The 288,358-nt window shown below is 38.8% G+C and overlaps 15 protein-coding genes and 2 non-coding genes across 26 annotated transcripts in view; 10 read left to right on the top strand and 7 right to left on the bottom strand.

The window, feature by feature from the left end:
- Positions 1–1,649, top strand: part of btbd10b (BTB (POZ) domain containing 10b) — a 6,938-nt gene extending 5,289 nt beyond the window's left edge. For all 4 annotated transcript variants that reach the window (XM_054612784.1, XM_054612799.1, XM_054612807.1 and 1 more), the window contains one exon: positions 629–1,649. In XM_054612784.1, coding sequence (XP_054468759.1) covers positions 629–957 — 329 coding nt within the window. In that variant the 3' untranslated portion in view covers positions 958–1,649. The remainder of the gene's footprint in view (positions 1–628) is intronic.
- A 22,619-nt stretch (positions 1,650–24,268) lies between these two features.
- Positions 24,269–25,558, bottom strand: rassf10b (Ras association domain family member 10b). The gene has a single exon (XM_054620781.1). The coding sequence runs from the start codon at positions 25,556–25,558 to the stop codon at positions 24,269–24,271; it is 1,290 nt and encodes a 429-aa protein (XP_054476756.1).
- Positions 25,559–29,300: 3,742 nt separating this feature from the next.
- tead1b (TEA domain family member 1b) lies at positions 29,301–75,703 on the bottom strand. Of its 2 annotated transcripts, XM_054613907.1 has the most exons (15): positions 75,630–75,703; positions 75,040–75,185; positions 62,335–62,587; positions 45,870–45,934; positions 42,255–42,317; positions 42,107–42,169; positions 40,224–40,235; positions 39,189–39,320; positions 38,875–38,921; positions 38,713–38,771; positions 37,513–37,631; positions 36,059–36,232; positions 33,896–34,036; positions 33,626–33,778; positions 29,301–32,520 (listed from the first exon to the last, which is right to left on the bottom strand). In XM_054613907.1, the coding sequence occupies exons 3-15, from the start codon at positions 62,489–62,491 to the stop codon at positions 32,407–32,409; spliced, it is 1,299 nt and encodes a 432-aa protein (XP_054469882.1). In that variant the 5' UTR covers positions 62,492–62,587; positions 75,040–75,185; positions 75,630–75,703; the 3' UTR covers positions 29,301–32,406. The 2 variants fall into 2 exon arrangements, with proteins under 2 accessions (XP_054469882.1, XP_054469890.1); XM_054613915.1 differs by lacking the exon at positions 42,255–42,317.
- Positions 75,704–95,420: 19,717 nt separating this feature from the next.
- mical2a (microtubule associated monooxygenase, calponin and LIM domain containing 2a) lies at positions 95,421–126,632 on the bottom strand. 2 transcript variants are annotated; one of them, XM_054608452.1, is made up of 22 exons: positions 126,332–126,632; positions 118,026–118,395; positions 113,445–113,652; positions 113,073–113,189; positions 111,797–111,898; positions 110,268–110,423; positions 110,015–110,115; positions 109,246–109,503; positions 108,042–108,157; positions 107,795–107,921; positions 107,578–107,668; positions 106,976–107,123; positions 105,303–105,502; positions 104,372–104,475; positions 104,057–104,128; positions 103,819–103,953; positions 103,284–103,388; positions 101,929–102,195; positions 100,243–100,350; positions 97,974–98,154; positions 97,803–97,879; positions 95,421–97,723 (listed from the first exon to the last, which is right to left on the bottom strand). In XM_054608452.1, the coding sequence occupies exons 2-22, from the start codon at positions 118,284–118,286 to the stop codon at positions 97,319–97,321; spliced, it is 3,339 nt and encodes a 1,112-aa protein (XP_054464427.1). In that variant the 5' UTR covers positions 118,287–118,395; positions 126,332–126,632; the 3' UTR covers positions 95,421–97,318. The 2 variants fall into 2 exon arrangements, with proteins under 2 accessions (XP_054464427.1, XP_054464419.1); XM_054608444.1 differs by lacking the exons at positions 100,243–100,350; positions 101,929–102,195; positions 103,284–103,388 and having other exon boundaries at positions 95,423–97,723; positions 126,332–126,630.
- A 943-nt stretch (positions 126,633–127,575) lies between these two features.
- dkk3a (dickkopf WNT signaling pathway inhibitor 3a) lies at positions 127,576–131,035 on the top strand. The gene is made up of 7 exons (XM_054620714.1): positions 127,576–127,785; positions 127,992–128,111; positions 128,198–128,257; positions 129,317–129,409; positions 130,437–130,581; positions 130,679–130,835; positions 130,948–131,035. Exons 1-7 carry the CDS (start codon positions 127,591–127,593, stop codon positions 131,033–131,035), a joined length of 858 nt encoding a protein of 285 aa, XP_054476689.1. The 5' UTR covers positions 127,576–127,590.
- Positions 131,036–132,834: 1,799 nt separating this feature from the next.
- Positions 132,835–150,632, bottom strand: usp47 (ubiquitin specific peptidase 47). 2 transcript variants are annotated; one of them, XM_054609876.1, is made up of 28 exons: positions 150,273–150,632; positions 145,843–146,037; positions 144,396–144,512; positions 144,150–144,303; positions 143,957–144,053; positions 143,721–143,866; positions 143,525–143,604; positions 142,695–142,844; positions 142,390–142,485; positions 142,151–142,303; positions 141,801–141,959; positions 140,006–140,137; positions 139,728–139,804; positions 139,429–139,484; positions 139,148–139,260; positions 138,929–139,030; positions 138,603–138,810; positions 138,213–138,328; positions 137,928–138,047; positions 136,989–137,787; positions 136,620–136,795; positions 136,444–136,524; positions 136,220–136,335; positions 136,017–136,135; positions 135,587–135,717; positions 135,261–135,308; positions 135,039–135,169; positions 132,835–134,475 (listed from the first exon to the last, which is right to left on the bottom strand). In XM_054609876.1, the coding sequence occupies exons 1-28, from the start codon at positions 150,315–150,317 to the stop codon at positions 134,301–134,303; spliced, it is 4,092 nt and encodes a 1,363-aa protein (XP_054465851.1). In that variant the 5' UTR covers positions 150,318–150,632; the 3' UTR covers positions 132,835–134,300. The 2 variants fall into 2 exon arrangements, with proteins under 2 accessions (XP_054465851.1, XP_054465859.1); XM_054609884.1 differs by having other exon boundaries at positions 141,801–141,956.
- A 1,354-nt stretch (positions 150,633–151,986) lies between these two features.
- clec3a (C-type lectin domain family 3, member A) lies at positions 151,987–153,376 on the bottom strand. Its single transcript, XM_054620056.1, has 3 exons — positions 153,222–153,376; positions 153,050–153,142; positions 151,987–152,384 (listed from the first exon to the last, which is right to left on the bottom strand). The coding sequence occupies exons 1-3, from the start codon at positions 153,313–153,315 to the stop codon at positions 151,987–151,989; spliced, it is 585 nt and encodes a 194-aa protein (XP_054476031.1). The 5' UTR covers positions 153,316–153,376.
- Positions 153,377–157,199: 3,823 nt separating this feature from the next.
- On the bottom strand, positions 157,200–165,509 carry vat1l (vesicle amine transport 1-like). Its single transcript, XM_054620115.1, has 9 exons — positions 165,240–165,509; positions 164,605–164,734; positions 164,176–164,391; positions 163,643–163,785; positions 161,779–161,882; positions 160,870–160,925; positions 160,530–160,724; positions 157,887–157,970; positions 157,200–157,298 (listed from the first exon to the last, which is right to left on the bottom strand). The coding sequence occupies exons 1-9, from the start codon at positions 165,452–165,454 to the stop codon at positions 157,200–157,202; spliced, it is 1,242 nt and encodes a 413-aa protein (XP_054476090.1). The 5' UTR covers positions 165,455–165,509.
- A 1,106-nt stretch (positions 165,510–166,615) lies between these two features.
- Positions 166,616–168,176, bottom strand: bola3 (bolA family member 3). Its single transcript, XM_054619458.1, has 4 exons — positions 168,020–168,176; positions 167,800–167,923; positions 167,557–167,645; positions 166,616–167,285 (listed from the first exon to the last, which is right to left on the bottom strand). The coding sequence occupies exons 1-4, from the start codon at positions 168,086–168,088 to the stop codon at positions 167,220–167,222; spliced, it is 348 nt and encodes a 115-aa protein (XP_054475433.1). The 5' UTR covers positions 168,089–168,176; the 3' UTR covers positions 166,616–167,219.
- A 1,086-nt stretch (positions 168,177–169,262) lies between these two features.
- On the top strand, positions 169,263–188,379 carry LOC129105949 (polycystic kidney disease protein 1-like 2). Its single transcript, XM_054617231.1, has 39 exons — positions 169,263–169,346; positions 169,478–169,730; positions 170,359–170,517; positions 170,608–170,796; positions 171,400–171,510; positions 172,029–172,176; positions 172,268–172,497; positions 172,588–172,998; positions 173,094–173,221; positions 173,325–173,463; positions 175,459–175,671; positions 176,552–176,697; positions 176,965–177,144; positions 177,239–177,386; positions 177,690–177,831; positions 177,899–178,030; positions 178,125–178,245; positions 179,024–179,152; positions 179,231–179,456; positions 179,620–179,810; positions 179,903–180,133; positions 180,618–180,719; positions 180,843–181,021; positions 181,158–181,304; positions 181,403–181,602; positions 181,974–182,200; positions 182,292–182,511; positions 183,114–183,586; positions 183,872–183,968; positions 184,044–184,184; positions 184,267–184,452; positions 185,173–185,503; positions 186,050–186,183; positions 186,280–186,407; positions 186,493–186,653; positions 187,181–187,391; positions 187,523–187,624; positions 187,711–187,842; positions 187,966–188,379. Exons 1-39 carry the CDS (start codon positions 169,263–169,265, stop codon positions 188,134–188,136), a joined length of 7,053 nt encoding a protein of 2,350 aa, XP_054473206.1. The 3' UTR covers positions 188,137–188,379.
- Positions 188,380–189,149: 770 nt separating this feature from the next.
- nfat5b (nuclear factor of activated T cells 5b) lies at positions 189,150–221,153 on the top strand. The gene is given in 15 exon segments (XM_054612638.1): positions 189,150–189,350; positions 203,565–203,690; positions 206,480–207,107; positions 207,984–208,173; positions 208,985–209,175; positions 209,459–209,631; positions 210,554–210,688; positions 210,793–210,845; positions 212,497–212,629; positions 213,006–213,080; positions 213,264–213,367; positions 213,559–214,660; positions 214,663–214,736; positions 214,739–215,333; positions 216,129–221,153. Coding segments are annotated over 15 exon segments (3,891 nt in total). The 5' UTR covers positions 189,150–189,277; the 3' UTR covers positions 216,368–221,153.
- Positions 221,154–222,881: 1,728 nt separating this feature from the next.
- Positions 222,882–230,541, top strand: kars1 (lysyl-tRNA synthetase 1). Of its 3 annotated transcripts, XM_054611983.1 has the most exons (15): positions 222,946–223,013; positions 223,675–223,842; positions 224,147–224,291; positions 224,397–224,562; positions 224,665–224,758; positions 225,071–225,257; positions 226,257–226,382; positions 226,588–226,707; positions 226,920–227,082; positions 227,635–227,808; positions 228,010–228,095; positions 228,183–228,268; positions 228,355–228,481; positions 228,573–228,716; positions 229,921–230,541. In XM_054611983.1, the coding sequence occupies exons 2-15, from the start codon at positions 223,703–223,705 to the stop codon at positions 230,002–230,004; spliced, it is 1,842 nt and encodes a 613-aa protein (XP_054467958.1). In that variant the 5' UTR covers positions 222,946–223,013; positions 223,675–223,702; the 3' UTR covers positions 230,005–230,541. The 3 variants fall into 3 exon arrangements, with proteins under 3 accessions (XP_054467966.1, XP_054467958.1, XP_054467975.1); XM_054611991.1 differs by lacking the exon at positions 223,675–223,842 and having other exon boundaries at positions 222,882–223,013; XM_054612000.1 differs by lacking the exons at positions 222,946–223,013; positions 223,675–223,842 and adding an exon at positions 223,514–223,532.
- A 1,409-nt stretch (positions 230,542–231,950) lies between these two features.
- Positions 231,951–236,360, top strand: gcshb (glycine cleavage system protein H (aminomethyl carrier), b). The gene is made up of 5 exons (XM_054612987.1): positions 231,951–232,159; positions 233,324–233,403; positions 235,520–235,583; positions 235,691–235,822; positions 235,969–236,360. Exons 1-5 carry the CDS (start codon positions 232,009–232,011, stop codon positions 236,064–236,066), a joined length of 525 nt encoding a protein of 174 aa, XP_054468962.1. The 5' UTR covers positions 231,951–232,008; the 3' UTR covers positions 236,067–236,360.
- Positions 236,361–239,052: 2,692 nt separating this feature from the next.
- On the top strand, positions 239,053–243,442 carry rpl13 (ribosomal protein L13). Of its 2 annotated transcripts, none has more exons than XM_054611952.1 (6): positions 239,053–239,118; positions 239,586–239,706; positions 240,652–240,793; positions 241,663–241,836; positions 242,687–242,743; positions 243,240–243,442. In XM_054611952.1, exons 2-6 carry the CDS (start codon positions 239,603–239,605, stop codon positions 243,396–243,398), a joined length of 636 nt encoding a protein of 211 aa, XP_054467927.1. In that variant the 5' UTR covers positions 239,053–239,118; positions 239,586–239,602; the 3' UTR covers positions 243,399–243,442. The 2 variants fall into 2 exon arrangements, with proteins under 2 accessions (XP_054467927.1, XP_054467935.1); XM_054611960.1 differs by lacking the exon at positions 239,053–239,118 and adding an exon at positions 239,132–239,238.
- Positions 241,486–241,558, top strand: LOC129110059 (small nucleolar RNA MBII-202). The gene has a single exon (XR_008532117.1). It is a non-coding gene; the product is annotated as a small nucleolar RNA MBII-202 (small nucleolar RNA).
- LOC129110051 (small nucleolar RNA MBII-202) lies at positions 243,001–243,078 on the top strand. The gene has a single exon (XR_008532116.1). It is a non-coding gene; the product is annotated as a small nucleolar RNA MBII-202 (small nucleolar RNA).
- Positions 243,443–249,402: 5,960 nt separating the features above from the next.
- Positions 249,403–273,882, top strand: cpne7 (copine VII). Its single transcript, XM_054609169.1, has 15 exons — positions 249,403–249,576; positions 253,464–253,646; positions 253,860–253,934; positions 255,819–255,893; positions 259,367–259,450; positions 259,538–259,627; positions 259,830–259,928; positions 260,132–260,218; positions 260,609–260,668; positions 261,300–261,433; positions 266,396–266,450; positions 270,716–270,767; positions 271,307–271,440; positions 272,420–272,656; positions 273,523–273,882. The coding sequence occupies exons 1-15, from the start codon at positions 249,403–249,405 to the stop codon at positions 273,673–273,675; spliced, it is 1,692 nt and encodes a 563-aa protein (XP_054465144.1). The 3' UTR covers positions 273,676–273,882.
- Positions 273,883–288,358: the final 14,476 nt, after the last annotated feature.

Below are 288,358 nucleotides of genomic sequence, written 5' to 3'. Positions count from 1 at the left end.
TTCTCCCTTGTCAAAGGAGTACTAAGGGCAGAGAGAAAACACAAATACATGACTGATTTGAGGTCTGGCAGGGACACTTTTATTTTATATATATATATATATATATATATATATATATATATATACAATACACTATATTTTATACATACTATTATATTACAATATTAAAGGCAATCTTTTTCAAGGACATTGAAAGCAGTATTTATTAATAATATTCATTACATAAATTCACACACTTTAAGACCCTCCTTTTCCATTGGAATATGCACCAGCACTAATGGTTTGTAAGAGAGGCATTAAACAATGGATGCTCAACAGAAGTTATCCTCGCCAGTCAGAAACCACAGAACAGCAAACGCCCATTGCAAATGAATAGAAAATATTCCAACAATCTAATCAATCAAATCACACTTCAGAATATTCTATACTATTGACAAAAAAACTCTATTGGCCAATTAATCCGCTATCTGCTTTTTCCTGCCCTGAACTGTTGTTATTATATTGAACCTCTTCACTCACTGGTCAAGTAGCTCTTGCCCCATCATTCTGGTGTTTTTGTCTTCTAGGTGACAAGGACTGGTTCACAAAAACAAAGCTAATGATTTCGTCCACACTGTTCCTTTGGCAGGTTACCCTACATACAAAGAGAAAGTCAAAAAAAGACCAGGAGGTCGTCCAGAGGTCATTTACAACTACGTCCAGAGGCCCTTCATCCGCATGTCCTGGGAAAAGGAAGAGGGTAAAAGCCGCCACGTGGACTTTCAGTGTGTCAAGTCCAAGTCCATCACTAACCTGGCGGCAGCAGCAGCAGACATCCCCCAGGACCAGCTGGTGATGCACCCTGGCCCCCAAGTGGATGAACTGGACATCCTACCTAATCATCCACCCAGTGGGAATCATTACAGCAACAACTACAGCAACGAGCCTGACCCTGATGCACCTTCACCTGCTGTCTGAGGACCCACTGGTCCTCTTTCAATGCCTCTGCCCCTCTCCTCTTCCCCTAGTCCTTTTCCCAGCATGCTGCAGCATGGAGCGCCAGGGGCACCATAACCATATTGCCTTGACACCTCCTTTGCAGCCTTAGAGCCTCAAGAACCTGGTTGACTGTAGAAAAAGAAACATGAGGGACTTAAAACTGGTGAAAGGAAGAGTTCTATATTATTTTCATTTATGTTTTTTACTTGACCAAAGGAATTTATTTTTCTGTTTTGGAAAAGAAAATCTGTAAAACACTTATTATTAACATTATTATTTACAACGTTATTGTACCTTAATTTGATGGTTTTGGCTGAGCACTCATGTGGTGTCACTGTTTTTACACAGGTTTTATTTCACTGATAATATTGATTTTGATTATGTTGGGTGGCCTAACTACTAAATGTGCTTCGGGAAAAATATGACTTTCTCGTCATTGGAAAAAAAACAACTGTTATCACCGCATAGTGTCATGATCTCCAGTTCAACTCCTCTCAGATGTCTTTGAATCTTGTAATTGGGTATGTAGTTATTGGCTGGATCTGATATGTGACGTTATGCTCTTCCCACAGCCGAGATATAAAGCAGAGCACAGGCTGTTGTGGTCAGAATCTTTTTGTGCAAAGCTTGAAATTGTTGTTAAAAAAGAAAACGTAAAATCATCAATTAAAGACATCAAAAAACTTTTTTGTGTATTCAATCTTTTGTATTCCAAAACCTGATTATAGTTTCAGTAACACCTATCACGAGATGGATCACATGTGATGAATAAGAGAGGAAGCTAGTTGACAGACCAGAGAGGTTTTTAGCCCTTATAACATAACATACCATAGCCATTATTAATTGAACAAATCAAGACTAGCTACAGCTAATGACTGAACAGGAGAATGTAAAGAGGATCCTATTGGGAAGAAAGGTCTTTAAACATTACTCATTTTAAGAACCATCTTTTTTATTTGTTTTCTCTTTTTTTATGGAAGATACAGTTTCTTGTAGCAGTCGTTCTTAGAGTCTGCACTTCTTAATGAAATTGGTACTAGAACACCTTTTGAAGATGATAATTTACTTAGTAGTCATATTGTCAGATAAAGAGCCCTTTGAGAGGAGCAGAGCCATCAACTGATCACCACTTGGTGCTGGGTTGGCTAAGTAAATATAAATAAATTATTTTGTCCAACACTTGTTTATGACTGAATACCTCCAAAACAAATGACATCCAGTTTTAGTTGCACCTTGTGTTTAGTCTTAGTATTGTTAAACTACAAAAGCTACAAAAATAAAAATTACAACCCATAAAATAATAAAACTAGTGCATGTTATAGGATAATATAACATAAGCCGGCAAGCAGGCTGGTGCTTAATAAAAAAGATGTATGTATACTACATAAAATATAACACTAGAAACAGCAAATATAGAGTGAATGCCATACAACAGGATGGTACAACATATTATATTATAAGCTATAAAAGTTTCACTTACACGACTAGAGTATTGGTAGAGTCAATGAACTCCACTTCTTTGGTCCAAGAGTTTCTAAAACTGAACCAGCAGCTTCTTAGTGTGATGAATGAGCCATCTTTTATTTTGATCTTGTAGCAGCTTGTATTGATCTTCTCTCTCATCTGCAGCACTTACAGCAGACAGCGATAGAGGGGACAAGAACACGAAATGGATGAACTGTCCACAGGTAAGATGAACGACAATACTATTTTCACCGATTGCAGCAGTGCAATTCCACCAGAGCAGATCAGACTGACATACGTACATTAATCAGTGTATTCGGTGGACATTGAGAGCCTCCCTGGTCTTTGGTAGAGCATTGTGTACTGCACATAAGTGCAATAGCAGTAAATCAAATGTTGTCCCTTCTGTAAGATGCATACCTTGCCTGTGACTTTCTGCCAAATGAGCAATATCATCTTCATGAAAGTATTCTTAAAATTAAGTTCCTAGCAGCTCCTGAGGTAAATAAGCCAAAATGGCAGTGGCCTTTAAAAGAAAAGAAGACTATTATTCACATTTTTTCTTTATTGGCTAGTTAAATTTAATAATTTCTCAATCACAAAGTGAAATCAAAGCATTGCTATCTATAACATGAATGATAATAGGTGTGTACACATAAACATTTTAAACAAATTTCTCTAACCGTATTGATATTTATATTATATATTTATCCACCTTAGAGGGGCACAACCTTTTTAAGTAACCAGTGTTGTGAATGGATCTGCTGTGGATAAAGGAAAAGTATTCAGGTGTATTCTAAAATGATAAATAACACTAATGTGTGAGCATTGGGCTCTGATTAATCAGCACATCACAATATATTGTTTCAATATGTACGTTTAGAACTAAGTAAGTGATGCCACCATTGTTTTTTAAGAAACTGGAGGAATAATCCTTATCTTCCATGTTTCCGTTGCACTTGATCCTGCAGAAAAATAAGTGTCTTAAATAACTAGGATAGATATCAGACTTCATGAAAAGACCACCTGAATAACAAACAAAAATGTAGCAGTGGAGATTGCAGCCTTTACATTACAGTGTAATTTTATTCTAGTACACATCTATGTATATCTACCAGTAACAAAATATTGGTAAAAGGAAAGGGAAAAGGGAAAAACACTTTAGATTCAGAAACCTTTGGTGAGTCCCTCTTGTGGAGTGGTAACCGCTGAGGACAGCTTCTCCTTGACTTTGCAAATGTCTTTAGGATGCAGGTAATCAAAGGCTCTGACCCATCAGGTCATTCTTGAGACAAACAGACGAAAAGCTGGAGTGAGGGCCGTATCTCACAAGCCAGTATCCACAATATGCCATTCGGTCTCAAAATGTACACTAGGAAAGTCAAATGTGTAGCACAAAATATAAGATTTAGAACTGTTTTCATACATCATTAAAGTTACAGAAATAATGAACAGCACCTACCTTGCTATAGTTTAGGATCTTGCAAACTGTATTTTCCCTCGATCACAGTCAACAATAAAAAGAAAACCATCAGCTGCCTGTAGATAGGAGAAAAGACAGAGAGTGGTGGAGGGTATGATCGCAGTTTCTAACATTCATTTATTTATTCTGAAAACCATTATTTCAGAGCTGACCCAAGGCCCTCAGTGGCACAGAATAAGATGGTGTTTGTGGTGCAAATAGCCAGCTCATCTATATGATGTTCATCTTATTCTGCGTCTCTTCTCTATCTGACAGTGAGTTTTCCTGCAACACAAACAGTAAAGAGATAATTTCCAATCTTGCTTTCACATTATCACGGTTCATTTGAAAAGCAGCTTTGGTCATCATGCATTCTTATTGGAGCCTTGCTGGTCACCACAGTCCCTGTAGAAATAATGAAGCATGTTAGACCCCTTAATTAAGGTCCATGTTAAGTGACACTCTTTAGACTTTCATTCAGCAGTAAAGCAGTGTTTTAATTCACATTTCACACAAAATAAAATTGAATTGTAATTAATTTTGTGCTGACCATGTGTGATAGTCAAAGCCATTCTCCCATGCACCTGTCTTACAGATGCAGTATTGGATTAAATACCATTTAGAATAAGAAAATCATACTATAAAACGTAACAGTAGTAAACATTGTATTCTGATGTCTAACTAATGTTTTAGGTAACTAAATACTTATTCTCTTTGTCTAAATTGACATTTTCATAAAGCAGACAGCGCAATTCAGCTGAACACAATGTCAAATCATAAAAACAGATATATAAGAACAGAGCTGAGATTTAAACTCAGGACCACATGCTGTAAGAACTTACATTTATTTGTGAAGAAATCCCATTACTGTAGGGTCAATGTTAAGAAGATATGAGATAGAAGTGTCATATCTCCATTCGGTGAATATTTGATTAGAAACAATGAATAAACATTATTTAAAAATTAGGTACTTTGACATCTAGACTAAATAGGCAAACAGAAAGGTAACAAAAGCAACACGTTTTTGCAGGCACAGGTGTAATGCACATAAAGAGTGTGTCGCTTGACTGACTTACAGGAATACAGTTGAGTGTCCTTTCCTTTTGCGAGAGAAGTTCTGGCTGGTTGAGCCAGTGGAGCTGCTGATCATGTTGGTTGTTTGTGAGGACATGAGTCTACACACTGAAGATGAAACGTCCATACTGTTATCTGTCAGGTCCATGTGAAGACAACTTCATAGAAGTACTGAAGTAAAACACACTGGTCTTGTCAGGTCATTATAGACCTTTGAGCAAGAGAAGGACATTTATATATGAAGCTTAAAGCAGAACGGTCAACAACAGCTTTAGCAGCTGGTACTTACAGCATATGAGTCCCTGAGGATCATAATCAGACTTGCATAAGACACGACACATGTGATAATAAACAGGATCTGATGTAAGTGAATTGTTAAAGGATCCTTGCTGGAGGTGATTACGTAAAAGCCAGCTGTTTCGTAGCGCAACAAGTCTGCAATTTATTGTTATAGCCTAGAAAACTAGTTACTCACTTAAGGTAGAATGTCTTCCGAAAAAGACATTCTCAAATTTGTAATAGCAGAATCCTAAAATAGAGAGAAGTCAAAGTCGGCTCGAAACTTAAAGTTGAACAGAGTGAGCAGATGGCAGAAGTTATCACATTATCAAAGTCAGTAATATGAGCTTATTGTTTGCTCTGGGGATTAAAGCTCAATTTTGTCCTTCTAGTTTCTAACCCAACATCTTCATATTACTAAACATCTTAAACCTTGTTTTTTGTTGTTGTTATTGGTCCCATTATAGGATTATTCGAATGTTTTTTCAACTTTTAGCATGAAGCAAATCTGTAGTCTCTGTATGATTATATTTTATGGTATTGCAGTTTCTAATTTACTCATGCAACAGAAATGAACTTAACACTAATTACTAAAATCCTTCCAATGAACCATGTTACTACAGTAGAAGAGAGAGCAAGGCATCTTGCAAATAAATAAAAAATGAAGAAATTTGAGAAGCACATTAACCAATTTGACATGACATGACATTTTAAAACGGAAGGTTGCGAAAACTCACTGGGTGGAACAGATATTAGAGTAGAGGGTTGATATATCTTGTATATCTATTAGGGGATTCATATCTGCCTTTTGATAAGAGACACAAGGCAGGGTTTATTAAAATTGTATTGATTGATGAAAAACAAATGTCCCAGAAGAACCTCACTCTACTTTAATTTGACTCAAGGAAATTGCTTCATAAATTGCATCAAAGAAAAAATAAATCTCAAAAGACGGAAGTCCGTCTTTGATAAGAATCAGTCTGAGTGTGTGATTATTATTATTGTTTGGAGCAGCAGCAACAGTAGTTGTAGTAGTATAGGCCTATTGCTAGGGAGAAATGTTAAAACAAATATTCAACACCCTAATGCCCAAAGGAAGAAATTCAAGACATGTAAAGATGTCGTAAGAGATGATCTCTTTCAGCAGGGACTTTTAGGCCATCATCTCTTCTCGCCACATGCTGGCAGTAGAGTGCCAACAAACAGATGAAAATCCCCACAGTCAACATACCGTATATATCTTCAGGCCAATAACATCAATTGTAGAAGAGGATGCTGGAAACATTGTTGATAAGATGTCCATCTCAAGATGGAGTATCAAACTCACATCTTGTATTGCCAACATGTCAATTTTGTCTGTCATGCAAAGTGATTTATAACAAACAATTCCGACTATGCAACAGGGATTTAGTGTTCATTTTCAAATGTGTGATGCGAATGATTTGGAGATCAAAAGTGAAGGATTGAATCTGAAATTAAAGATCTCTAATCTGGCTTTAGCTGCAAGAATGTCCTCATCAACTGCACAGTTCCTATATTTCCCATTAGAGACAGCATTGAGAAGATTGCACTGTAAGTTTAAATCAGTCCTGTGTTGTCAGCTTATGTTGCAGTTGGTCCACTTGGATTCTCTGTGCATCAGCATATGATGATCAGTCAGTCCAGAGTACAGACCAGACTGCTGGATTTCCCACAGAAACCCTGGACTACTTAAACAACCTCTGCTACATTACATTACATTTATTTGGCAGATGGTTTTGTGCTTGCAACCGTCGACATTATACTCTAGATCCTTTTCCTTCCTCCTGTTTAGTTTAGAAGATAACATCTGGGTTCGCAAATCAGAACATCACACGATAAATGAACGTGAACAACACAGATTTTAGAAGGGGCAACCTGCTGAATAGGCTTGAAATGTATCTGCAGGAAGTCCCACGAGACATCAATCAGCATTAAAACGGACACAGAGTTGATGCTATTATCACACATCACACAATAAATGCAAACAGTTACATATAAAGCGTCTTTGACTATGGTCTTTAATTTGAATTATAACAAATGGCAGATGTACAAAATGAAATGTTAACTGAGAGATTGACCAGTCTTTTAGCTACATGGCAAAAACATAAAGATCTTGTTTTTAATACAAGCAATATATTCAGAAGTAACATGTAAAACTGATTGTTTTGCTTTTAGGCTGTTCACCCTTTTTAACAGCTGGGCGAGGACAGGCTGTGATGTCTTCTAATTCAATATAATCCAAGCAGAGCGATGTGAACGTGCAACATTATACCTTATTTAACTCCAACACAATCTAACCATCTGCTCTTCCTGTGGGATAAAGTGTCAGGGAACCACATATTGACATGTGTATAATCAAATAAAAACTGTGTGGCCTTTTTTAATGCAGCATTTTCTGAATTCTAAAATAAAAGGCTTTTCTGTAATTTAATCACACTTAACACTCACATGGTATTATTTATAGTGTTTCTCGCAAAAATTGCATTTTGTTAGCTTTCATTTCACAGTTTATATTTTAGGATTAAGAAGAATATGCTCCTACTAAATCAGTTTAGATTTGCTCAGCAGATCAAATAAGTGGAAATAATATGAAAGCGAGATTATTAAGATAAAACAACAACAGAATAGCCTTGAAAGTTCACCCAGCTGTTCATCATCTTTAAAGCCATACACAAGAATAAGTAATTATCTAGGCACACAATGCAAAATGCTATTGGTTAACAAGAATGATATAGGATGAGTTAAAAATGTGTTAAATGTAGACTTGGGTCTCGTAAAAACGTATAGCCAAGCAGCTTTATGCTTGATAACATGTTGTGTTTAAGGGGGGACATTTTTGCACATAAAACGTTAGCACTGTGAGCCATATCTATTAAAATTAAATATAAAATGAACAATCCATTGCTATAAGTAAAAATCTCCCAGGCATATTGCAGAATTGTAAAATAGTTACTATGTTTTTTATAAATCCATTCAGATTTCCTCTTATCACCCTGTAACCAACATTACAAAAAGCAATTTGTAGTCTTGCTTTAAAAACAACAACAACAACAACAACAACAACAAAACAACATAGCAACAACATGTGAAACTAGAGACGAGGCCACGGCACAAAAGGTCAAGTGTCTAAGTGAGACAAAAGTAATCTGAGACTAAACGTGTTAACATATATAAGGAGTGTACCGTCACAGAACACCATTCAAGTGAAAGGCTTGATACTCTGCTGCTGTTGAATATTACTGTGTAAATGTGGTTCAAATTAAAGTTTTACACAGAATGAGGTGCATTTTAGCTGCATGTGTGTCTGATTAGTGTTGTCTCAGTCTCACACAATAAAGACATTTTTCTTTTTTAAATAAATGAGAACTCCAGCCAAATATTCAGCCTTAAAATAATTACTTGATTGTTTTTATGAACCCTGGTGCCACCACCCCTCCTGTCATGAGTGAGTCATAAGGCACAACATATTGTTTGGCATATCCAAGGGCATGTCAGCATGTTGGGATGTTTGGGTCTCATGGAGAAATTTGGCTGGCTTTCTCTGGCAACTGAGATCAGACGGTGACTAAACTCTTGTTATTGTCTGTGTCTGAGTAGCACCGGTGAAAAATGTGTGGCTGTTGATTTAAAGATTGAATCACATGGATTATCTGATCAAAACTTATTCAGAACCAAATGTTATGACTAGATGCTGTTCTTTTGAATAACTTTTTTATGACCTTTTTTCAACAAACGATACTAGGATTTTTTCATATTTCTTTTCTTTCCTTGTGTCTTAGGGAACGAGGAAATGTGTTTTTTTAAAGAAATCAGAAGTCCTATCCTCTGAAGCATCGACGTCCAATTCGATGATGGCAGATCAGCTGATCACAGATGGATCAGCTGTCAGTGGGCTTTAACAGCTGTAGAGACTTTTGACAAAGTTTGTGTCTGCACACATGATCACTGTCCTAATACTAATAAAGACACAGTTATCATAACTGACAGAGCAGCAGTTTTTTCTCTCTGTAGCCTGTAAACCGTTTAACAACCTGCATTGTGTATTTTTACTGTGTATTGATTCCTGCTTAGAGGCTACAGGCAATTATATTATTGATTCATTATTTGCATCTGTATTTATTGATATTCTGATTGTGTCTCTTGAACACTGGAAAGTAGATGCTAGATGTTTCGGGGGAAATTGAAATAATGTAACTCATATAAACCCGACACTCATAAATGATCAGACGCTATTCACTGAATGTAAATTATGATATTGTAAATGCACATCTTACTAACAGACAGTCTCTCCTGCACGCTTTGACTGTAATTGTATCCAAAATAAAAGCTATTAAGGGAAATAACAGATCCTGAGGAGACTAATCTTTCTAATAAATTAAGATTTTTGAAGTGTTTGTGGTCCTTCTGTTGTTCAGAACTTCAATCAACACATATTTTAACCAGATGATGAATCAGAAAAAATCAAATACAAAACTTGAGAGTGAAGAAAGAGAGAAGAAATAAGAGCTTTGGGATATTTTATGTAATTTTTTTAACAAACTATAGTTTCTCTGGGACCTTTTTAGGACTTTTTTTGACATGCTATACTTTTACTTTTTTAAGACTTTTTTCAACATGCTATCTTTTACATGTTATACTTTGCATTTTATTACTTTTTGTGAGATATTATCCAATGACATTATATGACATGCTATACTATGACTTTTTTGACATACTATAATATTACTTTTTTATGGCCTCTTTTCGACGTACTATACCTTGACTTTTTTGCGACTTTCTTCGAAATGATATACCAAGTTATTTTTATGACTTTTTGTGACATACTACACTATGACTTTTGTCAACATGCTATTATGACTTTTTTTTGTACTATACTGAGACTTTTTACTGACTTTTTTCAAATTGCTAAACTATGACTTTTTTGACATTTCTTTTACTTTTTCGTGAAATATTATCCTATGACTTTTTATGTACATTGTCCACATGCTATTGAATTACTTTTTCCGACATGCTATACTATGACTTTTTTTGGTATGCTATACTATGACTTTTTTCTTTACTTTAATGACTTTAATTTACTTTAATGACTTATTTCACATACTATATATACTTTATGACTTTTATTTGCGTACTTTACTATGACATTATTATGTATTTTTGTGACATATTATCAAATTACTTTATAACATGCTATTCTATGACTTCTATTAACATGCCATACTATGACTTTTTTTTGCCTTTTGGCGACGTACTATATAATACTTTTTTTTTACTACTTTTTGACATGAAATACTATTACTTTTTCATGACTTTTTTAGGCATGTTATACGATTACTTTTTTCAATCGCTATACTATGGCTTCTTATTTTCTTTTTTCAACATGCTATATTGTGAGTTTTTATAACTTTTTTAACATGCTATACTATGACTTTTGTTGATGTACTATACTTTGACTTTTTTATGACTTTCTTCAACATGCTATAGTATGACATTTTCATGACTTTTTGTGACATATTATTGTATCACTTTTTTCAATGTACTAACTATGACTATTTTAAAAATTCCAAAAAAAACTACACTATGAGATTTTTCGACACACTATAGTCTGACTTTGTAATACTATCCTAGAAATTTTTCATGACTTTCTTCGACATAAACTTACTTACTATACTATACTATTAAAGGACTTTTTCGAAAGACTATACTATGATTATTTTTGACATACTAAACCATGCAATTCTATTTTACTTTTTCGACATACTATATGGGCTGCACGGTGGTGTAGTGGTTAGCACTGTCGCCTCACAGCAAGAGGGGCCTGGGTTCAATTCCCGGGCTGGACAACCTTCTGTGTGGAGTTTGCATGTTCTCCCCGTGTCAGCGTGGGTTCTCTCCGGGTTCTCCGGCTTCCTCCCACAGTCCAAAGACATGCAGCTTAGGTGCATTGAAGACTCTAAATTGCCCGTAGGTGTGGATGTGAGTGTGAATGGTTGTTTGTCTCTATATGTCAGCCCTGCGACAGACTGGCGACCTGTCCAGGGTGTACCCTGCCTTCGCCCATTGACAGCTGAGATAGGCTCCAGCACCCCTGCGACCCTTAACTGGATAAGCAGGTTACGGAAAATGGATGGACATACTATATGATGCTTTTAGCTTTCCCTGCCACGCTACCTGTACCATTACTTTTCCCACCGAATTCAGTTATGCGCGTTCATGAATTTATTACTTTTTTAGGAAGACTATACATGACTTTTTTATTACTTTCTTTGCCAAAATGATTGGACAGTCCCAAAGCCAATAAGAACATTCCCTCGGAGCCTCGCCTGATTGGTCAAAGTATATATTATAGGTGGTATAGCATTTTTAGGTGCGGCCTATACAGAGGCAGGGGAGAGCAAAGTTATTAGCAGATATTTTCAAGCACTTCACCTATCATATTGACTGGCTATTAGGACAGTTTTGCCAAATATTACAGTAAAGAAATTAATTAATTAAACATACCCTAGCTTTAACTGGATTTAAGAGGTTAGCTTTTTCAACCCATACTGTACTTTTTTCGACATACTTTTTTTGAAGAACTATTATTATTGCATTTCAAAGGAAGCTATACTATGGTATTTTTATGGCATACCGTACAATAACATTCTTTATGGAATTTTCTAACGACTTTCTAAACTATATTTTTCAAAAAAATGTTTAGGTTTAGGTATTCCATAATATGACATTTTTTATGAACTATTATACTATGACATTTTCTAAGACATACCATATAATTACATTTTTAAAGGACTCCTTAATTATGGTATTTTAATGATATTTTTATGGGATAATATACTGACTTTAAAAAAAAAAGAAAATTACGATATACTACTTATTGATTTTTTTATCGCATACTATACTTCAACATTTTACCTATGGTATCTTTATGACATTTTTTACGATATTTTTATGGTACATTACACAATGACATTTTTATGACATTGCTTAAGGCATACAATAACATTTTCATGGCATATGACATTTTTCACAACATTTTTAGGACATACTATGTTATGACATTTTTTGTGACTTTAAAGCAACTATACTATGATATTTTTAATTACTTTTGAATGGCACTTTTATGGCCTGCTGTAATATGATATTTTTCACGACATTTTATTGGTATACCATATTGTGACAATATTATGATGTTTCTATGGCATATCATACTATGGCATCTATTATCGTATACAATAAAATGACTTTTTTGACATAGTTTCAGAGTTAATTATTCTGGGGTTTGAATGTGCCACAACTGCCACCATGCTTCCTGTCCAAATATGTCCTACAGTTTATCCTTTGGCAATCAACAGTACAGTACACTTATAAAAGATTATATAAATGCCAATCTACAAAAATAAAGAACCCCCTTGATATATTTCAAAATAACAGAAAGAAAAAGCATTGATTTAATATTTCTCCTTGTTCAGTGTCTAGTTCAGTTTGCGTTTGGATCCCAGATTCCAGATGACTGGTTTCCATGACAACACTCCTTTCACCAAAATAAGCTCCACCTTTTAGCATATCAGGGAGGTTTGCACTTGAGTGCAAGAGTGCTCTCCTGCCATACATATTGATCTGGCAGAAATTCCTTATTCTTAATTAGATCACTGAGTAGACTGGGTTTTTTTCTGAATGAGGAATAGTCTTCCAGCATTTCTTTAGATTTTGTCTTTGAAGATACCTTCTGTGGGTCCAATTTTCTACTCTATCTTTTTGTGTCCCACAGCATAACACTCACCCGGAGAAGCATTGTGGTTTGGGGGAGGAAGAAGAGGGCTTTGAAATAAAATTGCATTTTTGAAGCCCTATCCTATCATATCCATATGTAGGCTTCTTTAAGTCACTGCGTTAGACCTTTCTGAATAGTGCCGGCCCTAGAGTAAAGATGGACCTTAAATGTTGTACATATTCTGACATTATGCTCTAGTTTTTATTTTACCTACAGTGCTTTTGCTGGTTATTTAGGCATGTGGTTTGTTGTTCATTGCTGCTGTTGGTGTGCCAATGCACGGAGACCTTACACTGCACACAACACCCTCCACAAACTCTCAGTTATCCGTGTTCAGTCAGAAGGTTTAACATGGTGTCAAAATCAGTTGAAACAATCGAGTACTTTGTCCAAAAAAACACCACAACGTTCATTGATTCAAATGCCTGAAACAACATATGTGTCTGCTCTGTTGTACATTGTCGGAGACCCTTGTTTGAATCTCATCTACTCACTGACCACATTTTTCTCCTAACTCAAACACAGGTTGTTTTTCCAATAGCCAAATGTTTTGTTTTTCAAGTCAATGACAAACAATATATTTAATCTTTTACAATTGGGAACTTGTTAAACAATCAGTAATGAGGAATGTGGTAAACTCAGAATTTCAGAGTTCTGCTGAGCTGTGCAGTCAATGTGTTGTTGTAAAAGGGACCTTTCAATGTCAAATATCACCACTCGACTTCAAGCTTTGTCTGGTCTGTTTTATTTTAATGATAAGTCAAATCTAAATCAACACTTTGCAGCACCATCTTCTCCTTCCTCTGTGTAGTTAAAATGACAAAAGAAACATTATCATTACTGTGTTTAATTTTAACTTGTTGGTTTCACGACAACTTGTACGTGTTTAATTTTAAGATAAAAACTGCTTTGTTAACTAAATTGTTGAATAAACATCAGCTGTCTTGCCTCTCAACAGTACCTTTGTGCAATTTAAGAAGCAAAATATAAAATAAACATTCCTATAATTAATTCACCTGTCTCTCTTTGCACAATTGAGGGAATGCTGAAATTGTCTGTTGCAGCAGCTTAATTATCGCTAAGAAGTCTTGATCAAGCTGGTTTGGTTGCACTGAATGATTCATGAGAAAACCAAATGAATCCATCTGTATTTGTTAATGTTGTCTATACGAAACTGTTTTATAATGAGCAGTAAAATGTTGTTGATCCACATGAATCTTGCTATATTAGATTTTGAAACTGCAAATAGAATGATGCCAATCAACATGAATACCATTTAAAATATAGGGCTGGGACAAATTAAGTGTCAGCACAAAACACATTTTTTAATGTTACCCTTGGTGACAGATTAAATTATTTATGTTCAACAAGTCTTATGTGTGTTCTCCATGAGCAACCAGCAGCTCCATCTTTTCAGCCAATTCAGAGGGTCTCCATTATTATGACAAATAGCTAAGAAAGTGCACATATGTTCATTATACTTAGTAATAAGGGGGAGCAGGCCCCCTGCTTCCCAGAGATGCAATTTACATTTGAGATGTGACCTCACTGCTGTTAAAGAGCTTTCAGCCCTCCTCTCAAAAGAGGTAGAGTGTTTCTGACGGAACTCTGTTGTGGGCTCCTGTCAGCTGTTTCTAAATGCTAATCAGCCTGCCTGTTGTTCAGGCCAGACTATCTGTGGAGCTCCACCAATCAGCCTCTTCTACTACTTTGCTGAGGCTGTGAGCACAAAAGAAATTCAAAACAGCTCAAGAAAAAAAGCCTCAGTCCAGAAATAATACTTCTTTACCATCTGTGTGAGAGCTTTCAGCCTCTCAGCAAAGCTTCAATTCTGTATAGTCACATTATTATTAAAGATCTCATTTTTACATCATCACTGTGATAATGATGTTCAATTTGAACTTAAACCTGAACTTGTTTTCAAATAGATCAGTTGGACAAGATATACAGTTATCCAGTGTTTCCGCAAAGTTAATGGCCACTATCCTCACTGAGACATGTAATTTCATTGATTATCTATAGCCACAGAATGAACCCGGCGCTCTGCCCTGAGGGACGCCAGCGATGACGAGCAATGATAGAGCTGACAACGACTGATATCATCGACAATCTTTAAACTTTCCTTTCCTGATTACAATCCGTCGTAAAATCAGTATCTCAAAAATTGTGAAGATTAAGAATTTCTGTTTGTGACACTTGAGTGAACAAGATACAGAAAGTAAGTTCCTACACCATGCAGCCAATGGAAAAGCAGCATGTCGCAGTGGTAGGGTTGTGTCTTCAGTACAGTATATTAAGAACAGATTTCAATGGTTTGGACTTCAATTACAGTGTGTTTGTACAATTTGTTATTATCAGACATGATTGACTCCTGCTCTGCTCAGTATTATTTACTTTTAAATAATCTGCTTTGTGAAAATGAGACAGTTCAGTCAAATCTATTGCTGTAAAATGAGGCCATGGCTGTGTGTCCATTCGTTTTTCACTCATTCACTGTTTCACCATACAATGGACACTTTTATTGTGAGATTTCAGACACCTATTAATCATCATCCTTTTTGTGTCAAAGTTGCACAACTATCATTTTTGCATGATGACATTTTTAGCAGAAGTGTATTAACCATTTTTTTAGAGCACGATATAATAGATAAATGTCACACAAAATGTGAAACTATAATAAATAAATAAATAACATGTCGGACAATCAATCTAGTTATTAGGAAGTGATTTCAGACACAGCCCTGGTTTACTAACACACACACATACACACATAGACACACACACACACACACACACACACACACACACACACACACACACACACACACACACACACACACACACACACACACACACACACACACACACACACACACACACACACATGTCACATCAGTAACATGTGTGCTTTACCTGCTATGACATATCACAATGCCTGCTGTGAAAAAATGTCTATAACCTGTGAACGCATTTGCAGATTTAAGAAAGTGTGTTTTGTTACTGTTGCATTTTCCCCATTTGTCAAATCTTGTTCCAAGATATTATACGCTTATTTTAAGATTTAAAACAAAATGATAATAGTGTGCTCAATGTGCATACACTTTAAGTTAATAGATTAATTGTAACTCAGATGAAATGTGCCCTTCACCAACTACTCTTGTCAAAATGTGTAAATACCCCTTTGCACTTGCACTTTCCACATCCTTGCTGTTTCTGATCCTATTTCAGTCTCCACTGTACACAATGTGTGTGTTTCAAAAGGAGAAATGGTGTGACCCGCAAAAGTACTGCAATACAATCCATTCCCATTGTAAGTGAAACCAAACTTTCCCATTAAGTGATAAAGAAGGGGCGTTACAGCCATTGTTCTAGAGAAAAGATTTTAGCCTAGAGCAGAATCCATTTACTTTTATGGAGACGAAGATAATTCAGGGAATTTCAGATACACCCAGACATCTTCGTGAGTTTGTCTGTAACTGATACACCAAGCACACCCATGAAATCCTCTGTTATGCACGAGAGGAGGGTGTCTGTGTTGTTGGAGGAGATAACTGTAATATGCTTACAGCTCTCTTTTCATCACTTATGGGTGTGGCACCTTTTGCCACAGACGACCTTAAGCCGTTGAACACTTGTAAGATGTATCCTGGTGTATCATTCCACTAAACCCTCATATACTTTAATTAAATGGGACATTTTAATGCTCATTTTCAGGTTCATACTTGTATTTTGGGTTTTTAACTGAACATGTTTACTTGCCTTAATGTTCAAAAAACATTTTATCATCACTGTATTCCTTATTCCGTCTAAACATACCTGTATTGACTCTGCTTGTTTTAGCGCCCGTCTCTTTAAGCCCCGTCCAGTCTGCTCTGATTGGCTTGCAAGAATTTAATGGTGCACCTTTGCAAAGGTTGTTCTCAGGCAGTGGATGGAGATACTCGGATGGGGGGCAGTTTCTTCTAATGAGCCTTGATGTTACATAGGAAGGGGATTCTAATCTGAATGGATTGTTAAATCACAGTTTTTTTTATCTAGACAGCACACAAAAACTGACTGTGTTCTTTCAGTGTCCGTGTACAGCCTCAGCTGCACTTGCATAAAGTGCAAATTATCAAACATTGGCATGATAACACACCAAACTATGATGCTGAACATGGTAAACACTAGTTGTTAAACATCAGCATGTTAGCATCGACCATTTTAGCAAGCCATAGTTAACATTTAGCTGAAAGCTCCGCTGTCTCTAAATTCAGCCTCACAGAGCCACTTGCATGTCTGAAGACTCTTGTGTTGAACATGCTTTTCTTTATGTGTCTTTTTCACCATTGCTGCCAACTGTGGTCTAAGACGTCAAATGTAGTGATGCAGTTATCAAAACTTCAAACTTAACACAATTCTCTTTACTTTTTACACAACTATGACACAAATTAGGAGTTCAGCATTGCCCTTATCCCATCCAAAAATAAGAAAGGGCTACCTTCCCCAGTTGGAGGCTTACAAATCTAAATTTCATAGATTTTTTTTATAGTCTTATAGTTTCTTAGTATGGTATATTATGGTTGATATGAGGAGTTTGGAGCATGACTTGCTGTTTTGCAAACAGGAGCACAGTTTGGTTGTAAATATCACCTATTCTCAAAACCGGATCTCTTGTTTCTTACAAAACTTCCGAACAATAGAGAAAAACTGAAACAAAGATGTCTTAATGTCTTTTGAAAACCCAATATCCAACTGGACAGCTTAGATTATGTTGATCAATTTACAGTGTATGTTATCGCTGATTTAATGACACATTTCCTTCCATCAAAACCTGAATAGTATAAATTAGAATCCGCTGTAACTGATATGTATATAAGCTGGCTACAGACGACGTTCTGGTTGTATAACTTGGTTTTTACATTCACCTCCAAGTATTTGATTCTAAAAGTATAGATTTGGTATAAATATCTGCTATCTGTCATTTGGTTAATACAATTTATGAAACTTTTGTTGTATCACTTTTTACACACTGCATTGTTGGCAGACTGTAATGGCTATATGTGTTTCCATTGCATGAAAAAACAGAGGTGAGAGGTTTGAGCAAATCCTGCTTTTACAGATTGCAGTTAGATATCCATGACTCATCTATAATGTGGTTTTATGAGGTTTGGTAAACAAGGACTAGCATAAAAGTCCCCTACACTATATTTCGCTCCACTAGTTGGGATTTAGCTCCTCTGAGGAAGGTTATTGGAGGGTAATGAGCCTGTTGGTGACAGATCTGGGCTGCGTCAGCTCCTACAGGAGGTGACAGGCCTTGAGATGCTCGGGAAGAGGTTGTACAGTATCCCACAGGCGAGGTCCCGGGGTCAGAGCCCGGCCTGACAGGATTAACACACCTGCCAGCAGCACAATGAGGTCTAATGAGCGCACACTGGCGGCCCCAGTCTGTTAGCAGCAGGCCAAGTGCTCTCTGAGTGGCTCACACCTCAGCGCTGGTATGGAAGTCTTGGCTCTCGAGTCAATACCTTCATTAGTGACTTCATGGCGGATCACTCTCTGAGGCCGAATAAAGGAACAACAGGAACACAAAGTGACACATTCCTGGGATTAGCGAACTCTGGCAAATTGAGCCATTAAAATAAATTCCTTTTTTATTTCTTGACGTGCGAGGAATTTGCTTCAAAAAATTTCAGTGTAATTAATCTGACGAGTTTGAAGTAGCGTTGACATATTTCAACATATCAGAGGCAATTGTTTGCCTGTCACATTATAGGCTGTCTTAAAAGTTAAAAGATAACATAAAACCGGCAGAAAATGATTTATTTAATCTAATTAATATTTTAATATATAAATACACTTTGTAAACAGTGGCAAAATAGCGCAACAAAAAAGTTGCCCCAACGAAAGCTGAAGTTTTCTAAGTCACAGTTTGCATCAAAACTTGTTCTGTAGGTAAAAATGTACATAACTGTATAAATCCCAATAAGCATGAATTTTTCACTACAAGCTCAACCACAAACAGGTAGCAGTCTAATAGACATGGTGTAAGCCTACTGATTAAAAAGGTTATTTAAGGCAATAACAAGAACAGTACTTCTATTCACCTCAAAAAATGAACAGCTCACTGTTTATTGAGTGTGCATAACCTATTGATTACAATTTAAGCCTTGTAGGGCAGCTGCTGTCTCTCTGTTAGCACTCACTTATTGATAAAAAGGAACTGCCCTCGAATACAACCCTAAAAGAACAAGTTTTGCATTTCAACTGAACCCCACATTGAAAATTGCTGAAAAAAACATTCCCGCTATCGAACCTAATTGTTGACCCCTGATATATATTATGCATCTTTACCACCAGGCCACCAGGATGCCCTTAGAGTACGTTTCACATTTTACAGTAACCGAAATACTGCTGATTAACCACCGCTGTTCTTCTGCCATTGCGAGCGTTGCTTCTGTTTTGCATTAAGAAACTCAGATGTCTTTAGATTCAGATAAATCAATGCTGAGAAATTACCCAGGTCTCTTACAAAGCTTCCTTTGATTTTAAACTGCTGCTAAGATAACACATTAAAGTATTACCCTAACAGGTCATAATTGAATTATCAGCATTTGTGAAAACACACCAGCTGCTGAGCTGTGAAATTCTCCTCTGAAGAGAATATTCTACGTCGCTTCCTCATTTAGACAGAGTTGATGCATGGACTCTTTGTGGAGTTAACAGAGCTGACATAATGATTTAGTGGCTGTGCAGAGACCTCTTTCTCCTGCTCTCATACTAACACATCAAACCCTCTGCTCTCTCCATGAAGAGCCAGTGTTGGAGATTCCTGCTGCTTAAAGTGTCCTACCTCCCTACTGTTCACCTTCATGACCCCCATCGGCAGAAAGAGTCAAATGGCAACGACGCTTCAGTGACTTTAACCTCTGATAACATGACCTGTGAACTCTGTAATGACCCCAGAACAAAGGCTGTGACATTTCCTTTGTCAGGGCCTGACATGGTAGTTGTTAGTGTGCACAGCGATGTGGGTTTTACATGCCAGAAAAGACTGAATTGTCAGATATACTTGTGTGAAAATGGACACAAATAGGCTTTCAGACAGGGTGCAAGAAGCTCTGACTGCATATCAGACAGAAAAATGGCTCAAAATTATGACAATCCTCAAAACCTTTTGTGTCTTTTAATCATGCCAGGTCAGCGAAAAGCTCTAGAGAAGGACCCTTCAGATTCTTAAATTTTCTCTCGAGTGGCTCCAGAGTTCAGGGGACCCTCCACATAATCAAAACTAGACATATATGCAAACGCCCATTCAGTGATGTGGGAAACACTCAGACTTCACCTCCGAAACAAAAGACAAAGGAATGTGCGCATATTTTTTTCTCTGGGAATACTGTACGTAGTAGACTGTTACATTTGCGCTTGTCACATGTGAAATAAAGGTTTTGTTTTTTCTATCAGGTCAGGCTAATTTATGTTCCTCTGTGTAACAAAGTGGCAAATGAAAAGAGAGCCACATGAGTGAGGAGAGTGCTGCTGTGTGTCAAGAGGCAGGAAGGCTGCCATTCAGCAGACGTGTAATACAGTACTTCCTCTTGTTTGACAATGATGCTGCCCTGAATTCAAGACACTTAAGATGGCTTGTATATGTATGTGTGTGTGTGTGTGTGTGTGTGTGTGTGTGTGTGTGTGTGTGTGTGTGTGTGTGTGTGTGTGTGTGTGTGTGTGTGTGTGTGTGTGTGTGTGTGTGTGTGTGTGTGTACTTCTGTATGTGTGTGTGTGTGTGTGTGTGTGTGTGTGTGTGTGTGTGTTATTGTACTTCTATCTCTGTGAGGACCATTTCGAGTGTCAGACCTTGACATTTTTAGGAAACTGAGGATATTTAGGCCTCACACCTACAGAGAGCTATTTAGTTAAAACTTTATTGTCCACATTGTGGTAAATTGTGTCTGCTTTTACCACAACATGAATTACAAAAAAGACAATTGGAAGAACCAGTGAAACCATTGGTTTCACTGGTGAAAGAGCTTGGAGTTAAATTATATGCAATCAAGTTTAAGTGTTAAGAATGTTTTTCTTTTAAGATTTAATGTCAGAATTTGGTTTTTAGCAGGATGTAGTTTCAACAGTTAAAGTCACGGTTGAAGAGTAGATTGTGTCATTGAGTCTCAAGGTGCCTATTTTTTTTAAGAAACAACATTCATCTGAAATAACAGTACAAGGTTAAACTCTTCCCCTACAGACTATTTGATAGTTAACTGGGATTTTTTTTGTTTGTCAGAAACTCAAAGTACGTTGGAGACTACATAAGATGCCTTTGCTTTCTATAATTTTCCTTTAATCACAAAACACCTAATACGGCTCCACTTCACGGCCAAAGTTTATCCATGTGGACGGCATTTCAATACCATTTAGCTTGAATCACATACTGTTTGTCACAAACTCACATTACAAAGTCCTGTCACTTGACAAGATAAGGATATGGCGGAGTTAGTGAAGTGGGTAGAATATTACCCTTGATTTCCAGTCATAGTTTAATATGTTAATGAACACATCTACTAAGAAGAGTCCAAACTATTAGTGTGTCTCTCTGCATCGGATTTACCAATACAAATAATGTTGGGATGTCAAACATTGTAGGCCTATAGCAAATAAATATGATTGTAAAAAAAACATGAAGTATTGGCAGAGTGATACGTGTTCTCAGCTATCTTTTACATAAAATATATTACATTTGCATTTTCACTTTTAGCTGCTGTGCTTATTTTCATTTTGTGCTTCAAAACATTTTAGGATTTACTTTCAAATATCCAAGAATAAAGTATAAAACATCTTGCTGACAAAACAATGAAAACCATCAAGAGTTGCAGATCAAATAACTTATTCTTACAGTTGTGCGTCTGCATTGTTTTTTAAACTTAATGTGTTGTTTAGCCGATAATGTGAACAGGAGCTTTAAGCACATTACTGGATTAATGCACATCAAGGTATAGAAGAATAGATAAGAAGTTGCCTGTCAATAATTTGATGGTAAACAAAAAGTCTCTGGGAAGTACCAGCATGAAAATATCATTATGAAACTAAACAATGCCAACCCACATCGTTGTGTAACGCAGTACACTGGGAACACAGACTTTACCCCAAATAATCCTCCAGTATTCACACATATGCTTATAAGTGAGTTATGTAACAGCTTCTTTGCTCAGTCACTGTATATGCTGAGAAATAACATTTAACATATTTTATTCTTCCCGTGGATTGAATAATTCAATACACCCATTAATTAAGTATACAACTCCTGGGACACAAGTAGTAATGTATACTTTAGTGTTGTCTTGTGTATCACTGTGTATTCAGGTATAAAGACGCACTTGGCCGGGTTTATAAAGGGCGGAAACTCAATACTCTTTCTGATGCTGTTTTAATGTTGGCTTTTCTTTAGCACCGAGCTTAGAAACTTTACAGACGGTACATCAATTCAGCATTGAGCATTAATGTCTTTTTTTTCTGTATTCAGATGGAAGGTGTTTTTGAGTGGCTGCTGCAGTGGATGTCACGTACTGTACTGTGCTAAATATAAACAGAGCATGTTTTGCCTTGGACGAAGTTTCATGGCTACAAATCAAACTAAGAACTTTGTATGCCACAGTGTTATTGTGAGTGCAGCTCAGCCAATTCTATAACAGCAGTAATATAAAAGCAAATGTACAACTTCTCATGATACAAAGCTGAAATCACATTAAACTTTTTTGACAACAGCATCTCTGAATTCAGATTTATAAAAATGTAGAATTAACCAGTTTGTTGAAAACACAAGAGCCTGAGTATGTGTAGACTAATGAATATTATACAGTGTGGAGACAATACTGTCTGCCAAACATCCTTGACAGAACGTATTTGACAGTAAACTGTATGCAGCAATAATTATAAACTTACGGCCAAGATATATGTTATTTATAGGAAAGAACTGATAAAACGTTTCTCTCCTGATACGATATATTAACTAACTACTTCTGCAAAGTACTGATCCAATAGCAGCGCTCTCTTTTCCCACATTTAAAATCTGTATACTACACAGAGCTCATTTAACTACCAATAGTGGCCTGGTTTATTGATACGGACAGCGGGGTCATTTTCTTTGCTGTTAAATAGAATAATTCATCTTCTGGAAATGTTTGTCAGTGTGCGATCAAATGTAAAGTCTTTTTTCACTAAAATGATTGTGTAGTAACAAAGTGCTCTGATTAAAACCTCCAAACACATAAGCTGACATAAAAGTTGTTTCTGATTCGTTGTGGATTTGAAGAGATTTTGATCTCAGCCCACCAGCACAGCTGCCACTTCCTATTCCCAGCGTGTCAAATTTAAGAACAGGCAGGCAGACTGTGCAAGGGATTCATAAGACATGAAAGACCTAAACTAACCTTTACTGTATTCTGTTTTCATTTGGAGAAAGCAGCTGGCAGATAAAAAATGGAGACTGTGTGCTGATGTCCCCATACTTTGGATGACTTATTCACTGACAAGTCTCAGCTGTAAGATGATTTTCTCTTGAAGGAGTTCAACAGCAATCATTCTGCATTAAGGCACAGAATAATCTGGGGAATAAAAGCTTTCATTGTGTTTCTCTGTCAGACAGTAAAATATCTTATCATCTGTTGGAGGTCGTTTCTGCTTGAGACTTCAGATATTATTATGGCTTAATGATTCAGAGGTTTTCTTTATCACTGAGCGTCTGGGTCACAGTGAACGCTGAGATGTCGCTCACAATCTACAGAAAGATCCCAAAGACCTATGACTTTGTGTTTTGGCTGTGTCGCCCTGCTGTCTCTGAGGTGTGTATTAACACGACAGAGGTTGTGGAAATGATCTGAGAGGGATTTTGGCATCATCTCTTCATTGGTTTTCTGCATTCCTGACTTGAACATCCAAAAAAGATAAAGCGAAAAGAGGAACGAATGAGGTCAAGCTTCAAAAACAGCTTTTATTTTTAAGTCCAAACAACCTTCTTGGTGAGATTAACACTTATTACCCCAACAAATAAAAACATGTCGTTCTTAAATGGATGTTATAAAAAATATATGAATGTGTGAGGTTTGTTACGATGCCATACAAAGATTAAAAAAACACCATGAAGTAAGATGAATTCAGGATATCCTGCATGTTTACTTCAGAGTAAATATGATTCCTGAGGCTGTGGAGGTTGAAAAAATGATAAACAGTCAGATAAATCCTTAAACCAGTGACTCCCACACAGGGAGGCTGTCTGAGTCCTGACTGTGCAGAGAACTTAAGCCAGTGTCTGAGTCGTCGTCGTTCACACTGTGATCTTTGGACAGACCCCTGGCCTGCTCCACCCACTCGCTTCTCCTCTCCAAAGTGCTCGTCATCCCCATCTTGTCATCTGTCCCGTGGCTACATCTCTCCTCACTGACTGTCCCTCCCTCTATGTCCAAAGTTTTCACCATCGCCAGCAAATCCCTCATCTCCTTCTCCCTCGCTGCGCAAATCTCCTGGGTCAGCTCTAAATCGCTCCTAATAGCTTCTAAATCCGTGTTGAGGCGCAGACCGACGTATAAACTCGCCTCTAGTTGTGTCCTGATCCTCTCTTCTTCCAAAAACAGCTCGTTTTCTGCCGATGGCTCTGTGTCTTCGCTGTGCAGCTGCTGCTCTCTCCTCCTCTGCATCCAGCGGTGGTTCAGCTCCTCCTGCACCTGCACCGTGAAAATGTCTATGAGGGCTTCCTGCTCCCCCAGCTCCTCTTGTAGTCTAACCACCTCCTCACACTGCCGGACATACTCTTCAAAGTTGGCAAGAGTTTCCGCCGAACTCACTTTGTCTCCATCCGGGCTGGAAGCAGCAGCAGCATCAGCATCATCCACTGAGTACGTGTCCTGCACATAATTAACCCCGTGTCTTTGAATTCTGTCAAAATGCACCTTTGCCTCGCACATTTCGATGTCTGCGTCCAGCTCTGTGATCCTCTCCACCTGCTGGCGGATTGTATGATCCTGAGAAATCACAAGATGGACCAAAGTTTCCATCTTTTCCACAGAGGACGCGTCTCTCTGCGCCCGGCTCTTTATGTTGATCTTCTCCAACTTTCTGAAGGCTTTCCTGACGACCCGTCGCTGTTTCTCGGGCGGGATGCCCCCCTCGGTACCCCGGGCTCTGTGTCTGCTGAGCACCACTCGAGCCTCTGCGCTCCGGGCTCCGTGGCTCGCCAGAGACGCCTCGCTTTTCACCAACACAAACTTCACATTGCTCTGCTCCTCTCCCCACGCGAACCAAAGCCGCAGGATCTTGGTTTTGTTTGGTAAAATCCTCTCGAAACCTCTCCATTTCTCCACGATGCAGTAGGACGGTGGGCATGCAGCCGTGGAGAGGCCGTGCTGCTGTGAGTCCTGGTCCTCCAGAAGCACTTTGACGAGATCCGCGCAGGTTGTGCGCTTTGACAAGCCGAAGACAAGCTTCTCCTCCCGGCAGACCCACACCGATATCTTACCCTCCTCTGCCTCCATCATGGATGTCAACTAAGCCGTATTTATTCTAAATAGAAACAAGTAAAAAAAAATAGTCGTTTTAAAATCGACTTAAATCCGCATCTCTGGAGAAAAGCGCAGCCGCGTCCACACTCATCTCCTCTGTGTGCATGACGCGGGATGCTGCTGATGGAGCTGAAGGGTTGAGGGTCCCATTTGTCCTTCTGTGCACTTTCCTGAGGTTAAATGAAGGCCTGCCCCACGAGACGGCCTCTATTGTGATCACATGACTGCCACCAGCAAGCGTCAGCAACCAGTTATCATTTTCTGTGGCATGTTGGAGGTTTATGATGGTTATTGTACACTGCTCTTTAATGAAATGCCAAAGGGTTAAATAGGTTAATGAATTAAGCCCACACCATTTAAACCTTGACCTAAGTGTTTAAAACATCATGAGTCATGGACATAGTTATGACCAAACATTCTTAACTTGGATTAATGTATTCAAATGTAACAAATCTGATAATTATAAATTCAAAAATGAAACAACATAATGATTTAAGAACATAGAAAAAGTAGCCTATACTTAAGCTGAGTATTATTGCTTCAAGTATGAGTGGAAAATAATTTATATTAAAATATAGGCAAATATATTTTTTGAAGCTGCACAAGATTGTTTTAAATTAATTTATGACATTTTAGCTTTGGTTTGGTTTGCTGAAACATCTGGTTTAACTTTCTTCAACTGCTTGTGTTCATGTGCATACAGCGAATGTACAGACAGTACAGAGCTGTTTACCAGCTAGCATAATAATAACCATAATAAACTGCTGTTTACCAGCTAGCATAATAATAACCATAATAAACTGTATATACCACCGTTTTAAAAGAATGTTGCTTTACAAAGAAAAAGCTAAATTAAATATTTTCATGAATAAGCACCACAGTTAAGCCAGCAAATTACTGAAGGGAAGAGAATGAATAAAAAACCCTATACAATAAAAAGAAAAACAGTTCAAATTCAAACACATAACACTTAGTGGAAATGGAAACATAAAAGATGCAGAGCGAACAATAGTAGTATTTTAAGTATTTTAACACATTGAGAACGTGCAAAGTGTTTGTGTGACGGACTGATTTACCTGTAACTCCAGGTCTTACTGTAATTTCCCCACTGACTTGACATTGAATGACTTTATATGCAGACATGTCACCTTTAAATACACTCCTTCTGAAAGCAGCACAGAGATTTGAAATGAGATGCTGTTAACATAAAAAATAGTGTTGAATGGGGCTCTAAGATTTAAGTCTTTGTAGGAAAACTATTTGTATATGACCCTTGGATTTGAACCGTATGATGCAGCAGCAGGTTGTGATTCTGTACATTGTAATCTATCAATGGTGACATACTTTCAAATAATGAATAACCGTCAGATGAATTCAGACAGAAGAAGAAAAAAACAAACAGGTTATTGCAGAGCAGACACTTCCTGCAGTCACCAAGGCTGTATGGCACAAAGAAACTTACTGTACAATCGAATACATTGAGATCTGATTGGAGCAGTGGTGACCTTCTGCTGGATCACACTTTTGTGTTCCATGATCTGAATATTCAGGGTCAGTTTGCTTTTGTTGAATTGAGTGAGAAGTCACAGATATTTGATTGTATAAACGGCTCCTTCAGATTGTGGTGAGGATACCTGAGGGTTAGAAACACCAAAGAAAAAACGTCTGAGTATTAACTGAATGTTGGATAAGTGTCAGCTAAGACTGTGTCGCTTTGCTTGGTCTGTCCTTGATACTTTGAGATAATGTGTTTAAAAGGAAAGGGATGTCTTTTTATAAATTATATAAATCATCATTTTGAGTCAGTGATTTCAGCCTTGGTGAATCTTAAATGCATGAGCTTGGATTTCAAAGCACATTGCTGCTCACCTTTGTCTTCAAGAAAGGCCTGATATCCAGAGCTTTGTTGGGGTTGTTAATGCAAGACTCGACACAGCAGGCTTGTTTGAGTTTCATAATTCCCATGTACTATATAAACTTCTTGTGTAAGAAGTGAGCCAGTTTTTGCTCGTGCACGGTGTGGTGTTACAATACATGATTGGTTTTATGCTTAGGATTAGTTTGTGTGTGTGAGAGAGAGAGTCAGTAGTTGTTGGTAGACTATACTCTGCAGAGTCTAATCAAACCAGAGCCAAAGGAAGTCATTTGAAACCTGAAAGCAATCCTCAAAATTTGTCATATCTCATTAAAATGAAGTGTTGTCAATCTTTACCTGGATCTGCAGGGTTGATACTCTTCAGCAACTAACAAAAGTAAGAGAGATTGAAAAAAGTGTCCAAACAAAAAACCTGGCCCAGTGTTACAAACTCTTTACAAATGTAGCTAGCCAGCTTTCCTAACCCGCCAGACGGTTTGTTACATCGCGCGAACATGTCTGCTGTTCAAGGTAAGTAGATAGCAGCACTAGCTCCAAACCACACAGACTATGCTCCAAACTAATGTCACTTAATCTAGCGAGAAAGTAACAGAGTCGGTAACACTGACAGCCCGTCCATTCAAAGACACTCACGTAAACTATCACAATGAATGTAAATAACGATGACGGCCATTATTACTTACAAGCAGGCAGGTCCTCATCCAATGTGTTCAGACTAAGCAACAGCCACAGATACCGATTTTTTATTTTATTTCATTTGATTATTGGATTTCTGTCGGGATGTAAATAGAATTTCTGAAAATATACCAAAATAGTTTTTGAAGAAAATGTAAAACCCTATCATAAAAATGCGTCATAGTGGTGTAGTGCAACCTTAAAGTAAAATGCTTAGGATCATTAAGACCACACATATGTGCACATGAAAGATGGCCTTGACCTACATAATCCAGAATAAATCATTTTGCTTCTACTCTCCGCAATTCAGGAGTTATTAGTCTTAAGTGTAAATGACCACATGGTGGTGCCATATACTCCAATAACAATTGGTCCACGGGCACCACTTTGAATTGAACTCTGTCTAGTATTTCATCAGATATCCTGCAGAAAAAATTGCTTTGACTCCTTTCACATGCATCTAGAATTGCAGGTGTGAACTCCCATTTGGACAGAGCCTTTATTGCCTCTAAATGTTAACTTCAAAACCAAAGCAGCAAGCTGCTATAATTCCAATATTATCTGACAGTTTGTTTTTATCGTTATTGATAAATAATGTGTTATTGTGTTTGTATACACAGCAGTAAAACAGGCAAATATTTCCATTTTAGTAGACAAATACAATATCTTACAATATCTGTCATTCAAAGGGTCTGAATAATTATTGGTTGAGCCTTTTAGTATCTGACCTCTTAACTATTTCTGCTTTCAGTATATTTAGATGAGTGAAAAAATGTATTTCATGTTTTTCTATGTGACTGCACTATAATGACACAAAAGATAATATTTACTGGTGCCTTAACTAATGGGTTAAACTCAAAATTAGGGAGTGCATTTTTATTTAAATTAAAACAATGTCTCCCTCTGGTGATGGTTTCCGTTACTACAGTGGTATACATTCAAATAATATATAGATGTTTTACATGTGAAACAGGGACATGGACAGTTAAATATAAATCAGGTGACAGGCTCCATCTACTGTTTATCTGAGGTTTCTGCAGTTAAATAATTAAATGGGGCCTCAGTCCACAAGGAATCATGTAATAATGCTTTCTCTGTAAATACTAAAACCGCACTGATTGCTTCAGAACCATAAATGTTTAACTGAAGTGACAACAAAAAGGCAATGTATTTTCAGATTTATTTAACTTCAATATTGTATACATACAAAGTATCTAGAAAGCTACAAAAACTACTATTATCAAGAAGGCATCATAATGTAACGGAGCAAAGACAAGACCATATACAGAACACAGAAACATAGCAGAGCATCTTTTCTCTCCTTTGCTCCAACACTTTACCGTCATGGATACGAAAAGATATCACACATCTGTACCAAGAAAAGCTAAGATATATCATTTTGTACAAAGCACCTTTTTACAAAAAAAACAAGTCTGCACACAAAACCCATATGTGTGTATGACAACTATATGTGAGCTACGTGAAAAATCACTTTAAAGCCACCATCTTAAAATGGTCATAAAACAAAAAGGTACCAGTACCTACTCTTTCCACAGATTTACAAATAACAAGAGCTAAACTGCTGATATGTTTATATCATGATTCCTCGACTTGGCTGATTTCTTTTAATTTTTTTTTATGTGTCCATATTCTCTTCCAATGGTCCACCAGACATTCATGACATCGAAGGCATCAGTCCTGCTGTTTTCGTGTTGAAACGACATGTCAAAATGTACCAGCAGTGCAGCAGCAAAATCATTATACCATCTTAATGGGCTTGCAATATACAGATAAAGAAAGTCATCACAAAACCAAGTACAACTGTATACAAGTACAATAAGAAAACATCTCACTAAGTAATCAATAAATGTGAACAGATATACAAGGTAAACGCAAAGAAAAGAAAGCCTATTAAAACTCCACAGTGTCCACAGGACTGTGGCAAAATACTGAATGATTGATTGAACTTTATCTGCATCCACCAGAGACATTGTCTGCAATTATTTAGAGCTTCTTCCATTAAAATACTTTATAATAGTACGAGTAGCTATGGTCCTTACGGTGAAAAGCATTAACCTTGACGGCCTCGTCTACACTAGCACTTGTGAAAAATGAGTTTCTGAAACAGCATCTCAAACAGGTTTTGGAAAACAATTTCAACCACATTAAAAGTTATACAATTTGTAGTGTAGAATAATTAAATAAACGTTCCCTTTTCGTTCTGAAAGATAAATTATAAAAGCTTGTGTCGGTCCCTCGAGGACATCACAGCTGTGTCTGCTGCATTATCAAAGGTAACATTGTGGTGTTTTCACATCGTCGAGGTTGTGGATGCAGGAGAGAGGAAACTGTAATGTTTCCAAAAACCTTTTATTAAAAAAACACTTGAACCTGCAAGTGTGCACGGAGCAAACAGCTGCGGTGTCCAGACGAGTAGACATCCTGCATGCAGTCAGCGGCTGTACGTTATCAGCAGGTAAGTCTTTGACCTCAAGCAAAGAAATAAGGTTTTCTTCAAATACATCATTTGTATAATTAATGAAAATGAATATATCGTTTATCTTTGTTTACCAGTAACCTGCTGTCATAATAATCCTTTAAAAAGGCAATGTGGTGATTGGTTTCACTTATGTCTCATTTTTGGTCTAGCAACATTAAATTTGTAATTTCTGTTTGATCTTGTTGAAGCTGGAAATTGTATACCAAAGGCACTTCCTTGCTACCATGCAGGACAGGACAAACGATTGACTGTATCTCTGTATTTTTGGTCTTTTATGACAGGAAAGGCAGTCAGTCTGTGTTTGTAGTACACTCTTAAAAAAGGTACATTTAGGAACATTTACAGCCTCAGAGGAAAATATAACCTGTGTTATAACTGTTTCTGAGCTTGAATTCGCACACTTCAACACAAAAGCTGTATTTCTAGGAGTGTACCAATTGTATAAAACATAATTTGTCAGATGTGAAGAAGTAACATAGCAGTCAGTTATTTTTGCCTGTTTGATCCACAAAACTGATTTTAGGCTTTAAACAAAGCAACGGGTAATGTTAGAGTGTATTCTAAGGCACTGTACATCCACACTTTGGCAGATAGGATTGAGAATTTCTCACACAATGCAAACATAAAAGAGTCTTCCTGCGTAGAGATCACAGTTTAAGGGGCATCTTTTGGAGTTCTCACAGCTATAACATGTTTAAGGCTCGGGATCGGCATAGGCCACGGAAACATGTCAACATAGTGTGAACGTGAAGGCAGCAACACTGGTTTGTACACCAGAACGATATTCTGAGCCTTTCAGGGGGCGAAGCCACAGCGTACTGAACAAGGCCTTCTGTCTACACGTAATTTATAGTGTGCTGTATATTTAAAGTGTTATTCTTAAAACACAGCTCTACAAGAAAAAAAGTAAGCATCACTAAGGCAAGTCCAGGCGGGGGAACAAAATGCTTTTGGACAAGATGAGTCTGTTGTTGAGTAATTTTCGCAGTACTTTCCCATCAGTTGTCACAGAGAAAAGACAGCACAGAAATGCTTAGCAGGTGGTAAGACTTCCTACATTCAGGGAGCAGATGCAGGCAACATGTTTTTAGTATTTTCACAGTGCATTAATTCTGTTGTTAGTGTCTAAGACCTGGAGTGCTTCAACAGGGATAAATATACTGCTGAAAGCAGAGTTTCTTCAAAGAAATATCAGTAATTCAGTAATTCTGCAACATATATAACCACTTGCTTCCAACTGTCCGTGTAGTGTTTTGTAAGTTTAGTTTCTTTGGAAAATCTATTGGCTGTGGATGCATGTCTGTATATCTACAGTATGTACGCTCACAAATTATGAACTACAAACGCACAAAACACACTCAAACATATTACACAGACCACATCAGGCCGCTGAAAGAAAAGGCCAGCATCCTTTTTTTTTTCTTAATCTACATAACAAAGCAGAAGAAGACAACACACATATTTCCATTTATCAAATTAATCTAGTAAATTCTTTAAAAACGGCCACATTTATACCCAACAGAGACCAACTCAACATATTATAAACGAGAATTCTCGTATTTAAACATAAAACAACTGTACCGCAATTTCACAGCTGCAGTCAAATAACAAACACTTTATATTAAAACAAATTTATAACAACTGACTTCACCCGATACCATGACCAAAAAGCATTGTAGGTGTGACTTTCAGGTAGAGGCACTGCCACTTGTCTTGAGGTTGGTAAATCCATGAAAAGAGGGGGGGATTAGGGGAGGGGGAGCTCGGAGCCTCTCATTCCTTTACCAGTCTGTAGATATGATGCTGGGCGCCGTGCTCGCTGTTTGAAACCTCAAACACACACGCCATACATAGCAGCGTCTCCTGGGTGTCCCTATTCGTCACAACCTGCAAGAGAAGGGACAGTCACTCTCTAGTGTAGAAGGAGTTGCCATATCTATAAAACAAGAAACACAGGTATAGAATCAAAAGTTCACGGCCCTGTGTCCAGATAACAATCAGTCTTTGAAGAAAAAAAGCTCTGTTTAATCACTGTAAACTTATAACGTTGCATTTTTTTTCCTTAATGTTTCTTAATGCAATCTCTCTGTGGTGTTGAAGATAATACTGAATACACTTTTCCAGTAACTTCATATTTAATTTCTATAAGTCCATTCTATATATTCAAAAATACATAGATCACAAAGCATAAATGTGGTAAATGATACAATAGAAATGTTTTATACGTAGAACCCTTCAGTAAGAAAATGAATGTGCAGTCAGCAGTCTACAGCTTTTAGTTACTGGGTGGACGTTAAAGGATAGAAAAAGGTTCATACTTGTATTTTGGGTTTCTACTACAACATGTTAACCTGCTTTATTGTTTAAAAAACAAATTATTGTTCTCATAATGTCTGTATGAATGTACCTGTATTCACCCTCTGTCTGAAGCACTATGTTTAGCACCCCCCAGAAATAGAAACACCGTTACTGCACTGATATGCGTCAGTTTCAGTTCGTCCTGAATATTTCAGAGCTTTTAAAGACAACAGATAGGAGATGCATATTACTCTACTGTGATCGTTTCCAACATGATGCCTCTGGGAAACACCTCTTAAGGCAAGAATTTAATATAAATCTTTCAAACCTATTTAAGCTTAAGATGCTTTTGGACCGTGGTTGCCCCCCCATGAAAAGATCTATCCCTGTCTTTTTATTTGTTTTTTGCTCTCTCTGGAGTGCTGAATGACACTTTAAGACCCCATGTGATGGCTAATAACAGGGGTTTCTTTCCCCCTCTTATCCTCCCTGTTCCCTCGCAGATAATGAGGCTCCTCACACTGAGTTTCATCCCTTGTGGAATGAGAGCAATGCAAGAACAACGAGAGGAACTCATCTCACGGCCCAGTCAACCCGCACAGCCCACCAACACACCCTGACAGCAAAGACAAGAAGAAGAAGAATGGGAGTCCTGGAGAGGGATCTCGCCGACTCAGGTCAGTGTGGTGATTACCAATAAAATAGTGAAGTTTTCCAGCACGCTGTTCATCATATATTTCTCTGGCAGATGTTTGAGTTTATGAATGAAGTTGATCATGTATTCACACATGGGAGACCGGCTTATCCGGTAGACAAAGCGTCCATTCTCGAACCGCGCATATTCAGTCTGAGAAAGAAAAAAAAAAAAATCAGTTAAAATAGTATGTGACCTAAAAATATATTGTTATAGTGTAGATTTTATTCACATCCTTTAGTCCCAGGATGAAAAGACTTGAGTTCGTACCTCAACTTTCTCAACCACCTGCTTGCCAAAGGAGCAGACCTTCGTTGAGCACGTTATGGTCATGTTCTCCGAGCTCTCGTACTGACTCGTGACTCCGTAGAAAGATCCAGAATCATCTTGAATGTTGCAGTTCAAGTCCGCCTGGGAGAAATAGGAACATAAAAAAGAGCAGTCAGTGGCAATTGATATTTTCATTTACATGTTCAATTTACAGGAATAAACAATTAACTCAACCACGGTATAAAGAAGTAAATACAGTGTATTAAAATGGTCAAATAAAATTCTTGTAGTGACAATGGTGACAAGGTGTAGAGGGGAAAAGTGATGATCTAAGCTAATTGAGTAATTATGTTTTGGTATAGCAACCTTTGGTGAGTTTTTTCATATAACAAGTAACAACAAGCCTGTGTGTATATTCAATATTTGGTTGTTAACAACCAATTTTAAACAATCAAGGATCACAGTGAACAAATATCTGTAATGCCCATTCATGTGGATTATCTGTAACATACCCAAATAAACTTTTAATGAGGATAACATGTAGCCAATTTTTAAACATCAATAAACTTTTTAAACATGGAAACCCTTGGACTGATTTTTTATAAAGATCTATGACCAAAATGCATCAGCAGGACATTTTACAGATGGAAAATAAACTCAGCGCTCTCTGGTGGACAAACTATGGAAAAGAGTCTCTGGTTTTAAATAACCTCAAACCTAGTTTGGCATTTTTGTTCCGCAACGTCTTGTTATAGGCTGACATATAAACCAATACCAAATTATCTGCAAAAAGCCAAATATCAGCTGATATATCAGCCTGGCTGTTTATTTTACTATATACTTATTGTGAGCAGGTTTTGATCATGTAGTGTGATCACACTCGAAAAGTGATGAATGAAGTAAGTCCTCTTAACACCGTATTTTTAAATGTGCCAGTGATGCACACTCCTTTCCAACATGCAAAGCCCAAAGGAAATGGAGGAGCTGCTCAAAGCTAAAAACTAACAGCTAATGATGGTTTAACAACTCAATGAACACACCAAAAAATGAAAAAAAAAACAATCTTTAGTTTTTGAAGAAGAGAAATGCTCTCTCTGTTGAATCCGCAATACAATATATATTTTTTTACCACTTGGGAGCAGAAGAAAAGATGTGAACATAACATGAAAATATCATCACCTTTGAAGTTGATATGGCTTATTTACACATCGGTCTTTTTTTTGCTCTATTTTTGGTCTCTACCAACTCCTGGTTTCTTGAATACAAACTACAAAGACAACACACTATGAAGACTAGTATTAAGTACATACATACTGTATACAGGATGGAATTGAAATCTCTGTAGTTTTAGGGGAAGTCAGAATTTGGTTGAAATGTGAAATCTAAAAATGTTAATTTTCTCTCTAATTGTCTAATCAAGAGATGTCGAGATTAAACATGTACATCGCATATCAAATTAGAAGGTCTCGGCCACATCTGAAATAAGCATGTAAATGTGTCCATATCGGAAACGAGATTCTAAAGAGGATGAAATGAAGTTACGTTAAAAGACTGATTAACAAGGTCGACTGGTCTACTCCCGGAGTGCAGCCTTTCTATGCCCTGAACATCCTGTTCATTATGTATACAAAAAGAGGAGACATCCTCCTACAACATTCTCCTCCTTCATTAAGCAAAGCAGTTATACATTCATTATTGTGCAGATTCTGTCTTTCATTTGAAATTTAGATTGGTCGGTCACTTCAAAAGGAATTTGAGGGGACTTGGTCCAAGTGCACACGGTCCTACTTTGTTGGCTGCCGCTAGTTAGCATTTTGCATCAGGGAGGAAATACATGCAATGTTTAAACAGCCATTAGGAGTGCAACCAGGTCACTCCATTGTTTGGAGATATTACATTGAATTAGTGACTGCTTTGATCAAAAGCTCTCCTGCTATGCAAGTCCAAATATAGCCGAGTGCATTCTGCAAACATTAAGAGAGCAATCTCCTCTATGTAGACTGATTACACCCAATCACCAAAGACGAACCTGAGCAGACTATTCCTGATTCTGCCATCAAACATTTCACAATGATGTTCATACGGATGTGAGTAAAAAAGCAATCCAGCTGAAACACTGTCATTTTACATGAAATGTATCAATCCTGTGGCCTTAACACTCACCCAGAATTTTATAAGGAAGAAGGAATTCTGGGGGCCTTTTCCATACAGCTCCTTCAGTCCTCCCTTCTTTTCTGGGAATTTGTCATAAATCTGACGAATGTCCACAGACTCCAGCAGGGCGTCACTGTAGGAATGATTTGTCTGTCCGATATGTACAAATAGGTGCTTGTTGTACTGAAAGAGTAAAAAGATAGTGTTAGAAACATACTTAAACATATGGTGTTCTATTTCACGTTATATAATAAAAGATATATGTATTAATATTAAGAGAGTCCATCAACACAGAAAGGTTAACTGAAACAAAATTAGCCAATTCTGACAAATTAACCACCATAATAAACAGGAGGTGGCTAGGATCAGATTGGTAACAATACACCCTCATGATGATAACCCTGTGCAACATTGCTGTTTATTTGCCTGTGTGCATGGTTTTATGATGTAAGAAATTAGGAAACATCATTTTGCTCAAATAAAGCCCAAAACAAACTAATCCCCTAATTTGTATTATAAACCAAGACGGGAATGCCAGGCTGCTTGACCCAAATCTTCATAGCTTATTAGTTGTGACTTTTTTTATAAGCAATCTCAATATATCTGACCAATTAAATTAGGCAAAACCATACAGTAAATTAATTTATTTCTCAGAGCATTATTCAGTCTTCACTCACATGAAAAACAACATTTCTATATCAAAGGCAACTACAACCAACCTAAATTGAAAATATGGAATGAAATTTGAGGGCTTCATGTTTGAAAAACATTTTTTTTTTCAACAGAGAATATTTGGATTTGAATTTAACAGAGTGGATGCATTTTATGGTCTGTTAAACCTCAAACTCACGATGAATAGCAAAAAGCAGAAAGAGACGCAAATCAGATAATAACATTTGATCTTCAGAGGTTTGTTGCTCTTGTCATGACCGCATGAAACCCTGTGGTACTGCACTTCAGTTTAAAAGCTCACAGAGCAGCCTATCCAGCGTGAAGCCTTTAGGGCAAATGCAACAATTTCAAGCATCAAGCTGAATGTTAGATTAATGGCTGCTGTCACGCCGTAGTTATACCAGAAGAAAGGGCTCAGGAAAATAGGGAGAAATATTAAAAAAAACTGCTAAAGCAAACAAGAAATGTGAGACTTGAATTTGTCAACTCACACTCTGTGAGTCTGTGGATCGTCTGGCTGAGCTGAAGTCTGCCACGTAAATACAGTTTTGTCATGCCTTTTAAGGAACCGATTAATATACAGTCCTTCATTATTTCTGCAGGTTTTCATGCTGTGTGTCCCTACAGGCCAGGCTTCTCCCCTCTCAGCTTGTTTTGGCCTCTTGTCAGCTGACTCCCTGCCTGGGAAAAGGTCCCAGTGTATTGATAGAGCAAAGCGCTGGGTGATAAGAGGTGGGAATGAACACCATGAGATAGTGATATTTCATGCTTTAGTTTAATGCTCCACTCACTGTGTCTGGGTCTCTCTGTTGCTCTAGGAAGGCGGAAAACTCCACCAGTCGGAGTTTAGATGTACCGATGGAGCGGCCCTGCCATGCTGGTGCCGTTGGAGCTGCTGTGGACTCGTAACCTACGGTAACGCCACAAAAAAAATAATCCTGTCCGTGGGTTTTTGGTACAGTACAGCTACATTAAGTTAATTTTAAGACATTACAACAAAAAAGTATTATATATTAGAGATATTGTTTGATAGGTTTCATTTAAAAGAAAAACAAAGAAATCGATAAATGCTTTTTTCCCAACTTTTAGACAGGATTCATAATTTACAATCAATCTTGAATCACAAAAAACACCTTACATGAGTAAAAAAAAAATCATGTGAATTAGAGATTGGGTTTTCTTTTCTTTTTTTTTATTTTATTTATATGAGCAAGTTTTTAAAAGCAAAAAAAATTCTGAATGAGGTTAATATGTTGAATGACAGGATAAAAACAAATGTGGATACAAAATAAAAAAAAAAAAAAAAAAATGTTTAAATTAAATTAAAATTAAACCTTAGCTGCTAAAAAAAACCTTAAAGCCAGAATAAGTGTAATTTCCCTAAGAAACCACGTATAAACTCTAGGAATAAGAATAATCCCTCTCAATAATCACTTAACACCTAATAGAAGTGTGTGGCGGTCTATGTATCTGCAGTGACGCAGTCCCCTGCCTGTATTTTCTTATTGTGCTGTGTTTGGGACGTTTCTTGACATCAACCTCTATAAAAATGCAGTGACCAGGTGCCACATCTTAAACACACATCCAAGAGCTTGCAAAAAAGCGCATGTATAGCGAGGTGAAACTCCAAGCGGACAAAAGCTCTTTATAAAACTAGCTTGAATCTGGAGGTGGCTTTCACCCGCTGGCGAGTGTCCTAGCCATAACTGTGGTCAGGGGGCTTGTACTTGAACCAGGGAGAAGGTGCCAACTTTGAATGTTGTATTGTATGCAACAGAGAAATTCCACTCATTCTGCTTTTACTGATAAAAACTGCGGTAGCTAAAATGTATTAAATCAATTGTTAAATCCTAACATTCACTTTCCTCCTCCCTCCTGGAGCTACAGATAAAGTGATCTTGGGGAAATGTAGGTGGGTCCAAAGTGTCAAATCCGGCTTTTATTGTTGTTGATAGCTCCCAATGATGATTTCTAATCAGGTAAATTCTTACTTGAAATGGCTGTTGTGACTGGCTGGATGGGATAGGCTTGCTGGGTGAAAGGCTTGATACTGGAATAGAGAAGGACAGAACCATTAGTGTACTATAATACATATGTTGCTTTAAGAGTTTTTTGTGAATTCAAGTTCTCTTTTTATTTAGTTTGATACTTACTCTTGTGAGGATCCTGCCTGACCCGCCGATATCATACCCTGCCATAACTGGAGAATTACATATATTAATAGAAAATAAGCAACAGAGAATGAATGTATTATTGTGATCAAAATGGATCATAGCTCCATGTTCAATGGATGTAGTTATCTTGACTAACACTCCTCTTGATAGGTTGCTTATCTGATAGTAGCGGTTATGCAAAGCTGTGGTGTGTAATGAGATTTGGCATGGGTGTCGGCATCGCTGGCCCCGAGGCTGCCCTGGGTGAAGCTGGACAGGATGGATCAATAGTGGGGTGCTGACAAGGCTCTTACCCCTGCTCCAGGGAAGGCTGGGCGCGGGATGCCTGGCAGGCCCAGCTTGTTGTGAATAGCCGTGGCAGAAACAATCTGAGCCGAGGACATGGAGGCCATGCTCTGGAGGGCTTTGTCCTTCACGGCTTGGTCCTTTAACAGCAGTCACAAAAGGCTTAGCACTCGCACAGAAGGGGAAGGTGGGGCATGTTGCAGAGGTAGCAACAAACAAAATCCAACAACACACTAAAAGCATCACCGACCTCTTTCACAACAGTAAACTGCAAGCAGGTTAAATGAAGATTTAAGTGCATCACTATTTAAGTGTTTTTACAGGAATGTACTGAACAATGACTATTACATTCCAATATACAGTGCAATAGCTGTGGTATGCACTTACACGAAAGTTTGCTTGTTGACTAATCTACCAATAAACTACTTTCAAAAAACTTCTATTAAGGCTGCGTTTGTCTGTAAATCATACACATCTAAACATTGTCAAGAATGTCTCAAGTAAAACTGAAGGACACCAGTCCCACTTGTTTAAGAAACTTCACTACTCTAGTTAGTTCCTTATTCCTAAATCTTTGGATTTAAGAATGGTCTTTAAGAGTGGTCCGTTAATTATCAATATATATATAATTGTTTATGGTAAATAGCCATGCTTAATGGTAACAAAGAGCCATAAAAGTGCACTGCACATTGCATGTTGTTTTGGACATAGTCCTTTGTTAATTAGCATACACAAAGATGTATAAAGTCATACTGAACTTGTTAAATTCAGTTACTACAGCAGAGTGCACAACTAGACAACACATACACACTAGCAAACCCATGCAGACTCACTGGTGGCAGAAGCTAAAAGGTAAGCATGCTGGGGTCAAGCTACAGTATGATAATGGTATGATGACACAATGAGAAACCACTAAACTGGAGAAACACTAGACAGCAGCTACTGTGTCGCTATGGAAGGAGCACAAATGCAAAACTAGTAGCCGAAAGAAAAAGCAGGCCCTAATAAAGACAAAGACAAACAAACAGAAAATAAATACTTACCATGCTTGTAACCTAAATGCAAAAAAGAAACAGGGTTTTGTTGTAAATTCAATTATTGTAAGTAATTCAACATTTATTAATAAAACGTTTATATAAGTCTGCATGACAAAGTCTGTTACCTACAAACATCAGTAAAAAACAGCACCACACAAATGTGCAATGAACACATTATAACAAAGGATTATGAAATTTGTATCTAAATTATCCTTGGACTCTGTGGCGAGTGTCTTGCTCTCTATAATTTTCACAATCTGATCAGTAGTAATCAATCAAGACAAAACAACAGAACAATAACTTAATGACTGTATTTTCACAAAAATTCCATAGACAAGACCAGAAACAGCAGGTTTTCATTGATGCCCCCTGAGATGAAGGGCACACTCGTATTTCTCTTTGCCCCAACACTCTAATTTGCTTTTAATGAGAAAAGACAGGGATTCATACAAAAGCTGTCTGTCTTTCTTCAGACAGCCGCCTGTGCCCTTGAAAGACCAGGCAATGCTGCCAGTCCGATTCTTTCTGTCTTTTAACACGCACGCACGCACACACACGCACGCACACGCACACACGCACACGCACACAACCACACACGCACACAAATGATGGGTCATTAATTCGTGTTGGAGCAAAGTGTGAAAGTCAACGCACGAAGTCGGCTTCCCAAGAAAAGAAGAAAAAGGAACATGGGTGGGGTGTCCTTTGATATATAAGAATTACTTCATGCGATACCTTAAATTGCAGGTCAATATTAGTCAAGATGGCTTCTTTCACAATGCTTTTGTCCCATTTTATTCTGCCATTGTGAAAGGCTTTCAACAGTGATTTTAACAGAATTCATTATTGTTAAACAATTGACAAGAACGCTCTGAAATGACGACATCTGAACTGGGAGAAAGGAGAGCGGCTGACAGCCATGGCATTGTGAGAGTCTGGAGTTTTCAAAAGATTGAAGGAGGAACAGGGAAGCAGAGAGCATCTCAGCGAAAGTCAGCCATCAGACCGATTTCTTCGGAGCTTCAGCTCTCGGCCACTCAGCAGCAGCCAATGCCAGCATGCTTCCCGACGTTTGCACACTTTGATTGTGATATTTCTAAATTATTACAAATATGAAAAGAGTAATAATTAAAGTCTGACCAGTAAATAAACCAGGCAGATATATATAAAAGAAAATTACATTATTTTGAGTAAATCTAGGAATCATAATCTCTTTTGGTCCATCACTGTGGTTCAGACTGGATTGAAAATGAAATTTGGTACAAATATTCATGCTCTCCAGAGGAAGAATCCTCAGAATGAGACTTTTATTTTAATGCCACCTATAGGTTGACATCTGATGATTGAAGGACATGTTTCAAAAACTGTTTGATGGATTGTCATTGTTATTTCCCCCTCAGGATAAAATGTTATTACTTGTGATGATCTTATGATTTTTCATTTAGCACCCCCATCAAATTAAATAGCACACATTACACCTACTATCATCAGCATTTTAGCATTGTTTATCTTAGCATGGCAGCATGATGAGGATGTTAGAATTTTAGCTCAATGACCACCTAAAGTGATTGATAATAATACATTTTATAATTTTTTTAATGAAACTAAATGTCTTCACCATTCTTACAATAATTAATGGATATGATGAGCAAAGGCCTGTAAAGAAAAGTGAATAAATGTAGATGAAACCAAGCAGACGGGACAGTGACAGCATGTCATAGTGAGGGTTAGAAAAACTGGAGGGGGGTTAAAAAATGTGAACAGACTACAGTCAGCAAAACATTCAGGTTAGCAGGAATCAGAGCACCAGGCATTCACTCTGTCACCATGGGAAACAGGAAGTTAAGTCTCACAGCAACCAACAAGCCCAAAAGCAGAAAAGCGCATACCTTTAGCTTGGAATGAAACTCACGAGATTTCCTTCTGGCAAGAACCTGAATGTGACTAGACACCTGCGGGGTAGGGGAGGAAAACAAAGGAAGAGCCTGTAACCATGGCAATGAAAAGCCCCCTGCAACTGGGCAAAGCCAGACGTACCTTAATGGCAGCTTGGATTTCTCGAACTTTCTTTCTTGCTAAGACCTGTATGTGACTAGACACCTCCATTAAAAACAAAACAAAAGAGAAAATGTAAAATAAAAAAACAAGAAAAAACAAAAAAAGTACACAGTGGATTATACATTTCTTTGTTTAACAGACACTTGAAAGAGAAATGGTGCATAACAGAAGCATCTCCAAACCACACGTCAAGCTAACAGCCAATAAAGCGTTATGCTGTGTGTTGTCGTCACTTAAGTGAACTGATTAAGGGGGATGCAGGCCCCTTTAGCACACATTAAGAGCACCCAGATGCGATCTGCTGTGTTTTGAATGAGAATTGGCTAGTCTAGTATTCTTACGGGAGCTTGGCGAGGCATTTCACCGGCCAAGTTTATCTTCCAATGTTCACACAGTGCTAAATTATTTAATATTCTCACATGAAACATTCTGCAGTGCAAGTAACAGTTAGAAAGAGAAGTAATGTGTGTTGATGACAGGTTTGAGGGGCGTCTCCTCTGACTCTATTCAGAGGCCAATCACACCCAAGGAGAGTTTTCTTGTGGGAGCGGATTGATTTAAAAAGTGCTTCCTACTGCAGGTAAATTTTTATGTTATTCAAAATCTAACATATTTTCTTGCTATTAAGGTTTGTACACAAACTTGAGCTGAATATATAAGTAAATTGATTGATCAACTGAAAATAAATGAGCAATTATTTTAATCATTACTTAAGCAAAAAATGTGAAACATTCTCTGGTTCTAGCTTTTCCCACGTGAGGAATCTAATTATAAAGCAATGAATCTGTATGTCTTTCTTTCTGTCCATCTCTCCGTCTGTCTGTGTGTTCTTTGCATATCTCGAGAATCGCTCATCTGATCTACTTCACACTTGGCAGGTGTATTGCAGTTGGACCCAAGGGAGTGCTTTGTGGAATATGATGCAATTTGGACACTTGACACGCTGAATATTATTAAACTTAATAAACAAGCAAACAGCGCTCTGTGTAGCTGCAGGGGCGGAGCTTCAGGGCTCTGCAGTCGAGCACGTTATAACCTGACTTCACCTCAGCCTACACAGGAACAACGCCACTTTGCCATTGTAAATCAAATTGTATACATTTTGCTATAAATACTTATAACTCAAATAACGTTGCCACTGGCAAAATAACTCCGCTAAGCAGGGCCTGGCAAACTGCGCCTACTGCTTTTAAATGAACGGTTAAGTATGTTTTTGAATGCAGACTGTTCACAACATGGGCACCCCGTAGCGAATCTCACAAAAATAGGACTTATTTAAATAAACTGACCTCATATTAGTAATCTCAATGGTTACTTTTTTGCATGAAAACATATTAAAACTTAATAAAGTGACATATAATCAGCGTTTATTAACAGCACAGAAAACTTTATTTCTAAAAGTAAAAATATTAGGTATAAGAAGAACTTGTAATACTGCACAGTAAAAGTCCTGCATTCAAATGTTTACTGTGAAAAGTGAAAGATAGGCACTATCAGCACAATGTACTTAAATTTACTAAATGTCTGTTCAAGGAGGATCTTTCAATCCTATGATACTGGATAGTTTAATGAATAATAATGCAAACATTTTTAATAGTTATATTTTTTATCTGCTACTTAACCAGTATTTCTGTAAGCTAAATGTATAAGTGTAATGTACCCTCTGAAGTAGAAGTACACAGTAGGTAGTATACAGCAGATTTGCTTATTTTTTAAGTGCTTTGGGGCCTTTTCAAAGTTATTTCTGGGTAAAACCAGTTACAATAGTAACATGATTCAATATTTTTCATATAAACATAATAAACCTTCAGCTGTCCCCAGCCACTTGCCTAGCTTGCCCAACGGTAAAGTCGGCTCCTGGTGTTTTTTCCTGAAACCGAGTCTATTTCACTAGTTTTTCTGAACGTGAGTAGCCGCTGCCTGTGTGTGTGACACAACTATGCCCTGGCAGGTGTATTGCTGAGGACTCAAGAGAGTACAGTGTCAAGTGTGAAGTTGTTTGATTGAGAAAGCTGCTAGCAGCAACACCTTAGGCCAGGCCTTCATCCCACTCTGAACAGGCATGTTTTGAACGTGCACACTAGTTATTGTAAATTCAACATTTTGGGGTTTGGGACATTTGGTCGGACAAAACAAAACATTTAAAAGACGTCACTTTGGGCCCTGGGAAAATATTCTGGTTATTTTTCAAAAAATGACATTGATGAAACGATGACGAAAATAATCATCTGATTAACTGATAATGAAGATAAGGGCTGCCGCTAACAATTATTTTCATTTTTGATTAAACTGACGATTATGTTTTCAATTAACTGATTAATTCTTAGGGCTTGAAAATGACAGAAAATACCCAAAAGTGTTTCCCCAAGTGGACATATTCGCACAGCTTGTTTTTTTGTCAATCCGCCACTCCAGAATCCAAATATTTTATTTACTTTCATAGGAGACTCTTAGAAGACTCAGAAAACCAGTAAATGTTGACAAATTCGCCTAAAAAAAAGATTATCAACATTTTTGCTGATAAATTTAATCTCGATTGACTTGCCATTCCAGCTCTAATGAAAATACTTGTTAGTTGCAGACTTAAAAAAAAACACACAGCAATCACACACACATACAACATGCATTTAAACTAACAATAGAAACAGATGCTTGTTTCACAGAGAGTCACAGAGAGAGAAACCACACTGCCTTTCTGCTCCAGACTGATCAATTCAAACACAGTGATTGAATGTCACTGCAGACACTGGCTTGTTTATCATTGCCATTCAAGACTGTGGTCATACAGGGGATTTCCTGTTTCGATGGAAGATCAGTCAGTGGGTTTCATACTATTACTGAAGCACCTTCACAGCTGCTCATTATCAGCCAATGTGAATACACGAATCAATTGCATACTTTGTTTTGTTTTACCTCCATTATTCCTATGATAAATACATATAAGGTAAAGATTAAGAGCCATGTATTCCATATAATGTGCATTACATTAACATGACATATTACAGCACAGACTTGTAAAGTCATCACAGCTTGATTCAGAAATCTGAGCTGAACGCTGTGATTAGAGTAGTGAGTCCGCAATGCACACAGTGTGTTGCAGAAGACAGGATGCACTCTCAGCTAATACTCTCTTTGATCAGAGATTGTACCAATCTATTAAGGCATCCACCTTCCTATTAATACAGGCTTCTACTCCGACCAAGAGCACGACCTCCATGATTTAGTCATGAAGCAGAATACTTGCACTGTTAAGCTACTGTGGCTCTCTTTTAATGCTCTTATGTTTATGGTTCTCGGCTGCTTCTGTAGGAAATGAAAGGCTGCATTTAAAAGGAGAAATTAGCTTTTAAAAAACCTGCTACAGTTCTTACACAGTATGTGTACTAATAAGTGACAATTTTAGAAAATGTCATAATCTCGGGGCATCTGTTCATGCAACATAGCAGTGACGGGGGACTTGTCAGCCTTAGAAGTCTCTTCGAGAGCTAAGCATTGTGTTATTCTGTCTGGAAACAAAGGCAACAGTCTGCCTGCATTCAGATTTGACAGCCCTCTGACACTCATGCAAGAGAGACGTCTCTTCTCTCGTCTTACCTGCTTCCGAGTCCTCGTCTTCCCGGTCCGAAGCTTGATGTATCTGGCTATCAGCTCATTTCGACCTGCGTGAAGAGAAAAATGAGAAATGTGTTTGTTTTAAAAAAAAACACACAAATATTTACAACAAATAACATGAAATATTTAGAGATAAACTAAATATTAAATATCAAGTGAGGAAGGGAAATATTTTTTGCAAGACATACATAAGAAGAAAAACATTATGGCCATGAACATTCATTTTTATATAGACTCATGTAGTCTCTATGGTTCTTGGCTTAGTTTTTTAACACTCAAACACATGCAAGTTATGTGCTACAGTTAACATAAGAAACATAAAAATGTGAATATTTTTTGACCAAGGGAATAAATACCTTGAACCTAGTCTAAAAATATAAATTGTAAATAATTGATTTTTGAAGCTGGCTGACCATGAGGGGCTTAAGTCACAATGTGATTCATATAAATATATTCACAAAGCTACAACTTTTGTAGGAAGTAGTCATAAAATCAAAAACAAAGCTATAATGCAAACTACAACCATAATTGTAGGTGCATGCAAATCATAAGGTATGTGTATATCCTAAACAAACAGGATCCAGTTTCCCAGTGAGAACACAATGTGCCATAAGCATGAAAAAAAAAAACCTCGCAGCAGCACTGCCTTTCAAATTAATCTAATTCAGTCTCATTCTCTTCAAAGCCCGGTGCTTTGAAAGGAAACAGACCTAGCTGTTCATACTATTACAGAAAATAATGGCAACTGAATATATCGGGTTTAAAACAGTGCAGCTCTGACTAAATTATAATTAAAGCATAGCTTTGTAGAGATTTCCAATTAACAACGGCTCCAAACATTCTTCTGCCCTCAGCTCTGCTCTAATTGCTATAGCAATGCACATGACCCCTGCTTAGCCCTTTCATATGGTAATAACATGCCGCCAACAAAAACTATTACACAAATTATAGGTAAGGAGGCACTCTAATTATGTGTCCAGCTGTAGCCAATCAATGCCATGGATCTGCTCGTCTCCTCTATAAAATGCACCGAACCCTCAATATAATGAAACATTTTTCTACATTTACCTCATTATCATTTAAAGGCCTTCTTTTTGTTATGACACAATGGGACCACAACGTACCAGATATGTGCTAATAAGCCGTGTCTTAGGTAATCAGAAGAAAAGGCATTTTCAATGAATGGCAGCAAATCACGGATCACAGAGTGTGACAGATCGCAAGAGTACATCCCAAAGATAGAAAAGAGCAGAATATATGAGACATGTTGCGTAAATAGACAAGACAAGACAAGACAAGAAAACACTGATGGATGCTTATTGCTTGTTGTTTGTTAAATGGAAATATAAGCTAGCCAGTTTGAAGCATCATCTTGTGATGTTTAGGGCTCTTGTAAGCTGCTCAGGAGAGCTAAATTAAAGACAAGTCAGTCTGGGTAAAGCAGCTTGAATTACAAACTAATCCATGTAGCAAAGCTGCAACTAAGAATTAATCTGCTTATATTGTTTGGTCCAGAAAATGTCAGCAAATATTGAACAATGACAACTTCTCTGAGTCCATGATGATTTTAACCCTGAAACTACAAAACCCCAAAATCTTCAGTCTTCTGTCATAGAAGAAAACCAGAAAATATTTACATTTGAGAATCTGGAACATTTATCTAAAAAGATAACACCAGAGATCAATTTGTTACCAGAGTTTTTTTTCTTTGATGTTTTTTTCTTTGATATTTTTTGTCTACGTATCAATTTATCAACTAACTGTTTCGGATCTACCACGTGTCCCTCATACCTTGTCGTTTTTAGGGTTAGGATTGGTCTTTTGAAAAAAGTGCTGATTTTAATCATAGGAAAATTATTGAAAACATATTGAAAAAACTAATATTTTAGGCCAATGTAGTATTTTATAGACTCTTGACCAGTAAAAGTAAATTTTAGCTTTCATTAAAGCTCTAAGTTTAACTAACATTACAGGGTATAAACTTGTCAAAAACATGAGATCTTTGATACCTGCTGCACCTGGCGGTGTGCCACACCTGCAGATTTTGTTGTTCCACTGGAGGAGAGGGGGGAGGGGTTGGGCTTTGACGTCGAGCTGCAGTTTGTAACAGGTTGACCCCGTAGCTGTTTTCACTCTGAACATTTAGGCGAGGCCAGCCTGACTGAACCCAGCCACGTGGTCTCACAGGACAAATAAATAACATCTGGGGATTCACAATGTCAGCCCGCCTGTCGACAGTGCACGCAGTGTAAACTTTACCAGATGACGCCTGGGCCTGCACTATTTTTACTCATTCACACACTGTGGAAGCATAAGATGACAATACAGGCATTCATGCAAACTCCTGATTCCTAGATCAAAGCACACAAATGGCCAGCTGAAAGCTTGCTTACTGTTGAATAATTCATTATTTTCACCAGGCTGGAAAAAAAACCTCAGTGGGTCCTGGCTGGCATGCATTTCTCTTTTTCTTGCCTGCCTTTGCACTGCAAAACAGCAATTGCTGAAAAAATGTCGTGTACACATTCACAAAATGTGCTATAAACACAACTCCACCTGACATTACAATAAAGAAATTGTTCCCCACAAATAATACAGAGCAGTTTATATTTGTGGCATATGAAACGTCAAAAAAGAAAACCTGATCAGGAAAAAATGAACAAAATTGGTTTCAAATTATACGATTTAAAGAGCTTTCAGGTCAAAATTGTTTTGTTATCTTATGTTAATTCCATGTGCAACGATTTCACATTCATTAAGGGAAGTTTGTGCACTTCTGCATCTTTATTAACACAAAGCTGTGAACATCTCTTCACGAAAATTTGTTGATAAGTGTCACCAACGCTGCTGACATTTGAAATGAATTTATCATCTTACAGTATGTCTGGTGGCTGTTTCTTAGCAGAAGATTTCAGTGTTAACTACCAGAAATCAAGATAATTTGCCCAGAGGGGATCCAATCAAGTGAATACTGAGTTTGATAGAGAGCATTGTACACTAATGTGATATAAAAAGTTATTTTCTGTAACGTCGTAGTGTACTGATCAGCCAGGTCACATTTAAGTGTAAAGTGTGAACACGTATATGCATGCGGCTGAGCTCTGATCTGCCGCATGCATATACGTGTTCACACTTTACACTTAAATGTGACCTGGCTGATCAGACAGTGATTGAATATATTCAATCACTGTCTGATTGAATGTCAGTCATCAACAACTTTTCTTATTAATTATTCACAATAAACGTCCACTGTTATTTTGTTGTATTTGTATTTAAAGGCTTTTATTTTGAAGCAGCAAAATCAGGAAATGTTGGGTTTGAATCAGCAGTAACTTAACACAAGACAGTGGGTCTCAGCTGTGCTACAGCCCCGTTATTTTCTTTGCTCCAGCTCGGGAGATACTGACTCAAGTAGCTGGATTGGGTTTCGGTGACAGTAGGCCAATCTGGTATCGGATACCATTAATTTGAAATATAACAATTCAGTAGATTTACAGCTATGCATTTATTTTACATGTCATTTAAAAAAGGTGTCCTTTTGGCCTCCACTTGGCCAGCCTGAACTCGCCTCTGAATCTAAATAACTCTGGAGGATCTGCAACATATGAAAGGCACTCCAGCAACAGCCCCACAAAGAGACGGTGGCTCAACTTTCTCTAGACCGACCCCAAGTAGCTGATTCCTCTTTCAGCCAGAAATCCAATTTGGCCCTCAGCGTCCTTCCTCCATGGAACCTGGGACAGCCTCCCTCTGTTGTGAATAACAATGGAGGTAATTGTCACAGTCCACTGTGGACCAACCTCAGAGATACCACACCCAGGAATAACTTCTTATACCCTACTTAAAACCGCCAATGTCTAAATCAACTTTTCATGAACTCTACACCCTTGACAACACATGTAGCAAGGAGTTTTCTGCTACTCTGCATCCCACAGTCACATCTCATCCATTTATATTTATCGTATCTATCACACTGGAAAAAACATCAGACCTCTCTCTATCTGATATTAAATGGGCTGCTACACAAGCCAATAAACAGGTTGCCTCATACGACCAATATTTACCATTTGTAAATAAAGTCACTTCTTACACAGCAATCCAATTCAGAATGTCTTTCTACAATCTACTGCGTGTTATGTCAGTTCTCATTGACAATTAGGGGCCATTAAATTAACCTCTCAAAACGCAGGTAGTGGTAACAAGTTTGGGACATTTATTGAGTTGGTCCACAATGAAGACAGCCATTGAAACAGAACATAATTAGGTTATCTTCCTTGTATTCTGTCCTTCTTCACTGACATTTCCATATGGAAGAAGAGAGCGAATCATCTACTCCACTGATAAAGATTCAAGATTGAAGATTGATAACTTCCAATGTCCAGCAGCAAGACAATTGAAGATAATATATTTAGTTATAAAGCTAAAGCTCTGGGGCAAAAGCTGTCCTTCAGTCTGTTGTGATTCAGTGTAGGTATTTATACAATGCAAATCTGGAACTATGTTCAATCATTAGTCTTTTGTAATAGCTATTAGAGCCTGTACAGGGCTTCTTGTTACATTAATTAATTCTCTCCCTCCGTCCCCCTGTGGATGTGAAGACCCTCGCAGTAGAACATAGAAATGTACAAGAGAAAGAAGGTTTATTGAGGCTTCTCCCTTTGAATAAACTGGTGCATACTGACATTCCCTCTATGGATTACAACCTGGATGAAGCCTTTGCTCTTCAGTTCTGAGGGACTGACACCAAATCGTGACCTTTACGGTGAACTGATAAACACTCGGTTATCAGACTCTATTGTTGCTGCGTTTTTCAATCAGCTTCTTACAGCATTGTAGTCCTACATAAACATACAATTCTTTGCTAGATTTTTTTTAATATTTTGGTTTCACCTGAAATTCTTTTGTATTTGTGTTTTTGTCTGATGTCACATGTTTCTGTGCACTAATCAGGATTCAGCAACATTTGAAGTTTCTGAGTGGTTAACTCAGTAAGGGTCTTCTTTTCAATATAACTTTGATTGTTGGTTATTTGTTCATTAATGTTCAATGTTATAGATAAATAATTGAGATTTTAAGGGAGGTCTTTAACAACACATGTTGTAGAAACACACCACCAGACAATAAAACATACCTATACAAAGCATTAGGGTTCCAACCACTGTTATGGTCATGTTTCCTTGATTACTCTGTTCATCATTTTCTTTGATATTCTGACTAAATTGTGAAAAGATGGATATAGCCTATTTCAACATCTTGTTTTATTTGACCAACAGCCCAAAGGTATTTAGTATATACCACAAAGATAATAAACGTATTCTTTAGAGCTGGATCCAGTGAATGTTTGTGCTTGAAAAATTGCTAAAATGATTATCAAAATAGTTGCAGATTAATTTTCTGTCAATTGAATGTCAAAAGGTTTTATGATTAATATTCTTGTAATTTATTTTGAGTGAAAAACACTTCATACATTTGATAAAATGAATAATAAAGATTATAAAGTTACTCTTGCAGCTATCAGATACAGAATTAAAAAAAAGGAATCCAGCTTTTACGCACATTAAAACAGGTTTTACAAAATTAATATAGAATAAAATAAAAGGGAATCACCAGGCAAATCCATACCACAGATGAATTTTACATGGCTTGTTTTTTTCATGTCTAAATTAATAAAGCAGCATTGAATGAAACACAAAGGCATGTCATTGAATTCACTAGCAAAGCCTTGATGCACCTGTGCAACATAAATCCTCGGGCTAATTTAAGTAATGGCATATTAAACAATTTAACTGGCTTGGTTTCGTCCTTTGAGCGGCAAGAACAATACTTTACTGCTCTGCTCCAGTTTTTTTTCTTTTTAAAAAGCATCCATTTCCTGTAACAGCACTTTTTTCTAATGCAGGCACAACCACAGTCACATCTGGCCCAGCACTCTGCCATGAGACGGCGCTGGGCCTGGCCGAGAATCAGTCGGCAGATTGCCTACATGTGTGTGTGGCTCCCACCGCTCGGCTGTCTCTCTCTCTCTCTCTCTCTCTCCTCCCTGTCTCTCTCTCTCTCTCTCTGCGGGGCCTGAGAGGGCAGATGTACACATGACGCTGCCCGGACTGTGACGACAGAGCTAACATTAACCCGTCATGCAATTCTTCATTTTCTGATCAGAACTAGTTACAATACAGTTAATGATGCAACTTGAGCCTAAGTGATTATATAGACATTATTTCGACTAAGCGATTAATAAAAGGAAGTGATTGGAATTGGCAGGACAAACTATTATAAAAACAATCATTCAATCAGCCCTGTTCTGCTATTCGTCACTATATCCTGAAAAACACTCATTCCTAAAGTGAGCAACAAATATCCAATATACTTCTTTAATATCATCAAGATTATACATTTCCTAATTTTTAATAAACATTTGATTTAGTCTGTTGGTACTAACCTTTCTATTTAGTTTCTTCCTCTTTTAAGTTATCTAGACCAAAGCCCAGTATATGTTTTTCTCTCTCTCTCTCTGTGTTTGTTTCCGTGTGTTTGTTTCTGTGTGTGTGTGTGTGTGTGTGTGTGTGTGTGTGTGTGTGTGTGTGTGTGTGTGTGTGTGTGTGTTGTGTTTCCGTGTGTGTTTGTTTCCGTGTGTGTTTGTTTCCGTGTGTGTGTGTGTGTGTGTTTGTTTGTGTGTGTGTGTGTGTGTGTGTGTGTGTGTGTGTGTGTGTGTGTGTGTGTGTGTGTGTGGTGGGCCCGACACAATGGCCCCAGCTTTCCTGTCATCCGTGATAGATGACTCAAGGGTCTCAGGCAGACATTAGCATCACAATAGACTAAACCAACAATATGGAGGCATACTCCCAGGTTTTGGGAATAGCAGGCAGGGGCAGGAAGCCTTTTACTGGCAATATCAATGGGAAACCACTGCTTGCCAAGTGGAGGAGAACCTGTGGCTTGAAAGAAAATTGACAATGCCCTTTTTTGGAGGGAAAAAAGCCATGCTATCAGTTAAGCATCACGTTAGCCCTGGATGAGAGGCCAAAGGCAATGCTGGCGACAAGGTTCCAGTGTGAAGAATAATTTCACAGGAATGAATCAAGCATTACTGTTATACTGAGAACACAACATGTCAGTTATGATGGCCTAAACAATTACATCTAAATATAAAATCGACTGCAGATGGCCAGAGCCTGCAGGTGTTTCCTAAAATAGTGTTTTGCACATGTTTACACGTTTTTTCTCTCCGTTTGGTATTAATGCAGGTCACAGCGACCGAGCACTCAGGCCCCTTAAGAAGTGAACTCTCTTGTGGAAGTCAGACGATAATGTCAACTGATCGTATCATCTGACTCCAGTCCACCAGCTGCTTGTTACGGGATCTTTAACTTCTCGTATTGTTGAACCCTCGCACTGGAAGCGTGGGTCCATAAGAAAGACTACAAGACGTTGCATGCGTGACGCCACGATGATCACAAACACTAAGCCTATTCTCTGAGACACATTAGAAATCCCTCCTCCTCCACACACACACACACACACACACACACACACACACACACACACACACACACACACACACACACACACACACACACACACACACACACACACACACACACACACACACACACACACACACACACCATCCCAATGCCTGCGGGCTAAAACGGAAAAGTTGAAGCCTGTGTATCTTCTTACTAAACTGGCTCTGCATTTATGTATCATGTATTTGATTCAGTCGTCATTAACCAGGAAGTATAATGTACACAGTACACATAATTAAACTTTCATTGTTTAAGTATATTTTTGTCTTTTAACTCACTTTCATTCAGTAGAAGGTGATTATTATGGTAATCTTTTAACATTCTCTAATTTACATGAAGCAGTGTTTTAAATGTCTCATAAAATTCTCACAGGCTCTTTCAGTTATAGCCTCACATGAACATGGGTGTTCCACCCATATCCACAGGAAACAAGTCTATTCAGTCCTCATTTAGACAAGAAAAGCAGGGACATAAAAACAAGAAAGCCTACAATTAAGAGCAGTTTATTTTCAAGCCTGAGAATTTCTGAACTGAAGACCAATAGAGGCACGACGACAAGTGGGGTTTTCTGTTTTGTGTGTGTGTGTGTGTGTGTGTATCTACTTTTTTAACCTTTGACAATACATTTTGAATACACTGTGAATAAAAAGCCTGTCACTGTTTTATGACCAGGGAAGCACTGCCTTGGGTTTGTATTCTTGGCATGTACTTTTACTTGCACAGAAGCGTCTAAACATCTTTCTGGTGAACAAAGAGCTGATGTCATCAGCTTATATTAGTATTCAAATATAAAACAGTACTACGTCACAAATCTGCAAATTCATTCACCAAGTCAATTTATGTCACTGACCAAGTTTCAACCCAAATTTATCTAAAAATTTTAAAGGACTTTTCAATAAATCAGCAAAAGAAAAAGCTAAGTAATGCGTTTTCCATCCTCTACTCTTATGCTAATATGAGAAGTTGGTTGTGCTAATTATCTTATTGGGTGGCATTAAACCACTGCAGAAGAAGATGATGTAATAAATAGAAGTGCTAGTCAAACCTAAAACGATTTGAAAAACGTGATGGAAATATTAATGTTTGTTTCCTTAGTTAATATGAAGGACTTTACAGTCTTAGACTTTAAGTTAATAAGTATCACTCAGGGTTCAGCAACGGCACATTTAAGTTCTTTACATAATGCAGTGTGCAACTGTAATTAACAGCTCTTTAAAAATCCATTTTTTCTCTGGACACCAAAAGAAATCAATACTTAACATCAAATGACCTTATCGAGCTGGATAAAAGGCTTTATTGCATGGACTGGGTCAGGAGCGGTTGAGCTAATGTGTTAGTTGAACAGTGGGGGATTAAAGGTGAGGTGTTCTCTCAAAATCTTACAAGACATCACAAAGCAGCAGGTCACTAACCTGAGCCTTCCTGGAGACACTGAGAGGATTACAGCAGCCAACCTCTGCTGAACTGAGCCTGTATTCATACGGGGCTGAGGAGGCAACGACAGCCTCTTTATCACTCAGCAGGTCCAGCCCTTTCTATTTCCTCTCTCCCAGCTCTACGCCTCTCAGACGAGGCCAGAGCTGAAACCCACTAGTCCCAACTCTTTGCAATATACTCACAGGGGACCAATTTGCACAGGCAGCCCTTGTCTGAATCACTCTATCAATTAGGAGCCGCTGTGTTTATCATCACATACATTATTGTAGAGGTTGGCCTGGTCATTGTGTTGAGGTGTGCCTCTCAGGAGAGGGAAAGGGATGAAATAAACGACCAGGGAGAGAAGCCACAGTTGGACAGGCTGCTGGACTAATCTGAAAGGACGGCTGTAATTATGAGTCTCCCGAGGAACTGGCTGTGTGGCGAGTCCCTATGTGTGAACATGGCGCTAACAGTGAGGAAGGTGCACTGCCCCCCTTCTCCACAACAAAGTAAGACACGGAGTCAAATCAATATTTTCAATCTCTCTGGATCAATTCAGCATCTGAGCACAAAGGAAGACATGTTGGCTGTGACCAATATGGGTAAATGAAAAGTCAAACTTTGTGGTCGTGATGGGCTCTTCTGTCACGCATTCTTTTGTAATCATGAGCACAAGCTGAGGGAGTCTGGACTGAAAGTTGTAATTTAATCCAAGTTTGGAGAGAGGCAAAGCACCCAAATAATAAATGGCAAAACCCCCGATAGTCACAACGTAATAAACATAAACTTACTATTACATTACACGGATAATAGTATGATTGGTCATATATTATATTGGGGTCAGACCATAACACAGCATTGAGTATGATAATTTTATGGCTATGGTTACAGTCTTCCTTTGTTCCCAGGGATGCTGTTCAGTGTTGAGAGACCTTTCTCTATTCCACAAATAGCAGAGAAATAGATGACTGTCTCTGTTAGCGGTGGAGTGTAGTCCCTGTGCTCTGGATGAGAGAATAACACTGGCATTCAGATTCCATTCATATGTTGATTACACAAAAATGGTCCCATCAGTGTGAGATGATCTCATCAGAATAAAAGTGTTTCATCAATGGAATATGATGTAATCAGCACGAAACAGATGATTTCTATAAGAGAGCACGAAAGTGACACTGCATCTTTAAGAAGCCTGGAGTCTCACTGTGTTTTAGTCAAACAAAAGCAGCCAATTGGGAATGTGCAACCTGAAACCAGAAGCCCGACTCAGAGGGCCTCACACAGACCTCAGAGCAGGGACACACCCCGTGTACTCCTGATTCAGGCAGGCAGAGAGCTACAGCCTGCTATCCAACCATTCAGTGCAAACACTTCCACACAGACGGTCAGAAAAATCACAAACACAAACTCACTGATCATTTTGTCTGGCTTCTGTCCAGCAAAGCAGTTGTGAGAATACATGCAGTAGAAACACACACACACACACACACACTAGGACCACATTTCTATTAGATTAAAACATATTTAACAATGTTAATTTATGCAAAGCATGATCTGAGGTGATGTGTCAACTGTACACCTATAAACGTGCCACTTAAGATAATGTTACCATGCAAATTTTTGATTTATGATAAATACAGGTACACTATGCAAAGTAAAATACAGAATCTCTGACTAAGAAGGTAGTCTTTTTTCTACAATCCAAATCCTTTGCCACCTTCTCACAGTCTGGTCAGAATCAGCACTTCTTACACGTTGAACAGCCAAGGCTGTGGGAAGGATCTATCACAAGCCACAACATGTAATGCTTTGTCACCACAACGCAGACATGAGTTAGAGATGAAATCTGCTCCCCTTTACTCACTGCTATCAAATAATACGCACTTCAAAATCAGTCCTGCTTCAGAGCAACGGGAGAGCTTCTAAATGTAGATCCATTTTGGGGATGAGTCTCATTAATTGCAAGTTCTCAGAGCCACAGAAACACACATGGGTCATAAGCTAAAGATATGTAGCACTCAAACACGACAAGCAGGGTAAAAATCAACTGGATTTCAAATCATCTATTTCCCGGATGTTTCCATCGGCTGTTGTCCAAACACCCTGACCAGCGTCCACTGGGCATTTTAGACACATTTGCATTTGCAGTGCAAAACAGTGACTGTGAGCAAATGGTTTGTTTCAAGAGAAAACAGCACAAACAAACATACAATATTTGAATTACAGAGGTCAGCTGTGGAGATACCCCGTTCACGTTTTCGCCGCCGATAACTAACAACGACCGTCGATGAGCCCTTTTGGCCGATACATGGCCCATTTTGATCGTTTCTTTGTTGTTTTGTTTTATTATAGCAGCTGATATACAAGGCTCCAGACAAACTTTTTTTACCAACCGCCCTGGAACCATCCCAAATTTTTTTGTTGAGCAACCACATGTGCAGCTCCTCAAGGTTTAAACTACACTACACTACACAGTTGTTGCTTTCAGCCGCATGCACACTTTGTATATGACGCTCTCTAGTGAACCTGCTTTCAAATGATGTGGACCATTCATAGAGACCCCATCCACCGGTAAATCTCTGGTGGTCTGCGACAGTAGTTTACATACACATTACTGCTGATTGGCAGAATTACATAAAAATCAGACCACACAAAATTGTGCCTTGGTAGCCAAGTTGTTACAACGGTCAGAGTATCTTTTCTCTCTCTCCTCATTATCAACATATTAACATCAATTACATCAACAAAAATATCCATACAATCCATAATAGAAAATAGAAACACCTGTGAATAGAGAAGAAGTGTTTCAACCTGTTCAGCAGGAGAGTCACGAAACCATGGTCGATTCAGGCTTGTTGACCCATTTGTATGTTCGATCCCTGCCACTGTGTCAGGTTGAAAAACATCTCCATAGCGACCCACGATGAATATATAACCAGTTTGTCACAACCCAACCCTAAAATCCTCATTCAAAGAGACTTCTTCCCTCCCTCATCATACCTGGATCAATACTATTTACACTTTCGGTTGTTACTCATTTTGAGGAAGGACATAAAATAATTGGACTTTTTTCACTACCATGTGTGTGAAAACACTGTAGTCTTACACTGACAATGGCAGGGGAACAAATGAGGGATTATTCTGGAGGTGTGTGATGCCTCTCCTGCAATGAAGTTCCTCACACTCTATTCTGCGTGAATGTAGGTGACTCGGGGAGCCTGAGCTGATCCCAGAATTCCTCATTATCCGCCCAGCAGGGAGGATCAGGTCCGCTCGCTCTGTCTCAAAGCATGCTCGGCCCGGTGAGACGAGCCCCAGAGGAGCACCGTGCTGGGCCATCGGGGGCAAGCCAGGTCTGCTCATTATATCTAACTCATCCTTGGCATCTCTGCAAACCAAGTGCCACTTAGTTCCCACAGGAGGGGTCTGGGCTGGATCACTGACGAGATGGCAGAGCAAACAGCAGAGTGGTAATAGGAAAAGCTTTACATCAAAAGACACGTGCAGACAGACGCATATTGTCCAGCGGTCCACCTAGGAGGGGAATATTACAACATGTAGGGATATCTCACGTATTTGGTGACGGCATTCCTTATTGTAAGGCTAAATATTCATTTAATGGTATTACGTCTGCTACCGTTAATCAGAACCAGATTTATACCTGATATAATGACACAAGCATTTAAAAGTACCCTCAAATTCCCATGAAAACTAATATGTCTGTACCATAAGTGTTTTGAAAACACAACTGGTGGCATCAAATACAATTGGTGGTCTCGCCTCTTCCGCAGCCCAAACCAAAAAAACACCACATAGTATAGCCTTCAAATAGAGTATGCATTTACATATTTATTTGTCAGTAGATGGGAAAAAATAAAATCTGTACTTCCCTTTTTTCTCCCCAACAGTAACTGAGAAAAATTCACCAGTGTCATTTAGCTTGCGGGGCAAGTGCAAATATATAACTCAATGAATAAACATACAATTTGAGTGAAGCGTGTTGTTTCATTTATCAACTCTATTTCTCGGATAAATGAATGCAGCCTAGCACAGCAGGTGAATTATGCAAGTGCAGAGTCTTATGCCTTTGGCTAGGGGCCAGGGCCCTCTATTTCCCTCTACTTTTAAAAAAAATATTCTCCCAAGTAAACTCCGGGGTCGGGGCAAGTGCCGGCTGATGCAGCCTATGCAGATGTGGTGTCTTCCATTGCAGTCACAATTAGCCTCAGAGAATTGGCACAGCGCCAGCCAACGCTGGTCTCAGCACATCCAAAACACTTCAGGTAAACACCACAATAAGCTAAGAAGCAGAAATTAGAAATTGTTTTGTACCGCAACACAGTTGCTATAGAGACTGTTGCTAATTAACTGCACTCTACCCCAGGATAACAAAGGGCTTAAGGGCACTCAGGGCAGATCCTCTTGTGATGAGCTATGTGTATGGAACACTATGCCATCCCCAGGGTCTCTCAAATACAAAATACCAGTCTCCTTGCAGCCAACTTTCATCTCAGATGCCATGAGAGGTTTTGTGTGGCGTCGGTCTGCGGCTGTTTTAAACCCTATGGACCTGGATTACAGCCCCATATCAGCCTCACCATGATTAGCTGAACCCTTCCTTTCTTAAAAGACAAATCACTGGATGTTTACGACAGATAAATCCCTTGTAGCAGCATGGAGGACCACTACATTGGTTACTTATCATCTCTGATAGAAAATCAAAAGAAGTGCACTGTTAGTAAGAAGTACTGCACAAATGTAAATGGAAGAATCCTACAAAGAACACACATTCATGTGGCCAACAAATCATATTTGCTTTTATATCGGCAGGCAGCCAGGATTTGGACTTTAATTAATATATTTCCTGTTGAGTTCTCTCAGTAGTAAAGCTGCCTTTATACATTCGACTGCATACATGTTTTATTTCTTACAACAAATCATCTTATACTATTGGCTTACCTTTCAGATATGGTGGCTCAGATGAAGCAAAATACTTAAATCTACAACACTGAGCATTAAAATGCCATCATTTTTTTTATCCGATTTCATAAATACCTTAAAAAGCAACATTCATTGTAAAATACTGAATACTAATTTTATCAATTTAAACCATCAGGAATTTTGTAAGAATTGCTCACAAAAAACTGTAACTATGTCGGAGGAATAAGATGAATTGAGTGACATTCCAAGCATTCCTCAAAAGATTCCTAACACTGGGTTGATTTTCAACACAGAAATAATCCATACAGCTGGCCACTCCATACAGCTAAGGCCTTATTGTTTACAAAATTTCAGGGTGAATGTAGCAATCAGCACCCAGCATGGATTGTCCCGATGCATCAAAATGTCACTATTCATAATAGGCTAACACCATCTAAAACATATTGGATTTTCCTGCTCTAATGTCATATTGTGTTCTAATATTAAACAGACTGAATCTCAGAAAAGAAAGAGTGTTATTTGTTTTTTCAAGAAAAGACCCATGACACCTTAATGCCTTCCTAGCTTTGGTGGATTGTCACAGTTCAGGCATGATGGGATTGGCACTGGGATGCAGCAACAGTTTCAGGGCTGAACAACAAGCCCCTGTCCCCAGAAAAAAGCCCCCATAAATCAGTCTGATACCAATCTGTCTTCTGTAACAAAGGCACAACAAACTCTGATATGCTAAGAAGGAGGACTTCATCCATAATTCTGTCTTTAATAAAAAAATTAAAAAAACAGCTGAACACCAGCAGTCAGCAGTATAGTCATCATTTTGCAACTTAAAACCATGCATTAGGTTTCCCTGACTGTGTCTTTTCAGTTTGCAAACTTGAAGAAAATTACTTTACTCTGGTGTCCAACAGTTCGTACTCAGTAATACAAAGAATGACAGACTTGTGATTCTGCTACTGGTGAGACAATGTGTAACCAGATACTGAGCACATTTGGCAGGACTAAACTCTATCCAACAATACATTTGTCTCTTCAGCAGATTTTAAGGCAAATTCAACACGGTAAAAATAAACATTTCTTTGGAGTTTTGAATCAGCAACAATCTTTGTCCAGAGAAAGAAAACTTGAATGTTTCAGATTGTGAAGTTTATCTTTTTGTCTATAAGTGATTTTCATGAGTTAAATTTCAGCAGGTTGTCTTTTGCATCAGTTTATGTTTAATCAATACCAGTTACAATATTTCTTATAGAGTTATATATCTAATTTGATTGTAGAATTTTATAGAGAAGCACCTACAACGTACATTTAGGGTCTTGCATTTTGGTAAATGATGCAGTAAATGTAAATCAACATCAAGTATCAGTCACGGCAAGTTTCTACGCGCTCCATTACTTGTCAGATGGAATATATCTAGGAGTATATATAACATTTTTAATATACCAGTCCACCAGAAAGCAGATCATTGGCATCATACTGAGGATGTATGTTGAGTAACAGCGAGGGCTGCACTTAGCACTGCTCATTTATAACTAGAAAAAATAAAAACGGTCATGCTTTAATCCACAGCAGAGGGACAGCTTCTCTGGCAGCCTCGCTCTGTGTGGGGACGAGGGAGTTGGAGGAAGAAACAGTGGGGAGGGTCCTGTTTTCTGAGCCCACATCTTTGTAGTGGCAGCTGAGGGGTTTCACTGCAACTCCTAGAATTTACATTTCGTTTGGCCGGAGCGGGTCACATGACAGCTGCAAGCGAATGCTCTGAGGGGCTTTATGCTTTCACTTGACACTGACTGACTGGCTGTGAGACGGTCCAACACCACAGAGAGAAAATATTCCCTCTTTCCATGACATCACCCAGCCAGGAATGGGGGAAATGGCGGGAGGAGTGGGGGCACAGCTGGTGGAAGCCACAGTACCATCTGCTACTGACTAATAGTTCATGCTGCTTTACTTATTAACTTGCACTTCTGTAAACCCGAATAGTGGCTGTATGGTCCCCATCACAGATAAATTTGACAGTCTTATAATATAACATTATTCGGCACAGCCATGTATTGATGTTTTTTTATTTTTTTTCAAAGGAATAGTTTGGAAGATATGTGTGTGTTTTTGCTGTGATTTAAATGAGAAGATTGGTACCACTCTCTAAATAGGAAACTACAGCCGTCTAAAAATAAAAACTCACACACAATCACCGGTAAAACCACAACTCGTCGTTTTTACGCATCATTTTTTTGTATAGATTAAACAAACAAGATACAACATATTAATTAGTGAGCTTTAAGGATGCTGATAGACTAATTTGGTTATCTTTGGACAAAGCCAGGCTAGCTGTTACCCCCTGTTTCCAGTCTTTATGCTAAGCTAAGATAACCAGCTGCAGGCTGTGACATGATTGGTATTGATATTCTCATCTAGCTCTCCTCAAGAAATTAAATAAATGTATTCCTCAAAAGTCTAATTATTTCTTTAAGCTCACTCAGTTTAAACCCATAGCAGAATACTGTATATTATGCAACTCACAGATAACACTTGGGTTAAAACTCAAACATACACTCATCTGTACTCACCATACATCTTTCCCTCATCAGAGAGGATGATCTTCCTCCGTCCACAAGGAGGATAGATGGCCAGGGCCTCCTGGAAGCTCTGTTCAATATCAGGGCTCCACACCCCCTCAGCATCATTGTCCATGGGCTTGTCTGCCGAGTCGCTCATCCTCTCCATGTCCTCGGCAGGGCTTTCGCTGCCGCTCCAGCTGCTGGGATCAATCGTGGCGGTTGGGCTCTCCAAGCTGAAGCCTGGAGCAGACTAGGGAGAGACCTGGAATTCCAAAATAAACAAACACAACCAAACGGTCACTCTCCACAACAGAACAGTGGACATCTGCTTCCAAAAAAATGAAAAATACACAGTACACACTGTTAGAGAGCACAATATGGAGCAGAAGCAGCCAAACAAGCTTGGACATCGCCAAGAATGTTGTTGACTTGATTTACAATGGATGTTATGGGTTTAAACAATTGAACATTTTCTCTCTTAGATTTGTGGCACGTCCTTCTTATTAAATGACTGGACACAGAGTCAATTGTTTCTAATCTTTAGAGATTAGAGAAATTCTGCAGACTATGATGAGAAATGCAACCCAAGCATGAAAAATGAGGTGAGTCCATGAAACAATACACAGTTGTAGAAAGTCGAGGCGCGATTGAAATTCAGCCCCTTTGAGTTCCTGTGCAGTAACTTTTTGCTTTTTATATTTTAACAAGCTGTAACAAGAACCGAATTGAAGAACAGAATTGTCACCCAAAATTGATTCCTGAGGCGATAAATCTGGGTGGGGAAATAAGAGAGCATTTGACACTCCCCAAACAGGTGAGGCCCAAAAAAAAGCTCAGCAAGACTATGCTGCACAAATTAAAGTAGAAAAAAAAGCATTGCGGCTTACGTCACACATTATCCACATCCGTCACACCGTGACGTCATGAAGACATTAGACAATCAAGCCCCACTGAGAAGCCAAAGGAGAAAAAAAAAGAAAAAGAAGGATAAACAAGCTGGAGACCTGCAGGCAACACAAGAAAACTCCTGTTTACAGACCGTGGCTCAATCCAAGAACCAGCCCCTTTGTGCATCTTACCAAGCTGCTCACACAGCTGGACAAAGTCTCACCTCACCGGCAGCTATTGACAAGACCAACAAGCTCCTGGGTGAACCAGCAACTAAGAAACTGAGGACTGCATCATTATGCGCTGATACAGCATCTGGAGCAGAATACGTTGCTTGTCAAGAAACATAAAACAGCAGACTATCCCACATTTTATGAGACATGACTAAATGTTCTGTGTTGTGATCGAGTGAGAAACTAGCTCATTTTTCATGTAGAGGTTGACTTTATACTTTCAATACTTGTTTGACTTGTATGGCAGAGGTGTGCTGGCTTAAAGGGTGGATAAACCCCTAAAACGGACACAGCAGGCTGCAGTTTTTGTTTTTCTCAGATTATGTTGCAAATGCTGATGAGCAGATTAGCATTTAAAATGTGTCCATGCATGGTAAAGGAAACAATAAACAAACAAGTAAACGCAAAGCATGTAAGACAAAAGGCAAGACATGTAAGGCACAACCAAACACAAAAACATAGAAGAACACAATGAAGGAACGTCGGCTGAAAGGCAAGTTCTCTGTTCTCCCAGAGGGAACGGGCAAAGCAACTAGTGGACAAGACATCCTGAGTAAACTAAAGAGGAAATTCTCTGACAGGCTGTATACATGAGGCTCGTTTCAGCTGTTTTTCATTGTCCAATGCAGCTGTCCTGCGTGCAACTGCTCCTGCTTCACTCACACTGTGCAACCTGAACTGTTTCTTTAAGCTTAATTTTCCATTTTGTCACATACACACATAAATGCAATAAGTACATGATTGAAGATCGTGATGTGAGCTCTGTCAAACGTTTGAGTGCATACAGCACTGTGACTGAACGAGTACAGTGCACACACTGCGTGATGTGAGATGAGCTCAAAATTAAGTGACGGTGTCCTCCGCTTTGCTCACACTCAAATCAAAGTCACTCTAACATTCAGTAACATGTCGACTGCATGTTAGGGCAACTTTTTATCTTAAGTCTAGCTCAAGACAAACGCAGAAACAGATTGCAATTTCAACATAAAGAAAGCTGAGTTTGTCTCAACTGTCAAACTGTTTCTGCCTCAAATCCTGATCCAAAATGCTTTAATGTTTTACTTCCTTTACTAACAATTCACTGAGGTTTCTCTCTTTTCTTAATCTCTCCCCTCTTTCCAGACAACTGCTTCCTCTCTGAGCAAGATCCCATTCAAGCAGCACAAGCTGTCAGGAAGTGGGAATAGTAGCATATGTTTCTTCCAGCATGTCAGTTCATGAGGGGGAAAGGGGGGATGGGAGCAAGCTGTTGGGAAAAAAAAAAAAAACTCCCAGCGAGCGAGAGAGCTTTTACTGAATTCCGTTTTTGTGTGCCGACTGCTGACACAGCATAACTAACTCACAAACTGATGAGGGAGGGGGAAAAAAAATCCCATTTCAACCACTAACAGGCTGGGACTCTTTCTAGATGTGCTCCTCTCATCCCAACCAAATGATATATTAATGCGCTCGTAATCACTTCCAGCTTACAAGAAGAAAATATTTGTTTCTATCCTCATCAAGCCCAAACATACTGTGGCATTTGTAACAGCTCAACTTTAAGACTTTGCATAGATGTCTTCTCTAGAGTTGCTAACAGTATGTTTCAATAGAGCTTTATAATGTTAAGTCTACTAAAACATTCTTTAGCACAACTCATTCCCACATCTACACCAAAACAACCCAAGAAAAAGCTAATATTATAGCTAAACTATGAGTCTACCTTTAGGCACAAGTTGACAAACATAATTGTACATCCTTCTAGACCTCTTATTAAAAATGTTTCCATTCGCACTGGCTCTGTTTTGTTTTTATGCCTTATGCAATTTCCTCCACCTACTATCCTATCAATAAAGGCTATAGCCCTAATGGCTACGCAACAACTTTAATATAATCATTATGACAAAACCAAAATCTGTTTCAGAGAGCATCAAGAGAGGGAAGAAAACAGTCAAGGATGTTGAATTGACTAAATCACTGAGCATGTCTCAAATCACACTGCAACAGATAAACATTAACACTTCTGGTCTACAAAAATTACCCAATAAACAATGTTTTTCTAGAGGGCTTCTCTCTAATATGAGATCAAATGTGTCTTCAGGATGCTGATCATTATGAGAGTGAAAATGAAACACTACTCAGACACAAAGTCAACCAGCACAAATAACACAACAAACCTGACAACACTGTACAACCCCACTCTCTTCAAAGCAAAGACTAATAGATTTTTGTATCGTCACATATCATCCAAATGTGTAATAATGAGCTCTGACGTAGTGGGGGCAGTGGTTCAAGTGCACCAGATAGGGTATCAATACAGGGCAGCGCAATAATCTCTTCTGGGGATTGAAGCTTTCAAGATAGATTTGAAGGTTCACTCACAATTGAAGTAGTGAAAGTTTTACCTATGAGCCACATAGAAGTCTTAAAACAATCTCCTTTTGCCCAAGAACTACCCAGCTGTGTGTTGCCCGTAACCTTGCATCTACTCTTTCCCTTAGATCATCCAGAACTAAAGACATGTGCTCTACGCACATTTCCACCTCGATAGATTTCCCGCAATTTTAAAAGGTTTCTGGAATACATTCCCAACTGATATTTCTTTTCTTCTCTTTTTTTTTTTTATCCAAGTAGCACAAAGACCTTTTCCTTTTTCCATCTGCTTTCATTTTCAGTAATGTTTCCAGTCCTGAAATCCAAATGGTAAATTAAAACAAACTGTCTCTCACAGTCTTCATCCTAAATCCTTACTGTGGACATTTATTTTCCAAAAAATCAAAAAGTATAAGCAATGCTAACACAGTTTGAAATGAAACCAACTTCATTTAACTTTAGCTTGGTAGCTTCAAATAACAGATGTTTGGAGAGAGTGTGCAAAAAAAAATAATTCATATGAAGCATTACTTGTTAACTTTGTTATAAAATAACAAATTGATAACAACAGGATTCCTATGTTATGTTAGATACACATGTTAATATAAGATGATGTTGAAATGAATGTTATTCCTTCATTATAAATTGACCCACTTGTTTGTACTGCAGAACCAGTTCTTATTTGATGCATGTCGGTCCAAAATGTTTAAATGTTTCGATGATCTGTGGAATTATTATTTTACCCTTTTTCATTTATTCAGCTCTTGTTCCTCAATGCTGCACTGTCAAAGCTAAAATGTTGTTTATAAATTGTTATTATTACCAATATAATGTGGGATGTGCTGGGAATTTGAAGGGGGGGAGTATTGTTTGCAATGAAGGAGGAAAAGGATGTGGTATGGGGATAATAAGATGTGCACAGAAAATGGTGAGTGCATACTTTTTGTATTACGGTACATACAGAAGAAAATCTACTAAACTGGTTAACCAGTTGTTTTTATATCTTATCATGCCAAATGGAGGAGGGGTGTGTTGACTTGTCCTCATACAAACATTGAAATAATACAACATAAAGTCATCCCAATCCTTAATAGATCGGTTCCTTAGCATCCCGTGGCATCAATTGGAAGCTTTTGCCATGTGCAACATGTGAACAACGGCAGGGTTGTCAACGAAGACGGTCTCTTAGTGCCTTAGAATCTGTGGACTAATTATGTCCGCCAAAGGAAAGTATAAATGTCACCCATAGAAACACTTGTGGCTTCCAGATAATACTTCTGCATACTTCTGTCTTTGCAGGGTGTTCACCATAGAAATGGTCTTATTTGTGAGATGCGGGGTAAAGATGGCCTGCAATGCAATAAATGAATGTGGTAACTAAGCAGAGTAGTAGCTGTGACATGGCATTATGGGAAATTACACTTACCGTGAGATTACATAAACCACTCAGCAAGCTGGAATCCAGCTCCTTAAATTAAGAGAACCCATTTCACCCATCAGACAGAGCAAGGTAATGAAATAGCAGATGAGAGGTCTCAAATGTAATTTTCCATGTGGAGTTCTTTTGTGCCGTTATCTCAGAGGGTGCAATAATGATTCTCTGAATGACTTTTGTGCACCCCATAATGGCCCACAGTAGTTAAGGCCACAGTGTGTAAAACTGTAATTACCATGTGATTTCCAAACTCAACATTTTCAGCTTGTTGTAAAGACATATCCTGGCCTTTGCATAATTATAACAGCAATGTCAAAAATATTCAATTTTGAGCAACACGTAACTAACTATGAACATTTACAATGACTGAAATTCCATTTAGTTTCTGTCATTTAATTAAATTCATTACCTGGGGAGAAGCATGTTTATGGAATGACGTCTCTGACAGCAGGTCTTTGAGGACCTCGAAATGCGGTTACAGGGCAAAATAGAAATTAATCAAAAATCTATGGAAATACTCTTTGAATTGAATATATTTAGAAAGCTTTACTCGACAAGGCTAAATTAAGGCATGCAGCCACCGTTTAAAATGAAGCAAAATCAAAAAGGTGAATATGAGTTCTAGCCTTTAATTAAAAAAATTTAAAAAACATCTTGAGCACACACTTAACCTACTGCAATTTCATTTAAGAAAAAATAAATTGGGCCGATGGCAGGGACATTTTTAATAACTGCAGTCATGTCGAAAGAAAATTCCAAACAGACTACAATATGTCACCAAACTACACAAGAATGTCAGGGCAAGACTCTTGATTCTGTATTGGATTTTCCTTTAGGTTTCATGAATACATCTACAGGTTTGGAGTACAGATGAATAAATAAACAAGGTTTTCAATACCAATTTCCTCAGGTCCACTGGAGAGGCTGGAAAGCTTACTTTCCGCCTCCATTATTGGCAATGGCTTAGTGTTTATTTCATGCCTCTTTGAACCTGCAGGCTGAGATGCCGTGAATCTGTCTGATATCATCCCACTCAACTCTGAGGCCTGGATCCCACCGCCCAGCAACCATCAGCCCACTATGCGATCAATCTTTGTTTGCCAGAGAATAGGATTGATTTACAGGTTCTTTCAAAGCAGCCCTCTCTACCTGCCTCAGACTGAGAAACAGGTAGTAACAACATGACCTGGACAACATCAGATATGTCGTCTAAAGGTCTTCCACTCTCAACAACAGAGGGAGATTTGACTGTAAATCTAAGACACAAAATTGTCTCCTGCAGTAATACCAAAATATATAAAAAATACAATTGACCATTCAAACATGAAATGTAATGAAAGCTCAGGAGACATTTGCCTATCAAAAATTTGCAGTGCATTCCAGACAGCATACGCCCATGTCACGGTGATGTGGAGTGCGAGCGGAACACATAAAGCTCAGGAAATTAAAGCTGTAAATAAAGGTCCGTCAGATAAAGGATCTCCTGACAGTTATGAGAGCAGAGCAGGCCGAGAGCTGGCCGCCGGCTCATTCAGGACGCGTGCGGAGGGGCATGAAAAAACAAATCACAGTGATGAGCATGAAGGCCACCATTTGCATTTAGCTCTGCCAATTCACACCAACTCTCATCTCTTTTCTCCTTCTTCTCGCACGATCATTTATCCCCTTATATACTTCTGCCTTTCCCGTCTCTCCACATACATCTTTTCTTCTACTTTCTTTTTTCTCTTGGCAAGTCCTGCATATCACACTGGACTATGTATGTCATAAAACAGCCTCATAGGAGGTGATATGCAGCCAGGTCAAAATGAAAAAAGCCTTTACCAATTATGTATAATGTGACGGTTTTTCGGAACTGACTGAGGGTGCATTAAAAATATATATACATGCATTATTTTTTTTTGAGGTATCATCAGTAATGTAGATATGAGACCGAACAGCATTTTTTTTTTTTCATTTGATGCTCTTCCATATTGCCTAGTTCTAGGAAGTTAACAGTATTTGGGGCAATCTGGACCAAAATCTGGCATATTTTACCTTAAAAAGCTGTTGAGAAAATTCAATTCAATTAGAGGTTGTTTCCCTTTTCACATTTCTGGCCGTGTACAGTGTGGAAATACTTTGACCTTTTCTATTCTTTTGACATTGAAGTCAAGTCAGCTATGTAAGAAATAATCAAAAACCTCCGACTAACTGGTATTGAAGCCGCCCTGTTCACTATTCAGGAATAAATCCCACTACACTAAAGTATTGACATGATCACAAAAATCATAGGTCAAACTAAAGCTACTTAAATGTTTGGGTACTGTGTGGATAATTAGAAATGAAGATCCAAGGCTGAAACACTAAGCAGGTAGTTATTAAGTTAGACACTATACTAAGACACTATGTGCAGTTTTCAATGTAGCAAACACTGAACGATGAATTTAATCCACATTTTCTTAAAACATTTGCTCATCAGGAACCAAAACCGGATTCAAAAAACTCATCTGAACATTTGGAAGCTTAAAACTGTAACATGAAGATACCATGAGCAGTGTTTGAAGAATTAGTCTGCGTACCAAATTACGTATAAACATGATATTTAGTACTCTAAAACAATTTGTGAGGATTTAAAGTAAGTCCGAAACCTAAGTATGAAACCAAAGTAGTACATGAATGGTATTCTATTTCCAGGTAAATATTACAGTACGCCTACATTGGACACTGCACCGGGCTGGCATAAATATTCCCCAGAGCTATGCCGGTATGACCACAATGTTCATAACAGACAATGACGGACAGCGCCGTAACATCAATAAAGTATATGATTACATTTTTGCTTGCCGAAATATATATTTTTTAAATAAGTTTAAACGTAACAAATCATTGTTTGGTTACAACAAGGCTCTCAGGAAGTAATTACTCCTCGTGCGCACCAAAAGATAAAACAGAGACGGTTTATTCACATAAAAGTAGGGATGGGTTTCAAGCAAAATACTATATATAATTACTGGGAACTATTTGATTATTTTCCAAAAGACAGACAAATGGACTGAGTGTTTTAGACAGGAAGTCACAAACTATGAGAGATAGACTGACGCACTTTTGGTTTTGTTCTTCACTAATGACAATATAGAGTATCGGCAACTCATCTTTTAATTTGATAAAATACACTGTGGGAAAACATGATAATAAATGATGTGTTGTTTGTTTACAGTACAGCAAACCCTTGTTGATGGTGTAATTATAAACCAACATTACTTCTTGTTTAAAATGTCCACTATTTGGGCCTATTAGACAGAGAAAAGAAAAGTTGGGACAACACAGCTCTCCATTGCTGTGTCTCGGCTCGGATTCCAAACTAATTTGCTGGGCACAGCCTGCATATTAATGTTGGGAGCTCACCATCCAGTCTATCTTTGCGTCTGCTGAATCCAGGACACCTTCGGGGCAGAGAGAGCCTGCCTGAACTGCGTCAGCCATGATAACAATGCAGCGACCATTGATGGAAGGTCTTGTGGAAATTTATTGCAAGCAACGACTCGGGTATATGGTGCCAGAGAGACTGAATAACCCGCATTTGAATACAAGCCACAAATTATACACAGTTTCACTAAATGAAGTGACTGTGTGCCTTTGTTCCACGGGTTTCCTTTCAATAGTGAAAAGCTGAACACCACTACCGGCACTATGGCCCGCAACGAGAAAGGAAGTTGTTGAAGCTGAGATTTCCTGCTTTCATTGTGGTTAAGAACTCAAAATGTTTATAGTGGTTTCAGAAACTGACTCATCTAATGATTCATGGAGTAGATATTGCTTTTCATCTGTGTGCAATCACGAGGCAGCTCGTTTATTTTGTCTTCTTATTCCAAATAGAAAGAAAGAAAAATGCTTGTCCCACCAACTTAATAACTTCTGAGGAACTGCACGTCAATTATGAGTGGTTGAGACATTGCGCTGTCCAAACTCCTTCTTCCAAAAATGAAAGAGACTGCCATATGGTATGCATTTTAAGTCTGTAATATTAAAGTGGTAAGCCTTCAAAGGGTCACAGAAGCTCAATCATTTGGTGCTTTATGTAAAAGTAGAAAGGCTCAAACATGACTTGTTCCCAATAGGCAAAGTCTGATACAACTCAAGCTAAAATGGGAGTAGACTTAAGCACAGCCTGTCTTCAATAAGTATGCACAAGGAGAGAAAAAAAACTGTGTTGCACTTACTAAGGTGGTTGACAGGGCCAAAGTGCATTCGGTAGCTGGCAGTCATTTTATGGCTGCAGTACTGAGGCAGATTTACTTAGATGACGTCAGTGGCTTTGAGCCAGCTTTTCCTTTTTGGTGGCACTCTCCGCTGGCCTCAGTGGGCCCTGCTCAAACTGCTGAGCAGCACAACATACTCTAAAATTCTCTTTCTAGACCAGGGTTTACCTCAGGGCACACACAGTCTGGAAGCCTGCAGGAGTGTCTTTTTGGGGTTTTTTAAGCATGCTTTGAGCATAGAGAAAACCAATGTTTTGATGTGATTCTACCTCTGCCACACATCACATCTAATTAGACAATTAATGACAGTGTCCAGATTCAATTACAGATCACAGATCTTTTTCTAGCCCGGAATTTTCATAACAAAAAATAGACTAATAATATTTTGTATTATCATTTCAATTAAAACGAGGGAGGCGATGTGTTCACATTCCCATGAGGAATTTCACAAGCCTCTTACTACAAATAGAAAACATGCCCTGTTACGTTTGGATTTTCAGTCAGGTGAAGCTTTTATTTCTAACATCAATATCCTGTTCATATATGTATGTTATGTAGTGTCCAGAAACAATTTCAAAACTGAATACTAGCTACCCTTCAATTGTTGACAGTAACAAATATATAATGTAACACAACTAACTTAATATTAAAAATGAACAACTAATTTAAGTGCTGGCAAAGGTGTAGCCCACAAACCAAAAAACCAAGACAAAAAGACGTCTCCTCATCTGAGCACACAAACACTAGTGGACCCAAATTACTGCTAAAAGGTATTTGCATTCTAGTGCAGAAAAGAAAGACATGCTCAACATTACAATGTGAATCCAATTGCAATTTTTTTGAATAAGAGATGCCATCCTGAGAAACTAAATACATCGCAGCTGTGTGGCAGCTGAAAAAAGCACCTGTTGCATGGAGCACGGACTACACTGGTGCTGCTCTCCAGCTGGCAATTATGACTTTCAACCACAGACTGTATCTCTTAATGTGCTTTAATTAAAAACAGTCAAGAACCAGTTGTGGTAATTGTAAAATTTAAAATGACAATAATCCTAGTGGCTGAAGAGTCATTCAGAGCTTTTGGCATTACTGAGAATGTATGTTTTTTTGTCAGTCCAGGTGACTGTGGTTTTATGTTTTAAACAGACATTGGTTTTCTAGCTTCATCCTAACACTATACCATTTATATTTTCAAATGTCATAAGTAAACATGATCATATGATATCATTACTGTATGCAAAGACTTCACTAGATCAAATGTCATTGTACAAACATAGTAAGAGCTTTAAACATGTGAAAATGTATTTGATAAGGAGACTGGTGTAAACATTATGCCGGACTCACAACACAAACAAAAGCAAGATAATTCCAATGTTTTGTGAAACATAAATTGAGAAAAGACATTTCACATATGTTTTGCCAAAATATGGTCTTCTGAAAAGTGAACATCCTCGAACAGTATGGACAAATGAAGAAAAGAAGAGTCTTGCTTTGCCCGAGAAGTAACACAGTCCACTCCGTGTTTCACAAAAGCACATTATTCTGTCCACACTTCACAACAGATGGAGAGACTACACTCTGTAGTTCTGTCCTCAGACCTCAACAAGGCAGCAAAACCAAGTTACACGTCTACTACTAACTACGAATTTGATGTGAATAGACTAATACCGGCACAGTTACCAATTTGAGTATTACAGCAATCTTGTTTTAATGTGTTATGCATCAATAGACTATAAAATGGGGAGGTAGCTCTGTGACATCACCATAGGTTTCTGAAGAGCCTTTATAAGTTCAAAGTATGCTTCGTTAATTATGAGGGTCGAAGAGGATTCTCAAGTGGCCATTTGATGAACTGCAGTTTTTGGCACTTGCATCACAATGGCTTCAATTTCAGCACTGGATTTCCACTTCGTATAAATATATATGTGTGTGTAAGGCAATTCATTGTCCTTCAAATAGGCTTGTTGTCCTTTTCCTCAAAAAAACAAATGTACAAATTTAATTTGTAGAAGAAACATTTACTGGGATCACGCCCACTCACTCAAAGGCCTCCAATATTATGGATATGCAAGGTGGCCCCCCTTGGCTGCACCTCTGGATATGCTCCATCAAAAAGCAGGGGGAGTTTAGTAACTCCTAGTTTCAGTGTTAAAGTCTCATTCAGTCAAACAAAGACAATGTCCTATTATTGCACAAACGTTATGCAGGCTCTCGTCCAAAAGGTCCACTGGTTGCATAAGCTGAAAACAAAGCATCTGTTTCTACCCCTAATTCTTTTCTTCCAGGCGAGCAGATTTACATTGTGACATGTCTGGGGTTACGCCTGACCGCATTCCCACTGTTTCCTAGAAATTATAACGGACTTTAACATTCATTTTATATAAATCATTATCTTTTCCATTTCCTTTCTTTTAATAATAAGTATCATAAAAACAATTTAAAGCAGTTAACAGTAAGCCAAGACTTAGTGGTAGTGCTACGGACTGAAAGTGGATTTTGTTCAAGCTTGTGCAGGTCTTTTTTCACCCCAGTTGTGTCACGCCTTCTGCTAAGCTTACTATTATCCAAAATACTAACTTTCACAATCTCTTGGTTTTTTTTTAGAGAGGTGATAAGTTATTTTCCCCAAGCTTATGATGAAACACAACTGAAGCCATAAAATGTCGAGATTAGTGAGTCCAGACAGCTGACTGAAATACTGAAAAAAGCACAACTGGAAAGCTCACAAGAGACTGAATGAGTTTATTATATAATTCTCTGCTAAATGAATGTAGTATAAAGACACTCTGATTGAATCACAGCAGCATATCTGAGCTGTTTAAACTGTGACCTGAAAACTTGACTGGGCTGTTTGTTCAAAGCAAACCAAATCTGACCATTAAAAGCAACAAAATATCCAGCTAAGTGTCAGAGATAAACACAAGTTGAGACAAACTAAGTCTGGTACAAAGAGGAGATCCTGCAGTGTTTGAGCCAACTTTGCTGTTGCTAATGAAAGCTTTTGGCCTTGTTCTCATCACTGCCTTTGCATAAGAGCCTGTGTACTTGTCCCAGTAAAATCAGAGTAAAATCATTGTAAGGAGTAAAACTTTGTGACACACACACACATACACATACACAGCTGGCATACAGTTGGAGGGGAGTTCAGTTTTAGCTGAGCAGGCATTTCCCAAAGTAGGGGAAAGAAAAACAATGAAGGAAACCCCAAATAAAAGCTATAAGCAGCCATTTGATCTATTTATCCTCCCCAAGTTTAGCTTAAACTGACCATTTTTAAATAATTTTAAACCACCAAAGTAGCCAAAAACCCCTTTTTTATATAAATGCAAATTTCCTTCCTCGCATTGTTTTTATAAAAGTGGTGTTTTTTGGGGACATAAGTGACTCAGGGAGGCACACAAGAGGAGCTTCACTCCATCAAAACAGTAAAAGGGGTTTAAGCAAGCCTTTCCCTCCAGTAACAACATGGATCTCACACACACACACACACACACACACACACACACACACACACACACACTGCTGAGAGAAGTAACCAACAAACAACAACATAAAATGTACTTACACAAAACTTCGATGGCGATGAAAAAAAAAAAAAAAAAATCCCCGTCCAAACCGCGGTGAAGCAACAAGTCTCTCCGCCGGGTTTTCTTCTTCTTCTGGTCCGAAAATGCTCCGGAGAAATCTTCCTCCAACTCCCGGCCGAGCGAACTACGGAGAGGAAAACACCACCGCTTACACCCGTCATCTTATCCCCTAAAAAACACCTTATTCGTGCGGTATATCTTTTTTGTAGTTCATGCCAAATCCCGCTGGGACTTTTCTGCTGGTGTGACACAGGACAACACGGCCTCTGAGGGGGGTTATAGGGGCGTATGATCGGGCTTCTTCTCCAAAAAATGTGAAAAATGTCAAAGATTTTCGCTGCCATGTCAAAGCCAGAGGCGACAACAGAGAGTGTTAAAGTGAGCACCCAGAGCCGGCCATCCACCTCAGCGATGAAACAGACGACCTAACGCTACTTCACGCCATGGGATAAATAGTAAACACCTCAAATAAGACGACATTTCTTTAATAAATTGTCTAATATTTAAAAACACGTCAACTCAAAGTCTACAACCAGTTTGGATACCTGCAACTACCATTGAAACTTACCTCGTTATTGATATCTCATATAAAATGTCCCTTTTGTTTTGAGTAATGGGATGTTACGGGGTATTTTTTTTTAATACTATGTCAAGTTATTCTGGTGTTTCTGGGCCAGCCAGGAAGGTGTAGGTGAATCGCTTCGCGCACTGACAGAGATGCGAAGAATGCTCGGAATGAGAAGAGGAATGAAATGAACGCAGGGAGCGAGTTTGCGTCGGGGCGGAGCGAGAGGTGGCGTCATCCGGAGCCCGGCAGCCAAGCCTGGGCAGCGGGCAGCGGCAGCAGCGGGGACAGGGAGGGTACAGACAGCCCCGAACCCTGACGCCTTCAGGGACGACAAGAAGATCAGATTTTACAGCTCCACAGCCCTGAAGAACACTTGTGACCGCATCGATCCAGCTACGGTTATCAATACGGAACAAAGTCCCTCTCAGACGGTGGTGGAAGAAGTATGCAGATATTTTACTTTAAAAGTAGCGCTACTACGGTGTGTAGAAATACTCAGTTACAAGTAAAAGTGCTTCAGCATCAAAATATGCTTAAAGTAACTAAAGTACTCATTATGCAGAATGGCCCATTTTCACATATATATATATATATATATATATATATATATATACATTACCAGTCAAAAGTTTGGACACACCTTCTCATTCAACTACTTTGAAGAATCTAAAATATAAAACATATTCTGGTTTGTTGAGCATTTGTTTGTATACACATAATTCCACATGTGTTCCTTCATAGTTTGGATGTCTTCAATATTAATCTACAATGTAGAAAAAATAAAGAAAAACCATTGAATGAGAAGGTGTGTCCAAACTTTTGACTGGTACTGTATATATATATATATATATATATATATATATATATATGGATAGATGGATAGATGGATACATAAATAAGTTAGTGATGCATAAATGTTTTACATCACTGGTAATTTGTGAAGTGTATTAACTAGAACTGTCACATTAATGTAGTGGAGCAATAAGTAGGATATTTCCTCGTATTTGTAGTGGATTTACTTGAGTAAATGTACTTAGTTACGTTCCACCACTGCTCTGAGATCACCTCAAGCATACCAAACCTACTTTTACTTAAGTAAATGATGAATGTTGACATATCTTGAACTACCCAAACCAAATATATCATGTATGAGATGAATGTTACATGTGATTAATTCACATACATACCATGTAGTTTTCAGACATTCACCGATGTGAAATATCGTTTAGAAAATATCTTTATACATTTCACAACTTTTTTGTTGAAACAAACAGGACCTTACAAATATTCACAACATCACTGCTCTGTTACAATTAATTATCAACTATTGCGGTACAGTTCAATGTACAAATGCGTTTAAAATGATGGACTGAACAGGGGCATTCATGCTTGTTTGTTAACTGATGGATATATAAAGTGAAGTCAGATTACCTAATCCACAAACATAATGTGAATTCACAAACTTTACCAAACAATGTGATGTTCTCTCATGGTTTCTATGTATTATGTAATTTTCTCTCAAGACACACTTCAGCTTATTCCTTATCGCTCAGTTCAGGGATAAGATATTTCCTGCAAGACTTAAAGGCAGCAGCTGACTCCACAAAGGTGGCCAAATTCAAACAGGACAGAGGAGGGGAGTGTTTAAAGCAGGCCTTCATGCAGATTGGGTGTGGAGAAATTTTGTGAAGTTAAAATCCACATCTTAACAAACTGTGTCCTCCAGCTGGGTATCCCTGAAAACATACAGATAGATTTCAATTCATTTAAATGCTTTAGTTTATAAATTCCCCCCTCAATAAGTCTATCTCGTCTGTACAGTGATACACATGTAACACGTTATAATTAATATATCATCTTTAATCTATTCAAATTTATTCTTTGACAAAACTATGTTCACAGACCTGCTATTTTTTATAAAGGTAGAGTTGGCCAGGTCAGAAGAACAGGTTCAAACACTTTTAGACAGAAATCCCAGTCAAGGCACATCTGTGGTCCTGTCTGAACAAGTCATCCATTAGAAGCCAGTGTTTTGACACCAATCCTTCAAAAGAAAAGGATCTATGAAGACGAATGACTGCCCCTCCGAAGACATCCATCAACACCTTTAAACACCTGTCTCTGCATGTTTAGCTGAGAGAGAAACACAGGGAGCTCTACGATTTAAACGTTCTTTTTACAGAATTGTGTTTCACTGAGTTTTCTCTTGTATTTTGTAATCTGTTGAGAGTGAACTTCGTGGCAGAGCAGCAGCCACTCAAAGCCATTGTCATCAGTTGTATCACTTTCATATCAAAGTGCTGATTCATCAGCTAACAGTGTTTGAAAGCTACGTACATGTTAAAAATAATCCCCCCCACGTGTGTCAAGTCAGAGAATAATAATAGCACCTTTAAAAACAGAGTTTACAAAGTGCTACAAAGCAAAGCAAGGCAATATAACAACAGAAAGCTCAACAATTAAGCCGACAAAAGCAAGACAAACTTAGAGAAGAGTTAAAACCCCATAAAACAGTATAATATTTAACACGGTAAAACCAAATGATTCTTTACTAATAAATAAAATAAATAAAATAAATAAAATAAATAAAATAAATAAAATAAATAAAATAATTTAGTATAAACAAAAAAAATAAACCATTCAAGCGACTACATCACATAAAAGCCAATCTGTAAAAATAGGTTTTAAGAAGTGATTTAAACCAAATTTAAAATGCTCTCATATGAGAAGTCTTCAGCATCAGTGCAACAAGAAGGGACTACATTTAGGTTACTGAGCCAAATGATTATAGTTAAATTATCGATATATGAATCCCTGATGTTCTTATATCTGTGTTCACTGTGTATTGTATTTCATCATTCCTGCATCTGGTGAAGGAGAAAAAGCCACCAAACTGCTTACACCAAAGAAAATAGCTCACCTGCCGAGCCCACCCTATACGAAGACACTATTCATGCACAGCCACTCAGCTGTTGTGTGATATAGGGTGTCGGCACATAAGAGCGGGTGCAGTGGGATAAGCTGTATAGGTGGCAAATGAGACAAGACAAATGTGTCAGCAGGGAATGAGCGAATGAGTGGGAGGCGGAGTGGGAGAGTCCCGTGTTCGAATGCATGTTCCACTTATTAGAGACAGGTGTTTAAGGTCCACACCTCTGTAAACACACACACACCCCTGTCAGCTTTATACTCTAACACTTAAAAAGTAAAACACATACTGTGTCGCTTGTGAACAATGAAACCTTGCCAGAATATTTTATTACTTTAATGATTTGTCTTTAGATTATTTGGTGTAAGTCAAGTATCTGCTGTGTGGACAGTATCTTAAAATAAGCATCTATTTGATTGGTATTGAAAATATGTTTACTATAAGTCTAGCCGTTATTTTAAACTCCTGCAAGCCTATATGTTTGCAAATTTGTTTGATGATGACATCCAACAACAAAAAGATTTCATCTTTTCCTTCTTGTTGAGTTCACCAGTTCAGGGTTTGGATTTGATGGTTATGTTCCAATTAACCTTTTTTCTCTGTGCAACAGGCACTGTGTTTCTATGCAAGAATACTAGATAATCCTTGATTTACTGTGTGGTAATTCAATTAAACACATTCATTTAGGAATAGCCAAGCTGTAAGTACAAATTTGAAATAAAGAAGGTCTTAAAACCAGGTCTTTATACAGCCGCTCAACATCAGGTAGATTGGACCTACTTTGAGGCCTTTATCACGTCAGTTGACACTGCTTAAGTGTTTCATACTTTCAAACTAATTTTTGATTAAATTGTTAAACCTGGAGCTTTTGGGGGCCCTGGGGAAATTATAATTACAAATGATAGTCTTGCAAGACAGACCAGCAGACCTGCCTTCATAGACTCCACAGAACCTGCACTAAAACCCTTAGCATTGTTCAGACAGTCCTTATAAACTTGTAAAGTAAAAAAAAGGAACAAGAAAAAGAAACAAACTAAATAAAAAATAAAAAATAAATAACTTCAATACATTCTTTTACATTTTCTGCTGAACTTAATGAATCAGTGTAGCTTACATGTAGCTTAAAAATGAAACTAATGCAAAAATGAAACCTTGGCCATGAACAACCACACTCTCCTGTATTGCACTTACACTGCACTCTGTGTATACTTTGCAACAAATGGCCAACAAATCTTCCCAAACGGAACAAAAACAGGCTAATGGTAGTGACCTTTTCATGAAGCAGCCTCACAGTCGTTCAGGAATAACCTTGTAATAAAAAACACTTTCTATCCACACAACAGACTGCTGTTTTCAGGGGCCTCTGTGCCGATTTAATTGATAATACTATCCCTTACTTTCAATAACTAATGAGTATGATGGGCCCAAAGCCAGGTCATGACTTGTGATGTGATCTAGTGACTCCCTGCAGTGTACAGCATGTCTGTTTTTAATTTACAGACTTATAGGCCTTGAACCTGCAAAGATTTATCCTCTGATTAGATTTTTTCTATTTAATTTTTCCATTTATAGTTAAACTTAACTTGGGTTACACTGCTTGACAAGTAAATAATTTATTTTTGTTTACCTCTGTTCAGTTGTGTAGGTTCCAAGCACGTCCGTATCCAAATATATCAAATCAGCAAAGATTTCCCAAAATGTGTCATGCATTGCCTCATCTGAACATGTAAGCAATGTGTGGTCTGCATGTAGCTACTGATGTCTAAATGACAGATACATGTAGTGTGTTGCATGACTGACCAAGCTTCTTTTTTATTATTTTATACGTTATTCAGTCTATATGTAAATATGGTCCATCCTGTTTGGATCTGCAAATCATTTTTCTCTAAAAATAAAAAAAGATAAAAGTAGTGCAAATTCCAAACCCTTTGTGTTCAGAAATCTCTCACTAATGCCTTTCACTCTGCTGTGTCCTTCTCAACATTGATGCCATTTTCGGCTGCGACAAAATATCTCAGAGAAGCAAGCCAATTTAGGAGCTTGGGGACGCGGCAGACAATAACAGTTTAATCATTAAATGCATGCTTCAGAGAACACCAATCAGCTGTTCTGAATCAGTGAAGCTATAGTTTCTCCACTGCAGTCCTCACTCCTGGTTGATAAGGTTGGTCTGTGCTCTCCTATGGCTTTGATTTGAACCTGCTGCTCCGAGCCTCTAAGGAAGGCCATGGTGCAATAGAATTAGCCTGGTTTAGTTCATTTTGCTCCAGATCTGCCACTGCCTGACCTGGTCTGGTTCAGCCTGGCCTGCAACCTCCTCTAATCAGATAGCCATGTAAGGCCAGGTGCTTCGCCGGTTCTCTGCTTTGACTGCTCACCCAGCCGCGCTGATTCGCTTTATTCAGAGATCAGAGACGGACTAGTGAGGGCCACTTACTGGTCAAATGAATAGGAGTGGGGGAGCCCTCATCCCAATGAGCAGAGCTTCTGATTATTTCATTCATTGCATTTCTGTTTAAATGCATTTGTTTTGTATGTGTATTGTTTGTTTGTATGAGCAAATGTGCCTGAATAAAAACTAAAGTTTTAGTTTTTTACTATATGATTCAGAACAGCTTGAGAAAAAAGACACAAATTAAACCACAACAATCTGAATTCCCTGCGTGTTCATAATAAATTAAATGCTGCTTTAAGGCCTACAGATGAACTAAAGAACATGTTCAAAGCAAGGTGTCTGGAAATGGCCCCTTGTGGCAATTTAAAATAATGTTTCACTTATCAGCTCATACATATTATAACATCTTTAAACTGCTTCACTTATTCTATCTTCTCAATTTTCCATTCATATATAAATATATACATATATATCATTCTGATATTCTAATACAAGAATGCAAAGTATTTTTAACACTTATTTTAATAAATTGTTGTAAATTTTTCAAACTAGCTGTCTGACAGAAATGAACAGAATTAAAAAAATTGACATCCTCACTGACTCCTGAAAACACTGAATTAAATACACAGTGTTCCTCAGACTGGAGTTGAGTAAAGGTGATCTGCAATTGAACATGTACAATAGCGGGAATAGGGCTTTCAAACAGGGTCCTGAAAATCCTTTTTCCCCTCACTGATCTATAAAGTGCATGTTTTCCTTGTATTCTGAATGTGTACAACAGCCTCCTAGATGTAAAAGCAATTGACCATTAAACATTGTGAAATTTCAACTGTCTAAATGGCAACTCTGCCCAAGCTGCAAAGTGTAAAATGCACATTTAAACACTGATACTATTAACATTTTATTTATTTTTTTATCTGCAATCTTTACACTTTTTGGATTAAATGAGTTAGTCTTTTTCTCACAGTAAGCATATTTTATGAAATATTGCCATCTGATTTGGTTTTAAAAATACTCATCGTGTTTCTCAGGGACAATTCAGATGAAATATGATTATACCACTTCGATTCAATTGTTGTCCCATGACAGAAATTCGTCCCAATTATTTTGCAGGGATCATCAACCAATTGTACATGTGCAAACATTCATTTTGCACTGCAATAAGATAAGCAATCCTGAAAAGTACAGTTATTCTAATGCTCTGTCAACACAGTCTACTATAGTGATGATAACATTTGCTATGTTTTCCATAGAGGAGGAACTCAGATGTAAGCAATCAATATATCTTTCCACATACAGTTGAAGAGTCCCAATGTATATCATTTTTTACTGATCAAGGTTCTGATGTGAATAAATATAGAAATGTATTTATATATCTGATGATTTTGCATGGAAGTGGTTAGTTTGTACAGATGCCATGAGAAGCTTTTTGGTTATGGGTACATTAACTGTGAATGTATAGTTACAGCTGCTGCACATCAATTGATACATTTTAAGATGTAGTTCTCATAATTAAATTAGCCGTTGCATTGTGTAAGTACACCAAAACATACTGTAACAAGCACATAAACTTACAGTACTGTTTGTGGAGGTTATAAAGGACAAATTGGTCACTTGATGAAACAAAGTTTCAACAAAATCCTCACAGATGCAGTTTTCCAGACTTTGCTTCATTCTAATGCTCTGTCAACACAGTCTACTATAGGACATTTCATATGAATGTGGCATAACAAGATATTGCCAAAATCAAAATCATTTTTACAGAAAGCTGATCCATATGTGGCTAATCTACTATCTTCAAAGTAGATTAGCCACATATTTTAGGTTATGATGGTGATCTAAATTGGTCAGAATGAATCATGCTCCCATTGCCTCATTCTCCAGCATGTTTTAAGTCTGCTTTCAGAAGAAAAAATATAACCAAATCTACTTGAATGACTATAGACATTGTCTGTTATAATAGAGGTGTTTGAGCGCCTGGTTTGCCGTTACTTGTACAGTGTTGTTCTTGAAACCTAACAGCTTGCACATAGGACAAAACGGTCATTATGTTTGTTGATTATATCTCAGCATTTAATACATTTCTACCCTCCAGGCTGTATGATAAACTACTCCAAATGGTACTCCAAACGTCTTTGTGTCAGTGGATCTTGGACTTCTTGCAGTGGAAGAAGCAGTTCTTCAGGGTTCACAGCAAGATCTTGAACAGTCTGGTTATTAACACTGAGGCCCAACAGGAATGCGTTTTTTCTCCACAGTTATATACTGTATATATGAGTGTATTTACAGCTCTCAATCTGTTAAGTTGTTTAAGTTTGCCACCCAAGTACCCAAGGGGACTACTGTATGTGATATGAGGTTTTGGTTAGTTTTTGTTAACTGTGAGCTCAAGTATTGAATCTTTCCCTGGTCTCATGATGCCGCTTCACTTAGGTCACCATGGTAACCTATGCTGCACCAGGTCATGATGATCAGAACAAAAAATATAAACAGCCCTCCTAACCAGTCAACTCTGGAAATATTAAGTGACCATTCCTTCATCGTCCTGATATTAAAAACAAAATGATTGCCTTCAAATCAAAGTGAAAGGTAATGAACAGACTGATTTTGAAATTAATCAGACTGGCAAGGTCACTTTTCTGTCCTTTTTGATTTATTTTATGCAAGATATAATAAATGTCTGTGGTACAACCAGTCGCCCCCCACTCTGGTCATTAGGTATGGCTCCAATAAAAAGCAGGTGGATATGTAGTTTACATTGGTCCTAATGCAAGAAAATTACTGTTGCATTTGTGCAGAAATGTTCAACAGTGATGGGTTCAGTGCATGTTCAATATTCACTGTCACCCTTGTAAAAAAAAATGAAGTAACATTTGTGATAACAGGACTGTATTTTTTGTACGATTAATGAAATGATAACATTTGCTATGTTTTCCATAGAGGAGGAACTCAGATGTAAGCAATCAATATATCTTTCCACATACAGTTGAAGAGTCCCAATGTATATCATTTTTTACTGATCAAGGTTCTGATGTGAATAAATATAGAAATGTATTTATATATCTGATGATTTTGCATGGAAGTGGTTAGTTTGTACAGATGCCATGAGAAGCTTTTTGGTTATGGGTACATTAACTGTGAATGTATAGTTACAGCTGCTGCACATCAATTGATACATTTTAAGATGTAGTTCTCATAATTAAATTAGCCGTTGCATTGTGTAAGTACACCAAAACATACTGTAACAAGCACATAAACTTACAGTACTGTTTGTGGAGGTTATAAAGGACACTTGATGAAACAAAGTTTCAACAAAATCCTCACAGATGCAGTTTCAAAAGTTTAAATATACTCCTGCAGCCTATTTTTTTTTTTAATCACAGTTTTAAAGAGTTTGCATATCTGCTAGTCGCCTACAAAACTCTTAAAATCTGAGGCAGCTCAGTTGTCTATTTAATAGAAGTCTCTGCCAGGAGGACACAGACATTAAGGACAGATTATTGCATAACCAATGTTTAAAATGTGATTATAAACAGATGTGCAGGCAGATTGTATCTGAGGCAGAGGATTTTGTGATATCACACAGATGCATGCTTTTAGAACAGAGCTTTATGTCCTGCCATCAAAGAGAATCAGCGCACCACCGAATTTCTGCCATCTGGCAAAAAATGAGTTGGCCCTACAGGGTGATACAAAAAAATTACGAAGGAATGATTCCTGTACGAGAAACGGTGCTTTTAGCTGCTACTTGTGTATATGTTTACAATTAAGGCATATGGCTTTCTGCACATTGTAAAATAAAAAATTTGGCACACAATCTATGCAGTGAAATTGATGTACAGACCACAAACAACAAATGTGCATGTTCAAAGAGTAGTGGAGAACATGGAAAACATTTGATAGATTCTCCTCTTCTGAGGTACAAATCAATAACAAACACATACAAGGTTCTTCAACCTCTAATAGATATAAACTACTCATCCTCATGGTCAGTATTGCCAAGCTTACCTTGCCTTTGGGTGTTTTTTCTTAACTGCTTCCAGAACTGCTGTTGTCCTCCATAAATGGCAGACAGCGCTTCTTATTTCACATGAATACAGAGGTATATAAAGGCAGATACAGGAGTGTAATTACACCTAATGGCTGGAAATACTCGTGTTCAAGACATCTTGGCGTACGATGTCTGATTATGGGTGATCATTTTCTGCTTTTTGGTGAAAAAGCACAGCTCCCTGGTCCTGGGTTTTACTGATGATAGCGGTTCAGAACAATGGGCTATTGAAGAGCATTGTCGCTATCCCAGCTTAAATGTCAGAGGATAAGGCTGACAAGAAACCCAGGGCTCTATTCATAGTTACATCCTCAACCAAAACTAAGAGACTCTGATATGATGCTATCAACTGAAACAACCCTTCCGACATAAAATATACATACATTGTAACTATAAAAGTGTGCATTTAACATGTGAAGAGATAGATTTATTCTTGTAACTGCAGCGTTCTAATAATGAGCTCAAATTCTGATGACCCTAAAGTAGAGTTGTCACTCATGCCAGGTCTCTGAAATTAGTGTAACACAGAAAAAATAGCAAGGGTTAATGCTTCAAGAACAGAAAAAAAATTGCCATATTAAAAGGGAGTAAGATTTACTGTTTGGGTCACTTAATAAATGCAAGTCCGGATCATTCTCCTTCTAACTTTGTTTTTGGTCTAAATCAACTATCGAGGGAAATATTTGGCCCCTAAGTTTTTAAATGTTCCTCTACTTCTTCACCAGCTAGTCGCTAACTGTGTCTGTTGGCTGTTTGGTGGTCATCAGGTAAATTATACAGTGTATTTTTACAGCATTCTTGCTAAAAACAGCTGCCTGCTGTGGTTGAAAACGAAGCCATAAGAGCGGTGACACTAAACCAGAACTGTAAAGTTGAGGGTCGGAGCCCTTTCACATTTTTTATTATAAAAAAATCACTTATAGCCGCTTTAGTTTGCAATACCTTTAGTACAATTTGTGTTTGGCAACGCTGCTATTGGCTACTCAAGTGTCTCTGGATCATGTTTGAGTCAATTCCAGACTTTGCTGTTCATTTGCATAGTAGAGGAGCACATTTCAGTGAACAGGAGTGCACATTGCACTCATCTAGCATCGAAAAACCTTTCCACAGCCTTGCATGTTAAAACACATTCTGAGTCTCCATCTGGTGGATGAAACGTGTTACTACACTGATTATGCTGAGAACATTTCAAATGGCAGAGATGGTACACGAATATACACAAATGGCAAATTTAAAGATTCTGCCAAACACTCCTTTACTAAAAACCTCTCAAACTTTGCTCTACTTCACTCAAAACAAGTCTGTGCCCAAGTAATGTTCAGATGTGAAAGGGTTGCCAGAGGTTTTGGGCTGGATATTCACTCTCAAAGTGAACAGTTGGAAATTAAATCCTTGATCTACACTGTTTTCCATTTTATTTTTTAATATACTGAGTAACAAATACTGATGCTTACACATCTGAAGATCTGTGTGTGAAATAATTTGCTCTTTCTCTCAATGTTCAGTAGTTTACTCTCTAGTCAGGTTTAACTTTACTCTGGTAACACTCACCTGAGAGTTAATCACTGACTGACTTGTCATAGTATCAAAAGCACCCTGTGCCTGTCACACCTAAGTTATAAGGCAGCCACTATTAATATTATTGATTACCACTGTGGTTTTCCCGCTTTGACATGTTAAAGTGTCCCTATTATGCTTTTCCATTTCTCCCCTCTTCTTTAGTGTGTTATATATATTTTTGTACATGTAAAAGGTCTGTAGAATGTATAACTGAAGTCCACGCCTGAAGGAGTTACCCTTCCCCTCAGACACACTGCTCCTGAGCTGCCTGAAATGGCTCGATTGAATTATCTCCTTCACTTCCGTAACTTTATGAGGTCATAATGTTACGGAAGTGATGTAAAACTCCTTCTGGCTAGTTTGGCCTGCCCTCAAGCAACAAAAGAGAGAGACGCTCCGGAGGAAGAGTTTTTTGAAATGTGAAACGTTGACCAATCACAACAGAGTGGGCTAGCTGACCAATCAGAGCAGACTTTGCTTTCTGGAGGGAGGAGCAAGCGCTACAACGGCGCATTTCAGAGAGAGAGTGTGAGAAGAGGTGCTGCAGGACAGCCAGGATGAGAAAAACAAGGAGGATTATGAGCATTAACGCATGTAAACATGTTGTAACTGTAACTTGAGATAAAAATGTGCGCCTGGAAAATAGCATAATAGGGCCTGTTTAAAATGCCTATTCCCTCCCTTCCCTGCAGTAGTCTCCAGTATTTCACATGATTGTCACGCCCACCTGCACACCTGTTTTCAATCCCTCAATCAGCTCCTATGCCTAAACACTGTAATCCAGAAATACTATCAGCAGGTGCATACGACAAAAAATCTGAATATTACCTCAATCACATTAAAAAATGTCAATCTATTCACTTTATGAATTAAAATGTTCTCAAGGAAGGATGCACCGCTCTCTCTACCAACATATTATTTTCCAAGTGCCCTCTCTCATTTTTCTGATGGGTGCATCTATCCTTGGAATCCACCTTTGAATAGCTGTTATTATATTGTTAAAGTTTATAGTTTTGTAGACAATGCTAGAATAATCTTATAAAATTGTTGCTCAAACACAAAAGCACCGTTAGAGTCTAGAGTTCTCAAAAGTCTGTTTTCTAAACATGATGAATGCTATTTGATGAATAACACATCTAAGTACACCTGGAGTGATTTAGGAGCTTTATTTCATGGGAATTCATGGCAAGAAAGATTAAACAAATAACTATCTTTTTGATCACAGGGGGACTAACCAGAGGGCCAGACATTACAAAGAGGTTTGTGAGGTACATCTACAATCCTTGTCTGCCTTGCAGAGGAAGAGGCATACTTGTGCAGCTGCAGCCCCTCACAGAGCCGAGCAATGTTTCCTAAAATAATTTTTGAAAATCAAAAGCCACAGCAGAAGTTTAGCTCATTCCTTACTTCTCATCATGAAAGTAGTGGACAAAAGATTACTTTATTTTTTTTGCTTGAGTCACGAATATATTGAACGTACACATAAACTGAAATTATTCTTCTCCATGGATGTATTCTACACTTATTACAAATATAGGCTAAATTGCCATAAGAAAACATTTATCAGTTGATATTACTGCAGGCATCTCCAGAAAGACATGTGGCGGGTTTTAAAGACAACTATACGGAAAGCAACCAGTAGTTTGATGTTTAAAAAAAATTACTTTTTTGACTTTTACCTTTCAAAGCCTTAATAAATTGCCTCTATGTGGAATGCTATTTAAATAAATATCTGTGACATTTTTCCCAATTGAATGACTAAAAATGGTCTTTAACTTTTTCCCATTTCACGAGAGCTTTTACTTGTGAATGCGCTGTTCTATACACAGTCAGAACAAAAACATGCTTTCATGGTTCTTAGTCACAGGTAGGACCTTGCAAGTTTTTTATTCAGTTGCCATTTTCAGACATGCTTCTTTCTTCTCACTAACTATTTTCCAGATATTTAAAAAAAAGAGAACAATGCCAGACAGCACATATCTCTTCATGATATTTGAGAGAGGTCTGGACAAACTCACTGTCGCTCTGAGATATCTGAATGAAGTTATCTGAATTATCTGGACTGTTTTGAATTGAACAAGGAGAATTGTCAATGGCATGCTTTCTGGTCCGTTTACCCAATATCACAAGAATATATATAATAAAAAAAGGAAAAGCTTAATATTGTAAATACAACATAGAATCCCCCTTAACTGATAATCTGAGGCAATGTTAAAACATAACATTTAAATTAGCAGCTTATTTAAGTTAAACGGGGGAGCTACTCTCTATCCAGAGCAGCTTAATGGATTTTTGGGGTTCAAACTGAAGCAAAAAAAGATTTGAAGGATTTTGGATGTGAAGGCTGTAGTGTTTGAACTTTCCCGATTTGCTTTAATAAAAATTAGATTCCAATTGTTTGTATTATGCTCTAAGCCCCAGTAAAATTCAGAAGAGGCAGCGTACATTTGTTCAAGGATCTCAAGCAAAAACATTCTTTCAGTTAATAAAAATGTACGCTGGGGACTTTAAAAAATGATTGCTGAATATTTTGTGGCATATTTGCACTTTTAGAGGAATGACGTCTGAAAGATAGAGCTTTGTACTTTAAGCTCCAATCAATCGATGAAACAGTTTTAGTATTTTTCTATTTCTGGTTTTCTAATTTCCATTTTCCTTATATTTATATGATTATGAGATGGGTGACTGGTGCTACAAGTAAGAAAAACAAAAAGCTTCTCTCCTTCTTTTTCACATATTGGAGGTTAAAGGAGCAGAAGCCTATCTAGCTTCATGGTTGTTTCTATTAGCTTTATATTTTGTTTTTACATTTCTAACTACCAACTAGCCTGCACGGTGGTGTAGTGGTTAGCACTGTCGCCTCACAGCAAGAGGGGCCCGGGTTCAATTCCCGGGCCAGACAACCTTCTGTGTGGAGTTTGCATGTTCTCCCCGTGTCAGCGTGGGTTCTCTCCGGGTTCTCCGGCTTCCTCCCACAGTCCAAAGACATGCAGCTTAGGTGATGACTCTGAAATTGCCCGTAGGTGTGGATGTGAGTGTGAATGGTTGTCTGTCTATATATGTCTGCCCTGTGATAGGCTGGCGACCTGTCCAGGGTGTACCCTGCCTTCGCCCATTGACAGCTGGGATCGGCTCCAGCACCCCCGCGACCCTTAACTGGATAAGCGGTTATGGAAGATGGATGGATGGATAACTACCAACTAACCCTTTACCTCATTTTGTCAGTTTGTGGGCTCCACATGTGATTGAAAATATGACTTCAGTAAAAAGCATCATTAGTTAAATGTAATTCAAGAATTACAAGTTAAAGTACTCATGATGCAGAAACAAATGCTCCCATGTGTGTAACTGTATCCTATTATATAGAACGTTATCAGATCATTATTACTGATGCATTAATGTGTAAATTGTAGCTAATGTATATACTGTTGGGTAGCCTAATCTTTAAACTCATCAAATGTTTTGTATGGAATATCATAATCTGTAAAGTAACTGAAGCTGTCAAATAACTGTGGTGGTGTAAAGATTAAATGTAGAGGAGTAGAGTAAACGGTTACCTTCCACCAGTGATTTTATGCTCTTTTTAGGGATTTTATGTTGTGACTGTTGTGCTTTACAGTCTCATGGTGAGCAATAGATCTCTGTTTTCGTTTCAGACACACTGAGCAACAACATCTACAACAGGACTTTTCCTGCCCTTATATAATGATTAAAAACCATTTATTTTTAAGACGTTTTCCATGTTGTTGCTCTCTGCTCAAACCGACTGGACCAGGAGCTCAGTGCAGACAGAGAGGAGCCTCGCGGGCCGGCAGCATCACCACACTGAACACAACTTCATTGTTTCTTTCATCTGTCCAGCGGGGCCTTAAATGTATTTCTCTGTGTTCTGTTATTTAGTATGAGATGGCCAGATAGGCTCTGAGTGGTTTGTTATAAGATATATAATGACATCGGCTGCCATTAGTCCTTTTCTTACATTTATCAATATGAAACAGGGAGCACGTTTATCAGCTCCTCTGTGATGCTCTGTTATGTGTGGAGCCTGTTTCTACCGGCATTTTTTTTTTGTTTGCTTTTATGTCATACAGCAGCAGTGGTTGGTTCATTTGAGGATTACCTCTAAAACTTTCTTGATAGCCTAACTGAAAAAAAAATTGTAAATATGAGGAATAAAAATCACCTTAAATGGCGTCTGTTTATTCTACATTTTATTTTTATCTTAGAGGAAATGTAAATGTTGTATTATTTACTCCAGCAGACCAACAAGTGTCTCATCCTTTTTGCAGATTTGTGTTTGACTCTTTATAGGACGATTTGTGTGAAAGTGCTGAAATAATGACATTATATTTTTAGATTAATCTCCTCCCAGCGTTTTTTGTTTTTTTTCATCAACTTTCACAGCTTCTGCAATTTCAATGCAATTTCAGACTCTGATTGCTCTGTTGCTTGGATGCTAATCATTGTTACCATACAACTTGTTTTCTATTCTGCTCTTTTTTCAGGAAAGGTCATTTCATAAAAAAAAAAAAAAAATGAGAAAGTTACAAGAGGTTAGTCAACAGATGGCACTCCACAAACGATCCACACACAACAAAATGCAGGGACTTCTGCAGGACTGTGTTTTATAAAATCACACAATTTGGAAATGTTGTATGAAATTAGTCAGAGCTTTGTATTGAAATTCTCTCAAATTAATTTAAATATTTAGTGAATGTCTGTTTACCATGTTGTCAAAAGATTTGTATCCAATGAGTTGATTTTGTAGGTTTGATGGGATGACTATCAGATTTGCAAAAACAAGAAATAAATATAAGTCTCTAACGTGAGCTCCCACAAAGATCTCCCTCAGCAAGGAATCACATAAATATTCCTGCAAATGAAAACCTTGTATTGTTAATTTTTTGTCTGTAGTTCTTCAACATGACTTGACAGCTTGGTTGTTTGGAAGGCGAGATGCTTCAGCTTTAGAAAGCCACATCAGCTTAGTAGTTATAACGCCAACGTTGTTACCACAGGGAGCCATGCAGATGGGTTGATGAAGTCTTGACATACAAATCCTGATCTGATCTCAGCAAATAACAGTGTGATCAGTCTTTCTTAAAGATCTGATTTGAGAAGCAAATAGTATTTATTTGCACTTGCCTAATGAAACCATCTATAAAGCTCTTGTCATTTGATATGTGGTTATTTTTAAGATGAAAACTTTTATATTTCTTGTATTTCAGAATCTCAGAGTATATGTAAGAAATAATTGAAGTTTAAGTGTGTAACATGAAGGCTTCATGTTTGAAATAGTTGTGTGTTTGTGTGTTTGTATAAAATATACAGTCAAATGAACAAAGGATGTATGTATTTTTTGCTCTCAAACCCTAAAATCTGCTGGGCATTGCTGTCAGTACCGAAATAAATCTGAAAGTGACAGAGGCTAAACTGAACACACAAAAATCTGTGTTTCATTTATTAAAACAAAATAAACTGCATTACGGCCTTAAACACATCTTACTTTCTGTCTCTTATTTAGAAAAAAAAATCACATTTTTTAAGCTGTGAATGGCTCCGGTCTAAGTCCAGATTCTAATGCAATTACAGAGAAAGAGAGTACAAGAACAATTTATGAAAAGAAATGTGTGACTGTGCACACATTGAAAACTTAAAATATTAAAGCTCACATCTACTTTGAGTTTTAGAATTACAGAGAGGAAAACACACAGGTCACATCAATAAGATGTACATATTCCATTTAATATCTGGATGTCTTTATACTAATTTGCCCCTCAAATGACCCATTAATGAATAAGGTGAGAGAAGTAACACTTGGACTGTTCTACATACACGAGGCTACCCAGCTAAACCTCCACCTCTTATATTCACAAAGTGCTGCCATCAAACTCTGAGTCAAATTGTTGGTCTTCCTTTGATTTTTTAAAACTTGAAAGTTTATTTAACCAAGTCAGTCAATAACAACTTTCATTCAGAACATGAACTCATTTTGTAGAGTCAAGGACTTATTTTAGTTCACACTCTGAAGTACTATTGTGCAACACTTAAAATAATCTTGTACTGAGCAATTTTCTCAATTCAATGGATGCCTAGCCCTCCCAGCTCCGAGTGCATTCCTCAACAGCTTCTAACAAAACACAGGAGAGCGTTTTCCTATTAAGATGTTAGACTTTAAGGACTAAAGAGGTCTCTGGAGAGTTCTGTTTTATTATGTGCTTTATCAACCAGGTTTTAGCCAAGGTATTAAAAGACACAGAGGTCATTTTCTGTTCACAGAGATGTGAGGTTATTCATGAATTGTGTTGGTCAAGCTCAGAAAGAAAGACTTCACTTTTCTATGGGATCTTTTATTTTAAAGATAACTCTGCAAAAAATATGAAATTAACCAGACAGAAACCAGTTTGATGAACAGACAAACTGTGTTCAATAATTGGTTTCAGCCCTTTACTTCACTTTTTAATTAGAACCACATGTAGATTATAGGCAATGAAACTGAAAAAAGTTAAAATCATTATCAAATATTTAAGTCTGATAAAGACAGTCAGATATCAGTCAACAACATATACATATATTGAGAAATACTGTGGCACAAAAATTAATCCGGGAATAACTCCACAGCACAAGAAAAACATTTTAACACACTTTCAAGATGGCGGCTTTAATTATAAACAATTATATACAACAATGTCATAAAGAATTATAATTATTCTTCAAATGCTTCTGAATGGGAAACAAGAGGAAACAAACATTGTAATGTATATCGACAAACACACTCTTTACTGCTCCCTACAGTTTTAAAAGTGTATCTTATGTGTATCTTGAAATTGTTAAGGATATTTAAGGTGTTGCATTAACACTAACAGTGCTGTCAATTCATGAAAACGTTTAGAACAAAGAGGGAAAACATTAAATTGTTCCGACAGCTGATGCCAAAAGTGATCATCAGTCTTGATGTTTAATTAAAAAAACAATCAAATATCTTTTTATGTAGCTCATCCCTATTACTGCGTACGACCTTGATGATTTGTTGATCTCAACATGTGCTTACTGATTTTAAAATGTAGAGATGTAGGGATTTACTGATAAATTGTGACGTACACACAATAAATGTTATTTAAAAGCTAGGCTCTGACACATTCTGTGCTCATAAAACAAGCTTTAAGAGGCTGAAAAGCTCTTAAGTACTGTTTAAAGAGCTAGATTTTATTTTGTTGGGGTGATTTCATGGAAATGGGACAAAAGAAGCATTAGAAGAACAACAAAGATGCACCTTAATATTTTATAAATTTAGAGCTCACAAAGGAACCAAACAGCATGGAGAGGATCATTTATTAGTAAAGCTACGTGTCAGTTTATTGGCTGTTGTGGAGCATAAAGTAATAGAGCTGTTGGTTCATAAACAGCAACTTCTGGTTTAAATTGTTTTCTCTGCTAAACATCACAGGCCAAAATGACTCAAATATGCACCCACGAGTCCTTCTCTTGACTTAAACAACATTGATGAGGTTAATAAATTAACTTCTACATATTTAATACAATTTAGATACTTACACTCATCTGGTGATGGATAAGAAAGTGATGTCTTTATTCCATTTAGTGTTTGCATATATCTACACTTGTGAAGAGAACAGTAGAATGTATTATCATTATATTAACAGTGGTAGGAGCAGAATTCACAGTGGAAATGTTAAATGGTGGACATCCTCTTTTTCAAAAAGTGTAATTAACCTTCAATATTTAATCTCAAAGCAAAGAAACAAGAGAAGTATCAACAGAATCTAAACTGGTGTTGTAGAGTGAAGGACATTTTTTTTCAAGTAGAATCATGTATCACAGCGATTTCTTAAGTCAATGGATGTTCAGTCCTCTGTGCACCCTGAATAGTTTCCAACACAACACATATTACTTTTCATTTTAAGTTAGGAGGCAGATGAATGACACTAATGTGTTTTATAAACAAGGTCAGTTAAGTTAAAATATAAAGTTACAGAGGTTCATGCACACACTGAAAGCTGGGTTTACCGTATTGAACATCCTAATGGAAACGTTAAGTGGTTCTTTGCCGTTATAGTCAGATCATCATGAAAATTTGACCAGGGAAGTGTTACACAGACCACTACACAAAACATGCAAGGTGAGTTTGACAGAACAGTGAAAAGCTTTTGCTTTTTGGATATTGAAAAGTTGATCTAAGTCAAATTCAGAGCATATGATTGAGGGATTGCCTCCACACGGCTCTCAACCATGGCAACAAGTGCTATTGAAGTGTTCATACTGGGAAGTCAATTTACCCGAAAAAAAATAATTTGTTTAGTTACAGTTCTTTTCCAATGAGAGTCTATGGGGAAAAGTCTTTGTGGGCCCCACCCCATTTAATGACAGAAAATACACACCCAGAAATAGTCTTTATTTTACACATGTATCTTTTTGTCAAAACCTGCTGCCTACATTACCCACAATGCCGGTCCACCGCTGATAATTTGTGTGTTTGCCACTGGCCTCAGGCACAAATGAGGAAAATGTGTAAAATCAGTGGAGTTCTCTTTAAATGCATCATCGTCTCATTTCATTCAATTCAACAACATATTGGTAAACTGTTGCATTTCACAGCTGAATCTTTACTTTGGAAACAGTAGCCGAAACAAACAATTTCTACTACAAGCGTTTAATTGCATATGTTTGATTTGACTGAGCTCTTTAAAACTTCTTCATGTAGGTTCCAAATTTTATCAAATATTATTACTTACCTGGAGTCTGAGAAAGTGCATATTGGAAGTTCTCAGAGAAATAAAAATTTGAACATCTGCAAAACCTTGACAACTGCTGGGCAACTTTTGTGATACAATCAAAGGCTCTAAAGGAGAAAGACCTTTGTGCAAATTGTTTTTGTCAACTTATTAAAAAAATATGTTTTGAGAAGAAATTTTGTGTGTGAAAGTGCAAAAAAAGTTGGAATAAAACCTGATTTGACATTTCCTTTGTTTCTTTTTTGAACGACTTGAAAAGTAGGAGATGTAGGCAGCAAGTCAGGGTGCCGAGGCCACTCAATAGTCATGAGTTTAGTTTAGTCAAAACTTCAAACAAACATTTTTAATCACTTCAGCAATGTTGTTAAGTGATATCAGACACTTTCGCTCAGTTATTTATTGTCAGTATCTGCAACCACATCACAAGTATGACACGTAACGACGTGACCATGCAGGTGATCACCTTTAAAATGTCATGTCTCCTAACCATCCATCTTGCTCACTGACTTCATAAAAGGCTTCAGCTGAACAAGAGGAAAAGAGAAAAATGATCTAAAACACAGAGAACATACAGACACAAATAACGGCTGAAAGCACTAAAGTAAAAAATGTTTATGAAAACAAAGTAAAATACTGACATTCATAATGAAGACGATATTTGTATGTTGGCACCATTACACTTGTGTTGATTGTCGTCTTACAGATGTAAAAAGTAAATGTTACACAAGTCGACTCGGTGTGTGTGAGAACAGGTCTTTGGTATCTTATAACGCTGTCAACCAGCTCATATTACATGCAGCAGATAAGTAAAACAACATGAAACATTAGGTAGCTGACAACAAAACATAAACATCATATCCAGCACATCATGCTGTAAACACTTAAAATAATTGCCTGAAGTCTTTGCAAACGTCATTCTCAAATATTTGATAAACAAATATCTGAAACTCTGCTTCATAAGCATAATTTGATTAGATTAGTGTTTCTGAATAGGAAGCAACTGTGTAGCTTCCAGTCAAAGAGACAACAACAAGGCAAGAGTGGCAAACACATTCAAACATATCACAGCATGCTCACCAGCTTCTATTGTTTACAGTAAATCAGAAAAAAAAAATCATAAATCAATCATTTAAAAACATAATTGTCTGTACTGTTATACAGAGAGAGGTTTAAAAATAATGAAGGGGCGGTTTATCTTATTTTGCCTTCATAGTTTTTCTGAGAGTCAACAGTAGATGGCAGCAAAGTAAAACTAAATACTGAGAGAGAAACTCACCAGACAGATTCTTTGGTTATTCATCAATAAAAACTGCTCGTGAAAGTAAACCGAATGGTGAGAGTATAAAAATATAACGAGCAAATTGTTGGCATGTGCGTAAAACACATACACATAAAAGAAAAAAGCATATTGGAAGAGCACAAATGCATAGTCAAAAGAAAACCTGTCTGGTGTTCAGCGTTAACATGAGAGCTGGCTTTTTAATTAATGTGACAGTTTACTGCTGCGCCGACGAGGCAGTTCCCAAAGATAAAGTGCATCAAGTTAGTCAGTCATAACCTGAGTTTTAACTGCAGGGTCAATTTTCCAAGACAGTTGGTAAAAAGTTCTACAGCAAAGATGATTTCAGCAGTCTCAACTGTGGCCTGTTTTATTTTCATTCTAACTACCTTAAATATATTTTTAACCGTATTCTTACTGTGCAAATTATGTAGTTTACCACATCAAACCCACTGCAAAAAATATTTAGTGCAGCTTTCATTAACTCCTTTGGTAATTTGCAAAAAGTTGCATGAGCAACCTACAGTGTCTCTTCTTTGACTTAAGCACGAGTACATCCAAGACACTGAGAGCAGTATCATAAAAAAAAAAAAAAAGGAAAGTAAACAATACAAAAGGTGCTTGTGCACGGCAAATGGTATTACAACAAGAACACTCCTGCTAATGTGCACCTCAGCCACATATTTAACAGCATTTGAAGTCAAATATTAAAAGCTGCTGAGCGTCTAGTTGAGCCTGTGCCCTACATGCTCCTGCAGCCACAGCAGTAGAGGCTGCAGAGAGCTGGGCTCATCAGGCACAGCCTCTGTGTACATCTGCAGCAGTACCTCTTGTAAAACAAGCAGCAGGGGTAAGCTCATGCTCAGTAGCTCGTACAGGAGCGCATAGTCTTGGGCATTGTCCCTCAGGTGGCCGGCGAGGGCCTGTGCTGTACTACGCACACGATGGGACAGATACCAGGGGGCGTTACACACAGCACGAATCACACTCAGGGGCCGGCTCAGGCGTTTCCTCATGAACGAGCTGAAGATACCTGCTGAGGATCGACTCTGCAGGTCCACTGTGCTGCTGGACTCTGAGCTCTGTCCATCATCAACACATTGCTCCTGAGCTCCGGCTTCAGAACGATTCTAAGACAGACGACAGAGGAGTTAGATATCTTACAGTAAATAATGCTAGAATAAGATGGGTAAAATGCAAAGTACTCACTGAGCGCGGAGAAAAAGTCCTCTTAAGGTTTGTCCCATTGTTGCGTTGATCAAAATGAGGTTTGCAGTACAATTTTCCTGTAAGATTACAGCAAAGTGTCAGTACAAAGTAGTTTTATTAGTAAAATGTGCATTCAACTCTGACGAGAGATGATATTGGGTTGACACATACCCTGTTCAGAGTCGAAGGCATGAGCTCCCTGTCGGAGGGCAGAGCTGCAGGTGGAACAGCGGAAACACTCCCTGTGGAAGTAGAGCCCCTCGGCACAGACCCTCTCCACCATATAAACACGCCTCTCGCATGAGTGACACTTGTCACCTGAAGGGGGGAACGCCCTTCGTACTGAGCCGCCCTGGGGAACAGAGTAACGGCAGAGTGATGAGCACTATTGTCAAAAAAACCTTGTTGTAGCCAAAGCTTAAACACTGACTTTAACCTTTCATTTACCATTTACCAATACTTAAACCCAGGTAAGTAAATACTACACCAAAACAGGACATTCATGAATATCATCATGACTATCTTTACAATTTGTTTGACAAAAACAAATTCCTCCAAACATTCCTTCATCAGAAGGCCTTTGTAAATATTTTCTGTTTAATGTTATTTTATTTCTGAACTTATAAATCAAAGTCTTAACCTGTGGTTTACATATCCGTTAGTTTTTAGCTAGCAAGTAGACCTTGAGTTTCTTTTTTCGAAATTCAAGATTCAATTTATGATGAATATTTTTTAAAGCTCTAATTTTGCTAGAAAAGTAAACTGTGTTGAATTAGTTACACTTGGAGATGTTGGCATGCTTCCTAGAAACACGTGGTATTACATGCAGGAAGAGTGAGAATGTGAGAAGATCAGGAACACAAAGCCGTTTTAACGAATGCTTTTCTTGTCAACATCACCTACTGGTTCTAATATCATCTTGGGGATATTTTGAGAGACAGGTGAGGTGATGGCGAGATGTTTGAGGCTCTATATCTGGGCTCATTTTTAGGGAGGGGGACTGTTTTCTTCACCTTAAAGTCTAAAGCCTTAGACTCATTTGCAACTGCTCATTAATATTTTAGCCAATAAAGAAAACATTATTTAGGGAAGCAAGTAAGAATTATAAAAAGGAGAAAATCAAAATGAGAAGAGTTTGTCATGTCTAAATTGTTTCTCTATTGCTTTTCAGGAATCAAATTTGATCCTTGTTCTTTTATATTAAACTGTGACATCTGGCTGTTGAGTTGGAGCAGGCGTTTTGGGATGGGTGGAGCTGAGGAACACACACACACCACAAGAACGCACACTTCTCTTCTGGGAGTACTGCCGGTAATTAAAAGCACAAGTGGCAGAAACAGCAGTTAAAACAAAGCTCTCATGCAAAGCAGCAGTCCTAACCCGTAAATATGTCCATTATAATTAAGAAAGCACATGACAACGACGTAAATCTTGGGCTTTGATGCTTGTGCTGCCTTTAGGATGACTAAGATATGTTGAGCCTTCACAGCTGAAACAAATGTAACATTATGAACATGATCTCTTTTTGCCAGTTTATTATATACAACTAGATACAATTAAGGCAGTCAAAGACAACATAAAAAGAATGTAGCTTGATCAAGTTTTTAAGTGTTCATTGTTTGTTGCAGCTTTTTAGAGAGATGTGTGTTTCATCTGTATTGTAACATTTGAGACCAACGTGTGCTATGGCAGTTAATATAGGTAACTTGTTCACAAACAGTTGCTTATTTACATGTCCATTGTCATTTGTTGTCACCTGACTAATTTAAGTCAAATAACTCCTTTCTTTCAGCTCGGTTTTTGGTCCTCACTAGCTCCTGATGGAAATATCTGGTTCCACAGCTGCTTAATGCTCCTCTGTGTTCATCAGCTAATTGCTAACTGTGTCTGATGACCACCAAATCTGCTGTTTGGTGGTCATCAGGTAGAGTACAGTGGATTTATTTAGCTTTTTTCACAGAAAACAGTGGCTTGCTGTACGAGAGCAGTGAGAGTGAACCAAAACGCTAAAGTTATGGACCAGATATCTAAACAATGAGCTGAAGCTCACTTTAAAGCCCCGTCAAGCAGAGAAAAGCTGCAGATTCAGGAATACATTTTCTGGAGATTCATCACTATGAGCCCCTTTAACCCTTTTCACATATTTTTAATATTGTCATTTGATACATTGTTATTATAAAATATATTATAGTCACTTTAAGTCCCACCTTGATGAAAAAAGTCCTGATATTATTATGACAGAATTTCCTTCATCTAAATATTCTAAGAAAGTGTCCAAAAAATGTACGTTGTACAAAATAGAGGACGAGGTAACACTGGTTATCCGTAACATAACATGTTTTCACATGCAGATAAACACACACACACACACAGCGTGAAGGGCAGGTAGTGCAGAACACAAGGCCAGGGTGCTGTCACACACCAAGCTTGAGATAGTCACCTTGAGTACAGCAGAGTCGTCTGCTGAGAACAACCCACTAAGGTGAACAGCTTTTTCCTTTATACTCTTTGAGTGAAACTCTCTAGCTTGTTGTGTCTGAGCTTTTTTCTGCAGGATGACACAGGATAAAAAAGAAAAGCCATCAGTCTGGCCTCCTCAGTACAGCGAGACGCATTCTCCCACCAACAAATGGAGCTTTCTGTGTGTGGACATAATTAGGTAGACTAATAACCTTTTGATAAGCAGTACACGGTTAAATGATAAAAGGCCTTTCTGTTCTGCTTTCACAATATGAAGCAGGATATGACAGCTAAATGTGTAGGCCATTGTTGGAAGGAGAACAATAACGCCGGTGTGTGGAACTAAAGCTGCCTTATTACATTAATTTCACACCCCACTTGATGTGGTTACTCATACTGTAGTGGAGCAGAAAGCTGAGACAGCCATAAAGACTTGGCACAGAAATCAAAGACAAGAACGTCGGTTCAGCAAAAAAAATATAGACATGAATTAATCTCATAGTGAAGTATTGAGTCGTCAGGGTTTAAATAAGTAAAAGCCAAAATACAAAGCACATCAATTTAAGGGATAATCATAAAATGTAAGATTAGTTTAAAAACATAATGAACAAAGTTGCATTATCTACACACTGATAAAACAGGGGTGGACAGAATAATGAAGACAGCTATTTAAAGGAAAAGTTCCCTTTTTCACTTTGTTAAAGTTAAAAGATCAATACTCTCATGTCTGGGTGATAGTCTGGAGCCAGAGCCACAGAGTGATTAGACTAGCTTAACATGGACCACACAGATTAGCTAAGATAATCACCTCCTGGCTCCTGTTCTGTACTTAACACACAGACAGCAGGAGCTTATCATTTAACTTGCGGCAAGAACGTGTATAAGCAAATTTCCCAAAATGCCAAACTATTACTTTATTAAAAAATACAAACACTGTTAGCCTACATACACTATATGTAGTGTTGAAATTACAGGTGCATCTGTCAAGAAAGTGTTTTAATATATAAGAATACAAAAAAGTCCAATAAATCATGACCATGTCAAACACAGACAAGCTGCAATGACAAAGAGGAGCAGTGGTCACAAAAAGAACCCATTTTTATGGCAGTTTTTTCAATAATGATTTAGCAGAAATGTATTTTGATTGAGTGTTTTCATTATTTTAAGAAAAGTCTGGTGTAACTAGATACGATGCTTTAATATTTCACACATCACCACTATTCTCAACAAAAATTACACTAATTGACTTGATAAGCAAACCAATTTTGCAGATTTGGGTCAAGGCAGGCTTTTGGCAAATCTGAATACTCAAGATATCTTATTTGCAGACGAAAACCAGTGCCTGCAGCCTTGTATTGGCCGACCTGTTCCACACAGCCTCTGACTGGCCAGTTTTCCGCCTTTGTGCCTGTCTCAGCTCGTGAGCAAGTCTGCAGGCCTGCTGTTTCCATTTTTGTCAGGCTGGATAATTAAGGGGCTGACTTCACCCTCTGCCTACACATTACACAAGCCTAAATGTATAATCAAGGCATGATATATAATCAACATTCACTCAGGGGAACTTTTGGGGATAAGAACATGCAACAATCACAAGAGTTTGAAAAGAGAACAGAGAAGAAGTTAAATATATGAAGGAGGAGATAGTCGATAGGCAGATAGTGATCACCTCAGAGACGTGTTCGTCCACCTCCCTGAGGCGCTGGAGCACTCTTGACATGAAATGAATTGCTGAGCGGCAGGAGGGGGAAGAAGCAGGAGGGTCGGCACTCTCTGGCTGAGGCTGGAGCTTCGATTCAGCGTGCGTCCGATCAACATGTCTGAGCTTCACTACTGAAAATGGATGCTGGGATTCAGGCTGGAGCTGAGGTTTGGGCAGAGTCTTTGGAGGAAGGCGACCTAAGTGTTCTGCTGCTTTTCTGATACTGACCTCAAACTGAAAGGGATAATATACAGTGGTGCAAATGTGAGCTGTGGTTTAGCTCCTTATCAGGCAACCAAACTGTGAAACTAGAATTCACTTATAGGCTGTAGAGCCACACAGGTGAACCTCATCGAAGTACTTTACAATGCTGCCAAATGTTTTCAAAGCAATTTTTTTGCTTTTTTCTTTTTTAAAATCAACTGGCATAAGTTATTCATTATAGAGAATATTCTGTGTGCTTCATGTTTTGCCAGAGTTATGAATCATCAAATGGTGATGTAGTTACAAGCATGTTGTTTTTAAAACTTTCCTCTAGGGGAAGAACTGTTAAATTCACATTTTCCTTTTTTACACTTATGTTTGCTTTTGTTTATCTTGTTGGTATGACTTTCTAACTTACTTCAGCCAGCTCATTCTCATTCCCAGGGTGTCAAATACTGGCGCTTTGACAAGGCCCTCGGTTTCTGACACCGACGCGTAAGGAATGCTCTAGTATCTGAGACGCATCTGTCTTTCCAGTATCTGCCATGTAAACCCATCTGCATCATTAATAGATTATTAGAGAAAATGCTTTGGGAGTGTGATATATAAAATAATAATAAATAAAACACACAGAGCGTGTGGGAAGGGAGCCATGCAACAAACCGTCAGTATGTGACGAGTTGGAATGAGAACGTTTTGCTCTAGCAACTACAAATCTCTTATGAAGAATATGAACTTTTGTCTTGTTTGTTAAGATAAATGGGCAGATATTACATCAGCATATCCCGTTTCTGTTCACCAGACATAGTAAAAATGTTTACATTAAAATAAACGTTTACATGTGCGTTTACATCACACTAAAAAAGTGTGATGTAAACGTGGTAATTAAGCAAAAATTATTGTATGTATGTGCATGAATGTGTGTGTATGTTTGATGGACTGTTCTCATGTACCATACATATGTCCTGGGTCAGTTGGACAGAATTAGCTTACAAATAACCTTCAAATTTACATGAAGCCTTACAGACTGTCATTAGATTTAAAGACTGTCCTGATGCCTTTGATTACTGTTTGTAAAGTTTGTGTGTCTTAACTTCCGTCTAGCGGCTCCAGACTACCTGCGTCTCAGGAGGAGGTTTAGGTGGGACCGGAGGCCTGAGTTTACTGTGCAGACCCTCAGCCAGGTCAAGAGTTTGTAGCGTGGAGGACTTCTCACAATCTGACTGAGATTTTTCAGAAAAGTTAGGGAGAATGTTAAAAAAAAAAAAGAAAAAAAAAAAAGGCACAGAAATAGAAAAGGCTGAAAAGTGAAAGCTGGAAACAACAGATAAGGGAAGAATTTGTAGAAATAGCAAAAGGAAAGTTTTGTCAGATTAAAACTGCAGACTGCCATCAGAGATCCAGCTCACAACAAGGGAAATTTAAAACATATTTCTGATCCATGTAAAAGAAGGCAAATATCCCTTTTTAACTATATGCAGACAGCAAAGACATAAAGTATTTGTCTGTCGATAAATAAATACATACAATCATACATAAAGTATATTAACACATATGGACTTACTTACAGGACAACAATTAAAACCGTAATCATAGTACAATAAATATATATATTTTTTTAATCAATGGGGGTTATACACACAGTATTTTTACCTGTGTTCTCCGGACGGTGTAGCTGGGTGAGCTTTCAAACTTGGCCAGCAACTGGGAAGCCATTGAGCGCACTTTGTTTTCCCTGGGCTCTGGGGACTCTCGCACTGCGGAGCCATTACTCGACAGATTGGTGGCCTGACGAGAGACGGAACAACAGACAAGATTCTACATCAGGATCAACAGGCTTTTTTTCTACAGGTTAAGTTTGAAATTACAAGTAAGTAGTTTAACAACAAACCTCCTCCAGATAACTACAGAATTTCCGCCTCCTTTTGTAGATGGGATCTGTACCGTCTGACTTCTTTTCATCCTGTAAAGCACAAGGAAAGACTGAATATCCAACGGCAAAAAGGAATGGGAGCTTCAAGACAAGAAACGGCTGGGGGAAAGAAACTCTCTGGTTATAGAATATATTGCCCTTTAAACCTGATCTCACAATGACATGCTGTTTGTTTATAAAAAGAGTCCCATATGAACTGGAAATACAAAATATTGGGAGTCAGAGAGAGTAAACTTTAGTACATTAGATTGAATTATTTCAGTGTGGAGTTACCTTTGGTACCCGTTTTCTGGGCAGAGCAAGGTTGAGCACATTATTATTACTTGTGACTTCCTTGGATGGATAATCTTCATTGTTTTCATCTACTCCTCTGGAACCTGCAGTATAACACATGGCTGCATTAGAACTTTCATAGTTTCCACAGTGCACAGCCATAAATGTCAGATAACATCAATGAATAATGACCATGTAGATTTGGAAAGTCATATAAGTGGTTTAGAAAAAAAAGTGAGTTACTGCATTTGTAGCAATGTTTCACAAAAAAAAAAAAACAAGCCTTAGGCCAAGATCACACAGAGACACATCGCTACATGCGCGGCCACTTTATAAACACCTTGGCAACGCTTATTGAATCACTCGGCTGCATGTCGGAGAAAGGTGAATGGCTGGCTGACGTTAAATAAAACAACAAAGTATACTCTAGGTAAGCATCAAATATCCTTTCAGTAGAGACGGGCAGCTGTCCTCATGTTGTCAAGACTCCCTGACTACAGAAGTCCACAGCTCTGGTACAGACACACATTCCTCTCATGCGACCGTACTTGACTAATAGGACTGGACACACACGCATACATTTTTAGAGGAAACCAAAAGGAATTCGATATATTCTCTCGTACTGGAATTAGTTTTTTTGTGGTTGTTTCTACATATTTTAGTCATAAAATACATTGAAGAAGATGAAGACCAGAAAGAGAGAAGAGGTCAAAAAGAGTTTAATAACAACAGGCATCAGTGTCTATAACTACAGAGTAGATTACAATACATGTAGAGCAGAGAAAAGTCAAGTCCAGTCGAGCAGAGTAGAGTCAAAAAGAGTCAACAATGGTAGAATAAAGTCAATCAGAGACAAATGTAATTGAATGAAGAACAGTTGAGTTGTATATAATAAGACTAGAGTAGAGTAGAGAAGAGTAGAGCAGACTACCTGAGGCAGGTAGAGGTGTGCCACGGAACAGCTCGTAGAACTTGGACAGGTAGGTGATCATCCTGGTCTTGTCCAGCTCCTGATCGGTACTCAGCTCCTTCACAGATGTGAATGATTTGATCCCAAATTCCCGCTCAGCGATGTCGAAAGCCTGCTGGAGGTTTGCAGAGTGGTCTTCCTCGTTTAAGGAGTCAAAATCTCTGATGGAAAAAGACAGTAATGGTGGCTTGAGGAAGGTAATAAAAAAGATTCTGAGTACATATGTCATAGTTTCTGTGTCAGCCTATAGAAGGGTTTCAATTTCTATTGTGAGACTATTTACTGTTTATGGTTTGCATTTCCAGTGACCATTCTTCCATGCATACATAATGAGATTTATTTAATTAGAGTTTCATGTAGCATATTTTCACTTGTTATTGTTTCTAAAATGCAGACTTTCCAATATCATTATCATTTGAATTGTCCTGAATAATGAGGCAGGAATGTAACAGTGAGGTTTGTAGCTGAGATTCTTAAAAGGATTAATCTTGACTTTCATTTCATGTAGGTGTCAGGTGACTGATGTTGAGCAGAGTGTAAGATAATACGCACACTGATATGAAAACAGTTAACGTAAGCACAATGGAATGACTTAATGCTGAAACTTAACTTACTCAATCATTTTTTAAGCCGTGCAGAAGAATTTGTTTTCATATTGCAGGAGAAAATGGCAGCAAATGACTTCTAATCTCAGAAAAAAAACAGCCCTGACATCTTTACCTATACTGACGGTGTGCAGACACCATCAGAATTAATGTAAAGAAGGGGGCAGTAACCTAGCAGCAGAACACACAGACGTTGGTGTTATTCTGTAAGTATAGAGGCTCGCTCTTTCTTCTTTTCTACGAACCTGCTCAACTCTCTGCAGCCTGCTCTGCTGACAGGCATGCATATGGAGGAGGGAAGGGGAAAAATGCCAGTGGTTCCTGGAAACTTACAGGACCACATGAAATTGTAGTGGCATGTGGCGAGGTATGAAGGCAATAATTAAAGAGTGAGAGGATATAATTAGATCTGTAAATGTACTAATCTACAGTTGCATTGGTTAATTCCATGCCATGCAAGGCATTCCAACTCTAAAAAGTGGAAACTAATGCACGGTTTCTGTCGTTTAGGGAGGATTTTGTCCCAAAAGTGGGTGCAAAAGTACACCAAGTCCCACATGAGTTGATTTTCTCCATTGCTCCACATAAACAGAGAGAAAGGACTATTATTTAGAATGAAATACTACTAAATAATAAATAGTTGAGTTGATAATCTCACCTACTAAATGGCCATGGTAAAAACGTGTGAAATGTACATAGCTACCCTCTAAGATCTCCTCTGTTTGCATTCTGTACTACCAGCTGGGTTTATGTATCGGACAGCTATGTATGAAGTCTTCTTCACATCTATCAGCACTCTAAAAAGGGTTGAGTGTTTTAGTTGTGAGTAGGTAGAGGGAGCAGAAGAAAACACACATTGATAAAAGAGTTGCTCTCATTCCAAGCATAGTTAACACACCCATAAGAAATACATTTCCTGACAACTAGATGGTACAAAAAAAAAGGGGCAGAGTTAATTTGAAAAAAACTAAACAACAAAGACGCAGTGCTGCAGGCTGGTATTGATTTCATTTGATGTGTGTTACGTACATCAGCTCGGGTTTGAACCTGTGGATGAGTGCGCAGAGAGCGATACCGCTTTTCCAGGAAGACGTCAAGTCTGTTATCATCACATTCCTGTAGCCCTCGGTCTGTTTCTGGCACCATGTAAGCAGCCTCGCCGGTCTGATCTCTGACTCTACAACAGGAACATGGCAAGTTAGACTTTTCAATAAAACACTGGAGTTCCTCCTCAAATAACCAACAAATGGCGTGCCAATAAATAAGATCATGACAGAAGTGGTGCTGAGGTATGTACATATCTTTGTAATTTTTGTCTGGACATGTACCTACTCGCTGCCTTTGATGACTCAAGAGTTACTTCATTTGAACAGCTCAGTTCAGGACGTAGAGCTTCTTTGTTACTGTTAGTATATTTTTAAACTGCAATCACAAGATCCTTTTAAACAGGGATGTAAAGTAATGCTGAACTTGGAGAGCAAGATAACTGTGTTGGAAACCCGGCAGCTCTTCTATAAAACCTTTCTTTGTTGATCATTTGAGGATCCTTTCAAAGTAAAAGAAGAGTGGAAACCCTAATCCAACAGTCAGACTCTACTTAATAATATAAAAGAAGGGTCCGCTAGATTTACCTTGTCTGCGGAGATTGACAGGCCGACGTATGGTAGCAGAACGCTCCAGAGAGCAGGAATTCAACTCTTTGCTGATGAACAAGTGACGCACCTGAAACAGGAAGGAAACGGGAAAACGATTGCAATCCAGACATTCATGAAGTTGTGTATATGTGATAAAAAATGGATGGACAGATGTTAAGATCGTGATATTGCCAAAGTGAGTACTCCCTCTCACCTGGTGTGGCCTGACACAAGAGGAGTTGAGGTTGGGGTATCGAGTCCCAGGGTCTATGGTGTAATGGTCAAAGTTTTTAGCAATGTTTTCAGTTGTTGTCTGTGGAAGTAGCCTGTAAATACTCTCCCTATAGAAACACAAAGAAACATAATGCAAGATGCATGATGTTATTCCAATCAGTATTGAATGACGTGAATATAAACACACACTTTTATATTTCTCAAACATGACGCGCATGTGTGTGTACCTTTCTGCCAGCACTTCCAGAGCTGTCCGACCCTGAGCCCAGCTGTTCACCATCCAGGCTGTGTCGAAGGCAGCCAGGAAGCCTCTGGCGCAACCCGTCCCCATGGGCCAGAAGGGCTGTACGTGAACACATAATATGTATATGAATATAATTGTGTCAGCGTACATGAGAGTGTAACGAAATCACCATTGGAAATATTGTGATTAGACTGAAGCTCAATTAGCAGCACTAAATATTGTAAGGCATATGCTAATATGATTTTGAGACTGTTGACGTTCTTTGTCTTCTATTTGTCAAGCAAAACAACACATAACAGGTGATCCAACATAGATACATTACTACATTGAGTGAGACAAGCATTACATTTAGGCTTATACAATAGGGCTTAAGTGCAAGATGGAGAGATGTTTGTCCTTGTGAAAGAGTAAAAACCCATCCAGCCGTTGCCATGTTGAGAGCCGTTTGGAGGGCCTATATATGCTCTGAATTTCCAGTTTAGCACCTTTAAAATCTTTTTAAGTGTAGTGCTTGTCACTGTGAGCTTCAGGACCACCACAATTATCCAACTGCTCAACTGTGTGCACACAGGCAACACCATCATCAAGGATAAGTTGTTATACAAAGAGTGGGTGGAGCAGCTCACAGACTGGAGAAGGAACATAAACTACAGTTGGCAGCATTGCAAAGGACCTCGGTCTCCTTTCTCACAGACTCTTCACGCTACAGCATCTACAGCAAAACATGAGTGGTGTTTTTGTGTAACAGCTTCTTCTCCCAGACAGTCAAGCTACTAAACATCTTGCTACATTCCTACACTCACTTGAACTGAGCACACACTGGAAAAAAAAGCCACCTTCAAAAATAAGTGATAAGTGCTTATAATCAGTCCAGAAAAATAAAATAAATCAGCCAATGGAACGAGTGAAAGTATGCTGAGTAAGATTTTTTAAAATAAGATGTTATATGTAGGCTTTCAAGATAGAAAGATCTTGAAATAATCTTGGAAAACTCATTTTGAGGTATATTTCATGAGTATTAGGAGGTGGTGTGTGTCATTACAAGCCTGTAATGCTCAAAAGTTGAATTTTTCATTTAACAAGATTTTAAAAATGCATTGTCTAAAAACATGTTCCTCTATCTCACTGAAATGTTACTTTTGAGTTTTTGCAGTGCTCTTGACTTGATAGGTGTTGCCCTGCTTTACCTCCAGTAGACTGTCGCCAACCAGTGCTACCAGCAGCTGATGTCCAAATCTCTCCCGGACCAGAGCAGCGTTCTCAGAGGCGTACATGTTTGTGAAGTCAAACATTGCTACATCTGGCTGCCCGCAGTGGTTCATGGCAAAATCCAGTGTGGGAAGTTGGTAGTTGGTGCCAAAGTCAGCAGCCTCTCTGGCGTAGCAGAGAAGAGCTTCCTGGTTTACGTTTTCACTGCTCAGCAGCATCTGGGTGTCTATGTAATCCTGTTGAACAGAAGCATGACTGTCAGAGGAAGTTCACACCGAGTAAGTTTGAGCCTACCAAGATTATTTTCTTCATGATCTGGTCCCTTAGAGAGTTTTATAGAATTTTTTTAGTAATAGAATCCAGAAGTAAAATTGTGTTTATTATCTTACACATTTAGATATACAAAGAAGCTTTTATGACTACAGATTGTGCGCACAATACTCGTGTTCATGTGTTCATCTAGCCTGGTTGTAGACCACTGAAGTGCTGCCCACATCAACAATTTTAAAGATTCAAATAGAATAAGTCTGATTATCAGGTTCTATGCAATCAAAACTAATGCAATCATTGGCTACCATGCTTTTTGTTTCCCAACCTAGCGAGTTGAAGGGCTGTTGCATTTGATTGCATAATTTATTCGTTGTTATTATCATAAAATGAACTAAACTACGTAAAAATAAGCTGTTAAAAAAAAATACGACTATGAAAAAAGGACACTATGGATCCCTGAACAGATGTTCTGCTTACATTAATGACGACTCCCTTGTCCAGCAGGCTCTGTTTCTTGGCAGTCATGACAAAGTAATGCGTGTTGTCCCTGTAGTACACAATGTTCTCCAGATCGATACCTGCAATAAATGAAATGGTTTGAGAATGACCATAAAACTTTCAAAGCACCAAAGGGGCATCAAGTTGTTATATAGGAAACCCATCAATATCAAATTCCTCTTCATGCCAGCTAACACAACAGTGAGGCAGTTTGACCGAGCTCCTCTCCCACCTGTCTCCTCTTTGAGGTCAAGAAAGAACTTCTGGTTGAAGATGAAGGCCACGCCGCTGATCTCTTCCACTCTGGCCTCTGCAGTGGTGTTCCTGTTGATGAAGTTGGCTGTGATGGCGATCGCCAGTTTCCCCCTGAACTCCTTCCTTTTGAAACCTGAGAGAGAAAGAGACAAAGTCAGATAAAGATTGAAAAAGAGAAACGGGAAAAAAAAGAAGGGACCAAGCAAACCAGTCCATTCTGCTTGTCTGTCAAAACCGAAGGAAATCTAGCCTTAAACCATAATTACTAGGCAGTTATTTCTGGATAATAGGCAGCTGAAGGTGAGCCTTTATATAGCCGAGGGAACAAAAGCCATGGATTGTAAGAAACACCAGGAATTAAATGCTATGATCAAAGTTAAAAGGATTTGCTTAATTAACCTTCATAACCACACGTGTAGTAAAGGGCCACTTGTAAAACATCCATACCATACCACAGTCTTTCATTTTGTTAGGAATTTAGAAGATTAAATAGAAATTCAAATTACCTTTTCAAACCAGCAAGAACTCGAATAATGTCACTTAATCAAAAGCTGTAAGTGCGGTGTTGAAAAGAAAATGCATTGGTTGCTCACTACAAAGTGATGTATGAGACAGTGAAGGTACTTATTTCGGGGCAGAAGTAAAATGGCACAACTCCTACATGATGTCACTGTGAAAAATCATGGAGGAGCTTTTCCCCTCTCAGGGAATTGCAGTGCAGATCTGATTGTATTTAACTCTGTGTTACCGTAGCTAGGACACAAACGCTGCTCAGCAGCAGGCTGACTGCGGGGAAAAATCATTCCCCCCAAGCTTCATCATGATTGAAGAATGAGCTAAACAGCTTGTCTGCCCAAAAATGCCCTTTTTAGGAATAAGCATCTGATGCGAATTGGTTGTTAGATGACAGCATTTTTAGGAGAGAGACTGAAACCGAGACAAAGAGAGTCGAAGAGAGTCCAGCGTGAATGCATCAGCTGCTGCACCGAGCCCAAGCTCTGTTCTATTTATGTACAGAGTTTTATGAATAACCTTTCCAAGGAGGAGAGATAAATGGCTTCAAACAAGTATAAGTTTACAAAAGGTGGGTTTCATTTATAGCTGCACAACAGGAATATCGCAGCACAAGTGGTATGCTGGGTTTCATCTGAGTCAAGTGAACTCTAAAAAAAGGCTTTCTGGCTCCAAGTGATGCTTCAGAGATTATAACAATGCAAACACATGAACATGGAACATAGATAGCCCTTAAAATATACTCAAATATACTATATAACATGTGCATCGTGTCAGTTTGTTACCTGACATTTAACAGCACCAGAAAGTATTAAATCAACTCCTTGTTTTTGGAGATTTGACAGTAGACTCAAACAATGTGCTTTAAATGTTTTTGGTGTGAAAATATACATTCACCTCAACTTAACTTTATAATCGTACTAAGTGAGCAATGTAAAGCTCATCCTTGAGGCATCTTTACTGTTCACCCCTTTTTGTTTGCAGCTTTCTCACCTTCCAGAGTATTCCTGCGTCCGTCAGCACCCACCACGACATCAAACTCAAAGTTAGCCACGGGGTGATCAGCAGGTCGGATTGCAGCCCTCCACCCAATCCCTGAGAGATGGAGACAAAGACCGAGAAAGATTAAGCACATAAAATAAATCATAGGATTATTGTAGGTTGTAGTTCACAGAACAACCTGCACGCAGGATGTCAACTGATAAAACATTGGTACTTTGCATGAGGACGCTTCAACAGTTATCAGTAGAGAAAAAAAAATATAATGGCACACTTTAACACTGATGCCATTTTTTTGCTACGATGCAAGTGAAATGCGGAAAGATTTTGCTTTCATGTGATGTATTAAGAAGGAATGCTTAATGAAAGCGAACTGGTTCTGGCGTGCAAACTTAACTAACAAACAAAACATTGTTTCAGATTTAATACTGGCTGTTTGAAGTATCGCAGTGTGGGTGGCACAGGAGTGTGTGAGACCAGCACAGTAACGGCTTGGCATTGTGTTGTGTAATATCACCATGTGGAAAATGCATTCCATGATGTCAAGGGCACAGCTAAGTCCGTCACTGCAGAACAGGAGGGATAAGTCGGTGTCTAAATTTAGGCAAGGCTCTTGTTGTTATCAATGTAAAGTTATTCCAGCTGAGGAGACAACACCTGATAACAGCATTTAAGTTATTTTTTTGCTGAGAGTCTAAAGTCAAATGTGAAGTACAGAATGTCAGAAAAACATCATGACACGAGAGTAAAAGATACTGCTGCTACATTTTGCTTTAAAAAAGGGAACAACTTTTATTCATTGGTATTAATGTAATAGGTCGGGGCTGTATACAGAAGGCACTGACAGGGAAGTTAGACAATATACTTAAACTATGCTAACCTAATCTAAATATGCTGAAAAACTAGATCAGTGCCAATGTTTGTCTCTTGTTTATTGGTGGCTGTCAAGGAAATTAAATACTGAAGGTTGAGAAGTCCCTTGCTGCCTCACCCGCCTTAAAGCAGAGCGCAAAAATAGAGTGGGAGAGTAAATACGGATCGTCCAGTAAGCTACACAGTACTGACAAACTGACAGATGCAGCCTGATGTCTTCATCTAGCCTTACACATTATTTAACATCTCAACTTCATCCTACTTCACGTCCCAAGTTCTATCGTTTCCAGCTGCTCAAATCTCCTCGTCTTCCCAAAGCTTGCAGATCATAAAACAATTGTCAGTGGGTGAATATAAAAGCACTGTTGATCTATTGTTTGGACGTGTGGACGGATACCTTCATTTTCCTGATCCTCTGGAGGTTCCAACAGCTTCACAAACTCCACATTGATGTGAAACTCCACTGCAACAATCAGAGCAATCTTCAGTAGGACCAGCTGCAGCTTCTGAATGCCTATTAGACACAGACACACATCAGTGTTTCATTAAAATACAAGATGTCATTATTTAATCCTTATGTCCTGTTTAGTTTTTAAACTTAAGTCATTTTCTAGAAATATAAATATCATTTTCTTTCTTCATCCATTTCCTTCTACTAAAGTGGTTTTAGAATCAATCAATCAATCATCTCCATGTATGGTCCACTGGACGTAACCATGAAAAGCAAAAAACGGCAGCATGCTTTGTTTCTGTAAAGTCAGATACTCACTGATGTGGTCTATGGCCCCTGCGCAGAATTTGCCATAGAATTTTTTGGCCCCGAGGCCCCGTAGGTCATGAATGGTGTAGGGCCAAAGGTGCAGCACGTTGTTCCTGGAGAAGGAGTCTCTCTTCTCGATCACCACCACTTTGGCTCCCATCAAAGCCAGCTCAATGGCCGTCCGCAGGCCACAGGGGCCTCCTCCGATGATGAGGCACTAAAATAAAAGAGAATGACAAATTGACCTCATTGCTTACACAGGGCACAGAGAAATGAGCTACAATGTGAGGAGATCCATAATCACAGACAGCTGGGACTTTTCCTGCAGGAGAGGCTGAGATGAAAAATGGTTTACGTCTTGCTGGTTTATTAACATAGGAGGGAGCATTTTAACATCTACAAAGATCATGACAGGAAGCAGCACTTTACTGCACGACCGGAGCATTTAGAGGCTAAGTGTCTCACTCAGGGACACTTCAGCAGGAGAGGGACAACGACTCTTGAGGATCATCGCAGCCTTAAGATGACTTCTCCAGGCCTCCATGTGTGTGCAGTGATTGTTAGTAAAACACAAAGAGAGTTTACTCGAGCCTGAAGCTGCACTTTTATCAGGAAATTGCCAAAGAGGAGGAACATCAACCAAAACCATTATAACAACCTTTATATATCTAAGGTGTTATTTGTGAAGAAAAATGCATGAAGTCAGTTGGTTGAGGTTACGCCGCCTGTCTGAGAATGTGTAGCTCGAACATGACATCATCCCCTTAAATGATAGATGAAAGGGGGTGACGCATGTGTGCTGGAAAACTCCATCTTCTTTCCCTCTAAACATGTCAAGAGGCATTATAGAGAATTGTGTGGAGAGGAGATGTTTGTGTCTTTATTCTTGTGACATTTAATCCAGAACCAAACCACTTCTGAAGGTTGCCCCTGCTGTGCTCAACAACAAGGACGGTCTCCTGTCTCAATAGCCTCCCCAAATTACTGCTGAAAATGCCTTTTCTTTCACCTTTCATTGAGAGACTTTAATCCAACAGCACAAAGAGCTTCCACTCTGCTCGACCTCTAAATAATCTCACCAGCATGCACACAGGGGTTTACAGCATTTTTGAACAGGATGACTCAATTCCTGCCATCCTGTGTGTCCACCAACAGGATAACACAAAGTGAGGATAGTGCGATGAGGGTGCCACCCGTCCATATCAGTTCTGTGAGACAATCAGTGACAGGGTACCCAGAGAGAGCTGACCAAAATCCCAAATCATACCCTAAATGGCTCTCTGCTCCTGTACCAAAAACAAGATGATAGAGGCTTTAGTCACTCCATATTCTCCCTCTGTGGGTGTGTGGTTAACCTCTGTGGCGGCTTCACAGTGGGATGTGGGTGATGAGGAGCACAGGGTGTCATCATGTGTTGCCTGAGGTTATCAGGATGAAACAGACACAGGTGGTGGAAGAGCTGCCTGGACAAGCCTGCCTGCTGGCCATTTTTTTTTTTCCTCTACAAAAAGGTGAGTAAGTATATTATTTACAGAGAGAGAAATGGAAGGATGCTGAAAATGTAATTTATGTGCACAGTACTAACTGTTTATTCAGATGTACGTTCACATTGACCACATTTCTATCTAAACTGTTTTCATCTGCCTATCAGCAATTAGCGGTAGCAGGCTGTTTGTTTTAGCTCGTTTCCACTGATATATTATTCCAGATATGAGGCTCTTTTCCTGACAACTTGCTCCACATCTGTTGAATCAGGACACACCAGCTTCCTTTCAACTTCCCACTCGTGACCTCACTCTCATCCCAGCTCCACCTCGCCCTGCTCACATTTGTCCCCTGCCTTATTAATGGACCCTATCTGTCAGTCAGAGTATCACGGTTTACCGATTCATCTCAGCTGACAGTGTAGCTAATACAAGGAGCTCTTTAACCAACAAAGCATCTTGATTTAAATGTTAGGACACTAAAGCTGCAACTAAACAATGTTTTTGTTTTTCAATTAATCTTTGTTTGACCAACAGTCAAAAGCCCATGAATATTTAGTTTACTTACATATTTAACAAAGAAAATCTGCAAATATTCACATTTGAGAGGCATGGTGCATGAAATATTTTGTAAATGATTATTCAATTAAATTCAGAACTAAAAAATCTGACGTAACCATTTCAGTTCTACAAGGCACCCAAACAGGATTGTCGCAAACTTACAACACAAGTGTGAACTCGATGACTGCAAAGCCTGTGTGACAAAGCGTGACAATATCTAGCATCTTTGTACTGTACAGCAAACTGAATCGGGGCTCAACATGGAGCCGATTGAGGTCAAAGTTGTCTTCCCTTTAAATTAAATTTTAAATTTGACTTGAATACACTTTTTCTGTTGAATCAAGATGTGTGACAGTCTCAGGGTTAAAAGGGCATCGTCTCACAGAGCTCTGATTAACTATGCTGAGAGATATTCACAACATCACATTATAAAAATGATGCAATTTCTTTGTGCACAGTGGAACTCTATGAGGAATCAAACGCACTGCGGTTATGAGTCGTGTGCCAGCTGTGTCAGGCAATAAAACACGGATGACATCACATCCTTTAAAGATTGCTGCTACAGAGGGAATATGCAGGCGAGGCGCCGAGTGATATCACATCTGTCACTGTAAAAGAGCCGAGTTGCAATAAAACCGTGAGTCGTCACCCTGTGATTCTCCCAAGGAGAGGAGAAAGTTATCAAGTAGTAGCAGAATGTCGGTCCACTGAGTTATTAAAACGGACTTTATACTGCACATGTGCTGTATGTGTGTGGAAATGAATAAGCAAAGAAGAAAAAGGCAATCTCATTAATTCACAAAAAGTGAATTAGAGTTTTAATAATGTTCTGTTAGTGCACATTTGGTCTGCTACTTTGCTGCCATTAAAGCAGTACTAGAGTACCACTTTTCATTTTATAACACAATCCTGTGAATTGTCAGAATTAAAAAATCTGATGTAAAACTTTTGGCTCAGAAGTTTAGGAGAGTCACACTTTCTTCAAACGTTTACCTTCTTTCTTCCTATTTTGGTGTTGGCTTAGACAACCTGTAAAAGTGAGCTCACATTTAAGCTTTTTAAAACACACTTTAATTACAAGAGCCTATAAAGAGCAGAGCACACCCTCAGAACAGCTGGGGCCAAATAATCATAGTTGCTGAGTGATGCTGTCTGTTTCTCTGGTAATAAAACAAGCTGGAGGCAGCTGATGCCTGAAAGGTAATCACACTCCTCCAGGTTTTCCTACTTTCCCTCATCACCTTTACAGCCAAGTGCCCGCCCACAACCACCACCACGACACCGCTTCTTTGTCCCAAATGCAGCTGTCTTTTCATAATTCAAATTAAAAAAGGTGAGGTCCTCAATAGCTCACTTCTAACTTGTGTTTAAATAATTTGTCTTTTGTCTGTAATTTGCGCTCTGAATGTGATTGGCTGTTTGTGTATATGGTCGGTACGCTGATGGTTCTGTGATGCGTTTCTCTTTGTTATAATGTAACATGATGTTTGTTTTTCATTCTGTGCAGCTTTGTCATGTAGCACCTGTCTGAGAGGGACAGAAAGAGTGCAAAGCAATGTATATCTCTTTAATTTCCTGTCCTGTATGTTGGGAGCTGTTTCAGTGAGAGAGTGAGTGTTACTGCAGTTGATGGTCTGTGTCTAGGCAGGTAGAGGTTATATATACTATATGTATTGCACTCTGTGGTGTACTTTAAAAGGAGAGAGTGCTGATTGTTTAAAACAAAAAAAAGGCCACTTGAGTTGAGGTCACTAAGAAACTTCTTAAATCATGAAACATCAACTTTAATGATCTATGAACAAAACCTTATTATATTTTAGACCTTTTTAGGACACACATACCATGATTTCAGGCTTTAAAAAGGGCTGTACGTGTTTTAGCTGAGCTGTCTGTGTTGCTTTCAAAGAATGAAACACATTTTTACTTTTTAGCAGATAATAAAAATGAACTCGAAGACATTTTAGTCAGCTTTATCATTGAGATGTTACTGCAGTGAAAACTCTGCTACCGTAGCTAAAAACTAAAAGATATATCCAATAGTCAAGATTTGAGAGTTGGCTGCATTTGCAAGCTAAAGTATATTTATCAATAAAATAATAATGATGTGCAATGTTTCTTCCTTTTAAGGTTTGCTGTTTGGCAGTCGACTGCAAAGTCTGGAAAAGTGGAGGGTCCTTGAATACACCACAAAGAAGACTTTTTTAAAAAGGATGCGTTCCCAAACCAAAATAACTAAACTTTGACAAAACACATTTTGTCCATGTTAATTGAAACAAATCACCTTTATAAGACCATGTTGAAAATACTAACAAACCACAAAGAAAAAAATGCCTGCCTGGAAAGTAGGAAATCAATAAAATGAAAAAAATTGTACTTTGCGAAATGGCCAGTATTAACAAAAATATACATTTACATGCATCTATTGTGCAAAGCATGTAAGATGCTACATTAAAGAAATCTTTCTATCTGTAAATTCATCACCTTCATGTTTAGCCTATGACTGGTAAATATCTTTGCGTTGATTCAAATATATGATTAAATGTACCTTGGTGCCCACACAGGCTTGGCCTTTCTTGTACTCCTTGTGGGACGTCCTCTTGTCTAGTTTACTCCATAGTGCTTTGGCCTTCCAGGAGGTGACCTTCGCCTTCAGACTGCTGTAGAAGGTGTCATTGTCCGCAGGGTCGATGTCCAGCCGCCTACAGAGGACGTTGAAGGCCTGAAGGGCTCCCTTACAGGTCGATGCCTGAACAAAGACCTCAAACAGCTTCCCCACATAATCCCTCTCCTCCTCTGTCTCTCCCATCTTTCCCCGCTGCAGTAGATGGTATAATGTGCCGAGGCTCCTGCTTACTTCAGCTGTCTCTGCCAGATGTGGTCACACCCTCAGCTTGGCCCACACCGTCATGCCCAGTCTGTGGAGGCAAGATGCATAACAGTCTGATGTCATCTAATGGCAGAAAGTTTCTCACAGATGGCTTTTGGCAACTGATTTTTTTTTCCATATTCTATTATTAGCTGGATAAAATGGACACGTTTCATTGGATTATTTCATTTAAATGGTTTATAGATTAGACTGTCACCAACACAGCTGTATTTCATCTTCTCCATGACTCAACTTACATTACCAAATTGTCAAGAGGGCGCTCAGCACAAGTCCTCATTTAGAGTCGATATCTAAGTCACAATGATAAGATAACATTTCGAACAGAGACAAGGCTGTGACATAACTACAGGGGAGAAACTCAAGAAAGAAAGTACAATGAGCCAGTGTGTTGTAGTCAGACAGCTGTCAAGCATATTCACGACTTGTACTTTATAGAAGCATAACCCTGTGGCCTATAAAAAATAAGTTGTTTGTGGTTTTTGATGCTACTTATTGGTTAAACAGAGAACCAAACTTTTCAACAGCTTCAGGGTTCAATGATATGATGATGATGATGATTCAAAGTTCAACATGAGGTATCCATCATGAAAAAATAGTCAACATTATACTGTATTGTTACACGATACCAGGACCTTGCTAAAACTGTAGCATTTTTTGGATGAGCTTCCGCTGTGTTTGTTTTGAGTAGAGTCTGGGATTGTTGGCATATATATATATTTAATCAATAAGTCCTCAATATGCGAGTAAAAACTTTCTTAATTGCGTGAAGGCTAATTTCATTGATCCATGGAGTGAAAAGTTATATTTAAATAACATTTCTACAGTATATGCTGCCTCAACATGGGTAAAAAGAGGTTTCCTCATTATTGCAACCTGCAAAGAATGCAAACCTTTCATTCCTGGTGTGCAGCACTGACCATGGATGAGTAGAGCGGAAAAGTATTTGTCTTGAGGTATTTTTCATTCCAGCTGAAAACCAGACAATGTTTTCAGCTGTAAAAAGAGAGGAAACCAATGGTAATGCAAACCCACCCTAATGCAGGTTGATTGGCTTAGATTGGGTGTGCATGCTAAATAGTCCACCTTCTACTGAGGCATTGACATTTAGCATGCTTACATATGAGCCTGTGTGGGAAAGGCCCCGTTACTAAAACAAACGCTTGTGTCAGAATAGCGCTGAACTGAATTAAATACAATGCAGTTTCTCTTTCCTCCAATCAACCATCAAGCATTTTGAGAACCATGCCCGAAAAATCTCTGCCAGAACTCAACATCAAAGCAAAACGTGGAAATGTTCTGCATTAAGCATGTGTGTGCTCACTTGGGTGGAGACCACAGCTTCTGTGAGTTTTGGGTTAAGTCTGCCTTTGATATTTTAATTTCCCATGGAGCAGGATGGGCATGGTTAGAGGAGAGGTCAGGCTAACAGGACTCGAACAGACCCCCCACAGTAATCCACTATTACTGTCCCCACCCGAGGGCCTCAGGTGGTAGTGTGACTGTACCACGAAACTGGTCACAGAGAGCCATAGCCACAGACAATAAACACCAACGCAATGCAAAGCGAGTTCCAACATTCGCTGACCCTTCAGTCTTGGGTCGCAACATGTTTGACTGTGATTTGAATGCGGTGAGATTTTGAATGTTGCTCCTATGGCAACAGTGTTTGTACCCAAGCCAAAATTAGCATATTCATTTGCACGATATCCTGTTTGGCTGTGTGTTTGCATCCTGTTTTCAGAGAAAGATTCAGGCAAAGAAAAGAACATCCAGCCTGTAGAAATACTCTACACCCAGGTGACCTCCAGCCTGCTTGATACACCTTTGTAGCTTCCAAAAGCCCCTGTGTCCTGGTGGTAGATATTGTGGACCCAAGAGGCCTTTCACAGCAGACATTCAGCCTCAAACTCTGGGAGCTGACATTCCTTTGCCACGTGCATAGGAGAGCCCTGAACTGCTCCATCAGCATGAGTCCAACACTCTGCCAGCCCTCTCACTGGCTCCACCAGCCCGATAGTCACACGACCACCTCCATAGTTTTTTCACTCTGATTGTCAATGAGTGACGAGCGTTGACTGAGACAGGCATGATATATGATAAAGGTGCTTTAATCTTTCATGCATGGCAGCAGACTGTGATGGGAAAATTGCTGTGTATTCTAGCATGTGGTATGTGGAGCGTTTGGGGCCTATGTAATATCTTCTAAACACCGCTGTGGAGTCATTTCATTGACAGTTGAGTTTATAATTATTTCGTAGTAGTGAGATGTACATTTCTGGCTTAAAAAAAAAAAAAAGGATTAAATGTTTTGTGCTTCAAAAGAAAACTTGTTATTAGAGTTTTCTAAATTTGGCCAGTGTTCAATAATTTAGTGGAAAGTTTAAATAAAGACATGTTGACTGCACTTATGCTTTCACGTTTCAGTCCCAGTAAAGAGGTAAAAAAAGCCCAACTATTGGAACCATCTGCTGTACGAGTCTGTGAGGACTAATGAAAAAGGTACCACTTACTGTCTTCATAGCCGAGTCAATGCTCAACACTCAAACGGCATTGTCTCAGACAGAGTCCAATGACTTCACCATCTCAGTCTGACAGAATGGAAAGTCACTTGTGGGCAGACAGAACCAACCCACAGAACGGCTGTAAAAATACAACTAATGACAGACAAAGCGGAAAGAATACACACACACGCGCACACACGCACGCACGCACACGCACACACACACACACTATCACAACCGACCCATATAATGCTTAAGAGGATCAGAGTTTAATAGCGAGCAGGTTTTAAGTTTCTTGTCCGTTTATAAAATGATCTGATTGAGTGAAATCGACTGCAGCTAATAGAGAAAGTGAAAGGCAGTGATTTATATCTTTGTAAGCAGTGAGGAATGTATACAATGATACATTTGGTTGTATTTTACTGTTTACGCACTTCTACCTCTTGATTTATGTATCATTTCACCATTACTCATGTAATTACTTAACTGTACTATCGCACATTGCCCAAAGAGAAAAGTGTCTTCTACTCTGTGTTGGACAAATCTATAGGATTGACTCCCGATCAAGTGTATATGAAGGAAAGCACGACTGTGTGTCTGAGACACAAAGAAAGTTATCAGTCTCAGTATGATAGAAGGGAATGTTAGGAATGGGAAAAATGTACCTGTTACACCTGGATGGCAAAAAGAAAAGCTAAAGGTATTTCATAAAACAGATGGGTAATGTAGTTTTTTAGCCAAAATTACTCAAACAGAAGTAAATAGCACATTTGTTGGGGACTATATTTAGCAGCGTAGTAATACACAAGTGGTTAACTTGTGATTATTTAGAACACAGGACAGTGTTTGAGGGACTCAAAATAAACTAGAACTTGTTTTACCACGGTCTATGGTATAGAGGAATAAAAGGCTTTGGCTACACAAGTAATACTTGTTAGTAAGATCAATTTATCATTGTTTTGGGTCTTTTCATTGGATTTGCTAACAATTCACTATAGCTTATCAGCATTCTCTACCCAAAATAATTAATTTTATACATTTACACATACAGTATATGACCAACCCCAAAACTGACCATGCGGTTGCCTAAGCAACCTACAAAGCCAGTCCTATTTAAAACATGCAGTGTGACTCTGACAATGACAAAGCTGTAAAGACACTGAACCAAGTGACGGACCAGTGACGCAATGTCTTCATTTGTTTTTGCAGAGCACGTAGCTTCAGGCTATCAGGATACAATAAGGAAGCTGACAACACAAGGAAAACATTGGGAGTGCTGGGAAACGCACATACTGTAGTGCAGCCAGCCAGCGACAGTAATTACTGACTGGACTGAAGAAAACCAGGAAGGAACCCTCTGTGGGCCCGATAAGCGGGCAGTGTGCCTCAGAAAACAGTGAACTCATGTAGACTTCAGCCCGCAGGCTCTGCCCTCCACCAGGCCCCAGAGCTCCACACTACTATCTCAGCCCTCTGAAATGTGGCTGCGTGTTCAGGCAGCAGTGCCAAGACAAAACAAGATCTGTCACAAACAAGGTAGACACACTGGCATAATGAAGCAAATGCCAGTCAACTTCAGAAGAGAAAAACCCTGTTGATTTACAGAAACAGGCAGCCGGCTTGTGAAGCTTCAGGGCTGCTGTCTGCAGGCCCGTCTGGCCCACGAGGTGTGTTCACCACATGGCTCCTTTGGAGAATGATTTATCTGGACACACTGAGCACAGACTAGTGCCTGCTCAGCTACTGACACAAACAATTCACTTGGACTATTATTCTGACCCTAACTTCACATTCTGGTGTGCTTTAATTAGTCTAGTGGATGTGTTATCATTTACAGTGTGTGTGTCCCATGTTCTAATATAATGACAAATGGCCAAGAAAACAGATTCACTTAGACATCAGAACTTAAAATAGTGAACGTGGATCCTCTTAAGAGCCAAAAATGTAGTGAATATAAACCACAAAGCGAAGACAGGCTGCAAACTGACTGGGGGGGTCAAAGATCATATGTTTAGACGGCGGTATTACTGCCGAGCAGGAATAGCAAATATGATAAGCCAACAATCGGTAGAGCCAGGCTCAGAATAGACAAGCATCATGTTGCAGGAGAAAACAGCACATGACATGAAAAGATATCAACAGGACTAGACCCTGTAAACAAGCCGACCTCTGATGAAAACAAAAATGTTCAAAGTTCAAATCAATACCAGTCAAGGGTTCACCGGTGTTAAACAAGCAGGGCCTGGCTGGTAGCCACACAGACTGAGGCTTCTCACAAAACTAAATAAAACATTGTACTCTATTGACTTTCTGCAACACCAGGAGTGTTTTGGTAGTCAAACTGAATCATGGCGATGCACTGAGAAAAAGAGACACAAGCCTTATTTTACATTTCAAAAAGCTCTGAGTGCGAGCTCCCTCAGACGCCTCCCATCCAAACTCTTCCTGTGGAGTGCGTCTGGTTTCCTGTCCAGATCAAAGCTCAGAGGAGAGCCGCCTCTGTAAAATTCCACCTCTGTGATTTTAAAGCATGACTTAGATATGTCTAAAGCCTTTTTTCAGTGTGCTGCTGTCCCTGACCAGATGGAATGGGTTAATGATATCCTGTGGTGAGTTTACCACAGCAAAGTCTCCTTGTGCCTCCTTCAGTGGCTGCATTTTTAAACGGGCTGTTGGTTTAGTTGTTAAATGTCTCCTCATATATATATATATATATATATATATATATATATATATATATAAATAAATGTGGCAACAGCTTTAATGAAGCAGAAATCATGCCAAGCAGGCTACAAAGAACAAAACATGCCCCACCATCTCTGGGAGTTCCTATATCTCTGTTGTGTGGCTGATGACTGGACGCATGAGTCCGTTTTTTTAAATGCTGTGGAACAAGGAAGGAAACATATTGCAGAGAGGAAGGAGAGAGTTTACAACACCTCCCTGCCAATAATGAGCACAAGCTTCCACACAGTTAGTTTATCGGGCTGCGTGAAACAAAGTTACATTGTTTTCATCGACAGCATGACGTCCTCACATATATTTATTACCGATTTATTTCCGGATTCATTCAATCACTAGGGCTTACAATCATTGATTTATCAATTTGATTGTTTGATCTCTGAACTTATATATGTATCTCTTTAACTAAAGTGTATTTGTGCTGTCTCTAAAACTAAAATGTTTAGTATCTAAATAATGTCCCACATTTGTTAGTATTAATTATAGGTTTACCTGTATGCAAGAAGCTGAAACCATTGTATCATAATGTGACAATAAGAGCAGTTCAAAGACTAAAGCAAACATTAAACCACTAAAGATCCTACAGGTGAGTCTTGCATACATAACACACAATTGTGTGTCAATCTTGCAGGACTGAGTGTCTGAAATGATTTGGTGACTTATCTATAGTCATGATATGTAAAAGACGAGGTTGTAAACGTCATTGTTAGGTTTTTGGTAAGCATCTTCATAATGCAGGCCTTCGCTTGGCTGCATGATAGGAGGGACTCTCCGTAAAGCTGTTTTATCTCCAATCTTAAACTTCAGTAAAGCTGGTAATTACAAACTAAAAATTAAAGGCTTGAACTGGAATATACAGGTGTGGGCTACTGAAGCTGTGTTGAAGCCTATCATGCTAAGAGTTGTTTTTTCTCTGATATTTTGCCAACAGTCAAAGGACTGTTTGAAAAATGTGGAAGTTTGTATAAATGTCAAAGATAATTAGAAGAAAACTACTTTGCATGTCATTGTCAATGAGAGGTAGTTTATTAAACTGGTTTCTCACTGTGTTACAGTGAAGTCCAGGACATTATACAGTTGTGATCTCCAGATGTTTATATGTTCTCTCGGCTCTAATGTGACTGTATTTGTTAAAAGCAGGAGAACATGATTCTGTTATCATTGAGCATGTTCATAGCATTAATATTGCAGCTATTTGGCAAAAACACAAGAGTGTTTCATGAAGCATTCGCCAGGGGATTACTTATCCTATTGAGCAATACCCTGTGTACGGTGTCTTTCCATATATTTATATCATCGCAAATGCATGACTGAAAAAAGGTTTACCGAGAGGGAAATTCCAGCAAGAGAAGAATAATGTTGTTGCTGTTGAATGTTTATGAGCAATGAGGTTGTTAACCACCGGGAGCATAATTCACATGGACCATCAGTGTCTTGGCCAGATACTATATTTTAGAACATTGTTAAGATGTTAACACCTTCACTGGCAAAGTGACTGCAATGAAGATTGGATCTTGTTTATGATGGAGAAGGTATGCTGTGGTTTCAACAGTCGTAGACGTACACAGGAAATGATTGCTCACAAAGCAGTGGGAAGGGGAACTACCACTGTTTGTATGACTCGTTTGACCCTCCTTAAAATGTTGCTGAACAAATCATACGTCATCTCGCAAGACACATGAATCATACCAGACTGATTGCTCATGCAGTATGTTGAAATGTGGAAGAGGGAGAAGCTTTTTTTGCTCATTGCTCCAGATTTGAATCTGGCCGTTTTATCTTGCTTGAACAGGAATCCGGTCTTTATCAAAAAGGTATGTTAACCTGCAGTCAGTCTAGAAAACATTAAAGATTTCTGTCACTCACGGAGCTTCATTCAGTAACAGACAGAACAGCCTGTCAACACCACACCTTTCTTTTATAATGCAGTTTGTCATAACATTCCAAAGAAAGGCAGCCGGCTATTTACAACCTGGAAGCTGCTGAGCAGGTGGAGTCAGACTGGAGAAAGGCTGAAGAGAATTTTTAAAAAAAAGTCGGGGCAGAGTTCATTCATTTGTACCTTCATGACAGACTGCTTAAAGTTAATGGTGGGATTACAAAACAGAAAAAAAAAAAAAAAAAGAGGGATGATTGTAACCTGGATGTACCTGGTTCTACTTTTCTACTGTCTTTGAACAAAAATAAAAGTTTTAAGTCCAGTTTTGAATGAGTTTCTGCCTGCAGGCAAGTTAAAAAAAGAAGTTATGCAGTCACTCAAATGTGATTTATGCCCAAAGGGTGTTTTCTGGCATAAACTTCAGCATAACAAAAACACAGGTTGTGCAAGTGGAGATAACCATTTTGTTAAGAGGGAGCAGAGGCAAAACCCAGATGCCTCTCAGATCCTCTCACACAACGTTCACAATATCACAATAAAACACGAGATGTAGCACGTGTTCATAAAACAAAAACACACCTGAGACAATGACACCTTGATTACAGCCAAATGCCAATGCCCTAATTAGTACTTATACAGTGACCCGTAGGCTACTTGGATGATGTGTGATAACTTTTAATACAACCTCGCCTGGATGTTGTACTCGAGCCCTTGTCAAACTTTACTACTGTAATACAGACCATATATATACCGGCACTTCTGTCAGGTGTCTCAGTCTCACGCCACCCACTCGATTAGGAAACGCGTAAAACTACAAAGTGTAAAAAGAAAAAGAAACTAACCTCATATCTCAAACCAATCCAAACTCTTCTTCTTCTTCTTCTCTCCAGTGATTTGGTGTGAAGTTAGTCGCTCCTCAGTCAGGCTGACAGGCAGCAGTTTCTCTGTGCAGCTGCGTCCAGTGTTTAAAGGCGGGGCTGCAAAGTCGGACACATCCCAAAGCAGGCAGGCTGCTGTTCAGTCCAGAGGATCCATGATGTGTCATGCCAAAGACAAAGTTCACTACTTTAGCGACCACCCGCAGTCTGCTGATAGCCTGCGAGATCCTCCCACAGGAATAAATGACTTGTGAGGTTGGGTTCATGGGGGTTGAAGCGAATGTGGTCAGACTGCAACTCTTAAGAAACTGGATATAAATATAAGCTTATGCGAAATCATTTCATTCTGAAGATAAGAAAAGGTTATTTTAAGGGGAATGTGCAAAAGCTTAACTGATAAAGCTCCAAAAAAAAATAAAAATGAGAATAACAAGAGGAGAACTTTATTCTGATACAAAGCCTACACTGGCTTTTTGTTCAGGTGTGTAGTAGTGACCACCTGGGCGCCATACGTCCCCGCACCGCAGTCAGTCAACACATTATGCATTTTACAGCGTGTCAGCAGAAACTACAGTCTACGCAGCACATGGACCAGACCGATGAACAGACACAGCGTGTACAAAGTAGTCCGTGGCCCGGATATATTTACATTAAATAAAATTACGCCATCTTGTGGTCAGATTGTGAAACTACATGTCTGGTTAAATGGATCACTCCACCCCCCCTAAATATGGATAGTATTTTCACACTTACCTGAAGTTGTCGTGCCAATTGTTGTTGTTTCATTTTCTCTCATTTAAAAAAACCAAACAAAAAAAAAACCTTTCTGCCCCATTTAAAATACAATGGGACTACTATGGTGCTCACATGGGTGCTCACGACATGGGGAAATGAATCAGCACCCCAATTTAATAACAATAACCTGCGACATAGTTCATGCGCACTATGTCTTTGCCTGAAAGTTGTTCCCACGAAAACTGTCCACAATTAGTATTGGGCATCCCAATTTTGAGTTATGTAGCCTGAAGCTCAATTCATTATCTTTAAAGCCAGCTTATGCAAGTTTATACCTGTTTAGGAGATTGTGTTATGGAGTTGAACATGTTTTGAGGTGATGAGACGGATCAGCTGTGGTGTCGCTGTTTGTGTTTCTCAGCATCACCGCCACACCCTCACAGTGCAGCAGCAGCCTCAGCCTCAGCAGCAGCAGCAGCAGCAGCAACATGATGCGGGTCGCCCTGCTAGTTTTGGCTCTCACAACAGTCTGCAGTGGCATCCTCCCTGAGATAGTGGACTCAGACTTCCATCACATCCTCGTGGACAATTCCGCCCAGGGACAAACGGAGCCGGACAGCTTTGTAGAAGTGGAGCAACTGCCAGAGGATCCGCAGCAGAAGCCCGAGGATGCGTTTCATCAAGTAGGCAGAAATCGAGCCTTTTGCATGATATAGCATTATTTTACTGCTCACTTCAGAAAACAAGCTTTCGTTGTTTGCTGGTACTGTGATAGTCGTTTAATTTGACTAAAATAGTTACATCTCTGGTGAGAAATGTAAAAAGCTCAGAGGCAGCAGTGGAAGGAGCCAGAATATGGGAGTGACTCTTATCTATCCAATTCTTCCAGAGGAACAACCAGAGTGTCAGTCTCAGCCCTCATCCCAATGACCTTCCTCCAAGTCATCACAATGAAACCGCCTCTGATAAAGTTATTGACAATGAATATGTCAACAGCTCAGTAGAACCGGTGAGTTTATGAAAAGTAAACAAAACTGAGTAAGTGTTTGTTTCACTTTGTGAATGAATCTTAACAGATGTCCCACCTTCACACAGGAGACCAACAACGTTACCACATCTGTCCACTCTAGTGACCTGGGGAACAATATCGATCATGTAAGTTCATTCTGTTTACATTATGATATTTAATATATCCCAGAAAAAAAGTCCCTCTTGAAGCAGAACTCTTGTTCTTTTCATGACCTTTGACTGCTCAGTTTGAAAATGATCAACTTGAAAAGGCCTTAAGATTGCATAACGTCTGGCAGCAGCATCCCATCCACTGACTCTGCATAATGTCTGCTAATGAATTGTACCATGTGTGTATGGTGCCTTCACATTTCCATTAATCTCTAATCATTTTTGGGCTGCACTATGTATGAAATCAAAGTTGAAAAAATGCTGAATGCAGCTGATTTATCAAAAATGATGACTGTACAATGTTGTTGATAAATAAGTGATGAAGTGTGCTTTTGCTGCTTGTAACTGGAATACACTTTCAGGATGAAACTTAGAACTTAGAACATTGTTATTCACAATTTAGTTTTATAAAAGCCCAAATCAAAGAGCAACTTTCTCTGATAATGTCTCTTATATGGCTTAGATTGTGTAAAACACATCCGATAAAACATTTACCTTCATTTTCTTATTTTTTTTGTATATTGGCAGAAAAGAGTCCATTGAATGGTGTCCTGTTAGATACATTAAAGAGAGATATGAGTGGTAAATGACTGTTTACATGGTTTCTCTGGTCCAAGAGTCCGTCCCAGTTACAATAGGTAGAAATAAAACTGGAGGAGATGCCTCCTCCATAAATATGTGGCAGGTTTGTTATGCCTAATTAGCTGCAAAGATGCATATGCAATCTTAAACTTTAATTTATTTAGTTCTTCATTTTCAACATTGGGTAAAAATACTTTGACATGAATATGTGTGAAATCGTTTTTTTTTTTACCTTGGGGTTTAAAGGTCACATGATGTGCATATGGGGTGGCCAGACATTTCTAAGACTAACATAATTGATGGGCATTTTTTTGTAAAAAAAAACCCACGTTGTTTCTATGTGTAAGTAGACCATCAGAACACATAAACAATGTCGGTTTTTTTTCATGATAACCAGATTTTGTTGACCCAACCATGGAGTTAGATGTGATCCTTCCTCTTTCTTGTCTTTAGGGATGCACCAGTGACGGGGACTGTGTGAAGGGAAGTTATTGCCTTTATGACACGCACAACTCCAAGTGTCTGCCTTGCAAAGCAATCGATATGGTGAGGTAACCCGAGTCCCCTTTTATATGGATCACCTGCACTATTTTGGTCGGTTTTATCTATAATGCACTGTTGCTTTCAAATACACACACACACACACACACACACACACACACACACACACACACACACACACACACACACACACACACACACACACACACACACACACACACACACACACACACACACACACACACACACACACACACACACACACACACACACTGTATCTTCCGGTCAGCTGGGGTATCACTTCGCCTGCATTGCAGTGTGTCCACAAGTGTAACCGGAGTGTTTTGTTTGTGAACACTCTGTCCTATGAGCTTCACATGAAAGAACAGCGTGTGTCAAGGTTAAATAAGAGCCCATCTTTCCCCACAGCTCCTTCTATCTCTCTCAAAGGACATCCAGAACCAAACGAACATTAGTAATGAGAGCCTTTCCTCTAGAGACTCACCCATTGGTTTTATTTAAGACTCTGTTATTGCTGCTGATTCTGTAGTGTCTTCATTGGATGAACTGGTCTCTGTCTGGCAGAGTCAAAAGCAATCCAAAGGGATGAAGATACTGGCAGTCTGCCAAACAAGGGGAACAGCATACACAGATAATAAATACGCAGAGGACAGCGTCTGTATCTCGTCAAAAGCACTGCGCTGGAAAACTCTGCATGGAAATAACCAGAACACCTTTGCCCATATCATCACATTAACAATTCATAGAGGGTGTGCAGGAACAGGAACTTGTCTCGCCGCTATCAGAGACCAGTTGACCCGCTGATCTCATTTATATTTAACCCCCCAAAAATAACATCAGTAGACGCAACGCTTAGAGAACAATTGATGTCATTAATGCTCTAGTGAGTTTCAGCCTTTTTAAAATGAAGGACCATGTTCTCATTAGTGCGACAAGTCCCAAAAATACTCTGCTATAGATGAAAGATATCTACTGAAACTTTGTCTGTTTGCTGACATGTTTTTTATTCAAAGGTAAAAGATATTAAAACATTTTTTTTTAATTCTTTCAGACCTGCACTAAGGATAATGAGTGCTGTGGTGAACAGCTGTGTGTTTGGGGTCAGTGCAGTCTAAATGCAACAAAAGGAGAGGCTGGCAGCACATGTCAACACCAGACTGACTGCAGCCAAGACCTCTGCTGTCTTTTCCATAAAGGTACAGTACAACACACGGAGCCAGTGTATGCTGTTGCAAAAGGATTCTCTATATTCCCTCGCAAAAATATATCTGTGTGTTTTCTTTGTGTGTTCAGCCCTGCTCTTCCCTGTCTGCTCGGCCAAGCCCATTGAGCGTGAGCGCTGCTTTGGGGCCTCCAACCACCTGTTGCAGCTGTTGTCCTGGGACATTCAGGACGAGGGACCTAGGAAACATTGCCCCTGTGCAGTAGATCTTCACTGCCAGCACCTGGGGTGAGTGCAGTACATTTGAGAGTAAAGCATGATGATTCTGTTAAATGAAAAGCAAAATGACTCACTAACTCTCATCCCCGATACTAAACTGCTGTACTCTGATATTTGACAGGCGAGGGTCCATGTGCCTTAAAGGAGAGGACTCGAGTGAAGAGGACCTGACAGACAGTCTATACTCAGAGATAGACTATATCATCTAGGCGGAGCTTGATTTCATTCACATTGCCTTGTAAACAACAACACTTACTCCATAGTTTTGTTGCAAAGAGCGATAGCACTTTCTGTTTGCCAGCTTAATCCAAAGAGGTAAAGCTACATAGCATGAAAAAATAATGTGAATATAGTTTATTTGGTGTATTGAGACCTGAAGTAAAAATTTAGAAATAAATGTAGTTTGCAATATAGTGGAAACACTATATATGCAAAGTCCTGTGTTGATACTAAACGGCACTATGATACTAGTTGCTGCATCTCTAACCCTTACCTAATGCTAATCCCAGCCATACAATTAACCGTAACACACTAAATATCTGTTGACTACTCACTGTTCAAACTTGTCATGTCAACTGTATCACATAGATCAGCTGATACAACACTGTTCATCACCCTTATAAAGTAAGACGGAAATAGAACAAAGTGACCACCCAGTTTGCATTCCAACTGCATTAACTATGCACCAGGAAGAAAAAGAAACAAGATATACAATCATGCTTCAAAGAATTCTGTTAACATATGAATAGCTGCTACTAAGGACTACAACAGTTGATCATGTTGCCATCCAGGAAGCTAAATTGAATCTGTATACATTTGTTTGAAGAGAAAATATAGTTTGTAGCTGCTTCAATATCCTAAAGTTGTTTGTAACAAAGATTCACCTTGTTATTCCTGAGAAAATATTTTGGCTAACCTTTTTGCTTGATCCCAGCGGTATAAGCTCTGCTGCTTTGTTCCACAGAAGTACTCTATGTTTTTGCCAAGACATAAGCCTCAACATTTTTATGGCACAGATTACATTTTATGTGCACGTCAAGGTGAAACACTGTCCAACATGCCATGTATTCATTTATTTTATCTATATTGTTTGTATGATTTATATATATATCATGTAATGTTTTTTCATTTAAATATGTATTTAATTCTGCCTCACTTTATCTCCATTGTCCACTTGTCTTGTAAGCAGTATCTCATATCCATATGTGTTAACATGGGAAAATATCAGATGTACAAACAAAACCATTATTCTAATAAACTAATTAATTTTAATTAAACTGTAGATCATATACCATTATTATATTATAAGATTTTGACCGAGTTTGAAAATTGAACAAATCCCATATCAGCCTCTATTAATGTTATGGTGTGTTATAAAATATTACAGTTCTAGTATAACCATAAAAGTTATCAAACAGTTTTTTTTACCTAATAGAAGATTCCCCAATTACTAAATTGACAGACTGCAGTCTTGTCACTAGATTTCTGCTTGGGCCGATAATCATTTGAATTTGTTCTCACCACAATCTTCAAGGCTTTTTATTTAAAAAATCTTAAAGCTGGAAATATTTTAAAGAAAAAGGGATTTCTATTCCTCAACCATCCCTTATCGACCTGTTTGATCCCATCATGGGCACCATTTGTTTTAATTCAAGAGCAATTTTTAAACTCGTCAAGAAACTATTGTCAACTCAACACCTTCATCTCCAGCTTATGTTGCACACCTGTGATCCCAAACATGCCATTAGCCCCCAAAACATCATGCTCTGTCTTCCATGTACAGTAATGGTAATGTGTGATATGTATACAAGCAATACCAGATGCGTGTGTGAATATAGCTTGTGCTGGATGTTATCTTGAATACAACTGTCCAATAAAATATCTGCACTGTTCTTAATCACTTGAAACCTGACATGCAGCTTGTACAAGTTCAAAATAAGTTTTTCTAACACCAAAACTCCCTATTCTCAAAAATGTGAGTAGGATTTGTGAGTTAAATTAAGCCATTTTAATTTACAGTGACAGAAAACTGCAGTTATGAAAAAAAAGCATTTTTAATCATTTCTAAAATCATCTTTTACTATTTTCACACAGGATTTAAATCTCAAAGAAATAAACATCAACAACAACAAAAAGAAAAAGAAAATAAGGGAAAAAAAAAAAAAAAAAAAAAGATATTGGCATTTCTACAGTGAATAGCTGGTGGCAGCGTCAGGATCCCAGAGGAGCCGGGATGCTGAGCCTCAGTCTTTAAACCAGTTGCCCGGGCAGACTGAGAAGTCCAGCGGGCTTTCTACACCCTCTGGGTCAGTCTATCAAGCAGCAGCAGGTAGAAGCGCCAAAAACAACCCCACGCTCTGCCAAAACCCCAGAGAGAGCTGCCTCCCCTCAGTCTGAAACCACACACACAAACACACACATGGATGACCCTAGAGATGTTACCCCCAGTTCACATGGTGCAAAAAACAACAAAACAGAAAAAGAAATCCACTTTCTAAATTAAAAGTTAATACAGACAACAGATTTGTGTGTGCCTGGTGCCTCACACGACCTAACTGAATGGTTACGTCTGGAGCAAAATAATAATTTACAACAAACAAAAACAAAACGAAGATTCTTAACATAGTCTACTTGGTTTTGTTTCATTGTACTTTGTATAACAGGACCACTAGTAGCCATGTATCATTAAATCTAGTGGAAGTGATGAGGTAAACCTCCTATAAAGCACAAAGAGCAGCAGTAAGGACAACTCATACCAGCGCAAAACTCTGGCTATTAGAGGAGCAGAAAGTTCTTAATTGTTGCTTTTAAAATTGATCAAATCTTGTGAATGAAGTTGTCAAAGTCACTGAGAGTGAGGTCTGACTCACCAGAAGAGGTGAGACTGAGGAAGGCTGGATAAGAAGTTCTTGGTTGTGTGTGCTGTTGGTTTTTAAGTATTCAAAAAGAAGGTAAGCAACGTTTGATGATAATTATGTCAATAATAGAGCAGTGCTCATGGAGTGTGAGCATATGGACTTACATGATGGTCACAGATGAATCAGTATCAACACTATTCCAGAAACACGAGGAGAAACGCAGTGAGAGTGAAAGAGACCGACGTGAAAAGAGACGGCAGACTTCAATAGACAGGATGGATGCTTTCTAGCCCAGTTTCACAGTCCTAAAATCTCTGCATCCATCTCTGGAGCTTTTATGTTCAATTGATTTGTCTATACAGTATTTGATTCTTTATCTGTATTCAATAGCTTTTGTACTTCCCTTTAAACTTTACAGTACAATACACTATAGTGCACAATAGGGTTTCTGAGCCGGTCCTGGGGCTCAGAGTGGAGGAGGAGAGCACGTCAGCCTCACACCGCTGCTTGATGTTCAAGTCGCTATCAGGCCCGACACTCAGACTGAGTCCCGCAGCCCGGTTGCTCTGCTGCAGCAGCCAGACGATCCAGATTTCGAGGAGCGGTGCTCGGTTCCTCAGTCCTGCCCCGGGTCCTTGGCAGGGCCTCCGTCCAGGTAGATCTTGAGGGCCTTCTCCTTGCGTGGTGAGTAGCTGACTCGGTGTCCAGTCTTTAGCAGACGGCTGCTCTCCTTCTTCATCAGCTCAGTGCGCTCCTCGTCGGACAGCTCCATAGGCTCCTCTGTGCTGTCCCTGCACACAGACCACAGTGATGTTAATGTCAAGTCTCAAGTCACCAGAAAATGGTTAAGAAGCATGTGCTCCCAAATAAAATCTGGTATTCTGGTTACTAGTAACAAGTCACTGCATTTACCACAACACTGTGCAGAAATGATTTCAGAATAAAAGCCTTGTGTTAACAAATGAAGGGATTATGTCCACATATAGAACGCTGCTTGGCTTTTATTTTGTGGGCGTTAAGTTATTAATAATTATGAATTGTTTTATGTCTGTGACATATTCTACAGATATAGACATTAAGTGTGTGGCTACTCTGTGGACTTCATGTCCATCTTTTAAATTATTATGCTGTTATATATGCTTTAATATTAGAAGGTCTTTTTTGACCAAATGTCATAACAATCATGTAACAATCATGATGTAATTTACACCAAAACAACCTTCCACTCTCATATTGGTACATGCCCAATACAAATTACTGTAAATATTTCTGCTTGACATCAAAGTCCTATGTGTCTGAGGACTGGAAAAACAAACATCAATCTGTACGTGATGGTGGACTGTAATCATTTTACCTGTAGAATACCACAGCGCCGTCGTCACAGATGTACAGAGGCCACACGTTAAGAGTCGACACCTTAGGGTTCCAGTCCAAATCCTGATGGATCTCCAACACAGAAATATCACAAGGAAATGTTCCCCGACCCTGCACAGAACAGACGGATGGATTCTCAGTCAATATAGATTAAAGCAGGAGAAAATGAAGTGCTCTGTGTCGGGTACTGCATCTCACATACCTTTGCAAACTCCAGGTTTTCGAGAGGAATATTGCTCATTTCACTAAGCTGCAAACAGAAGAAAGAAAACAAGGTGAATGAACGGTACTTGGACCATTTGTTGATCAAGCAATCAATTTCACAACTGTTAATGCATCATATTTTGAAACATAGTTTCATGTTTCTATAAGTGCGATGTTATTCGTTTCCTGCATTTTGGTGTTCACTGTTGATTGACCAGGACAGGACAACACTGTAATTGTTTTATATGGTGGAACGAATTGAACCTTTGATAAGAATAAATGATGTAACAAACAGTGAAAGGACCCAGCAGGACACAGACATACCTTCTCCTTGAGTTCCTCTACGCTGCTGCTCTCGAGAATAACTTCCTGGAAGATCCCCAGCTTCATTGTAGCAGGGCTCCATCTCCGGGTCAGGACAGCCAGCTGCGACATGGACTTCATCTTCTCCGGTTCTGAGAAACACATCATAACAGACCATAAAGCAAGTACATTATTTCACCTGGAGAAAGAACTATTTTCTCTGCATTCTGGTGGTAATAATTGTATCTTTGTGACATTTCCTATAGTATCTGGAAGCAAAGGATGATATTTTGTTTGTTTCCTTTTACTTTTATTTACGGTAAAGTGAAAAAGTGGCTTTTATTGCCAGTAGCTAGATAAATAATTTTAAGTCCCCTGGTACAAAAAATAAACTTTATTATACAATAACCCATAGTAACGCGTTTGAAAGAAACAGCAGAATGAGTGTTACCATTGAGAACTTCCAGGAAAACCTCCCAGTTGGAGGAGATGCTGATGTCTTCTTCATAGACATGATAGTCCAGAAACACCGTGCCTGGGTTCTTCCACGTCTTTTTCCTGAGACGAACACTAAACACACACACATTGTTTGATAAACACCTCCAAATTCTTAAATTCTTTGCTTTTAAAAAATGTGTAGTAACAAATTCTTACCTGTCAATGCTGAGGTCAAGCTTGCAGTGCTCTTTCAGCTGAGGGAGCAGCTCCTCTTTAGACTGTCTGACAGTCATGCCCTTGGCAAACACTGTGTCCACAAGGAACTTGCAGGGCTGGAAAACACCGACATGGAAACATTGTCAATATTTGCGATTGCAATGTTTGTCAGCTTAGTCAGGTCATTCAGTGATAATCTTCTCGAGAACAGTGATAGTTCTTACCTCTGTTTCATTCACTAGTAGTTGATACACTTTCACTCTGTATTCACCCTTTTTCAGTGCTCTTCCTAATCGAATAGTTATCTATAGGGGCGAAACAATTTTTACAAGTCAAGTATAGGCTCACTCTTAACAAAAAGGTCTCAAATCGACAAATCGTTCTTAAAACTCATTCTTACCTTGTTATCATCAGAGAATGATGAGAGTGTTTCGTTGAGCCGTACACTCTCAAACTCCTGGTTGTTGGCGTACACGCGAAACACCTTGAACTGGGTGGAGGAGACTCCAACGTACGGCTCCAGGTTCTGTTTAAATGCTGCTAACGTTATTCTCTTGTCCACGTGAATCACGATACCTGAAGGAGATAACAAGAAACAACAATTAAACATTCTGTCACATTTTCTGCCTCCTGGAGGAATGTTGTCAATGCAAAGTCAATCACATTCTGCACAAAATTAGTCATTGTGCCTGCCTCTGCAAATTTGAACTAGTTTTTCTAACTTAAATATAAATGAATCCTTCATAAATCATAAATAGAAGGTTCGTACATTTTTGTGCATCCGTGGAAGAGTCATCCTGAGAACAAGGCTCTGCTCTGAAGTATAGGTACTGTGCCTCTGCCTTGCTCTTCCCATGTTCGTCATACTCGCTGTCTGTTCCAGAGTCTTCCTCAGCCGTGTCCCAGGTCTCTTTTTTGCCCTCATGGGCTTTGGAGCGACGGCTACTTGTGATGCTGTGTGAGTCCAAGCCGTTGGCCAGCTGTATGGGCCCGCTGTCTGCGTTGCACAGTGTGTCACTGCTGTGGCTGGAGCTCAGGATGTCGCTGTCCACTGAGCTGGTGCTGCGATCATTGTTCACCTCAGAGTCCGAGCGCTCCTCACAGGCAAAGTGGTTATCAGGGTCAGAGGAGGCGCCGCTGCTGCCCCCAGCTGTGGCCCTGATCCGGTTCTCTAACTCTCGGTTGTCTGCGGCCACGCAGAGCGAAGAGTTTGAGTCTGCATCTTGGGTCGGGGATTCGATATGTTCAAAGTCACTGGCGTCAGAGCTTTTCTGGCTGTCACTGTTGCTGGAGCCCTGCTGCTGCAGAGACAGGTTCTTTAACTTTTCTGTGCTCTCCTCGAGGATTGCCTCGACAGATTTGCTGTTACCCTTTGAACCCTCAAAGGGCACATCAGAGTCACCTCCTGCTTTTTGGCAAAGAGTCCTGTTGGCCAAGGTACCAGGAGACTGCTCAGGGAGTAAGACCATGAGCCGGATCGTATTCCCGTGACGATCCAACAGTTTCCACAAGAGTGACTCAGTGAAAGCAACCTGATGATCAGTCGACTCGGAGCTCTCTACAAAAACCTGATGAAAAACAAAAGAGAAACAGATAGAATTCAAGCTCAATTTGTTTAGAAGTGTTCAAGTCAATTTTCTGATACAAAACTAACACAACGGAAACACAGGGAAGTACGAAAGTGAGACTTAAAGTAAAATGTGGGGACCTTGTTACTCCTGAAGAACCCCTCAGCTTTCAGTGTCTTGTTGGGAACATACAGGAGACGGAGGTCATTATAGCAGCGCTCCAGGACCACACGCATGGATTCTGCAGAAAGCCCTGTAGCCTAGAAAGAAACGCATACACAAGGATGAAGTCTAAAGGACTGGTCTCACATTCTCACGGATAATATACTCAATTTATTTCCAACAATTCTATGTGTTGATGGTTAAGATAAAAAGTTGAGGCAGAAAGAGAAGATGCAGTGACGAAACTGAGGAGAGTAGGATACCTGTGCAATGAGCTGTTTGAATTCAGTGATCGTCTGGTTCAAGTACGCCCGAACACTGATTGGAGTGGCGATGGTCTCACTCTTCAGATCCACAACATGAACTTTCACCATCACCTCTGAAGGAAATCAGCAACACACCCACAGCGATTACATTAATTTGCTTTGTATTCTGACAATCTGCATTCATTAATGCTGTACAGTCAATTTGCTCTTAACTATCAGAGTTGATCTACATAATGTAGAGAGTCTACATAATCATGAATCATGGGCTTCATGATTCTTTTTAAAAAAAAAAAGTTTTAAGTACCTGCTCACAATTACTTGTGTTGAACTAAGTACCACTCTATGTGAAACAAGAGGAGTATGACTCAAAAGTAGCAGGCCACTGACCTCCCGGTTTGTAAGGCTGGAACACTTGCTCTGGTTTGCGTGTCTCGAGCAGTAGGTCGAACATATACGAGGACTTGACTCCTCCGAGCAGCAGGCCCATCGGTGTGTCCTCCTCCCCTTCGTAGGAGCGCTCCAGGTACTCGTGGAACTCGTCATACTTTACCAAGCGGCAGCAGTCTAGAGACACCACCCCCTCCAGCTCCATCATCTGAGGTACAGAATATTCACAGTTGTGTCAATCAAAGGTCGTCTGCTGAAACGTATTATACCGATTAGTTATGTTGTTTGGAAGTTAGATAGTGAAGATAAACCATAAACCAACAAACCTTGTAGGCCATGTCTGTTGCTTCTTTCAGAGTTTTGTCCTTGTGTACTTCCAGCTTGCTCTCCATCATCATCTTTGTAGGATGCATGCAGAAAAGCTTTATCTGGAGGTAAAAAAAGAGAGCAATAATAGTTAAAGTTGTTTTACAAGAGAGGCAACTTTTCAACTGATCCACATTCAGAAGCCAAAAAATTGATCTTGAACCAATCTAACAAGGTACCTTGCAAGTGTTGCGCTCGATCTCCCTCTGCCGCTTTTCCTGCTCTTCGGACTCTTTCTCCTTCTGAACTAAACTCTTTATGTGCTCTGGGAATTCTTCCGCAGCTAAATACTCTGCAGACAGGACAGAAAGGGTACACATTGAAACTGCATACTAATTCTATGGCCTTCACAGTCAAGGCAAACCCTAGTAATAGAGACAGTAAGATCATAATCACTACTCACAGGGCACGAGTGATTTTAGCATTACCCAGAGCAGGTTTCATTAAATTCATTTCTTACTTGCATTCTTTGAGGGATCCTTCAATCTATAAATCAGCATGTATGCATTTGTAGAGCTGATGAGAGAAAACAAGATGTGTTGTTAATGAATGTATTGGAATATATATAGAGAGAATACAGTTCTGTCTGCCAAATAAACAGTCTATTGGTTTACATGAAAGAACAATGAACAAGAATAAACAAGAACCCTCTTGACTTTCCTTTGAGTCTCAGATAAATAAACAGGTCCAGTTTATTATTATTGTATTCCCTAAGCATGTGATGTGTGTCAACTGAGTGTTACCTGAGAGACAACTCACCTTGCAAAGGCACTGGAATAATAGCCTCTGCTCCCTGAGGAGCCCCCATATGTCTTCCTGATATCTTCTGTGGTGATCTGCCCAACAGATATGCACAGAAACTTACTGAATGATTCAACAAACACAACCATGTTAACAATAAGTCAAATGTTACAATGACATGGATTGTTTGCTTAGTTTAGTACTAACTAACAAAGATATTTCTCTGCTGAGTCCTTGTGACTGACATTTTAGTGCTGTAAGAAGGCAAATCTTGCTAATCGAGGGCTGAAGCTGACCTTGCTAACATGCTGATCGTTAAAGCTGTACCACTGGCCATCACTGAAGGATTTGATGCAGGCGTAGTAGTGGCCACCTGCAGCGCTCCCAGAATGGACCATGACAGAGAACAGCTCAAAGGTCGGCAAGCCCTGAAAATAGACAGAGAAAATCTTTTTATTCATATAAAAGCAAAAAACAAGTTGAATTCTGCGACATATATGCAACTGATGTTGAAAACACGGACATCAACCAATGATACTGCAGTTGCAAGATATAAGCTCAAGATACGCTTTATATGACGAGCTACAGTAACATCAAATTACTGACTGCAAAAATAAAGAAAGCATGCACAGCGGGCGAGATGCAGCTTGTAATACAATTTTATTCAACAAAACCATGATGACCACTAAGTGTCGGCTGGGTCATGGTCTGGAAAGTCCAGTGCACATTATGAATGAAAGACAGACAGTTCATGTAACAAGGACAGAGAAGTAATGCATCACTTTTCAGCTTAGTCTGTCAGCAAACAGTAACTCAATGACATTGCCAGGATTCTCCCCCATCACTACAATATTGCTACAGGCAATGTTAACGAACAATTTGAGCAAAATTAGCAATTTTCTTGTCCGATTCCGATTTCTTTGTCTTGCAAAGGAATCTAGTAAAAAATGTCTGACTGTCAGCGATAAGTTTTATCTTTAGGCTGATCGCAACACACAGTCCCAGTCAAGCTTTCATCTGCATCATATCAATATAAAGCAATACACTTTTTAAATCAGTACCGTATTTTCCGCACTATAGGGCGCACTGGATTATAAGGCGCACTGTCAATGAATGGTCTATTTTCGATCTTTTTTCATATATAAGGCGCACCAGACTATAAGGCGCATTAAGCGAAACAAAACAGTCAGTCAGTCAAACTTCCTCCACTTCCGTACCATGTTGAATTCTGTCGCAGCTGCTCTATTCCCATGTTCTACTGCGTGACTGATAGCCTTGAGTTTGAAGTCCGCGTCGTAAGCGTGTCTCTTGACCGGTGCCATTTTGGGGTCCTTATACACACACACACTGTAATATTATGGTGAAGCACAGTGTGTGTTACTCCTGACGCTCCTGACTACGGTAGCCGTAATGCTGCAAGCGGTGTGGCTTTGTAGTTTACCAAAGTCGTACTAAAACATTTTGACAGAGCGCCGTGTACCACACAAAATCGCTTCGAGGTCAGTAAGCACAACCAGAATTAATCCATATATAAGCGGACAATCCTTAAATGGAAGTTATGACCAGAACTCTTCCTGCCTGCCAGCCAAACTGAGCAATTGTGGGAGAAGAGCCTTGGTGAGAAAAAGAAGAACTCCGGATTATAAGGCGCACTGTCGTTTTTTGAGAAAATTAAAGGCTTTTAAGTGCGCCTTATAGTGCGGAAAATACGGTACTTTAAATCAAGCAGCTCAGAAAGTGGTTCAATGTGTCAGATATATAATTAATCAACATTCAGGTAAATATAAGTATTGGATCTGAGTCTGTATATGCAGATACCTAAAATAAAAAGGACCCGATCAGGGCCTAAAAACTTGATCAGGACACCCGTAGTTATATGCACTTCACACAAAGTGAGTTTGTGGAGTTTTTCCTGTCCCATGCGATGGTCCTGGGACAGAGGATGTCGTATGCTGTACAGATTGTAAAGCCCTCTGAGGCAAATTTGTGATTTTGGGATATACAAATAAATGTAATTTAATTTAATCAAAGTTAACTGACCAACGAACAACAGTCAACAATATCTATACAGTAATCATTCACGATGAGTACCTTTGGCTTCAACACCCTCTCTGTGCTGCCGGTGCTGTCCAAGCAGATGCCTTCATCCACACAATCATCGGTGGAAAAATCGTTGCTCATCTGGTCGCTGTGGCAACTGCCTTCATTCTCTGCTCCGCTGTCAGTGCAGCTCTCTGTCTGAGGCGACTTCTAAAGAGGAGGCCATTTCAAAAACAATAATTGAGGAGTTTAATTGATAATGAAAAAAAGTTGAGTTCTTTAAAACATTTTTTTTTAAATATTTGGTTTACCAGAGATAGAAGGAGAATCCTATTTGGGGATTTATCTGATGTAAATCAGAAATAGTGATGAAAGCAAGTACAGCCATTTGTTACTCTCACCTCATCTTCCACATCGATGAATGGACTCATGTCGAGCTCATCAGGGAAAGTCATGCGGTCATTAAGCTTGATGCGATGCATAGTGGTGTAGTCAAAATCAAACCGCTTCAGCTGTAGCGTCAGCAGGTAGGGAAAGTGCAGAAATCTCAGACCCTGAGAAGACAAGCAATCATAAAAGAAGAAAAGTCAAAACCATCTTCACTGAATGAGTCACAATGTCACATTTTCAGTGTGCTCACCTTCCGGGCGTCACATTTCTTTTTGCAGCGTTCACAGAAGTACTGGTTGGGCCCATCCAGAGTTTCTGGTTGGATGAATGCCTGCAAAGCCTCTTCCTGTAGCAGAGAAATTGTTTCAGGTATATTTAGATGGAGGCCAAAACAATTAATGGACATAAACTGTATTAAAATGAGCTGCAAGTACTTCATCAAAGGCAGCCTTGATGTATTTATAAATCCCAAAGAAGGAATGAGTGTTGAGTGTTGCTTGAGTCGTTGCGTCCAATGTGTTAAATGTTTAAATGGACTGTGGAGAGACAACACACCACACTGCCATAGGCCTGGCTGGCTCCGAAGGGTCTGATCACAAGAGGAATGTCCAGGTACGTGTCAATCCTCCAGCTCTCATAGCCACACTCCAGACAACGGACATAATCCTTCAGCTTCCCCTGGTACAGCTGGTTGATCAGGTCGGCCTGAGGATATGGAGGCATGACAGTCAGGCTTTCTCAGCTATGTTTCACTGATAACAGTACAGCATTTGTTTGGACTGCAAAATGTTGTCACGCTGCTATATTCTCTCCCTAAAGGGAGACATCAGCGTGCAAAAATAGATACATTCAATACAACATTGGTCTAATGGTAGAAACTGCCACGTTGTTTTCTAAATCTAAAGGGATTACCCTTTGTACAGTGTACATTTTATGACATCTCAGACTATATAAACCAGGATCAGCTCTATGATGTCAGACTCTACATTCATTTTTTACAGGATTTTCAGGAGCCTTGTTTAAAGCTGCCCTTTTTTTCTGCTGATCTGATCCGAGACAATCGTGATATAATCTGAATTGTGAGTTTTGTGATCTGTTGTACCCTTTTTTACTTTTACTTTAACTGGGGCTGAATCACATTTACTCTGTGCTAACTAGGAGCTCATGTGTACAGACCACATGGTTGTAAATGTGCACACTGGATGAACTGTTTGCAGTTTATAATTCACTCCTGAGATAAGAAAACAGAGAACAGCTAACCCTGAGGCTTACTGGCCTATTTCACTTTTCCCACAGTAGCTCTTTTGTTTCTATTGTTGGGTGGAGGAGGGGGACTTTTATTTATGTCTAATAAATCTTTAGGAAACCATTTTGCTTTCTCCCACCTGCTCTGTCTGCTTCCACTTTTGCTCCAGGGCATCGAACATGACCCTGCACAGCTCCTGGACATCGTGCTGCTGCCAAGCTAAAAGTGAAAAACGCACAAGAAGTGAAATTGAATGTACAGATGCAGAGGCACAGTTTCTCCTTTCACACAAACAAGCCATGTGAGTCTAGTCACAGGAGAGTGCAAACGCTCACCCTCGCTGCTGTCCCAGCCAAAGCTCCGCGTCACATCAGTGGTCTCAATTGCCCGTTTCTTACTAGTCTGCAGCAGAACAAACAATCTTTGCAACTGGTGTGGTATACTGGTGACTGGATCCTCTTCAGTCTCCTCAAACTCCCAGCTGAAGTTGAACAAAAGTTATAAAGGAATTTCAGAAATTGCGCTATGCAAGTATAACTTCACAAAGATTTCTATGAATGTAGCTTCTTACTTGTAGAGTGCATTTCTGAACTCCGGGGTCATGAACAGCGTTTGTAGAAGACTGTTCAAATAGCAGGTCATAGCTTGGTTGACCAAGCCCACGTAACCTAGTGATGGGGGGTCAAAAGACCAGAAGTAAGAGGACAGTCAGGGTTGTATAAAGAGGTGTGAGGTCACATATTCAACCTGTAATAAAACCTCACCCGTTTCAGATTTGTTAAGGATGGACGAGTAGGAGTAGGACGGACTGCTGTAGTCGCCACTGCAGCCTACAGTGCCGTCTCTAGGCAGGGGCCCGATAAACGGTTCCTGGGAACTGTCATCTAGTCCACTGCTATCTGCTGTTCCTGACTCATCCTGCACACATAAACATACAGAGAGGGACATTTTAATAGAATGTCTTTAGATTCCAAAAAAAACAATCTCCCTGTACAGCAAAAATATATTACCGATGCAATCTGGGGCTGCTCTCCATCTTTGTCTGTGAGCTGGAGGAAATTCTTCTTACCACCAGGCTCGAACCCAGAATCTGAGAGGGACATCTCACTGCTGTGGTCCAGCGGTGCCTAGAGGGAGGCAGAGCAAAAACAAAAATCACATGACAACTACAATCCTTTGAAAATGCTGAAAACAGACACAAAACACTCAAAGGAAGACTTAGTTTCCCCCTGAACTCATTTTCAGCTAATTCTCTGAATTTACACACATGATGAAAGTAGCTTGAAGCCAACATGGAGCAATGCTTATATGCAATACCAGGCAATCTGACGACAACAAGCAAAGTGCTGCAGTGGAAACATACAGTAGCTTAATCCACTGACCTACTCAGTGAGATAACCAGACACAGCACCTGGGCTTTAGCCTGGGTCAGCAGCAGGATTAGCTTGTGCTCATTTAAGAAAAGGGAGTAGCAAGGCAGTACCAAATAGTTGGAAGCTTCATTAATAATGTTGACATTTAACTTCTAAATAACCATTTGAATGCTATATAATAATAATACATGGTATTTCTGTACAGTTGCACATAAAGATTAGACTACACAATTATTATAAGTATTAAACTATTTGTAGAGTGAGATTCCAGTGGTGGCGGCGTAATCTTGATACACAGGTGGACCCACAACCGGATTAGCCTACTAGGCGGGTCAAAAGACAAAGCAGTGTTCAGAGTAAGTTATTAATAACTTAAAGAAACATGGTGTGCAATAGTCCAACTTCTCATCCCCTCTCGGGCACACTCTCAAACACAGCGAGCACCGGTGTCCTCAGACCTGATAATTGTGCTAACTAACAGACTATAGTGCATTAAGGTCAGTGATAAGATTGGCTGATGAACGCATATCTTTGCAGGTTGGACGGTGCAGATTAACTTTCAGAACGGCTCGAGTGGTGCCAATATTAAAATCTCTGACCCGCGGATCACTACAGCAAAGGATTGTTTCAAACTTAAAACCTTTCCAATAATTTCATTATTGGAAACAGGCTGGCTGCCATTATCATGAATCTCACTAGAGTACCCTTGTACTATACTTAATCTGAACTCAACTACACCAACCAAAACATTAACTAATAGCTGAATGAATTCATCTTTTTTTGGCCCATTGGCCATTCACTAAGCCCCGCCGCTACGCCTTTAAAGCTGTCAGAGTTATAATGGAGCCCACAGTGTTACTTACTGCACTACCGGCATAAATATGATCTCATTTTTGAGAGCAAACAGAAGGGTCTACAATATGCGTTATATGCCTGAAGGACAGATCCAGGATGTCAAACTGATTTGGCAGCGAAAACTGGTTCAAAACATAAAGAGAGAGACTAAACCCTCTAGATCACAGTGTTAAAGTGAACCACTGCATCACCACAAAAGTCACTCTCTGGGTTAATTTTTTTTCCTAACCATGTCCGGTGTATTTCCCCAGGCAAGGTCAAAAGTGGCTTTCAAATATCCCGCTTTGTGGGCAACATCGTCATAGAGTTTGGAGAGAGTTGTGGAAGCAGGCAGGTTCAGGGTCAGCCTCTCATTGATCGCCTTTGCACTGGTGATGTCCTGTATGATACACAGCACTCGGGGCTCCTCAGCTGCATTTTGGATCTGCAAATCAAGAAGGACGGAGAAAAACATTAGCATGATGTATTGGCTAAATATTTTTTTTGTTTTTTGTGAGTAAGCATGTACTGGTGAAAAGTTAAGCATTAGAATAAATGGTTAGTGAAGCTGTGCAACAAAAGTCATCATCAGAAACACGCCAGTGCAGAAAGGAAAAATACCATCTCATGTCAGGCCACAGTACAAATATGACCTACTTGGTACAAGTTAAGTTGCATTTTTCTGGAAAAAATACAGCTGTATATCTATAAATAACTAAAACCGTAATATCTGTGCAGGATTTTCTTGCCAATCACGGGAAAAAATATATATTCTTCACAATAAAACAAACTGTTACGTGACAAGCGGGAGCTTATCTCAAACAATGACAGCATTGCAAGAGCAGCTCACATTTTCTCATCTATCTTTGTGTTTCCTCAAGGCTTAATAAAAATTTGCTTAAGACTGACCTGTTATAGGCTGTACAATTCACGATTAATAGTTATCTCATTCACTGGCGCAAGTAACCTACACACGACCGGACAAGCCCAGTCGCTGATCTTTGCTTACAAATTTTCAAAACATAAAAACATTGACAGGTTGTACCAAAGGTTTTCCCAAACTGTCCACAATCTGTTGCAAAAAACCCAAAATCCATGCAATTGCTGACACATGCTTAATATAAGTGCATAACACACTGTGTAAATGTTGTCAAGACTAAGCAAGTCCCTTCGTCATCTGAACACTCCCAATAGTTTATTTTTCTGATTGGTATATGTACTGTTAATGTTAATGTAATTAGGCTGAAATGATTTGCAGACTGAAAACAAAAGTAGCAAAAACACTGGAAGGAAAACTCACTTAACAAGCGCTAATGTACTGAGTATGCAAAGATGATGCCAGCCCAGCGACCTTATCCTTAAGGATTAACGATTAACAAAACAATGTTTGGTATTTAACTATTGCATAAACAATTAATAGAATAATAGATAAGTAGAGATTTAGAGGTTCAATTAAAATAAATTGTGAATACTGCCATAGAATAACTAAAACTGCCCCACACTTAAAACTGGGAATAAAATCTCAGTCTGATTCCTAATCCCGAGTACTTTTATTTGATCAGATACTGCTTGAATAATTACATTGTAATGTTGCAGAAACATTACATTTTTTAATACCCGTTTTCATTTAAAATGTCACTGTTTTGTTGCATGTCTTTTATGTTTGATAAAGCTGTTGCTTTCAAGGCTGACTCCTGAAGAAGCATGTCATCATGGTGCTGCTTCATGCATCCATTTAACACCATGCTCTCTCTCACACCAAACACAAGGCAAGGCTACCTTAGAAATCCTCTTCATCTCATCAAAAATACTCTGTCTGCAACTCCAAAACACACCCTAATGATATAATGGAGATAGTTGGAGTGGGAAACAATTAGTTAAATTGTAAAACATGCCTGTCTAAATTACATCAGTCTTACATGCCTACACATATTGTTTGGCTGGCAAATCAACCTCTTGGCTGGTGAAAAGGGTGATAATTACAGGAAATATATTCAAGTCATTCTGGTTTTTGCAACCTCTTTTTGAGGTCTGTGATCTTGGCAAAATGTGACTGACAGGTCCTATAAAGAAGCTGCAGCTGACAACACACAAGTGTATTATGAGATTAAAGGTTATTTTTACCGTGGATATAATCACAAGGTGTTGACATGAAGCCACAGGTACGGCAAAGCACAGGCAGTATTTCTTTACAGCTGTTACTCATTCTAAAACGGCACTAAAATAATGACAGGCTACAATGTTGTGAAATGTCAGTTACCATGAAATCCTATTAATACAACGTAATGTAACTCCTACTGCACATGGCACGCACAAAAAAAACCTAAAACAGAACAGAGATGCAAGGAAGGGAACAACAGCCAACAGTCTAATCCAAATACAATTTGTTGATGAAACATATTTCAACCTAACCTGACACTTAACGTAACCAGTCATCTATTTGGATTAACTACAATATCGCAAAAATGGTTATAGTTGTAGGAGTGGCTGGTTAATCTATAGGTGCACTAGCCAAGACAGATGATTGTAAGTAGAAATATGTTCAGCAAATATCTCTTTGTATTTTTTGTTTTGGGTGGTTGTGTTTAAACAAAATAAATTAGCTACCTCAAATTGCTGATTTGTTCAGAGACCATTGGCAGCCTGGCTGCCAAAGTATCTACCTTCTTTAAATTGTTCATCCATAATGCTATCACAGTGTTACGAACAACAAGTACAATGTGGCAATGTTGCATAATTGGGAAGTCCATTTTCACATGGGAGAAAGGACAGGCAAAAAATAATGGTTACAACAATCAGTAGCCACCCATGTCTCTCCTAGCAAGTATTTATATTTATTTTAAATTGGGCCCATGGCATCAACAGAGAGGTCTGGGTGACCTCTGGTATCCCAGAACATCACACCACTGCTGCCATGCACTTTCAACACAAAACTGCAGCTTAAATTACCTACACTTGAGATCATGTTCTCTTCAACAACATAAGTCAATTAAACGTAACTGGCCATCGATTTCAGCAACAGAGCTAAAGTACTGGAAGTGATATTTCACTAGGTTTTATGTTCCTGTCCCACCAGCGTGTCTACAGAACTAAAAGGATAGTCTGAGGCACATAAATGATCAGCTGATTTCATTATCTTGTTGAGAAAAAAAACAATCAACCACAGGCAAATTGCTGTTAAAGCTCCAAGGACAGGCTTCACCTCTATTTCAAACAAGACGACAACAAGGGAGTTTTCTAAAAAATGTTTTGCTTTAAGTATTCATTTTGGCCAGTCTCTGTGAGAATTAAATGAATGCATTTTAAAATATATATGTAAAATGACATACAGACACAATGTTTCCAAACAACAGGGCTTCATTTTCCTATACAACAGATAAAGGAATTTCTATGATATGCATTTGCATAACTCAAAATGAAATATTTAGATAAAAGTGTAGACAAATGACATAATTCCATCTACCTTTCACTATCTTACATTTTTTTCTCCCAGTCAAATGTGATTTTTTTACACAAGTGTTGAAAGTCTGAAGGTTTAAGAAATACCTGCTTTGCTGCCAAAATGATAAGTAAACAAACCTATTTCCTCAACACAACCGTAAAGCCTTTTCCCCCCTTCTTTCTAAAACCCCTTGTCCTGCAACATTAGATCCATGATTAATAACTGTATAACTAAAGGCTACACTGTTACTATGAAACACACTGCACATGAACAAGTGTGCAGTGGTGCATAATAAAATCTTATTTTCCCACCAGCCATCCACGAGTGACGTCCTATGCCTGACGTATGACCCAGCAGCTGACGTAAATGCAGTCATTTAAAAAACACCCATATTGGGACTCCAAATAACTTGTAGTAACCCTACAGATAGAAAAACACATGATTATGACTGCAACGCAAACACTAACGTTATGCTGTTAAAAGGATGTCCAAATAGTAAGGGGACACGTGTGTATTCAAACACCAGGGACACTCAAATAACACTGACGTTGTGTTGTGTCACACGCACCTGCATCTACATCTACAACGTTAGCTTCACTGCTAGCGTTAGCTGTTGTGCTAACGCTAGCGGTGAAGCTACAAGTTATGTTCAAAACAAACCCGCAGACACGGACGAGGCTGAATCAGATTATCAGTGTGCATTATAATAAACCAGCTACTAGTTAACGTGTCTTCGGTCCTGGCAGTCTGGTCAAGCGACCGAGCTGTTTGTTTTTGGTTTAGCAACTTCAAAAACATCTCAGCTAACGATGCTCGCTAGCCGCAGTCGACCAAAGCTAACGGCTAGCTATGCTACATGCTAGTTGGCTGTGTGATGTTGTTTTGGAGATAACATGGTGCCAACCGCGACTATTCAAACACTCTTGTGTTTTTGATGATCAGAAAGCCCAGTTCGAGGCTAGGTAACGTGACGATGATCACCCTAAAGCTTTCGTTACGTTATAAACTCACTTTGTTTGACACATAGCGAAACTAGCCGCTGGCCGATGCTAGGTTAGCTCCACCGCTGTTAGCCGTGTCATGACGGGCCGTCCGAGTCCTGTTAGCAGCTGAGAGCTAGCCTCTCAGACCGCAAACTCCCAAAGTGGTGCACAAGTGCTGCCATTGTTAATGACAGTGGTCTAAAAACAGGCTGACAGCTAACGCTTCTCCAACACGTCCGGGGTCGGCCGCCTCACCTCTTTGGGGACGAACTGGTTCTCCTCGCTCGGCACCATCTCCATTTGTGCGACACTTTGGACGAGAAGCTCTCCGGACCAGGATGTCAGCGGGCCGGCTGTGCAGCGGTGAACACAGACATGGTTTGTGTTTATGTTTGTAGGAAGTTCTGACGCTTGGTTGGTAAAATTAAACTTGCCAAAAGTTGTGGGCTTATCAAAGTGATCGCAACACTCTCGGTTGTACTACCCGAGCACAAAGTGCCCTGCTGTACATGGAGGAAAGATGGCCGGTGTTTTACTCCGCGAGACTTCACTCGCGTCACATTCCATCCAGACAAGCGTGCGTGATGTGAGCGGGCACGGTGACGTCGGTGTGTGTGCGTGTGCGTGTGTGTGTGTGTGTGTGTGGGCGTGTTTGTTTTTCATTGTTTTTGATTCATTCACACAGATCACATCATTTTTGATAGACAAATATAGTGAACACACACACACACACACACACACACACACACACACACACACACACACACACACACACACACACATACAGTATCAGTCAAAAGTTTGGACACACCTTCTCATTCATTTTTTTTATTTTTATTTTTTTCTACATTGTAGATTAATATTGATGACATCCAAACTATGAAGGAACACATATGGAATTATGTGGTAAACAAACAAATGCTCAACAAACCAGAATATGTTTTATATTTTAGATTCTTCAAAGTAGTTGAATGAGAAGGTGTGTCCAAACTTTTGACTGGTACTGTATATATATATTTTTTTTTTTTAAATATATATATCTTTATTTTTTATATGCGACACTAAAGCAGAACCTAAACTGACATTATTTCACATGCATATTTCACATTTCCACCTCACAGTAAGAAGGGTCAAAGTTTGATAACTGTCCCTTTCTGCATGTTTGCATGTTCTTTTCTGTTTGTTCAAGTTTATTCTTGGTGTTTCCTCCCGCATTCCAAAGACAAGTCAGGTGGATTGACTCTAGATATAGTTCAGGTCATTTAGTTTTTATACGAGAGTCTGTTTATAAAAGTTAGCGCTGCAGTTAAGTTTGGGGTAACAGATGTGGTTTGGGGTGAGAAGGGGGTTAAAGAGCCTCAACCTCCAGTTTCATCGGAGCTTGATTATGCTGCTCAGGCCTCATAGTCAGGTTGTAGCCAAAGGTTAACCATCAATTATCTTCATATTACTTATATGTTACCCTTGATCAAATCACTACGCCCATATCTGCACAGATTGAACTGTAAAGTGATCAGCAGTTTTGTTGTAAACTGGGGAACTCACAGTTGTATATGAATAAAAATGTATAGATGTTAAGTACACTGATGGTGAAGAAATTGGACTTAATTGAGAAAAAAAGTGAATTTACCAAATGGAATAGTTGTAACAAAACAACAAAAGTTTACATTCTAGTTTATTTATTTATTTATCGTCATCCAGAATCATCTCCTGAGAATTTTTATTGAATTTGAAATAGTCAGATGGTATCTGTTATCAAACAGAAATAACCTTTACATGATTATTTAATGATAACAGTTATGACTGTGTGTATTTAAGCTTAATAGCAACCTAGTGACTGATTTGAATTAAACTAATTTCACGATACAAGTCATGTCTCCATTATGAACTAGTACAGATTTGACAACACATTTTTAATAGATGACCTGCATGAATGATCATCAAGTTTTCAACAACTTCTTTGTCTCCTTTAGGGAATGACATATTCACAGATGTACTTTTTGAGGCTGCGACACACCTCATCGTACCACTTTCCTTGTGCAACTACTGAGAGAGCAACACAGCTCTCCCTCTTCGTTCCTGTGGGCTGCTTCTTGGAGCGGTCCCAGTTGAAGTAGCTGACTGGTTGGCTGTTGACATCAACATACTGGCCTTCTTTCACTATGTCTGCTACACCGATCCAGAAGTCCTTGGATCCAGGAGCGCTCCTCTTTGCATAGTCTCTTAGTTCATTGTTTTCCATCATGTCCCGGGGCGTTGCAAGAGTTCCTCCCTGTGCAATGCAGTCTTCATTTGCTTCATGGTAATGTTTGGGTTCCTCAATCGTGAGATAACACTTCCTGTGAGCTTTGATGCCACGGAGACAGACTGAAAGCACAAAGCACTAACTTCATGAGTGAATTGAAATGTAATTAAATCTTTTGTAATACTTTATTTTTTCAATCCTCCTTTTCTCCAACAATATTTGTAGCCATATTTCTGCAACCATATTCATTAACTGATAAAGCGTTCACAGTCAGAATAGTCAGTAATTATTAGCAGAATAAAAGATAATAAACCACAAATTAATAAATACATTTATAGTGTTTTCATACCATCAACTCAAAGTCTTAAAAAGGAGACCCAAAAAAACAGAAAAAAATACATACAATTATAAGAAATAATAATTTCATGTATTTTATGTTTAAGCATGTAAATTAGCTGCTTATAAGAGCGCTGCTGCTCTCTGCTGGTGATTGAGCACACTAAGATGTTCAAAATCTATTTATGTTCTTTCATCAAGTCCACACTCTTCCATGGCCGCTCAGTGGCCCTAATTAACAACTAACAGTGAGAGGAAGCACCATAGCATATTTATAATACAACCTAAAATCACAGTGATAACATTAACCAACCATTGTCCCATAATGTATTTATTATTTACTTACAAATATACTGAAGATAAACAGTACAGTAATGCTTATGAATCTAATCTATTACTGCCCTCCCCTCTGTCTTTAATCTTACATCTGTTTATGTAGTGAGGGCCGTACCTGTCTGCAGCGCCTGCATCTCCTTCAGTGAGTTCACCTCCTGCCACAACCTCTCAAGTTGGGACTTCACTTCATCTTCTTCTGCAGCTGCATCTCCACAGAGAGGCAAGATAAAAAGGTCAGATGAGAATTGGTAGCAAGTGTGTTATATAAGAACTGTGCGTACAGTTACCTCCGGACACAGCCTTTCTGGTGCGAGATGGACGGCTGGAGCTGAAGTGGAGCAGTGAGAAGCAAAGAACGAGGAGGACAGGGAGACGAGCCATGTCTGAGGCCAGTGGATCCTACAGGGACAGCACACAGTGGCACAACTTGTACTGCCGGGAAAGTAACTCAAAACACTGCAGGCAGCTCGATATATACTGGCCCCTCTGTATGCCTTTCTGGGTGCGCTCCCTGCATTGGCTCCAACTGTTTTTGCCCAAACATCAGGGAGAGGTGAGAGAGGTATAAGGGCGGAGGGGCAAATAATGATTTCCTTGTGTCTGGCTTTTGATAAATATTTACTTGGAGCAAGGTGCACTAATCAGTGTTCCCTTTCATTTCACAAACAAACTGGAAATTCATTGACTGCTTTGAGTGTTCATCATCCCATTCCTGTTCCATGTCAGTTTTGGACACGCATAACCACTTTTAAACGTGAAAAATAACATTGCACCTTAGTGTCAACTCATAAAACTTTCAAATTATGCCACCTATGAAATATAAGATTCATGTACACTAAGTGGTACACACTAATAAGGGTAATTCACAACTTTCAGTACATGGAAACAGATAACTGAGTAAATGTCGCTGATAGCTATACAGTCTAGAAGTCTTTTCAATATTCCAATCACACAGACTTGCAGTTATATAATCTCTCAAAATAAAGCTTCTATTAAACCAGAGGAAGTCCAGCTCCCTACTCGGGTGCAGGCCAAGCTATTTTTAGAGTGAGATGCTGTATGCAGATGGGAGGGGGGAGCTAAATAAGAAACGCCCTAGGGCATACAGGCTCATTTTAGGAATACAACTCTCAAAACTAGCTCAAGATATTTTTCCATTTTAGTGTATTTAAATTGTACATTCCTAAGCATAAGCCCCTTCCCCGTTCAATATTGTAATAAAAACAATTACTAATAATTCTGTTTTCTAAGCAAATACAGCTGTTATTTGAAAACTCTAATAGTTTTATTAGTTGCATATTTCATGTATGCCAAAATAGTCCTCCAAACGTTTAGTTTAGAAAAAAAGTATTATATTTTTTTGTGTTTGATGTGACATAAAGGTTTATATAGATGTGAAAAGACACCGTATCTAACATGTATTCAGTTTAGACCCATTGAACAGTATCAAGTACACATTTTTAGTTTAGTTTGAATTTGAAATAAAGGCTATCCCAATGCAATCTCTACTAACACTCCTCTCTTTCCATCCCTGAGACGGACACCAAAAACATCGGACCCTCAATAAGAGATTATAAAAATGGCAAATAGTTCTGGTTTAATCAATAACTCATGATTAAGATGCCAAATACATAGCTCTCCAAAATAAAACTCAGTATGCAGCAGTTCTGGTAACAGCATATGCGCTGGCTTTACTGACTACCTGGTAACATCTTTGCAAAGGTCAACAGTTGTAGGATGGAGTACTGCTAGAACACAATCGTTAATCATCAGACAGCAACATGTTTTTATTTCTACTCCCTTGAGACACATAGTCCCTTATTTCAGTATCACAGAAACATTAGACCACCGTATGTGGACAATTTAAAAAATCCCTGACTTTATTGCCACCTGGTGCCAAACTGAGGGATTGTGCAGAATGTGCAGTATATTATTACCCTAGTCCTTATTTTCAAGTGTAATGTAAAACAAAAAAACATTATAACAAGTTCTCATGTAGTTTACATGTGATTTGAATCCCGGTGGATGCCAAAACTCCTTACTAATTCTATAAGTAAATAAATATATATATTTACATAATATATTGAAGGAGAAGAAGGAAGACTTTTTAAAAAAGCAGGGACTGTGAATGTCATGTTGAAATAAATGAAAACATTAAACAAAGACAAAAACACAATCCCGGCATACTTTGCAGATACATTTATTCAAGTAAACAGAGCTGTACCCAAAGAAAGTACACAACAGAAAATGTGACTTAAATATGTACGACCACGAGTTAACCAGAGTTTATGAAGGAATTTGTGAACAAACTACAGTACTCAACACTAAAACTAAAAACTTTTTTTACAAGATAATATACATACACTCAAAAACATGCACACTCTCTCTCTCTCTCTTTATCTCTCTCTCACACACACACACACACACACACACACGAATACACACACATACACACAAGCAGACCTGCCATTTAAGGTATCAACATTGAGATGTAGTCCCAGAGTGTCTACACATCCTTATCCTTACTTCCAAGTCTAGAAATCAACCTCTAAAATGACTTATTAAATCACTTTTGTAAACCCATTAACACTTTCTCTCCATCATTTATCATTCAGCTTCAAAGCATGCAGCGTTGGTTTTAGTGTAACTACGTTGACACATTTTTTAAAATTTCTTAAGATGGCATGATTACAAGTAACTTGTTTCATTGTTTTTTAGTTGAGAAAATACTTTTTGATGTGTACTCTGGTTTCATTTAAAAAAATTAAAGTAAAGTAATAAATTATTCAGATGACTAGCTGATATAAAATATACTGAATAAGCAAGGCCCAAGAAATAGTAAATAAATAGTTTGTTTTTACTTTGATAAATTAAAAATAAAATCAGATCAGTCATTTGAATATGTGAGTGTGAACATTTGTTTCTTTTCAATTGTTCTTCTCTTACATTTCATTAACAACATGTAGAAGTGGAGTAAAGCAGAGGGCACCATACTTAATAAAGTAATACACAGCGTTGCTCAGACCTAAATCGCCCTGCCTTAAAACACCAGCTCATTGTAAATATAATTTATGTCGCAGTCGTATGGCACTTTTGTTGTGAGGCACCAGAAAGTAAACAACTTTGATCTGACAAGCAAAGCAGACTCCACAAGCAGTCTGACTAACAAGTTAATGTTCCCCTTAAGGAAATTCGAAATTCAATGATTTATCTCATGTGTTCTTGTATTTACATACAGTATATTTTTTTATCAAATGTTTGTTACCTTACCATAAATGTATTTTAGTCAAAGTTCTGAATATACAGTGTAGAGGGAAACAATAACGTAAACAGACATCGCTTGGCACCGTAAATTCACCTCACTACAATTTATATGAACAGACGAGGAAGAGTTTTTAGTAGTTTATACATTTGTTTTTGTATTCCGGTTAAAAATACCTATTTGGTTGGTTTGTTAAATGCAAACTTCACACAAGGAAAGCATTTCAAGTATCAAACGCTCATTTGTAGCTTGAAGGCACTGGTGATCCTGTAACACACAAGGTTGGCCCCTAAGAATTAAATATCATGCAAATATCTACACACAGACCTCTCTCCCTCTCGTGGCTTACACATTACTGTTGTACCAGAAGCATCAAAACATTGGAGTCAGCATTTTCTCAAACTTGTGTCATTTTTTAAAATCGGTCTTCACTGAGAACAGGAGAGAATCAAATAACACTATATTTTGAAATGTTAAGACATGTTTAGCTTTTTATAGTTTATGAACCTTGTGTCGATAAGTAAATCTGTTTTTAAGGGTACTAATGTTAAAGTGATAATAGCAAGTCAGCAGGTTTTAATGCTTATTCAGTCAACAAACAGTTGGTGTGACATGACTTCATAATACCGTAAATAATATCATAATACTATATTGAGAATGGCACTTGCACCTGTTGCCTGGGTGACAAACATGTTGTTTGTCTTAGTTTAGCAAGAACTTTTGCTGCTTGACCAATCAACTGACAAACAAAAGGTAACAGACAAGAGGCACAAACATATAATGTACATGCATCCATTCATGCATACATGAATACATGCATACAACACATGCATACATACATACATACAACACGTGTGTGTGTGTGTGTGTGTGTGTGTGTGTGTGTGTGTGTGTGTGTGTGTGTGTGTGTGTGTGTGTGTGTGTGTGTGTGTGTGTGTGTGTGTGTGTGTGTGGTTGTGTTCCTCTGGTGAATCTGTGCAGCCTCTGCAGTCTCTAGGCGTGTTCAGTGGATGAAAGGCATTCGCTCCTTGCTGTCGTTGTCTCCCTCTGGCTCCTCTTCTTCCTCTCCTGCCTCACTGGTCTCTGTGCTGTCGCCGGCCATCTAGTGGTGAAATGTATTCAGCTGTCATTAACTGTATTTTGAGCTACCTATACAGAGAAACAGCGGTGAAAACACTGGTACAGTAAATATGTAAATGTGTCCTCTGCTAATGAGTAGCTGTATACAGGGTCTATACTTTCAATACAAACATGTCTCAACATCTAATAGTGTTGCTAGGTGGATATCACCATGGAAACGAGTGCTATAAAACAGGAGGGAATCCTACTCATTGCCTCCACATGAACCTGACTGGAGCTGGAAATGTGCTGTAGGCATCACAAATGCCAAATGTAACTATTTATCAACAACAAATATTGCACAGCGTGTCAGCAAGCAAATTAGCTGTGCAGTTTATTAAGCACAAAGACCACAAAATCTTATTGTTTACAGGGTTTCTGAGAAGCATTTTCACCTAAGATGTTCTTAACAAATGAACTCTACATTGGCCAAATAAATAAGATCAGGGAATCAAGGGACTAATATTTTCTTTAATATTCTATAAATTATTGTAATGCCCCCAAACTGGTTCTGTGTTGTGCATCATGTCCAATGATTCATTTGAAAAAAAGAAAACATTAAAAATGTTACCAGAGGGGTGGGAGACTTCTCAACATCCAGAATGAGTTTTCCTATGTTGCCTCTGTCATGAATTCTCTGCATGGCCTCTTTTACCTGAGAATAAAACACAACAATAACTCACTTTCAACAAGCAGAACTGGTGTAAAAACAACATACACACATACATCAACTGTGATATCACAAATTAAATATGAAATATTTTTTGATTTTGTAACAACTACTTTTAAGGCAGCGAACATACACTTACACACCTATACAGAAATGACAGCTATTTTTTTTAAATTTACAACTAAGCCAAGGGAAACACCAAACAAATTCTGTTGAAGCGAGAAAAGGCACTTTTATGACTATTTTAGACTATCAGAAAAGTTCTTCAAGTTCTTGTTTTTAAACTGCATTAGTCTGGTTCATCTAAGTCCAAGTCATTTGATAGAAAAACAAAGCCTGTTTTCACACTGGAAAAACGTTTGAAAGCACCTGCTGAAGAACTTCTTTTATCATCTGAATCCACACAAAGTCACTTTTGCAACCATTTCCTGGTTATCAGACACAAGACCCCTTCCTGAGAGCAACTATAATCTGAACTTGCTCTGTGAGAAAAGTTAATAGCCTTAATAAACTAAATGATGCTGACTCACCCTGCTGGGCTACGTCATCACACTGAACACTTTAGTGCCTGTAGAATTGTTCCTAGAAGATTAATATGAAGCACACAGCTTCATGATTGCAGGGACAAGTAAGCTTTGTTGTGCATTGGAGATTCGATTAACCAGCTTTAGACCGCCGCCTTACGTGGGCTCTAATAAGAAATAAATTACGTCTCATAAAATGTTAGTGAGTCACATCCTGCAAAAACAAATTATTTCAATATTCACTATCTTGAAAAAGCTTACACCAACAAAATAACCTTTTCAGCTCTGAGAAGACAAAATATCTGGATGGAGATGTTTATTTTTGTCCAATTTATGTGAGTATGAATTTTCTTTGACATTTTATCAACCATGTCCAACAACAATCTCTCTGTCCAACGAACACACCGGGCAGGTAAAAACTTAAAAACAATTAAAAACACCAATGCTACTCATTAAAGCTTGTGTGACTCACTTGTGTGGAGAAAAAAAAATCACAAAAGATTATTCAGGATTGCCATATCTTGCTTTCTCATTACAGTCCCCACAATGAGACAACTGATTGTGGCTCTTTGTCTGGATGCCATTGTGTCACAAGCATTCATTTGCTTAAACGAAAAAGCCACATCAGGCCAAGAGCAAAAATAGGTCACCAACTTGTCAAACACTTAGCTGCTAGCTAGCAAGAGGGGGTAAGATTCACTTGCACTGTAGGTGTAAAGAGGCAATCCTGGTACTTTCAAACAATATCTGCAAGATACTGCATGTAGGTTGTCAACATGTAAACTAACGCCCTCTGAATTCTCCATCCAGGCATATGAACAAATGAGGCAGGCTGTGGCCCTGACACTACATCCCACGCCATCCTCCCCTCTAATGAGATTCCTCATGGGAAATGGTTTCAGTGAATGGCCTGTTAGTTCTGCCAAAGTTTAATGACAATCAGTACAGGGGGAGTTTCCCGTGAGAAATAAAAATTAGATCATTTTTTCAACCTTTTCTCTCTCTGACTCTAGTTACACTGTTCAGAATGACTTGTTATCAGCTTGTTGCGATGGGTTGCCTGCACCGCTTCTACTTCTACCTGAATTCTTGAAGCATTTTTCAGTGTGGAATAAATTCCAAGCTTTACTTGAAAAGAGGGTATGTGAGGAACTGGCAAATTGCTTTGAGGTAAAACTTGAGCTGGAGAAATGGCTGTAGCTTAAGTTTTAATGGGACCATAATTACACTAATATGGAACGGAAATGGAGATAAACCTCATTACCGATTACAGATGCTTTTATCCTTTTGACTCGACAGTTGTGGCTCAAAGAAGTTATCGACAAGTATTTCCTGCTGCCAAGTATAACCTTTAATCGACCGGTTTCACAGCAGATCTTTTTTTACATGTCGTAGCAAGAAAGAACAATGAGCAAACATTTTTTTTCTTCTATTTCCTACTATGGCAGTCAAAATGTCTGCTGTGAAATAGGTCAACTGTTTAATTAATGTACAGTGACTAGATTTTCAATTAAGGGTTAAAAAAAAGTTAAAAGTTCTTGTACAGCCATGCAGGTGTTTTCACTTACTCCAGCTTGGTCATTTCAGGTGTCTGAAAGGACCATAAGTGATGGTCATAGTGCCTCAAACCTGCACCTTGCACTATTACTTATTGAGGTCTATGTGAAAAGCGGCTATTGTAATTAGAAAATGTTTGTGAAGGATAGGTGTACATAATGTGATTGACGTACATGATGGCCTGTCGGGCTTTGTGTTGGTGTGAAATAATTGTGAAACAGGTTGACGCAACCTACCCACCATCTGTGGAAGATTATCCAAGAACAGCTGACAACGGCCCACAGAAAGCATCAATATTAATTCCACAGCTTATATGCTGCTAAAGATGTTTGCATGAAATCGTCTCTTAAATATTAAACATGGCATCTCTGTTTATATAACCAATGTGATCAGATCATTTTTAATTTGCTAATCATTGACTTTATTTACTGTCTTACACCCTCTGATCACCCCAGGGTCTTACCTCCTCCAGCGCCCAAAGGGAGTCCACAACCGGCTTGATCTTCTTTTGGTCATAGAGACACAAGAGTTTGTCCATCACTGATTTAACAAGACTACATTTCCTGTGTTTGAAGAGGAGGTTGAGGAGCGAGAATCCCGCTATGACTTTGTTCTCCTCGTATAGTTTAATTGGGTTCACCTTCTCCACCTGCCACCACTGGAGAACAAGAAAAAAACACAGAGCGACACGTTCATCGTGAATTACTTATTTGTGTGTTTCTTTTGCTGTGAAATTATGAAATGTGTATTGGGTAGTATTGTTTCCCTGAAAATGTTGATAATAGGCTGCATATCTGACTCACAGATTTTGCAAAGCTGAAGAAACTCTTTGTTTCCCCAGTTACCATGTTTGACGCGCCTGAAAAAACAAAAATGAAAGGATTGCTGTATGCTGTGCAAAAGGCTGGGCAGAAGTGACTTGTCAATAACAGGCAGCCTTGCATGAAGGGGGAGGGTGGGGAAGGAACAGTTGGCACCTTTAGACCCTTAGATCTGTGAAAGCATGCCTTCGCACATATTCAGTATAACTAATAAAACTAATGAACTGATGACTGAATCTCCCTCTAATGCTGCTACTTGATTCATGAGGCTTTTAACTCTATGCTGCTGTAAGCCTGCAAATTTCCCCGCTGCGGGACTAATAAAGGATTATCTTATCTTATCTTATCTTAAACACAAACTAAAGTAATTAACAGAGATTAGACAAGTATGGCAGCTGTGAAGGTCCATACATTTACTGCATGCATACAAGAGTATGTTTTATTCAAGTGAGCCTCACTATCTCACACGCAGCTGCCAACACAATAAATTAATGCAAGACTCTTCTATAATTAAATAGTTTGACGTTTTGGGAATTACTTTTTTTTTGTTTTTTTGCCAAGAGTTAGATTAGAGGACCAATACCACCCACATGTCTGTCTGTTAAAAATTAAACTATAGCCAAGAGATGGTTAGCCAAGAGGCAGTTAGCCAAAAAGAATCTGACTATAAATCCCTTATATCTTGTTTGTTTAATATTCACAAAACCAATGTGTAAAAACTTCAATGATTAAGCGTATAAGCATGTTGCCAAAACATTGAACTATTCCTTTAACTGCTAATCAATCAACTTTAAGTAAATTGACTACAATTTGACTACAGACAAATACAATGCAAATATAGTTATTTCCACTATAAAAATACTAAATAGAAAGCATAAGTATTGTTCCCACCGTAGAGTATGTAGGTTCCCAAAGGCCTCAGCAGAGTCAGGCCCTTTCCTGTGTTGTCCCCACACAGGCAGTCCAACACAATGTCAACTCCATCTGGAGAAATTCTAAAACATAAAGAACAAAGTAAAGCTGAAGTCCACTGAAAAAAATGTCATATAATCTAATTTACCTATTCTTTAGTCTGAACATTAAAACTGCATCTAATTAATCTTTTACAAGAATTTTTTATGCCCAATACAGTTTCCCAGAGACCAAGTTAATGCCATAGTTAATTGGTTGATTAAATGACTAGTTGACTGACGGCAACATTGATAATTGATGGTTTGAGTCATTTTTAAGTAGTCCCTGGTTCCAGCTATCACATGTGAGAATTTGCAGCTTTTCTTAACATTTTTAAATAATAAAGGGAGTATCCTTATATATGATATTATAATATATTATATTATATCCTTACATTCTTTGTTCAAATGTTATGAAGATTAATCGGTAAAGAAACTTAGTTGCAGCCCTAAAATAATAGCAGATTCCTTTTCTGTCCATGATCTAACATAGACTTTAGTCGATTGACTAAACGTTTCAGCTTTCAGTTGAGTTAAAGTACAATCAGAGGTCAGCTTCATACATCTGATGTGGCTGTATCCCCTTGTTTACGACTATGAGCACTCAATGCAAAAGTGCAAAACAGTATTCTATATTCACTCCATATATTCGGCCTGTATAAATCATATTCTGGAGCAGCATCAGGTTTCATACAATCATGGATTTATAAGTTATGACCATTGATTCTCTGGGGTATTATTCTGAGAAAAAGTTGCAGTACAACCCACGTTTTTTAAAGTTTTGACTCTGCCTACAGTTTTCTTATAAGGCACTTGCTATGCAATGCCCACATCAATCCTTATCAGCAACATGCTTTCTAGCTTGTAACAACAAGGTTTGATGCTCGCACACAGAATCAATCGGACAAAAAGGCACTGATATGAAAGAAAAAACAGCATGTTATAATCAAGGCAACTACTCTCTGCCTTGTGGTCCTGGACACCTGCTTGGCTAAACTGCTTGGTGGTCTTGTGATTCCCATGGTTTTCTGCCTTTTGTAAAAAGACTAATTTAATTGTACTTTGCTCTTGATCCTGAGAAGAATGTGTGGGCCAGAGAGATGAAAGGCATTTTAATCCACTACCACTGTTGATATGTAGGCAGAAAAAAAGGAAGCAAAAATAAATCTGAATCCCTATATATTATAATTCTAAAAATATAATTATACAGCATGTTTCCTGTGTGCTTCATGTATCCTGATTAAATGACTCAACAGCATACAGTAGCCCAAAGGAGGCAGCATGGTGTTGGAGTTCTCAATCAAAAAAAAAGATGAAACATCACATCATAATAGTAGCAGATCTGCATCATACTACATCAAATCTCAGGCAGTGTTTGCTCCAAGGTGTTTTCTTTGTAGTGCAAACTGGCTGGCTGCGTGCTGTCTAGTGAATGGAATGTGTAGGGCATCAATGCTCGGCCTTAATTGGCTCAGTTGTTCCACATTGCCGGTGCAGACCTCCGCCCCACACAATGCTGCTGCTCTCTCAGATGAGCCGAGAGTTGCCATGGGGACCACGGCCACACAAGACCAAATAAGGCAACAGGTAACATCTGCCTCCTTGCACAGCCCTCCGCACAGAGTAAGGTCCACGTCATCACAATAGTGCACATGTATAAAATGCTACAGCGACCATGTCTGATGACGCCTTGAAATTCATTTTTGACGTGAAGAAAATATTGTGAAAATAAAACATGAGGAACTAAAGACAGACTCCTCCATCTCATATCAATCATGATAAGGACAAACTTATGTCATGCTTACTTTTTCACCTCTTGTATATAATCAACATTTCTGTCAAAGAGGTGAGTCACCGAGTCTCTGATGGCTGCGTGTTTGAAACATGAGGCGATCCCAAACACGGTCACATTAGGCACAGTTGAGCACAGCTGAGCCACCGCTTGACCCTGAAAATAACAAACAGTGGCAACAATGTTTAGTCCTAAATATAACGAGATCACACAAAAACAACAGTTGGTACACCATAAAACAATAATCAAACATTCATAAGAATTGAGCCTTTAGGGTTGTAGAATATCTACATTGTATAAGTTATAATAAAAATTGTTAGTAATAACAACAACGTCAATGTTTTTTTATTTATTAAGCCTTTATTTCAAATCTTAAATTATTCAAAAGAATGTTTAAGAAGTTTAAGTCAGAATTTGCAATCTCAACTGTGACAGAAACAGCAGTTATCAAGCATTAACTGGGAAAAAAAACATGTAGGTATGAAGCAGTCAGTTGGATGAACTTATTGTGTGGTTGTGCAAAAGTCATAAAAGAAATGGACTTACTACACCACCTCCTGCTGAGTGTACTAACACTGACATCCCCTCCCGCAGATTGGCAACCTCAAAGAGCATCATATAGGCAGCCACAAAGTTCAGGGAGAATGCAGCGGCCTCAGCAAAAGTCATTTCCTCTGGCATACTGTAGACGAAATCCACTGGCGTGCAAACAACTTCGGCCCAGGCATTGTAATTGACAAAAGCCATAACTCTGTCTCCTATCTGAAAGAAATATGTTAGAGTAGCCGGATGACAGGCAGACACTTATGATAAAACAAGCATGTGGCACTAAGTTGCTTAATTTCAACAGATATCTCGTTATTGGGCTTACAGCAAGTTTCTAGTTTTGTTGATGCAGATTTGGTTGCTTAGAATCTGACAAAATTCATTCTTACACGTCATCATGACAGAGTTACAATCCTCATTGATACTAACCTCAAATCCTGTGGTGTTTTCACCTACTGACTCTACTATTCCAGAGCATTCAAACCCAGGGATAACAGGAGGTTTCGGAGGGTTATCAATAGTCCCCTGACGTACCATCAGATCCAGGAAATTCAAGCCACTGCGACAAAGAATAAACAGGACCTTACAGTTTTGTTGACATTAAATCCCTCTGATTTGATATTTGAATGGAAGCAAGGCATTTTAACTGGCTCTACCCACTGACAGCTACTAAACAAATAAAACAAAATACTTGGAAAGAGCTCTTAAGATATTTAGGGATAGCTCAATACTATTTATGTTATTAGTATCTGCAATAAATCCCTGGTTTATATGTTATTGGAACAGCTGTAATCGAATGCAATAATGAGCTGTTTAATACTTTAAAATGACTAAATCTGCCTGAAAAATGCTGGCTTGGCTGACAACAGTTTGCTCTTCATTTTTTCTTGCTATTAAAAGCTGCTATAACCAGCCAACCTCCTGCACTAGAAACAAAACAAAAAACCTGTGGCTTCATGACTGCGAAATATTGATATATTTTTTTTCAGGCAACAGGGAGGCCATAGCACGTCCCAATCCACAAGTTCATGAATGAAATGTGTACAAGTGATATGTATATTTACCAGGCTTTGACGCGTATCTTCACTTCCCCCTCCTGAGGCTCGGGCATTGCCTTCTTGGTCACCCTGAGTTTGTTTAGACCTCCGAAACCTGCCAGTACGACCGCTCGCATCTCTTTAGCGTCACTGGTGGATTCCACGTTTTCTGTTTCTTTCCTGACATTTTTATCTATCATGTGCTGCGTCTCCTCCGTCATATCTGCTCCTTCTTTCTCCATGTCGTAGACCCGATGCTCTGCCTCTCCGCTCCTCCTCGGGGCTCAGAGGGATGTGGGTTTTGCAGCCTGTGTGCACCGACAGGCGATCCACGGCGGTGCCTGAAATCTCACCGTCCACACTTGTATTCAATCATGCGGGGAAGTCTTCAACAGGCTTCTTTTTTCTTTTTTGTTCAGTCAAGTCACATAGATACTGATTAATTCAACTTAAGTGTGCCATTACTCAAATCTGGAATATGATTCATCCTTGTAACGGTACTGTCTTTTATTGCAAAGGGCTAAAATATGAAGTGCACCATCTGCTGGTGAAGAGTGTGCAGAACTTTATCTTAACGCTTAAATGCAACTCATGATGCAGAGACGAACGCCCTCAACAAGTGTGGTGCCTTCAGGTACGCTCTGGAAATCTAGGATGTACACCCACTTACCTCCAAGTTTATGACCCGTAGAACTAAAGGTGGACGTTTTGTTAGTTTGTTTTATCGTTTAAACCACCACTTGTTAAAAAACAACCAATAATGACACTGTTAGATAACCTCATTTGATTTTTTTTTATATTTTGGTCACTAACGTAGTGAGCGGAAGAAAACAAGAGCATAAAGTTATCAACATATTGTAAGAAGATATATATTTGTTGTTATAATTATTGTGGCTAATGCTCAGGGCATTTACTTTAAGTGTCTGTAAGGCCTCCTATGAAGTGTGTGATCACGAGGTAGAGCGCTTGACCCACAACCACAAGGTCGGTGGTTCGATCCCCTCTACAGGCAACATGCCGAGGTGTCCTTGAGCGAGACACCTAACCCCAAAAATTGCTCCCTGGGCGCTTCATTGCAGCCCACTGCTCCTCCGGGATGGGTCAAATGCAGAGAACCGAATTTCCCCATTGTGGGACTAATAAAGGCTTAATTATTATTATCAACAACTTTTGTATTGCTCAACTATTGGTTCATTTTTGGGGGGAGGTGGGAAGAAATAACTAATGTTGAAGCTTTTAGTTGGCACGTGTTATGTGAATAACCAATACAAGTGAGACCAAGCATCTCACTGCTCTTACACAACTCAATTCATTTAACTGTATTTCCGTTGCAAACTTGATTGTTACATTTTTTTCTTTGTCGAAAATGGCTCTAAAGTAAAACAAGTTAGTAGTGTGTTGAGGAAAGCTGCAGCTTTTTATTGCAACTTGCATTATCAATGCATAGGTGGAATGAATACAAGGTCCATGTACAATCCAATGGTTACAAATTGATTTAAAATCAACCAACTTTCATTGAACAGTAACAGATAAATTGTGATCACATATCAGTTACATTGAAAAATAATGATGCAAAACAAATGCGTGTTGTAATTCTCCAACATTCGGGGGATTATTTTTACTACTTCCTCAACTGCTAATTAATATACCAGTATTATCAACCCTGAGAAAACCCCAAATTGGGCAGAAACCTACATGACTTGAAATTTTTAAAAGATTTTACCAAGTCATTTTGTGCGTATTGCAGCTTTCACCTGTTTGATGTACTATCTCAGAGTAGATGATATCTCACTAGTTAAAAAAAAAAAAAAGAAGATAACTTAGTGTAATCATAGATTTCATTCACATTTCACACTGTTAATGTGTAACTGCCAGAAACAATGAGACAGTGTCCCTCTGCTTTTCTGCCACTGACACATTAACAACTAACCTCTTTAAAACTGTAGATGCATAATACATAGGTGGAACGAAGGAAAAAGTAGAAGGTCAACAGCTGAAGGACTTTTTCTAATGTTTTGGAACATCAGTGAATATTCGCAGCCCATGCATTCCTTGAATCTCCTCCTTGAGTGCCTGTGGAGGACAAAACACAACAACGAAATGAATAACATTCAACTAGTACAAGTAGAAACATCTTCGGGTGTACAATGTCCACCAAAGTTAAAAAGATCATTTTAAAAACCTCACAAGCATGATGACAGACAGACAGACAGACAGACAGATAGATAGAGAAAGACAATAAAATAATCCAACGGTACAATATGTCACACATAGCTTTAGCCTATTGGTTAGTTTTTACAGCTGAAGGTGATATGCTGGGCTGATTGTTATTGTTGTTACTTACCTGATTAACTAATTGGTGTTGTTGGATGGTCCTTTTTCCTTTGAACTCATTGGACTCTATATGGATCTCATACATGGCTCCACAACCCCCTAAACACAGCAGAGGACACAGTATGCTGTCACCATCTGGTCTCTACACAACAATAAGAACATGTCTACATAATACAAGAACATGTCTACATTTTAGATGCATTGAACATCTGGAATATGTTGCAGCCATGTCACCAGATAGATCTGTGTTTACCTGATATATCCACAACTTTTAGCGATGCTGCTAAAGGGAACTTCTCCTTCAGCACGTTTGCGATGCGGGCCTCTCCGTCCGTCTGTGAGGACATACATCTCTGCACATGGCCAGACACAACAACCTGAGGAGGCAGAAAACGAGGATGAGCTGCGACAAGTATAGCGAACTGCTGTGAGCGACAACAGACGGACCCTGTGACTGTTTAAAGAGTACTTACTTTACTACTGCGATGCACCCGGAGAGCAGAGGTCACAGTCCCGGTCAGGATCCGCTTACAAGACAACATTATGGAAATGTTTATTCAGTTTAATGACGGGGTCATTCATAAAAATCCACACAGGATTGTGTTGTTCAACAAGTCATGTCCTCAGAGCGCTCCGTCTCAGTAATATGACGTCACACATCCGGGTACTCAGCGAGTCGCTTTTTTCTCAACGGTCAGATAAAATAAAAAAAAACGAGAAATAACAAATATATTAAACTTATAATAAATGATTATACTAATTTAGAAGAGAAAATACAGATAAAGGATTCTTTTAGTCACGTAGAATGTAAATCAAAGGATTAGCAGTAGTTGGTTTTTATACTTGATATGTCATATATGAAACTTTAGGGGAAACTGTACATTTCAATGCTAAAAAGTCTAAATTTGTTACAGTGAGTTATTTGTCCCTAACGTGCACGCTGTCATTTGCTCCTGTTAATATTTCTTCTTTATGTATAATGTTTGAGCCCAGACCGGCTGTTAGTCAGGTGTACAAGAGAAGACAAAATACACAAAACATTGCCTCTTCGTGTGCAAAGTACACAAATTGACCAGACTATTAGCTAAAAGATATTTTCCACTGCAGCATTTTAAACTTTTCATAGCAGATAAAACACAGGTTGAACTAATAACATTTATGATGGCTCTATGTTATTAATGTGTCCCAGTAAGCAATGACATTGAGCAAGCATTTACAATACCATGACCCTGAATCGGAGGCAGCTAAATGGAATTCAGTCATCATAATTGTATTATATACACCTCCACATGTTAAAATGCCTTCTGATAAGAAAAAAAAAGGCCTGACAAGAACCCTGCATAACTAAATGAAATGCAGTTGTTATTTTGTAATTAGTAACACCTGGTCTTCTGCTGATCTCTCCATACAGCGGAATTCTTCATAACATTTTAACCTATTCTATGTTAACCCCATATAAAAAGTCAAGGCTAACACATCTTAATTCAGCCTTACATATCAGTCTGAACAACAGCAGATACAATTGAAGCCTCCAGCTTCTTTTAAAGTTCAGGTTGACATTTTCATGGTCGGAACAAGTCTGAATGAGAAGCTTATCTCGCTCTGCAGATTGTGGAGACCTACATTAACGGAGGCAGAGGAGTAATCAGTGAATGTTGACAGTTGGCTTTGGTCCCTTTTCACTACAGGCCTGAGCTTTGTTTGCACACAAGAATGATGGGCGCAACACAAAGCAGGACAGCCATCAAGGAAGCGACCCTAATGTCAGAAATCATCCTTAAGTGCTGTATAGTGTCCGAAGTACTGACGTCAATGCCCTTTAAAGAGACGATTCAACCAGAGAGTCTGAACAGTGTACAGATGCAGAGACTGAAAGTACCATGCTCCCCACATTGACTTTGATGGTTCTCTTCCTCACTTGTTCTGCTCAGGAGGATGCAGAAGCTCTACCCTGCCCAGAGTACCAGGAGGGTTTTGACGGCTCTTGCTATGAGTTTGTGGGTCTGCAGCGATCCTTCCTCAGTGCCCAGGAGTGGTGTGAGCGCGGTGGAGGACACATAGCCTTCATCCTGAACGATGAAACACAGCAGTTTCTCCAGAAGCACCTGGACCCGGAGAAGGACTGGTGGCTCGGGCTGGCACCTGCAGCTCCAAACCTCACACTCGACTCTGCTGCCGCCGAGGGTAAGAGTGCATGTGGGTGGGGGAACAACTGAAGACACTGCATGACTTCTAATGGCTTAATATAGATTTGTAGTGAATTTACATGTTTTTGAGTCACAAGTGATAAAGATTATTCAGAAAAAACCTGTAAATTTATCTGAATTCTATTATATTTGTAACTATCATTTTAAAATGTTATATATCTGTGATCAGTGACTATAGTGAATAATGTCAGAAATGAAGGTTATCACTGCAGCTGCTATCTCGTTGGGCAGCTTGCATGTCCATTTTAATGGATCTGTGATATGTTTGTTTACTGACATTTGTTAGAAGACTGTCACATTTGGATATCTCCCTCAAGCAGCAGGTTTTCTTAGACATATTCCTCATTCATTTGAACTTCTCAAAAGGCTTGCTGTCAAGTGGTCTGATTTACAAATGTGTCTTTATGTCCCTCCACAAAGAATGAGTCAAAATCATTCATTCACCCTGTCAACAGCTCAATCCATTGCTTTGTTGATTTATTATCCCTAAATTGCATCTTAACAGAAAGAAGAGATAAGGAAAACGACCTTGTCCTAACATCTGCGGCTTAAATAGCAGATGTTTGAAATAATTAAATGGTGTATTTGTTTTTGTCCTTTCCAAGGTTCGCTTGCATGGCTGGAAGGCTCAGATGTCAGCTATAGTAACTGGGTGAACATACCAGATGCACAAGCAGCCTGCGGACATATCCTGAGACATTCAGGCTTCCAGTGGGAAGCATCAGGGAACTGCAGCCAGGAACTCAACTTCATTTGCCAGTTTGGTATGCACTCGTAAATAAAATCGCCAAAAAGCATTCAAATTATGTTTTGTTTGCTTCCCTTATGTAATTCTTGATTATTTGTTTTGTCAGATTCTGGAAGATCTATCGCATGTGATGGCCAAAATGCCACATTGCAATGTGGTTCTGGTCAAGTTATAGAGATAGATGACAGCTTCTATGGTCGAAAAACAATTCACTACTGCAGATCCAAACTTACAGCCTCACCCACATCCTCCCAGGAGGAGTGCAGCTGGATAGATGTGATGGATTCTGTAACAGGTATTAATAATGTACATGTATAATAGATCAGGTTACTCCTCCTTTTCATGAAAATATATTAACTTAACTTTCTACTTTGAATAATGGAACATTTTGTTTAAAGGGATATTTGTATTTACACTAAAGGCTATGGGAACATATTTAGCTTTGTTAAAGCCGCTCTAACAAAAGGCCCAGGTACTAAACTCACCACAAACTCCATTTTTGTTTCATGCTTTGTGTCAAACACAAAACACATCAGTGCAGACAAAAGGATTCAACTTCCAGAAAATACATTATGCAAATCCCCTCCTAGGAGCTGAATAGATGGGCTTTAGGGTAAATATACATGTACGTTTATTCATATCAGTTTGGGATTAGTTATGCTGGAGGAGTTCAATTACTAAGCAAATAGTTGGTGATCCTCCTTATAGTTAATACACCTCTTTCAAGAGCCATTCAACCCTCTCATTGGAAGGTTAAAGCAAGATTATTTGAATTCAATAGGATGAAAATTATAACATTTTTGTGCTTTCAAACCTACTACAAAAATTATCAATTGATCAATTATCTTGAAAATAATCCAATCCAATTGTCATTTACTTGATTTATGTGTCATTCCAGCCCATTGCCACGGTCTGCAGGCGTGCCAGGCTCCGGTGGATTTGAGCTCTTTTGGCGAACCATGTCCTGTCCTGGGAAGTTACCTGTCTGTAGAGTACACCTGCAAACATGGTCAGATTTTACTTACACTATACATAGACTTTATCCCTCTAAAATAATACTTTAAATCATTATGAGTTGAAGCAGATTGGACAATATAACTTTTTGCCATATTATCAACCAGTATATTTCATTTATTGTTTTACTGCCTTACAGCTATACAGGGTATGTGTAGTTCACAGCTAGTTTGGGTTTAGCCATAACAGTGCCCGCTGTTGTCACCCGCAGATTATGTTCTTTATTTCCTGTGTTCCTCTTTCCATGAACCACATTTCTTGTCATTGAACTTTACATTGTCCACAAAGCTATGTAGCCTCTCAAGCTAAACCTACTCGACGACTTTCCACTCTGTTACCTGATTGCATCTCTGGTGTGACTAGTCAACTTAAATGAACGGCACTGTTCATTTATATATATATATATATATATATATATATATAGTAACAATAGGAGTTAACATTATTCTAGTGATGAAATGTTCCTGCTCATTATGTTTGGACACACCTCTCTGAAGTAACGTTTCCTCTCAGGACTCATCTTGTTGATGAGCAAGCTGGCTGCCGTCTTTGAAAATGTCACCATCACTGTGAAGTGGCTCCTTCATCCTTTTCAGGGGAACCTCACATGCACACTGACTGTTGGAGACGGCCACACTATTGATCCATACAGCCCAGAAGAGTGAGTGAGACTTTGCAATCAACCAGACAGTCAGATCGGTTCTTATTCATTCACTACGTATGTAACTGTATTTACTTTACCTGTCTCACAGGATGGAGAGCACTGTGATTCACAAATTCAGCCGTCCCGGTGTTTTCATGGTTGAAGTGGAGTGCACTACCAGTGAATGGCATGTCACAGCTCAGAAACACATAACCATTCAGGAGCCTGTTGGAGAGTTTGGTGTCATTAAGTGCTATAGCAGGAATATGTCAACAGGTGGCACTAAATGCAATGTGCTTCATGGTAGTCCTGTTCAGATCCAGGTTATGGTAGAGGCAGGTGAGTCGGTCAAATCCCTGTAGGGATTAAATGCTTCCAATAAATCACCAAAACACAGAATAATTAGATTTATTTTTCTTTCATACAAAGGTTCAAATGTTTCCTACACAATCCAGCATGAAGGCCATGTGGTTGCAAACGTGTCAGTGGAGAATGGTATCGAACCCCACAACATTACACTGAGTGAAAGTGTGGTGGAGAAGCTTGGTCACGGCTGCCACAACCTAAATCTAGCCGCCTCTAACAGGGTCACAGCCCACACAGTGTCCACGGATCTGAAGCTGTGTCTGCTGGAGCCCATTGAAGGGCTGCAGGCCTCGGTGATAGCAGAGGAAGACGTGTGTCCAGACTCTAATGATCTCATCATTGGTGTTTCGTTGGAGCGGGGAGCCCCTGTGGAGCTGCTCTTCACTCTGACTGGAGCCAGCGACACACTCTCCGAGAATAAAGACATGCTCAATGGCAGCTTACAGGCTTTTACATTCTCCAGCCCACTTGAAGGTACTTACGGCTTAGGCTCTGCTGTAATTAAATGACAACAATCCCCAATAGTGTGTAATACATGTGTTCAACGCTTTTAAACTCTTTTGGTAAAGGACCGTTGAGGGTGACGCTACGAGCTGTGAATGACCTCTCTGCCTCTGATGTGGACGTGGACTTAGAGAACATACTTTTGGCTTGCCAGAATCTCTCAGACTTTTCACCAGATAAGGATGGAAACACAGTATGTGGAAGATTAGTATCAAACAATAATGATCTGTACATACAGTACGTTGAGGTGTTTGCTTGTTTCTGGTACAGCACAATTACTTTTGTTTCATCTACAGACAGGTAGTGTGAGTATCGACAACTTGAACATAACTGCTACTCCGGACACGTTGGTTGACTACACTCAGAGTGTCACACTGAGTGTAACTGGAACTGAATCGTTGCCCAGGAAAGGACTGGCATTTGAATGGAAGTGTAGTAAGTACCACAATGAATTGATTACTGATCATTTTAAATTAGTTTCTAACATATTACAAGGGGTGAACACAAGTAGAAGAACACAGGAAATCCAAAACAGTAACACCTTAATAACAGTGAAGCTTTAAATGCTCAGTGTTTGTAACAGTGAGAACATGTTCATAGACAATGAGTCCTGTATTTATTCTTAGTCCTTAGTCTTATCCCGATTTTGATAATTTTAAGGATGTAAATTTCGCATCGGACAGGACAGACCTATTCAGCTCTCTGTATACACGATTCTAGCAGGTTTCAGATTATTTGTCTGACTATCTGTACTCCCTGTTTGCTCTCTGGCTGTGAACAGACACTGTTGGATTCGATTCCCCCATCTGATCACCAGTAATGTCACATGGGAGATAGAAGGACCAATACAATTCATCCAGTCTCCAACCTTCACTTTGACTTCTTCATTACCGGTGTCAGACTTTCAGTCTCATTTTGTTTTGAATCATCATTACATTCTTACAATGATCACACTGACCAGAAACCTGCCTAATATCTAATATTCAATATTCATATTCTGGTTTCTCAAAACCGATTTAAGTGCTTGTCAAGATTCCTGCAGAAAGGATATGACGTTAACATCATACCTACAAACACAGAACATACAAAAACCTGATCATAACTGGGACACCAGTGCCCATGTGACGGCACTCACAGGCGTGGTAGTTTCTGAGATAGTATCTTGAGGTGATCTTCTACTGGGTTGCATGTTCTTGTTATTTTGTCCGTTCCTTATAAATATAATGATACTGTGATTCATGATATTTGTTTTTGTAATCTCTTTATTTGTGGAATGCTAATTTCAAGCTCTGTTTCTGCTTCTTTCCACACAGAAGGGAACTGCAAATGCAGAAACAAAACAAAGGGTGAAACTCATGTTATTGAAAAAGATTGCCTTCCAAATCCCTTTGATATTTTCAAATACACTTTAACTGTGAGGAGAACAACCTGGTTTAGGAAAAGGGTTGACTTTGCTTCAGCTTCAAAGTGCATAACTGTTGCACCAAAAGAATTCACAGATGTCACCATCAGGTAATCGGGGATAATTTACAATAAATTCTCAAATATTCTCAGTATAATTATTCTGAAGGTTTTATAAATACTGAAAATTACACTTGTATTCTTGCAGTTGTGATGACTGTACTTCGATAAATGTCAACGACCATGTAAAGCTCAAACTGAGCTGTGTGACAACTTGCCCAGATGTAGTTTGGTATATTGAGGACCCCAAACCTTTGGCGGTAAGACCGAAACAGCAATTGTAATTGATTTGTAACAGTGGTTTAAGTGATTAATGGGTCAATTATTAATTTATTTTATTTTCCCAGGATGACCTTGGAGATTGTTACTCCCAAGCAGGAAGGAGGCCACTAATTGAGAGACAGGAAGGCAACACTGAATATGTTGTACATAGCCAACATCTGAAAGTTTCAATGGACACCTTGAACAACATCAGTGTGATTGCTTACGGTGCGTTTTAATCCCATAGTCATAATGTTCTTTTCAGTGATGAGGCTTTTTTTATTACAGATTAAATGGGAACAACATCTAAATTAAGAGTCTGGAGTTCCTGGATTGACAATTAATGGTTGAATGATTTTGTGGACAGTCCCCTAGTTACTCTCAGTGTCATCTATTACATATTTCCCAATTCATCGTCTATGGCACAGTTCCAAACTTAATACTTGATGATGTCACAAATGTGAGTTTTAGCACTCTGGAGAGAGAGTTGCAGAAATGGACGTAGTGCTCCTTTAAGGACTAGTATAAATAGAGGTTTGGGCCCATTTGAACCACCTCTTTTGAAACCCAGGGCTTTGTTCAAAACTACATATTACATTTTTTGGCTTCAACTGAAATACATTATATATTAATATACATATTTTTGAAACCTCTGGCTTTGAAAGAAGTTGAATTACAAAATGTATGTTTTTCTTCTTTTTTTTACAGGGAAGAATGAGCTAGGTTTTGCCAAGTACACTTTTCCAATACCAGGTCCTGAGCCAACTGAACCAGCTGCTACTGATGCTCCTGCAGACAACCGGCCCCCCTCATGTAGCATCTCTCCTTCGTCAGGAACAGTTCTAGATGCTTTTGACATAACCTGCAAATCAAGCTCTTTCTGCTCTAGAGGCTGTTTGTATTGCTTTAAAACAGACACAGGTGAGAATTTGCACTGTAACTTCTTAAAATAATTCACTTCTTAAAAAATTTGATGTAATTGACTTTAAAAAAATAATAAAGCTCTGTCACAAGGGAGACTTTAAATACGAAAGTAAATGAATCAAGAGCAGTATGAATCTGCTTGCAGGAAGTAAGGAAAAGGCAGATTAAGGTTTGTTCGAAATAGTTGTTTTCTGAATGGTACAGGTATTCCAAAGTAATAAAAGTTTTGAATAGACTGGTGAGACCAAGATTTGAAGTCCCCCTTCAGTCAAAAATGTGTTTTACTTATTGTTACCTCACTTGGTGATGCATAATGATGACCAGTATGTGCAGAAATTGATACTAGAAGAAGTCTGTTTTCACATTCATCTGCTGAAGGGGGAACCATGAGTCACCTTAAATCTCAGATTTAGACGTGCATGTTTAACCATGACGTCATGGTGTGTCATCACAACTAGTTCAGAAGCCAATTGGTCCAGTATGAAACTCACACGTGAGATGTAGAAACTTCAAATTTGTGTGAGAGAGTGGACAACTTGTGTTGCGCATTTAAACTTTTGAAATGAACAAGATTTGCATATTCATAGATTTTGGATTTTAAAAAGAGGAAGAGGGAGATGTCATTTTTAGGATTTCTTAACTAGGTAATTGAGGTCTTTCACTGTCAAAACATATTAAACTATTTTTTATTCAAAGGAGAGTAATTTTCATGTCATAAAACCTGTCTGGGGGAATTTTTGAGCTGAAAATGCCCTTTCCCATATAAATAGTGCCTGTGATTAATGTCAATGCTTAGGCCATTTAGTAACAAGTATGCTGAAAAATAATCAAGAATTCTTTACAACAGTTTTACTTAATTGTCTCGTTTGTCTTTAAGGAAAACATCTGCGCTGCAGTAATGCAAATGAAGTTAAATCTGTCTTCCTGCCTCTCGGAGATAAGAACAACAACTACAGTTTGTCTGTTGTGGTGACTGTGAAAAATGAATATGAGAAAGCCAGCACTACTGTTGTCTCCACTCAGGTTTGTCTTCTATCAGTAATCATGTTTCTTGAGGAAACAAGATTTGGATTTAATGTCCCAGAGGGAGATTTTTTTAAAAGCTAGAACACAAAAAGATACAGATACAGAAACTACACAAAATCATCATGTATTCAATTATCCATCCCAGATTACAACAGTGCCAACAGGGCAGATTGTTCAGGCTGCTATTGCAGATGGCACCAGAGAAACAGGTTGTCCATGTGAAAGTCTTTGAATAATGCAGAGTGAATGTTTCTTTCCCTAAAGGTACGAAAAAGCAGCTCCAGCACGTCTGTGGAGGCTCTCCAATCTGCAGTGGAGGACAGTGTGAGTCAGTTAGAGCAGCAGGGTCTTCTCTCTGGTGAGGCACTTGGACAAATATTTACTTCAGTTTCTGATATGCTGAATACAGAGGACGGCCAAGAACAGAAGGATGCAAGGACGAAGGTAACAGAATGCGATCAATGTCAAAACTGTAGTTGTTGCTGTGATATTTGTTGTATTGTGGGCGAGTGGTAATTAGCCCTTCCTCCTCTTTCAGCTCAGAAAGCAAATGCTGACCAAAATGACCAGAGTTCTGCAAGACTCACCCAGCAACACAACTCAGGAAGTGCAAGTGACGGCCAGAGCTGTGGCCGGACTCACCCATCGCCCAGACGAGCTCAGTCCCGCTGCTCAAGTTCAGTATAGTAGATCAGTTTTTATCAGGAAACTTAAGAAAACACGGTACTAAAAGCACTTTGTTTTAAGACATTGTTGGAGGGGGCTTCGGTCTGAATTACAGTCACAAAACAACAATTGAATAAATGTAATGTTCAGGATGCAGCACTTCAACACTTCCTCAGCCTAAGTGAACTGAGAAGAAAATTGAATGTTTAGAAAACGATATCAATAACATGTTGATACATATTTATCAGGTCTTTCGAAAGTTTGACACAGATCAACTATCATTTTTTCTGTTTCTGTATTATATCCCCTCCAGGAAGAAGCAGGTTCGTTGTTGGTAGACCTCAGCTCCTCCCTCAAGACCATTAGTGTAAATCAGGACGATGGAGATGAAGGAGAAGTTGTGCAAGCAGCTACACCAATAGTTGAAGCAGCCAGTAATATTTTGAATGTTTCGTCCAATGTAAGAACAAAACTATCACTGATATTGCTAAATATCTGTTTTCTCAGACACCAAACATCATATCATATGTTTTCCTCAGAAAAAAGTCTCAGATTTTCTTCTTACTGGGATAAGCAATGTTCAGAGTGCTTTGCTGAATAATAAAAAGCTGAATGGAGACCCCGCCATCATTGATTCTGGTCAGATCAGTGTGTATGTTAACAGGTAAGACAAAATTGACACTGGCTAGAGAATGTACTTAAGAACAAACTAGGGTTTGTTGAAATTACTCAGATATATCTCATTCTGCTTCCTGTAGAGTGTCTCCAGAAAAGATGCAAATGCAGGATATAAACGTCCAGAAGAACAGCTCCTCCAGATTTTCCTTCCCCGCGCTGCCTGCTCATATTGTCTCTCCAGAGGAGCCAGTTGATGTCAGAGTAAGTGTGTGTAGTGAGCAGTGAAGATGCTGATACAGCCAAATCGTTTGTCATCATGACCTTTTTCAAGTGTGTTTAGTTGTCAAAGTCTGCTTTTATCCGGACATTATAAGGTATGCTTTATCTTCCTGTTGAATATCCACAATACCTGGACCAGTTAAAAAAAATAGTTCCTCATAAATAATAACGAAGTTCTTGTTTGGATCATTTACATATTTGCCTCCTCAATCTAAATGTTTGTCTTGGGTCAATACATTTAATTTTGAGAAAGCTAAATTGAAGCATTGTACCTCCAAACATTATTAATATCTGAAATCATTAGGACTGTCCTCAACCAAATTAATTCTAAGTCGACTCACACTGATACGATTTTGTCAACTAATCAACTAAGTTGACTTAATCAACAGATCTATAAAACTGAGTTTTTCCACAAAGACTCACACAAAAACACCACTTTAAATCTTGTGTTTACCAGAGATGTGCTCCTAAGTTTCTTGGAAATAAGTAATTCAGCAGGTAAAGAGCCTAAAAAATGACTAATTGACAAAGAAATCTTAGTGGATTGAGACCAAAACCATCGTTAGTGGTTTAAATGACTAGGCAGCCCTAGATAACATCTACAACTATGGACCCAACAGAAAAAGACTGAGCCGCTATGTCTGTAAAAAGTCTAGATTAAGGCTATATCAGATAAGGTCTGTTGTTTTTAAGTAATCTGAGTCACAGTTTTACACATTTGATTTTAACATATAGCAGCGTATGTTTCCTCTCCTTCTAGATGATGAGTTTTGAGAAAAACCCGTATTCCTGGAACGAAGGAAACATCACAGGAACTGTAGGATCCGTCTCTCTCACCAGAATGAACGGCACTGTCATTCCTGTAGAGAATTTACCTGACGAGATAGAGGTAATGTTGTTTTAGAAATAGTTTTAGTTTCCTTACATCTGTAGATTGTTCAGCCTAATGTGTTTTCTGGGTTTTCAGATTTTCCTACCAAGGCTTGATGTTGGGCAGGAGATCAGCACGGTGCTGGACCTGGCCAATTTCAGCACGTTAATAATTAACGTTCCCTCGCCGGATGTAACACTGGTCCTGAAAATGGATCCGTCTGAAAACATATCCTTCATGCTATTCCTGGGATGTAAAGATTATCCAAATGCTGAGAATTATGTAGCCAAGACTCAGATGCCTCTAGAGAACGCCAAAGGGGGTAAAATTAAAACTACCAGACTTACTTTTTGCAGAGAACATAATGACTGATCACATTTAAATTTCATTCATGGTTATCACAATGGGAGAATTAGCAAAATCCATGTTTGTAAGCCTCCATTTCTGTGTGTGTTTGTATGAATATATCTGCAATTTTAACACAGAGGGAAAATACACCTGGGTGCTGAGTCCCAAAGACAGAAGAGGAGAAGTTGGAGAGCACTACCTTGTGATGAAGCCCATTGTTGAGCCGGGCGTCAAATCCATGAATGCCACTGTCACTGTCATTTCCATCGCTGCCCAGTGCAAATACTGGAATGAAACCGAGTCTACCTGGAGTGAAGATGGCTGCAGGGTAAGTATAAAATAAACAACATACATCCACAGTGGTTGCATCATTGTATATTCAGTGAAGTCTGACCGGCAGGTTTTGCTTTTTTTCTACAGGTCGGTCCGCTCACCACGCATCTGGTCACCCACTGCCTCTGCAACCACTTGACTTTCTTCGGCAGCTCCTTCTTTGTCATGCCGAACTTAGTTGATGTGTCACGTACAGCAGAACTTTTTGCTACGTTCACCAACAATCCCGTGGTGGTGTGTTTTGTGGGGGCCATCTTTGCTGCCTATCTTCTGGTGGTTGTATGGGCACGCAGAAAAGACATCCAGGACTCAGCTAAGGTGATTCTCAGTACAGACTTTCACAACTTTATATTGTTGATTTGAAATACCAGACCATTTTTAGGTCTGATTCAGATGTTTTTTCCTCACACACATATTATGAAAACTTCAAAGGTTTAATACCACGGGAGACATCACTGTACTATGTAAACTGGAGCATCCCTGTTCATGTCTCTAGTCTTCCTTTTTACAACAATCAATTAAATTATGTGAGCTCATTGTATGTTTTGTGCATTGACCATCATTTACATTTAAAGAAAAAAAATTCTCAGTAAATAGATATTACTCATGCAAAGTACCCGTATGAAACACCTGCTTTGACCCTCTAAAAAATGCACTCACATCAAAATACTAAAATATTCAAGCAGTTTATGATTTAAATGCCTTTCATTGCTTCATTTATATTATATTTGATACATAGTTGTATAACGTTCACTTTACGACATTTACCAATTGAGAACTGTGTCTTTGCATTCACTTGTAGGTCAAGATAACAGTGCTGGAGGATAATGACCCCTTGGCTGAGTATCATTATATGCTGAATATCAGTACAGGTCATCGGCATGGTGCATCCACCTCCTCTCAGGTCAGTAATGTCTGTTAAAGTTTAGAGGGGACTCACAGAAAAAAGAACTGGCTGCTGCTTCTGTTGCACATGTATGATGCTGACAGCTCTGTCTATCCTGGTTGACCTTTGTTTTGGTTTTAGGTGACAATAACGCTGCTGGGCACAGAGGGAGAAAGTGAGCCCCACCACCTGATAGATCCTGAGAAGCCAGTGTTTGAAAGGGGTGGGTCGGACATGTTCCTGCTGACCACACACTTTTCCCTGGGAGATGTACAGAGCATCCGACTGTGGCACGACAACTCAGGAGCACATCCTGCATGGTACGGGTTAACTTCATGATGTAATCCTGTTTGGTGTCACAAGACATTGTGACACCAAACAGGATTACATCATGAAGTTAAGCTTGTGTTTCTACCATTACTATCACAAAATAAATATATTTAATGTTACATGCAGGTACGTCAACAAAGTAACTGTGCAGGATCTGGAGAGTGGTCAGAAATGGCACTTCCTGTGTAATTCCTGGCTGGCTGTAGATGTGGGAGAGTGCGCTCTTGACAAGGTCTTCCCAGTAGCCACAGAGATGGACTTGAAGAGGTTTAGGTAAGACCAGCCATGGATCTGGTCCAAACACATTTCCAAGGAATCTGACTTGAGTCTGTGATTTATTATTCCTTTCTTTCCCCAAATACTCTTTCAAGTAACCTGTTCTTCATGAAGACAGCCAAGGATTTCAGGGACGGCCATATCTGGTTCTCTGTCATCAGTCGGCCTCCCTGCAGCACTTTCACACGAGTGCAGAGAGTGTCCTGCTGTTTTTCCTTGCTGCTTTGCACCATGCTGACCAGCATCATGTTTTGGGGTATCCCCACTGACCCCTCCGAGCAGACCATGGACCTGGGTAGGTAACAAAACATAAAGCTTCTACAAACTACCTATGGACTAAGTAACTAAACTTTAAAATTATTATAACTATACTATAAAATAGAATTCCCCCCATACACTCAGAGAAAATATGTGATTACTCCCGGACTTAAGCACTGACCTGACTTTTAAACATCATGCACATTTGCAAAAATATTTCTTATGAAAGTTTTTCATGGCAATGACCTGTGGCAAGGGAAGTATGACTGGGACAGTAGCACTTAAGAATGGATAGATGAGTATTTAAAATAATTAAATCCAAAGTCTCACTGAGAGAGTAATTAAAAGGCCCTGTCCTTTATTCACATCCATTTAAACTTGCTTTTAAAGGAATACTTTACTCTGCAGGTCACATCGAGTTCACTTGGCAACAAGTCATGATCGGAGTACAAAGTTCAATCATCATGTTTCCCATCAATCTCCTCATCGTGAGTATCTTTAGAAACACTCGGCCTCGAGAGAGGCGCACCAAAACGGACACGTCTAAACAAGGAAAGACTGGCCGAGTTTCTCCCTCGCAAACGCCTTCCCCTCTGAAAGCGCTGAAGGACATCACACCCGACACTGTGATCAAGGTGAGTAAACATATATCCACATCTGTGATTTTGAAGTGATGACTCCTCTGTTCTACAACGTCCAAAGTGCTTGTTGTGGTTTCTCCGTTAGGACATAAAGAGAATTGCTCAGTCACTCTCGAAGGCCATGAAGAGTCCGCTGCCTCACCTGGAGCTCCGGCCTGGTCAGCAGGCGGACATCAACACTCTGCTGTCTCTAGTGGAGGACATCATCAGACAGCAGAACTGTGCGGCCGGAGACTTCTACACTGACACCTCCAAGAGGGATCGCTCTATGATTCTAAGTTTACATGCAGTTAAACTAGAACAAGGTAAAAAAAAAAATAGGTCATACTACTCTGATATCATGTGTTTCACATTTTTATTGGCTGGACCCTTTGGAGGACCAGACTTATTAAGAAAAAAGGCATGGAAATGAATTGATATAAGGACCATTTAATACAAAGGAAGTATTTAAATAACATACATACAAATAGGAAATTTATTTATATCTAAAGATGTATATAAAGTATTTTATCTTCAGTATTTATTTTTCTTCAACAATGTTTTCCTCAGCCGACTGGCTTGATGCATTTTATCTCTGATACACAGAAAAAAATGTCTTCAATATCAATTGAAAGATTGGATTAAGTGTTAGGGCAAACTGTATTTTTTCTTTAACATACAATCATAAAGTTGTAAAGCAAACTCTCCTGATACTTCATGACTTGTGATTGACCGATATGATGACGGTGATGTAAGTAGTGACATTGTCAGTAGTCTAAATTAGGCCAAACCTTTTTTGATGCATTAACCTGCTAATGTTGACGGAATTTTAAATTGCTCGGAATTTGTACTGACTGAAGTATTTGCATAATTAATTTGAAATCCTGACAGGCTGATACTGATTTATACATTTTTTATTTTTTTTTAGAAAACAGTGTTTTGGGGAGCCCTGAGAAGATGTCAGATGAAGTTCAGAAGAAGAGCAACAACAGCCGGTACCTGTACAAGCAGCTGCGTCATGTTGAGAAGGAGCTTGGTTTGTTGGGACCTTCTCTTTTTCCAAATCCGGACAGCTACAACCGAGCCATGCAACAAGTTCAGGGAATGAAGGGTCTCCTGGAGTACCAGTTCCCCTCATCCAGCCTGGAGGGAGACCAGCTGGACCGCAGCCCCAGTCCAGAAGAGAGTGCCAACGGAGAGTCCACCAAGAAGTCTAGTCAAGGCGGGCTGCCGTGGTGGTTTGTGTTTGTTGGTTGGATACTGGTGATTGCAACCAGCGGTGTGTCGGGATACTTCACCATGATGTATGGGCTGACGTACGGGAAAGACCGCTCCATAAGCTGGCTTATCTCCATGGTGGTGTCCTTCTTTGAGAGCCTCTTTATTACTCAGCCTCTGAAGGTGAGCGACCTTACAGTAAATGGTCAGAGCACACATGGATATCATTGCAAATGTTTAGAGAACAATTGTTTAAGGGAGCTTGGGCTTGAGACGACATTCAAAATGATAAATTAATGAATAAAATAAAAAAATGATTTGATTCAGCTTTAAACAGATTTTTGTGGCTTTAAAATATTTGAATTTTTTAATAGAATATTTGTACCTCCCAGTACTTCGGTACATACATACTGTATTTATGATACATTGATCTGTATGAGGTTGAAGTTTGACCATCTTCTGTCACAGGTTCTTGGTTTTGCTGCTTTTTTCGCTCTTGTTCTAAAGAAAGTTGACCAGGAGGAGTACGGAGAACCTCAGATAGATGAGAGTCTGAGGAACACAGGTACGATTTTTCTAATTTTGTTGAATTGTTTTGTGTGAAAAAAAAAAACGTATCAATACAACATCCCTTTCTCAGATGATCCTGATACAGTGCGGGCAGCGAGAAGAGACAGCACATGCAGCTTCTATCAGCCACCACCTCCCACTGACATCGAGAGGATAAAGAACAACATGATTAAAGAACAGAAGGTCTTCGCACTTATAAGGGAGATCCTTGGTAGGAGAACCACATGATACAACATATGAAGCAATGTAATACGTCTTTAGATGCTGATGGGAGATGTTTGTTTGTGATGCAGCCTACATGGGATTTATGTGGATGTTGCTCCTGGTGGCGTACGGTCAGAGGGACCCCAACGCTTACTTTCTGACCCAACACATTCGGCAGAGCTTCAGCAGAGGGATCTCTGACAGTTTGAGTATTCAGGATATGTTCAACTGGGCAAACACAACCCTACTGAGCAACCTGTTTGGAGAGCACGCAGGTCAGTATGTCTCGACGTTATTAACTGACGCACACGACTTATTTGCATGACTGCATGAATCACCTTTAATATTTGCAAATTATTCTTTATCTATATATAACAAAAATGGAAAACACATGCTGATTATTCAGCTGTCATAATTTGGTAAATAGGTACGTAGCAAATATCGTCTTTAGGTTTATTTAGGCTTTGGTGGCTTTATTGTAACCTGGTCCTTGTATTGTGAAGCTCATTGTATTTGTATATTGTTGTGTACCCTGATTACCTCCAAGTAACTAACTAAATCAAAATCCGATCTGACAATAAAATATTAAGAGTTGTTCTGATTATAACATATTCAAGGATTTCGGAGTGTTTCACATTCAATCCCCCCTATAGTTCTTCTGCTCTTAAAATAATATTGTTAAAAATGATTAAAAAATCATAAATTTGCAATGCCTGAATTTGTAGCCTTACTTGTGCGTTTTACCACTTTACTACATATACCGGTACTACATTTTATCAACACTATATTTATGTAGTAAATTTTAAAATGTGTTTCCTGTCAATAACTTGTTACGGTGTAAAAAGGACTTGTTTGGTTCAAAACATGGAGATAGATACTGACTAAGACCTTATTAATTAATTAATTTGACACAAAAATTACATTTTATCTGCAAAACATTTTTACTGCTCTTTTCCTTAATGTGTTTCTTCTTGTTACCTGATTATCCTTCACAGGATTCATCACAGATGGAAACTCCAAGCTGGTGGGTAATGCTCGTCTTCGCCAGGTGAGGGTGCATCAGAACTCCTGCCACGTGGCTCCCTCCATGCAGCAGTCTCAGGGGGACTGTCACGCTCCGTACTCGTGGGAGTTGGAAGACATGGACTCCTATGGTCCAGGCTGGAGCCGCTCTGAGGGTGATAACACCTCGCTGAACCTTCAAAGCCCGTGGACGTACCGGTCCCAGCGCCAACTGAGGGCCTCCCCCATCTGGGGCAGCGTGAAGCTTTACAGAGGGGGAGGGTTTGTGGTGGATCTAGGGCCAGATTTACATAATTCAAGCAGGTAGGCATGCTAAAACAGATGATAAGTAAAAAGATAAGTCTACTTACTGATTAGTTGATTCATATATGAATATGAATGTCAAACATCTGTTGGTTCCAGCTCCTTAAAGGTGCAGTGTGTAGGATTTGGCATCATCTAGTAGTGAGGTTACAGATTGCAACCACCTGAAATTGGTTCCTTTTTACAAGTGATTATACACTTAAGAACATTTAGGAAATCAAAGCTTTTCTTGATAGCTTTTCTACAAAACAATAATGAGATTAGGAAAATAATTGTAAAGTTTTTAGCCTTATATGATAGAGAAGTGACAAAAGTCTTTTATTGTACAATTATTGTAAATTCACGTTTGTATAATACATTAATACTACATCTTTAGATTTAATAAACATTTTTTCATTTTCTTTAAACTAGTAATTAGCCTCAGGTTATTGTCACAATGGCAATATTGTGCCACAGAGTTCCTCTGCATCATAACTTGTTGTTTCATGACTTCTTCTTATTTAAGGAAAAACATTTATAAATCGTATCATGTCGTTCTCCTTGTAGATCCCTCCAGTACCTTTATGACAACACCTGGATTGATGTGTACACCCAAGCGGTCTTTGTAGAGTTCACTGTGTACAATGCCAACGTCAACCTCTTCTGCATTGTCACTCTCATGCTGGAGACCACAGCCATAGGTAAGTAGTCCATGTCCAACTATATTGTGTGGGAGTTGCACAGAAACTTTAACTTTATTAAGAAGCATGTTGTCTGTCACCCTGTGTTTCCTCAAGGAGCTTTCCAGTTCCGCAGTGAGCTTCAGAGTGTGCGCCTTTACCAGTCGACCGGAGGCCTTCACATTTTTGTCATGGCCTCTGAAGCTATTTACTTCCTCTTCATCATCTATTACATGTTTGTCCAGGTATTAGTATTATTTATATCTCAAATTTACTACCATCACTTTTAATAATAATTACGCATCACACAAACTCCTCTCCTCCTGACAGGGAAAGCTGATGAAGCAGCAGAGATGGGCTTATTTTAAGAGCAAGTGGAACCTGCTTGAGCTCGCAATTATCATCCTCAGTTGGAGTGCGCTGTCTGTCTTCATCAAGAGGACTTTACTGGGGAACCGGGACATGGAGTACTACCAGAACAACAAAGACCAGTAAGCAATAACAATCACACAATCCACAAAAGTCCATACGTTGGGTTTATCTTAACATTGATATTTTGTTTATTTTATTTTCTACAGTACGCCCCCTTTTGCTGTTACCAGCACATTATCTTTGCAGTACAGTAGATGCTTTTATCACAACTTCACCAGTGCGCTCACTAAAACTTTAAAATGTGTTGATACAGAATATATGTGAGAGAAATATTTCAGTTGTTTGAAAACAGTTTTACAGTATATATTGTGTAAGTGGTAGCTATTGAAAGCTGATATTTTGTTCAGAACAAATTCGACACATTAGAAGCTGTATACATTTTATAATTAGCTTTATCTGACAATTGCTGAGAGAGAAAAACCTTATTTGAACTTTTTGGGATGAATATGTACACAGAAAATCTGTTATTTTAAATTAATTTCAGCTCAATAAATGGGAAAGCATTACTAGGTCAACTATTATTTCCTCAATCCATTCAAAACCTTTTTCAATAGATTGTAAAACAAGACTCATGTTCTGTCTCCAGATACGCCAGTTTCCATGAGACAGCCAAGGCCGATGCGGTGTTGGGGTATCTGATTGCCTTCCTGGTGCTATTGGCTACAGTCAAACTCTGGCACCTGCTGAGACTGAACCCTAAGCTGCACATGATCACAGCCACGCTGCAGCGAGCCTGGACTGATATCTCAGGCTTCCTGGTGGTCATGACCATCATGTTCCTGGCCTACTCCATTGCTGTGAGCAGTTTCCCACACTTTAACATCAGCATGCTGCTGGAGTCACTGCATTTCTTCCCATTATATCATATTTTGTTACATTCAAATGGTGGTTATTGCAGTAACACAAAGACTAACTTTCTATTTTTCAGTCTAACCTAATGTATGGGTGGAAGTTATACTCCTATCGGACTCTGCTGAATGCTGCACAGACCATGGTCAGCCTGCAGCTTGGTATATTCAACTATGAAGAGGTTAGTATGAGGCTATCATAAATGTACCACGGCAGATTATGAAAGCTGAGTCTTCTTCAGTGCATGTTTTCTTCTTGATCCCTCAGGTTTTGAATTACAATCCAGTGCTTGGAGCTTTCCTCATCGGATCCTGCATTGTGTTCATGACCTTTGTGGTGCTGAACCTCTTCATCTCTGTCATTCTGGTGGCATTCAGTCAAGAGCAGATCCATCACAAGGTAACTCACCCTAGCTCAGTCTGAAACGTCTGATTGAACACATGTAGTAGAAGAAGTGAGATCTTCCCATTACAGATAACCTAATACTCATTGAGTTACACACATCTCTCACTCTTCTTACAGCCGTCAGAAGAGGATGAGATTGTGGATCTGATGCTGATGAAACTCTTCAGTTTGTTTGGACTCAAAACTAAGAAACAAGCTGGTGACTGCCCAACTGATTGTCCAGCTGGTTCATCTGCTTCAAATAATGGACTCTCAACGGTTTCTTCTGGGAAAGTTTGTGATGGCTGACATGCTCTCACAGAATCCTTTTTTCAGTTTCTGCTTTTGTTGCTTTGTGACTGAATTGCAATGAATTGTTCTTATAAGTATGTAAATGATTAGCATTTGTCTCTACTGCTGCAGATATGTCACTTGTGTAGGAGAAGCTTAAACACTGAGAGAAAGTAGGAACTGAGGATGATTCTTATGTTACGCACTGAGGCACTGTATTTATGCTGTTGTATATTTTGTTAATCAAATAAATAAAAAATATTCATGGTCACTACTTAAACATTATATATGCATAAATCTGACTTATCTATAATATAGCTTATTATTAAACACAAGTTGTGTGATATATGTTTTATACTACCATTGGGTAGTATAAAACATCTATCACACAACTTGTGTTGTGTGATATATGTGTGTTAGATAACGTGTGTTAGATGCTTGTTTAAGAGAGGAGAGGCACTTATGACTTCTGGTGACTAGTAGTTCTCTTGAATACCTATGTTGAATACACTTATTGTAAGTCGCTTTGGATAAAAGCGTCTGCTAAATGACTGTAATGTAATTTAGCACTCACAGTAATTATAATTTAGATAAATAATAATAATAAAAAAAAACAATACAACTGAAAAAAGATGACATAGGGTGTACTCCATCAGCCATTTTGACATGTCATCACAGGGTAAACACGTATAATTAATAATAATAATTATGGTCCCATTACATTTAGTGTGTCATCATGCACAATACCAATACATAATATTCAAAATTTTGAAAATGCCTGCTATGAAAATATTGGTGCAATATGCAAGTATTAATATTGTGTGTAATGTGCGTCACAGACCTGGACAACATTTGAATGGATTCGAACCAAACCATGGAGTTCTCATTACGCATAAATAATCCCGACGTCGTTTTTACGTCCTGCGTCACATGTGTGGGCGTGGCTCTCACTGCTGCTCGGGTAGTCTGCTGACAACAACATGAGTCGTAGGCGGACTGAGGGGGACTCGCAAGCCAAGTGACAGCAGAGACGGTTCACCAGCCACAACGACAGGGTCAACTCAGTTGTCCCAACACTAGACTGAAGGGTTTTTCTGACATTCAGAGAGAAAATAATATCGCTTGAGGGTGTCCGGTTTCCTCACTCTGAGGGATTGCGATGCCCTCTGACTTTATCTCCCTTTTCAGCGGGGACCTCGACCTGAATTATCCCAGATCCTTCTACTCTAAAGGTAACCCCGGCTCCTATTATTATTATTATTATTATTATTATTATTATTATTATTATTATTACTACTCTCTGATGTGTTGTCGCTCTTATTGTTTATACTTGAGTCGTAGTTTATGAATGCGTGTGTGTAATTCACCACCTCAGTACTGTACATGTGGTGTCATTCATCTTTAGACTGACTTCTGCCCCAAAGTGTGCTGATATCACAGTTCAGTTTGTAATGTCTCTGTATAAAGATGCCCATGGTGTCCTTCACCTTGTTCTCTTGGTTTGGTTTCTTGGTGCAAGGTGAAGCACTGTGTTTTCTTTTTTTTTTTTTTTCTTCCTTTCTTTCAAACGGAAACCCTCAGCAGCTGCATGCGCACCGGTCAGACCAGTTTACTTTCCCCCTTGCCAGCTCAAAAAAGCAGTGCTGTCTATTTCCTCTGGTTTGTTGGAAAAGGCCACCCATGCCCCCACCCCCAGGGCACCACACATGCTCTACACCGCCTCTAGTGGGGGCTATTAACATAAACAGTGTTTTCAAAAGTATTGAATAATTGTGTGTATTGTAGCTTGCTTTTTTCACAGAAAATTTTGAATGATATACAAGAGTTAATCTGCTTAATAATGTCCACTCAGAAGCTTATGTGGGAAAAAAGTGGAAACAAATGTGTTTTTTAAAACTTTTTTTTGTTAGATGCAGATATTAGCTCACAATGTCTAGCTTTTTAGTCAGTAAACACATCATGACAAAGTGCTAGTTTTGAAGCGATATATGTTTTTTTGTTTTTCTTTAAAGAAAAACTTATAAACATAAACAAACATGTTAAAATGAGCCCATAAATAAATACTATGCAGGAGTTGTTGCTTACTGTTTGTAAACACAACATTCAAAGTTGGCCCCCTCCTAGCCCCGCTGCATGGCCCCTAACCGCGGTTTCTAGGACACAGCCCAGTGTACCACCGGCAGCATCAAATACTTTTGACGTTTTGGCCTGCTATATTTGCATTTTTGGGTTTAGCTTCCTAAACCATGCGAAGGGGCTACATACCAGCAAAAATATTTATAAAATACAGGCAGAGATAAGTTCAGACTCCGCCCCACACTTTAAGTATGCCATGATTGATGATCAAGAGGAATTACTTTTGTGTGAGTTTATGCATCGTTTTTTAAGGAAAAACATGTACAGTATACCTTCAATAAAGTTACATAAGATTTGTGACCAAGATCCTGTACATGTATTACAGATGAGAAATGAGCTTAACTTGACAGTTTTTCTACATACCTGCAAAAATATATTTTATATACTGCATTTTATTGTTATTCATTGACTGATATATCTGTCGATGCCAATATATCTGTGACTCACATAACTATTGATGTATTCGGTGTTATTTGTGACTCATCAGAAAGCCTGTTACACTGTTGGCTTTAATCATTTCATGTGCACCACATAAATCAGCTGAAATTCCTTTGAGATCTGAACCAATAGTAACTTGTTCTTTAGCCTACCTACCTTGTTTACTTACTAATCACACTAGTGTGTATTTGTGTCAGCACTCTCAACTCTGCTGTGTGTGAGATTTAAAGTTAGTTTTGCATCTTGCCGACATGGCTAACTTTCCCCCAAGTTTATCTGTGGGATTGCCCTTTTGGTCAAAAAGAAAAAAATCCCAATCACCCTTTAATTCATCACATGCTCAGTATTGACAAGTCATACCCCACACCTGGATACAAATAATTATCCTCTATTATGGAGATAATAAAGAGTGAATTGATTGTTTTTTTTTATCAATAAGGCTGTTTTTAAGAATGGCTTCCCAGAACAGCTAATACACAATGAGGAATACATGTTTTCAGCATGCGAGGAGTTCAGGGAATACAAAGGAAAAGCTGTAACAAAGGCACTCAGAATAGGAACGCTAGTCATACCACCTTTCGTGGTTGGTAAGGGACAGCGGGTTAATAGACGTCATAAAATGTCTTCCCATGAGATTCACATCAAAGGTGAGGAATGTTATGGCTTTTCCCGTAAGTTCTATCGAGCTCGGTTAACAATTGTAAGACCACAGATCTCGACATAGTTTATTTTTTATTTTTTTCATATTGACACCCACCAAAGCCTGGTCAATCATTAACCCTCTGGCTGCCCTGTGTGTAAACCTGGGCTTAAATAGCACTCTATTAATATTGACTCTGCTGTGTTAAGCAAACTTAGCGGCATGCGCTTAAAATGACTTGATTGCCTTGAAAGCTTGTTGATATCTGATGATGAAAGAAAAATACCGTAGGGGGGAAAACATCTGAAAAGTAAGGAAAAGTGTATTCAGAGTTCATAAATGTGCTGTTGCAAATAGGTTTAGGGAGTTTCTGTTCTGTCATAAACACACCAACAGATTGACTCTGAACTAAAATCTCACTTTAAAGCAGAAAACAAAGATAGATTTTCTCTTACTGTTTTGAATACCGACATAATTAACTCATTACTACTCAGTAGTGTTGTGAAGCATAGAGAGCATTGAAAGTATCATGAGGCTCAGTGTTTTGTAGTCAGAGCGTTCTTTATGGTGTCTTCACATGTTTAACATCAAACCCGATCTGTTCTACATACTTCATACTTCAGACAGTCAGTTTAGTTTATACAGCTTTGCTCGGTCGTTTGCCTGGTGACATAAAGGAAGCAAGCACATGATCATGCTTGACGTTTACGTTAATTTGCATTATGCACGCTCAACCAACCAAACCCTCAATGAGACACCAATATAAGTACCAAACAAATGGGTCAAATTGGTTAGATACTATCTGTCCAAGACTCTACTAATGTGAATATAGATACTGGGTAATAGTACCTCACTGCTTCTTGGGTCCTTGATTTTCACCTTGGGCCTTAAGTTCTGGCCCTTAGGATCCTGGGTCATCTTTGAATGCTGCACTTTTCTGGTTTTGTTCGTCATCAGGACCCTCTGTCGACAACGCCTCAGTGAGGTCTTGGAACTATATTGTTCAAACTGGTGAGATGCTGAGTGTAGACTGAGAAACCTTTTTAGGACTTCTGGAGCTGTACTTCTTGACTAATCTAAGAAGAGCTAGATGATTGTTTCATTGTGGATACAAAAAGCACTAAAGCAGTAAAAAAACTAGAAACACTTAGCAGATCCTTTCTAATTTACAGACAGGTATTAAGCCGTTTTAAGCATAACTGTTCTTCCTTACTACATGTGCCCTTTCAACATCCATTTAAAACTCACACAATCATGGAACAGTTAATAAATGTATAATATATTACCAAAGTATTGACAGCATGACCGTTAAAATGTGAAGAAAAGCAAACTCCTCTAACGCATAATGATGTAATATTGATTTAATGTCTTTTAAGTTGAATCCTACAATAAGATGTTTGTGAACAAGTGGCAAAAGAGGATTTTTTTGTTTGATTTTTCTATTAATGAGTTAAACGTAAACCCTGATTAATGATACTGGATATACATTTCTCACATGTTCAGTGTAAGGGTTAAGTGCTGATAGATTTATTGTGTGTGTGTGACACTTTGTGTCTTGACAAAAACAAAAGCAGTGATCCAAATTACTCATACCTCCTTAACTTCTTTTAAATCTGTTTGTTTAATCATTAACACTAACCAAACCTCAGTAAAAGACTAATCAGGGCCAGGTCAAATATCACCTCCGCTGGTATTTACTGCACACTTCTGACTTTGTTTTGGCAAAAAATCAATATATGAGTAGTTCAACCTGTTGAAGCTGTAGCTCTTATCTTTATAATGAAGTGTCAATTGTATGTGATTTCTTTCCTCGTCAGTGTTGCGGCCTTAAACAATTAATTGCGTTTCAAGGGTTGTTTTTGCTCCAATTTCTTTTTCTACAATCTTTACACTTCATAAATATTTTGTCCTCCACACAAAAGCTTATGTCGACATTTTTTGTAATCTGTGTGTTATTCTTCGATAATATTATAAAACATCCTCAAATTATCAGAAAAAAAAGAATAGTATCTCCATGAATCTTAATTTTAATGCTATATTTCTGTCACTTGATATCTTTGACTTACTTTACTCATTAGTCATACTCATACTGCTATTTGGGTTGCATTATAGGTCATTTGTGGATGTTTTAAGCAATTTTGTACAGTATGTGCTATATAGCACACTTTTTATGATCTTTAAGTTATCAGCAAACCCCGGTCAGTAATGCTCATGAAATGGAAGCAGATATTTGCTTTCCCTGAAGCAGCCACAACACTTTTCGGCTGTTAAGAGGTATTACTTTGAAAATCCACAAAGTGGAACAAGATGTGGTATATTTTGCAGAGATTACGGTTTCTGTTTCATTTCTGTGTGTCAAGCTGGATGGAAGCGTTTCAGCGATTCAACTGCAGTTTCACCGACAGTAGAAGTAATTTATAGTTTAGTATAGTATTTCTATTAGTAAATCTGGAGATGGCGTTTGTCCTTATAGGCCAAAATAAAGCAGAAAAGACGCTTTTTCAGATTTTGCTGGTTTGGTGTTGACACAATGACTTCCTATTTGGAAGGTCGAGTGCAGGAGACCATGATGCTTGATGCTTTTACCTCCAATCATCGCATGGAGGTTTTCTCACATTCTTCTGCGAAAAGCCAAAAGCACCTGTGAGATCTAACATCCACCCCTTGTGTTTCTCTCCATAGCAAGATGATTCTGAACTAAGACATTAATTATTTAGTGTGGTGGATTTTGGCTGATGGGAGGCTTTCCATTGGCAGATGAAAAGCAGTAGTTAAATAGTCAGGAGCTCATAAATAGGCTGTACATACTGTGTTATACACTGCCAGGGTATTTACTGGCACCAAAAGAGGGAAAGGGGGCACCTCATGTTTGACCTGTTGATCTGTCATTTATTATAACACTTTATATGAAACCAATAAATTGTCTATATTAAATCCTATATGCACATGCATGAGGCCACATCTGCCTACCTGCGAATAGGAATCAGCGTCTATGAGGTAAATAATCTTTGAAACCAAAAGAGATAGTGATTTGAGTTGAGTGACTCTCCCCTCTCTCATTATCCCCTTCCTTCTGCAGCAGTTGACATGTCGTGTTGTTAGAAATGTGAATTATGCTGTTAACGGCTGACAGGAGTTAGCTCATGTATCATCTTGCTATGTTGTCTTTTTTTTGCGCCATTTGATTCTGCTGATCAAATTACAGTTGGCAACCCAACATTTAATGCAACAGTCTTGAATTTGAATTAGGTCTAATATGCCAATTGGTATAAGCAGCACAGATAATACCGTTGAGTAGCGCCTTGGTCTATTGCTACAGGACTCAGGTCTGCATGTCAATATGTTCGATACCCCAGCTGACCAGTTAATCTTTGTCCTACTACCCCAATAGGAGGAATGAAAAATGTCAAGCCATGGATGTTTTGAGACACTGCCACATGAGCCGCGGATGAGACTGTCTTTGTTGACTTTTATCATACCTGTCATATCACAAGGTCTCCTCATAGAGGCTCATACAGAGCTGTATTTCATGAACTTCAAGAATGCTGAATACCTTTGACATAAAGTAGTCAAACAATCCATCCTTCGGCCTAATGGTTGTGGTATCTCAATATCCTGTGTTTTCATTTTTCTTTTCTGAGTCATCTGCTGCTTCCTTGGCAGACTGGCAGTGCTGGAACGATTTCCCCTCGCATCCTTCTATTGTTGTCATTTTCTCTCGCTGTCTTTTTTTAAGTAAGACTGACGGGTTTGGAAACTGAGAGAGATCACTGGTAGGGCCAAGGCTAAAGGAAAGGATGACAGATTATTGTAGCAGATTACTTTTCAATTGAAGTAGCACCTTTGTCGTTTTATTGTTAATTTGTCAGGTGATGGTACTGTATTGTTCAGAAAAATGAAGGTGTCATTGAAGGGGGCGCTAACCAACAGTCTCATGAACCCAAGCACCAAACTTTAATCTGGACAGAGGTTAATCTTTGTGGAACTCATTCATGTGTCAATTTATCTACTTAACTTACTAGGAACAATCTAATAGATTTTACTGCAACATTTTGGACTCTGACTTTATTTGCATGAAATCCAGCTTTCTTTAATATTATTTGTTGAGCACAATGGTTTTTTTGTTTTACTTTGTTAATACTGAACCTTCTATTGTTCCAATCACAGTATCAAAGAACTTGAAAACTGAGTAAATAAACAAGAATGTTACGAGTATAATAATAGTATTATAATGATATAAAGCTTGGAAACCATTAAGATAAATAGACTTATGTATGTATGTTGGATGAGGATTAATTATTAAAGTTGTTAAAAGTTGGTTTTCACGTTGAACTCAAATCAAACTCTGTCGAAACAGGTAAATCCCTACCGTAAAAATCTACAGCATGACACGACTGGTCACAAGATCGCTAACTGCATAAACTTTTATCACATTCTGCTTAGCTCCTAAATACGTTATGGTCCTTTTAACCTTGTGTCAAGTTTTCCTGCCGCATTGTTATTTAAAATCAAAGGTCACGTTTGCTTCTCGCCCCCGCACACAGTGGAATCTCTTGCCTGAGGACAAGTCAAGGCAAGTCAAGGTTAACTGGGTCTCTCTTTAATAGCTTTACATAAATTTATGTATTTTTTTGTCGTCCATTTTGTCCCTTTTTCATTTTGGCTGCCGATGTTATTTTTAATTCCTTGCTCTTATTAAAGACAGGCAAAGTAACTAGGAAAAGCATCATCTTTGTTTATTTTAATTATCAATGACATTCTCGTTGTATTAATCATTGTATCATTGTATTGTAATAACAGCAGTACATTGTGTCAGTAATATTTTCTCTGTCTCCCTCTTGCCACTCCTTCATGCTTCAAACTTTGGCAGAGAGGAAGGTTTTTTTTTTGATGAGTTAAATAAGTCATCATAAGCAAGCCACAACCTGCTATAATAGGCAAAAAAACTTAACTGCACACCTTGTAGGCTAGCAGCTCTTAAAAATGACTTTTTGACTCCAGCAGTGGTGTTTTGAGAAATAGAAAGTACTTCCAACAGGAGCGGTATGGTTACATTTTTACTTGATTAGACAAAAGACTGTAACAAGAATCTCATACAAATCTATCTGACCCCAAAATGAGTTCTGCTACCTTTTCCAGTAATACTGTCTAACAAAAGCCAGAACAACAACTTCATTCAGTTTTGTGGTAGCAGCATTTACTAATTCTTGACCACATTTCTCCCAGTCTGCTCTGGGTTTTTCCTGAGTAATCAGTAGACATTCCAGATCCTTATTTAGACTTAATGCCAAACCTTCTCAAGTAATTAATGTCTGAAGCCATAGGTTCAGTCTTGCTCCAGGAGGTGAGGTTGAGGTACACATTGTCAGAAATCTGGAAAATGGCAAGTCTGAAAGAAGTAAAACTTGCTAAATGAGGACAGAAATACTGTTGGTTTACAAAATGTTGATGTTTCTAGTCCTTCATTCTTACACTTTACTATTCAATTGAGAATTTCTGAGTGCCGCAGAACTCAAACAGACCTAGTCAACATTAAATGTTGGCCCAATGCCAGTTTTTATCTTTTAATTCCCACTTTGTTATCAATAGTCAACAGCTGTCATCAGAAATCAGTCCGCAAGGTTTCCAGATAAAGAGCCACAGAATATTTTTAAATTATGCTCGCTGTGATTGTTGATGCACTGCAATCACGATCGTATGCTCAACCCTATTAATTGTATTTCTTGCGTAATAGCTTGGACAGTCACTTGGCCATTATAGTTCTCCGTTTGTGAATACCTGACACTTCAGAAATCGTAAGCATTGTTATTTCATCTCTTTCTTGCAAAGAGATCAATGAGAAGACTCATATCACTCTCATGTCTGCACAGTAAATATAAAGCTACATCATAGCTTAGCTCAAAGACTGGAAACAGAAAAAGCAAAGCCTGGCTCTGTCCAAAGATAACCAAATCAGCATACCAGCCCGTCTTAAACTCACTTATTTACATGACATGTATTGCTTGTTCAGTACGCCCAAAAGCCAACGTGTAAAATCGTCAATTTTATATTCTACGTAGGGGGCTTCGTCATGCTGGACTATTTCTTGGCTTGAAGCAGTACCTTCCCGAAATCTCAGCTGGTTGCCTTGAAACGAAATAAACAAACAAGATATAACACATAAAATTGAGAGTCAGAGCCAGGTCAGTGGTATTAATATTAACTGGTGTCTTGTTAGCACATGTGGATTGGGCAAAAGGATTTGCATAAAATGGGAATGAAAACCACCAAAAATGCGGTTAGCTTGGCAGTTTGGTGATGTCACACTGTCGATGACTGATTGCGTGCGTTGTTGCTAAAGGCTCTTCCTGTTGCCTCAGCACTGTTTTCTTGAGAGATGGACAGAAACACCAGTATTGGCACATCAAACGTATCTGTGAACAGCTGATTTATATTGTAGGGTGTGTGTGTGTGTGTGTGTGTGTGTGTGTGTGTGTGTGTGTGTGTGTGTGTGTGTGTGTGTGTGTGTGTGTGTGTGTGTGTGTGTGTGTGTGTGTGTGTGTGTGTGTGTGTTTGCGTGTGTGTGTTTGTGATCTCCTGTTAGTCATTTAAGGAACTTCCCGTCACCAGTTGGACATTCGTGAGAAAGCAATTTTTTGGGGGGGTGTATTTATTCGGATGCATGTGTGTGAGTTTGTGTGTGAGTTGCCCTCTGTAAATACTTTGAATTCCTCTGCTTTTTGAAGTCACGCTTTCATGTTAAACTCAGTGTCTGTTCAATCCTTTTGAAACTCAAAGCCAAAGGCAGATGTGTTTTAGAGAGAGGCTACGCTGAGCCAGAGCTTTACTATATTTTTCCCAGTTGTATTCATTTCAAATAACATAAATCAATCCTGTTGCACTGCTGTGAGGCTGTTAAATCCGACTGACAACCAACTTTGTTTTTAAACCACAGGAGCCTCAGTGGTCTGTTTTGTAAAGTCAGGTTAGTGGTGGGTGTTTGTTGAGAGCAAGTCATGTAAACTGATGCCTGGTCGTCGTTCATGGCCACTTTAGGATTGGCTGTCTGAGAGAGCTACATGTTTGAGCCTGGTGGGACACAAATTACTTTCACTTTTTCAAACGACTCTGTAGAAAGAATAAAACACATGAGCCTTTTTTTTAAATTAACAGAACTGAAAGATTATTGGGAAATGTTTACATTCGTCTTTTTATTTGAGGTTGACCTAATTAAAAGCTGCAGACACGTATTTTTCACTGCCACTGCTACTGTATGAGCACATCTTTTTAAAGGCAGCTTATATCAAATATCTATCTAAAAAGAAAATCAACCGAACATCAAAAATGTGCGGTTAAAGTGATTGTTATCATTTTATACTGTACTGTAATATACTACTGTGGCTACATGTTATTCAACAGGTACAACTGTGATTTCACACATCCTGTGTGTGGTAATTCCCGTCTGTGTGGTAATTCTCGTCTGTTTCGTCATCATCAGACAATCTTAGCAAGATTATGACGGTCCCATGATCCTTCCCGAATGCAATTCGTCAAATGAAATGATGATACTGCCAGTTACACATGTGCAGAGCAACAAATGTAGGACTTTTATTTCAACATCTTTGTGTCATCATGTCTGATGTTATCATGTGGTATTTATTAGTGACAGGCTCTACAGTCGGTGACCTGGGTTACCCTTGTGGCTGATTTTATGCTGTGAGTTTATATGAATTAAAGAATGTATATCAAGCACTTAAAGCGCATTCACACATGTGCTAAATAAAGCTGCAGAAAGAATATGTGGCATAAAGCTATGTAAAGCTACATTGATAACTTAAATAATGACTAGGTTATCTATGGAAGCCCATTTGCGTCACTATGATGAACAAAAATAATAATGAGAAACTTTCTCAAAAAAATGACTTACTATCTCATAATTGTGACTTACTATCGCATGATTATTAGATAGTATCTTATAACTATGAGATAGTAAGTCATAATTATAAGATAGTTCACAGCTAATTAATGGAACAGCAAATGAATGATCCAGTATGTCTAGGTCAATATATTACTAATTAATGAGAGCTGGGAGGAAATTGGGGGGTTTTGCTGGGTGTTATAACAAAATCAGGCAGCGTTGGAAGCCTTACAGGCAGGTCATGCATTTGCATCTCATCACAATACCTGCAGTTGGCCCATTTCATTCTGTTTATCACTGCTGTTACGAGTTGTTGTCACGAGTTGTGGCTTTTCTTGTATTCAACCTTTCCCATCTGCCGCCTGTTATTGAAGTAGAAGACGTAACGCCAATGGGATGTTTTCATTTCATCACTCTCGTACGCTCACCCCGCCTCCGCAAACATTCATGTTCATCATTCATGCTGTCAGTCCACTTTTACAGTATGCATACTTCTTCACCAAGTGTGTCCAGCTTGTTAAGTCACTCTCAGTTGCCAGTTTATTAAGTACACCCAGCAATAACTCCTGATATAAAGCCTACCTTCGGGAAGATTCTAATGTTCAGTTTTTGATGAGGGGTCGATTCAAATTTGTGATTATTTTTGAGGCTGCAGTTTGTGCTGCTGTTGAATTATATTGGGTAATACTGAGAATAAATATTTAGTCTACCTTCATTGATGCTGTAAATTTCACCAAACTAACCTCAATATTCGAGTATGGTGATCTGAATTTCTGGCATTTTGGGGATGACTATTTGTGGTGTTAGGAAGTAATAACATAGAAATGAGTAATGTAAATATGCAAATTAGCTCAAAGATAAGCTCACATTTGTGTCACTAAATGCAACATTTAAGATCAGGAAACTTCAATGTAAGTAAGTATTTAAAATTCTAGGCGATATCTATCACATATTACGATATGATCATATATATCAGCCAACATTAGTTTTAAACATAAAATTGATGTAAACAAAATGTATGATACGGCTCCGTAAAATTTGATCATTTAAGAATAAGTGACCAAAAGGCAATTTTTCAGATGAATAATAAAAAAAAATCTAAATTAAAAAATGTATCAGCCGGGCTCTATTAATGATATTGAAATTGTATATTTTGCCATTTTAGTGATCTAAAATAGTTCAGTGTTCTATAATACACTTATTCTTTCATTAGCTTTTTATTAATTAAGCTTGAATGCATTCTCATATTGTAAAGAGTATTATTTGGGGTATGTGTGTTGTCTGTTAGTAGTTGATGGTGTAAAATAAGATAATATGTGGTGGTGACATTTTACAGATGATGATTCAGATTTTGCCAAACTGTTTTAATGTTGTTTATGTAATATCCTGCCTCTTTGTATTGCCCAGTTCCTCTTTCTCAGTTTGGATAACGCTGTTTTACTTTCTAACTTTTTCCACACAATCTCACGAGAGATTCAAACGCTCAAAAGACTTGTCCCCTGATCCGTGTTGCTATGGAGTCCCTGGCAGCCTTCATGTAGGCTTGGCTGTAAACATTTCAGGGTTGTTGTACATGGTTTGCTGCAGGTGCCAGCCCCTTCACGGTTTCTTTTTTTCCTTTGCTTCTTGGAATAATCTCCAAATGTACTGAGCTTGACCTTATCACTTTTTGTTCAGCCCCACCAAGTTCAACAAATGAACATTGTGAACCTCTGTAGCCTGAATTTTTTAACCCATACGCAGGTTATTTTATTGCTTCATTTCTGCCTGAGAGGATTCTACAAGACAATGCCACTAACCTGTTGAGCAAGTACAGAAAGGGGTCTGGGAGCACAGTAAACAAGACGGGGAGAGTGAGAGAGGTAGGTGGAGTGGAGGAGGGGGACAGAAGGGGGGTTAAATCAGTCACTCAGCCAAAAAAACACTGCCACGCCCCAGGTGCCAGGGCTAGTAAGAGCAAGCAGCAGGAATGTGAGGGAAATGAATGGGAGTGTAAGTCCTGCCATTCACATGGTGAGTGCTTTCTTTTTTCACCTATAGCCTGCACTACTTACCATATCAACATATCACATGGTATGGTGAGGGTACAAAGAGCAAAACATATTTGACTGTTGGCTGGCTCCAAAAATATCTAACTTTAGGCAAGATTTTTGACGTTAAACTTGGATTTGAAGTGGATGTGGTTAGTTTATCCTTCTGTTTACATTGAACGTTAGTGTAAACTCAATTTGTGAAATGGTTAATGAGGATAAACACTTTTCAACTCAGTTGTTAGTCATCAAAATGTATTGATAGCATAGGTAGAACTAATTAAAACTGACCACATGAGCATGGTGTCTGTCAGTGTAAATGTTTTTGGTCAGGCTTTAATCTGTTATTATGATGATCACAGACGGAAAGTAAATTAAAGGTTTTCCTCAGTGGTCAGTGGTCTACACAACATGACTGCAATCTTAAGTTAAACTCAAAACATCACGTGGTTCCCAGCTAACAAGGCTGACCAATTAGTTGTTAAATCGTCTACTGTGTGAAAGGAACAGTGTTTTGTCACCTGTAAATAAAGAATAGCTCTCTGTCTGCTTACGAAGAAGCATTTGTACCACAAGAAAAATAAAAATTCTGTCTTTGAAAACGTCAGGAGACTGTGGAAACACTTTGAACAGGCCAGCCAGTGATTCGAGACCACTGCTCTGAGAGAAGAGTACATATTTTCTGTCTGTGCGGTTGGTAATCTGTTTACTGGAAGTGCTGCTCACTCAGAGCACATGTTGCTGCATGTGCAGTCAGTCAGTGAGCCCCAAGAAGACTGTTGAGTTAGAGTGTAAATGCAGGGGCAGAGAAAGTGTTTTTGTGGCGGTGCTGGGGGGGCGTTTGTGTGCATGTGCATGCATGTGATGCGATTTTTGTTTGGAGAACTTAGCAAATAACCAGCAAAACCACACTAGAGTCCTGTGTGTATGTGTGGTTCAGTGTGAGTTATATGAGTTTGCTGAGTCCAGATTTAAGCTCCCTTTCTGGGAACCAGCATTCCCTGCTCTTCTAAAGCGAGCTGTAGGAGACTGGAGGGCTTTGGGAATGAAGAGGCATGGGCTGGTTTCAGTATGTCCCAGGTTTGTCTATTGTACACAGCGAGTGGTAACAATGGGAGGGTTAAGTATCTGATATACACACCGAACCCTGGGACTCAGCTGCAAGTAATTAAAGCTGGCAGTTGGCAGAGAAGAGAGTCAGGCGACTGTAATGGCCGCTCTTAGTTCAAACCATAATATTTGGATGATGAATCAGGCTGCTAGTAAAAGTGTTGTCATGCTGTTGACCCAAGGCTTTCTACCCTCCCCATGTCCTGCTGGGCCTGAGAGAGGCACAGAGAGGAGAGAGAAAGGCTTTGTACAACCCTGCTGCCTGTTTGTAATGAGATGTGCTGTTTATTCAGTTTGCCACAGCCTTTGCTTTTACCTCAGTAGTCTCGTTGTTTTGTGCTTTCTTTTTACATTTGGTTCGGTCATCCTCAATGTCTACTCAGAGACCAGAGTTGCCATTTTAGCTTCAAAGAAACCAACAAATCTTGTGCGAGGACATCCATAATCTATAAAAGTCAGATGCCTCATGTCTCTTCGTCGCAGCCTCTGTTCGCATCACAGGTGGGAGACAACTAAGACGCGAGGACAAGTGAGGAAAGGAATCGAGGATGTTCACTTGAGACCTAAGAAGTGCCAAATATCTCTACTTCTGCTGCATCGATTTTGTTTCTGTCCATTGTTTACAGAGTTGCAATGCTAAATCGGTGGAGCTCTTTTTTAGAACTATTAAGGTCATTGTCGTTTTAAAGGACTGGTTTGTAGGATTTAGTGGCATCTAGTGGTGAGGTTGCAGATTGCAATCAACTGAATACCCCTCCACTGAAATACACCATCTTGGAGAGGACAAGCAAAAGTGTAGCATGATTCTTTCATGTGTAGCCAACGCACAGTTCTGCAGTAACAAGCGATGTGAACCAGTTTAGCATCAGAAATGAGGTTTGACTTATCCAGCATTGTCACCATAGATGTAGCCTTGTATCATAGGTATTTCCTTGTCACTTGTCAGGTTTGTTGCCAACAAGGTAGCAGGTAGACCTTTGTTCTTAAAATTGCGTAAGAGTTGTGCTGTACCTTAGTATGTAACACTGGAATTACGACATCAACATGAAATAATATTAAATAGAGAAATTGTATGAGTTGGTGATTGAACTGACGAGTTTAAATAATGATTCTCATTTGACGTACAAAAGTTGTAGAGTTCCTGTTAATATGTCACCTGATCATCTCTTTTATTTGTTCCCGCCTCTCTGAATAGAATCAGCGTATGACCTTCTTCCCAGAGAGCTACAGCTGCCTTCCTCCACTCAGCAGAGCCCAAAAGTCATGAGTCAAAAAAGCGGCGGAGAGGCAGGGCCTCCCCCTTCAGCTGCGCTAGCATCAGGTAGGATCATGCTCCTTTTATCTCTATTTCTCCTCTGTGAGCAGGACTGATTAGACTCCACTTAAAAAAACAAAACACATGTTAACAGTCAGTACCTGTAGGCAAACAAACACTTGCATACGACAGGAAAGCTAATTAGTTAATCCATCTGTGATCACCTGTATGTTGTGGTGTCTTGCAGCAACAAAGTGTTGAAATATGGGTCAGGTTTATATAGTGTTTAGACCTCTCTGCCCTTTTCCTTTGTGATACAGACTATAACATAGATAAATGGTTTAAAACTTACACAGAACCCAGCATTGATGAGAGGGCCCAATGGAGCTTATTATTACATATACTTTTTGAGAGAATTAGGAAGCTTTGAGTGGCTGTAATCACCTTGTTGACCATTTTGCATTTCCAAGGTGGAGCTGATTGTTCACAGGAGAAAAACACAATTGCAGAGAATCTCACAAGTCCAGAAATACGATATTAAAATATATAACATTTAGGTTTGGGCAGTTTTTTGTGGTTGATAAGCGTTTTGAACTCACACTGTAGCAGCGAGTCATCTTAGAAATGAATCGCTTTTCGATCATTATGCTTGCAGTGGGGTCAGACAGAAAAGGGTCACTCACAATGTTTTAAAAACTTTGGTTTGGTGCATTTTCGAAGAATTTGTCCGGCTTTATTCTGACATAAAACATGGCAAAAGAACAAAACATAATGAGTTTACAGAACAGAACAGAGGACATATGGGTTGGAGCATATTAAAGAATTATCTGTATTTCTTAGAAATCAGAGCTTGTGCTTCGGTGAAGCTTTTAGTTTGATCCCTCTAATTTTCATTTTGCATTCTTTTGATACATAGTTTTGTCCAAAAACAAAACTTTAACAACAATTAACAAATAATTGGCAAATAATTAAAGAAAAATAAGAAATGTTAAGGGCAGTGGTTGAGATTTACCATTAAAAAGCACCAAAAGAAGTATAGAGAAAAAGAGCTCCACACTCTTGTCACTGGTTTTACATATATACATATATGGTTTCCTTTCTCCCGCATTCAGAGCTATTTAAAATGTTTTATTTTCTTTGGTCCCAATCCATTTCTGAAAATTCCCCAAAAGCCATTAGAAGAGTTTCAGTAAATCCATGGACTGGCTCCGTTACAGCCACTTGCAGCGCTCTAACATGGTGCAAAAAAGTGACTGAAAGACAATGAAATTAAGTTTATTTTACTTTACATGAAACTGTTAGTTTTATTGAAAACTACAATAACGTCATCTGGCTTTTCATTTTTGTTTCAAAAGAAGTTTCTTTAAAGCTGGAGTGCGGGACTTTTACATATTAATGAACGTCCGTTACATGTGGTGCCTGTGGTGACTTTCTCTGGCTGGTGAACGCATGCCTGCAGGTGAGCTCAATGCATCTCCCCCGACCACACGAGTGCTTTCATAAAGTATCCCCAGTTTTTTTTTTGTCTGGAGCATCAACTCCAGAAACCTTTCTAGGGTGCTTCTTAGGATTGTTCTCCATAGCGTTCGTCATACTCCTACCTGCTTCTCCTGGTCTCTCTCTCTTACATTTACTCTCACCAGAGAGGGGAAGATAAAAGTTATGCATTCCAGCTTTAAACTGACTTCATTTTTAATTCGAGTTTTCAGCAGAACAGTAATATAAAGACTTTTTTATTTATTTACAGCACTGTTTTAAAATCCTTCTTGTAGTGCAAAGACTATACTAGAGGGAAAACACTAATAGCCCGCCTCTCAACATCTGACAGCATTTGGTCATAAATTTGGGTTGCTATTGTATGTTTCTGACTTTGATCATAATATACTGTATGTGTTTGTGTTTTGATACTTGCTCAAAATGACACTACCTCCATACTGTGTATGTGCCTCTTTTTCTTTCTGACTGTGTGTCTTGCAAACTAATGAGTCACCACACAATCCAGAATTTCAACAGCAGTTTAACTCCTTTTTACCATCTGCAATTTAACCAGACTTTTCCCCACTCTTCATCTAGTTCATTGTAACTATTTGAATGCTTTTGAAATTACAGTGTATGTCAGCATGCTGGAGCAACATTTTTTTGACAAACAAAATAACCTGTGTTATAATTCTTTCTAAAAAATCTGAATACATTTTTTACTGCTCAGCTCTTATTGCTCATTCGCTGTCTCATTTTTATATTCCAGGAAGTTCCCTCTGAAGCAGGGAGTGTCTGCATATAAAATGGTCTGCAGTTCTCTGCTTCATAGGTCAGAAGCTTGTTTATTTTGTCTCTGTGGCTACGTTCAGTCCCAACGAAATTATCATTTGTAGCAAAAAATAAAAAATTGAAAGTAAAAGCTCCAATAATTGGCATGCATCATATTGTACACATTAGGGTTATAAACTTCCCTTTACATTTCATAATTTTCGGCCAATTTTGCAGTTGAACATAAACAAAACGCTAATAATAATGATGAATGAATTCATTTTTTTTTCATTATTTACAAGCATTTTAAGTCTTATTTCATTTTTTTTAAATAGGGGGGACTGCTCACCTCTCATCTCTTCTTTGGCCCCTTTTTAGCAACACCTATACTGTAAATTTACAAACCCTAAGATATCATCAGCACCACAGACACACACACTTAAAATCCAATGAAAAGGGGGAAATTTTTAATTGGATGAATAAAATAAAAAAAAGCTAACCAAAGGCGAAAAATAAACTATCATAAACAAATTTTGCTGCTTAAATGGGACTGCTAGCCAACCCTGGTTGAGAGGCCTTTATTCACTGTCTAATTATTTGCACTGTAGATGCCATGTCCTCCTCTATGACCATGGAAGGCCCCCGCAGTGCTTTTTCCACCTCTTCCAGCCCCACCATGCATTCCAGTGCTTCAGCCAGTGACCAGAACCCAATCCACAGCGGCAATGTTGACCTGGAGGACGCCAGGAGCAGCCGAGTGGTTCCAGAGGTTGTTGGAGCAGAAGGTGGGAACGTTAACGGCAGCGGTGGCGGTAACTGCAGGAGTAGCGGTGAGCTAGGAGGAGTAAGAGGCGTAACATCCCAGGAGGCACAGCAACATCATCAGATGACCCCATCTAAGCGCCGCACTGTCCTCAACATCTCTCCACCTCCACAAGACCTGTTTGATGACAGCCGGATGTCTTGCCAGGATGAAACATCCCTGGACTCAGAGCAGAGTAACAGCATCTGGATGGAAGACTCTCTCTCCAACTTCAGCATCAGCTCTGTCTCTTACAATGACAACACAGAGGTGCCACGAAAGTCACGCAAACGAACCCCTCGGCAGAGGCCTGGTCCTAAGTCTGCAGGACGTGGGGAAGCCAGCATGGACGTGTTCGATGCAGACAGTGCCAAAGGTCCACACTTTGTCCTGTCACAGCTAGGCCCCGACAACAAGACTGGATCCAAAGGAAGGTGTGTGTCACTTGTAAATCTATTTAGTTTGAAATACAACTGAGTTTGACCTGTTTGATCCGACTGTTCAAGTCATGCCCTTCTACATCTCAAGAAGGTTGACAGAAAATGAATCACTAACTAGTTTCATAATTCATTAATCATTTCATTAACATTTCGTGGTTCCAGCTTCTCAAATGTGAGGATTTTAAGTTTTCCTTTGTAATATATATATATATTTAATTTTCTTTTGATTTACTCATTAACCACTGTTTTTCCTGTAATCTGTCACCCAGTGGTAGTTGCCCACTTCTTAAGTAGGTACTTCATTCTGTGTTACCATTGTCTGAAAGGTCTTTGTGTATACTCTCATACAGCTCTCAACCTGTCAGAATAGGTAATATTAGGAAATCACACATTGCACAACAGATGTCAATTTTCAACAAAGTATTCTGGCTCTGAATTTCCCATAATGCTTTGACTGAAGAAGAGCGGTTAGATCAGAGCGGAGGGAGGGGCAGGATACTGAAGTACAAACAATGGTCAGCCACAGTGAATCATGGAGCCTCTCTGAAAGACAAAGGATAAGCAGACAAGATTAAATAAACAGATAACCCTGAACGCTTGAAGAGCAGGGGATAGAATATGCTTGGTTGATGGAGGGCCTGTTAACTTTGCATTGCTCAGAGCATCATGGGGGGTGGAGGGAAGGGGGGGCTCTGAGCAAATAAGAACAGGGTAATAATCTGTTAAAGCAAGTTCCAGACATTCTGTGCTTTTTCCACCACCACAATACCAGAAGATGCCAGCTAGTTTGTACCAACTTAAATAAAATTGCTATGAAATGTTAGAATTAGAAATAATCTGCTGGTGTCTCTGTCAAACTGGTCTTTGTAGCAGCTCTAATGATCCTCAGACAACGAGCCAGAAAGGAGGAACTCTTTCGATGCAATACCCACAGAAGAGTGAGGGGAAGGAGGTGAAGATACTCGTCCAGCCAGAGACTCAGCACCGAGCCCGCTATCTGACTGAAGGCAGCAGAGGTTCAGTGAAGGACCGCACTCAGCAGGGCTTTCCCACCGTAAAGGTAACTGTTCAAACCCTGACACAGCCTCTTTAATGAACTATGTAGTCCATTTTAATGCCCTTGTTTAAGGTTAAGTTAATGATTGGGTTTCTGCTAGAGGCTAGAGTGTTTTAGATTTGCTATTCTTAAAGCTATAGGCGCAGTGGGGCAAATAAAATGTCAAATTAGTTTGAGGTTGAAGGGTTAAGGTCAGCGTGGCAAAATTTGGAAAGTGTCTTTTTATGTAGAGACTTAATATGCTCGGTATTGGATGCCTGAATCAAATTGTATTTCCCCTCAAATGGAAAGTTAATACTGATAACTTTTCAAAGCCCGGTCCGATCCAGTACTTGTCTTATATCTGCTCTTTTATAGTATTTTGTATTGTATATGTGGAGAGAGATTTTAGAACTGTTGAGTCAGAAGGCTTGAATAGTGATAGTGTGCCCACTATATAGGAGGTGATCATGCGGAGATGATTTAGGGCATGGATAGGTGTGATTTCTACCTGATTACTCTTTGTACTGTCAAGGCTTGTGAAGAGCATGTGGAAAAGGATGAAAATAACAGGCATATAAATTAGAAACAGAAGTTAACAGCAGAAGATAACAAACACATGTTAGCTTTTAAAAGGCTGACGGGATTGCGCAAGAAGATGTGCTGATAATCAAGCTAAGATTACAGCACACATGAAGCTTAATTGCTCGATGAAAAGACCCGAAATGCACTTGGGCAACACTTTGAGATAATCTGCTGGACAGGTAGAGAAGCATCTATAAAAAACATGTTTTATAATGCATATATGGCTTTTCTTTTGTTTTTACTTACACAGCTGGAGGGAGTGAATGAGCCAGTGGTCTTGCAGGTGTTTGTGGGCAACGACACTGGGCGTGTCAAGCCTCATGGATTTTATCAAGCTTGCAGGGTGACCGGCCGCAACACCACAGCCTGCAAAGAGGTGGACATTGATGGCACAACTGTCATCGAGGTGTCCCTCGATCCAAGCACCAACATGACACAAGCGTATGTACTTTTTTTTAGATTGAAATAGGGTAGTTTTTGTGATAAATATTACTCCAACAAATTTCATCTTAATATATCCAACCCCAAACAGAACAAGTATAGCTTTTATGTTCCCAGTTGTACTTCACAGAAAACTCAAACCAATTGCTTAATAAAGAGATTTGCATAGTGGATAAATACTTTATTAACCCCATTAATGTTGAGCAGTAACTAGTTTAGCAAACTATGTTAAGTTGTTGTTTGAACTGCAAGTTTTCCTGGCTAACATAATCTCTCTGTTCAGGGTGGACTGTGTCGGGATCTTGAAGCTCCGTAATGCTGATGTGGAAGCTCGTATTGGCGTGGCAGGATCGAAGAAGAAAAGCACACGAGCTCGACTTGTGTTTCGGGTCAACATCCCCCGTCCAGATGGATCAGTGCTCATACTACAAACTCCCTCTTCTCCAATCCTGTGTAGTAAGTCAATCTCCTTGTGTTTGACTGTGAACAATTCAGAAATCCTAGTATACTAGTTCATTATAACAAACCAGTTTCACTATAATAACAAGAAGCAAAACAGACGGCTGATCTGTAATTTACATAGTTTATATGACAATGACAGTGTGTAAGGATCCCCTCAGGTTCAAGTGTTATTTGATAACTTGTAAAGCATGACGGGTGTGGTTGGTTTCATAAACAGGAAAGACGCTTAGGGCCATAAGAACATTTCTGTGTAAGTCGATTTGGCAAAACTGTTTCAGAGAGACAGGGGAGAAAGGGAAGGAAAGGACGAAACAATAGAGGTGTGTAGACTTATTTTGTTTACACAGAGTTAACATGCAATCCACGGAAATATCTTTCCACAAAACCCCAAAAGATAGTAATACCCCTTGGCATCTGTACCTGTGTGTGTGTGTGTGGAGAAGTGAAAAAGACTCATAAATTGTGTTGGCGAACACAGCGGCTTGTTTTGAGCTTCAGGTTGTTCAAAGTTCGTATTGCCATTTTGAAAGCCTATGAGAAATATCCAGTATTTCAGCTGTATAAAAAAAATTAACGTTTTCTTATTAGATTGCAGGCTGTCGGGAGACATATCACTTATATAAACTACTAGTGGGATTGTAGCAACAGTGGATTGTGCTGCAGGAGGCTGTTTAATCATTTGTTGTAGAGTTTAAGTCTGATTTTGTAAATACCATTTCCAGCACAAACCTTCTGTAGTTTAACCACTTAGCATTCAATTACATTGAGGCATTACAGGCATCAGCAAATTTGTGTGAAAATGAGTTTAAACCAATCTTCTTCTTTTGTTTCTTTTATGAAACCAAGGTATTTCTTGGTGAAATTCAGTAAAAGGGACACTTATCAATACTGTTTTTGCCTGTATGATTGTTTTCAGCTCAGCCTGCAGGAGTGCCTGAAATCCTGAAGAAGTCACTACACAGTTGTTCAGTGAGAGGTGGAGAGGAGGTCTTTATCATCGGCAAAAACTTTCTTAAAGACACCAAAGTCATATTTCAGGAGAATGTCTCTGGTAAGAAATTATTATTTTTAGAAATCTGATTGTCTGTGGATATTTTGGGTTCATGCATTGTAATTGTGCTCCTTTAAACATGCTGCATCTTCTGTCTGTTGCAGATGAGAATTCATGGAAAGCAGAGGCTGAAATTGACATGGAGCTGTTTCACCAGGTAAAATGTGATTGCTCTTGTGTTATTTTTGTACTGAATGAATAAAGAGATTGTTGGATTTTTTTGAAGTGGGGCTTTACCTTTCCATATACAGTGTATGACCTACTGTAGACAGGCGTGGACCTGCAAAGGAGCAAAGCAATGTACTGCTGTGGACGAGAGGAGCTGCAAAATGTATTTTAACCGCCTAAAAAAAAAGGCTCATCCAAAAAAGTGTAAGCGTATGCTCTATTGAGAATACGTTCACCGCTTTATCTTACTGTCAGACATCTTCGTCCTTTGACAAGAAGGCATTCATTTCCCCTCTCAGAACACTGAAGTTACTGAAGTATCGCTGACTCGGTCGGTTTGTTTGTTTTATCGTGTCATTTTGGCATTTTAAAGGTGTTAGTCAGGATTCATCTAAGTCACACAGTAACACAAACAAACTAACCGATTGATGTAGCGGTAGACCAGATACTCCCGTGTTCTGCAAGGAAAAATAACTTTGGTCAAAGGAGTCTTGTGGCTTTGAAGAGTTATCTGCTGGAAAGGGCTGTCTGACACCAAGATAAAGCAGTGAAAATATTCTAAATATAGCGTACACTTACAACTGATATTGAATTTGCGTCTGCCCCCATCCACAGCAGTTCATTGCTTAGTTTCTGTGCCGTTACTCGTCTCTGTTTCTCCAAACTGGGAGAGCGTCACCTGCTTCTGTAAGCAATACACTGACTGACTATGTATAAGTTCCTCATACAACCCGACTTAAAATTCTGAACTATCCCTTTAATGCCAATTACTAATCAGCTGAGTAGAAAGAAGCAGCCTTTTCAGATTTGTATGGGGCTTTAGATGTAATCATCTTAAATGACTGCTGGTTCAAAGGTTTGAGTAGTCTCATTGTGTTCTGACCTAATTACACTCGGTCTCTAAAGCTGTACTGAGTGTGTCTCAACAGTCCAGTTTGAACCTTTGCCCTTGTAAACAAAATGGTCAGAAGTAGGTGAGTTGATGCATCTGCAGCGAATAAAATATGTTTTTTTATGTTGCAGTCATTAGGTGTTATTTGTGTTTTGTTTTAGGTACACTGTGGAGTTTTGTTTACATTCTTTTGTTTCTGACTGATACACATGTTGTGTATCTGCAAAGCCTAACAAGTATATTGTATGCATTTCCTTATTTTTACATAATATAACATTTTAGAGTACTTTTTTTAAACCAGCACTGTTAAAGTTGGCCAGTAGTCTTCTTTTCTGCCCTTTTATGAGGCAATGCTACATTTTCCAAAGCTTTACTGCCACCAGCTGTTTATAGGTGGAATTAAAACGTAATTAAACTGAGTGATTCAGCAATTGCCCGTGTCATTTGATAGATATGGCCGCATGTGGTTGCCCTGAGTAAGAATATCCTAGAGTTATGAACATTGTGAACATAACAGATGAATATTATAAGAACCAAAAGTGTAAAAAAGCTTTCAGTCCAGTGCACACATTGACATTACAACCTCCAACAGTAAGTGTAATGTGTATCACGTCACCCCGTGCTCATGATGTGTCCGTAGGGCAAAAGATACAAAGTGATGATTATTTTTTCACTATTTTCTACCAGTTAGACTTACTGTAGTCTTCATTATTTTTTGCTGACTTTCTTTGAATGATAATCTCTCTAGAATCACGTGATAGTGAAGGTTCCTCCGTACCAGAACCAAGCCATCACCTCTTCAGTGTGTGTGGGGATCTATGTGGTGACGAATGCTGGGAGATCCCATGATGTTCAGCCCTTCACCTACACTCCAGATTCAGGTTTGTTCCTGTTTCAGTTTATTTACTAAATCACACACATTTTCTCTTCATCTGTCTCTTTTTACAATCAACTAATGAGGAGACAAGCTGGTTAGAAAGCATGTAAACTCCTGATGACAAGGTCATAATTTACAGGATCAGAGAAAGTATTAGCAATCAGTTGGAATATCTTTCAACAGCACAATAAACAGCCCAAGTCTTAACTCGGGAATTCAGGCTCATCCACATTCAGGACTCTTATTTTATCGGCACTTTTTCTAATTGTAAGGGCCTTGATGCAAAGTAAACCATGCTATTATTGTGCTGTATGTTTACATGGATTTTCTCATTTTATTAGCTCATAGAGATACAAATCTGTTCATGTTTGCCTTTGTAGCAAAAAATGATGTTCCTGTGAAGAAAGAAGCGCCCTCTCCATTGAAGACTTGTTCATTTGATGAACAAATTAAAGGTTATTTTCTTTTCTTTAACTACTCTTCATTACCATGATTAGCCTCCCATTTGAATGTTTTTAATTTTCTAATACACTGTACTAGTCAGCTCACAGTTGACTGCCACTTCTCTGAATGCTTGAACACAAAGCAAAATAAGACATTTTAAGAATAAGATGTATTCCTTGGTGTTGCTCCTACAGTTCTAGATGGTGCCTTAATGCCTTCGATGTTGCCTTTAGTGAAAAGAGAAGATGTCACTCCGATGGAGGTCACCAGCAACCTCCAATCTTCTGGTGTATTTAAGGTGATATATTGATCTGTAACCTATTTAAATGCCTGATTAGTAACTTTTTCAATGTCAAATCACATAAATGTTTAGTAAAATAAAATTGAGTTCATACTTAATTATCTGGTCTGTAATAGAAGTAAAATGAAACTAAAAACAAAACCTAAAGCACATCTTTCATCTTTTATCTTTTTATTTTGTGTTTTTAGCAGACCGGTGACCTCTGTCCAGCCCCGCAGAACCCAGACATGACTGCAGGTCATCTAAACAAAAACAGACCATTCTCCAACAACCTGTCTCAGCCTGCAGGGGAACCTGACCAAGGCCAGGCTCCTGTTTTTCCCAACACAGAGCCCTTAGGCACTATTCAGAAGCAGGACATTGCAGCCACCAACTCCTTCTCTGTGCCGGCTGACTCTCTGCTCCAGCAGGGATCGCAGCAGTTCCTCCTGGAGCCCAGAGAGGGCCTCGGACAGGAGAGGCCCGGCAACGGCTCTGGAGCTGTGGGGAGACTGTGTGGAGAACCTGCACCTCAACAGCAGCAACTGCCTCTTTTCCCCCCAGACGAAGTAGCCCAGCTGGAGGAGGCAGTGAGGCAGCTTAAAGCCAAAGGTTTCTGTAACTTACCACTTCAGTCTGACAACTCAATGGCTAAACAACAGCAGCAGCAACACATCCAGCACCAACAACAGATCCAAAAACAGCAAATTCAGCAGCAACAAATCCAGCAGCAACAGCTTCAACAGCAGCAGGTTTTGGAGAATTTACAGCAGCAGCTGTTTCAGTCGCAGATTCAGATGCAGTGTGGCATGTTTCAGGACGCCCCTCAGGCTAAGAACGCAGAGCAGCCGGGCTCATCACAGGGAGTGGTGCAAAACCAGGGGACTCTTTTCCAACAGGCCCAGCAGCAGCAGCAGCAGCAGCAACAACAACAGCAGCAGCAGCAGCAGCAACAAGCAGCTCTCTTTCAGCAAGCGAGTGACCTGCTCTCAATTCAGACCAACTTCCTCCAGCAGACCCCCTCACACCCTTCACCACCCATGTTCCACAACCCCGGTGCTTTGGCTGAAACACAAGATCCACAGGGAACTCTCTTCCAAAACACCATGACAGTTCTACAGTCTCAGGACCAGCAGCCCTCAACCCCTGGACTTTTCCTCCCTCAGACATCCCTGTCCTCTCAGCTCACAACCAGTAGTGCTCAACAACAGCAACAACAACAGCAGCAGCAGCAGCAGCAGCTGGCCTTCCTCAGTGCTCTACAAACGCCTGCCCCTGAACCACAATCAGTATTTCAGGCTCAAACCCAGCTCCCCCCATCCAACAGAGAAGCCCCATGGAGCAGCAGCAGCCCCCCAGCCTCAGCCCCACACACAGCCAGCCCAGCAGGCTTCCCTGTTTCAGAACATCTCCCCACATCCATCTGCAAACACACTTTCTCCAGGACAGCAGCAGCAGGCTGGCCTACTGTTCTGCAACAACCCCCTGCCCACTCCAGATCAGGCCTCCAGCCTCCTGTTCAGCAGCCAGGGCCAGATGCCACCGCTGACCAGCAGCAGTTTAGTTTCCCAAGAGCCTCCGAACCCTTCTCTGCTCTTTTCCCAAGCCAGCATGGTGACAGTAAACCAGCAGGATCGCTCTGAGCCCATGGCTTTAGGGAACCCTGCCGACCCCCGACAGCAAGTCATATTTCAGGAGCAACAGCCGATGCAGCTGGGCAGCAGCTCAAACAACCGGCAGGAGCAGCCTGTGGGCCTCTTCATGCCTCAGTCTAACATGGCTTCTCTGCAGGGGGGACTGGCTGCTCAGGAGCTTGCACAGTCAGCCATGTTTGCCTCACAGAATGGCGTGGCGAACCTCCAAACAACCACCTCTTCCCCTGTTCAACAGCCAGGGACTCTGTTTCAGACTGCTGTCAGTGGGAGCATCAATCGGCCCAGCCAGCCTCAACAACCTGGCCTATTCCTTTTTGGGATTCAGAACGGTAAGGAATTGATTAAAAAGTTGCACACCTTTGATCCTGTAGTATGACTGACTGCCAACAAGTGCAGATGGCAAATTTTGTATTAGAACTTTGTTATCTCCATTTGCAAATTGACATATTTTTTACAAGACACTCCCCTTACTCATATAAAGGATAGTAGAGTTAAAGTAAATGGGGAACCAAATGTTAAATTTATGTGCAACCTGAAAAAAAATGACCCTTTTAATTCCCCAAAAACATTGGTTTACAATTTTTATAATTTATTTAGATATTTAATTGTTGAGACTATAATATGAATATAATATGAATTACTAAATTGCTTAATTACCATTTAAAAGATTCTGCTGTACAAATGGGAAAGAATGAATTTTTTTTATTTTTTTTTAAAATGAATTCAGTTGAACCATATTGTGATATCTTAAAACGCTATCTGTTATCTGTAAACTGATAACTATGTAAACTTTTGAAACAAAAGGTATAAAAAGTATAAACAAATGTAAAAATAAATTTCACATTGCAATAAATTTACTAAATGTTGAAAGAAAACTCATTATTCTGATCATAAATTCAGTCCTCTAGCCCCCTCAGTAGTCTTAATAGTTGCTAATTGTCCTTTGATTGCATTTCAATGCACTTGATACGATGTACTCATATTTTTACCAACTAAACTATAGTTGAACATGAAAGTATGTGTGTATTTCAAAAGCAGAGAAAAACTTTGAACATTAAAATTGCTGTACAAACTTACACTGTAACCTGTGGGGTTTGTAAACTCATTCTGTTCCCTCCCTGCAGAATGTGACCAGCTGATGAGTACTCCTGGAAACACACTGTCAGATCAGATTATAGCCATCAGCCAGTCTGGTCAGAACCAAAGAGAAAGTGACGCTCACATCCAGTCTCTGCTCAGCCAGTCCCTGTCTCAATCTGGGCCCGTGCAGAATAGCATGAATGCCTCTCAGAACATGGAGAAGATGGATGACCTGTTGGTCAGCCTGCAGGAAACCGGCAGCAACTTAACTCGCTCATACTAAACTCGTCGTTTCATTTTTATATGTGGAATAATTGTAAAATGTAGAAAAATAGACAAACACTACTACATGCAGTAAAATATGTTGTGAATTAGCCCTGCATCATGAAGTTTGAGACAAACCGATCATTATGTTCTTAAATCTGAACTCTTGTTATTTTTGTGCCTTAAGACATTATCCGGTTTACTTCAGGCGGAGGGTTTATCCGGAAAGAGCAGTGAAGGTGCTGCTGTCATTGCTTAGCCAGTCTCTTTCTCTCGTGATTATTCTCAAGAATGATATGTGTATCTCTAGTTAAGGACAAGCTTGACAAATTAATATCCAGACAGTGAACTAAGAATTTGATTGGGAATTTATTTGCTGAGTAGCCTGGAAAAGTGAATATTTCTTATTGACTTCATGACTGACTCCCCATTGTCACATTGTAATGTGCAGAATTAGATGGACTCCAGGCGAGAACAGGCAAATTGTCATTACTTAGAGAAGAACACCATTTTGTGCTATTTCTTCAACTTTTCCTCCAGAAGTACAGTAATTCAGTGGTATTGTTACTCATTTAACTTGTGAAGTTTTGTGTGTGTCTGACAATAGATTGTCAGTGATGTCATCTGCAGCATCTCTTGGTTTTTGCTGCATTTTCCTAAGTCTCCAAAGTGTCTTATGGTTTCCATGAATAGTGTTCCCTTTAATACTTATTTTGTATATTTGTTGCAGGGAAGGTGGAGTGTGCGATATAGCAGCAAGGTTTAGACAGACTGTGGTATGTATGGTGGAATACATCAATGATGTGGAAGGTAGTTGACGTGGTTTGAAATAATTTTCAGCCAACAGTGCAGAAAGTTTATTGAAAGAAAGTTAGAGATGAGGCAGAGAAATGAGAGGTAGAAGAAAGTGGAAAAGTGTTCTACACTTATTTTGATTATGTAGTCACAAACAAGTGTCTTATATGTGGGTGCTGATTGTTTAAATGTTGTAGCTTGCACCTGATAATATGAATATATTCACTAAAGCAGTGACTTTGGTTTTCATTAATGATATGGAAAGAGGCAGAGCTCAGTAGGTTTATGACTAAAGTAACATATGCATTTTGTTGCTATCTACAAGAGGCCTGGCTAAATTAGATCTAGTTTTGTCTAGACCTGTTGGTGCAGTAATACCTGTAAAATAATATTTCGAAGTTCAGCCAACAGCTGTCAGTGATGCTCTGCACTGCAGGTCACCTCCAGCTGTGACACATCTTTCAGTACAAAATACTTTACAATAGCGATATAGATAAGAAAACATGTTCAGGCTAACATTTAGTCTGAATTCATCAAAACCAAACTGTGTCAGTTTGCTACTTTTTAGAGCAGATTCTCCTTTAAATGCATTACAAAGAGATGAATCTTGTAAGAAAATGTGGTGGTAGAAATATGATAGAAAATACGAAAGAAATAAAACAAATAATGGCTGAGACTTTTATCTTTCACATGTATGTTCAGCACTTTACGATGCTGTTCTTTGTGACCACTTTACTCACTGAGAGTACAGTAAAGTCCCACAAGAGGTGGTGTGGCTTTGTCTCAGCCGCCTCTTCCTCATTGTTTACAGTGAAGAAGACACATTTTTAAAACATGCTGTTACAACTTTCAACTATTCATTCCCAAAACGTATACATTATTTATTCCTCAAAACCAGTGAAACATGCGGATCAATGCATTTTTATTCAAATTATCTCATTTCAGTTGACATATAACTCTTAATCAAACACATCGACAGTAGCGAGAGTAGAATGTTATATAGTATATTATTTTATTCTGTGTTTTAGTGTCATTTTGATGGCATGATTCTGCGTCAGGCACGCATGATAGTGGAATAGTATTCTTAAACCAGCTAGAAAAGAGCCTTTTTTTTTACCAGTTTTATTAATGTGATGGATTTAGTGAATGTAGAGGAGAAGCAAACTGTACATTATACGTCTCATCCAGGTTAAGGTATTAACATGCAGGAACAGAGCCCATTTTACATGTTTTCTTGTAAATGCAGTCGTCTGGAGTCGGCCAGTGGCCTCAGGACCAAAGTTTGACTGGAATCTTGCTTTGCATAAATCCTGATGAAAGGCCAGTTTTATGGCTCGTGAGCTTTTATTTTCTGTTTATTTCTGAAGTAAAAACATAGACATAGATGGCTTCATTATTAGGCACGATGTCCTGCTGCCACACTTTTCTTTCCGTTTGTTGTTTTGTTTTGGGGAAAAAACGCATGTTTGTGTCATGTTTAGTTTCACTTACTGTAAGTGTGCGCATGAACGAGGGGCGGGTCTCTGATGATGACAGAATTAGCTCAGTTTAAAGCCTCAGTTGTTGTCTTGTTTTCTATGTACAGTTTGGTAGAAACACACACACACGTTACATTTATACACTTTAAAGTCAGAAACCGCTGTTTTATGATGGAGACAGTGTAAACTTGACTAATGTGATTTGAGAAACTACGGCGTGTCAGTTTGAACGGTTGTGAGTGGTTTTTAAAGGGACCCTACTCCTGAAGGAAACCTGACGTTGGAGAAAAGGAGCTATCTGTGATCGGCTTTCTTCAACTTGTGAAATAGAAGAACTAAGATTTTCCAGTGTTGAGTATTTATGATTTTATTTCTCTTTGTTTTACAAAGTTTAGATCTTTTATTTTAATCTGTGTAGTACCAGTGCTTCTCTTCGGAGAAGCATATCTAATTTATTTGTGTGTTGTTTATTATCTAAATTGTTTTCCTTAAACGTTGTGTTCAGATCTTCTCTGTATTGATAACAGCAATGTTAATTCGGCCCCCACAACGGCTGATACTGTAACTGGCACCTTGTGAAGATGGTAATGATGCCTTAAAATGAGATTGTTGACTATGAATAACATGTACATTCCTGTGCACAGTTATCTTGTTGGATTTTGTAATAATAATCACCTTAATGTACATGTCAGGTGCTTGCTCAAGGCTTATAATTGGACCCCTGGACTTGTAGTCCCTTTTGACCAAATAGTAAAAAAGGTTTGAATGTCAGAATCAAAAATCCTTCAAAAAAGGACCAACAAATTTCAGTATTTTTTACTTTGAATATAGAACTGAATGTGATTATGCAGCTTGCCTGTAAATGTCTCACGAAGAATGTTCTTTTATACACATACTGTGGAGGTAATTACTTTTTTGAATTACAGTTTCCTCATCTGTGTATTTACAATGTAACTGGAGATCAGAAATATATAAAAGAGTGACTCATTATACAGTCACTACTAACTGTATGGAAGAGAGGGGGATTGTTGATAAAAGTTCTCATATTTCCTTAAGATGCTACAGACTCTAACTTTCTCTTTTCTTGCAATAGAACAAGTGGTTTTCTTTTAACAATACCCATTCATTTAATATCAACAAATTGAATCTGCCATCACAGGTGTTGAAACTGTGTTTCTTTCTTCCTAAAATGTCACTTTAGACACTAGTAGATATCGTACATGTGCCTTGAGGAGGTGATGTTGTAGCGACCAGATAGATGTTTTGCCATAGTTGCCTGTTTAACACTTCGCTGGTTCTGCCAGTTATGATTAGTCCTCGTTAACTAGAATGTTTTAAGCCATAAGACTTTAAATGTACTTTAAATGCTCGACAACAGTGACCAGATAAATGTGGTTGTGGTTGATAAACGTGTAGTGCAATTTCTGTCATGCATCTAAATTGTTTGTACTGAAGTATCCATTGCATTTATGTTATAAAACGTAGATGCAGACAAACTTTCCCTGCAACTGCTATGCAGCTAATATACTGTAAATGTAGATCTGTTAGTTTTTGAATATATATTTTTCTAAATAGCATCTACCATTTTCAGCATAAAGGATAAACCAAAGTAGATGTTCTTTCTATTATTTATGTTGCTTGTGAAATGTTTTATTTTGCTTTGATTGTCTCCTGAAACCGATTTTAGTCTGACTTTTAGAAAATTTCTCTTCTCATTAATGGAGGGTTTTTTTGTGTGTGTGAAACAAGGGTCACTAATTGTTTTTCAGTCTTCTGTATTGCCTTCTTGCTTGTAGGGTTTATGTGGATCCAGGCTTAGTGTTTACTGGTGCAGTGGTTCCTAATATCTCTGATTCATCACAAGTCCTCTGAGTTACCAGGATGTCATGTCATTCTCACAGTAAAAGTCAATACATACCAAAATAGTTTTGACCTGTTATTTAGTAATAATGTGAGTTACAAATTTTGCAAAACATTTGTCCCTGATTTGAGTCTGTTTTTATTATTTTCATAAATCCAACTCCAAATATCTGAAACATCTTTAAAGTCATAAGTGAACCACTCTTCTAGTAAACAGACTATTCAGTCCTGGAAATAGCAAGGGGGAAATTTTGCCATTTTGTTCCTATGTGAACAACTGTCAAATAATCAGCCTTGGGGTAAAAAAAAAAAGCTTTCTTTATATTCGGCTTTTGTTGGGATGTTTTTTTTTTCTCTTGCGATTAAATTTCTGTAAACTTGCTGCTATCTATATTAAACATATATACTTTAAATGTTAGACCTCTGTGCTTTTTTCTCCTTGTTTTTGGTGAAAGCTACTGCAGTAGAAGGTGTGGCTGTGGGATGGGGATACACATTGATCCAGAAATATGTGATTTTAGTTTAAGCTGATACCGTGCCAAAGCACATGCTCTGACTCTGTGTCTGATGGCCGGTGGTTTTTTTATGTAGTTTTCACAGAAAAGCACACGCTCATATATCATATCATCTAAGATAACAATCTGAAATTTGCCCACTTCATAACAACTTGTGTACAGCTCTTTTTTTTTTTTTTTTTTAATGCATACTATGCTGCTGTAAGCCTGCAAATTTCCCCGCTGCGGGACTAATAAAGGATTATCTTATCTTATCTTATCTTAAATCATTGTCATTGACGGGCAAGTTCAACATTTTGCAGCAGGTGTCCCTTGTCAGAGTTTTATCCCTTTGACTTTTCTTGTGTTTTAAGTGACAATTTGCAGTTGTTGAGAAATGTTTGCTCCTCCCACAAGTATATGAGAAAGCTGGGGAGTTATGTTTTATTTTAATGATCAATTATTTCAATCATACATGAATATACAATATACAGGAAATACATTTATTTTTTAAATTACCACACAGGAAAATATAACTCCTTAACCTAGCTTTGACTTTATTAAAAAAAAGATGAACTTCAAGTTGGAAACCAAAAGATGACAGTTATGCCAGCAGCTGTGTTAGATCATCACCTCTGGCTCCTTCATCCTACTATCATTCGCATAAATCATTTACTTTAAGCTGTGTCCTGTTTAACCCTTCTGTTATTCAGGCATCAAGTTTATTTTTTTGCTCTAAACCAAATGAGAAAAAATGCATTTTCATATGATTTGAAAACCCATTTGAGAATTAATCCAAACTTTAGTTTTCACACTTAAGGTAAATTTCTTAAAAATGAGCTGTAATAATTTGATGTAAGTTTGAAGGTGTATCTGTGTAAAATTTGACAGAAGGGTAAGTAAAGAGGTTTTACATCATTAGAGTTAAGAAACCCTACTGTTGGATTTGAAGTTGTGTCTTACATATTTAAACTGGTTGAGGCCTTAATAACCACATTGATTGCCCACCTGATAAATGAAAATTGTACATAAGAAGCATCATCACAGTTGAATTGTAATCAAATAACACATGTAAGCTCAGTATAACATTAAGATTCAGTTTATCAATGTGGCTGTATAGAGAAGGAGGCCAGGCTACTGCTCCACTGAGTCTTGACTGTTATTTAATTATTGAACGAACTCCCCACTGACATCAGGACAGCAGAACCTCCACATCTTCCATCACAAGTTGAAAAATCATCTGTTGAGGCTGCACTTTGACCCATAAAATATTGTTTTTTTTTAAATAAGTAAAGAAAATCTTTCTACATCTCTTATCTCGTGGCATGTATGGCACTTGCAGTAGATCAGCATAAATTAAGTTGATGTACTGGCATGATTGTGGCACTGTTGTGGTCGTACCTTCATGGTTTAATTTGCTTATTGTAAGTCGATTATGAGAAAAGGTTTAGCTCAATAATGTCATGTAATGAGAGGATTAATATAATTGAATTTAAAGAAACACTTTCTTCAGTTAAACTAAATGAGTAGCATTGCATTTTCAAGTGTGATTGTGAAAATCCATTTGAGATTTGATCCAGACTTTAGATAAATTAAAAGCTTAAAAATGAGCTGAAGTCTAATAACTGTGAGTTTTAACTTGTCTGTGTAAAATAAAGACAAACGTTTATGCTGAATTTGAAGCTGTTACTAACTTAAATCTTTGATTAGCACTACTTCAGGTCAAAATCACCTGTTAACCAGCACTTTGTTGTATTTGTAATCAAACAATTAGCCAGGTTATCTATCTATCTAATAACAAAACACAAAACACATGTCCAGCCCTTAATGCTCCAGAAGCAATCATTTGTGGTGCTCGGGACACGGTTGTACTTTATTTCTTCTCTCTTTCCCGTTCACTGTTTTCCGACAGTCACCAAAACGCACCATCAAGTCCTCGCGTGTTTTGCGGCTCTTGCGCGTCATTTGATCTTTGTGAGCGCAGCGTCGACAACATGGCTGACGTGACAGCGTTGGACGGAGAGAAACTCAGCAAAAAGTGAGCTAATTATTTTCTTCCACTGCACGTTTACTATTCCCAACGCTTTACGCGGGGTCGTTATGCTTTAATAAAAACATATTTTAGCAGTTATGAATTTGGCTTCGCAATATTATAAAGTGTTGCATCAGGTCAGAAGATGAAAGCGAAGTGAGGTTGAATCCACGCTCTATAGGGTGACACGCCAAAAGACTACACGTCCCAGGATTCAGCTCTCTTATGGGTCTGGTAGTTGTAGTCCTGGACATGCGCTGAAGCCAATAGCAATAGTGCCTTTTACTGATCGGTAAAACTACAAGACCCACAGTACCATCAAAGAAATGTCCTCCACACAGTGGACGTGAAATCGTTTGGTTTCTTTACCTTGTGTTTGAAATAAATCTTAACTTGTGGGATATTTAGACAGTATTTAAATGATGCTCACTGCGTTGTCCTTCTTTACTTTCTTTGACTTTATTTGCAAGGATAAACCAAACGTTATGTAGTCTCTGACACACCCCTGGCTAACCAAAAGTAAAAGTAATCTGAATTCAAATTCTGTTTCCTACTGTTGTAGTTATTCTCCCTACAGTTATAGAATATATATTGCCTGGTTGGCCAGAGACAGCCTTTGCTGAAGCTGTTACATGCTGTAAGCTACGTTGTCTGTCTTGTTTCTCAGGTCTGTCCGCTGACTGTGGTAGCTCAGCATGCTGTGTCTGCTCAGGGCGGCCAGGCAGCAGCTGTGCCAAGCCTTGGGGGTCAGGGGACAGTGGTTAAAATATGCACAGCCATGTACAGCTGCAGTCTCAGCTCAAATGTACGGGATCCGTTGGAGAGGTGACAAAAGGTTGGTGGATTTCCATTCCAATGAGAAAAACAACCAACCTTTTGTCATCAAAGAAAATGTGGTCCCCTTTCCCTTTCTGCATGAGTGTGTGTCTCTGCTATTAGTTGTTTGATGCGTGGCCTTGTTTTAGAATAAAATGTACGGTGTGGTTATGTTGGAAATCGTAAATTTGTCTGCTGTTGCGTTTTCTTAAACAGTTTGAACATCAATGCAATTTCAGTTGTAGTTGCACCATTGATAGGAAACTATAATATCTAACCGATGACTCATCTTTGATTCCCCTTTGATTCCCCTTTCTCATCAGTGAGCTGAAGAGACGAATGAAAGCTGATAAGAAGGTGGCAGAGAAAGAAGCAAAGGTCAAAGAGCAGTTGGACCAAAAGAAAGAATCCAATGACCAAGGAGCGGAAAATGCCTGTGGGCAGGATGAGGAGACGCTTGACCCAAATGTGAATTCTTTTTCAGTGTTGATCAAAAACCTTACCCTTACTTTTATTATGCCCCTTTAATATTTTGATCTTTTTGTGTAAATAATGTGTTTCCCTCTGTCATAGCAATACTTCAAGATCCGCACCCAGGCAATCCAGGAACTGAAGGGCACAGCAGAGGACCCGTACCCTCACAAGTATCATGTGGACCTGTCACTCACAGAGTTCATCAAGAAATACAGCGATCTTCAGCCTGGAGATCAGCTGACTGATGTTGTTTTCAGTGTTTCAGGTACCATGAATATTTAAAGATCCTACATTTGTTTCTTCCACTTACTATGTGCACTGTACCCCAGTAGTAGATGCCCTGTTAATTATGTTTTATGATTTACAGGCCGTGTCCACGCCAAGAGGGCCTCTGGTGCTAAGCTGATTTTCTACGACCTGCGAGGTGAAGGCGTCAAGTTGCAAGTCATGGCGAACTCAAGGTACAGAATGATAGCCATTGTCACAAAATGTAATTTTAGAGGAAACATGACTGCAGACCGATGAAGAGACCTACAAAGTGGCATCGATGATGAACGGCCTTTTTTCGAGTTAAAACAGAACTTCAAAACCACTCAACCCTCAAACAATATTCCTTGATTATGTGATAGTTTCAGACAGAAGTTCATATCATTACATTTTTGTATTGTGAAATGTTATACAGCATGTCACCATACCTCGTACTATTTGTTCTTCATGTGGATGATTAAGCTTCCAGCGATTTAATTTCTGCATGTTTTCTCCTACACTGTCAGGACCTACAAGTCTGAGGAGGCCTTTGTGGCTATCAACAACAAACTGCGCCGCGGAGATATCATCGGCGTCCGTGGTAACCCAGGAAAGACAAAAAAGGGGGAGTTGAGCATCATTCCCATCGAGATGACTCTACTGTCGCCATGTTTGCACATGTTGCCCCACCTCCACTTTGGCCTCAAAGACAAGGTAAAACCCATCGTGATTAGACTCTCAGATAGTGAGAGACGCACTGCACCTCGTGCTCTTCCTCAAAAAGACACCAAATCACACGTTTCTGCAAATACCACATTTAAAAAGTGAGAGTGGACTACACAAAGCAGAAGCATTGATTCGTATGTCTCAACATTTTCATTTCATTTAGGGCAGTGGATAGTGTGACTAAAACGTCACCACGCAGACTAATCCGCCATTGCCTTTTTAAGTCATAAAAAAGCTTCAAAATTTACAAGATTTACTGACAATTTTTATCTACACTAACTAAACCCAAGAGTTTTGACAGAAGTGCCTCTATCCTGAAAATACAGAAACCGTTTTAGCAGCGTTTCTAGTTGTTTTCTCACTGAACACATGATGGCAGATGATGACTGTTGCTACTACAGGAGGAGTGAGTGTGGTGACTTCCCCGTTCAGTAATATGATCACAAGTAAATCCTCTATTGCACATGCTGCCTTGTTGGCATGGCTTACTGGCACACCTACAAAGGAATATTATTATTGTTCGAAGATATAACCCTTTTTTTTCCTGCTATGACAACTCAGAACTTCACATTGAGAATGTTTGTCGTGGTGTGCTTAAAGTGAAGAATACAGTTTATCTGGTGCAAAGTTACCTGTAAGTTTTGTGGCCTTTTCAGAAATTGTCAGAAGAGGACACATGATTTGTCTTTCTCTTTTCAACAGAGAAAGACGTTTTGAGAGAAGGGATTTTGACCTAATTTTAAAATGACCCCTGCTATCATTAAATAGTTCATCTTTATCAACCAGCGTGAGTTGCAGTGCCACAAAATATAAAACCTCAGAGCTTTCAAGTGTAAAACCTCAGGGCTAAAAGTTATGTTAGTTTTACTGAATTTGCCCACAGTAGCCTGTGTTGATGGGGAGAGGACAAGGTGACCAGTCGATACAACAGCAATGACCAACGTTGAAGCATTTTTTTCTCACCACTGTGTAATATTTCTCTCAAAGGAAACGCGATTCCGCCAGCGCTACTTGGATCTGATTCTCAACGACTACGTGAGGCAAAAGTTCATAACTCGCTCCAAAATCATCACATACCTGCGCAGTTTCCTGGACCAACTGGGCTTTTTGGAGGTAAGAGTTGTTGTCTGTATTGAGAAGTCCAAGTTGACATCGTCACACAACTAATCAATTGAATGTCTTTACAAGCTAAAGACTGAAAATAAAAAGATAGGCATTTTATAATGCTCTAATAGTTTGCAAATTCGTTCCACATTTAAGGAACATAGAATTAGTCTGTGTAATGTAGCTTTACTGTATCATGTGTCTGTTACTTTAGATTGAGACACCGATGATGAACGTCATTCCTGGTGGAGCAGTGGCCCGTCCATTTGTTACTTACCACAATGAACTGGACATGAACCTGTACATGAGGATCGCACCTGAGCTCTACCACAAGGTAATCTGCTTTTCATGAGTCATCCATTCAAGAACTGTCCTTTCTCAGTAATCACTCACTTCCATATTTCTGTTTATTTGTTGTGATTGTTTTGAATATTTTGTACAGAAATACATTTTCTTTGTATAAATCCACTTCACTGTAATTGAAGGGGTTTATTACATGTGTCAGGTGTCTTGATATTAACGCTGCATATCAACCTTTTCCCACAGATGCTTGTGGTTGGAGGAATGGACAGAGTGTATGAGATCGGCCGTCAGTTCAGGAATGAAGGCATCGATCTTACTCACAATCCAGAGTTCACCACCTGTGAATTCTACATGGCATATGCCGATTACTATGACTTGATGGAAATCACTGAGAAACTTCTCTCAGGTAAGTGAAAACAAAGAAAGATAGCATAGTGATAAATGGTTAAACAGGCTAACAAACCAATGAAAAAAGAACCAGCAGTGACTAGCAAAAAACGTTTGCCAGTCTTGTTAAGATTTGACTGGGTTAAGATTGCTTTTGTTAACAATGTCTGACAAACTAAACAGACGGCCCTTCCCTGTACACTGCATGATTGTAATGAATGCCATGAGGGGAGCCTCCTTTGCATTCTACTCCTTTCTCTTTCTGTTTTTAGTTCAGTGAAAGTAAAAGCATGAAGCGTTACGTTAGATGCATTAAGAGCAGACCTGTTTGCACCTGCGTAAGAGGCAACAACAGTCTCCTAAGAGTAAAGTGTCAATTTGGGATAAGGAGACAATTCAACATAAAAAAAATAGTTTCAAGTATGAAATAGGTTATGAGCTATTTTTAAAAAAAAATCGGCCAGCGTGCCATTTCATCTCAGTGTCTTCTCAGTTTTGTTACATGAAAGGTACCCAATAAACAAATAGGAGAACTGCTCTATTTAACTCAGTGTTACCTTCATTTCTTCAGGGATGGTGAAACACATCACTGGAGGATACAAGGTGACTTATCACCCTGAAGGCCCGGAGGGACCGGCCCATGAGATTGACTTCACTCCGCCTTTCAGAAGAGTGAGCATGACACACGACCTGGAGAAGATTATGGGAGTGAAGTTCCCGCCTACTGACAGCTACGACAGTGATGGTGAGAGCCTGTAGAAATGTAGAGCTGGACTTTATGTGAGAAGACAACCGACTCTTAGAACTGAGAGTAACTTTGGTTTCTCTGACACGTTCTCTTTGACAAATATAAGGTTTTGTCTTCATGTATTTTATATATTTCAAATGTTTTTATTCTAACAGCAGATTCCTTTACATGTTTCTCTTTTGCCCTTTTTTTCTTCAGAGACGCGTAAATTCTTTGACGACCTGTGTGCACAGAAAGGAGTTGAATGTCCTCCACCCAGAACCACTGCCCGCCTCCTTGACAAGGTTCTCCATTAATGAACATCAGTAGCTGGTGTACATTTTTTTGTTTTTTACTATGAGATCTTTACTGACACATTTTTCTCCCCACAGTTGGTTGGAGATTTCCTTGAGGTCACCTGTATTAACCCCACATTCATCTGTGAACATCCCCAAATCATGAGTCCCTTAGCAAAATGGTGAGAAACGCCTTGTTTCAGCCTCATATTTATCCTTTAAAGATGTGATGCTCAGGTTTATACTGACACTTCCTCAATTATTACAGGCACAGAACACAGAAAGGCCTAACGGAGCGTTTTGAGCTCTTTGTGATGAAGAAGGAAATCTGCAATGCTTACACTGAGTTGAATGATCCGATTAGACAGAGGGAGCTTTTCGAGCAGCAAGCCATGGTGTGTATAGAAGTATTTGTATTTCCTGGTACATTGTCGCTTTATAAAGGTCAAGTGCGAGTTAATCATTTTTATGGTGTATCCTTATCAGGCCAAAGCAGAGGGCGATGATGAAGCCATGGGCGTTGATGAGACCTTCTGCACAGCTCTGGAATATGGACTGCCACCAACTGCCGGCTGGGGAATGGGCATCGATCGTCTCACAATGTTCCTCACTGACTCCAACAACATCAAGGTAAAGCTGTCGTCTTAATCATGATGCTAGCAGATGCAGTCATTTAAAAAGTCCTTGTACCACAAAGACAAAATATGGAGAGATAGAATGTAAAATATTAAAGGTAAACTGTGGAATTTTGACCACCAGTAGTGGGTCCCACTTTTGTCTCGTACCCCCAAATGACGACTCACATGCACGCAAGTTCCGATATGTGGCGACGCGTATATAATATCTTTTGCAAAATGCTCAAAATACCAGGATGTCCTACTGCATCCAGCATGCTTTTCTGTCTATTCCGACCCACAATCCTCTGTGCAACTGATATATGAGCAAGAGTTCAATATGCAATGTTGTAAGTAGTGTGTCCTAATTGAATGAAAACTGAATGGACAACTAGGCTAAACACACACACACACACTTTGCAAACACATCACTAACGCTAATATTGTTAACAATAAGGTCACTCGCACAACTACACATCGCAACATCTTTGCACCGCAACAGAATAGGCACAGCACACTCTCCTCTCTCTAACCCAACGCACACACACACACATATGCTAGAACCCAAAACACAGACCTTGGCTCCATTTAGGTCCAAAATCAGACGTAAAGACAAGCTCACTTCATGCAACCTGTAGCAGATCTGGCTGGTTGTGTCGTTTTTGGAGGAAAATCGTCTCTCGCGCTTAGTTTTGCATTTTGAATAATGAAAACGGCTGGGCATTTGTAAGCTACTAAAAGATTTTTTTGTGACCATTACAAGTTACAAAAAATTTACTTGCGATTTTAGAGACGCCCGAAAATGTTGCAATTTAGGTTTTTAGGGGTCTGAAGTGTCAATCAAGGGGTCTCCGCTCCCCTAGGACCTCTGTATTTCGCACACTGCTTAAGATCATATATGAGAGCCAAGATAAGGTGAAAACACAAATTGTTATAGTAGGGTAAAAAGTAAAACTTACTACTACTATATAAGAGATAAAATCAATATAGGCTTGTTGATGATCATGCAGTTGGTATGTGTGACCACATGATGGCGTCCCTTAGTCTGTTGTAAAACAACAGTAGATTACATGATTAATGGGACACAAAGAACAATGGACTAAAGAGATAACATTATCAAGAAAGCACATTCCTTTGGCTGTATGCACACATACTTGAGCTGCCAATATCTGTCAGTGGTCTCCTTTTATGTTTGAGCTGAATGTTTTCTTCTGTCATAGGAGGTGCTACTCTTCCCAGCTATGAAGCCTGACGACAACAAGACATCAGCGCCCACAGCGCCCATAGAGGGCACCTCCGTCTAATGACATGACCGCTACTGCTATCAGAGCCGTGCAGGAGTCCGCATGGAGTAAGAGCCTTTACCTCACTGTGGTCATCAGTGGAGCCTGCAGGTTTTTTTTGTTTTATCAATGTTAGTCAGTCAAAGGTTTGATTGTTGCAAAGGGAAATCATCTTCGTCTCGATAAATTGTATTTCTTACACTTCTGCGATCATATTTGCTGTTTTCTCCTTGAGTGATTGTAAGGAGACATTTTAATCCTCATTGTCATCCAGACGGTAAATGGATGGCCTGTGATCAGGAAGTCGTGTGTGGTCTGCTGTTGTATGCAAATTTGGATGAAATATTTTTGAATATACTTTGAGATATTCCACGGGGTGCTTGATTCTTGCTACCAAATACAGAGTAGATACACCACATAATAAAACTCAAGCACCTGTGTTCTCAGTATATTCATCTGTTTTACCAGGTCTGCTTGTATTCCATGTCTTGATACTTTTTAAGCTTGACCTCTGCCAAGAAGTTTAAACATGGCAACAATAAAGTGAATATGAATCAACATTGTTTGCTCTCATGTCTGTTTAAAGAACAAAATCCAATGTATTATGAGTTTACAGAACAGGATTATAGTATTATGATGGCTTTGAGGCTCACTGATTTGAAAATCCTGGTAGCACTGATGATGATGAACATCTTTTCTGTACATGCAAAAACTAATATTTAAATAGTTATCAATGAATTCAAGACTGATACTTTATTTAGTGCTTCGGAGGAAATTATCTTAGACTATTCCACTGGGACAGAGCATAGGGTCTTACATAATTACGCTGACCTTGCAGCTGAATAAATAGCTTAATCAGCATTTACAGTAAGCGTTGCAAGAAAAATAATTAATCTTACAATTATAATGAAATGCCAATAAGCAGTCAAAAGGCTGTCTTTAGATACCTTCATTTTTTTATTCAATGAGAATGCTACTTTAAAAGGACAATCTTTATGATTTCTTACTTTTTAATTAGTGTGTGTATTGTCAAATTTCATGGCACAATTATTTTCTTTCCCACAATTTCTGTTTTGTGTGTTTCAAAGTAACTGAACACATTGTTTTGCCCCCTTAGGAGTGGAACATTTCCCACCCTGGTCCCCAAACCAAAATCTGCACTCTAGGCTGCACAACCCTTACTGGTGAAAACATTACCAAGTCTCTGAGGGAACGTCACACATTACTCCAGTACTTGTATCACTTCATCGGCCCCTGGATCAACTTCAAAATAGTATTATAGTATTAAAAACATGTTTTAAAATGTGCAAATATTTACTACATGCAAATTTCAGGTTGTTATGCCCCATAGTCTTGTTTTCAAAGCCATATTTGTGCAAGGGAGGAAGTAACTAAGTACATTTACTCAATCACTGTACTTGGTAAACCTTTATGTCCTACTTTAATTGATTATGTTGATTTTCTTATTATTTCTTCTTTTACTTCACTACATTTGAGAGGAACATATTGAGGCCTACTTATACACTGTTATTTGTATTTGACGGCTACAGTTGCCAATTACTTTACACATCATCTTGTAAAAAATAATGCAATGTGGATCTACCTCGACCACCCCAATACATTAACATATGCTCCTTAGATGTAAATGCATTTATAATAACAATAATTCAATGATGATATAACAATTAAACAGTCAGAAAGGGGCATTTATTTTATTTTGGGTACTTAAAGTAGCCATTTTGGACTGTTATTCAATTCAAATTTTGAATGCAAAACCTTTACTTTACTTATTTATTTTACTAAAGTAGCAAAACTCGAATACTACATCCGACACTGTTCACTTCTTATGATAAACGATTATTTCAATGTGTTGTTGGCTTTGAACCCGAGCTGAACTCACCCTCCTCCCACTATCACGCATCCTTCCTCCTCCCGGCGGGAGCCCGCAAACAGTGGGATGGTGCGCGCTCCCGCGGTCCAATGTAAGTGCACCCGAGTCGCCGGACAGACACACACTGACAGAAGATGGCGATGAGAGCGGCGCTGCGGTGCCTCCCTGCAAACTTTTCCCCCAGACTGCCTCAGCTCTCGTCGGCAGCGCAGGTTTCAGCAACTCGGCTGCTGTGGAGGAGCGACTCTCCGCGGACACTGAGCACGACCTCGGTCCTGTCCACAGGTAACAAAACCGCATCCAAAAACAAACCGCACGGCTGTCCTGTTACATACTAACATGCGGGCTGCGGGTCACACATTCCTGTCTGTCCGCAATGGGCCAAACAAATCACGCAGTTTGTGTTACTTTAAGAGGAGGAGCAGGGAGGGCGGATAAAAGTTTGTTTTTTAGCTCGGGAGTGGCTGTCACGCACAACAAAAAAACTTTATTATTTTATCTAAATTATACAACAAGGATTTATTTTTGTCTGTATTTGATGTAACTGGAAAACAGCCAAATCACGAGCTCCAAATTGGGACTCTAATTAATGAACGTAAACAACAAATTACCCAGACTCGTGCACCAAGTAGCGTCACCCATGATCCGGATATGTGCCACAAACTGCTTTGGGTTGATGCATGGCATGTGTGGGCCTATATCTGGTCTAACATTTCAACAATTTAATTATTTTTTCACATTATTCCTCAAGCATGTGAAATGTTAAAGCTCTTTTTGAGGCTGTCATTACAATATTTAGAAAGACAATACTTCAGACCTTTTATTATATATTCAGCTCTCAGGACTGACTCTGCTCTCCCCGGCCATGCATCAGCGTCTTGCACAGTTCACAATCTGGTTCAAACCTGTATTTTTATGCATGGTCTGATGCCAACACTGGAAATTGTTAAGGCATTGGGATTCTTCCCTCAGGGTGTTGTAAAGCTGACAGCATGAGCTTGGAATCAAAAGGCTCTAACTCCATTTTTTTTTTTTTTATTGCAGAATCAACCAGATAGTTCTTTTATCTGTCAAAACACTGATGGTCAGGATCCAAAGCTGCACCAGCAGAACACTCATGATTTGGACATGTTCATTTCTTAGGTTGTCTATTTGCAACCTGTAAACTACAGATTTGTTATTTCTAATTGAAAGCACATGGCATTGCGTAAGATACCGTCCTCTCTTCCACTTTGGTCCACAGCTAGTAAGATGTTCTCTGGACATCCACCTTATGTGCTGTAACTGTGGTGGGCTTCCCTCCATGAATATCACATTTTTTTGTTATCATTGTCAGAGCTGTGTCTCAAGGTTTCGTGTTGTATTTGAAAGGTGTTGTATAAATGAATCTGACTCACACTAGTTAATTAATCTGTTCCAAGGTAAATCATTCCCTTGTTCTCTCCGCAGCTCTAAAGTTCACAGAAAAGCACGAGTGGGTGCGAGTGGAAGGTGGAATCGGCACAGTTGGTATCAGCAATTATGCTCAGGTAGGTTGATGGGTCTTTGATTTATGACACAATTGGTTCAGAGGTCTATTGATGGCGATCTAAAAGTTGTTGGTTCCTAATGTCTGCAGATCAGAACTGCACTTTGTCCTCCCCTGCAGCAACTGCACTCTGACAAACTAATCTACTGTTTTATGACTATTTGTTTGAGACAATTGATTACCACCAAAATGCAGTGGTGTGCAGAAAATCTCAAGGACGTTCAAAACTGAATGGCGGCAGTTGTATTTTAGTATCTGGCTTGAATGCAGCTTGTAGAGTAAAGATTATTATAGTTGTTGGCGTTGTATTCTTATGTTGAGCAGTAACAGCTAATCTGACAGTGGGCACCACTCAGGTTTGCCACACAGCCACTTAAATAGAAAGTTCAAATTATTTTATCTCTGCCGCTGAACAGACAAAAGTTAATTAATTTGATGCAAGATGGAGAAGTGAAAACATGGTGGATAAACTCAGTCTACTGTGGTTGTAGTTGCTTGTTTCTAATGCGACCCTGCATTAGTCTATCTTGGATCAAGAGCGGCTCGCTGTCACATCATTAATATTCTATGCTATTCAGATAGATTACCTTAATATCAAATTGAGTGTTTTACTGCCATTGTGTTGTTCATTGAGCCTCATATCAGCTCTGCATTCAAGAAGAAATGCTCATCAGCTGCTGATGTGATTATATCTGAGCAAAGTGTGGACTTCTAATGTACTTTGGAATGTGAACTTTGATCATGTGTTAAACTCACAGAATCTTGGAAAGGTGAACTGTAAATGAAAGACCACACAGCCCATAGCCTAATAGAGCAAATGAGAAAGTGGTAAAATAAACGACTACATTTCTCAGGGTGTTGTAAAAGTATAAACTAAAGTATAAGAATGACCAAGTCAGTGTTTCTGCAGTTCTCTAAAACGTTAAAGTTTGTTGAGTCTCAAAATAGTTTCCTTATCTTAGACTGCTCCCTGTTAAAGGCAGAAATGTTTCCTTCAGTCTCTAAAGGGAATATTTTGACTATAAGCAGTTATTTGGGACTTGCTGTGTTCAGGCAGATTAATCCAAGCACGTTCCCGTCACTGAGTAGAGTTTGTTACTACAGCCACCACATTTGAGTCTCGTATAAGAGCTTCAAACTCCAAAATCAGTTGTGCTATTTCCCACTCGTTCGGTTTTTTCATGGAAATAGCAAACCAAGGTATAGCAGACAACTTCTAACTCCAGCCAGTTCATACAGTATATGGATACCATTACCTATAACACGCATAACATCCAATTGGTGGATTTTACCTGCCTAGTAATAAGAATCATAGAAACTTAAATTCTTAATAGAATGCTGATTTCAGATGGCCAAGGACAATGTATTCAGTCTCCGTCAGCATATTAAACACTTTTATTTTAAGATAAAATGCAAACCTGAAATTCTGTCTTCATCCCTACGTATAGCTTTTCCAGGTTATGAGTGGGAGAAAGTTTTACAACTCTGTTGGGTCCAGTTTCTCTGCTTCATAAGTATTGATTAGACTGGGATTAGCGGCCCTTTTATGATCAAGTGACACACAGAAAAGTTCTCTGTGCCGGTAATCTCAGTAGATTGTCAGTACTGCAACAGTTTGCAGGTCGCGGCGAACCGATATCAGTGTGATTTCTTATTGATTTGTCTTTACTGTTGGCCGTGCAAATCTGACTCTATGCTGTTCTTAAAAAATGTCGGTAGACTTAAAGATAAGCCTGCTAACAAGTATTTTCTGTGTGTGTACAGTTTATATGAAGCTTATTCCTCTCTTTTAACATGTTAAAAGAGCCACACCATTAAACCGGGTTGTATTTCACTGTCCTGCTGCTATAAATACCAACTAGAGCACCAAATGTGAATGAATCTGTGGTTGAAAATAATCCCCAGCAAATGGACTATTCATTTCTGTTTGAGTGTTATTTGCTATAAACTACAGTGCCCATGTTTTAATTATTATTGCTTTTTTTTTTTAATGAGCTTTATATTTGTTACCCTTTTTTTTGCAGAATTGTATGTAAAACATTATTGGATTATTGCTTTTAATTCATTTATATGATACTTTGTGTATATCAATGTGTATTTTGTTCTATCATCTTTAGGAAGCATTAGGTGACGTGGTATACTGTGGACTCCCTGAAGTTGGCCAAAGACTTGAACCGTTGGGTAAGAACCTGGAATACACTGCACATTTCTGAAAGTAATTCCAGCAGTGTGCTAAGAAGTATCTCTCATGTTCTGTCTGTTTCTTTCTTTCTGTGTGTGTGTTTTAGAGGAGTTTGGTGCCTTGGAAAGCGTAAAGGCTGCCAGTGAGCTATACTCACCACTGGCAGGAGAAGTGACTGAAATCAACACAGAGCTGGCAGAGAATCCTGGACTCGTGAATAAAGCCTGCTATGCAGAGGGTAAGCGTCTCGCAGCCTCTGTTGTTCGTTTCTTGTACATTTCTCCCAGTACATTTGTTGCCAAGATAGATGAAAAGTTGCCAAACCAGAACAAGGTAACTGCTTGTTCATGAGAACATATTTTATTTATTTCATTTATTTTTCAGGGTGGCTGATCAAGATGACTATCGAAAAGCCCGAAGAACTTGAAGGGCTCATGGATCAAGCTGCATACGATACATTTATTAAGTCACTTGAAGAATAAATGGATAAACTCCAATGTGCTGTTTTTATAATGTAATTGCAATCAAAGATTAGTAGGCAGGGTTACTAACATCTTTCTTTATTTTGATACTGGAATTGTGATATCAAAATGATCATTTTAAAAACCCTCAGTAACATCTTCCTCTTAGGTTATAATTTGTTTAGCTACTAGCCAACCAAAAGGGCTCTTTATCTCAAGATCTGTCTCCATGTGCACAAATGTGGGAAAAGACTGGAAAGTGATTGTAAGAGCCGTGTCGCATTCATTTAATAAAATTTAGTCCTTTCACCTCTGTGATTTTTTTTCAATTTTTTTTTCTTTCTTAAATCTATAAACTCACTAACACATAGCGTTGGAGCCATGTGTTGTGACGCCTTTGGTGTCAAGATGACACAAATTCACACAGCAAAAAGGAAAATGTCCCCTAACCTCAACTTTAAAAGAAGAACCTGCACAGTTTATGATGAACTGTAGGCACGTCATGTTGCTCTACATGTGCTGCTTCTTTTTGCTTGTAATAGTTCCACACACCTTGACCTTTGCCCCCTGTGTGGAAAGGAAGAGATTGCAGTTGATCAATGATTAATGAAGTGGTGAACAAAAAACTGCACTCTCAGGCTGATAATGGAAAATAAGAGCAGTAATTAGTTTTCTTGGCTAAAACTGACAATTAAAATATTGTCACTGAGGAAATCTAGTTAATTGAATCATATAACATTCTTCTAAGTAATTTATATAATAAGACCGTTATTTTTGTAATTAACTGAATTAATTAACCAAATGTCCTCACAGTAACTTCCTTTTAAAGAGAAGGTCTAGTGTGCTGACCTATTCGTGTACTATCCAAGGCTCCCATTCAAACTTGATATGTCTCCACTTGATAGCCTGCTCCAAAATATTAAAGCATATAGCTCTTCAGATGCTTTTAGCAACAAATTTTATTTAAAAAACCCTCATCAACCAAATTATAAAGCAATCCAAGTAATCTTATGCATCGGTAATATCAAGCAATCACAAAGCTGTTATATTGTTTTGACTTAAATCTCACGACCATGGCACAGTTTGCGCAATAGCAATGTATGAAAGCTGTTAAATGTGATCTAAGCATATAATTATCTTTTTGAATGTCTTTATGAACCTTCATTGTGTTAACAGAGGACAAGTTGACTCTGGTACATGCAGAGAGACAAGTTTAGACAAGTTTCAGCATAGAAAAAGGGCACACAAAAATGTCTTGAATTTATTCACAGTTGATCAGATTTGGGATTAGTAGGAAATAAGTAAATATTCTCATTAGATGAGACTAAGGTGGCCTTTAATAAATGTTCTACATATAGTGCTGTGTGCTATATCATTCAATCTCAATGACTGAAAACACTGTGGTACTTACAATAGCGTGCTTCACAGCACCACTATGTCAAGGTGGGATGAAGGTTGCACATGAAGTACAAAATGAAAAAGCCTCTCCTTTTTTTTTTGCATGTGATCATGAATCTAAACACAGAATATGAGATAGTATGTCTTCATTATATCAATTTTCAGAGCAGTTTTGTTACGCTGTTGTCTGTGCCTTTAACACATGGAGATGCAAGCCTTGTCTTCATATTAGGAGGGTAACATTTTACATAAATAAATATTAAATCAGACTTGTTCTATTCTTTCTCAATTGGAAAGGACTCGGATCAGGAGCAAGAGCAAAAGAAAAAAGAAAAGAATCAGGTCATCGCTACTGTCACCTTTGAGAGCCAGGCTTAGGGACACCCTGACCGATTGGGCCACTGGGCCTGTGATGTGTTGTCCAGTTTGGTAATTCCACTGCTGCAGTTGTTGAAAGTCTGGTTTTATTGAGTTCTTATGTAACACACAGTGGTAAATAAGACACATCATACATTATTTTTGTAGTCTTTTTTAGTATTTTAGTCTTTCACAACTAATATTTTAAACATAGAAATAACCAGTTTGAAAGATTTATCTTTGTTTCATTACTTACAGCTATACTCTGCTGCCATAAAGTAATTGTCTTTGTATACTGGTTAACACAGAAAATAATTTGTAGTATCAATGGAAGCCTTTATACTGTCAGTAGTCAAGACTACTGCTGGCTGCTAATGGAGGGTTCTAGGCCTACATCTAGTGGCCAGTGCATAAACTTCCCCTCTAATTGTCAAATTTGTGAACACACAGTTACACTACCTTATTGTACTGTAACGAAGTCAAAATGGAAATCATCAAATAATTATATCAAACTCCAGCTTTAAAGTGTAGCAACGTGAGTGCATAATTTTAAAGCTTTACGAAAGCAAATGTCATGTATTTAAAACAATCACAAACTTATAAATTAAGCAGTGTTCAGGTGTTATTATACGGCTAGTATCCTAGTCCAATCTTTTGTGACAAAAGTTCATAAATCATAGGATTAATAAATCTCCAACTTGTTTGGAAACTCCACACAACAATTATCTTTTCCAATCTAAATGCAGCCTCATCAACTGCTGTTGTATTGGAAATATTTTCAGAGCCCAAGAAAAATAATAATTGATAAATGATAATAATAAATTGTTATTGTTATGATAGCATATATAAGCATGTTACATTTCCCTGCGTCATACCAAAGGTGATTAAAGTGTGATGCATACGTTCTTACTTCTAGTTTTCCTTAAACAGAATAGTTCCTTCTGTGCACGGTTTAAACGTGATTTCACGTTTTATCCATAGACTGTATATGAGAAAGTCTTCGTTAAAATACCGATCATTTTTTTTGGTCCATGTATCAAAGGGAACCTCGAAAGCCGTAAAATTACAGGATTCTATTTTTATTAAGTTTTTCTGATATGTATTTTTTATCACAACCATGAATAGTATATTTTCTATTCTTACATTAAATAATTGGAACTATTTGTATTACATTTTATCGGACGTTTTTATGTGGGGATAACCCTCATATATATACTCTTTGAAGACGTCTGTTCGCCCATTGGCTGTTTGACGCATATCCCACAATGCACCGCGTTACGACTTCCTTTTTCCTTTCGGCCATTTTCCTCCCTAGCAGGTACAATATTTTTTCCTCTACAATTTCAAAAACAATCTATCCTAATCCGTGTTATTTTATCGGTATTTGTTCATTTCAATTACAACCCGATATAGAGCGTTTCGTCACCTTTGAAATAAGGTGATTATTGTCGTATGATTTCCTTTGTAAATCGCTGAACAACATCTGTATTAGAAGTGGTCCCGGCAGAGTGCTGTTTGTGTGTGACTGCTAGCGCACACCGTTAGAGGCCAAACTAAAGCTGCAGATTTCAGTAATGTCCCGTAACTTAAAAAACAGCTAACTTTACTAATGCCGAAATGGCAAAGACGAGCTATATGTTGTAGCAGCCGTTCACTAGAATTGCCCAACAAATCGGCCAGTAACCTCGTTAACCTGCTAGCTTAGCATCGCAGTTGTAGCCTCGGATAATCGTGGTGTGCCGGCGTGACAGTCTGCTCATGTCCGTGTGTCATGCTGTTTTGCAGGGAAGAAACAGGCAGCCATGGCCCCCAGCCGGAATGGAATGCTCTTGAACCCTCACTTCCACAAAGACTGGCAGAAAAGAGTGCGCACCTGGTTCAACCAGCCAGCCAGGAAGATCCGCAGGTGAGAACCCACTTGTGCCTCAAATGTTACTCTGCCTGCACGCCGTCCAGTCACATCGTGGTGGAGTGGAAGAGACAGACTTTTGTTTTTGTTCGCAGTAAGAAATTAAATAAAATAGTGTTTTGTTAAGGGAGACTTATACTTTATCTGTATTTAGTTTACAGGGATATTAAGTAATGCATACTAACCTGAAGGTGGACTCTACAAACATTTAGTGGATATGTGGCTTGTTATAGTCACACCCAGGCTCTTGTTGAAGGCAGTGCAGTCAGTATGTATTGTCTGGGAACAAATCAGGTCTCCATCTGCTGGTCTTTAGCCATTAGTTTACACTCATTGCACAAAGTATTATATGGGTGATCTTGCATGTGCATTTCAAATTAACACTTTTTTGAGGGTGGGATGTCTGTGAACAGACATGATTTTGATGTATCAAGTCCAAGATTAACATGCAGCGTGGATACTTTACATGATTTGCCTCTTGCAGCAGTTTCTCCTCCCCCCCCATGATAAAACATAACAATTAATTAATTGAGGTTAAACAAAATGTTATTTAGTCTTTATTTCTGGGCTACATAAGTGTGAGAAAAGAGTTAGTGGGTGATTAAGAGAAATATACAAAATATAATGATTGGAGATTGTGCCAATTCTGATATGCACAAAAACATAAATGACTGCTTAACACTCCTCAGATCTTGCTACCTTTGGACTTCTGCCTGTTTCGTTTGCATCCATTCATTACATCTAGTTGTATATCAGCACGCAATACTAACCCAAACACCCCCCATCCTCCAAATTCTGTTATGTGCCTTTTTTATGGTTGAGATGCTAGGAACACACAAGTATGCAAAACAGGCTTGTATATTTCTTGTGGCTTCTTAGTTTCTTGTGACTAAAAGCGGCCCGATGTTACTGTTGGTTTAATTAAGATACCTCTCTCTTTAGGCGAAAGGCTCGTCAGGTTAAGGCCCGTCTCATTGCTCCTCGTCCTGTCGCTGGACCTTTGAGGCCACAGGTCAGGTGTCCCACAATCAGGTACCACACCAAGGTTCGTTCTGGACGTGGCTTCACTCTGGAAGAACTCAAGGTAATACTTTCTACTTTGTTGGTTGATAGTTGTTTTACATGCAGGAACAATTAATCAGCAACGTCACTCTAACAATTTAATCACAAAATACTTGGCACTGTTTGATAACAGTCTCAAAGAATTGAATCCATCAACACCAAAATGAAAGATAAAGCAACCAACTGTGTAGTCAGGTACAAAACTTGTTTGTATGTCAGCATGAACTAAACTCTAAAACATGGCAGAAAAGCTACTGATCACTACTGTTGATACAAACCAGAACAAGCTCAAGCTCTCTGTGATGAATCAAATGAACTCAGTAGCTGTAGAAAAACATCAAGGGCTGCTCAAAGACATGATGTTCTGGCCACACTGTACCTTTCTATTCCTCCCCTGTACTTGCCTGCTGTGGGAGAAAGGCTAAACGAATGTTGATGTGCATCAACCCAGAACATGTGGACTTTTTTCCTTCACAAGAAGTAGGGTAAAAGAATACTAGTGAGCTTTGTACTCATGAGCCTACTTTGTACACTTTACAGTATACATAGTACTAAGAGCTTTTCTGTCAGACCTCATTCTCAGTAATACGATTTATTGCTTGCTGTTGCAAGTTAAACGTTGACAGCATAAAGTGGCTCGGCTAGCATGTCATTGACAGATGTGTTCAGAAATATAAGAACCATCTTATGTGTTTTTGCGTCTCAGCGGTCAAGTGATGACAAAACTCCGGAATCTCTGTATTTTCTTGATGAATACTGTGAACCCTTTATCTGATGACTGCTCTTTAAGACTCAAAATTGCAAATCAAATCACTATCTTATTAAGTTCTTATGTTTTTTGATGGGAGATTATGTTTTTTAACTCTTATTGTGCTGTGTTCTTACCTACAGGCAGCTGGCATCCACAAAAAAACAGCTCGCACCATCGGCATCGCAGTTGACTCTCGCCGTCGCAACAGATCCACAGAATCTCTTCAGGCCAACGTGCAGCGCCTGAAGGAGTACCGCTCCAAGCTCATCCTGTTCCCCAGGAAGGCTTCTGCTCCCAAGAAGGGAGACAGCACTGTAAGTTTCTTATTCATGGAACATAATGAAGTAAAGGAAACTTCTCATCCAGTCTCAAAAGAATGTGACAGACTGCAGTGGTTGTTAATTAATTGTTTTATGTTTTGTTGAGAAAAACAAGTGCTTAAACATTCAGCCAAGGCATGTGGGAGTAGGAGTGAGTCATCCTTAAAAAAAGTTGGGAGCCCTCAAGTGTTTGTTTACTATTGCTCCATCTTATGAAAATGAATAACAGCTTTAACACAAGCTTTTAAGTGAAATGTATAAAAACAAAAATTAACCTTGTGTAAAATTAGAATTTATTATCCATGCATTTTTAAATAATTAACTTTATCATTAAGCACCAATAATGAAAGTGTAGAGATTTGTCTTTGAAGGAGCTCAATTATTTAGCTGTAACCAGTGTATCTGTATAACAGTTCCTCCATAACTTCTGCAGGGCAGTTTATTGAGCTAACCTCTAGTTCTGATGGCTGCACACCTTCAGTGAAAGATATCATATGCATTTTTAATGTAATTGTTGTAAGTTTTTATTTGTTTGCATGGGATTTGAGTTTACCTCAAGAAACTGAGGGAACACAAGTTAACTTTTCATATTCATTGAAATGTGACCAATTCACCCAACCTGTTCCAGAAACTTCTGATTCCCTGTACACCCCATCATTTATTCAGTGCTCATTAAGATGTGATGGTACATGCAATTATTTTTTTAGTCTGCCTTTTGATTAGAGTAATTTCACAACACCCAAATACTGGTGGATAGATGTTAATCTGCCTCATAGCACGCCTTACTGAGAAGTATGGAAGTTTTTCATTGCATTGAAGAATTAACTGTTTGTTATCTTTTCAGGAGGAGGAACTCAAGATGGCCACTCAGCTCGCTGGTGCAGTCATGCCCATCAAAACAGTAAGTCATTACTCCTTAAAAGATTCAACCAGCTCTCAACATTTCCCAAAGTATATTCGTATTGATTACAATGATACACTGGAAATGAATGGGGTGCGTTTTAGGCGAAAAATTTGCCAGAATTTTATCCTTGAAATTTCTCTCCCTTAAACTGGCTGGATTTTTGTAATTTGCCATTTACAAGTCATCATGTCGTCAGTGATGACAGTTAAGAAATTAAACCTAAAATCTGTATGCTTTGCATCACAGCAGTCAGATGATGATAAATCTCCGGAATCTCTGTATTTCTTTGATGAAACTTTGAACCCCTTTTCTGATGACTGCTTTTCATAAATCAAGCTAGAAAAACAAATTGGTTGGCTCCAAATATTGATGCCACAAAATTGTCCGTCTGTTTGCATCAGTCATCCTTAAATTGGCTGGATTTAGTTGGGTATAGCATCATTTAGCAATGTGTGATAAACGTCTTACGTGGTTGTCTTTTTTCTTCTCCCAGGTGCACAAGAAGGAGAAGGCTCGTGTCATCTCTGAGGATGAGAAGAACTTCAAGGCGTTCGCCAGCCTGCGTATGGCCCGCGCCAATGCTCGTCTCTTCGGCATCCGTGCCAAGAGAGCCAAGGAGGCTGCTGAGCAGGACGTGGAAAAGAAGAAGTGAAAATAGTCACTATGGAACTTTGGAAAATAAAGTGTTGAAAAAGATCAATGTGAGAATGTCATGATTGTGATCTCCTTTTTGAGTTTTCAGTGTGCAGTCATAGCTTAGAGGTGCTGATGGAATAGAGCCACTCGGTGTCTTGTAGATACTGCTGTTTTTATAGGCGTCTATCCCAACACTTTTAGAGGTGTAAACAAAGATATGTTGTGATGTATAGTTATCAAATGTGTTTAAAATAACTGTTGGGTTCAGATTATACCTCTGACACACCCGTGGTCAGAAGTTAAAGTAAAACAGTTCCTGGAACATAAGTTTATTTCAACCATTATATTTTTATTTTGGAAACCAAGATCAAATGGCAGACATTTAGGAACAAACTTAACAGCTGAAAAATCCTGATATGACCATACTGTTAACACAGAGGCCCTTTGGACTTGTCGCAGTAAGAAAAGCACAGGCGTTAATGATGACTAATGATGCTCCGTTGTACTCAAGTGTCCAGTCAGACATGTAAGTCGGCAAAACCAACTCCAAGGAAACCAAAGAGGCTGAATGATGGTAAGACTGCTTCAGTTTTGTTATTTACTGCTGTGACTGACATGTCACAATGTCTTCTGTGGAAAAAGGCTTAGAAAGTGCATGATCAAATCTAATTTGGCAGATGTTTCAGTAACATAAAAAGATTTGAGCCCTGGACAGCTGTTGGGAGCAAAATCTGAGCAGTGGGTGAAAAGATGAAAAGAAATGTAGTTCCCACTCACTGAACTTCAGACTGAAATCTGAAGTGACAAGCTATGAACTAAAATGTGAAATTCCAGTCTTTAGTCTAATATTAGGTTCATATTTGCAGCAGTAGGTGGCACTAGCGGCACAAAATGTAGGTCATTGATGGAGACATAAAAGCATTTAAGAGCAAGGTCTGTTGGCTGTAATTGAGGAATTTGTAAATCCATTTTTAAAATAGCTGGTATATTATTATTTTTGATAGCAGGTTTACACCTGATGTGTCAGTGTAAGTGCCATACAATAAAACAGTGTATTACCAGATTCATTTGGTCAATAACTCTACAGTTTTAGAAGTTACATGTGACAGAAACTGATGCATGTTCATTGAAACTTAACTTGTTACTTAAACCGAATAAGAGGTTTTTTGTTTTTTTTTGTTAAGTCAGGACACCAGAAAAATAGAAAAACATCCTTGACCAGTTGGAGAGTCTAAACCAAGAAGAGCCTCTTAAACGTGACGGACAGTTATAATAATAAAAAGACCTGTAAATGATCCCCTGCATTAAAGCGTTAGTGCGTAGGAGATAGAAGTGTTGGTCAACAGTGGCAAAAGGTCAGAAGAGGTGAAAAGCGAGAAGAAAAGAAAATCTTATTCCACTGGGACAATATAACACCAGGCTTTTGCAGAGGGAGCAAAGTTTAATTTTAATTTTCATACAGGAGGTTATGTGCTGGCAGACATGAACCAAAACAGACTTAATACCAAACATTGCCATGACAACAAAGAAAATAAATTACATTCTTATGTTGGCAGTCCTTTGGCGTTCTGAACAATGAATAAATCCAAATATAATAAACAAAACACAACACATGTGCAGAGACACTCCCATTAAAATACATGTCATTACCATTAGAAGATGTCCACTTCCAAAAATGATCCCAGTCAACATACACCGACTGAAAAAATCAGGATGGGGTGAGGCTGAATGTCCTTGTCTGTGTCTCCTTTACTGTCTCCCTGTGTTCTACCCGCCTGAACGCAAATAAATAATTCAGTTAATGAAGGTGAGTGGACAGTCGAGACATTTTGGACCAGGGGTTATTAATATGGCTGAAATGGAAACTCAAATGGATGGTTCTATTTATCCTGTGTTTAGGGTACGGCAAAATAATCAGTGTACTAAAATCATAACACACATCACAACACAACAGGACACCATGGAATTTGATAATTGATCATTTGAGTCTTTCATCATATGTTAAACATTATCTGGTTATGCTTCTCAAATATTCCATATCCATCTGAAATCAATGAGGTTGCCTGTATCAAGTATTGTGGGTATCACGTTTACTAAGTAAAAGGGGAAGGATAACTTTGTCTTTGTAGGTCAGTAAGGCAAATATAATCTGCCTTTTACTCGAAGTAGAGCCTGCTGAAACACAAGCTTCGTCATTGATTACCATTAACAGGAATGCGGATTCTGGCCTCACCAATTAGAAAGACTTTAGAATCGATAGTGTCTTTGAAAAAATACCCCAAAAGTGTTAAAAATACCCCTACTCGAGGGAGCTGCTGGTGAAAAACTGGATGATGTTACACCAACACACCAGAGCTAGTTTGACTGAAAATGTGAGTGCATCAGGGCCATTTTAGGAGATCCTCCTATTTTAGTAATTGTACGTGCAATGTGGCCAGTAACTGGAGAGAAGCAGCGGGGGGGAATCTGGATAGATAATCCATGTGTAAATGCAGGGAACGTCCTGTGAGGTGCTGAACTGACGTAGCAGCAGCAGCAGCAGCAGCAGCAGCAGCAGCAGATGGCCGTTGTTTGGAGCTGTGGCGTAACAGGGCTCAGGTGTGAGCCCCAAAGCAGACGCTTCTTACTGACTCTGAATACACATGGAAGAAGAGGCAGTGGGGTTGAAATAACTGCTGGAAAGAACGTGACTTAAGGTGATGGCCGTGTCAGAAAGAAGCCAGTTCTCCTTGTTGAACACAGTGTGTGCAGATCAAGGCACGGATTAGTTACTTTTGTTGAAAGAGATTCACTAACCTTTGGGGGAAATAGCGTGATCTTTGCGTTGTTTAGTGTGAAAGTTGCATGGTTGCTTAACAGAGCAGATAATTGAAAAGCAGGGAGCCAAATGTTTTATTTTTCAAGCTGTCTGAATAATTTGATTGACCTGCCTGTCTGCACACAACTTCATTTTGCCAGCTGAAAGCTGTTGAGTGGCTCAACCCTCAGAGACTCAGCCGTGTGCTCTTTGCATTACAGTCGTAATGCAAAGCTCTAATGAGAGAAAAAGGTCTTTCTGTCTGAAGGACATGAAGGAATCATGAAATATCAAAGCCGTCAGGCATAAAATGCAGCTGAAGCCTACACACTTCTATTATCATAAAGTGCACTTTAATCACTCACTTTTAAACAGTCAAAAGCTTTTATTTTCTGTTTTGCACTGTATTTTGAGGATACCAAAGTTGACAATTTAGTCTCTTTCTTTAGCTGCTTTGTCTTTCATGGCCTTCGCTTTTGTTTTGCAGAAACTGGAGGGCTGATGTTTTGTCAGTGCAATCTGAAAATCTATAAACGTTATGCAATGTCCGGAAATACATTCATGAAAATAATACATTTGTGGGTGGACTGTGAAAAGGTTCAAGCATAAACGTTGTGTAGAAACAATACTTACATAACATACATTACTGTCAAAAGATCTACACAATTAACCCGCTAATTATCATTTTAATGTGAGTGACATTAGACATGTGCATTTAGAGGCTTCGTGTGGGTGTATGTGTGTGCATGTGTCCCTTTGATGAACATAACAGAGCAGAGAGTCACGGGTCCTCAGCTGTCTGGAGCTCCCACATGGAGATCTGGTTGTGATGTGCTGCTGCAGGACAATCCGTGTCTCAAAGCTCCTGTTGTTTTGCTGTGAAATGTCTCACATTTGTCCCTGTTAATCATTTGTTTTATCATCGAGGTGTGACAAAACCTGCCAGGACCAGTTGATTTAGACATCAATTGCCTTCTTTTCTGAGTGCATATTGACAAACTATATATCCTAGTGACTGGATTATCGAACCAAGCATCTGGTTTAATTTCTGATGTTGGAGCCCATACGTCTCATGTTAAATTATGAGCAAGTTGTAGGCACATCACATCTGTCTATTTAGTGTCAAATGCTGACCAACTGGATGCAGAACTATGCCTATATGTAAACATTATCAAAGTGGCAATGATTGGATGCTAACATATATGCATGTTCAGTGTGACACATTAATTACATGGCTGAAGCTGGAGAAAAATCTGATTAATATAGCTTTCTAAATATACATCAAAAACCTCTGTTGAGCCTGCAGAGGATAATTGGTGAAAAAGAGATTAACTTCAACTCAAAGGAAATGTGAGAGACACTGCATGTCTTACACTTAGATTAAAATGCATTTCATTGATTTGTTCATAATTCATAAGTTCACTGCCGGTATGTCAGCAAATCACACGGAAACTATTCACATATTTTCAGGATGTATCTCAGGCTGCCATGCTTTGCGAAAGCTGCCAGTTACTCATATCCATTAGATTCCCCTCCAATGCATTTCCACAGCATAGCGTCCTGTTTTATGGCTCGATTTTGAATTGAACTCCACATAATCGAGTCCCAGCAAAAAGCCCCATCCTTACATCAGCAGCTGGACTCTTTCCACTCCCCATCTCTCTCTACGAGCAGAGCCTCCTCCTCCTCCTCCTCCTCCTCCTCCTCCTCCTCAGCAGAACCAATGAGTTTAGGCGGAGAAGGAAAAAAAAAATCAAGCGTTGTAGGATTAAAACAAGTGTGCTTAAGAGTAAAGCACAACGACAGGTAGGAAGTGAGTTTCTTGCTTTTAACTTGATTTTCAGCATTTTATCGGTTTTGATGAGACGCGTGTTTTTGTTTTCTTTTGATCAGCTGTATGTTTTCTTATCGGTGGTGATTAGGACAATGAAAAACGATTTAATCATTTGATCATTTTTTAGTACGAGGCTTTGCTATTTGTGATTAGGGTAAAAAAAAGGATCGGTCGTCGTTTTGCGACCCTGATGGTTAACTGGATTTCCAAGGATTACATATTTGTAGCTGAGTTGATTTATTGTGATGAATTACTAAGAGACCATGTAGGAGCGTTTCCTGTATCGCCGTCGTTATTAAGTTGTTGGATTGAGTCGGTGGAGGACGTGTTGCTTTACCAAGAGGCGTTTTTTTTCTTCTTTACATGATAACTTTTGATGGGTCGTGATTTATAGCTTTTGATTATGATTGTATTTCAAGCCTCATTGAGTTAAGTTTGAGACTGATGCTTTTGGGTAACATCTGGTTTCCAGACTCACAGCTGGCAAAAAACAACAACAACAAAAGAAAAACACACGGGCGCTGTCCCTGGTGCTGAAAGCCAACCGTTCACTTGTTCGTCTGGCTCCTAAAAATAATGTGACACTTGCAGTGAAGGATGCTGGTAGAGGATTTAAACCCTCATACTTTCTTCCCCTTGAAAACAGTTGAGCAGCGTCAGACAGCTTTTAGTCAAGAACACTTCAGAAGGGTGTATGCTTGAGTCAAGAAAAAAAAAAAATCAATGGCCTTTTCTTAGTTTATCCTCTGGGCTTTGAAGCCACTCAGCTCATGTGTCTGCTGGATTCCTGATTTTATCTGCCACTTTCACTTTTTTACCCATTGTTGAGTAAGGGAAACCATATTTTTTTTTTCCCACTAAAATTGTTTGTTATCTCATGTTTCGAACAGGAAACAAGATAAATAGTGACAGGTAGAAAAAAAATGATATCAAGTCTATTTCTTTGTATATATTTGTGTGCATAGCGCTGTAATTCTGACACCCTCCTTTTTTTCATGGAATTAAGAGCACTGAAAAAGAAGAAGCACCAGAATTGACCATTTTAAATAAATCTTTCCAGGGATCTGATCTAGGCTCCTGAAAGACACAACCCCACCACCTTCATGTCCTGTCTCTCGTCATTACCGAGGTGAGATGATACTCCTCACAAGGGGATAGCTCTGACAGGCAGTGATAACAGATTGCGTTTGCTTTGGTCCCCTTGGACTCAACAGGATTCTCTGTTCTTTTTTCATGACATCTGTACCGAATCAAAAGAGCCTGTCTCCTGTGAGAGCGCCACGTCTTTACTGAAATCCCTTGACCCAGCACTACATTTTCCCCCTCCCCGTTGGAGCTCCCACTTCCTACTACTTCGCCGGTTGGCAGCTCCTCTCGCCCTGAGCCAGGATGAACGATGTTCTGGAGGCCATCTCCCCTGCGACCAGCCTCAGCGGTCCAGCTACCTGCGTCTCCAAAGTAGAGCTGCGTGTGTCTTGCAAAGCCCTGCTGGACCGAGACACGCTGAATAAGTCAGACCCATGTGTCATTATCATGGTGCAGACCAACGGACAGTGGATAGAGGTGAGCACCCCCACCTTTTTTATTCTTAAATCTGAAAAAATACACAGTTTGAACAGTTCAAAGTGTGAAGCTGCTCAACCAACATATAGGCAGCAGTATATAGCTTTTAAAAAATGTATCCACCATCTTTTATTCATCTCCCTATCTGTCATTAACCACATTATTTACACATCATGTGTAAATAATCGTGCCTTGAATCCCACATACATAGAGTTATTCAAATTACAGCACCTTGGGGTGATCTGAGCAACATGCTTTCTTAATGGTTACACAGACTTGTTGTACAGAAAGACACAGATTTTAAGATGAAGCAGTAGTGATGTGTGAAATGCTGAACATTGGGATGCCATTTCAGTCCCATCTCAGTTAAACCTAAAACCTGTGTTGTCGCACAAGCTCGACCAGGGAGATAAATCTGTTAATGGTTTGCTGAACTTGCAGCTACAAGGTTGTCACTCTTTCAAAAAATAGCATGGCTTACACAACAGTTGACTGATTCAAAATAAAAAATGTCAAATGCAGAGTATATTTTCAGAGAAGGCTTGAACACTCTCTGTCTCCACATTTTAACTAATTTACTGCAGATTGTGTGTTCTGATATCTATATATTCCACCGGTCCATGTGTGGACAAACAGTGAGTTGTTAATAAGCAGTGTGATGAGGTGTGTTTCAGATGAAAATGTTCACTTTCTTGGATTAGTCCCAAGCTGATTTGGAGCGTAGGCAGCAGGTCTCTCATTTCCCTGTTAATTAAGTCTTTTAGTTCATTAGGGATAGCCAAAGCACAGGTCTCCATTAAGTAGAGGATGTGTTAAAACACGGCAGAGGATATCTAATTACACAGATTTTCTTTCCCCCGCTACCCTTCGTACAACACAAAGATATCTCAGATTCCTGCCCCCGAGAGTCATTTGTTGTTTGGGCTGTATGAATGTAGAACCTCAAGATACTCTACTATGATAAAAAAAAACAACAACACTCGGCTGGCAGTGTTGAGCACACGGTTATGGATTTTTCTTGGTTGTAATTTGATTGGAGGCTGTTACATGAGATGACTGACCTGGGTTCAATGTAGCATGTATGAGTGGCTATTTTTAGCTCCACTAGCTGAAGCAAATTCATATGAAATGAAATAACGACAGTGCAGTATTACAATTGCAGAAAAGCTGTCTGTCTGTCTGTCTGTCTGTCTGTCTGTCTGTCTGTCTGTCTGTCTGTCTATCTATCTATCTATCTATCTATCTATCTATCTATCTATCTATCTATCTATCTATCTATCTATCTATCTATCTATCTATCTATCTATCTATCTATCTTTCTGAGACTTGACAGTCATGACAGTGTACAGAAGTTGTTCAAACCTCTGCTGTCAAATCCCTCAGTACTGGGAGGCGCCATAAATTGTTTACTTACGTCAACAACTGAGTAAGAAGCTGAGCCCACTCATACCACTGCCACCCTCTTTCTCTTTTCTGAGCTCATATACTGTTTGTGACCCGAACCTGCTATTTGTTGAACATTTATTTTAATAAAACCTTATTTCACCACCTGTTCCCTTTAAAGGGAAAGCTCAGAGGCAGGGTGGAGATGACTTGAGGTTTTTCACCCACAGCAGATCTGTCTTCTTTTTGTGTGAACTAGACTCTATGTGCTCAAGTGATAGTGAGTACATTTAAAACTAGATCTTTCTGCTGGCATCTGACCTAAGCTACAAGGGCCAGTTATGATTGAGCTTCAGAGATAACGCTCTACCTACCTGGAAGAACTGATTAGAGAAAGCCTTTATTTCTATGTCAGGGATCTCTCTATAATTCTGGCCCCACTCCAGCAAACAGGCGTCACAGACTTCGGCACTATCTATCCTTCGTTGCTCTGAGAAGCTTTCATCAACAGACAGACTCATCCCAAATCTGTCCATCCAGATGGCACAGAGAAAGGAGGAGATGGCAGGAGAAGACAATAAAGAGAAATGAAGATGAATGAGGCTGAGGAAGCCAAGTCCTTTGCTGGAAGTTCTTCTATTACTTTGTGATGTTTGCCAGAGTGAAAAGGAAACAGTAGAGCAATCCCTGCTACCAGCCATCCATCACATTGTGTAATTGTCTGATTATTATTATTGTTTCCATAACACAAAGCTGAAGTGAGGTGGATGTAAACTAGATAACTAGTCAGGTTATTCATATAGAACCACGAAGACAACAAGTCTTGTTGTTTCCAACACAGAGCCGTTTATTCTTCAGTTCGAGTAAATTAATACGTGACAAAAAAACCCAAATGTGATATGTTTTACTAACCAAAAAAATGTATTGCAAATTTGTAATGAGTTCTGTGTAGAAGGGTGCTCAAAACCAAAAAGTCAACAGCAGGACAGCACTCCAAATAAATAGTTTATTCATGCATTTATGTTTCGGGCAGACACTTTTCCTCAGTGTGTTAACTGGCAACGATGTGAAACAAGGGTAGAAAAATATAGAAATACAATAAACATATAGGATATGTGACATTATGGGTTTTATGATGCCATTACATACACATAATTAATAAGGCAAAACCCTCAATAAATGAAGATAATGAAGATGCTTCCTTATAGGTGGGAGGAGTTTCCCGGCATGGTTTTGGTCCACTTGTTGGTCCACTTGTTTCATTAGATGGAAGGGTCACTGCAAATCAATACAAGAGTCATCACTTTTACTCCATAATCAAATATTTCCATCCTGATTCGAGGGGCCTCTTCCAGGATGATAATGCCACCATTCAAAGGGAGCGAGTGATTGAACAGTTTGATGAGTAGAGTATGATATTAATTTAAATGATGCTTTATAACCTTGACTGTCACCAGATCTTAACACAAGCTGAACACCTATTTGAGATTTTAGACAGTGCTCTCGACCACAATGCTGTTGATCCCAGATAGAGTCTATGACGAGAAGCACTAACGCTGTTCTGATGGCTCGTGGTGAAACAACCCCTTAAGGCGCTTGTTTTTCCGAAATTAACTTTTATATTGCGTCCACTTTGGAATAAACTCGAAGACGGTGTGCTGTCATAGAAATGGCAAGATAGTGTTGCACTTGTTTTTGGTTGTGAAAAGTGACAGACAAAGTTGGTAGAAGGAGGTTCAAACCAAGCTAACATTCTCACCTTTTCTGAAAAAGTCTCTGAAAAATCTATATACCAAAGCGAGAAGACAAGACATAAGAGAGCAATATCACAACGTTCTGATGTCATTAAGAGACAAGTCTGGACTTGTATCCAAATGTATGACTATGCTGAGAGACTTTTTCATATTTTTACACCCTCAATAGGTCTAAAACCAGTCTTTGATTTAATTAATTTCAGCTCCAGATTAAACCTTTTGATGGGACTGTTCTACACAACTACAATATATCATGAACATTCTTGAGTGTGTGGATTTTTACTGCATGTTTGCCATTATTTAATTACTTAAATATCATGTTAAATGATGATTTGTCCTAGTGAGAAATTGGGCGGCATAGAAATGTATGTAGAGCTGCGTGAGAGCTAAATCCTCCATCATGACCAGATGGGGCCTCAGAGAGCTCAGCTTTTCCTTGTCAGGCATTGAAAGACAAGCATGGATGTTTTCTGTATGCTGAGATAAAATGTCCGAGCCCTCCAATCTTCTCTCACATCATCCTGTGACAGAACGTAATAACTTCTGCCCTTCTGTAGTCTCTGGTATTTCTCAAAATAAGCAAGAAGACAGAAGAAGTTATGTTTTCCACTCCTATTTTCTTGTGAGATCTGTAGAAGTGCTATCACTCCATAAGGTCCACTTTTGCTTTTATCACACATCTAGTGAATTAAAATAAGAAACAATACAATGGTTAAAATATATTAACTGAAAGTGTTTCTTCCCTCTCAGCTGGACAGGACAGAAGTGATCAAGAGCAACTTGCATCCGGTCTTTGCCAAGGTTTTCTCATTGGACTACTACTTTGAGGAGGTTCAGAAGCTGCGATTTGAAGTCTATGACATCCATGGCACTCACAGCATCGGGACCCGCGATGATGACTTTCTGGGCGGGGTGGAGTGCACTCTTGGCCAGGTAGGAAGATTGTCTTACTAATCCATTTATTTCAGTTATATTAGTTAGAATTGTGCCATAAAAACTGTAATTTGTCTGCTGTAAAATATCTAAAACATGTTGGTGGTAGTTAATATACCTGACGCCGGTGTTGATGACTCAGATCCCAGTACTCTGCTCTTTTCTGCTAAAGAAGGCTCAAAGCCAACAATGGGTTAATCTTGCTTTTTGCAGATCGTGGCCCATAAGAAGATGGTGAAGCCTTTGTTGCTGAAGTATGGGAAATATGCCGGCAAATCCACCATCACCGTAGGTTTCTAACTTTTTATTTCTGACCTTGCTGCTCTGTTGAATGGCATTTTCTAAATTGCTGAATATCAAGAAATTGAAAGTTAGTAGCTAATAACCAGTGAGAACTGAAAGAAATAACAAATGGCAAATAAATGGGAATAATAAAAAAAAAAAAATCCAGTCTTACATCTTTTCACTCTCAGGCACCATAATGACCTTGCAATGTAGATCACTGTATTAGCCTGATTTGATTGGAAACAAACAGCTTATACCTCTATAAGCTCTGATTTAAAAATATATATATCTTAAGATAAAGTTGAAGATACCACTCACAGAATGGCTTCATGTTGCTCCTGTACATCGTTGTTTTGTTTTTTTGTGGCGGTAGCTGTTAAAAGTATACATCCTATATGTTAGTGTCCATTATTGGTGCCATGGCGTTCCATTCATGCTAAATGTGCCAATGCACACAGGGATGCAGGAGTAAATGTATAAGAAATCACATGTGTCAGATGTGGAAAAGAAAAGCTGTTGGTTCATTGAACACAATCTTACACTTAACAAGCCAGTGGTGTTTGCCTATAAAAAAAAAAGCAAAGCTAGATTGTGCAGTGTTCCACTATTCCTTGTTCGAGAAAACTTGAGAGAGACAGGATGTGGACATGATAAGAGGACCTGAACCTGTACCTGCAGCACTTTTATGCAGGGCTATTATGGATAGTTTTGGATCCCTGTGCTGTTAGGGAAAAGTTGAACTCATCCTGTTAAATCTTTGTCATTTAATCCTCCTTCCAAACTTTTTTTTTTAAACCAACAAAGACATTATGAAGGTCTTTGTTCAGCTGTGAGATTTCACACAAGAGTATTTTTTTTTACCATTCATGTACGCAAATATAAAAAGTTCATTGCATCATCACTACGTTTAACATTATTACTAAGTTTTTTATTAAGTTTTTTTCCAAGCAATTATTTCACAAATCAATATATTTTTTCAAACCTTTGTTTTTGTCATGAGTTGTTTCACACAGAAAGCGAATATTATGTGGCAGAAAAACTTCTGCCCACACCTTTTTATAAAAATGTTTTCCTGAACTTGGTACCAAGGACAAGGACTTGTTAGGACAAGCTGTCTGATAGAAAGTGCAAGTTTCCTACTTTGCCAATCATCGCTGTCAAGGCTTGTCAAGCCATGGCTGTGCCTGCTCTGCAGAACTGCAGTTTGATGTAAAGTTTATCTCGGTTTCAAAAAGAAGAATGGAGCAAGAGCAAACTTCTGTTCCCTGTGAGTGGGCCAGAGGGAGCAGCACCGGGTGCTCGGTTACTCTTTTTAACTAACACACAGCTAAAACTAAGGTCTTATACACAGAGCAGCCATTTGGTAATGTTAGAGCACCTTTACTGTTGCACTGTACTGTATGTGGTAAATTTTATGTTCAAGTTGAGACTATAACGGGTAACAGCAGGGACCCATTACATTGCAGCTAATGGGGCTCTCTACTCTAATTTTAATGTCCAGCATCCCGAGTTAAGTAAAAGCCACTTCACTTTGTTAACTGCTAACCACAGTGCAACCACTACTAAAGTAAAAGTGACTTTTTGCAATGGAAAGGAAAATGTTGTATTAAAACGTATATTAAAAACTTAAGTAAAGCAGTCTGTTTAAAATACTGGCAGATAACAACTTTTATATTAATATTCTACTTAATAATAATCAATCCGCAACCAAATGTCATTTGTCAAAAAAATATATTTATAGTGTGGAGTTTTAATTCCGGTAACAACAGTATAGCTTTTATGAGCTTTTTCTTTCCTGAAACATAGATCATCTGGTTGTGATTTCTTGCTATGAATAAAAAAGCCAATAAGCAAAATATATTACTGACATATTGTATTTCCTCTTAGGTGCACGCTGAGGAAATTTCTGGCAACAACGGGTATGTGGAGCTCTCCTTCCGTGCCAAGAAGCTTGATGACAAGGTGAGCAGAGGCCATGGTTTTGACGGAAATACCAACACAGTTCATATTTTATTATATATGGTTTAATATAGATAGTAGTAATAGTGTCGTATCTTTCATGCGACAGTGCTGTTGAAGTGATGAGAAAGGATGCTCCGCGGACACTGTTCTTGCTGGTATAATAAAGTTTATTACAAACAAGCAACACATGTCATGACGGACGTCTAGAGCGCCCGGAGGTCTCGAGTCGAATCTGTGAGTTCCCTACTTTTCGGGCTCTTATACCTCCTTATATATGGTACATGTTATTCACATTTGGGCTGAGGTCAAGACCTTGTATGGGGCTCCAACATTCTACACCTTTGACCTTCAGCCCCTGGTATCCTGCACATCTGCTTCTTATATAGGACAAAAACACTTGGGGCCTTCGCTGTATCGTGCAAGACCTGAAAATATACCACAATAGTAACTGGATAATCATGATGCAGTAGTGCAACTTCAGAAAGTACCCACAGTGCATCACTGGCCTTGAAGGCAGAAACATGTATGGTATTATTTTCTAAATCATTATATGTTTCATGTTACAGCAGGAGAAAAAAACGATAATATAACCCTAAATATCACATCTTTGTAGGGACATAATGCGGCAGCATGTGAAGGTACAATGATCATTTGTCAACATACAAGTGTTGAGCGTAAATGACATGATGGCACATGATACCACATGTGAAAGATTACTTGTTGAGTTGATATAGCTTTACTTTGAGACTGGATATCACTGACCTTAACTGCTCCTACGCTCATGCTGTCAAACTTTACTGAAGGCATATTTCAATCAAAAAGACAGCGGGAGCTTACATCCAATTACAACTCGGATGATCAGAGGTCACTCCATGTTCTTAGCAGTGAGCCTCATGATGCCGCACTCACAGTCTGCCCTAAATTCCCAAGGGTAATGGGAGAAAAATTCTAATTTTCTGCAGCATGTACATTTATTTTTGAGATTGCAGTGAAATTGAACCTGACTCTTACACAAGGGAAATGATAAAAAAGTGCATATTTGCTTCATATATTCAGTGTGCTACTGGAAATATTGAGTTTCTGCCTGGAGAACCCACCCGCTTGCTTTGTTTAAACTGATTACAGCTGTGGGCTCATCACTGTGGAGCAGTGCTGTGTAATCATGCACCACAGAGAAACAAAGGTGTTCATGTTTTCAGTCTGAACAAACATTTGAGCAGCTTATTAGGAACAGAGTTTGGTTATTGATGCCAAATATCAAACAAAACTGATGTACAACATAATAAACACTTTTTTTTCTGGTTAGGTAAACATCCCTTCCTTAGGTGGAGTGTTGCAAACATAATTTGGTCAGAATAAACAATGACCAAATTATCCAGGGTCTGGTTCTGGGACATCTTGTTTGGCATTCTCACTAAAGTGGGGCTACAGTAATGTGATTGTTTTTTTCAGTAGATACCTGTAACTGTAGGCGTGTTAGAGCTTAGTGTCTCGTTTTCCACTACATTTGTAAAGGCTTAACAGACCGGGGACGGGACAAATAAAACACACAAAACGCTCAAATGGTTTTTGGTTAGATTTCACTTTTTCGCTGTATAATGCTACCCCCACATGGAATCCGTAAGACAGAAAACCAGATATCATGTTAGAGGACGGGAGCAGGACAGTAAGATTAGGCGAGGCAAGCAGAGAATACCAGCAATGGTATTGGCATTGGCGTCCAAAGTTAATGATGTTTTGTAGTTTCATTTAGCAGTAAGCAACCGCCTTTTTAAAGAAACGTAAAATCTTAAAATTCACAGACAAGTAGGTAGAATACTTTCGTATTTAGTATCGCAGAACAAAACCTTAATATCTCTCAAGCTTGTGTTCACCACAGCTTTCAACCCATCCAACCAAAACCCCTTTCAACCCATTGAATTTGAGACCAAGGAACCAGAAGCGCAAACATTTTAAATAATTTCTCTGTTTTAGAACTCATCCCTGCACAGCTCTATGTTGTTGGATTGTAACTTTAACTGGTTAATTCATGAAAAACAAAGACAAATTTGCTTCCACTAATCTGGCAGGTTGATGTCGGGTGTAGCAATTTATCCAACAGATGATGACTGAAGCAGCAAACTGTTTCTAATTAGCTGCTTGTCGTCTGTATCACCTCAACCTGCTGTAGATATTGAAGGATCACATTACAGATGTAGATGAACAGGAGGATTAATGAAGAGATATCATAACTGGCCCAGGATTAGATTTTGACATCTGCGTCAGCGGATGCCACTGGCTAGTGGTTGCCATGACAACAAAAAGAGGATGCTACGGCTCTTTTTGCTCAACTCCCTCAGGAGATGTATCTGGCTAATGTGGCGGGAAATGCAGCATTAACTGTCTCATTTGGTTTACACAAAGCCCCCCCCACACACACACACAACACACACACACACACACACACACACACACACACACACACACACACACACACACACACACACACACACACACAGACACAGACACACAGTAATCATTTGTTTTCGTCCCTGAAGAATCAATTGACCTAAATAATCAGTGTTGCTCTGCTCTCAGACGCCTGTACTTGAGACACAGAAGATGATTTAAAAGTAACCCAAATAACCGTAAAGGATGCAAAATCTCAGGCATGTTTTCAACTTATCACAGTATTTACTAACACTGATGATAATATGGACACAGCCACAGTTGAGTTAACTCATATTCAAGATGTTAATAACAACCCCATGCTGGGCGATTTCAGATGAATTTTGTCAGAAGTAATGGAGTGCAAAAGAAAGTTTAAATTCTCTGCTAGGGAGCTTCAAATATTGGTTGAAGAAACCAATAAAGATATTTCAGAACCGCTATGAAGGCTGTAAGGAAGGAAATAGCGGGTCATTAAAAGCTATTGGCTCAAGAAAAAGGTTAGCGATTGAGGAAAAAAATGCATAACTAGGGAATGGTATGAGCTGGAAGCTTGTAAAAATATTCTCAAACTTCCTTCTGACCAAAAGGTTAAAAACAGACTCTTTTTTTCTGAATCTTGTTGGTGTCTTATCCAAAAGAGTTGCCCCGCTGTGCTGTAAATGTGATGCCTGCTCCTCCCTGACCTTTAATCACAGAGACAATTACCTCTGCAATCAGCAATGATAAAAATCTGTGTCAACAGCCTTTTGCATAAATTACAAAGTTTTCTTCTATACAAACCAACCAAAAAACCAAAGATAGATATTTATATAACCCAAACGTTTGAGGTGTCATTTGTTCTCATTAAATAGATCTTGATCTCAATGAGTCCTGCTGACTTTTTCTTATTTGATTTAAAGCAATTTCAGGAAGGACTAAGACCTGATGATACCAGAAGCAATACTTAACAGTTAAACTTTCTAATCTTTTCTATGGATCAATTGTTATAGGGTCCTGTATTAACATTAAGAGTCAGTAGTGTTGATATTCTGTTTTCTGTGCAGGATCTCTTCAGCAAGTCAGACCCATTTCTGGAAATATACCGAATCAATGACGATGAAACCGAACAGCTTGTGCACAGAACTGAGGTAAATTCATCATATACCCTCTTCAGTTTAAGCAACAGCTTTTTTCTGACACTATGCTTCATATGATATGTGTTCCTACTCTAACAGGTGATTAAAAACAACCTGAATCCTGTGTGGGAGCCCTTCAAAGTGTCTCTCATATCTCTGTGCAGCTGTGATGAGGAGCGGAAACTCAAGGTAAGGGATCTTTAGCAACTACGTCCACATCTGTTAAAAACAAAAGGGTCAGAAACTCTGCAACCAGGATTTAACAGTAATAGAATAAAAGACTTTCATTGAATATTTGAGGGATGATTGAATACATAATGTAAGAATACTGCATGTATAGCCAAACCTACAGAGAGAGAGAAGTAAACAGTGTTGTCCCTGTGTGCCACAGTGCCTAGTGTGGGATTATGACTCGAGGGGAAAACACGACTTCATCGGCGAGTTTTACGCTACATTCAGGGAAATGCAGAATATTTCCAGTGGAAATAAGGTCAGTGAATGGAGAGGCGGAGCAGAGCGAAGGAGAGACAGCCGCGTTACCGTTTCATCCATTTCCAATATATGCCTCTGATTTGCACTGCTGAAATCCATCCCAGATGAAACAAATGTCATGTTGCTTAAGACATATGTCCATTGTTAACAATGCTGCTGTTTGTTGCTCCTGTTCTTTGTCTTCAACTTGCTTTGTTTAAGGTTACGTGGGATTGCATCAATCCCAAGTACAAACAGAAGAAGAGAAACTATAAAAATTCAGGAGTTGTCATCCTCACTGACCTCAAGGTAGGAATCAGTTGTACCATTTAGTGTTTAATGCTTTTATTTTAAATTATGAAATAGGAACAAAAATTGTGTCCCGGAAGCCTTTTCTTGTATGAAACAGTTGCTTAGAATTTGAGGAACAGTATAATTGAATTGTAGTAATAAATAATTGTATGCACGTATGCTCTGTACATAGAAATAGTCTTGTGTGGTTTCTCGTACTGTACAGCTAAATAAGACATTTCACAGCTATCTCAGCAGAAGGCGTTTTTAGTTCCTGCAGTTTTGAGTAGATATATCACTTTTTTTCATCCTTTACTGTCAACAGATTTGTTGAGTTAATTCCGTTTTAATGAGCAGATGCTTCTAGGGGTTTTGCCTTAAAGAAATATTCTTTTTTTTTTCATGCAGCTCCACAGAGTGTACTCCTTCTTAGATTACATCATGGGAGGATGCCAGATTCACTTTACGGTAAATTGAGCAGTCTGTGTTTAATGACGCCTCACTGTCAATGAACATTAACTGCACTGGCTGGTTGTATGAATTACCTAATAGTGTCAGATTACTTTTTTTTAAAGATTTTATTGCTTGTTGATAAACAGACTTTGGTATGGCTTTTCTTTGCTGGTCTGTTAGTATGCAACATGCATAAAATGCTACATTTTCTGGATGTGAAAGATTACACGGTAATTTAAATATTTTTTATCCTTCAGTTAGTTTTCTTGTTGGCAACTTTGTGTACCTTCAACTCTTGCCCTTTGGTCTGCCCTCTGTTGTGCTTTTTCTCACTCTCGCTGGATTATTGAAGCAATGAATATTAATTGTGAGGATTTTGCTGTGGTAGATGCAGTTCCCCCTTGTTGAAATAGCTGTCTACTTAGATCTACAGTGTACTGGAGCTGTAGCTGTTTCCATCTATGTGGGTGTGAAAAGCACAAGTTCCTACCTCTGATCAGATAATTTATACTGCCATTATGCATATTTCAGGCTCTCTCATGAAGAATTATTTACAATATCATAAGCAGCCAAATAAAAAAGTTAAGCGGCAAAATAAAAAATTGATTCTGTCATATTGTTCATACTTCACATTTCTTTTTACCAGGTTGCCATTGACTTCACAGCCTCAAATGGAGACCCCAGGAACAGCTGCTCTTTGCACTACATCAACCCATACCAGCCCAACGAGTACCTGAAGGCTCTGATAGCAGTGGGGGAGATCTGTCAAGACTATGATAGGTTTGTCAGTCTTTTATTTCTCAGTAAAGGCTCTTTGGTGCCTACAGTGATTGTCAGTGTCTCCTGTTGTAAAATAGAGATGCTGAGTGTCCCTTGCACTTTGATGGGATCGCTCACACTGAAACGAGCCACTCCATCTGAATCACAGCAAAAGTATTGGAATGGAAATCATTGAGTACTGAAACAGAATAAATCTTACAAGTTATTACATTTCTGCTCAGCAGTTTGGTCTGGAGCTGATGGAACTGAACTGTTGACCGCCAACTCCGATTCATTTCTTCACTGAAATGTATCTGTGTTGTGAATAGCCTCTCATTGTCATAACAGCAGCCGGCAGCACAAATACTGTCTTGTTGATTGTCCTCATAATGTTCACATTGCAAACTGTATTTTAGTGTGTGTTAAACCATGGCAAAGTAAAGCATGAGAAAGTGTTTGTAACTGGTAAATTAGAGCAAACTAATTTGGCCTTCACTCACATAACTTATGCATGAGGCTAATCTGGGGCTGAAGCTGGTGCTTGGTAGCAGCAGTCAAGGACACTGACACTATATTCTGGACACACTTGACGGGCCATTTTGTCAAAGTATTCATCACTTTACAGCTTTTAAGAATCCATCAAAAAGTTGACATTTTGACCGTAATAGCCAAATGCCTTTAAATGCTCTGCAACATCAGTTTTCTTATAAACAGATTTTTGGCGGAGATGTCTGAGCATTTTCTGAATCTTTTTCTAATTGTTTTTTTTTTTATTACAGTTTGAAAAAAAGATAATGATAACAAACATCACAAGTTTAAAAGAAATATGATAAATGTCTCTGTCCTTTTCTCTTGTTTTTCCTTTTCTATATGGTACTACTGACAAAATATTATTATAATTAAATCATCAATATAATAGTTTCATATAACTTCCATTTCTTGCCACATAAAGAGAGAATGAGAGAGCACAAGCTGCGAGCCTGTGTCTCTGCTGTTTGTAAGGACAGTGCAAACTGTTTTGCATGTACTTCGCAGTCTTTGCTCACAGTGGTGGTTGCATGTGCCTTCTCCTGTGGATAACTCAATGATACAGTTTTCTCTCAGCATCTGTTGCAGCTACTGGTCCCCGTTCTTAGCTTGCATGGGCTCATTACCCTGAACTACAGACAGACACACGCAGAGACAGGGGCTAACACCAGGATAGCAGGCACTTCAAAATGAAGTGGGAGGCATTATGGGTGGTGAAATAACAGCGTGGTGTTGAATCAGATGTAGGTGCAGCAGGAGGCCTGTTTAAGGAATCATTAAAGACACTGAAGTTATTTGAATGAAGTTATACAACCATGTGAGAATACCCGTTACTCTAAATATAAAAACTGTCTGAGATTCAGTCTTGCACATTTTGGTTTTGATAATGACTCTCTATTGTTGTTGAAAACAAATATTAAACAGGGTACAAATGTGCACAAAACTATTAGTTATTGCAGACAGGCAGGCTAATTAATGGGAAATCATTTATAAAATGATCTGTGTCAGAGAAAGATCCTCTCATCCGTCAAAACTAAACCAGATGAGGATTAACACTCTGACTTCTGATTTATGCAGATCCTCCTATTGAATATCATGGGAGCACTGTCTGGCTAATTATAGCATCCAAGAGATAGCACTGGAGACACTGAAAACCTGCCTGAAAATTAGCAGCTCATTCTTCTTATTTATCATTTTCTTGTTTACTACACACAAGAGCATTATACATGGAAACATGCCTCTTGATGAACAGGGACAGCAAGTGTAGGCAGCCATTCCCTCTTAGATTGCAATTGTTATTGAGGTGTAAAACTACGTGGGCAAGCACACCTTTTAGCCTTTAGTGAATATAGGTGATGTGGGATTTTAGAGTCCTTGCAGAGGAGTGCATTATGGAGCTGGAGTGACGAGCTTTTGTCTGTGTGGGCAGAGGCTCGTTTACCTTGCTGAGAGGGCTATTATACCGGGCACATCTCCCGTGGCTCTTCACGTGTGCTGACAAAAAGAGAAAACAAGGACCACCATGAACTTAACAGCAAAATTAATTTGATGAAAATGACCTGTCAGTCTTCTCTGCCACCTTGTCTTGGATGTTGGTACTGTATGTTATCATCAAACTAGAGCAAAAATGGCTCTATACACAGCCTTTGGCCCAGCATGATACATATTTCACTGAGGCTGATACATACACTGTTTTACATACAATTAAAATCCAGGAGGGCGATACAGGATTCTGAGCTGGGCGATACGAGAAAAATGGATGAAAATAACCAGGATCCGCACTGTTCCATTAACCAATCCTGAGGCTGCTTGCAAAGTAACAGCCAATGCCCTCCTTCCTTTGAAGTTGTCCCTAGCAACACTACTCAGTTCCTCTTAGCAACCCTTCCTGGATTTTTTCATTCTCCTCCAAGATGGCTTGTGAGAAGGTTCTTGATGGTTTGGCTTACAGGATATTGAGTCTGGAGCAATTTGTGGAGGTGAATGATGACGATACAGCCAATTTCATTGAACAGCAGGCCAATCAGAACACTGCTAGGAAGACCCAGGGAGATATAAAGTTCTTCATAAAGTGGTTACCTGAAGTGAAGCAGGAGAAAAGGATGCCAGAAAATATCCCCCTACCTGAGCTAGACAAAATTCCTCACCATGTTCGTTCTCTCAGTCAGAAAAAACAACGGAGAAGAATATGAATCTGATTCCCTGGTATAAGATAAGATAAGATAAAATAAGATAATCCTTTAATAGTCCAGCAGTGGGGAAATTTACATGATTTACAGCAGCATAGAGTATAGTGCAAACAAGAGACATGGTAAAAAAACAAGATCAAAAACAAGTATTATAAATAAGCAGTAAAAACAGTAAAGAATATTAAATAAGTAAAAAAAATAAAGTAACAAATCCACAATAACTAAAATATTATATGTCCTTTGGACTTGGGCCGATACAATCACATCGGGCCATGATACAGGGCCTGATACAAGAAACATGCCACAATAACCTAAACGTACCTTTACACCTGTAGATATGGAGTTAGGTGATCTCTTAAGAAATTTGTAAATTGCGCTTAGAAATCAATTAAATAAGGCAAATTTTTAGTATGGAAAGAGTGTACATTACATTACATTACATTACAGTCATTTAGCAGACGCTTAAATGACTGTAATGTAATGTAATGTAATGTACAGTGTAAAGGTCGAGAAAATGAGTGCTGCAAAATACATCACAGGATACAATTGGCTCAGCATGAATCACTCCGTCCCCATCAGAATATTAAAATTCTTGCTCTACATTGGTAAAGCTGGTAATACCAAACACATAATTTATTTTTTTCTTATTATTTTGCATCCGTACAACATACCCCTGTGTGTTTGAAAGGTCACAATAGTGGGAGTAAGGCTTGTATTCAGTGGATGGAGAATTGAGATGGAAAAATTAATGAAAAATTAGTTGAAAACAAATAAATGTTGAAGATAGATGTTGGACACTGAAATCTATTCATTTGTTTGGACCATTATGACTAGAATATGTTTATATATGGATACAGTACAGCACATTAGCCAGGGCATGTGGAATGGTTGCATTACAGAGAAAAAAAGTTTGACTCATTTGCATGATTTTTTTTTTAGTAGGAGGATAATGTCGGTAACCAAATATGTGCCAAAATGACCCATGTACCATATTCAGTGATTTCTTCCTAACTAAGCAAACAGGCTGTTGCTGTTACCATTTGGAGCCACTGTAAAAAATAAACACTTATGCAAGGTTATGGAAAAAACACAAATTATCCTTTTTTTCCCCCAACTTCCTTGAGCAGGAGCAATAGTAATAAAATTACAATATTGATAAAAACATCACCTAGTGTTAATACAAATTATCAATACTACTACTACTACTTCTACTTAAACTACTACTACAACTGTGATAATAATAAATGCCTGTCTTTTTTGGTGTAAGTGCGTTACTAATGCTCCTACAACAACACCAATTGCCACTGCTACTGTTATAGTAACTAAAACTTGCCAAAGTAAAGTTGCTTTTGTCAAGAGTTCACTGTTAAACTTTTATTCACTCCGCCAGTGTTTATATTAGTCTGCACCCATCAGAGTTAATTAAACTTCAGCTGCCTCAAAGCCATATTAGCTCTATGAGTGGACAAACAAGTCTCCATTCCTCTCTTGTCAACACACCAAATACATCAACAGTTATTAACAGTGTAAATTTAGCTGTGTACTCTCTATTGCTCCATGACTATCTCCAGTGTAAATGAATCAAACACATAATTTCACGATTCTGTCCAGCTTGTATTGTTATTTGTGTTTGCACTGGGCTGGAGATTTTTTATTTTTTTTTGGTCAGTTGTATATACATTACACTTCCCATAATGCAACTCTTTTTAAAGCTCATCCTTATTCCAGGCATCAAAAACATAATCAAAAAACCCATTGACTTTAAGACGAGGGAACCAGAAGTTCAATAATACTAACTTATTTCCAGGTTTCAGAAGTCATTCCTGCAGCACTCTATAGTGGATATATTTCATCTTGGGTAAACATGGAGGGTTGTTAAAAACAGCTTTTGTCTTGTTATTTATTAAGTCTGCGCACCCTGCCAGGGTATTAAAAGGGTGATCTGGTCTTTGACAATCCTGCATAGCAGAGCCTCTTAAACTAATATCTGCCCATATATACGGTACGATGAAAAATGGAGAGAGTAAAGACTGTGAGAAGCTCTTTGAACAGGTGCAAGCGCTGGCTGCAGGGACTGTGGGACGGATTTCAAATTTTAATTCAAGCTCTTAGCATTTATGAAATGCAAACAAGCACAGGGTTTACCATTGGAAACGTGAACAGATGGATAAGCCATCAATATCTTTCAGATCACTGTCAAAAGCTGTTCCATTATTTAACTGCAGTAACCGTAATACACAACTGGTTAATTTGCTTATCTTTACAGTGACAAAAGATTTTCGGCTTTGGGGTTCGGTGCCAGAATCCCTCCGAATTATGAGGTGAGTATCTCTCTGCATATCTCTGCCCTCCCTGTTATTCATTGATACTAAACCTCCCCTTCTTGTATTCTGTTCCATAGCACTGTTCTTCCCTTCACATGAACAATATTATGCACTTAATGCAAGTGTTTTACCACTACCCTGGAACTTTATGTAATGCATCTGATTTCCATGACCTGTTTTATGACACGCTTGTCATTCTCTCAAAATTTCACATTTGGAACTACTATGCTTTATTTTTATTCATAAGCCCCATGCCCTAAAATATCAACTTGTCTTGAGAAAATGACATTCTCTGATGAAATAAAAGCCCAATAGTGTTGATGCTCGATTAACATAACAATTCATGAGTGTGAGAGCATTTGTTTAAGCAAATTGGACTTTGAGAAGCAAAAGCCTTCAGTGATGCTGAATAGAGCCCTGAGGAGATGTCTGACATGTAAAGAGTGAGTGTGTTTGCACACACGCACACACACTCACACATGCATGTTTGAATCACTATGTTATTTTATATTTAGAACATATATCAAGAACCATCTTGCATAAAAATATGCAAGATGGTACTGTTCTATGTGCTGATGTGAAACACTGATAATTATCATTTCAGTCATGCAAAGATTTGTGGCTCAGTAAGTACAAACTATTAATTTCAAAATTGACCATGACAGTGACTGCTCTGCAGGAGTCACATTTATTATATAACTCATGCTGTTGCCACATTGTGGTTGCAGGTGAATGCTGATTAAGTCATTAGACTAATCATGAACCAAATCTATCTCATATGCTACACCTGTGTGCAGGTTTGATGGACTGGGACTCTTTTTCAGTATATGCTTCCTGTTGTGCACTCTTGTTATCTTAATAGTGGATGATGCATACTAAGTATGCTATGAAAACAAAATAAATTAATTTGCAAGCCAAGGATGCATCAGATAGTAAGTCTTGAGAATACATGGTGAGCCTCACATTTCATGCCGTTCAATGACAGTGGCCTATTGTCTTTTGTTAATTGAATGCTTATGAAAACTCACACTAGTCAAAGCTAAAGTTAAGAAGAGGACATCACTTCCCATTAAATATTGTTTATTTAGAGTTTAAGGGTGCTTTCACACCTAACTTGTTTGGTTTTGTCAAGATGGACTCTGGTGCATTTTCCCGTTTAGTGTGGTTTGCTGGTCTGAAAGCTGTCCATTGAACCTAGATGCCGACTTAACAACCCCAATAAGAAGCCCTCTTCCAGGTGTTCTCAGCTCAGGTTTTCTAACAATCGGACTCTTTGGTTTGTTTGTGGTTTAAAATGAAATGAGGAAGCAAACCCAAGGATTGAATGATAGTAGATATGTGTTTTTTGCTTGAATTTAAAGCTAAAATACTATCAATTCCATCTGCTTGTTGCAAATTGTCCAGGAAGGGATGTATATATTTATGCAAATAATTTGGTAACCATGGTGACATGGTATGCATGTGGGTGCAGGGCTTTTCCCTGAACAATCTGACAGTCAGAAGCAGTGCAGCATGTTGGGCTTTTATCTTATTGCGTGTACTTTGGCATCTCAATAAGTTCATTAAAAATGAGTGACAGTGATCGAAATCACCCCAGGTAAAATGTACACGACGCCTCTTTTTGTCTTGTCTCCATTATTCATAACATGCGGTCGATTTACAGGCAAATAATACTTCAATTGCTCTTAAGTTATTTCTTAGGAAGCTTTTGTGACACCAGAAAACATAAATAAAGACATAAGAAACTTGTAAAAAATAAATTTGTAAAAAGCCACTGTGCTGGGCAGTAATTTAGATTCAGATTCTGAAAAGCAGAACAGGTCAGGACCAAATGAACAAGAAAAAAGCATTCAATCTGCTTCATTTGGACTGTGTGATTGTTGTTTGATTATATTTGATTGCAAGTGGCCTGCCAACATAAGCAAAATTTAGATTTAAATGTTGCCAAATCTTGATTATAGCTGCGAAACATATGGCATCACCTTTTTCCAAATGAGCCCTCTCTTCTTCAAACCAGTGAGATAAACACAAATACAGAAATATCTCAATTGAAATAACCAAAACTGACTCCCATCTTTGGCAGAAAATGTTGTGTTAAACCTTTTGCTCATAGAAAGAAGATGTAGGAGACAACAGGTTTTGTTGTTGCACTGGTTCTTACCGCACAAAAAATATTTTGAATGTACTTGGGGAAAAACAGGCAAAGCTAAAAAATAACATTTCTATATTGAATGGCAGGAAAACATAGCTGTAACTAATAACATTACAATTCCATTTAAGTGTCCCTATAAGCTGAGCCATTGAACCAGCCTGCACAATACCAGAGCTTCACAACTGGAAGACCTAAATGAAAGACAGCCATTATTAATGTTACTAGTTACACCTGTGGGTTTCATGCCAAAGGTCTGCCATGAAGCAAGCCTGTTAAATGTGATACAAAACAAGACCCCGTCTCTTGCAGAGGCCCGATACAAAAACCAAATGGTGGTCTGTATGATTAATTTCCCTAGGACTACTAATATCTTTCCATACACTGACTGTATGCAGGCTGTTAATCACATTAAAGACAAAATGACTTTGAAGAAAGTAGCCAGATGGAGAGGAGTCAGCCGTCACTGATCTGGATGACAGTTGGTGCTTGCGGAAAAAAAACTATTTCTTGTGAGGGCGGTATCAAGAAGGGGATTTCATTTTTGCCAATTTAACAGCTTTAATATAAACAAAGTAAATCTGATGTTTGGAATAGACCAGATAAAAGAAGAGGGGTTGCAATCTCTTTTCAGAAACCAGATTTTAAGCATATAGTGCATCCTAAATGCTCATTACTATTTAGTGTAGTGATGATTCAGGATATTAATACAAGTAGAATGTATTTGAGAATGTAGTGAACACAGATTAGTACTTAACATAACTAGGTCTCACTGGAAAATACCCAGGAAAAGGTGAGGTATTTTTAAACAGTGGTTTGAAAACGACATTGTTTTATTTATTACTAAATTTTGACTATTTTTGCTTGCTAATCTTGCGTACTACTGGACTCATAAGCCTAATATTTTTTGTGACCGAATGCTCAAGGACCTCTTGATGATATTTTATTGACTGTTTTACAACGTCATTCACGGCTGACTCCTTTTAACCACTGCTTCAGTAGCAAAAGGCATTTTTGGCCATCTGCTAGGCTAAAAACAAGCTTACCTGGTTTGTTGTAGGCCACATGTTGGGCTATGTCATGGCTCAAAAACTGACATCCATAGAAAAGTTTGGTCTCATTGTGAGACTTGTGATATATAACTCTTCTTGGTTTGGGAGGGGAGCAGGAGACACACCTGGCAGAGATCTGTACTTGTTGACTTTTCTACTTAATTTACATGAAAACCTTATCATCTGCTGAACCAATGTATCAGCCGTTAGATCACTTCTGATGTAAATATATCTTCTCTTACTTAACCATAGAGACTTAACACGTGTCGTGATAACTGTATCACTGACCTCATTTTTAGATACATCCAAAGCAAAAATGAGGTCAATGCTCTAGATATGCATTCACTTTGATTTTTAGTTACCAATATTACTGCCTAACTAATAAACCTGTGTGGTTGAAAACTGACTCCCAGTTTAATTTGATGTGGTCTGTAGCACTGTTGTAGATTTTATCAGAAAGTATTCCTCACTGTCAAATTCAAATTTATAAGCCATCAAATTTTGTTGTTGGATCCCTAACATCTCCTCAGGGCTCTATTCAGCATCACTGAAGCCTTTTGCTTCTCAAAGTCCAATTTGCTTAAACAAATGCTCTCACACTCATGAATTGTTATGTTAATCGAGCATCAACACTATTGGGCTTTTATTTCATCAGAGAATGTCATTTTCTCAAGACAAGTTGATATTTTAGGGCATGGGGCTTATGAATAAAAATAAAGCATAGTAGTTCCAAATGTGAAATTTTGAGAAAGTATTCCTCACTGTCAAATTCAAATTTATAAGCCATCAAATTTTGTTGTTGGATCCCTAACATTCCATAGTTTCAATTCTGGTCAATTTTGATTAACTTGGTTTTGTTGAGCTCTTAGTTGTTTCAATCAAACATCATTACAAAAATGACTTCTTCTTCTTAACAAAATTATAGTGTGCAGTATCAGAAGATAAAAAAGTCCAGATTCCAAACATGGCAGCCATTTTTGAAACAACATGGAAATGTTGAGCAAAAAGCCTCCTTGCACACCTAATAAGTGTTTCACAATTTCCTCTTTCTAAATCCACAGGTGTCTCATGACTTTGCCATTAATTTCAACCCAGAGGATGATGAATGTGAAGGTAAGGAAGGGCTTTGTACACCAGTTTCCCTGAAAAGTGCATCTCCTAGTGATACTAGAGTTAACATCTGCAATTTGATAACACAGCTGCTTAAAAATCAGTATTACTCAGCTGTTCCACAAATGTCAGGTAAATTAATTCACGACATATCATATTCATAACATCCAACAGTAAAGAAGAAAGCCAACTCCCCTGTACAGAATTTTGTGAGCATTTTGGTGTGCATCCTTCTCTAATTTTGTACCAGAGTCATAATAGTGTTTATGTTCGATTGTCTTTATGGATTTGATAGTTGATTAGTACTTAAAAATACACATGAACAAGCCAGATCTGAAACTTTGCTTCTAACAAAGTATTTAACTTCTTTAACTTGTGTGAGGCAGAAGACATATTCGTGCCTCTCTTACTTTTTTGAGAGACTATAATGTATAATTCATCTTTAGTTTACTGAGGTTTGTTTGATGACATGCGTGTTTAATGAAGTCTAGATAACTATGTTGATGTCTCCTTCACTTTGCTGTGTGCTCTCTTTTGATCAGAGATCCAAGGAGTGGTTGAGGCATACCAGAACTGTCTTCCTAAGATCCAATTGTATGGCCCAACCAATGTTTCTCCCATCATTAACAGGATAGCCAAGCTGGCAGCAGGCGACGGCAACATTAAAGATGCTTCTGTGAGTGACTCTTTATACTCTATTAGAAATATATGGATGTAATACAGGCTTTTTTTTTGTGCATCCGACTGAGTTCCCAGAGTGAGAAGCCTCTGGTTCACCTCACTGTTTATGGTAATAATGCCCTGAGGTGCAAAAACGAAGAAGGGGCCCATTATAGATGAATTTAGTTTTCTTCAAGTTATGTAGTGAAGTCAAACAGTGCCGTATTGCTGTTGTGTATTTTATACATATTTCCATATTACTGACCCATTGTTGTGTAAAAAATTACCTCTTTAACTGCTGATGAATGTGATTCAACTGTGGCAAATAGAGTAATTGTGCTCCTTATCTCTCTTTGATATCCGTTTGGGAGTAAGAACACAAGCCTTTTATCTATTTATTCTCTCAAATTACCACCTAAACTATGTCCTAAACTATTACATTCTTGTAGTTGCACTGACCTTCAAGTAATTATTTACTTCTCAATGTTAGTCCTTAGTTTGATTAGTAAGTAAGCTGCAGTCAACAATTAGACTTCCAGGCCACACATTATAAATACACACGCTCAGGACATTGAGTAACATATAAACACAGTACCAACAAACTAACCACTATTCATGGGACCCATCAGAAATGATCAGTGCCATGCTAATATTCTTGTAATTCTTATAATCTCATATTATAGTGTTAAGTGGACACATACATTAACTTCACACAAACACATTCACACACATAGGATGTCTGTGTAGTTTCTGATTTGTGAGTTCCATGTCTTTTGTTTTTAATATCCTCCTTTTTTATCTGTTCTTGATCTTCTTGTTTTCTATGTAACCTTATCTACTAAGTGGAGGCTGTAAAATTACCAAATATAGCACAAAAGGCCTTCACACCAAAAAAAACACTGATGGGTTTTCTTGCTTATAACCACACTATGCTGTTAGAATGGGTTTATGTCAATATGGATTAATACACACTGAAAGCTCTTATCTTCTTCCAGCGGTACCACATCCTGCTCATCCTCACGGATGGTGTTGTGACAGACATGGCAGACACACGTGAAGCTATTGTGCGCGCCTCCTACCAGCCTCTCTCCATAATCATTGTTGGTGTGGGCAATGCAGACTTCACAGACATGCAGATTTTGGATGGAGATGATGGAGTCCTACGCTCACCAAAGGGCGAGCCAGTCCTGAGGGATATTGTGCAGTTCGTGCCCTTCAGAGACTTCAAAACGGTCAGTTTGTCAATCTTCCCTTGTTTACTTCCAGCTTCAACCACACTCCTTCTGACTGCTGTGCTAGTGATGCTTATTGACATTAAATATTTTTTACATAACGCCCCCCTTACTTGTTATTCAAAAGAGCAGGCAGAAAGCTTTCGCTGACTTTGCCAGTGCCACAGATGGACATCATGGACTGGAAGAGATCCAGAAATTTAAAAAACAATGTAATTCTTTATGTAGCCACATGCAATCTGCAACATTTCAGCTGTACATTTATACTGTCGGTTGCGGATTTGATGTCTCATGTTCTAAATTAAAACAATTCACAAAATGTATATCATATTATCTGTAAAGTTAGGCTGAATATTTTTCATGTAAATCACCCAGAGTTTAAGGAAACACTTACATTATATAAAATCATAACTGCAAAATCATATTTGCAAAACCATTTTCCACAAAGTGATATCTAGACACATTTATTGCACAGGATTGTGCATGTGTAATAAATGATACCCTCATGTAATGAGTTTTTTTATGAAAAACAACAGAATTTTATGCAAACAGTTTTATCAATTAAATAATTAACACTAAAACATGCAATGCAAAACTTAAATGGATATTATTCATTTTTATGTAACTCTTACGCAGAAAGTAGAAGGGGCTTGACATGAACAGAACAGTTTCTCTCAAATACAATATCTGACACTGACATACCTCTTTGTCCGTAGCAAAGAAGGTATTCCTAACACCGTTGGCTGTCCCTTGTTCTGGAATAGAAATAACTTTAAAGCTTCACAGGAAAATGTTCTGTTTCTCAGATTAAAATAATATGTAACAGTTGTTATGACAACACCATCTGTTCTCTATCTCTATTACAGGCTTCACCTGCAGCCCTGGCCAAATGTGTTCTGGCGGAGGTGCCCAAGCAAGTAGTGGAGTACTACAGCCATAAGGCCATCTCCCCTATGTGTCCTCTGAGGGAGTTGCTGACCCCCATCCTCAGTCCTCTCGCCACCACACCAACAGAATAACCATCCTTCCTGCTTTTGGGACCATGCTTTGACCACAGCACCAGTCCGGCAAACTGAGAGGGAGAAAGGACGCATGCCTTGCGATTTTTGAAAAAGGACTGGAGAAAAAATCTTTCTTAATGTGTAGTTACTCATTTCTTTCATTCTTCACACCTATCAAACAGTAAGACAGAGGCTGTTGGTTACATTTCTCTGCTCGGTGTCGATCCAGCGCTTCTCTCTGGCTGTGCAAACCATGACCATCCAGATGTTTCAGCATTATGAGTCCTGGAGGCTTGTGTTGTTTTTACCCCTGTAATTTGTATGCATGCAGGCCAATCCCGCAGTGCTGATTCATCCATTGGATGAAGACTTATTATTCCCTATTGGCCTTGAAATTCAACACCTCTGTCTTTTACGTTACTGTTTTCCTTATGTCATATTTTTAGATCATTTGAAGATGTACTGTACAGTACTGTATGCCACAATCAAAATCAGATTGCTCAACTTGAAAATACTGACAATATTCAAACCAGATTGAATTACAGGAAGTATAAATAGTGTTGGCGATGCTGCATTCAGACCTTTTATCAAACTACCATGAATGGACATTGGAACTGACTAGAGGCAAATCATGAATAAGCTACAGTATAATCTATTGTTAAAATTGGAAGCTCTGTTTCAAGTGCACAAGCAAAACCTAAAAACAAAATTTCCTGTCTAAAGCAGCATGAAACATGAATGACACCAACTCTAATACCTAGCAAATACAAAAGCCATCCATGCTGACTGTGTTTGGCAGTTAGCAGGTGCAGGTTGCCATGTCAGTGTATTCTATGTAAAATAATGATCTAAACAACCAGTAATTAGCCCTTCTTGAAATCAGGTGAGAAAACCACAGCAGTGGAAAAGTCTTTGTTTTGTTCGGATGTGTCGCCTCTTCAGACGTGTTCACCTCATACATCCGTGAAACTCCAAGTGACATTACTTCAGCAATGTGTGATATTTGCTATAGCTTGAGCTCCTTATGCTTCTTTCAGTTAAAACAGGGAGCTAATTAATCATAGTAAAACTTGTTCAGGTCATCAGCTGGCAAGTTAAAGTACGATATGTGTTTGGGTTTCTGCCTTTTCTGAACAACATCTCTGAACAAAGCCCGAATAACATTTTTCTCCAAGACAAGATGAACGGCCGCACCCCATTTAGTTTTTTTTGTCAGGTGGCTATTGTATAAACTGTGAAAGTCTTAATTGTTTGTTATTGTTGTCATCCCTGAGCCAGCCGACACGCAGGTAGCATTCTTCACGTTTCTGCAGTGTGTTACATATTTTTTTCCTTTCAGCTGCTTTTTATATGCAATATAGTTCTACTCTTATGTTTCATATGGGATTTGTGAGCACAGTTTAAAAGCAATGAAAGCACAAAAAACGAATCAGTGAGTGGTGTAAAACGTGTTATATCAGTTACATTTATATCAGAATCTTAAAAATATCAAAATATATCATTAATATAAAAATTCCTCAGTGATCATTGAAGTTTGTCTTACACTACAATTAGTATTAAGGGTTTTCTCATCAATGTGCATCTCCAGAACAAACTGTTCTGTGAATCTATTCTTTTCATTTCCAAGAATCTCTTACCTGCAAGGATCACTTTTTACTTGCATTTGAATTTTCTGCTTTTCTATTGAGCTTTTCAATCTCCATTATATTCAAAAAGATTTAAACTTCACTTACCTTAAGATGTATTACTAGTTATATCAAGCAAATATTCCCAAAATAGTTTTTTCCTCAGAAGTAGATGACTGGACAATTTATTATCAAGCGTCTTTAAGAGAAACAATTTAGAGAAAATAATTAAATATAAATACCACAAAGTCTTACAGAGCTAAGAAAATTATTTACTGTGATGGACCATTTTCTTGCCTGTCCCTTGGTTTTGGATTACATATGCAAACTGATATTCTTAGAGAAGTTATATGTGAAGAACGCATACTTTCTTCCCTAAATCTGGAAGATTTTATAAAAAGAAAGCTTACAAATTGTTACCCATACCAGCACCTAACTGAAGAGCATCAGTTAGCATAAATGCTATACTGTTTAATTCCTCACTGTTCGCAATACAGTTATAACTCTAATACTGTTTGGTTTGGCAATGGTCAACTTCTAGTAACGTCTCTCTGCGTCATATATTTGCTTTGGGCTTTTGCATTTATCTGATATGATGTATTTGTACTCTGAATGATGCTGAATGGTGACTTATTCAATTGGCCAAAAAACATTAAATGCATTGGAAGAATATCTAGTCTCTACAGCTACTCTAACATACAGTCTATTGACTTCTCATGAATGCACCTAAACACAGCCAGCTCTGCTGTTAGCTGCTCTCTGAACTTCTTTGAAGATCACATATTGAGGAGTCTTCCATAACTGTGGATCACAGGATGAGGCCTATTGATTCAGCAGGCCTAGATTCAGAGCCATACTCACTTGAATGTAAATCATCCTGGAGGGTCTTTGGTCTCACAATGAGTCATAGGTTGGAGTTATAGATGACAAGGTTATTTATTGAGAAACCTTGTTGTTCCTGAATGGTGAACAATTTGTTTTTGCATCCACACATCTTAAAACAGTCTTCTCAGGATTCTTGGTTTTCAAAAGACTTACAACACTAAAAGTATTAGCAAAAAGTTACCATTCTCAAATGATAATAGTTTTCATAAAAACTTAAACTTTTAACCAGTTTGTGCTTTCCCACAAACCTTCAGTGGCTACATATTCAGAATAAATAAGGCAGGAAGTGCTGGTATCAGCCAATATTTCTGTTCCTTGAGGGTAAACCAGCTGAAATATTATTATCTAAAGTGTATCTGCACTTCTTTTCCCCTATTATCCATATCACTGTATTGGTACTCTGACTGAAGTTACGAGCTGCACCAGCTACAGTTTTTCATTACCCTGTACTCCTAACATTTGTGATATGATTTGACAATTGACCTCAGAAAATTCAAAATTGTAGTCCTTTATCTAAAAGTATTTTTTAAAATAATTGTATTTTGTTATCAAACAACTAACACAATCTGCCGAAATACTTATTCAAACATGAATACCGTGAGCCATGAAAATCCTCTTCCAGGGTTACCTGAAAGTCAAAATGTAGTAGATGTATTATGGTAGTACATGTTAATTTGTGCATGTGTGCATGGGTCTTTAATGCCTCACCAGAACAGCCCCAAACAAAAACTCCTCAGACCTGTTTTGAAAGTCATTTTTAACTCTTTATCTTTTTCATAAAGTGACAAGTTTCATGCAATTAATCATGTAGGAAGTATTCAAAGACCTATTATGTGATTGTGTGCAAGAGCTAGCTGGACCCAAGTGCACAGCAATTGGCTGTTTTACTTACTTTAAATCTTAACAAAAACAAAACAAAAAAAACCCATTCATGTTTTAATGGGAAACCATAATTTGTACCGCAGTGGTGCAACAGCATCGAGCTGAAACGCTGGAGACATTAAGAGCACAGTTCATGTGGCCATCTTGCTCTGCTGATAAAATAAAAAGCTGGGAAGAATTAACTGAGCTGCTTATTTCCCCTTATCTATACTTGCACCATTGTCCAACGAAATGAACTAGTCCCAGGTTTTACACCACACTGATGTATTTGAAATTTCTCATAGGCAGTTTTTCTATCGCTCTCCTTCACCCATCCACTACTAATCAGTACAACGTTTACAGCCCATAACCATAATATGCAAGTGGTATAACGGCAGGCCGTGTGGGGGAGAAGCAACCCATGCATCATTAGTAAATATTTGATTTCTTCAAAGGGAAGAAAGGGATTTCTTGCATGCTTACTTTTATTGTTAAGCTGTGCTGTTCAGTCATTCCTTTTGGTATTATGATATGCTTATATGCAAGCCTGCTTTTACACAAACCTCTGTTCCTGTAGTAAATGCTTGCAGTTAGGTAAATAAATTTCATCATTTAACTGAAACTGTCTCTGTTATTTCTTATTTGAATTTGACATTGAATGAAGTTTTTATTTTTTGGGGGTCAAAATTTTTAAATTACATCTGTCTGCTTTTGTCATCCAGTTTCCTCTGATCCCATTAGCTCATGTCACATTTTCTCATTGCTCACCGCTGTACAGTACGGATGAATAGAAATGAGAGAAAGACATTGATGTGCTTGATGAAATGCTGGCTATGCTCTCATGTATACATTTGCCCTGTGCGTTTTTTCTGCGGAAGCTGTGAGTACTTATTGCATGGGAAGCAGTTCTGAGCCTACTCTTTAATTCTATCAGACAGCTCCTTTCATTTAACTGCCATTGTTGAGAGCACTGAATAACGGTTGTTTCCATGGTGACACCTACTTGTGGGGCGACATGGACCTTCATTTTTGTCAGATTCAGGGACAAAGATGCAGGATGTGGCGAGGGCTCTGGGAGGAGGCCATTCGCGCATTATTATGAAAAAGATAAGGCTTTGATTGTGATGGATGCTGTCCTTCGCAAGGCCACTGAATGTCCGGCGGGGCTGCGAGCCTCAGGTGAGCTTTGTATTCAACATAGACACTTCCTCTCTCTCACTCCCCATAACCCCTTTTGTGCCCGACTGACTGATTTATAGCCACAATTAAAAAACACTCACAATCGCTTAACATTAACTCGCAATGCAATCAACAGCAGCCTTTGCACACTGGGACAAGGAGCTGTTGTTTAGTGAAATCAGCTCATTGCCTCCACGTTATCAGATTACCTTTAACGCCTTTAAACACGGCTGGGCTTCCCTAACACTGGTATGCCTGGGACATCTAGCTTGAAGCACTGTTTAAGGGAAGACAGAGGATTCATGGTTTTATTTTCAGTGGCTGGTTGCCTATTGCCTGCCTGTAATGAGGAAATGACTAATAAGAGATGGAGAATGGGAAATCTCAGTAGTAATTAGCTGTCTCCTCCTTCCCCCGGGGGACCAGCACATACCTTTGAAATGCTTCCAGCTAGCTTGTCTGATGTTATCAATCTCCGAGTTTAGTTTGTACATTAACTGCACAGCATATGCATGTATATATACACAGTAGATATATACGTAGAAAGTATACATTTTACTATCCATCTTTTGTGACAAGCCCATGGCGGAGTGCGCTGTGTTACATGTAGAATAGAAGAAGAAAGTACTTTACTGTCTACTTTTGGCGAGCAAATGGCAGAAATGCAGCACATTTCAAAAAGGAAAATTTGCTATACATTGCGACCAATATCATATTCTGTTATTTGCATGCAGAAAGCTTGAAGCTACTCTATTGAAACATGTTAATAGATGAGTGATCTAGAATCAAGACTCACACACACACTGATAAGGAAGAAGAGCAGACATGGCTCAACGGAGGGGACTGTAGTTGTGATATTTAGTTGAGTTAAATTGACTTTCCTGGAAAATGAAGCCCCATCAAGCCATATCATATCATAGTCTAAGCCAGACAAGTTTCAAGTGGGACACAGTGTTTTTACACCGACATGTAGCAATGTTCAGTGTTACAAGGAGGGTCTCTATGAAAAGAAAATTACCACTCTCATCTGGAAGTTGGACTACCGCAGAAGAATTAACAAGCTTCTCAGACTGCAGGACACGCTGTGACTTTGTGCCTCAGCCCCAGTGTCCTCTGTCTATGTCTCTGACACCCACAGATAAAGCAATTTAATTAGGCTCTAGAGTGTCTAGTTGGCCAGCTGGACTGCTCTTGACTCTCACAGCGGTGCTCAATTGCTGCTTCATGAACCTCCTTCCATAACTGCACAACTTCCACTGTGGGCTTGTCCCAGTGACAAAACCTCCCACTCTTCTCCACCTCCCTTTGTGTCCCTTGACTAATATGAAATTAAACTTATAAATCTTTCATGGAGCAGAGCCACAGAACCTGTCTGTAATTAGTACAGAGACCAAGCGGGTACCCCAGGAGTTGGATTGGACATTCATGGCAACATTTTCTGAGTTGAACTTGAAGCACTAGTCCACTTCTCCCATTTCTGAAGGATTAAAGCAGCCAGAAGGTCTGTGTTTGAGACACCACGCTCATCATAATTCTTGAGCACATATCAACAATACCGATGCCTGTTAGAGATGAAATCCAAAACTTTGTAAATAATCTTAATTTCATGCCATCGTCTTTGTTGAGTTTTGTTCGATGTTAAGACTGGAATACTTACTGTCATTTGACTTCTTTGTGAAGCCTGCTGTTCAGTCTCATTGCAGACTGAGCAGACTCAGGGTAGCAGCTTGCTAATTTCCTGGCTGACAATACCAAGAGAGGCTGTGCAAACTAAAGCATAACACAGAAAGAATATTTTAATTGGGAAATATTTGCCATCTAATGCTGCTTTGGTGTTATTTCACCAGTTTAGCAATTTAGTGTTAATTGTATCAGCGGTTGTGACAACATTTGTGGCACAGGGCAAAAACCCTTATATTGCACAAATGTAGTATGTATGTATGAATAGAGTGTGAATAGTTTTCAGCCTGCAGGCCTCTGCAATCAAATGAAAACCATATATAGTATAATAGTAATAAATGGGGGGCATATTTGGCTCTTTTAACTGCTAAATGCTCCACCATGTTCATCATCAATGGTGCATTATCTGACATAACAGATAATGAAATTATTGTGAGCTGTTTAGTGCATTGCCCCTGCGGCAGGGGTCGTGATTGGACATTAGCATTGTTGGTGTTAAACTGCCAAGAGTCAAACATATTGAGAACAACTGCTTTGGATAATGAGGTCATCCACAATACTGTATGTTGGCAGCAACATAGAAGCCATGAGAATGCAGCACCAGCTGTATGAATCAGTGAAGCAGAACAACCTGAAATAATGGAACTATAATACATGAGGAGCAGAGAAGGACAATTTTTCCCTTTGACTCTTCCCTTATGAGATTCTCCCAGTGCTGGCATACGTCACAAGAAAAATTCATACACTCAATAACAAAAGAGACATTTTGCATGTTGGTGTTTAATAGCTGTGTGTAATGCAATGGCTGCTTTGGGGTTGCTAGAGGATGTGGATAAAGGAAGACAAAGGGAATAATGAGTCTTCAGAGAGACCTTGCTGATTCTTCCGTGATGATGATCACCAATTATGTGTTAACCAAGTTAAATGGGCTTGTATACACTCTTGTGCTAATCGTGGGAGTCAGCATTAGGGTTGTAAAGTAGTGCCTTTTTCACAATAATTATGATTCATTCAAAGGAACAGTGAGTTGGTGGTGCAGTTCAACATTTGGGTTTCATGATTAGAGTTCAGTGAATAAACTGCATAATTTTCCCTCAAATACTGTAAATTTGTTTGTGACCTCCTATTGAACTGAATATTTGGGTGAAATTACATTATCTTGTGGTGTGGCAAAACAACACTTTGTAACAAAGAAAACTACTTAATACCACTGTATATCCTCCATCCTCTAGGTCTCATTTGGTTAAGTCCTCGCAAAAACGCACAAGATAATCCATTGTAAGTAAATATATGTAGACTCGACTTAGCAGGGACATTGGGGTTGGGTCAAACTTTACTAATATGGCTGCTGGCTCCTCCCTGAGACTCACTGTGACTTCCTGTCGGCTTTGGCTTTACTGCAGAACTGTAAGTAACTAAAATCATATGTCGTCTTTAAATATTCTACACAGAACTTCTATTTAATCTCAGTGTGACTGTAAAATGTGGTTTATAGCATAGGCTGAGTGTTTCAATTAAAGGTGGATTCAGGTGTTTTAGAAAGCTCGTAATTTCTAGTTTCCAGCGATACCAAACACGTTATTGTAGACTGACCAGAAAATTTATCCAGGATTGCTTGAACACCTTCTGATCTTTACAATGCTTATATTGTACGATTTCATGGTTAACATTACTTACAATAAGACATCGTTTGGACCACATACTTTTGGTTAACAGATTAAGAAAGCTGAAGACTCCATGTTTTTCAAAACAGCCTAACATGCATGTCCTCATTAATAGACCTTCTTACATCGCCACTTTTTATAACTATCCACAGACCGGAAACATACCGGGTCCGTCGGGCTCAAGGTTAATTTGACAGCTTGACCTCGTGTTCAGACATTTATAGCTTCACTGAAGATAAGTAAATCTTCCAGACACTTAGGATGTCACAAGTGTCAGGTCCTTTAAATAAAGGAGATACAGAAATGTTTCTACCCTCACTGCAGGGTAAATGCAGTGCAAAATACTGAATTTAACCACCATAAAGGGACATAATCTTAAGAAGAGAATAATACAATTTACTTAATCACTGGTACTCCAAAGCTCCACTGGTAAATTAAAAAAAAGAAAAGTAAATCACTACATATAAAAATGATTCCTTGAAATGGACATGAAAGTTGATCCTATGTAACAGTGTAGGATGTAGGGATCATAATTATTTTTAGCTGAAAAGGTAAGGAGAAGAACTGACAAGAAAAAAAATAGTTATTAATTATAATATGTGTACTGTAGCGATATCACTTGCAGTCCAGTCAGAGTCCATCTAGACATATGGTGACATGTTTTTTTTAAAGGAGGGACAAATTTGTACATCTGCGTCAAGCAAAAGTAAGTCAACCCCAAAACACAGAGGTCATAAGTGTGTGCTGTCATATCAGAAAATGACATCTGTTACGGACAAAATGCTATTATGGGACTTTCAAGTCAAGATAAAGGACAGTGTGAATCTGTGATTCAACATAAATCTGCCAAAGACAATAGGAAATGTTTCTTCTTTTAAGGTGGACTTGATATTAGAAAAGAGTATAAAATTGAACACAAGATAGAAGAAAAACTTTAGAGGCTTGATAATTAGACAGATTGATGCAAGTGTCAGTCTGAACAAATACTATGAAGTTTCATGCAATGTTATTTGAGTCCCTCCAGCTCCTGATGGGCTGTATTTACCGTGAGGTCAAATTGCAATGCAGATTTTCCATGTCTGTTGATTTTAAGTTGTATTGACAAGAGTAAAAGCTAGTTATACTTATGAGAAGAATGCCGGAATAACCTCAAGATGTGTTCAAATTGGATTTGTGAAGATTTTGTATTGATCAGCGAAGCCATTGGTGACGATTCATGATGTTGTGTTGATTGTAATCTCACTGGCCTTGGAAGACGGTTTTCTATTGATTAGTAATGCCATTTACGATCCTAACTCTTTCCTAATCATCAGTGTACAAAATTACTTGCTAAACTCCTGAGTTAGTTACCTATTGATCTGTGACGTCTTTAAAGAAACAACACTGCCTTTGACTGATTGTCTTTTTGTAATCAATGTAATCTCTTGCTGGTGATCTCAAGTTTGCATTAACATCTGTGACACTCCAACTGATGCCAGTGTTTTATTTTATTCCAGCACTTTCCAATAATTCTGATTTAATAAAATGTAGATGTTAATTTTAGTGTGTCAGACATAATTTTTACTGGTTGCTAAAGCATTATACATATTTCTGCTGGTTACTACAGCAGTGAACTCACCAAGGTCACAGAAATCTGGGAAGTCTGCGTGAAATAAGTATTCAAGTATGAAATAGATGATTTCAATGGGTGTTGTTGGTAGGCAACTGCCACATAGACAATGATGTAACCTGTGGGAGGATTAGAGGTGACTCAAGTAACTGTGATTACAGCCAGTCTTCAGTCTCTCTCAGTCAATCAGTAGATCAACTTAATCAATACCGCAAGTCACACTTAAAAAGACATCTCAAGCAATTGATGTTTACCCCCTCCGATTCTCTCCGACAAGTTCCATTGGGGACTTTCTGTAGTTGTATTCAGTGTACTTCATGTTTTAACAATGACACAGAAAGAAAGAAAGAAAGAAAGAAAGAAAGAAAGAAAGAAAGAAAGAAAGAAAGAAAGAAAGAAAGAAAGAAAGAAAGAAAGAAAGAAGGGTGGCTGCTCTTTTTTTTAATGTTGTTTGACTTTTACCAATAAAAGAAATTAACAGATAAAAAAACAAAAGTGTTGCAACTCAGTCTCTTTGTTTTTTAATAAGCCAACAAAGAGAGGCTCCAATTTACAGCCTCCAGTGGCTCACTGTCTCTGCAGGAGATAAATTAACTTAATTTTCTCTAGCGCTCAGCCTGCATGTATCTTTTGCCAAACCAACAAAAGCAAGGCACAAACTACAAGGAAACGGATACTGATATACCTTTTTTCTGAAAGGTAAAGATATAGAGTTCAAGTTCCCTTTCAAAACTTTGAAACAAACAGTCCTATTCAGACTTATAATCCATTTACTATGTAGCTATGTACGATTCATTTTCTACGTTGATTAGTTTTTTCTTCCCCCAAGGTAATGTTAAGACATAAAAGTGAGCTTTAGCTGTGGCTCAGAGATGAGATGCCCTTAGCGACAGCTATACATATGAGTAATGATGAGAATAATCCAAAACCATAAATAGTTGATAAGGCCTTTTTTATTAACCTTGGTAGAAATCAATGTGTTCGACTGAAATATCTTCTTCGTTACTGTGTGAGTCGTTTATTTAAACCAATAACTATCAAGTCCCATACATGACAAGAAAGCCATCGTTGTTATTACTTCTCTGGCTCAAAAAAAGTCACACACAGACAGAAACAGAAGATAAAAGCACAGGATAAAGGAAAAGCATCTTTCCTCATTAAGGCCTGGAGGAGAAGTGGCCCCAGGTTTCCAACTAGAGGAGACATTTGAGTTTGTCAGACCATTTTGATATGTTTAGGTTACTTCAATCACCTGAATCTGAATTTTTGTTGGTCCCTGTGGCCTGCACCTTTTAAGTGTTATGATGTGGGATAGTTATTATTTGGGTTGTAATTGATCATTATATTCTGACAATTATTGGCTATATGAAAGAGGGGGGTATAGTTGTGACACTGTAAGTGGAGGTCAAATATACCTTTAGAAGGTTATTATGAAGCAAAATATGGTCAAATGTAAAAAATAATCATACACATCGTCTATGTTATACAATAAACAATACTAATGGCTTTTGTCCGACAAACATATAGTGGTACTTAATTTATCGTATATTGCGGCGTTCATCAGAGCCACCCTTGAGGGTGAGAAGTGTCAACGCTAAACATTTTGCCTGCTGTAAGTACACTCTCCGGGTACTCATAGTGCACTGCATTTTGCCATACATGTCGTTGTGGATGTACTTATGCCCTTAAAGTAGCAAGTACATAATTTACACACAGCACTAAAGACATAAAAAATAATTTTCACAGTTAAACAAGCGAGGAGATTGTTACATCATGTGACTTGAACTCTGACCCGAAATTGTTCATTCACAAAATCTACTGGTTATATGATCACAGGCTGAAAATCAAATGGCTATTTCCTAATTGATGATTAACTTTCCTAAATGATTCGGCTTCACTGAAAGCTGAGATTACTGATTATTGATCTTGTTCATCCTGAAGATCTTGTTCATCCTGAAGAGCTAGTGCACCGTTTCTAATCAAGCTTGTAAGGAGGGAAAGCCTATTAAAGAAGGGCTTGATCTTGGTCATAACAGTTATAATGTAATTGAACATTATTATGAGTACGGGTAGAGGTTCTTCATTGCTCTGCTGACCTTTTTTGATTAACATTTTGTCTGCACTATCTTTTAATAGCAGCTTTTCTGTATAGGTATGATCAACCTTTTGTTCTATTGTCTAGGGATATTTAATCACTAGACTGGGTTTTTAAATGCTCTGTTTCATAAAAAGTAGGGAAATGTCATAACACTAGGTAAATAAGATTGATAGGACTTCATTGATGACCAGGATGAAAATCCACATGTTACAGCAACACAGACACAGGTTTAAATATATATAACTTAATATATATATATATATATATATATATATATATATATATATATATTATATATATAATATATATATATATAAATATATATATATATATATATTTATATATAAATAAGAGCTAATAGGGGTCCCCTCTCAATAGCACATAACACACTACTAAAACATATGTACTATAGATCTCAAGAGCTTGCTCTCGACACTGCACTACTTTGGTTCTGCAGCAAAACACCCGCCAAGTGTGAAGTCGATTGGATGAACAGCTGTCACAAAAATACAAAGACAGACATACATACAAACAGGGACCCTTTCCATTGGTGTTTGATTGTTCATATCCATTCATGTTACCAGATTATTATTGAGCGTAATTATTAATAGTCACAGTTGCTCTGTTAGACAAGTTATTGAAATGTCTTATGCCATGTTCTCTGTAGTCAAACTAAATATTTGGCACAGAGTGTGTTACTGGTGGCCCCCCAATAAATGGGTAATAATGTCATAAGAGGAATAAGACTTAAAGTTGCAGGTAGAAAAGACAGATAGAGATAGACAGAAGGAGTGAGAGTTTTATTGGGTTTTCATATATATAAATTAACATGCATGTATTTAGATCCCTTTGTTATCAGCTGTGATAGAGACGCTGGTATTGTCAAGGAACTTCATTACAGGTGTTTAGTGCAGACAAAAATGAAGGTTGAGTTCAAAGATGGATGTGGTCCAAGCAACGGGGGTTAAGGGCCAAGAGGACCTCCACTTTTCTCCCTAACTTTACGTCCCTGGCCTGATTTTGGTTCACAAAACTTTGCAGATGTGTAGTTGAGATCAAAATGAAGTCTGAGTTTGTAGATAGGTGTGGTCCGAGCAAGGGCGCTCGAAGTAGGGGTAGGAAGTGGTGAAGAAGGGGTCATGACCCCCTAACTTTATGCCCCTTGCCCTATTTGGCATCTAGGCTGGTATTATCCCATCGGCAAATTGTCTCTGGTATCTAGTTTGTCTTTGTCAGTAGTCTGATGAACGGTGGACAGGTGACGTCTTTGCTGCACTTTCTAAAACCAACAATCAGGGGGACATCAGCAAAACATTTATGAAACAAATGCTCCCAATCAGAAGGAGAGTAATATTCTTTTAGTGCTGTCTACAAGACAGAGCAGTCTGTCCTCACCAAGCACATCCATTTTGGGAGTAATGCATTGCTTACATCTTTCCCTTAATGTCCCTGAGCAATGCACAGGGGGAAATTCAAAAAAAGACATTTTCTCATAATGGCCACCAACAGTATTTGCCTCTAACTGCAAACTCATGACAGAGGTGCCATCTATCAGAAGTGACAAAGTGGATAAATACATCTGTCACTATTTGTCTGTGGAATAGCTACATGATTGATTAACCACAGTTCCATACTCAATCACAAAAGATGCTAACAGTTATTGCTGGGTAAAGACATTTTAAAAAAAAGATTTGGAAGAAATAATGTGTCAGCACTTCTTTTCTCAGATTCAGAAATTATCCTCAAAATCAGTTAAAAAGGGGAAAAAGCTATTATAACTATTTGTAATACTCTATCGATAACAGCTGAAATACTGAGTGGGCAATGACATTAAGATGATTTAGCCTATGTAGCAAGTTGGCCCAGCCACGGCAGTTTAACCTCATATAATGTAGATATAAGGCCATTGTCATGACACAGAGTATCTGCTCTCTGCTCAGGTGATATTTAGGTTTTAAAGGCAGCATCAGGGAATAGTGTCGCCTGTCAGAAGTCCCAGTAGACTTCTTATGGCACAGCCTGATTCCCACTGCAGGGCCTTGAAATAGGTCAAATTGTTTAACATGAATACTTCTCCCAATTTTTGGATCATTTTAATCTGTATTGATAATATTATAATTATGCTTTTATTATGTGGATAGTGAGTTCAAGAATGAAAGTAGACTCAGCATGTCACAATCTGCTTCTCTTTCCCTCCCTCCAGCCACATCCCCACTTATCTACAAAAACTGCTCCTGGCCATTTTCTACATGTCCACCATATGTCCTTGACTTTGCCTCAGCCACATCTGACTCCAGCCACTCTGTGCTGCCCTTCAAGAGCCTATTTCCCTCCTCTTCCAGTCACCTGACAGGTCGCTGTACGTCACTTTACTCGCCTGTCTATCTGTACCTGCAGATGATTTCTTCTATGAATCACTAAAAATGTTTTGCCTGCACTAATCTGCTTTTTGTTCCTTCCCTTGTTAACTTACAAGCACATTTTCACACCAAAGCATAGTATAGTGCAACTTGGTCAGGCAATAAGCAATACTTCAATCTTCAAAAGTTAGTTTGGTGCAACAGAACGAATGATTGACGGGACAAAATGACTCTAAATGAGCGTAGGTGTCAGACACCGAGGAGCACTGACCAAGCTGCGTTAGTTGACGCAGCTTGGGAGTGAGAATGGCGTGACCTCACACACATCAGCAGTGATACAACACAAGCGAAAGTAATCCTTGCTCAGACCCACAACCACATCCTGTTCATAAGTGAGAATTGGGTTTCAGTTGTAAGGGGATCTGGCGTGTTCGTCTGCAGTCGGTATCGTGTGGTGTCATTGACTGAAACTATAGAGGCAATATCTCCCAGCATGCATCGTGTGCTGTGTGGCTTGTGTCCTTTCGATTTTTTGAAGGAGACTAGCGGGGTGCAGGAAATAGCTAAATAGATTTTCCCTCATAATTCACTCGTGCAACTTTACGATGCAGAAACCTCCAAAAGATGTGCTGTGTTACATTAGAAATAAAAAGAGGTTAGATATTGGAACTGTGCTTTACTTTATGTTCCTCTATTAATCTCACTGTGATAATGACTGTGATAACTAGGTTGTAAAACTA

This window comes from Anoplopoma fimbria, chromosome 2, assembly GCF_027596085.1.
Source record: "Anoplopoma fimbria isolate UVic2021 breed Golden Eagle Sablefish chromosome 2, Afim_UVic_2022, whole genome shotgun sequence".
Lineage (NCBI taxonomy): Eukaryota > Metazoa > Chordata > Actinopteri > Perciformes > Anoplopomatidae > Anoplopoma > Anoplopoma fimbria.
This window is presented reverse-complemented; position numbering and strand designations above follow the sequence as displayed.

Bases quoted from the DNA above. Each gene is read 5' to 3' on its own strand.
- rassf10b (XM_054620781.1), bottom strand. From the start codon at position 25,558: ATGATGGAGGCAGAGGAGGGTAAGATATCGGTGTGGGTCTGCCGGGAG.
- tead1b (XM_054613907.1), bottom strand. From the start codon at position 62,491: ATGGAGAGGATGAGCGACTCGGCAGACAAGCCCATGGACAATGATGCT. The intron at 34,037-36,058 runs GTGAGTGTTAAG...TATTTCTCCCAG, and splicing joins TCTTCCTTATAAAATTCTGG to GCGGACTTGAACTGCAACAT. The intron at 32,521-33,625 runs GTAATCACCACA...CTTCTCTTGCAG, and splicing joins AAAACTTCACTATTTTATTG to GTTGTGACGAATAGGGACAC.
- mical2a (XM_054608452.1), bottom strand. From the start codon at position 118,286: ATGGGAGAGACAGAGGAGGAGAGGGATTATGTGGGGAAGCTGTTTGAG. The intron at 110,116-110,267 runs GTGGGAGAGGAG...CATTTATTGCAG, and splicing joins TGACCTCAAAGAGGAGACAG to GTATCGATCTGGAGAACATT. The intron at 104,476-105,302 runs GTAGTCTGCTCT...GTTATACTGCAG, and splicing joins CACACCTCTACCTGCCTCAG to GTTCCAGAGGAGTAGATGAA.
- dkk3a (XM_054620714.1), top strand. From the start codon at position 127,591: ATGATGCGGGTCGCCCTGCTAGTTTTGGCTCTCACAACAGTCTGCAGT. The intron at 128,112-128,197 runs GTGAGTTTATGA...ACCTTCACACAG, and splicing joins TCAACAGCTCAGTAGAACCG to GAGACCAACAACGTTACCAC. The intron at 130,836-130,947 runs GTGAGTGCAGTA...GATATTTGACAG, and splicing joins CTTCACTGCCAGCACCTGGG to GCGAGGGTCCATGTGCCTTA.
- usp47 (XM_054609876.1), bottom strand. From the start codon at position 150,317: ATGGAGATGGTGCCGAGCGAGGAGAACCAGTTCGTCCCCAAAGAG. The intron at 138,811-138,928 runs GTTTGTTGGTTT...TCTGTACCTCAG, and splicing joins CAACAGACATGGCCTACAAG to ATGATGGAGCTGGAGGGGGT. The intron at 138,329-138,602 runs GTCAGTGGCCTG...GATTTCCTTCAG, and splicing joins CCAGCCTTACAAACCGGGAG to AGGTGATGGTGAAAGTTCAT.
- clec3a (XM_054620056.1), bottom strand. From the start codon at position 153,315: ATGGCTCGTCTCCCTGTCCTCCTCGTTCTTTGCTTCTCACTGCTCCAC. The intron at 153,143-153,221 runs GTAACTGTACGC...CTCTCTGTGGAG, and splicing joins CAGAAAGGCTGTGTCCGGAG to ATGCAGCTGCAGAAGAAGAT. The intron at 152,385-153,049 runs GTACGGCCCTCA...TTGTGCTTTCAG, and splicing joins GATGCAGGCGCTGCAGACAG to TCTGTCTCCGTGGCATCAAA.
- vat1l (XM_054620115.1), bottom strand. From the start codon at position 165,454: ATGGAGAAAGAAGGAGCAGATATGACGGAGGAGACGCAGCACATGATA. The intron at 164,735-165,239 runs GTAAATATACAT...TCTTTGTCGCAG, and splicing joins AAGATACGCGTCAAAGCCTG to TGGCTTGAATTTCCTGGATC. The intron at 160,725-160,869 runs GTGAGTCAGATA...CTTGTTCTCCAG, and splicing joins TCTTCAGCTTTGCAAAATCT to TGGTGGCAGGTGGAGAAGGT.
- bola3 (XM_054619458.1), bottom strand. From the start codon at position 168,088: ATGTTGTCTTGTAAGCGGATCCTGACCGGGACTGTGACCTCTGCTCTC. The intron at 167,646-167,799 runs GTAAACACAGAT...TGCTGTGTTTAG, and splicing joins AAAAGTTGTGGATATATCAG to GGGGTTGTGGAGCCATGTAT. The intron at 167,286-167,556 runs GTAAGTAACAAC...TGTCCTCCACAG, and splicing joins AACACCAATTAGTTAATCAG to GCACTCAAGGAGGAGATTCA.
- LOC129105949 (XM_054617231.1), top strand. From the start codon at position 169,263: ATGGGCGCAACACAAAGCAGGACAGCCATCAAGGAAGCGACCCTAATG. The intron at 172,999-173,093 runs GTACTTACGGCT...CTTTTGGTAAAG, and splicing joins ATTCTCCAGCCCACTTGAAG to GACCGTTGAGGGTGACGCTA. The intron at 184,453-185,172 runs GTCAGTATGTCT...TATCCTTCACAG, and splicing joins CCTGTTTGGAGAGCACGCAG to GATTCATCACAGATGGAAAC.
- kars1 (XM_054611983.1), top strand. From the start codon at position 223,703: ATGCTGTGTCTGCTCAGGGCGGCCAGGCAGCAGCTGTGCCAAGCCTTG. The intron at 226,708-226,919 runs GTAATCTGCTTT...CTTTTCCCACAG, and splicing joins CACCTGAGCTCTACCACAAG to ATGCTTGTGGTTGGAGGAAT. The intron at 227,809-228,009 runs GTGAGAGCCTGT...TTTTTTCTTCAG, and splicing joins TGACAGCTACGACAGTGATG to AGACGCGTAAATTCTTTGAC.
- gcshb (XM_054612987.1), top strand. From the start codon at position 232,009: ATGGCGATGAGAGCGGCGCTGCGGTGCCTCCCTGCAAACTTTTCCCCC. The intron at 233,404-235,519 runs GTAGGTTGATGG...TATCATCTTTAG, and splicing joins GTATCAGCAATTATGCTCAG to GAAGCATTAGGTGACGTGGT. The intron at 235,823-235,968 runs GTAAGCGTCTCG...TTTATTTTTCAG, and splicing joins TAAAGCCTGCTATGCAGAGG to GGTGGCTGATCAAGATGACT.
- rpl13 (XM_054611952.1), top strand. From the start codon at position 239,603: ATGGCCCCCAGCCGGAATGGAATGCTCTTGAACCCTCACTTCCACAAA. The intron at 241,837-242,686 runs GTAAGTTTCTTA...TTATCTTTTCAG, and splicing joins CCAAGAAGGGAGACAGCACT to GAGGAGGAACTCAAGATGGC. The intron at 242,744-243,239 runs GTAAGTCATTAC...TTCTTCTCCCAG, and splicing joins CAGTCATGCCCATCAAAACA to GTGCACAAGAAGGAGAAGGC.
- cpne7 (XM_054609169.1), top strand. From the start codon at position 249,403: ATGAACGATGTTCTGGAGGCCATCTCCCCTGCGACCAGCCTCAGCGGT. The intron at 266,451-270,715 runs GTGAGTATCTCT...CTAAATCCACAG, and splicing joins GAATCCCTCCGAATTATGAG to GTGTCTCATGACTTTGCCAT. The intron at 270,768-271,306 runs GTAAGGAAGGGC...TCTTTTGATCAG, and splicing joins AGAGGATGATGAATGTGAAG to AGATCCAAGGAGTGGTTGAG.